At 46.1% G+C, this 286,963-nt stretch overlaps 5 protein-coding genes, 1 non-coding gene and 1 pseudogene across 9 annotated transcripts in view; 4 read left to right on the top strand and 3 right to left on the bottom strand.

Moving 5' to 3' along the window:
• Positions 1-14,425, top strand: part of Mylk3 (myosin light chain kinase 3) — a 41,355-nt gene extending 26,930 nt beyond the window's left edge. The window contains exons 9-13 of the mRNA XM_004664787.3: positions 4,268-4,338; positions 7,290-7,418; positions 10,042-10,194; positions 11,252-11,384; positions 14,308-14,425. Of these exons, the coding sequence (XP_004664844.3) occupies positions 4,268-4,338; positions 7,290-7,418; positions 10,042-10,194; positions 11,252-11,384; positions 14,308-14,367 (546 nt within the window). The 3' untranslated portion in view covers positions 14,368-14,425. The remainder of the gene's footprint in view (positions 1-4,267; positions 4,339-7,289; positions 7,419-10,041; positions 10,195-11,251; positions 11,385-14,307) is intronic.
• Positions 14,426-28,228: 13,803 nt separating this feature from the next.
• On the bottom strand, positions 28,229-39,960 carry Orc6 (origin recognition complex subunit 6). Of its 2 annotated transcripts, none has more exons than XM_045154113.1 (7): positions 39,616-39,960; positions 38,104-38,233; positions 34,688-34,851; positions 33,358-33,447; positions 31,207-31,319; positions 30,713-30,781; positions 28,229-28,733 (listed from the first exon to the last, which is right to left on the bottom strand). In XM_045154113.1, the coding sequence occupies exons 1-7, from the start codon at positions 39,678-39,680 to the stop codon at positions 28,609-28,611; spliced, it is 756 nt and encodes a 251-aa protein (XP_045010048.1). In that variant the 5' UTR covers positions 39,681-39,960; the 3' UTR covers positions 28,229-28,608. The 2 variants fall into 2 exon arrangements, with proteins under 2 accessions (XP_045010048.1, XP_004664843.2); XM_004664786.2 differs by having other exon boundaries at positions 28,229-28,736; positions 39,616-39,958.
• A 112-nt stretch (positions 39,961-40,072) lies between these two features.
• Vps35 (VPS35 retromer complex component) lies at positions 40,073-85,602 on the top strand. Its single transcript, XM_004664830.3, has 17 exons — positions 40,073-40,189; positions 47,920-48,018; positions 49,605-49,701; positions 51,288-51,411; positions 54,674-54,856; positions 57,546-57,759; positions 61,021-61,104; positions 61,590-61,699; positions 67,306-67,402; positions 67,509-67,657; positions 70,854-71,061; positions 71,435-71,590; positions 75,812-75,934; positions 82,777-82,956; positions 83,367-83,606; positions 84,000-84,143; positions 84,653-85,602. Exons 1-17 carry the CDS (start codon positions 40,187-40,189, stop codon positions 84,830-84,832), a joined length of 2,391 nt encoding a protein of 796 aa, XP_004664887.1. The 5' UTR covers positions 40,073-40,186; the 3' UTR covers positions 84,833-85,602.
• A 30,040-nt stretch (positions 85,603-115,642) lies between these two features.
• On the top strand, positions 115,643-150,824 carry Wfdc1 (WAP four-disulfide core domain 1). Its single transcript, XM_004664829.2, has 7 exons — positions 115,643-116,096; positions 140,722-140,911; positions 144,105-144,188; positions 144,907-145,047; positions 148,002-148,043; positions 148,634-148,708; positions 150,536-150,824. The coding sequence occupies exons 1-6, from the start codon at positions 115,956-115,958 to the stop codon at positions 148,690-148,692; spliced, it is 657 nt and encodes a 218-aa protein (XP_004664886.1). The 5' UTR covers positions 115,643-115,955; the 3' UTR covers positions 148,693-148,708; positions 150,536-150,824.
• Positions 150,825-166,753: 15,929 nt separating this feature from the next.
• LOC101597330 lies at positions 166,754-180,599 on the bottom strand (annotated as a pseudogene).
• Atp2c2 (ATPase secretory pathway Ca2+ transporting 2) lies at positions 180,568-262,959 on the top strand. 3 transcript variants are annotated; one of them, XM_004664785.2, is made up of 27 exons: positions 180,568-180,693; positions 208,390-208,500; positions 214,675-214,791; positions 217,142-217,231; positions 218,963-218,998; positions 219,092-219,153; positions 221,156-221,264; positions 225,143-225,298; positions 225,378-225,446; positions 226,538-226,613; positions 232,152-232,218; positions 243,035-243,159; positions 243,307-243,404; positions 245,399-245,500; positions 246,906-246,995; positions 247,483-247,584; positions 250,899-251,055; positions 252,861-253,031; positions 253,475-253,572; positions 253,664-253,714; positions 255,790-255,956; positions 257,434-257,502; positions 257,590-257,706; positions 259,733-259,880; positions 260,926-261,024; positions 261,327-261,468; positions 262,620-262,959. In XM_004664785.2, the coding sequence occupies exons 1-27, from the start codon at positions 180,598-180,600 to the stop codon at positions 262,736-262,738; spliced, it is 2,844 nt and encodes a 947-aa protein (XP_004664842.2). In that variant the 5' UTR covers positions 180,568-180,597; the 3' UTR covers positions 262,739-262,959. The 3 variants fall into 3 exon arrangements, with proteins under 3 accessions (XP_004664842.2, XP_045013593.1, XP_045013601.1); XM_045157658.1 differs by lacking the exon at positions 246,906-246,995; XM_045157666.1 differs by lacking the exons at positions 180,568-180,693; positions 208,390-208,500; positions 214,675-214,791; ... (1 more) ...; positions 218,963-218,998; positions 219,092-219,153 and adding an exon at positions 220,415-220,470.
• On the bottom strand, positions 244,215-244,345 carry LOC123457881. Its single transcript, XR_006635239.1, has one exon. It is a non-coding gene; the product is annotated as a small nucleolar RNA SNORA33 (small nucleolar RNA).
• Positions 262,960-286,963: the final 24,004 nt, after the last annotated feature.

Genomic DNA, 286,963 nt, shown 5'->3' with positions numbered 1-286,963 from the left:
TTTTGTTTTTCGAGGTAGGGTCTCAATCTGGTACAGGCTGACCTGGAATTAACTATGTAGTCTCTGGCCTTGAACTCATGCGATCCTCCTATCTCTGCCTCTCTGAGTGCTGGGATTAAAGGTGTGCACAACCATGCCAGGCAAGATTTAATTTTTTTTTATAATTTTTATTTATTTACTTATTTGAGAGTGACAGACACAGAGAGAAAGACAGATAGAGGGAGAGAGAGAATGGGCGCGCCAGGGCTTCCAGCCTCTGCAAACGAACTCCAGACGCGTGCGCCCCCTTGTGCATCTAGCTAACGTGGGACCTGGGGAACCGAGCCTCGAACCGGGGTCCTTAGGCTTCACAGGCAAGCGCTTAACCGCTAAGCCATCTCTCCAGCCCAAGATTTAATTTTTAAAAAACTTTTTATTGACAGCTTCTCTAAGTACAGACAATAAACCATGATAATTCCCTCCCTTCAGTCCCATTCTGCTCCTCTCAATTCAAACAACTCACTGGAAGGTAGTATCCCAACCCTGGCATTGAAATTTTTCTACTAACAATCTATGGCTTCTGGGTGAACCATTATCCAAAGAAGTAAGTTTCTATATGGCTTATTCAGGATATCTTAAATTTTGATTAACCCTCTCCCAACCCTTCCTTTACTGAATCTCTTCCCCTGATCTCACCTGGGCCAATACACCCCCAGCAATCTGTTCTTCTACTTACATATATACAAAAATGCCCTCCCCTTGAGTCCTGCCCTCCCTCCCTTATACCCCTTTCTAGCTTACTGGCCTCTGCTACTGACTTTTACTCTGACTCACATACAAATCTAAACATTCCAGGTTAAGATTCACATATGAGAGAAAACATGCTGAATTTAACTTTCTGGGCCTGGGTTATTACCTCATTTGGTATTATCTTTTCCATATTCATCCATTTCCCTACAAATTTCATAACTTTATTTTTTCTTTACTGCTGAGTAGAACTCCATTGTATAAATGTACCGTATCTTCATTATCCACTTGTCAGTTGAAGGACATCTAGGCTGGTTCCATTTCTTAGCTATTGTGAATAGAGCTGCAATAAACATGGATGTGCAAATATCTCTAAGGTAGTGAGATGAGCTCTTGGAATATATGCCTAGGAGTGCTATCATTGGGTCATATGGTAGATCTATTTTTAGCTGTCTCAGGAACCTCCACACTGATTTCCACAATGGCTGTATCAGAATTACATTCCCACCAACAGTGTAGAATTCCTCTTTTTTCTGTATCCTCGCCAGCATTTATTGTCATTGTTTTCTTGATGACAACCGTTCTGACAGGAGTGAGATGGAATCTCAAAGTAGCTTTAATTTGTATTTCTCTCATGGCTAAGGATGTAGGACATGTATTTAGATGTTTATAAGCCATCTGTATTTCTTCTTTTGATAAATATTTAGTTCTATAGCCCATTTTTGATTGAATTATTTGACTTCTTATTATTTAGTTTTTTAAAAAAATATTTTAGTTGTTTGACAGAAAGAGACCGGGACAGAGAAAGAGAGGGACAGAATGGGTACACCAGAGCCTCCGGCCACTGCAAACAAATTCCAGATGCATGTGCCCCTTGTGCATCTGGTTTATGTGCGTGCTCCTGGGGGAATTGAACTGGGATCCTTTGGTTTTGCAGGCAAGTGCCTTAACTGCTAAGCCATCTGTTCAGCCCCACTATTTGTTTTGTTGAGGGTTTTGTATATCCTAGATACTAGTCCTTTGTCAGGTGTATAGCTGGCAAAGATTTTCTCCCATTCTGTAGGTTGCCTCTTTGCCCTATTCACAGTGTCCTTTGCTGTATTAAAGCTTTTTAATGGCATGAGGTCCCAATGGTTGATTTCTAATTTCTAGTTCCCTTGTTTTTATTTTTGTTTTGGTCTTTTTGTGATTTTTTTGTGCTGAGGACTGAACCCAGGGCCTTATGCTTGATAAGCAAGCACTCATCCACTGAGCTTAATCTCCAACCCCTACATTTCTAATTTCTGCTGAGGACTGAGAAACTCTGACAACTGTGTTAGCCTCCTACTTGGTAAGCAGCAGCTGGCACTGAGAAGTGAGTGTCCTTTATAGAGGGGAAAAGTCTTCTACTTCCCCAGAGCTTTCATTGATGCACTTCATTTGGTTCCATTATATATCTAACCTCACCGGTCTGCCCTGAGCCACTCCCCTTCCTTAGAGGCTGGGGAAACCGAAGCTTATGAACATGTGGTCGTGGGAGCTGCAGGCCTCCTATATTGGTTTCCTCACTGGTTGTGACCAAGTGCCTGACAAGAAGCAACTTGAATAAAGAAGGGCTTGTTTCAGCTTACAGCTCCAGGGGTACAGTCCGTCATCCCAGGGAAGGCGTGGCGCCAGGAGCAGGCTGAGTGCGCCTCACCCATAACTGGGAAGCAGAGAGAACACAGATAATTGGGCTGGGCTATAAGTCTCACCCTGAGTGACCCACTTCCTCTAGCAAGGTTCCACATCTTAAGGGCCCCCAAACCTTCCCCAACAGTGCCCCCAGCTGGGGGACTAAGTGTGCAAACGTATGAGCCTATGGGGGTCATTTCACATTCAAGCTACAGCATTCCACTCCTGACTCCCATAGGCTCATGGCCAGTTCATGATGCAAAATGTATTCAGTCCAATTTTTCAAAAATCCCCATATTCTTTACTTAATTTATTTATTTGAGAGAAAGAGGGAGAGAGAGAGAAAAAAAAAATGGGCATGCCAGGGCCTCCAGCGATTGCAAATGAACTCCAGATGCATGCACCCCCCGCACCTTGTGCATCTGACTTATGTGGGTCCTGGGGAATTGAACCAGGATTCTTTGGTTTTGGAGGCAAATTCCTTAACCACTAAGCCATCTCTCCAGCCCCCAAATCCCCATATTCTTTAACAGTGTCAATACTGTTCGAAATTTTGAAGTCTCTTCTGATATTAAAGACAGTCTCTTAACTGTGAACACCTTTATAAAACCTTAACACAGGTTACATACTTCCAACACATAATAGCACACAGTAAATATTCCCATTCTAAAAGGGAGAAATGTGGGCACAGCACAGAAGTATTGGACTAAAGCAAAACTGAACTCCACTAGGGAAAATGCCAGATCCTGAAGAATATCTGGGACTCTTGATGGAATGAATTGTCTGGACCCCAAAAATCTTGGATAAATCTGCTCTTCCAGTTCTGCTGCCTGGAGGATGCATAGTCTCTCTTTTGGGTTGGGTCCACTCCTAGCCTGTATCTTTACTTGGCAAGCATCCCATGGTCCTGGTATTTTCAATACCCTGGGGTTTCCACTGAAAATTAGACTTATTCTTTACCACTTCACACAACGGCCTCTCAGGGGCTTCTCATAGGGAATCCAACCCTGCTGTACATTGCCAACCCTCAGCAGATCTTTGAAACTGTGGAGAAGACACCATGACCCCCATGATCTTGCATCTTTCATGCCTCTGAAACCAGTAGCATGTGGAAGATGCTGCCAGTTCCTAACACCAGCTCAGAATGAAGCCTGGTCCCCTTGGACCGAAGCTGTAGTGGCATCTGTGTGCCTTGGTTGCCGAATCTGTGAAAACACTTCCCTAGGCAGTTGATTTGAGCAGGGAACCCCTTATATAGCATTCTCCCTGCAGGCTTTCTCTTTTCACAAGAATTTTCATTTTCACTTGGATCCGTCAGTGTGTGGAATCTTACCTTCAGGCACCTTTCCTGTTGTCTCCATGAAGAGAGTGAGGTTTCTTTTTAATCCATTTATCTAACAATTGCAAATAGTTTTTCTCTGCAGTTTTCTTTTCCAGAGCTTTAAGCTTATGAATCTCTCCTTTCTAAAATTCATTTTCCATGTCTTTATTCTCTTTTGCTATAGAATAAGAGTGTTCAATGATTCATAATAATTCACTGAATAAAAGCTTCTCAAATAGAGCCACCAGCTAAGGACCCAGTATTCAAACACATGTGCCTATGGGGACACACTCTAGCTCGTTTCACATTCAAACCACAACACTAGCCTTGGTACACACCTTTAATCCCAGCACTTGGAAGGCAGAGGCAGGAAGGTAATTGTGAGGCTGAGGTCAGCCTGGGACTACAGTGAATTCCAGGTCAGCCTGGGTTAGAATGAGATCCTACCTCGAAAAAACAAACAACAACAACAACAAAAACTTCAAGCCACTGACTACCTTGGTTACTAATCAAGATAAACAGATCACTCTCTCTCTCTCTCTCTCTCTCCCTCTCTCTCTCTTGCAGCCAGAAAACATACTATGTGTCAACCAGACAGGACACCAAATTAAGATCATTGACTTTGGGCTGGCTAGAAGGTAAGGGAATTTATCTGGCTACTCTGACAAAATCCCTTGAAACTATGTAGCTCTTGTGAATATAGTGATCTGCCTAAGAGCCATCCAACTTCTGAGTTTGGTGATGGATACAAAAGAGTTGTCATATGCAGAAGCTGGTGGCTTTGGCTTGTTACAACTGTAGCACTAGTCTGTGGCACATACTCCATTTCTCCTGAAAATCTGTGGCATTAACTGTAGTTCAAACTACCTGTCTGAGCAGAGAGGATGATGGTTAAAGACTACTGAACAGAGTGCTCTCAATTCTTCAGTCCTCCTGGGACCAGACTGTGCCCTAGAATACATCCATCACCATCTTTACACTCTTAAGATATCACTAGATAACATATGAAAACCTGTATGTGACAGGGTAAGATGATGCCACTCAGAATTAGTTAAATCTTGGTACAGTGGTGACACACATTCTTACTAACATAGGACAGCTGTGCATTTTCAATGAGATGTCATATAGGCAGTGCAAACCCATCTAGTAAAGGTTGTTAGGTCTTCAAGTTTTAGTAAATTAAAATGAATATTGTATATATATATTTAAATAAATCAAGTATTTTTTGTTTATTTTTATTTATTTATTTGAAACCAACAGACAGACACAGAGAGAAAGAGAGGGGGAGAGAGAGAGAGAGAGAGAGAGAGAGAGAGAGAGAGAGAATATGGGTGCATCAGGGCCTCCAGTCACTGCAAACAAACTCCAAATGCATGCACAACCTTGTGCATATGGCTTATGTGGGTCCTGGGGAGCCAAACCTTGAACTGGGGTCCTTAGGCTTCACAGGCAAGTGCTTAACAGCTAAGCCATTTTTCCAGTCCTAATTTTTTTTAATTTTTTTGTTATTTATTTATTTATTTGAGAGTGACAGGCATAGAAAGAGGCAGATAGAGAGAGAGAGAATGGGCACGCCAGGACCTCTAGCCACTGCAAAGGACCTCCAGACACGTGCGCCCCTTGTGCTTCTGGCTAATGTGGGTCCTGGGGAATTGAGCCTCAAACCGGGGTCCTTAGGCTTGACAGGCAAGCGCTTAACTGCTAAGCCATCTCTCTAGCCCTCCAGCCCTAAATTTTTTTTGTTTTTCTTTTTTTTTTAATTTTTATTAGCATTTTCCATGATTATAAAAAAATATCCCATGCTAATTCCCCCCCCCCCGACTCACTTTCTCCTTTCAGCCCTAATTTTTAAAGTATCTTCTTTTTTTTTTTCTTTTGAGGTAGGGTCTCACTCTAGCTCACACTGACCTGGAATTCACTATGTAGTCTCAAGATGGCCTCGAACTCACGGCAATCCTCCTACCTCTGCCTCCCGAGTGCTGGGATTAAAGGCATGCGCCACCATGCCCGGCATGATGCCCATTTCTTATAAAGAACTTGACGTTGTTACTTCTGAGCTGTAGGCATCATCTACCATCCACAATCAGCAGAAGCAGAGCCTCACGCACAGGCACGTAGAGCTGCTCACCGAGCGCAGCCTCTGTTTCTTCTAGGAAAGACCCTGAACCACAGGGGCCAGAGGTCACTGCCCGGTCCTTGAAGTCTTACCCAGCTGCATGGTGAAAGGTGCACTTTCCACTGCCCCACATTGCTGCTGGCACAGCAGCAGAAGGAAGCTCACTGTCCCATTGTCCCTTCAGGGATCTCAGCCTTGCAATGACACTATTTCACCAACAATACAAAACCCTTCCTATCGGCACACTTAATCTATAATGTAGTAAACCTGCCTCATGCTTTTTCCAAATAATGTCCTTTAAAACTGGGCTAATCTTGGCTGGAGAGATGGCTTAGTGGTTAAGGCAGTTGCCTGTGAAGCCTAAGCACCTAGGTTCAATTCCCCAGGACCCATGGAAAGCCAGATACACAAGGTGGCACATGCGTCTGGAGTTAGTTTGCAGTGACTGGAGGTCCTGATGCGCCCATTCTCTCTGTCTCTAACTGCCCTTCTCTCTCCCTCTCTCTCTCTTTCTCTCCCCTGTCCCTCTGTGCTTACAAATAAATAAAGTTTTAAAACTGGGATTATCCCTCAGAGTGTAGCTCAGTGGGAGAGCACTTGTGTAAGCAGCGTGAGGCCCTGGGATCAATTTCCAATACTGAAAAAAAATATGGAGAGAACTGTAATTATTTTACATCCATGCATGTCTTATAGAGGACAGCAATATTTTCTAGTCTATCTCCCCAGCCCACCAGATAAGCTTTCTCGGACTTTTCCCTATAGTCTGTTGTTGTGTGAAATTTAATGTCACAGATGTACTGTGGCTCTTTAGAAAGCCACAAGCTGTTGTAACATTTAAGTAATTTTGGCTACCCAAGAACCGCTTTTCCACTCCTGAGGCACAACTTTTTAAAATTTTTATTTATTTGTTAGAGCCAGAGAGAGAGAGAGAGAGAGAAAGAAAGAGAGAAAGAGAGAATGGGCGCACCAGGGCCTCCAACCACTGCAAACGAACTCCAGATACATGCGCCCCCTTGTTCATCTGGCTAACGTGGGTCCTGGGGAATCAAACCTGGGTCCTTTGGCTTTGCAGGCAAGCACCTTAAGCACTAAGCCATCCCTCTAGCCCTTGGGGCACACTTTTTTAATTAATTAATTTATTTATTTAAGAGAATGAGCTCAACAGGGTCTCCTGCCACTGCAGAGGAACTCCACATACATATGACACTTTGTGCATCCGGCTTTATATGGGGAAGCAAACCTGGGCACCTTTAACCACTGAGCCATCTCTCTAGCCCCAATACTTTCTTTTCTAAAATAGCATTTTATTTGAATGAGTGTGTGTGGGTGGGTGTGTGTGTCTGGTAAATTGCTGCTGTGAGGCCCAGGCAACATGTGTGACAGGAAGGGTAGGAACAAGTTTCCTCCCAGCAGGCATCCACCCTGCACCCCCGTCGTCTCTCTCCATGGTCCGCTGCATTCCTTCCTCCCCAGGTATAAGCCTCGGGAGAAGCTGAAGGTGAACTTTGGTACTCCGGAGTTCCTGGCCCCGGAAGTTGTCAACTATGAGTTTGTCTCATTCCCCACCGACATGTGGAGTGTGGGAGTCATCACCTACATGCTGTGAGTGCTCAGGGGCAGGGCTCAGGCGTGAGGGGGGCTTGGGCCATCTGGCTTACTTGGCTAACATGAGAAGCAGGAAAACTTTGAACACAATTTGGGAAGAGTTTCCAGGAACACTGATAGAGGAGCAGGGTAGGGCGCTGGGGAGGAAGGCGCTTAGGTAAGGATGTGTTACAAATCCATCCTGACTTCAGGTTATAACTTAGAATAATATTGAAAAGAATTGATATGCAAAGGTCATCCCTCAGCACAAAGGCCTGAGTACGTGGCTCCTTGGTGATGAGGCCCTCTTAGACTTCAGAGGTTATATCGAAGCCATGGGCTCAGTCACTGAGGTTTTGTTAAATATTTTATTTATTTATTTATGAGAGAGAGGGGGGCAGTAGAGAAAAGAATGGGCATGTTGGGACCTCTAGGCACTGCAAGCAAACCCCAGAGGCATGCATCCCTTTGTGTACCTGGTTTTACATGTGTACTGGAAAATTGCACCCAGGTCCTTAGGCTTTGCAGGCAAGCACCCTAAGGTGTTTGCCTGCAAAGCCAAATGACCCAGGTTCGATTTCCCAGGACCCACGTAAGCCAGATGTACAAGGTGGTGCATGTGCCTGGAGTTGGCTTGTAGTGGCTGGAGGCCCTGGTGTGCCCATTCATTCTCTCTCTTTCTCTCACAAATTAAAAAGATAATAATCAAAAATAATACAAGGTGCTAATGACAGAAGTAAGGTCACCTGTGGGAAGCTGGAGTTTATTTCCACCTGGGAACCCTGGAATCCATTGTGGGACACCCCCTCAGAGTTGTCTATACCCCAACTCTTACTAGTTCTTATCTGTAGTTTTTTTTTTTTTTCATTTTTATTTTTATTTATTTGAGAGCAACAGACAGAGAAAAAGGCAGATAGAGAGAGAGAGAATGGGCGTGCCAGGGCCTCCAGCCACTGCAAACGAACTCCAGACACATGCGCCCCCTTGTGCATCCGGCTAACGTGGGACCTGGGGAATCAAGCCTCGAACCGGGATCCTTAGGCTTCACAGGCAAGCGCCTAACCGCTAAGCCATCTCTCCAGCCCTGTTTTTTTTTTTTTTTTTTTTTTTTTTGTTTTGGAGGTAGGGTCTTACTCTAGCCCAGGCTGACGGAATTCACTAGTCTCAGGGTGGCCTGGAACTCATGGTGATCCTCCTACCTCTGCCTCCCGAGTGCTGGGATTAAAGGCGTCCTCTACCACGCCTCTTATCTGTAGTTTGATCCCAGGTGTGGGGACTAGGGTTGGTTTCCTGATGCTTATGGGTGGGGAAAAAACAAGCTTTAACTGAAGTCATCCAGTGAAGAAATGCAGGTACCTGGGTCCAGGTAGGGCAGGTATGTATCCAAGTGTCATGTAGCCTTGTCACTTAAAGGTATGGGCCACCACATCTGGCTACTTTTATTTATTTATTTTTTTGATTCAGGATTTCACTGTAGCCCAGGCTGACCTGGAACTCATTCTGTAGCCCAGGCTGAACTCAAGCTCATGGTTATCCTCCTACCTCAGCCTCCCAAGTGCTGGGATTATGCCACCATGCCCAGTTTATAGCTGTTTTTATTTTTTTTTAATATTTTTATTTATTTGAGAGAGAGAGAGAAAGAGTGAGAGTATGGATGAACTATGGTCTCCTGCTGCTACAAATGAACTTCAAGACACATGTACCACTTTCACTTTATTTTTAAAATATATTCTTATTTATTTATTTGAGAGAGAGAAAGATGGAGGGAGAGAATAAGAGAGAGAGAGAGAATGGGTGCCCCAGGGCCTCCAGCCACTGCAAACTCCAGATGCTTGCGCCCCCTTGTGCATCTGGCTTACATGGGTCCTGAAGAATTGAACCAGGATCCTTTGGTTTTGCAGGCAAATGCCTTTAACTGCTGGGCCATCTCCCCAGCCCCTTATAGCTGTTTTTAAATTAGTAAATATAAACTTGATGACTGCATACTCTACAATGGACTCCAGTTTATTCTTCGGAGATCGGGAAAGATGTGTATGGCAGGGGAGTTGTTCTGAACATTCTTCCCACCTCCATTTTTTTTTTTCAAGGGAGGGTCTCACTCTAGCCCAGACTGACCCAGAACACACTCTGTGATTCCAGGCTGGCTACAAACTCATGGAGATCCTTCTACCTCTGCCTCTTGAGTTCTGGGACTAAAGATGTGTGCCACCATGCCCAGCTCCACCTCCATTTCTTATAAGAAAGAGAGAGGGAGAATTGGCAGGCCAGGCCCTCTAGCCACTGAAGTCAAACTCCAGGTGCATGCATCACCTTGGGCACATGTGTGCCCTTGTATGCATGCGTCACCTTTTGTGTCTAGTTTACATGGGTTCTGGGGAGATGAACCTGGATCCTTCAGCATCTCAGGCAATCACCTTAACCACTAAGCCATCTCTTCACCTCCATTTTTTGAAAACCCTCCCAGTCCTTTCCCTTACTGAATGCACTGAACAATAGGCTGCGGAGGAGTAATGGGGCTGCTGTTCTTTTGAACCCTCTTGGTTCTCGTCAGGTCTTCCTGAGCCTTGTACATCTTTTCTATTCCATCAGAGTTGGCAAATGTGGCTTCCACACACTAATGTTCTTTTACTCTCCTCCACAGACTCAGTGGTTTGTCCCCATTTCTAGGGGAAACTGATGCAGAGACCATGAATTTTATTGTGAACTGTGTCTGGGATTTTGACGCTGACACCTTTGAGGGGCTGTCAGAGGAAGCCAAGGACTTTGTTTCCCGGTTGCTGGTCAAAGAGAAGAGGTACCCTTTGCTGTTGGTCACTCAGTAGCCATTGGGATGGTCCCTGATATGAGTGCTGGGCTGAACTGTGGAATCCTTTCTTCCTTCTAGGTTTCTTAGTCTGCTGCTTGTTTGGAACAATAAAAGGAGTAGAGAAAGGCATAAAGGAAATTAACTTTAAAACAGCTAGGAACATGAACTCTAGACAGAATTTTATATTTTATTTTTATTTATTCATTTGAGAGAAAGAAAGAGGGGGAGAGAGAGAGAAGGAGAATGGGTGCAGTAGGGCCTCTAACTGCTGCAAATGAGTTCCAGACACATGTACCACCTTGTGCATCTGGCTTACATGGGTCCTAGAGAATCAAACCTTGGTCCTTTGGCTTTGCAGGCAAGTGCCTTAACTGCTAAGCCATCTCTCCAGCCCTAGACAGAATTTTAGGAAGGGGCACACTGCAAATGAGCTAATGTTGAAATAAAGTTCAGGTTCGATGCAGGTCTGGGTGTCTTGTCTCTTGGTCACGAAGACCTTTGTTGGTAAGCTTCAGCAGTTATGCCAAAGCCATGGGATGAGCTACTGAAGTTTTTGATATGCAGACATAAAATAATAACTGAAAATAACTAAAGGTGGTAAGGACCTGGGAGAGAGTCTGGACCAACCCTTTCATCTTGACTGTGAAAAGTTTCTGAGAGAGGAAAAAAAGTACAATCTAGATGAACCAGCTGACAGTTTACTCACTCTTCGTGTTCTTTTACTTCTTAAGAGCACCCCCAGAAACAGCTAGTTTTCCTACGGCTCTGCCTCAGTTTCCCAGGCCTCCCGGGGGAGAGGGCGGTGAATCAGCGGGACTCATTCTCTCTGTAGAGGTCAGGGAACATGTTACTGACAACATACGGGCACTCTTAAGGAGGGGAGTTGTAGACAAGAAGGAGCTCTCTTTTGGGGATGTTGCATGAATCTGCCTGAATGATTGACCTGTCCCGCTGACTCAGATTTACTACCCAGTGGAACAGAGTTCGGGACAACTAGGAAAGGCAAGCCCAAATCAAAGTCTCCAATGGCTGTTTGACTTCACAGCTGCAGGATGAGCGCCACGCAGTGCCTGAAACATGAGTGGTTGAATGACCTGCCTGCTAAGGCCTCGAAATCCAAAGTCTCCCTCAGATCTCAGCTACTGCTGCAGAAATACATGGCCCAGAGAAAATGGAAGGTATTTTGTTTTTTCTTCCTGCAAAAGCAGTCTTTGTCTCCTGACCTTTGAAAGAATTGTAGCTAAGGTTTCACTTAGGTATTGATTCTAAATATAACTCCCTCATGTCCAAGCTGTTCGCCCGATTAGAAGATACCACAGACTAGAAATAACTGGCATAAAAGTGATATTTAGCCCATGGTTACGGGGACACATGAAAGCCAGGAGGAAGCTGAGCATGTGTTCTTAGTAGGGAGCTCCTACCTGGCTGTGAGTATTGAGGCCTTGTGCTTTGGCATCTCAGAAATGGGGCCAGATACGGGGCATGGTGGGGCACGCCTTTAATCCCAGGCAGAGGTAGGAGGATTGCTGAGAGTTTGAGGCCACCCTGAGAGTACATAGTGAAAAAATTCCAGGTCAGCCTGAGCTGCAGTGAAACCCTACCTCCAAACAAAACAAAAAAAGAAAGGGAGCAGGAGGAACCCCTAACCATCTTCAAAGGCTTTATAATTTAGTTTACTACAGCACTATTTGGGATTATTTGAACATAGAACCTATATTAATGGCAATTGTTTTCCAGGCAAGCGGCTTTCCAGAAGTTTGGTGTTGGTCTGACTAGATAGCTCAGCAGTTAAAGGCACTGACTTGTCAAGCCTGCTGGCCCAGGTGTGATTCCCCAGGACCTACATAAAGCCTGATGCACAAAGTGGCACATGCATCTGGAGTTCATTTGCAGTGGCAAGAGGCCCTGGTGCACCCCTATTCTTCCCCCCACCCTCTCTCTGCTCACAGATAAATTTTAAAAATGAAAAACTTGTTTGGGCCAGGTATGGTGGTGCACGCCTTTAATTCCAGCACTTGGGAGGCAGAGGTAGGAGGATCGCCATGAGTTCGAGGCCACATAGTGAATTCCAGGTCAGCCTGGACTAGAGTGAGACCCTACCTCAAAAAAAAAAAAAAAAAAGTTTGGTTGACTTAGATCCTTACAAAAAAAAAAAAAAATCACAAGCAGGGCTTGGTGCTTGGCTCAGTGGTGAAGTGTGTATGAGGCTGTGGGTTCAGCCCTCAGCACTGTAGTAGTCAAGGTTCGGTAGAACTGATAGAATGAACATATACTGCAGAGGGGTTTATTAGACTGGCTTACAGAGTACAGGCGGGGCAGTCCCACAATGGTTGGCTGCAGGCTGGAGCATCTGAGAAATGAGCAGCTGCTCAGCCCGTGAAGCTGAATGCCTCAACAGTTCCAGTCTGGTGCTGGAGGCCTGGAAGGCTGCTCCTAGGGAGCTGCTGGTCGGTGGTCCCTATTGGAAGGGTGAGGAAGCTGTTTTCTGACATCAGCACAGAACAGCAGCCTCAGAGTAAAAGCACACACCAAGTAGCAAGGACAGGCTGGCAGAAAGGCATACCGCCCCATGCTGCGTGGAGGATGGCCACGTTGGGATCGCCTCTACAGATGTTTGCCCTCAGCCTCAGCTGCGTGCCTTGCTATGCATAGCCAGGTCTATGCAGCCGCTCCTCCCACACTCCATTTTGCCCCATACTCGGGTACCGGTTTTCAGCATTAATTACCTTTTCACTGTTGTGACCAAATCCTTGCCCAGAAGCAAGTTAAAGAAGACAATGGTTTATTCTGGCTTACAATTTTGAGGGGATAGATTCCATCATGATGGGGAAGGTATGGCACCTGAAGGCTGACTGGTCACACTGCCGCAGCACACAGGAAGTAGAGACAAGCAGGAAATGGGGCCAGGCTATCTAAAGCCTCAAAGTCCACCCCAGCAAGACACTTTCTCTTCCTCTCTCCCTCTCTCTCTCTTTCTCTCTTTTTGGTTTTTCGAGGTAGGGTCTCACTCTAGCCCAGGCTGACCTGGAGTGCACTATGTAGTCTCAGGGTGGCCTCAAAATCATGGTGATCCTCCTACCTCTGCCTCCCAAGTGCTGGGATTAAAGGCGTGCGCCACCACACCCAGCTGAGCCATTTTCTCCAGCAAGATTCCATCTCCAAAAGGTTCCATAACCTTCTCAAATAGTGTTGCCAGCTGGGGACCAAGTGTTCAAACACATGTGTCTATGAGGCACACTTTTCATTCAAACCACAAGCCCTAAACAAACACAACTCCTCCTCTGTAATTCCCCTCAACTCAAACAGAAAAGAAAACCAAAACCTTTTCCTCAGGAGCCAACACACAAACATGAACGTGCACATGCACTCATGAAGCAGGAATGTCACATGATCTAATAGAGTGCGGTGTGTCCTATGCCATTTGCTTTCATTTTTGTTTGTTTGCTTGTTTTTGGTTTTTCAAGGTAGGGTCTCACTCTAGCCCAGGCTGACCTGGAATTCACTATGGAGTCTCAGGGTGGCCTCGAACTCACGGCGATCCTCCTACCTCTGCCTTCCGAGTACTGGGATTAAAGGCGTGCGCCACCACACCCGGCTGCTTTCATTTTTTAAAAAAGCTGTTCATAGCCCACAAATTTGATTTGATGGCCTATCCGTGGTTTGTGAATCACAACTTGAAAACATGTTTTCATGTAAAAAGGGCACAATAACTAGTTTGCTCACCTCCAGCTTTTTCCACACATGTCCCTCCAGGTCATGTGACTAGTCGTTCTGCTATCATTATTCTGGAAACTTGTTTTTAAAAATATTTTATTTATTTGCAAGGAGGGGGGGGGGGCCCAGGGCCTCTAGCCACTGGAAATGAACTGCAGATATAGATACCCTTTTGTGCATCTGGTTTTACGTGGGTCCTGGGGAATCAAACTCAGGTCATTAGGTTTTGAAGGCAGGCACCTTAGCTGCTGAGCCATCTTTCCAGCCCTAGATTACCAGTTTTAAACAACCCCAAGTGGCTAGACTTGCTTCAGTCTCTTTATCATTTCTCGTTAAGGTATCTGATCTAACGATATGCCTTTTCTTTTGCTTTCTCTTTGCTTCAAGAAACATTTCTACGTGGTGACTGCGGCCAACAGGTTAAGGAAATTTCCAGCTTGCCCCTAACGTTCAATTCTGCTGTTCCAAATGGCCCAGAAATTATTGAGACAATATGAAGAGATGATTCAAGATTTTATATAATCTGGCCTTTTATTATTATTGATTCTTATTTTATAAAGAAAGAAGAAAGAAAAAGGAAGAAAGGAGAAATGAAAAAAGAAGAAAAAGACAAGAAGGTTATGCTATTGCTTTCCATGTGGATGAAAGTGATTTTTAAAGAGCTCTAGAAACTTTTTTTTCTGCCTTGTAAGATCTCAGTTTGAAATGCTGTATTTCCTTTTCCAGTACTCACTATGGGTAATAGGTGTAGACATGGTTAAGGTGAGATGGAAACGTTCTGCTTGGCATATATCAAATATACATTTCAAATTTGCCATGATTAAACAATTCAGTAGAGCTGGGCATGGTGGCGCACACCTTTAATCCCAGCACTCAGAAGGCAGAGGTAGAATTGCTGTAAGTTCGAGGCTACACTAAGACTACATGCTGAATTACAGGTCAGCCTGGGCTAGAGTGAGACCCTACCTTGAAAAAAAAAAAAAGAATTCAGTAGACTATTTTGCAAGGGCATGCCATCGAGTATTGTTTCCCCTAGTACAAAGAACTCCAAAAATTTTTTTTTGAAAGTATAGCAAAGTTCTATTGAAAAGTGAAAGTGAAAACACAAAGCTCCCAGTGACAGCAGAGAGGGGACCCGAAAAGTGGGCTGATGGCCAGCACTGTAGAATGGAGTTTTATGAACTGAGAAGTTGGATTGGTCTATGTCTATATATAAAAGAATTCCTAGAATTTTGACTGGCTTAGGTGTGAGCAAATATTATACTACCCTTCTTTACTGTCAAGCTAGACAGGGAGCCTCAACCTTTTTAACTTTAGCACAAACCTGTCATCCTAGCATTCAAGATGTTGAGGCAGGAGGATTGTGAGTTTGGGGTTATCCAAGCTACATAGCAAGACCCTGTCCTATAAACTAAAAGTTATCTCTCTCTCTCTTTCTTCCCCCTCTTTCTCTCCCTCTCCCTCCCTCCTATCCTAGGCAGACCTCCAACTCACTATGTAACCAAAGATGACTTTGAACATGTTCTCCTCCTCCCAAGGGCTGAGACTACAAGGGCACACCACTATGCCTGGTTCATACTGTGCTAAGGATTGAACCCAGGGCTTCATGCATGCTAGGCCACCGTGCTACTGACTGAACTATATCCCCAGACTTGATTATGAATCTTTGGTCTTATTTAGTCTGGAAGCTGCAATGCACTATACTGAAGAAAAAAGAAAAAAGTAAGAGTAATGTCACCCAGCTTTCTGAGTAGCACACAGATGACACGTTACAGAGCAATAAAGGAAAACTGCTCTCCTGCTGCCTTTGTCATTGTTTAAATAGACATTGCTAGATGTCGTTATACTGAATCACTGCTACAAACATTAGAGGGCTTATTGCCATTCAGTCACTGAAATAATGCTGTTCTCCATGTGGTGAGCAACTAACACAGCAAATTTCTACTCATTTATATTTAAATATTTTCCAATTTATAAAGTGATTAAGCAGAATACTTTATTACTCAAAAGCAAACAGTCCTTTAAATATTCTTACTCAGGCTGAGGAAATGGCTTCATGAAGCCTAAGGACCCCAGTTCGATTCCCCAGGACCCATGCAAGCCAGATGCACAAGGGGGCACATGCATCTGGAGTTTGTTTGCAGTGGCTGGAGGCCTTGGCACGCCCATTCTCTCTCCCTCTTTCTCTCTCGCAAACAAATAAATAAATAATATATATTTTAAAAAATATTCTTACCCAAAACTAAATAAGCTGGGTATGGCGGGACATGCCTTTAATTCCAGCACTGGGGAGGTAAAGGTAGGAGGATCGCCATGAATTCAAGACCACCCTAAGACTACATAGTGGATTCCAGGTCAGCTTGGGATAGAGCAGACTCTACCTCAAAAACCAAAAAGAAAAATAAAGAAATACATTTCCTTACTCCTACCTGATGCTTGTCTTATTCCCAATGCCTCCTTCATCTAGTAGTTTCAATTGTTATAGTCATTTTTAGTATTTTTTTCTTTTTCTTTACTGATTTATTTATTTTCAAGCAGAGAGAGAGATTGAGAGAGAGAGAAAGGGTATTCTAGGTATTGCAGCTGCTGCAAAATGAACTCCATATGTATGCGCCACTGGGTTCTGGGGAATCAAACCTGGGTCACTAGGTTTTGCACTGAGCTGTATCTCCAGCCCCTAGTTTTTAATTAGAAATCCACCAATTTCACAGCCTTTCAGAATATTTTTTTCCCTCGGAATATTTTTGGGTTTTTTCGAGGTAGGGTCTCACTCTAGCTCAGGCTGACCTGGATTTCACGGTGATCCTCCTACCTCCGCCTCCGGAGTGCTGGGATTAAAGGCGTGCACCACCACGACCACCCCGCAGAATCAAGCAGGGGAGCAAAAGATGGGAAGGTCATCCCGCTGTTTCAGTTCTCAACTTGTGACTTCCCCTTGGAACGCTAGCCGCTGTCAGGAAGCTAAAATTTCCAGAAATATCATGCAGAGGCCTGATCCAAGGTTGGCAGCTGTGCATGAACATCAGAACAAATGGCTGCTGGAGGTCATGTTAGTGGGAAAGTAACAGTGTTTGGTAAAATGGCGTATTTAAAAGCGTCAGTTATATTTTTGAAACTTTCTTTTTCCAGGCAGGGTCTCACTCTAGCCCAGGCTGACCTGGAGCCCACTGTTTAATTCCAGGCTGCACTGCACAGTGATCCTCCCACTTCTGCCTCCTTAGTGCTGGGATTAAAGGCGTGCACTACAATGCCCGTCTTGAACAAGGTTTCAGGGCAGCCTACGGAGAGAACTGGGGAGGAACTTTTGTAACTCTATCTAACATAATGTTCTTACCTTCTTTAGGACTTAAGACCCTGGGGGTGCTATCTTTCCCCCCAAAAAATATGTAGACCATCACACTGATCTACAACAGCCTTGTCTAAGAAATGCATCATGAGCTGTACACATAGTTTAAAATTATCCTAACAGCTCCTCTAACTACAGCTGTTGAAGTTAAATTTAATACTCTAACCCAATGCATCAGAAATATTTTGCTATGTAATCAATATAAAACAGATATTTTATTCATATGAAGTATCAAAAAATCTATACATATAGCACATGTCAATTCATAGGATCTGTTTTTATTTTTATTTTTATTAACAACTTCCATGATTATAAACAATGTCCAATGGTAATGCCCTCCCTCCCCCCACTTTCCCCATTGAAACTATAGGATCTGTTTTTATTGGATATAATCTGTATTTAGATTTCATAAAACTGACATAGTCAAAGTGTTTGAAACATATTGAAAACTTTTCCCCCAATAAATAAAGTATATGTTTCCACATCTAATTAAATCAAATTAGAAATTTAGTCCTGTCACTGAATTAGCTACATTTTAAATGTTTAATAGGCATGTTTTGGGTGGCTTCTAGTTTGGACTGGGCTAACAGAGATCTCATGTCTGTTAAGCTTGCATTACCCATCTCCCCATGCTATGTCTTTTTATCTAGAGAAACAATTTCTCTCAAAGTCCCTTTGAATGTATGTTTAAGCGAGGCATACACAAATGAGAGGTAATGTGTACTTTAGCCCCCGTTGTCAAAGAGAGAGGCCTTAATGGAATTTGCATTTTTGTATACTTTTACTTCTCTACTTTGCTAATATACACAAAATATTTTAGATTGTAACACTGTTGGTATCATCCACTTCTACTGGGATTTTCTACTTAACGAGCAGACATGAAAACCTGTCTGGCGAAGGAACTCTTAAAGTAGTTGGGGCCCACTTTCTTCCTTTCTAGCTTGGAGAAGAGTGTTAAGGGGGCAGAAAAATAGCATCTTCCCATTTTTGATTTGATAAGTATCTGTGATGATTCATATTTTCAACACAATAGGATCTAGAATCACCTAAATAATTAACCTCTGGGCATGTCTAGATGTTTCTAGATTGGGTTAAGTGAGAGGTGGCAGCATTTCACGGACTAGGGTCCCAGATTGAATAAAGAGGAAAAAGCAGGCTAGAGGGATGGCTCAGAAGTTACGGTACTTCCCTATAATGCCTAACAACCTGGGTTTGATTCTCCAGGACCCATGGAAAGCCAGGTGCAAAGTGGTGCACCCATTCTCTCTCTCCCAATCCCACTCCACCCCCTTACTTGCAAATAAATAAATAAACATTTTTTTTTTGGCTTTTCAAGGTAGGGTCTCATTCTAGCCCAGGCTGACCTGGAATTCACTATGTAGTCTTAGGGTGGCCTCGAACTCACAGTGATCCTCTTACCTCTGCCTCCCAAGTGCTGGGACTAAAGGCATGCACCACCATGCCTGGCTAAATAAAATATTTTTTAAAAGGGAAAAGCAAGTGAAGTACCAGAATTTGTCTCTCTGCAATCTGCCTGTAAATGCAATGAGCACCCCTGCCTCCCCTGCAATGGCAAACTATGCCCCCTCAAACTGTGAGCCAATATAGCCCTGTGTGATACTTAAACATGAGTCTGGAGCAGCAACTACGTCATTTTCTGTTTTCACAAGTCCCTTTCTTTTCTCTCTCATCACTAGGGCACCGTAAGTAACAACAAAAGATATGATGACAATAAAGAAAATAACATTTTTAACTGCTTAATATAAATCATTTGGCTCAGTCATGTCTTTTTTTTAACTTTTATTTTATTTGTATTTATTGTTTATAAATATAAATTTATTTGAGTGAGAGAGAGAGAGAATGGGCATGCCAGGGCCTTTGGTTGCTGCAAATGAACTCTAGATACATGTGCCACCTTGTGCATCTGGTTTACACGGGTCCTGGGGAATTGAACCTGGGTTCTTTTGGCTTTGCAGGCAAGCACCTTAACTGTTAAGCCATCTCTCCAGCCATTAGTAATGTCTTTTAATGACCGCAATGAAGCAATTTCTTCAGTGTCATTACATTTATCATCAATATTGCTAAAAATGGCAAGTTGAGGGCAGGAGGATGAATCAGCAGTTAAAGACTCTTTCTTGCAAAGCCTAACTGCTCAGGTTTGATTCCCCAGTAACCACATAAAGCCAGAGGCACAAGGTGCTACATGCATCTGGAGTTTGTTTGCAGTGGCAAGAGACCCTGCATGCACATTCGTTCTCCTTGCAAATCAATAAATAAAATATTTTAAAATAAATCAATAAATGTCAGGCTAAGCTATATTTGTAGTATCCATGCAGTCATCCATTACCAAACTAAAATTTTAAATTAGCAACCCTATATACTATAAACTTATTTTGAGAAATTTTCCATTTTCTTCATTTTGCCTGGCTAGACTGGTGAGACAAACTGATTTTAGAAGTACCTCTTTTGGGGGCTGGAGAGAGGGCTCAGTGATTAAAGGTGTTTGCTTGCAAAGCCTGACAGCCCGGGTCCTATTCCCTAGTACCCATGTGAAGCCAGGTGCACAAAGTGGCACATGCATCTGGAGTTAGTTTGTAGTGGCAAAAGGCCCTGGCACGCCCATTCTATCTCTACCTTGCTCTGCTTGCAAATAACTAAAAATATTTTAATTTTTTAAAAATTTATTTGAGAGAGAGAAAGAGGCAGATAGAGAGACTGAATGGGTATGCCAGGGCCACTGCAAACGAACTCCAGACACATATGCCACCTTGTCCATCTGGCTTACATAGGTACTGGGGAATCAAACCTGGATCCTCAGGCAAGCGACTTAACCGCTAAGCCATCTCTCCAGCCCAATAAATTTTTTTTTTTTTTTAAAAAGAAATTCCCGAGCTGGGCGTGGTGGCGCATACCTTTAATCCCAGCACTCGGGAGGCAGAGGTAGGAGGATCTCCGAGAGTTCGAGGCCACCCTGAGACTACATAGTGAATTCCAGGTCAGCCTGAGCCAGAGTGAGACCCTACCTCGAAAAACCAAAAAAAAAAAAAAAAAAAAAAGAAATTCCCGGGCTGGAGAGATGGCTTAGCGGTTAAGCACTTGCCTGTGAAGCCTGAGGACCTTGGGTTCGAGGCTCGATTCCCCAGGACCACGTTAGCCAGATGCACAAGGGGGGGCATGCATCTGGAGTTCGTTTGCAGTGGCTGGAGGCCCTGGCGTGCCCATTCTCTCTCTCTATCTGCCTCTTTCTCTCTCTGTCTGTCGTTCTCAAATTAATAAATAAAAATAAACAAAAACAACAAAAAAGAAATTCCCTTTTGGGGGGAATAGTGCATTTGTCATGCTCTGTGTACATTGCTTAATGTACTCACCATCAGTAAATGGTTTTGACTTTTTGCTATTAAATATGCTATTACATAACTGCTTTTACACTAGAATCTGAGTTTTAGCTTTTTTTTTTTTTATTTTAGTTTTTCGAGGTAAGGTCTCACTCTAGCTCAAGCTAACCTGGAATTCACTATGTAGTTTCAGAGTGGCCTCAGACTCACAGGGATCCTACCTTTGCCTCGCAAGTGTTGTGATTAAAGGCGTGCACCACCGCACCTGGCTCTTTTTTTTTTTCTTTTTTCCAATTTTTCTTTCTTTTTTCTTTTTTCTGAAGTAGGATTTTTCTGTAGCCCAAGCTGACCTGGAATTCACTCTGTAGTCTCAGGGTGACCTAGGACTCACAATGACCCTCCTAACTGCCTCCAAAGGTCTGGGATTAAAGGCGTGTGCCACCACAGCCGGCTATTTTTGCTTTTAAAAAAAGTTTTTGCTGATAAGATGGATTTCTTTCCGTTCTGCTATTTTATCCTTACAACACAATCTTTGATAGTACCAAATGTGGCAACATGCCTTTGAATACAATGCCTTTTCAAATTATAGTCTTTGGAAATCTGCACAAATTTCTTACAAATTAAGTTAAATGTCTTAATACTTGCCTCTTCTAGAAAGTAGATACTGTCCACATGTCATTGAATAATCTTCCTTTGTCCATTTTTTGGGAGGTAGGGACTCTTTTCTTTTGAGATGTTGTAGAAGCTATACTGGATTTAAAAAGCAATAGATGGGCTGGAGAGATGGCTTAGCAGTTAAGCGCTTGCCTGTGAAGTCTAAGGACCCTGGTTTGAGGCTCGGTTCCCCAGGACCCACGTTAGCTAGATGCACAAGGGGCTGCATGCATCTGGAGTTTGTTTGCAGTTGCTGGAGGCCCTGGCGCACCCATTCTCTCTCTCTGCCTCTACTTCTCTCTGTCTGTCGTTCTCAAATAAAAATAAACAACAAAAAAATAAAAAATTTGAAAAAGCAGGACTCTCTTTTATTATGAAAATTCATTGACAGGCAAATAGAAAACAAGATCTGGCCTCTCCACATCTCAGCTGTAGATGCAGTAAGTATGAAGTGAAGGGCTTATTGTAAAATGTGCTGGGAGATGCCTAAGGCACACCAGGTTGCAGAATTACCCTGAATATTCAGAGTCATCCTACGTGTCCTCTAAACAACATTAAACACTCATTGTTTGCAATGGTAGGCTAACACAGTATTGATCATCACTGCATTTTGTTTGCCAAGGACCACAAACATACAATGTCTGATGATGCCATTCGACCATGCTTAGACGGTTGGACACACACTGGGAGCCAAAACCCACCGTAAAACTGAAGCCACATGTGTGAACAAATAGAGCATGCGTATGCTTACTTTATGTGACGCCGTGACACTTTGTCATCTACAAAGCAAATGCTCGAGAGCTGCACAACGGAGTTACCAAAAACAGATCCCATAATGTCTTAAGTGCTTGTGACTTTGTGTTGAGCTGTGTGCATAGCTATCTTTGGGCTGCGTGCTGTATCTCTTATCTAGGATGATAGTAATGAGGTTGTCAACATTCCTTCATGTTAGAAGTGAGACCCTCCCCTGAGACTCCAGTCATCACTCCCTCCTCCCCCAGGACTTGTGTGTTCTTGGGGGACGTTAGACTTACACAGAAGGTAGATGGTGATTTGGGACTTTTCAGTTGTGTACTTTTTTCTGTGAGTTGTTCATGCAAGGAGTGGGACTTCCCAGCTGTATAGCTTTTGTAAGTAACTCCAGTAAACTTACTAGCTCACTAAGCTAAACTTGGATAGAATCCTTTCTTTGGGCCATTGGTGCTCTATCTCAGGTAAACAGATGTTTTAACATTTTGCCAGCAAGTCACATGTCTCATGCCAGTTTCCAGAACCCTCAAAAATACCACTGGAGACCAAGCCCCCAAACAATGAGCTTGAGGGAGGGCACTTCATACCCAAATCATAAGATGACACATCTTTTTTTTGTTTGTTTGTTTTTTCCATGTAGGATCTCACTCTAGTTCAGGCTGACCTGAAATTCACTATGTAGTCTCAGGGTGATTTTGAACTCATGGCAATCCTCCTACCTCTGCCTCCAGAGTGCTGGTATTAAAGGCGTGCGCCACCACGCCCAGCTGGTTGTTGTTTTCGAGGTAGTGTCTCACTATATCCCAGGCTGACCTGGAGCTCACTTTGTAGTCTAGGCTGGCAATTCTCTTACCTCAGCCTCCTGAGTGTGGAGATTATAGGTATGAGCCACCATACCTGGCTTTAAATTTGATTTTTTAAAATTTTTTTGTTTGTTTATTTTTATTTATTTATTTGAGAGTGACAGACAGAAAGGAGGCAGAGACAGAGACAGAGAGAGAGAATGGGCCTCTGCAAACGAACTCCAGACGCATGTGCCCCTTTATGCATCTGGCTAACTTGGATCCTGGGGAATTGAGCCTTGAACCAGGGTCCTTAGGCTTCATGGGCAAGCGCTTAATCGCTAAGCCATCTCTCCAGCCCTTAAATTTGATTTGTATGTATGTATGTATGTATGTATGTATGTAAATATATACATATATATAATCACAATTATTTTTATTTTTATTTGGTTTTTCGAGGTAGGGTCTCACTCTGGTCCAGGCTGACCTGGAATTAACTCTGTCATCTCAGGGTGGCCTTGAACTCATGGCAATCCTCCTACCTTTGCCTCCCGAGTGCTGGGATTCAAGGCGTGCCCCACCACGCCCGGCTTATAATCACAATTTTTAAAAAAGTGAATTGTTTAATTTTACATGGCAAATACATTAGGCTCAAAGCTAGAAATTTAATTCTTGGCACTAAATAAAACTATACCTTTGGAAAACCAGGCACAGTGGCACACACATATGTAATCCTAGTATTCAGAAGTCAGGAGGATCAGAAGTTCAAGGTCTTCTTTGGCTACATAGTTTGAGGACAGCCTGGGCTACATGAGATGCTATCTCAAACAAATAAACACTATATCTTTTTAAGATGGGAAAGATTGATTTATTCATTTTGGATCCAGTTTTTTACTAAACAGTAACAAAAGTTAGTCACTATTAAGTGAATGCCCAAATACCATGCACTGTACAAATATTAACTTTAACCTCTGTAGTTGCAGTCAGGTCCGTATTGCTGGTAGAAATCACCCAACCAAGAGCAGCTTGTGGGAAAAAGGTTTATTCTGGCTTATAGGTTTGAGGGGGAAGCTCCATAATGACAGGGAAAACGATGGCATGAGCAGAGGGTGGCCATCACCCCCTGGCCAACATCAGGTGGACCATAGCAACAGGAGAGTTTGCCAAACACTGGCAAGGGGAAACTGGCTATAATACCCATAAGCCCACCCCCAACAATACACTGCCTCCAGGAGGTGTTAATTCCCAAATCTCCATCAGCTGGGATCCTTGCATTCAGAACACCTAAGTTTATGGGGGACACCTGAATCAAACCACCACACCCACTGGCAGATATTTCTCTTTTATAAATGAGGAAATGGAGACTTATTTACATCTTAAGCTTTCCTAAGGGGGAGAGGTCACCGAGCCAGAGTTTAAATCGAGCATGTGTGGCTCCATATTGCATGTTCATTTTCCCCAGTTACGATGTTCTGCAGTTACCTTTTCATCACTGGACAAACACCCAAGCAGAAGCAGTTTATTGAAGGGAAGGGTTTATTTTGGTTTAGTCTCAAGGGAATGCTTCATGATGGCAGGGGAAGGCATGGCATGAGCTGGACATCATCCACTTGAAACAGGTGGTGGCAACAACAGAAATAAGCCAATCTCTAGCAAGGGGAAGCTGGCTATAAAACCCCAAAGCCCACCCCCAGGAACACACGTCCTCCAGCAAGTCTCTATCACCCAAACTGCCACCAGCTAGGAATCAAGCATCCAGAACACATGCATTTATGAGGGACACTTAATTCAAATCACCTCCAATGCCTAGTGTTAGGATCATTTGACTATCATCTATCTATCTATCTATCTATCTATCTATCTATCTATCTATCATCTATCTATCTATCTATCCATCCATCCATCCATCTATCTATCTGTTTATTTGAAGCAAGCCCAACAGACTGCCTTTTTTTATGTGAGAGTGAGATAGAATTGGTGCACCAGGGCCTCCAGCCACTGCAATTGAACTCCAGACATGTGCGCCCCTTATGTGCTTGTACAAACTTGTGCACTTGTGTCACTGTGCATCTGGCTTAGGTAGAACCTGGAGAGTCGAGCATGAGTCCTTAGGCTTCTCAGGCAAGTGCCTTCACCTCTAAGACATCTCTCCAGCCCTGATTACCTTTTTTTTTTTTTTTTTTTTTAAATTTCCAAAGGCTCTTTTAAAAGGGAATAGGGAGATAGCTCAGATGGCAAAGTGCTTGCCTTGAAAGCATGAGGATCGGAGTTGGAGCTCCAGAACCCTCATTGAAAAAGAAACAAAAAGAAACAGGAAAAGCTGGGCATATGACATTCTTGTAATCCCAGGGCTGGGGAGATGGAGACTGGGATTCCTGGGGCTCGCTGTCCAGCCTACTTGGCAAGTTCCAAGCTGCTTGAACAAAGTGGACAGCACCTGAGAAAGGACCACTGGAGGCTGTCCTCTGGCTCCATGAGTGCACATACACACATGCATGAACACACACACACACACACACACACACACACACACACGAGAAAAAAATTAGTTGTAGTCATTCCATGTCTATGTTGTAGGCATTACATGTAGCAAATAAAAGGCAACCACTGTTTTAAAGCTTTCTTTAACCACTGAGTCATCTATCTTCCCAGCCCACATTTTTTTTCCTTTACTTTAAATACAGTTTTTCTTTTTTTTTTAATATGTTTGAGAGAATGGGTTCACCAGGCCCTCTAACCCCTGCAAATGAACTTCAGATGCATGTGCCACCTTGTGCACCTGGATTACATGAGTACTAGGAAATTGAACTTGGGTCCTCAGTCTTCATAGGCAAGCACTTTAATCACTAAGCCATCTCTCTAGCCTTAAAGTTTTTAAAGAATATTTTATTTATTAGAGAGAGAGCAAGAGAGAAAATATGGGCACACACGGGCCTCTAGCCACTGCTATGGACTGTAGATGCATGTGCAACCTTGTGTACCTGGCTTACGTGGGTCCTGGAGAATTTAACTTGGGTCCTTAGGCCTCCTTCATAGGCTAATGCTTTAACTGCTAAGCCATCTCTGTAGCCCTTAAAATGTTTTAAACAAAGTATTTTTACTTATTTAAGAGAGAATGAGTGTGGGCCAGATACAAAAAGTAGCACATGCATCTAGAATCCATTTGTAGCATCAAGAGGCTCTGGAGCACCTATACCTACACACAAAATTTTTGTTTTTTCAAGGTGGGGTTTTTACCCTAGTCGAGACTTAGGTGGAACTCTTTTTTTTTTTTTTTAAATTTTATTTATTTATTTGAGAGCGACAGACACAGAGAGAAAGACAGATAGAGGGAGAGAGAGAATGGGCGCGCCAGGGCTTTCAGCCTCTGCAAACGAACTCCAGACGCATGCGCCCCCTTGTGCATCTGGCTAACGTGGGAACTGGGGAACCGAGCCTCGAACCGGGGTCCTTAGGCTTCACAGGCAAGCGCTTAACCGCTAAGCCATCTCTCCAGCCCTGGAAGTCTTTTTTTTTTTATTTTTATTTATTTGAAAGTGACAAAGAGGCAGAGAGAGAGAGAGAGAGAGAAAATGGCATGTCAGGGCCTCCAGCCACTGCAAACGAACTCCAGACACATGTGCCCCCTTGTGCATCTGGCTAATGTGGGTCCTGGGGAATCGAGCCTTGAACCGGGGCCCTTAGGCTTCACAGGCAAGTGCTTAACTGCTAAGCTATCTCTCCAGCCCTTAGGTGGAACTCTTTGTAGCCCTAGATTAGCCTCAAACTTATATGGATCCTCCTAAGTGTTGAGACTAAAGGCATGTGCTACCACACACAGCTATAAGATTATTTTTTAGGCTGAGTGTGGTGGCACATGCCCTTAATCCACAGCACCCTGGGAGGCTGAGGTTGGAGGATTGCTAAATTTGAGGCCAATCTGTAGCTACAGAATGAGTTCCAGGTAAGCTTGGGCTTGAGTCGGAGCCTTCCTGGAAAACCACTACCCCCACCAACTTTTTTAAAAATTTGAATGTAGAGGCTGGAGAGATAATTCAGTGGTTAAGTATGATGACACGGGTTTGATTCCCTAGTGCCCACATAAAGTCAGATCCACTAAGTGGTACATGTGTCTGGAGTTCATCTGCAGTGGCAGGATGCTCTGGCACATCCATTCTTTCAAAGAAATAAAATTTTGCAAAATTATGGACTCACCAATGGGTTAGGTACATTGATGAGGTCAGTCCCCATCAGCCAATCAATTCTCAAAAGCCCTGCATTAGGGATGAAGCCACATGAGCTTTTGGCAGTCATTTGGTTGACTGGTATTCTTTTTAATTAACTTTATTTGACAATGTAAAAGGGGCGGCGGGGGGGGGGGGGTTAGAGAATATGAGCATGCCAGGGCCTCTAGCCACTGCAAACAAACTCCAGATGCATATTCTACCTTGTGCATCTGGCTCACATGGGTACTGGGGAATTGAACCTAGGTCCTTAGGCTTCACAAGCAAATGCCTTAACTGCTAAGCCATCTCTCCAGTGCCAGACTCTTAATTTTAACAGAATGCCCTAAGTAGCTTAGTATCTGTAAAGACCTTCTTCCATGTTAAAATAAGTGCTATTTACCAAGGTTACTCTTTTTTTTAAAGGCAAGGTCTTACTCTAGCCAAGGCTGACCTCAAACTCAAGGCTACTTCTGCCTCCCAAGTGCTGGAATTAAAGGTGTGCACCACCATGCCCAGCTAAGTTTACATTTCTCAGTGCGTGGGTATCAAAGAAAATAAAACTATGATACACTGTTTATATTATGGTGCTTAATATGTTGTCAGGCCTCTGCATACCAGCATTCCAGAACTTATTCAGTATTCTACATAGCAGATATTTTACTAAATGCTTTCATGCATTGAGTCTGATACTCCAACAAGGCATTTTGTGAAGTACCATTTTATTACTACTCTGTAGGTAGAGAAAAAGTTAACAAATTTGCTCTGGGCAGTAGTGAGAGTGTATTGGAACTTGCTTTTTCCCCTGCTTGAGACAGATTTTGGCCTCACAAGGATTCCTCAAAACTTTTAAGTGGGGGCTGGAGAGGTGGCTTAGTGGTTAAGGCACTAGCCCGTGAAGCCTAAGGACTCAGGTCCGATTCCCTAGTACCTATGTAAGCCAGATGCACTGGGTGGCACATACGTCTGAAGTTTGTTTATAGTGGCTAGAGGCCCTGGTATGCCCATTCTAATAAAATTTTTTAAAAATAATTTTATTATTTGTTTGTTTGTTTGTTTGAGGAAAGGTCTCACTCTAGTCCAGGCTGACCTGGAATTTACTATGTAGTCTCAGGTGGCCTTGAACTCACAGTGATCCTCCTACCTCTGCCTTCTGAGTGCTGGGATTAAAGGCATGAACCACTACGCGCGGCTTTAAAAAATTAAAAACAAAAAACCTAATGACAACTGCAACTTGAATGCATGTAAAAATAATATTTATTAACTTAGGATGTATAATATAATCAAACCAAAACCAAAAAACTTAAGCAAAATCTGTAAGATTCCTTTCGGATTGTAATTTATATCTAGATATGGCAGTGGACTGTCTTTAGCTTAAAGCAGAACAACAAAAAGGTTCCAATTCCATCTGGTAAGAGCACAGAGCTGTGAGCTGAGGCTATGGGAGGCTCTGTGGAAGTGCTAGCCCACGCCTCAGAATTCCGCCCAAGTGCTGGCTTCTTTGCTATTGAGACAATGCTCAGTATCCTTGCCATAGATGTCTAAACAAAATCCAAAAGTCCTGAGACTTCCAGAAGTATGCTATCAGCTCACAGCATATGCTGGTAATAAAATGAAAGTTATTTTACTGCAGTCTTTTGAGCAATGGCAGCATTTTCCAAAATTTTCCTTTTCCATTCTTCATAGTCCTGTGTCAGGTCTTCATCACTCTGTGGTTTATGTTGGATCTCAACTCCATTCAAAACTTCTAAGAGAAAGTTATCAAGTTAGTTCAAAAATCACTGTTTACACATGAAATAAGGAAGTCTGTTTAATGTATCTTCAATTAGTTAAGGTAATAAACAAGACGGTATATAGTGAACTGTAAAAATAGCAGCTTCACTTTTCTTTTATAAATAAAGCACATGTGTCTGGAGTTCGTTTGCAGCAACTGGAGACCCTAGTACATCCATTCTCTCTCTCTCCCCCCAAAATAAATAAATTTAAAATTTTTTTTAAAAAGGTCCTCTTATTAAGTCTAGTGCTCACTAATTTAACTGTATGAGTAGCCAGTGAATCCCAGCAATTCTCTACCTCTGCCTCCCTCATGCTGGAGTAACAGATGTGTACCACCATGCCTAACAATTTTACATGGGTGCTGGGGATCCAAACTGAGGCCTCCTGCTTGCATGGAAAATTCTAAACCCCATTAAGCCATCTTCCCAGCCCTGGAGCTTTAGGTTGGCAAATTTGAACTTAACTTGGAAACATATCTTTAGCTTAAAAAAGTTTTAGCTAATTGCAAACAGCCAGCTGATTAGTGGCAATGCAGCATGTGAAGTCAGGTAGTTTAGCTTTAGACATTTTTAAAAACCATGTATTTATGTATTTGCGAGGAAAGAGAGGGACAGAGAGTATATGAATGGGTGTCAGGGCCTCTTGCCCATGCAAACGAACTCCAGACTCATGCATCACTTTGGGCATCTGGATTTATGTGGGCATTGAGAGATTGAACTCAGGCCGTCTGCAAGCAAACATCTTTAACCACAGAGCCATCTCTCTAGTGCCGTACTCTTTTTTTTTTTTTTTTTAATAAATATATTTTTTTAATTTATTTGACAGAGAGAGGGAGGGAGGGAGGGAGAGGGAGAGGGAGAGAGAATGGGTATGCCAGGGCCTCCAGCCACTGCAAATGAACTCCAGGCGTGTGTGCATCTGGCTATTGTGGGTCCTGGGGAATTGAATCTGGCTCCTTTGGCTTTGCAGGCAAATGCCTTAACTGCTAAGTCATTCCTCCATCCCTCTACTGCCATACTCTTAATGACACTTCTTTCACTTCCACTAGTTATTGTTTCAAAGACTGACCTTGTTTGGATGCAGGGTCTTACTTTAGGCCAGGCTGGCCTTGCACTCACAGTGATTTTTAGCTTCCCAAATGCTGGGATTACAGACATGAGCCACCATACCCAGCTCTCATTTTGCAAAAAATATTTATTTACTTAAGAGAGAGAGAGAGAGGGGCTGGAGAGATGGCTTAGCGGTTAAGCGCTTGCCTGTGAAGCCTGAGGACCCTGGTTCGAGGCTCGATTCCCCAGGTCCCACATTAGCCAGATGCACAAGGGGGCGCACGCGTCTGGAGTTTGTTTGCAGTGGCTAGATGCCCTGGCGCACCCATTCTCAATCTCTCTCTATCTGTCTCTTTCTCTCTCTGTCACTCTCATATAAATAAATAAAAATGAACAAAAAAAAAATTAAAAAAAAAAAGTATTAAAAAAAAAAAAAGAGAGAGAGAGAGAGAGAGAGAATGGGCATGCCAGGACCTCCTGTTGCTGCAAATTAACTCTAGATGCATGCATCACTGTGCATCTGGCTTTATGTGAGTACTGGGGAATTGAACCCAGGCTGTCAGGCTTTGCAAGTAAACACCTTTAACTGCTGAGCCATCTCTCCAGCACCCCCCCACCTTTTTTTTTTGAGATAGGGTCTCATAAATATAGCTCAAAATGGCTTGGAACTCACTATATAGAACAAGCTGACCTTGAACTTGCAGTGGTCCTCCTAAATGCTAGGATTATAGGTATGTGTTATCATGTCTGGCTTGAAAAACTGGTCCTATCAAAAGTGGTTAGGATTTTGTCTAGTGCTGGCTCCTTAGATGTGAGCTGCTGGTGCTGCGCTGGGTCCCTCACTGCACCGATCATGGCACGCCATTTCAACTGCAGGAGAGTGTTAGTGAGATGGTACCTTCAGCAGGTGCTTCGACCAGTAACTTCTTTTTCTTCAGTGGTGGACTATCTAAATCTCCAGGCTCTCCTTTCAGGAAAGAAAAAAATGACAGCTGTGTTTGTATTGTCAATTTTAGTATCCTGGCATACCGATCCTTAGCTGAATCCCAAAAATTAATTCTGAAGAACCAAAGACTGACAAGGAGAAGGCTGTTAACCTTGCCCTTCTCTTGTCAGACTTGATAATCACTTTATCCTAGCTTATGTACATGGAGGCTGCCATTTAACAGTGGACCACTTTAATAGAGAATCTATTTTCCAGGTATGTATTTGTGGAATCATAGGTTTTGGATTTGGTTTTTATTAAGTTACTTGAAAAGCAAAAAATACCAATTTTCTCACTAAAAAATGTATCTGCCCCACATTAAACACAGAATGCATAAAGCAACATATTCACTATACCAGCAAAGCTACATTTGCAAACGAGACATTCTTGAACAACAGAATACTCACTGTTAATCTGCTGTCCAATCTTCTCTAACTGTTTACACAGCCGATCAAATATAGCTTTTTTTACACCGGAGGTGGTCATCATTTTGTTTTTATCCACTTTTAGCTTTAGAATTCTACAAAAGAATACCATAAGTTGCTTTAATTTTTTTTTTTTTTCAAGGGCAGCAGTTTTCCTCTCTGGCCAACTAGACTACAATCATATTCACTTTCTGCCCAAGGTTTAGTTTTTCCTTTACTTCAAGTGTGCCTTAGCTACAGCCATGCAAATTTACCCCTTCATTGGCTCTTTGAGGTAGGGTCTCACTCTAGCTCAGGCTGATCTGGAATTCACTATGTAGTCTCAGGGTGACTTTGAACTCACAGTGATCCTCCTACCTCTGCCTCCCAAGTGCTGGGATTAAAGGCATGTACCACCACCCCCAGAGCAAATTTACCTTTTTAAGCTCTTGAGTTGCTTATTAGCTTGACAGTGCTAAAGCCTATCTACTGCATAACACACAGGGCACACAGAAGACATGCGGTAGCATCATGCCTCTCACATGTTACCAATCTGCAGAGTGAGAACCACGGTATCTTTTAGCTTTCTGTTCACTTTAATGCAGAATGCTTATGTTTATACAGAAGCGTACAAAGGCGGCTTCTTTGCTCTGCTCTCAAACCCCAGGTCCTGCTTCCCATCACTCTATAGTAACCAATAATAAAAACAGAAAACAAATTTCTTATTCAGGAAAGTGCCTCTAACCACTTAGCTATCTCCTCAGTCCCTTCTTCAGGATAACAGACCTGTTCAAAGTTTTCTGCGTCATATGGTTTCAAAAGTGAGTTTATTTGATAATTTTCATTGTTTTATGCAATATCAGCCACACCCCATCTCTATACACACAAATACTTCTGTTGATTTAGAGGGACTTTAAAAGTGCCAGAGCCTTCAGCCTCTGCAAACGAACTCCAGATGCATGCACCATCTGGGCACTGGGTAGTTGAACCTGAGTCCTTTGGCTTTGCAGGCAAGCACCTTAACCACCGAGCCATCTCTCTAGCTTGGCCTTTTTTGTTGTTGTTTTTTTGAGGTAGGGTTTTACTCTAGCTCAGGCTGTCCTGGAATCAACTATGTAGTCTCAGAGTGGCCTTGAACTCACGGTGATTCTCCTACCTCTGCCTCCCGAGTGCTGGGATTAAAGGCGTGCGCCACTGCGGCCCCCACCCTTTTTTTAAATGAATGACAGTCATTCTAGGTACATTGATAACAGAGCCTGATACACTAAAATTAGTGGCTAAGTAGATAATAAAAAGTTTATTCTTTAAATGGCTGAGTACAGTTTGTCTTTTTTTATTTTTTTGAGGTACGTTCTTGCTCTAGTCCAGGCTGACCTGGAATTCACTATAGTCTCAGGCTGGCCTCGAACTCACAGTGATCCTACTACCTCAGCCTTCCAAGTGCTAGGATTAAAGGCATGTGCCACTATATCCAGCCTAAGTACATTTTTTTTTCTCCTAGAAAGTTCCCAGCAAGGTGAAATATGAAATCAAAGGTAGCAGTATTTTAGGATAACAATTCAGTATACATAAAGTAAGATATGAGATCAGATATGAAAATCTGTCATAGAAATGTTTTATAAATCATTTGAGGAACAGCTGCAGGCAGTACATTTAAAAAAATATGGAAAACCACACATGACCACTTCTGACAGATTTTATCTGTCAGAGAAAAAGAATAAAAAAAGCAGATTCTGAAATTAGAACACTCAGCTTACATAAATGACTGCTACTTGGCAAGTGAACTTCTGGCAACACTAGTTCCAAGTGGTCGGCTCTATATGGCTTATTTGAGAATCTGATCACTTGGCCACAATTCCTAGTGTTATTTATAGAGGGAAATATGCTCTGAATTGAAAATCAATTAAATTAGAAATGTTCTCTGGGAATGAAAAACTCACTTATACTTGGGAACATCTCTGAATTTTAAAAGAAACAATTACTAATTAGATGTGGTAGTACATGCATGCTTGTAATGTCTGCACTCACAAGGCTAAGGCAAGAGGATTTCTAGAAGTTGAAAGCTGGCCTAGACTACACACCAGCCTGGATTACAGAGCAAGAACCTATCTTTGGAAACTTAAAATACAAGAGAACACGAACAGGAACACTTACTTGCATGCTGAAAGTAGTGCGGAGGTGGTGAAAAGTGGCCTAGATAAGTCAAGATCAGCTTGCTGTGCGTGTGGAAGACTGGATTCATAGCTAGGAGACAACAATGTTTATAAAATGATTTGTCAGAAAATATTTCAAAGGGACTGAAAATACAAAGAAAACAATTTTTAAAAAATGTGGTGTAGGGCTGGAGAGATGGCTTAGTAGTTAAGCACTTGCCTGTGAAGCCTAACGATCCTGGTTCGAGGCTCGATTCCCCAGGACCCACATTAGCCAGGTACATAAGGGGACATACACATCTGGAGTTTGTTTGCAGCGCTGGAGGCCTTGGTGTGCCCATTCTCTCTCTCTCTGCCTCTTTCTCTCTCTGTCACTCTCAAATAAGTAAATAAAAATAAACAAAAAAATAAAATAAAATGCAGTGTAGCTCAGGCTATCTAAACTCTCGATCTTTGGGCTAGAGAGATGGCATGATTATTCTCTCTCCTCCCTCCCCTCTCTCTGTACTTTCAAATAAATAATTTTTTAAAAAGTTAAAAAATACAGCTGGGCGTGGTGGCGCATGCCTTTAATCCCAGCACTTGGGAGGCAGAGGTAGGAGGATTGCCGTGAGTTCAAGGCCACCCTGAGACTCCATACTGAATTCCAGGTCAGCCTGGGCTAGAGTGAGACCCTACCTCAAAAAATCAAAAAACCAAAAAAAAAAAGTTAAAAAAATACATGATAAGCACTGTCTCTTTTAGCAACTCAGGTAATTTTATTAATTTTTATATTTTATTTTTATTTATTTGAGAGAGAGATAGATACAGAAATAGGTAGGAAGAGAGAGAGGATGGGTGTGCCAGGGCCTCCAGCCACTGCAAACAAACTCCAGATGTGTACACCCCTTGTGCATCTGGCTTATGTGAGTCCTGGGGAGTCAAACATGGGTCCTTTAGCTTTGCAGACAAGTGCTTTAACTGCTAAGCCATCTCTTCAGCCCATCTTTTTGTTAATTTTTATTTACTTTCAAGCAGAAATAGAAGAGAGACAGACAGAAAGAATGAGGGGCCTCCAGTCAACACAAACTGACTCCAGATGCATGCATCATTTTGTGCATCTGGTTTTACGTGAGCACTGCAGACTAGAACTTGGGTCATTAGGCTTTGCAGACAAGCACTTTTAACTGCTGAGCCATCTCTTTAGCCCTCAGGTATATGTTTTTGAGACTAAAAATTATTTAGACCAGAGTATTGAAAACACAAAACACAAGAACACCTGGCTTGATCACTGGTTAATTCTGTTTAACCTATTAGCATAAACTTTCAATTAAGGTTCTTTATACTCATACCTTTGCAATATCTTTGAAGCCAGTTTCACTGCTTCTGTACAGCCGAACTGGACAGCTAGGTCTCTTATTCCAATATTTGAATTCAGGCCCAATAAACACTCAAAAGATTTAAGGCAGCTCTGATACATCTTCTTGTTCAAACCAGAAAGTTTAATTAAATAAGCCTTTGAAAGAAAAGTTTTATATTAGTACTCTTAAATAATACTTACTAAGTATAATACGTGGTATCCTTCCTCAATTGTCCTCCACCTTGCTTTTGTTTTGTTTTTTCGAGGTAGGGTCTCACTCTAGTTCAGGCTGACCTGGAATTCACTATGTAGTCTCAGTGTAGCCTCAAACTGTGATCTTCCTACCTCTGCCTCCCAAGCGCTGGGATTAAAGCCACCACACCTGGCTCCACCTTGTTTTTGAGATGAACATGGATCTGAGTGATTTGGCCAAACTAAGGTGGCCAGCAGATCCTCTGTCTCTATCTACTTAGCACTAGGATTATAAGTGCATGCCATGATGCCCAGATTTTACATAGGTATTGGGGCTATGGACTCAGGTCCTCATCCTTGCATGGTAAGCAATTTATCAATTTAGCCATCTCCCCAGCACAGTGGCACTAACTTTCCAAAATTAATTCTGTACTAATTTACTCAAAAATGTCAGCCTGGAGAGATGGGTCGGTGGCTAAGGCGGCACTTACCTGCAAAGTCTAACAACCCAGGTTCAATTCCCCCATACCCACACAAAGCTGATGCACAAAGTGGAACATGAGTCTAGAGTTCATTTGCAGCAGCTGGAAACCGTGGAGAGCCAATTCTTTCTCTCTCTGTATTTGCAAATAAAGAGCTTATACCATAGAATAACACAATTATGCATACACAGATAATTTTGTTTTTTACTTGAGAGAGATAGAGAGAATGGACACACTGGGGCCTTTCAGCCACTGTGAACAAACTCCAGATGCGTGTGCCCCCTTGTGTGCATGTGCGACATTGCACACCTGTGTCACTATGCATCTGGCTACATGGACCTGGAGATTTGAGCAAGCATGCTGCAGGCAAGTGCTTTAACTGCTAAGCCATCTCTCCAACCCTGTTTTTTGAGGTATGGTCTTGCTGTAGCTCAGGCTAACCTGGAATTCACACCAGGCTTTTTTCCACCCTTTGGACACAGTGTTATTGTGCAGTCATTTAAAAATTATCTGTGTGGCTGGAGAGATGGCTTAGCGGTTAAGCACTTGCCTGTGAAGCCTAAGGACCCCGTTCAAGACTTGATTCCCCAGGACCCACATTAGCCAGCTGCACAAGGGGGCGCATGCGTCTGGAGTTTGTTTGCAGTGGCTGAAGGCCCTGGCATGCCCATTCTCTTTCTCTCTCTGTCTATTGCTCTTAAATAAATGAAAATAAACCAATAGTCTCCCAGAAAGAGATTTACAGGCCTTTCTTAAAAAAAAAATTATCGGGCTGGAGAGATGGCTTAGCAGTTAAGCGCTTGCCTGTGAAGCCTAAGGACCCCGGTTCGAGGCTCGGTTCCCCAGGTCCCATGTTAGCCAGATGCACAAGGGGGCGCATGCGTCTGGAGTTCGTTTGCAGAGGCTGGAAGCCCTGGTGCGCCCATTCCCTCTCTCTCCCTCTATCTGTCTTTCTTTCTGTGTCTGTCGCTCTCAAATAAATAAATCAAAAATTTAAAAAAAATTATCTGTGTGGGCTGGAGAGTTGGCTTAGTAGTTAAGACTCCTCCCAGTGGAGCGTATGGATCCAGGTTCAATTCTCCAGATCCCATGTAAGCCACATGCACATGGTGGCACATGCATTTGGAATTTGTTTGCAGTGGCTAGAGGCCCTGGTATGCCCATTCTCTCTCCCTCGCTCCGCCTCTCTCTAATAAGTAAATAAAAATTATTTGTGCAGATGGGCATGGTGGCATACACCTTTAATCCCATCATTTGGGAGGCAAAGGTAGGAGGATCACTGTGAGTTCAAGGTCAGCCTGGGATTACAGAGGGAGTTCCAGGTCAGCCTTGGCTAGAGAAAGACCCTGCCTCAAAGAAAATAAAGTAGTGGGAGACATACATATAGTTTCCTATATTTTCAACATAGTTGTCAATGTACAAATTATTGGGAAAAAGAACAAGGGAAGTGGTGGGATAAGAGGAAAATGTGTGTAGGAAAAGGAAGAAGGAAATTATGAGAGAAAAGAAGGATGTGGGAAGCCTAGTCTGTGTGGGAGAGTCAAGGGGAGCTCTATAACGGATTTAACAGAAAGATGGGGTCACACAAAACAAATAGGAACTTGCCAGAATAGCATTTCGTGGGAAAACAAAAGTGCTGCATTTACAAAACTACAAGACAGTAAAGTGTTACAGTACATTAAATGAATACGATAAATTGAGGTCAGGGCAAAAGAGGCTGGAGTTTCACTGCAATGGTCATCTAACAGCATTAATAAGTATATCCATTACGATATAGTGGATTTATGATGATCCATTATGTTAAGTGTGATACCTACAGCATATTATGTAATATAATCCAGTGAAATGGACATTTAATTACCATTTTATGGAGTGTAGCAGACAGATTCAGGTTTGCTGAGATAAACTTCCAGATCAGGCACAGTTATGGAGGAAGGGATTTATTGAAGCTTACAGATCCAGGGGAAGTTCCATAATGGCAGAAGAAGCTGGCCTGCCTTCACAGGCCCAAACAGAGAGAACGAAGCACAAGCCTAAAGGTCAAAAGCCACAGCACGCTTCAGGAACTCCAGCTAGGCACACTTGGTGTCTCTTTAGATTGAAATCAGAAACCCACCACCACACCTTAAGATCTACCCAGTGACATTGCCTCCAGCCAGGTAGCCAGCAGATGCAAACTACAAACAACTGAATATATTGGGGGGGGCACCTATTCTATTCAAACCACCACATAGATGAATGAGAAAACTGGTAGCTAATGGAGGTAGTTAAAAAGTATTGACACTTGGTCTCAACATGTGACTTTCCTGACTTCAAAGTTGTTAATCTCAATCATGTGACACTGGGGGTACAGGGGGAACAGACATAGGTTTTAGAAGCATAGTCAAGGAAACTAAAGAGTAAAGAACATAGTGTCAAAAGTATTTTTAGCTAAGTGTTGTGGCGCATGCCTTTAATCGTAGCATTCAGGAGGGTGAGGTAGGTTCAAGGCCAGCCTGGGGCTACAGAGTGAATTCCGTTTCAGCCTGGGCTCGTGTGAGGCATGCTGCCTCAAGGCAAAAAAAAAATTAAACCAACAAAATGCTAAAGTTCATCTAGAACATAACGTGGTGCTAAGTCTGGAAAATTCTAAAACAAGAGTTTAACCCGGGTCTAAGCCAAACAAGCTTAAAATGTAATGGTTATGCCTTAGTGTTGAAGCAGATTACGCAGGCATTCAGTGGGAACCACTTACCCTGTCCAAGGGGCACTTCATACAGGAAGCGGCAAGGTCCAGACAGATGACCGCATTGCTAGTTTCTGTGGTGTGTGCGGACAGACCAGTGCACTTCACTTGGGACAGGCGCAGGTATTCTTCTGCTTTCCTGCTTAACAAGGGTACCGCGTTCACCAAAAAGGCTTCAGTTTGTCCAACACATAAAGAATAAATACACGCTGGAGAGGCCTCAGTGGCTAAAGGTGTTTGCTTGCTTGCTTATAAAGCCTAACGGCCGGGTTCAATTCTCCAGTGCCCAGTAAAGCCAGACATATATAGGTGGCCTTCATACTGGGCTTAACTAATGTGCAGTTTTATTTGGTGCTGAAAGTGAAGCTCACATCCTTTCAAACAAAATAAATTTAATTCCTCCCAAACGACCCCTCTTTCCTCCAACTATTACCACAACAAGCATGAACCACCGGAGGAAGGAAGGAAGGTTAGATCAGATTTTCTTTCTTCCCCTCCTTTAAGTGGTTCCGAATTTTCAGTGCACTTGACAACCAACTTTGGGGACTTGTGTAAACAGATTCTGGGGCCCGGAGTGTTGGTGCACATCTTTAATCCCAGCACTCGGGGAGGCAGAGATAGGAGGATCACCGTGAGTTCAAGGCCACCCTGAGACTTCACAGTGAATTCCAGGTCAGCCTGCGCTACAGTGAGACCCTCCCTGGGAAAAAAAAAAAAAAACCCTAAAAACTAAAAAGATTCTGGGGTTCATCTCAGGCCTAGAGTGGGGCCCAAGAATTTTTACTTCTAACACGTACCAAGATGATTGCCGCTGCTGCACGTTCAGGACCAACTTTGAAAACCATTGTTCTAAATGACCACTGAACTCTATCTTCAGATCTTTTTCTTTTCTCCAAATCTTTTAAGAAGTGCTCTTTTCCTTCCTTTCCCTCACCTGCCTCACTGCTGAGGCGCTCACTCGGCCTACTTCTGCTCTATATGCTTGGCTGCAATGACTTTATTCCCAATGCCAGGTCACCTAAAGATCCTTCTAATCTTTGGCACCGGATAGTATCTCGGCCAGTCTTGATACATCTTCCCATGCGTGGCACCTTCTATTAATTAGGTATCAGAGCAGCTGGGGCCACTCCTGATTGCTATGAAAATCACGCCCTGTCCCAGTCCACCCGGCACGTCACCCCGCATAAACGTTACCCCTTGCTCGCCATTTACACTGATCTCTCAAGGGTCGCTCACTGGGTCTGTCTCACCGCGGTAAACAAGCTCTCGAATTCCCCAGCAGTTACCGGAAGTTCTCCCTGACTTGCTCCTCTTCCGACTACAACGCTAGACCGTCCCCTCCAGTCAACTCGGATACAAGCGCACGGCCGGGAAGGTTTCGTGAAGCCCGAGTCTCGCTCGGCCCGCCGCCCCACCCATCCTTCCCGCACCGCCGGTCCCACGGACGTCGCCCGAGGAGAGCCGGGGACACGAGGCTGGGGGAGGGAGAACCTCTCGTGGGACGTGGGCGGCCGCACTTACCTCAACACACCCGGTTCGCTTAGGCCCAGGCGTGGGGCCAGGGACCCGATCAGCCCGGACCCCATGGCAGGACCAAACTGGCGCCAAAAGCCTCAGTGGGAGGGACTCCACGCCGAGCCAGGCCCCGCCCCCTCGGCACGTCCGGATTGGTTCTCCCCGGAAGTTGAGACCGTCCCACAAACCAATCCTGGTCTTCCTTCTGCGCATGTGCCCGGGTGAGCGCACCAAAGCGGGTGTAGCGAGCGTACCACGCGGCTTCTGCTCCTTCTAGGATTTCCTCCTTAAAGAACCCGTTAAACACCGACCTTCCTTCCCGCTGTCCGCAGCGGAGCAGTAGTCCGCCCCACCCACCCTCGCACAGTACGCATAGAAATAGCCCGCACCCAGCGTTAAGTGACAGCGGCCAATGAACTCGCGAGACTTGGGTTCCCTAAAACGGACCAATCCCTGAGCTGATTGCTGGTTAGGGGGCGGGGCCAGAGAGGGCGGGGCTTGGAAGGCCGCCGCGTCACCTGACCGCGGGAGGCGCCGCGGAGTAGGTGCTGCTTGCTGCAGGCTCTGGGGAGTCGCCATGGTGAGTGCTGCTGGAGGGGAGGGCCCCCGGACGACCCTTCTCGCAGTCCCGGCTTTTTATTCCTATGCGCTGGAGCCCTGCGGGCAGAGTGCGGTCCCCGCAGGCCCGTCGAGGCTAACACTAGCCCTGCGTGGCCCGCGGGGTCCGGGGAGGCAGGCTGAGGAAGGCCGCAAGCTGGCTGATCTGGGTCGGGGTGGGCGGTGGCTGCTGGCTTCAGCCGTTGCTCGGAGGAGAGGCGGTGTCTCGGCCGTGGAGGTTCTGGGTGTGCGGTCCCGCGGCGGCCTCTTCGCGGAAATGACCACCTTGCCTCCACAAGGGCCATGGAAATCTCAGGTCTGAGCTGCGGAGCGCCGGAGCCTCGGAGCTGGGTCTGGGACCCGCCCAGATGGTGCATTTCCACCTTTGTGCTCTGCTGTGCTCCTCCGGCCCCGCGTCTTTATTCCTACAAGAAATGCCTTCCAGTGGTTCCCTGGCCGCAGCACCCCATGCGTGTGCAGTGTGTTGTCAGAGAATTCTGGAGACCTGCTTACGTGTTGTTTCCTCAGAGACTCCTTTCTTCCACTGAGAGTGACAGTTAAGAGGGGAGACAGCCTGTTTCACATTTGTTCACTAGGGACTCTGGCTCACTCACCCCCTCACTGATAAAATCCCACTTTTTACTTTCTGGAAGTAGTCATTCTCCCTAGGGCCTCTCTGATTAGCAGAGACCTTACCAATACGAACTTCCTCAAATTGTGAATCCCGTCTAGTTCCCTCAAGGCAAGTTATCACTTGCATCGTATTAGCGTTTGATGTAGTCTACTGAATAATGGTTTTGGATGTTGGTATGCTTATGTCAGTTTTAATTATCTCATTATTCATTCTTTGTAGGCGAAGTTCTGTAAGCCTGGACACTTTTTACTTTAAATGTGTTGATGGGGAAGAAAACAAGATTAAATATTTTGAGGGGGGTTAAGTGTTTGGGATGTTCTTGCTAATACCTGGTAAGCCTGGCACTCATGACAGTCCAGCTTCCGCCTTCTGAATGCTGGGACCATGCCCACGTGCCTGGTCAAGTCTTTGACATATACTATTTTCATACATTATATTGCCTTACATGCTTACAAGATGATTTTTTTATAGTTGGGGATTAATATATGATAAGTAAAATTTAGCTTTAGGACTTGTCTGTCAGCACTTGCTGATTAACTTTTATAATGTTTTGTGCTGGGTGGTCCACATTGGAGCAGTGAGCTAGGCACAGTCCCTTGTACATTTTATTAGTATCATTCCTGTTATGGCCAGTCTTTATCACTTGCGCAGTTATTAAGTCTTTGAGTCACACTTGTGCATCTGAAAACAAGTGAGCGTCTCATTAACCCTTCACTCCTAAAAATCTAGAATCCAGTTCAATTAATCAAACATCTTGTGAGCTTTCAATGTCATGCACTATGGTAAACACTGGATACAGATTAGAGGAGGAGACGTGCTTGTGAACTTACTGTAATCCAGTGTAAGGGATGCTTTATAAACTCCATCAACTCAGCACTTTGGAGTCATGATGGGAAAAAGTTTTGCCTGTGAAAGACTACTGGAGGTAAAGGGAACAGATTCTGTGGAGTATGGGCATAAATTGTCCACTCGAAGAAGAAAGAACATTGCCAGTAGATGAAGCTGTAGGTGAGAAATGTTTACTTTGTGCTCCATGGTAGGAGTTATAGTGTGTTGGGAAATTAGTGTATGTATATAGTAGAATAATTTGTTGTTGTTTTTTGCTTTTTGGAGTCTTGGGGTGATCGAACCAGGGCTTTGAGCCTGCTAAGCAAACACTACAACAGGGTTTTAAAATTCTCACTTCTTGTCATCCTTAATGCTCTCTGCAGTGTTAGCATGTGCCATAGCATCAGTTTGAAAGTAGTATTTTCTTTAGCATGATAGGATTAAGAATCTTTGTGAATTTACATTATAAACAAAGTTAACACAAATGATAAATTATGCACACATTCAATATAGAATAAAAATGTTTTTTTAAAAAAAAGAATCTTTGTGAGATTGCTTTTCATTTTGAGATTTGCATTGTACTGTCAGGTCACATCTGCAGCATAGGAATGGAGAAATTGACCAACAAGTATGTTCCTACAATGGGTGGAGGAAATTGCTTGCATGTCAAGGGAATATAATTTTGAATTTTGTGTAATTCCTCATAACAGCAATTCAAGTACTCTTTCATTTATTTATTTATTCTAGATAAGGTCTTGCTCCAGCCCAGGCTGACCTGGAATTCACTGTGTAGTCTCAGGGTGGCCTCAAACTCATGGCAGTCCTCCTACCTCTGCCTCCCAAGTGCTGGGATTAAAGGCGTGGACCACTAAGCCGGACTCAAATACTCTTTATTTATTTATTTTTTTATTTTCAAGGTAGAGTCTTGCTCTAGCATAGGATAACCTAGAATTTGCTCTGTAGTCTCAGGCTGGGCTCAGAGTCACAGCAATCCTCCTACCTCTGCTTCCCAAGTACTAGAATTAAAGGTGTGTGCCACCACACCCTTTTTTTTTTTTTTTTAACTGAGAGAGGGAGAGAATTGGTGCGTCAGGGCCTCCAGGCACTGTATATGCACCCCCTTGTGTGCATGTGTGACCTTGCATGCTTGCATCACTTTGCATCTGATTTACATGGGACCTGGAGAGTTGGACATAAGTCCTTAGGCTTCGCAGGCAAGTGCCTTAACTGCTAAGCCATCTCTCCAATCCAAGTACCCTTTTCTTTTAATTAATTTATTTGCCTATGCATGGGAGAGTATGGGCACACTAGACCACTTTCTGCTGCAGGTGAACTCCCGATGCATGTGCCATTTTCTGTGTCTGGGTTTGCTTGTGTAGTGGGAAACTGAACCCTGGGCCAACAAGCTTTACAAGCAAGTGCCTCCAACTGCTGAGCCATCTCTCCAGCCCACAAGTACTCTTACTATTTCCATTTTGTAGTTTAAATAGAGAGTATCTTTTATAAGCCACCAGTTCATGATTGATTACCTTTGCGTTTCTTTATTCCTTATAACACTGGAAGGGAGGTTTGTGGACCTTGAGCTAAGGTAGGGCTAATCACAAATGTTAATTTGGTCTTGGTTCCACAGTGTTTTTATTTTTCTCTGATCCATGCTTTGTGAAGTACAGAGGCATTTGCAAATGTAAACCACTTTCATGTGTTAGAGGACACTGATTATATGGTTGTGTTTAATGATAGGATGTTCATGATGTAACTCTTCCTGCTTCATGTGACATTTCCCAGGAAGGGCATCAAGAATTGCTGAGAGACTGGGTATATAGCTCAGTGGTAGAATGCTTACTTAGCAAGTCCAAGGCTCTAAGTTCAAATTCCAGTACCCAAAAAAAAAGGAGGGAAGGAAATAAGGCCCTTATATTTGCACAACTATATTGAGTAATATAAAAATACATTTCATTATTATAACTTTATTTGTATTCTACTTTGTAGTAAGTTGTCTTCTGTATTTTTTTTTACATTTTTGTATTTATGTTTCTATTAAGTTTAAGTTTAGTTAATACAAAATTCAATGATTTTCCTAAAATTTTCTTTTTGTTTCTAGTCATTCTATATTAGTTTTTTGAAATTATTTGTAATCACTTTATACCCCAAGTTTTATTTGCTATGAAGATGATTCATAGGCAGGAGCCAAAAGGTGGGGAAAGAATTCACATGTCCATAGATGGATGAATCAATAAACAAAATGCAGATACATACAGTGAAATATTATTCAGCCTTTTAAAAGGAGGGAAATTCTGACACAACCTCTAACAAGGATGAACCTTGACAGCACACTAAGTGAAAAAAAGCAAGACACAAAAGGAAAAGTAGCATTGTTTAATTCCACATATGAGGTATCTAGACTAGTAAAACAAAGATTTGTTTAACTGAAGGGCATGAGGGTAACTCAGGATTGTCCTTTACTTAATGGGTATAGTTTTCATTTGGAAAGATGAAAATGTTTTGGACATGGAAAGGTGGTGATGACTATACAGGAATGTGAATGTGGTAAAGCTTACAGTTACAAAAATGTCTAGTTGACAACTTAAACTTAATGAAATCTACTAATTTATTGTTAAATCTATCACATCCAGATGCAGAGAGCCCAAAAAAGATTAAGATAGGTTGGTTTCACTGAAATACTCACAGGACTGGCCAACATATAGTAAATTTCCTTGCCAAAATCTTTTTGTTGTTGTTTGGTTATTCAAGGTAGGATCTCACTGACCTGGAATTCACTATGTAGTCTCTGGTTAGCCTTGAATTTATGGCAATCCTACCTTTACCTCCCAAGTGCTGAGATTAAAGGCATGTGCCACCACACCTGGCTTTTTTTATTTGTTTAATTTATTTGTTTTTAAGCAGAGAGAAAGATAGAGGAGACAGAGAATGGGTGTGCCAGGGCCTCTAGCCATTGCAAATGAACCCCTGATGCAAGCACCCCTTTGTGCATCTGGCTTATGTGGGTACTGGGGAATTGAACCTGGGTCCTTTGGCTTTGCAGGGAAGCACCTTAACTGCTAAGCCATCTCTCCAGCCTTTTTTTTTTTTTTTTTGAGAAGGTTTTAGTCTGTAGTACAAGCTGGTCTCACACTCCTGGCACACCTTCTTCCTCAAACCTGACTGCTGGGATTAAGTCAGAATCCTTAAATGCCTGTGTCCTCCTTACCTGTGAAACCAGCATTTTATGCTAATAGTTTGTGATATAGTTAATATTCTCATTAAATGAAGACTATGACACCTAACTTTTTCTTTGAAATTTATTTATGATTCTTGAGGAGGGGTCATTTCAGGTAAACTCAGTTTATTAATGATTGTTAGAGACAAAATAAAGGGAGATGTATGATATTAATCATTGTTTTTCTTCCCAAAATTAAACCAAGAGAGTTTTCAACTTTATAAATTGTAATTCAGAAGTGAGTTTTATGTTGTTCCTGTTTCTGTTCATTTTAAAATGTATTGTTTTAGGTATGAGACAAACCAGGTTTTACTTCCATGTTTTTGTATGTCTGTGTCTTCTGCCTTTTCTAACTCATTATGTGAAGAGGTACCTTTTCTTTAGTCAGTTTTTTTTAGAGAAGAGAGAGAAAATTGGCATGCCAGGACCTTAGCCACTGCAGTCGACCTCCAGACGCTTGCACCACTTAGTGAGCTTGTGCCACCTTTCCTCACCTTTGTGCATCTGGCTTATGTGGGAACTGGAGAGCTGAATGTGGCTCCTTAGGCTTTGCAGGCAAGTGCCTTAATCGCAAAGCTATCTCTTCAGCCCTTTAGTCAGTTTTAAACAAATATTTATTTATTTCAGGGGAGAGATAGGAAGAAAGAAAAAACAAAAGGAGAAAAAGGCAAAGAGAGAATGGGTATGCCAGGGCCTCCTGCCACTGCAAATGAACTGCAGACACTTTGTCATTTTGTACATCTGGCTTTGTGTGGCTACTAAGAAATTAAAACTGGACCATCAGGCTTTGCAAGAAAGAGTCTTTTAACAGTTGAGCCATCTCTCTGGTCCTTTAGTCAGTTTTCTTTTTCTTTTTTTCTTTTTGTTCTAGCCCAGGCTGACCTGGAATTCTCTGTGTAGTCTCAGGTTGACCTTGAACTCACAGCAATCCTACTTCAGCCTCCTTAGTGCTGGGATTAAAAGTGTGTGCCACTACACCCAGACCTTTAGACAGTCTATTTATTTTTTTATTTATCTGTGAGCAGTGAGAGAGAATGAGTATGGATGTGCCAGAGCCTCTTGCCCCTGTAAAGGAACTCCAGATGCATGCACCACTTTGTGTATGTGGTTTTGCATGGGTACTGGGGAATTGAACCTGGGCCATCAGGCTTTGCAAGCAAGAGCCTTTAACTGCTGCACCATCTCTCTAGTCCCTTCAGTCAGTTTTTAAAAATTAAAATGAATTGACATAAAATTAGCAGTTCAAAGTAATCTACAACATTATCTCTAATTTGTCTCAGAACATTTGCGTTATGGTTAAAAGGAAACCCTGTGCTCATTAAGCAGTGACTTGTCCACCTTCCCTCCTTCAGTCTACTCTCTGTTTCTGTAGATGACTTGCTATTTGAGATATTTCATATAAGTGGAATCATGCATTATGCAACTTTTTGTCTAACTTCTGTCATATGGTAAAATATTTTCTAGGTTTATTTATTTAGCAGGTATTAATATTTCACACTTTAAAAAATATTCTATTTGTTTATTGAAGAGAGAGAGAATAGGTATACCACGGCCTTTAGTCACTGAAAATGAATTTCAGATGCCTTTGCCACCAAGTGTATCTGGTTTATGTGGGTACTGGGAAATTGAACCTGGGTTCTTAGGCTTTGCAGGCAAGCGCTTTAACCATTAGGCCACCTCTTCAGCCTGGTTCAGACCTTTTTGTTGTTGTTTTTTTTTTTTTTGGTGTTTTTGTTGTTGTTGTTGTTGTTTGTTTTTTCAACGTAGGGTCTCACTCTAGTCCAGGCAGACCTGGAATTCACTCTGTAGTCTCAGGTGGCCTCCAACTCATGGTGGTCCTCCTACCTCTACCTCCTGAGTGCTGGGATTAAAAGCATGCACCACCATGCTCAGCCTGGTTCCGACCTTTTAATGGCTGAATAATAATTCTATTGTATGCATGTACTACTGTTTTTCCATTCATCCGTTGATTAGTTATTTTATGTTCATCTGTTCATTTTTTGTTTTTTTTTTAATTTGAGAGAATGGGAATGCCAGGGCCTTTGCCTGCTGCAAACAAACCCTAGATGGTGCTCCTCCTTGGTGCATGTGCAACAATGTGCGCTTGTGTCACTGCGTGTCTGACTTTTGTGGGACCTGAAGATTCAAACATGAGTTCTTAGGCTTTGCAGGCAAGCTCCTTAACAGCTAAGCCATCTCTCCAGTCCTGTTCATTAGTTTTTAAATTAAATACATAGTTTAAAAGGTCTAAAGGTAGTTTGTTTATTTGCAAGCAGAGGGAGGGAGAGAAGAGAGACAGATGGAGAGAATGGGTGCACCAGAGCCCCTAACCACTGCAAATGAACTCCAGATTAATGGGCCTCTCTGTATCTGGCTTTACATGGGTACTGGGGACTCAAACCCTGATAGTTAGGTTTTGTACTCAAGCACCTTAACTGCTGAGCTCTCTCTCCAGCCCTAAAGTCAGTTTATACATGCAGTGAACATTTATGAAGTACGCATTGTGTATCTAGAATCTTGACATAAAAATGCCCATCAATTATATAATTTCACTGTAATGTATGCTGTGGTAGTCATGCATAGTTTATACAACATGAAAAAGTTTATACAATGAGTGGGTTTATTTTGCAAGCAGATTTTTGCTGGTGGCACAGAAGAGTACATGTATATTTTTGTCCATTACAGCTGTACATCTGTGTATTTGAAATGATAATAAGCCAGATATGAAACATAGTTGAAAGGGAAAGTTTATTTTTCCAGATTTGGATTAAACTACACTTGTCATAAGAATTAGCTTGGCTATGTAGCTGTGTTCTGGTTAGATTCACAGTATATTAGCAGAACACAGCCATAAACTACTACCATTCGTATCTTGGAGGTTGTCATTCACTTGTCAAAAATTCATATTAGTTTGTGATACAGAGCCAGAACAAGTCATATGTGAAAGTTTTGAAAAAGGAAATTGGCTAGAACTAGACATAAAAAAATTGCTAAGAGAAAGTACTTACTAAGTATTTTAAAATGCTTATTTCAGCCTACAACACAGCAGTCACCTCAGGATGAGCAGGAAAAGCTCTTGGATGAAGCCATACAGGCCGTGAAGGTCCAGTCGTTCCAGATGAAGAGATGCCTGGTAAGAGTGAAAATGTGAGACACAATTACAGACTCTAGGTTCCCAAGCATCTCCAGTTCTAAATCTTGTTTTCAGTCTATACCAGCATCTGTCTCTAGCACTGTGTAGAGCATTTTCAGTCTTCCTTTCTCATAATTATATGTATAGCTAGGGACTGTCTGTATTCTGGACTGGAATGTAAACTTATGGGAACAAGAAATCTTGACTTTTAGTCACAAATTGCCACCCATATTACTGACCTTCTTTGGTTCAACAGCTCAAATCAGAGGACTACTTAACGTAAACCGTTGTTGAATGGATTTTGTTTTGTTTTTCAAGGTAGGGTTTCACTGTAGCCCAGGCTCACCTGAAATTCACTGTACATTCTCAGGGTGGCCTTAAACTCATGTGCTGAGATTAAAGGTGTATGCCACCACGCTCAGCTGGATTCTTTCAAATTGAATTGTTTTTACCTGGATATCTTTAGAACTTGAATTTCTATCCTGAATAAATACATCTATTATGGAAACTAACTTTAAAACTATCAGTGTTGTGGTGCACACATGTAATCCCAACACTCGGAAGGTGATGCAGGAGAATTTTTTTTCTTTTTGTTTTTTTCAAGGTAAGGTCTCACTCTAACCCAGGTTGACTTGGCACTTATTGTCTAGTCCTGGTCTGGCCTCGAACTCATTAAGATCTTCCTAGCTCTGCCTTCTGTGTGCTGGGGTTAAAGGCATGTACCACCATTCCTGGCTGAGGCAGAATTAAAAGTTTGAGACCAACCCTGGGTCACACAGTGAGACCCTGTCTCCAAAAACAAGTACAAGTATTCTTTTACCTGCTTACATGTTCTTGTCTTCTAAAGATAGGAAGTAATCTGTTAGGACACCCTGCGGATTAAAATGTAAGGAACTGAACCAAATAGGCAGGTACTTAAAGCCGTAAGTTGCTGTGGTAGTGGTGATAGTTAAAATTTAGTATCATGTCTTACTGTTTTGGTTTCCTTTCCAACAAATTTGGAAAGAAAAATGTCTTGGGATGGAAAAATGGGCTTGCTCTTGCTTCTCTTTCTGTGTATTAGTAGGGTTTTCTAACAGTATCTCAGCAGTATACCTATGAGTTAAGTGAGACATACGGGTCTTCGAGAGGATTTGAAGAACACAAGCGGATAGTCATTACAGATGCTCTGAGGAGTCTGAAGACCAGTGACAAAGTCACTGTTACATTGCTTCAAAAAGGTCTCTTGGTTGCAAGTCAAATGTGGACTGATGGAGATAGTTTCCTGTCTTTTAGAGGTAGAAAAGATTGAAGTTATACCTATACACATATGGTTATGTACTGGGATTCTTTTTATTTTTGAAAGGTTTTCAAAAAGAATTTGTAATGGGATTCTTATCAAGCTTTGCAGCCCTGGTGAGGAATCCTGTCTATTTTTATTGTCAGAGAAAAAGCAAGGAAAAAATACGTGAAGCTGATTTTTATGTGACTAAAATAATGCAGGTGCTGTATACTTTAAAAACCATGCAACAGCTTTTATTAAGATAGTCAAGATAAATGTTGATTAAAAATTGCACATTCTCATCAGTTCTCTTGTATTTCTATAGGACAAAAACAAGCTGATGGATGCTCTGAAACATGCTTCCAATATGCTTGGTGAACTCCGGACTTCTATGTTATCACCAAAGAGCTACTATGAACTTTGTATCTTTTGATTGTTCAAGAAAAAACATTTGGGCCATTCTCACTTCTTGATAAGCCTGTTTTGTTTGTTGTTATCTCACCTTTGGTTTTTGTTTGTATGTTTTTGATGGGTTCTTACTTTGTTGTCCAGGCTGGTTTGTAGTTTATTATGTAGTTCTGGCTGGCTTCAAATTAGCAATCCTCCTGTCTCCATCTTCTGAGTATTGGGATTACAGGTGTGAGCCACCATGCCTACCTTTTGTTTGCTCTTAACATTTTCTAGTTATTATTCAGACAGAATTGTACTCCCCCAGGAGATGTGTTAAATAAGACAAAGAAAACTTGCTTCCAGAATCCCCCTTTTCTAAGCTTAAAGCCTCTTCCCTACGCCCCCACAACCTTTCTTTGTGGGTTTTTTTCCCCCCACTCCAGAGAAGCACTCTGCCACTGAGTTAAATTCCCAGCCTTATTGCTTTAAATAGTGGTTGTTACTATATCTCAATTTTTAGACCCTGTTTGAAGAATATTGAAGCTGTTATGCAGTTGATTGCTTTTTTGTTTGCTTTTGATGTCTTATGATGTATTGTGCCTGGCCTGGAGCTTGTTAAGTAGACTAGTCTGGTCTCCAATTCACAGTGATCCTTTGTTTTGTTTTGTTGTGTGTTTTGTTTGAGGTTGAGTGTTACTCTAGCTCAGGCTAACCTGGAATTCACTATGTAGTCTCAGGGTGGCCTCAAACTCACAGTGATCCTCCTGTCTCTGTCTCTTTGAGTGCTGAGTGCTGGGATTAAAGGTGTGCACCACCATGCCAGGCCACAGAGATCCTTTTGCCTCTGCTTTCCAAGTGCTGAGATTACAGGTGTGTAGCTGCATGCCTGACTGGGTTTTAGACAGTGAGATGGTCTTGCCTGCCTGCCCACCCGCCTCCCCTCCCCTCCCAAGGTAGGGTCTCACTGTAGCTCAGGCTGACCTGGAATTCACTATGTAGTCTCAGGGTGGCCTCAAACTCATGGCGATCCTCCTACCTCTACCTCCCGAGTTCTGGGATTAAAGGTGTATGCCACCAGACCCAGCTGACTCAGATATTTTTGATTAAGTTTCCTACTTAGTCTTCAATAAGTAGAGCTCCTGAGTGCTGTGATTAAAAGCATGTGCCACCATGCCCAGCCCCAATGGCTTTCTTATGATCCTTTAGCCTAAGCTTACCAAGTAGCTGGGATTACAGCTGTGCACCCCCATGCCAGTCAGCATAATAGATTTTTTTTTTTCCCCTGTGGTAGGGTCTTGTTCTAGTCCAGGCTGGCCTGGAATTCACTCTGTAGTCCCCAGCTGGCCCCAAACTCATAGCCATACTCCTATCTCTGTCTACTGAGTACTGGTATTAAAAGCGTGCACCACCATGCCCAGCAATTCAGTCAGTCAGTCAGTCAGACTGTCTCTATCTCTTTCTCTCCCTTTTGTACTGGTAATAGAAAGTAAGCACAAAGTCTTGGGCATACTAAGCAAATGCTGATACCACTGAGCTGCATCCCTAGTACTGCCCAGTAGTTTTAGAATTTTGTTTAGGTTAACTTACCTTTATTCTTAGTCCTTAATCATATTAAAAGATATGGCTATTTCTGATGAACTGCACTACTTGGAGGTCTACCTGACAGATGAATTTGCTAAAGGAAGAAAAGTAGCAGATCTCTATGAACTTGTACAGTATGCTGGAAACATCATCCCAAGGCTGTAAGTAGAATCTAAGCATTGTTTTAATGTTTTTATTTTGATTGATATTTTATTTATTTGCAAGCAGAGAAAATGAGTGCCTCTTGCCACTGTAAACAAACTCCAGACACATGTATCACTTTGTACATCTGGCTTTAGGTGGGTACTGGGGAAATGAACCTAGGCCATCAGGTTTTATAAGCAAGTTCCTTTAACTACTGAGCTATCTTTCTAGCTTCATATAGCCAGGGCTGGGTGGCACACATTTTTAACTCAATTTACAGAGTTAGTTCCAGGTTATCCTGGGCTAGAATAACAAACCTACCTCAAAAAAATTTTTATTTACAGGTAGAGAGGGTGACTCTTGCCACTGCAAGCAAACTCCAGATGCACCCACCACTTTGTGCATCTGGCTTTACATGGGCACTGGGGAGTCAGACCTGAGTCAGCAGACTTTGTAAGCAATTGCCTTTAACTGAGCCATTCCTCCAACCTTGTAAGAGTGTTTGTATGTATTTCCTAGGCTTTGCACACTGACAGTATGTAGCCAGTGAAATTTATGTATTCATTGCTAATTGAAAACTTGTACCTGGGCTGGGGAGATTACTTAGTGGTTAAAGGGACTTGCTTACAAAGCCTGACAGCCTAGATTTGATTCTCTAGTTCCCATGTAAAGCCAGATGCATAAAGCAGTTGCATGCATTTGGAGTTTGTTTACAGTGGCAAGAGGCCCTGGTGCACCAATTCATCCTCCCTCCCCCTATCTTTCTCCTTGCAAATAAATAAAAAACATTTTTAAAAGAAAAATAAAACTTAACATCTGCAGGTTTTTTTTTTTTTTTTTTTTTTTTTGAGACAGCATCTTCCTATCTCAGGTTGGACTTGAACTTGTGATCTTCCTATCTGAGTTCCCCAAATGCTAGGATTACAAACAGACCTGTAGCACGATGGCCAGCTAAAACTGGCTTTGCTAAACTCCCAGTCATGGTAGAATGCCTGTAATCCCTGTACCTTGGAGGCAGACACATTGCTGAAAGTGCCAGGGCTGCACAGTAAGATCCTGTCTGCTCAGAAAACCAAAAAGCAGAAAAGGAAAAGAAAACCAACTTAAAAGTATTTAGAAGTGCCCAGAGAGGTGGCACATGCCTTTAATCCCAGTGCTCAGGAAGCAGAAGTAGGGGGATCTCTGAGTTTGAGGCCAGCCGGGGCTAGAGTGAAACCCCTACCTTAACAAGCCCCCACCAAAAGAAAAGCAAATGAATTACTTGACAAACTGAGGTTCACATTTTGGTAGATAATTTCTTAGTAAATATACTTTTTTTTAAGGACTTAAAAAATTTTTTTTAAAGATTTTTATTTATTAGAGAGAGGGAGAGAGGGAATGGGCATGCCAGGGCCCCTAGCCACTGCAGATGAACTCCAGGTGCATGTGCCACCATTGTGCATCTGGCTTACGTGGGACCTGGAGAATAGAACTTGGGTCCTTAGGCTTCACAGACAAGTGCCTTAACTACTAAGCCATCTCTCCGGTACTCAAGTAAATGTACTTTTTATTTCAATTTAGTATTTTTATTTGTGTGTGTATATGCACATGTGCATGTACAAATTGATGAGTGCACTTGGATCTCTTACTGCCAGATGCTTGTACCTCTTTTCACATCTAACCTTTACGTGGGTGCTGGAGAATTGAACCTGGGGCAGCAGGCTTTATAAGCAAGTAACCACTTTAACCACTGAGTCATCTTTCTAGCTCCAAATTTACATTTTTTACAGATAGAAAAAAAATAGAGCTGGTCGTGGTGGCACATGCCTTTAATACCAGCACCAGGGAGGCGGAGGTATGAGGATCTCCTGAGTTTGAGACCACCCTGAGACTAAATAGTGAATTCCAGATCAGCCTGGACTAGAATGAGACCCTACCTCAAAAAAAAAACACAAAACAAAAAAAAAAGACATTTGTTTTAAGTTGCATTCTAGAAAATATCAGTTATTATTTTCCTAACTTCTTTATCTTTGCATATTTTTAAAAATTTTATTGACAACTTCCATAACTATAAACAATATCCCATGGTAATTCCCTCCATACATATGTATGTATGTGGTGTGTGTGTGTGTTTGTGTGTGTGTGTGTGCATGGACGTGTATATGCATGCATGTAGAGGCCAGAGGTAAATGTGTATATCTTCCTTCATCATTCTCTACCTTATTTATTAAATTATTTTTATTTTTGAGAAAGAGGCAGAGAGTGAGAATGGGTGCTCCAGGACCTTTAGTCTGCTGGGAATGAACTGTAGACTCATGCACTTCCTTTGGTGCATGTGGAAGATTGTGCACTTGTGTCACTGTGTTTGGCTACGTGGGACCTGGAGATTTGAACATGAGTTCTTAGGCTTTGCAGGCAAGCACCCTAACTGTTAAGCCATCTCTCCAGTCCTCCATCTTCTTTATTGAGATAGGGTTTCTGTCAGCTAGACTGGCTAGCCATTGAGCCCTGGGAATCCTCTATCTTTATTTCCCCAATGCTGACATTGGAAGTATACATCACTATGCCTGGCATTTACATGGGTGCTGGGGATCCAAACTTGGGCCCTCATGATCATGTGGCAAGTGCTTTTATCCTTGAGCTATCTCTCCAGCCCCTGACTTTGTTTTGCCCTGCTGGGGTTGTGATTCATCCTCCTATTGAGTGTATCCATACTACATATGCTACCTACCTGTTAATCACCTGGGTTATCAGATCAGCTGTTGCGTTATCATGGTGCTGAGGCAGCCTAATGCTATCCCAGCTTTACTCGCCTTCTTAATTTATCTCATTACATAGGCATTTGTATATCACATCGCTTGAAGAATAGTGAATAGTAAGATATGAAAGCAAAAGAGAGACCACATTCACATGTTATATGATTATAGCTATTTTACTAGTTATAGTTGTTAATCTCTTTGCTTAAGTTTAAACTTTATTGTAAGTCTATATGTACAAGAGAAAACAGTGGTCCATCCTTATCTGCAGTTTTAGTTATCAGCTACGTATCTTGAATTATATCCTCTATGGGTAGAAGGGGGATTGGCTGAAATCAGTCAGTGATACAGTATTTATTTTTGTTTTGTTTTTAGATTTTTAGTGGTTATATTTAAAGTCAAATGATTGTTTTTTCATAAATATGCTGGAGCCAACAACATGGTTTTTGTCTTGTTCATTTGAAATGAATGTAGTATGTTTGCACATAAATCAAATTCTTGAATATTACGTTTCTAATCAAATGTCTTTTCATACTTTTCTTAGTTATCTGTTGATTACAGTTGGAGTTGTATATGTCAAATCATTTCCTCAGTCCAGGAAAGATATTTTGAAAGATTTGGTAGAAATGTGCCGAGGTGTACAGCATCCATTGAGAGGTTTATTTCTTCGAAATTATCTTCTTCAGTGTACCAGAAACATTTTACCTGATGAAGGAGAGCCAACAGAGTAAGTAATCGCATACATACATTTCCATTGTGACAGAGAACTATCTCGGTATGTGCAGTATGAGCCCGTGTATACACATGTGAAAATTATGTCTTTGAATTTGTCTGCTCTTTTGACCAACTGTTTTGTTTTGTTTTGAGATAGGATCTTTATATGTATTTCTGGCAACTTGATACTGTAGCCCAGGTTGGCCTCAAACTCATGACTCAGTCTTTTGGTGTTAGCTTCCCAAGTGCTGGGATTTCAGGCATGTGCCACCATGACTGGCCACTTACTATAAGTATGACTTTTAAAATGACATTTGAAAATTTATTTGTGGGCTGGGGAGATGGCTCAGCGTTTAGAGGTGCTTGCTTGTAAAGCCTACCAGTCTAAGTTCAGTTCCCCAATACCCATGTAAAGCTAGATGCATGAGGTAATGCATGTGTCTGGAGTTCATTTGCAGCAGCAAGGGGTCCTGGAGCACCCATGCACTCTTCCTTTCTCTCTGCTCACAAATATATCAATAAAAATGCTATTTTTTAAAAAAGAAAGGAAATTGTATTTGTGATGAAATAATGATGTATGTTTAACTTTAAGTCTTTATTTATTTATTTTTTTTTTTTGAGAGAGCGGGACAGAGAGAGAATGGGTGTGCCAGAGCCTCCAGCCACTGCAAACAAACTCCAGATACATGCACCACCTTGTGCAGCTGGCTTACGTGGGTACTTGGGGAATCAAACTGAGGTCCTTTGGCTTTGTTGGCAAGCATCTTAAGTGCTAAGCCATCTCTCTAGGCCCAACTTTAAGTCTTTTAAAAAAATATTTTATTTATTTGAGAGAGAGAAAGAGAGAGGGGCAGATAGAGGAAAGGAGAGAAAGGGTGTGCCAAGGCCTTCAGCCACTGTACTCCAGATGCATGTATCATCTTGTGTAGCTGGCTTACATGGGCCCTAGGGAATAGAACCTGGGTCTTTTGGCTTTTAACAGCTAAGTCATCTTTCCAGCCCTGTGTTTAACTTTTTATGAGCTAACCAGTTTTTGTAATTTTTTGGGTGCATATTAGTTTTTATGGACTACTGGTTACCCAAGAAGATAAGTGATTTTAATGATCTGTGAGTACTAGTTAGGAATTAACTCATAAAAATAAAACAATAAAATTTATTTATAGAGGTCAAAATTTCTTGTGTGACCACTATTACAACATCTAAATCCATGATAGTTTTGTTTTTGTTTTTTGCACAGCAATGGCAAATGGTTAGCTAGGTGTAGTAAACTCTTCACATGTCAGGTTCTTAGACTGAAGAACCAAGAATTTCCTTTTATTTAAAGTTTAGCCATTTATATTTTTGCTAAAGTATACATATCACTAGTTTTTAGTTTTTGCATTGATTCTTCCCCCCCACCCAAGCAGAGAGAGAGAATGATGTTAATGGGTATGCCAGAGCTTCTTGCCACTGCAAACAAACTCCAGATGCATGTGCCACTTTGTGCATCTGGCTTCCTGTGGGTACTGGGGAATTGAACCCCAGACTGCCAGACATTGCAAGCAAGTGCCGTTAGAAGCAGAGTCATATCTCCGGCCCCCTTTTTCACAACAGAATCTAAATTATATGATCCATGTTGGCCTCAAATTTGTGATCCTCCTGCCTCTGCTCCCTGAGTGCTGGTATTGCAGGCATATGCCAGGATTATTTTCATTTTAAAAGAAAAAAATTGCCATTCATGTGACAACAAAGTTTAGCAGTACAGAAAAGATAAAGATTAAACTATATATAGAGAAGATAGTGAGGTTATTTGCCTTGTTACAACTTGACTCTCAATTTTAAACTTTAGGCAGTTAGTAAAATTGTTCCAAAAACTTAAGTTCCCCATCCTAGGAAATGTAGAAAAATAAAATAATGGTATCTTTCCTTACAAAGTTCACATTTCATTTGCAAACAAAATAGTCATCAATAAAAATGACATACTTGGGGCTAGAAAGATGGCTTAGCAGTTAAATGCTTGCCTGTGAAGCTTAAGGACCCCTGTTCGAGGCTTGATTCCCCAGGACCCATGTTAGCCAGATGCACAAGGTGCCATATGTATCTGGAGTTTGTCTACAGTGGCTGGAGGCCCTGGTGCGCCCATTCTCTCTCTGCCTTGTTCTCTGTCTGTTGCTCTCAAATAAATAAATAAAAATTAAAAAAAAATTTAAAATGACAATGGCATACTTAGTAGTACATCATATGTGTCAAATTTTTAATTTTTTTTTTTTTTTTTTTTTTTTTGAGGTAGGGTCTCACTCTAGCCCAGGCTGACCTGGAATTCACTATGGAGTCTCAGGGAGGCCTCAAACTCACGGCGATCCTCCTACCTCTGCCTCCCAAGTGCTGGGATGAAAGGCATGCGCCACCACGCCCGGCACTAGATTTTTTTTTTTTTTTTTTTGGATGTAGGAAGTTGCCATAAGAGCATATTAAACAAGTCCAGAGTAGGGAGTTGTGGAAAGTGATTTGTCCTCTTAACTTTGTATTGTGTCCCCTCTTCACATTTTTTTTCTAGAGTCTGTTCCTCTTGAAATTTGACACTAAGCTAATGAAATAAAATTGACTTTTTTTTGAAGCATGGGTATTATTACAAAAATGAGAAGGAATTGAACAAAAGAGAGGTAAATTGGACCTATAATTTAAGTCTTATGTAAACATTTTCCCAATTTTTTTCTTTGCAGTGAAGAAACAACGGGTGATATCAGTGACTCCATGGATTTTGTACTGCTCAACTTTGCAGAGATGAACAAGCTGTGGGTGCGAATGCAGCATCAAGGACACAGCCGAGACAGAGAAAAAAGAGAACGAGAAAGACAAGAACTGAGAATTTTAGTGGGAACAAATTTGGTGCGCCTTAGTCAATTAGAAGGTGTAAATGTGGAACGTTACAAGCAGGTTAGTATCTTTTTTCTTTGACACCCTTTCTTATGTTCAGAGATGTAAAGTGAAGTCTGATTTTTTTTAAAGTTTTTTTTTTAAATTTTTTTGTGTATTTATTTATTTGAGAGTGACAGATAAAGACAGCACGCCAGGGCTTCCAGCCACTGCAAACGAACTCCAGACACGTGCGCCCCTTTGTGCATCTGGCTAATGTGGGTCCTGGGGAATCGAGCCTCAAACCATGTTCCTTAGGCTTCACAGGCAAGCGCTTAACTGCTAAGTCATGTCTCCAGCCCGAAATCTGATTTTTCTAAAAAATATTTTTATTTAGTATTACCTAGAGGGGCTGGGGATGTATCTCAGGTGATAGACAGAGTGCCTGCCTAGCACACATGAGGCTGTGGGTTTGATTGCTAGCATTCCACAGACTGGGTATGGTGGCACACGTCTATACTCCCAATACTTGGGAAGTAGAAGCAGGAGGATCAGGAGTTCAGAGATATCCTTGGCATCATACAGAGTTTAAAGCCAGCTTGGATTACATGAGACCCTATCTTAAAAAAAATTTATATATATATATACATACACACACACACATACATACATACATACATATATAATCATAAACTACATAGAGAAGGATTTTTTTTAGTGGTTCTCATCCAAAAAGACCAAGTTAAACAGAGAGAGATACTAAGTTTATGGTTTGGAAAAATAAGTATTTTCAAAATAGCTTTCCTTAAATCTGTAGATTCAGTGTAATCTTAGTCAAAACCTGCCTAGATTGTTCTGTTTGTTTTTCATAGAAGCTAGCAAACTGATTCTAACATGTAAGAAAAAGCAAAAAACATAGAATACCCACAGCAGTTTTGGAAGAGGACAAAATTGTGGGCTGGAGAGATGACTCAGCACTTAAGGCGCTAGCTTGCAAAGCCTCGCAGCCTGGGTTCAATTCCCCAGTATCCATGTAAAGCCAGATGCACAGTGATGAATGTGTCTGGAGTTTGTTTGCAGTGGCATGAGGCCCTGTCTGAACCCCGCCTCAAATATTTTTTAAAAAGGGGACAAAAGTAGATATCCATGCAACTTAAATCCAAGATCAGTACAGAAATGGAATAGTATATAGAAAAAAACTAAGAAAGAAAAAAAGAAATAGAATAGTATGGTGCAGACATGTTATCAGGATGGATAGATAATAAGAAAATGGTGAGAGGAACAGACATAAATCAGTGAATACTAAAAGACTAGCAAACTTTTCTGTAAAGAACAAGACCATAAATACTATTTAGCTTTGTAAGCCATCAGTTAGAACTAATTAACTCATCAGGTGTGGAATAGAAGCAGCCAAAACAATAGGAAAATGAGCAGACAGAGCTGTGTTCCTGTGAAACTTTATTTGCAGAAATGGGCAGGGAAAGCTAGGGAAGTAGCTCAGCACTAAAGTTCTTCTCTAGCATGTCAAGGCTTTGGGTTTGATCCCTAGCACTGTAAAAAAAACAAAAACAAAATATGGGCAGTTAGTTCCTTAATTAGACAATTCAGAATGTGTGTGTGTGTGTGTGTGTGTGTGTGTCCGCGTGCCTGCACGCACACATATATATACATATATGTATGTATGTGTATGACTTTTTTAAAAAAGAATGAGACAGAATCTCATGTAGTTGGGGGTGACCTTGACTACTTCTAGAATGCCGGATGTACCACCAAAGCCCAACTTAGGCTATACTGGTGATTAAACCCAGAGCCTTGTACATGCTAGGCAAGTACTGTACTAACTGACCTGCATTTCTAGTTCCCTAAGACTTTTTTTTTAGGCAAGCCCAACAGATTGGCCCTTTTTTTATTTTTTATGTTATAGAGCAAGAGCAAGAGCAAGAGTGAAAGAGAGAATTGGCACGTTGGAACTTCCAGCCGTTGCAGTTGAACTCTGGATGCTTGCACCACCTTGTGTGCCTGGCTTATGTGGGACCTGGAGAGTCAAACATGGGTCCTTAGGTTTCATAGGCAAGAGCCTTAACCACTAAGCCATCTCTCCAGCCCCTCCCCCAAATATTTCTTATGAAGGTGCATAAGCAACCTTTGTAATAAATGGTTCTGAAATAATTGAATGGCTATATGCAAATAAGCAAGCTAAGTTGTGATTCATTATTTATACCATGTAGACTCTGAAAGTGGATCAGACTCTGAAATATAAAAACTCCAGCTGGGCATGGTGGCACACGCCTTTAATCTCAGCACTCGGGAGGCAGAGGTAGGAGGATCGCCATGAGTTCGAGGCCACCTTGAGACTACATAGTGAATTCCAGGTCAGCCTAAGCTAGAGTGAGACCCTACCTCGAAAAACAAAAAAAAAAGAAACAAAACAAACAAACAAACAAACCTACTAGCAAAAAATACAAATCTTTATGCTCTTGGATTAAATAAAAACTTAACAAAGACATAAAACATTAATTTAAAAAGAAGGGGAGCTAAGAGATGTCTCAGTGGTTAAAGGCACTTGCTTGCAAAGCCTGAAGACCTTAAGATTCTAGTTCAATTTCCTCATTCTCAGGTAAAGCCAGATGCACAAAGTGGCACATGCATCTGCAGTTCAAGTGCAGTGGTGGGAAGCCCTGATGTGCCCATACCCATTCTTTTTCTGTCTGCCTCTTCTCTCTTTTTAAAAATATATATATATTTATTTATTTATTTGACAGAGAAAGAGGGAGAGAGAGAATGGGTGAGCCAGGGCCTCCAACCACTGCATACAAACTCTAGACGCATGTGCCCCCTTGTGCATCTGGCTAATATGGGTCCTGGGGAATCGAACCTGGGTCCTTTGGCTTTGCAGGTAATGCTTTAACCACTAAGCCATCCCTCCAGCCCCTCTTCCCTTTCTTTATCTCAAATGAATAAATAAAAAATCTTTGTTTTATATGTTAAGTAGCACCTAGAATTTTTATACTTAAACCTCTGTTAATTTTTAAATATTTATTTATGAAAGAGAGAGAGGGAGAGAGAATGGGCTTATATGATTTTGAAGGTTGACTAGGCTTCTAAAGCAGTGATTTGGGATGGTGAAAATAGCTTAACTGCTGGGAGTGGTGGCACATACCTTTAATCCCAGCACTTGGGAGGCAGAGGTAGGAGGATCACTGTGAGTTTGAGGCCAGCCTTGGACTGCAGAGTGAGTGCCAGGTAAGCCTGGGCTAGAGTGAGACCCTATCTAGGGGACAAAAAAAAAAAAAAGGAAAAGGAGAAAACTTAACTATTAGGTGTTCTTCTTTGCTCTTTTAGATTGTTCTGACAGGCATATTGGAGCAAGTTGTGAATTGTAGGGATGCTTTGGCTCAAGAGTATCTCATGGAGTGTATTATTCAGGTAGGAAAATTTTCCTTTCTTAAATGGACTCACTTCTTATTTTCATTGTTTTGAAATCAGTCTTGGGCTTGATGTGGTGGCTCATGCCTGCAATTCCAACCATCTGGGAGGCTGAAGCCCAGGGTGTTAAGGCTAGCCTGAACAGTATTGTGAGACTACTTAGAAAAAGAAGGGGGAAAAAAGGGGGGGGGATAAGATTCCTGGATAAGGAATTTTCCCTTCTCTAGAAAGTTTCTTTCTCTAAACTTGGTCTCTATAATAACCTGATTTGTCCAAAATGTAGGTTGTTTTAGTTTTAGTTTAATTGTAGTTGTATATTAGTTACTAGAATGTTTTTGTACAGATTTATGTTTTTGGCTTTTGTCTATAGTTGTCTAAGAGAAAATTACTTTTTTTTCTACAGATAAGGTCTTTAAATATTATGCATGAGCAGAAAATTATGTAAAAATTTTCCTCATATCATACAGCTATTGTCTGGTTTTTAGGTTTTTCCTGATGAATTCCATCTCCAGACTTTGAATCCTTTTCTTAGAGCTTGTGCTGAGTTACACCAAAATGTAAATGTGAAAAACATAATTATTGCTTTAATTGACAGGTAAGACCATCCACAACACTGGAGGGTAACTGCTGGCATGGGAATAATAAATTTAAAACATGCTTCAAATTACTTATTTCTGTTGTCTTCATACTATTAATAATTTAGTTCTGTAAAGTTCTTAGTAGGTATTTGCCTAACTTATGTATGAAAGAAGGTTAACTTCTAATTTGAAGGAGACATGGAGATAATTTTTTTTTTTTTTTGAGACAGGGTCTTATGTTGCCCAGGATGGCCTCAAACTCATTACAGAGCTAAGAATGACTATTAACTATTGTTAACTCCTGCTCATCCTGCCATTCCTATCCAGAGTGCTCACAGGCTTCCATACCTTCCTTGAGATGAATTTTTTGGGGTGAGTGGGTGGGTGTGGAGAGAGAGGGAGAGAGAGAATGCACTGTGTGTATACATATGCCTTATTAATGCTCTTCCATGTTATTTCCATGAGATGAAGTCTTTCACTGAGCCTGGAGCTGCCATTTTCAGTCTGACTGACTGACCAGTGAGCCTCAGTGATTCTCCCATTTCTGTTCCCACCCCACCCTCATCACCTAGTAAGACTGGGATTACAGGCATGTATTTTTTTACAGGGGTGGTGGGGATCAAACTTTGGCCTCCTCAGGCTCTGTGCCATCTCCTCAACTACAAGATGGATAGTTCTGTTGTTGTTTTCTTCTTTTTAAGGGAGGATCTCACTGTAGCACAGGCTGGCCTTGAATTCACAGTGATCCTCCACGTGCGCCACCATGCCCTGTTTTGTTTTTTTTTTTTTTTTTTTAAATAAAGGTTCTCATGTACCAGATTGGCTGTAGCCAAGGATGACCTTGAACTGATGTTCTTTCTGCCTTCACCTCTCATTGTTGGTATTCCAGAAGTATACCACCATGCTTGGCTTGATTTTATTTTATTTTATTTTCAACTTTTTAAAAAAATTTATTTATTTGAGAGCAACAGACACAGAGAGAAAGACAGAGAGAGAGAGAGAGAGAATGGGCGCGCCAGGGCCTCCAGCCTCTGCAAACTGAACTCCAGACGTGTGCGCCCCCTTGTGCATCTGGCTAATGTGGGACCTGGGGAACCAAGCCCTGTACTGGGGTCCTTAGGCTTCACAGGCAAGCGCTTAACCGCTAAGCCATCTCTCCAGCCCGATTTTATTTTTTAATATTTTGTTTGTTTATTTGCAAGCAGAAAGAGAAAGAATGGGCATGCCAGAGCCTCCAGCCACTGTAAATGAACTCCAGATGCATGCACTACCTTGTTCACTGACTTATGTGGGTACTAGGGAATGGAACCTGAGTCTTTAGGCTTTGCAGGCAGGCACCTTAACTACTAAGCCATCTCTCTAGCTCTTGATTTTGTTTTCTTAAGTAACAATAAGGTGATTCAGAATGTTCAAATAATAATTCTGCTAACACATTTATATAAAGCAGAATTGTAAAACTTTTCATTACTTACATGTGTATGCATGTGCTTGCACATTTCACGTTCATGTTCATGTGTCTTGAGTACAGGCATGCGTGCCTCAGCACACATGTAGGGGTCAGAAGACAACTTTGGGTTCTTGCTTGTCTGTGCACTTTATGATGTAGGTTTCTTGCTCTGGGTTCTTGCTCTGCTGTTCCTTGCTGTGTTCTCCATGAGCTGTTGGGAAATGTCCTTTGTCTACCTCCCATTGACTGTGGATGTCAGTGTCCTGAAATTACAGAAGCCCACCATGGCTTCTGGCTTTTTACATGGGATTTGGGGGTTGAACTCAAGTACTCTGGCTAGAGCTGTGGGTGCTTGATCTACTGAGCAGATTTTTGTTGTTGTTGTTTTGTTTTTTGAGGTAGGGTCTTGTTGTAGCCTGGGCTAACTTAATTCACTATATAGTATTAGGGTGGCCTTCAACTCACAATGATCCTCCTACCTCTGCCTCCCGAGTGCTGGGATTAAAGGTGTGTGCCACCACGCCCGGCTTGGCTGCAGAATTTTTAAGAATCACATGTATTTAGTAAATATGCTTCATGTGTACTTTATTTGTTGGTCTTGATGGATTAAAAATATAAAACTTGGCTTTTTAAAAAAAATTTTTTTTCGTTTTTCTTTATTTATTTGAGAGCGACAGACAGAGAGAGGCAGATAGAGAGGGAGAGAAAGAATGGGCATGCCAGGGCCTGCAAATGAACCCCAGATGCGTGCGCCCCCTTGTGCATCTGGCTAACGTGGGTCCTGGGGAATCGAGCCTCGAACCAGGGTCCTGAGGCTTCACGGGCAAGCGCTTAACCGCTAAGCCATCTCTCCAGCCCTAAAACTTGGCTTTTTTTTTTTTTTTAATTTATTTGATAGTGACAGAGAGAGATAGGGAGAGAAGAGAGAGAATGGGCGCGCCAGAGCCTCCAGCCACTGCAAACGAACACCAGACACTTGCGCCCTCTTGTGCATCTGGCTAACGTGGGACCTGGGGAATCGAGCCTCGAACCGGGATCCTTAGGCTTCACAGGCAAGCGCTTAACTGCTAAGCCATCTCTCCAGCCCTAAAACTTGGCTTTTGATAATGGTTTTGATGAGTAACTCCTTGGCAATGGTGCCATACAGTAATACATAATGTGCCTCTTAGTTGTGAGTTAATATATTGTTATTATGAAGCCAGAAAAAACAACATAGATTTATTTTGGCAGATATGTTTTATTATGTTTTACAACTGTCTAATTAAGTTACTAGTTCTAAAGTCTGAGAATCTACAGGGTAAGAGTCTTCAAATTATAAGTGCTATCCTTAAAGCACAAACATTAGCTTTTCCAGCTCACTCTTAAAACTGGATTTTTCCACCTCACGCTTAAAGAAAAGCTAGTAAACCGGATTTTTCTTGTGCAGAATGTAATGTCAATTAGCAGTCCCAACCATCAGTAGCTTTTCTCTGCATTATGTGGCTGTGTTCCAAACCTGACAGACATGGAACAGACATGATTTTGAATAGCTTGAGATGTAGGAGATAAGCCAGTCATGATAGCTTACACCTATAATCCCAGCTCTCATTAAACTGAGGTAGGAGCATTGATGAGAGATTGGGGGCAGCCTAGACTACATAGTTTGCTCCAGGTCAGCTTAGGTCAGAGTAAGAACCTGCCTCAATGCCCCCCCCAAAAGATGAAGGAAATAAAAGTTAAGTTTATTACTTACTATTGGAATTTGTCAAGTTTTGTGGTAGTAAAAATATAGTATCTTAAAAGTCTTAATTTTACCTTTTTTTAAAAAAAATTACTTATTTTTAAGTGTGTGTATGTGTGTGTGTGTGTGTGTGTGTGTATGTACACACATGCATATATATATATATGTTTCTTGGTTTTTTTTTTTTTTTTGAGGTAGGCTCTTACTGTAGCCCAGGCTGACCTAGAATTTCAGTACGTAGTCTCTGGGTGGCCTCAAACTCAAGGCAGTCCTTCTACCTCTGCCTTCCAAGTGTGAGATTAAGGGCAGGTACCACCATGCCTGGCTAGAGAGAGAGAGAGAAGAGAGACAGGGAACATGGGCTTGCCAGGGCTTCAGCTGCTGCAGACAAATTCTATATGCATCACTTTGTGCATCTGGCTTTATGTGGGTACTAGGGAATAGAATCTGGGTCGTTAGGTTTGCAGGCAAGCATGTTAACCATTGAACCATCTCTCCAGCCCTTATTTTTATCTTTTGAAGATGGTTTATTTAAGCTGGGTGTGGTGACATACCTATACTAGCACTTGGTAAGTAGAGTTGGGAGGCTTGTTAGTTCAAGATCAGTCTGGACTATACAGTGAGACTAAAATAAATAAATAAGTAGATAAATACAATTTCAAGGGCTGGAGAGATGGCTTAGCGGTTGAGCGCTTGCCTGTGAAGCCTAAGGACCCTGGTTCGAGGCTCGAGTCCCCAGGACCCAAGTTAGCCAGATGCACAAGGGGGCGCATGCGTCTGGAGTTCGTTTGCAGTGGCTGGAGGCCCTGGTACACCCATTTTTTCTTTCTCTCTCTTTCTCTCTCAAATAAATAAATAAAAATAAAAAAAATAGGATTAAAAAAAAAAAGATTGCCACTCAGAGGCTGGTGAGATAGCTCATCAGTTTAAAGTACCTGCTAGTCCAGGTTCAGTTCCCTAGTCCCCATATAAAGCCAGATGTACAAAGTGATAGATGTATCTGGAATTCATCTGCAGCAGCAAGAGGCAGTGATGTGCCCATTCTCTCTCACTCTCTCTCTCTCCTCATAAATAAATATAAACATACTTTTTTTTTTTTTTAAAGAAGAATGCCATCTGGGAATGGTGGTACACGCCTTCAGTCCCAGCATTCGAGAGGCAGAGGTAGGGGGATCACCATCAGTTCAAGGCCATCCTGAGACTATATACTGAATTCCAGGTCAGCCTGGGCTAGAGTGAGAACCTACCTTGGAAAAAAACAAAACAAAACAAAAACAAACAAAAAGACTGCTAATCAAATAAGGCATCATTGGCATGGGCAAAACTGCTTATTTAAAAATGAATTGAGAAAATGATGGTACATTTGAACTCTTTCTTAAATATTTATTTATTAAAGTGGGAGAGAATGGGTGTAACAAGACCTCCTGCTTCTGTAAATGAACTCCAGACATATGTGCCACTTTGTACATCTGGCTTTACTTGGGTACTGTGGAATCAAGCTCAGGCCATCAGGCTTTATAAGTAAGCACCTTAACCCCTGAACCACCCTCTGATGGTTTGCTTTTTTCGAAGTAGGATCTTACTGTAGCCCAGGTTGACCTTGAACTCACAGAGAGCCTCCTACCTCTACCTCCTGAGTGCTGGGATTAAAGATGTGCACTAACACCTAGCTTTTCTTCCCCCTTCCCTCTCCTTTTGATACAGGGTCTCACCCTAGCCCAGGCTAACCTAGAACCAAACTCTTCTCTTAAGATACACACTCAGAAAATATAGAAAAGTTGGATGGGAGGGTCGCTGTGTGTTTGAGGTTTTCCTGGGACTACAGAGTGAGTTCTAGGTTAGCCTGGAGTGAGACCCTATCTTGAAAAAATGAAAACAAAAGAGGTGGATGAATAGATGGCATAAACCTGAGAACCTGATTTCACGTCCCCAGTACCCATGTAAAAATGCCAGGCGTGGTTGTATGCACCTGCAATCCCAGCACAGGAGAGGTAGAGATGGAAATCCTGGGGTTCACTGACTAGCTTATCTGCTAGAATCAATGAGTTCTAGGTCCTCAAAGATTAAAGTGGAGAGTGTTTACATTCGCACACACAAGTGCACGCACACAGACACACCATATATTCAGGTTAAGAAAAATAAAACACAAATTTTTCAAAAGGTCTGGTGAGTTGGCTTAGCAATTAAGGCAGTTGTTAGCAAGCCAAAGGACTCAAGTTCAGTTCCCCAGTACCCACATAAAGCCAGATGCACACGGTAATGCATGCATCTGGAGTTTGTTTGCAGTGCCTAGACTGTCTGGTGTGCCCATTCCATCTGCCTCCCTCACCTTCTCTCTCTGTCAAATAAATAAATAGATTAAATAAAAATAAAATAGAAGAAAGCAATAAAGAATAGAATGATCCCACTGTTTAGATCCCTGTACCTTTTACAACAAATGATGTTTTCTTTCGTAGATTAGCTTTATTTGCACATCGTGAAGATGGACCTGGTATCCCAGCAGAGATTAAACTTTTTGACATATTTTCACAACAGGTGGCTACTGTGATACAGGTTTGCATAACATTTCCTCTAGTTCTCAAAACTTTGAAACATACTTACTGCAAGAGCCTTTTGTAATTGTTTGAAATAAATTGTATGATTTTCTTAAACATTCCAGTCTAGACAAGACATGCCATCAGAGGATGTTGTCTCCTTACAAGTCTCCCTCATTAATCTTGCCATGAAATGTTACCCTGATCGTGTGGACTATGTTGATAAAGTTCTAGAAACAACAGTGGAGATATTCAATAAGCTTAACCTTGAACAGTAAGTCTAAGTTACATTAAAAAAAAAATCTTAGCACTTTTTTTGTTCTTGGTTTTTCTCACTTGCTCTTTGAAATGTTAGCAGTTTGTCTTGTTTGAAGCGTAAGTTAAGATTGTCATGATTGGTGCTGATCAGGGCCAAGAGTTTTACTTGTTTGTATACTATAGTGAAGTCATGACCCACTTCAAAGTGCAGTGTCTCCAGTTCAGAGCCCTTTCCATGTGTCAGCAAGCTAGTTTTTAAACTGATAGGGAAACTTTTACATAAAGCAGTATTTTCCTCAGAAGGGGTTTCATGCAACAAAGTGAATTGTGAAAAACATGAGTACATGTATACTTGAGGTGTAACATTGATTTAAGTGGGTTTTTTGTTTGTTTTTGGTTTTTTTTTTTTAGCTTTAGTTTTTATAGTATTAGGGAAAGAACTACACTGCTTCCTTCAAGAAGCTTCCGCAGCCATGCTCTTCTAGACCTGTGGCCACTGTGGGCAGTGTTATTGCTGTAATCTTTTCCCCACCAGAGCTCCCTCCCTGGTCACGCTCTTGAATTGAGTCAAGTTGAGCACTCTTTTCCTTCTCCCACCCACCTGAAGTTCAGCTACATCAGGAAATTTATTTTCCTTTACCTTTTTTATTTTTTGGTGTCTGCATGTTTGTATGGTTTGTGTGTGTAAGAGAGTATGTGTGGGCATGTGTACCAGTGTACACATGTGGAGGGACAACTTCAGGTGTGAGTTTATGCCTTTCACCTTCTTTGAGGCAAGGTCTTTCATTCACTGATGATTTTACTAGGCTATAACTGGCTTGTAAGTTTCTGGAAGATTCTCATGTCTTTACCTCCCTTCTTACCACTGAAATTACAGACACTTACCACAGTGTGCAGCTTTACATGGTTTCTGGGGATCCAAGCTCAGTAGTACAATAGCTGGGTCAAATGGTAGTTATATTTTTAGTTTTTTGAGAAACCTCCACACTGATTTCTGTTGTGGATACATCAGTTTACACTGCCACAGTGAATGCAGAGATTTCTTTTCCCACATCCTCTCCAAAATTTGTTGTCCTTAGTGTTCTTTCTTGTTAAAAGTATTTGTTAGGTGGGTGTAGTGCTGTATCCATTTAATCCCAGCACTTGGGAGGTATAGGTAAGAGGATTGTTGTGGGTTTGAGGCTAGCGTGGTACTACTAGGTCAGCCTGGGCTAGAGTGGAACCCTGCCTCAGGAAAAAAAAAAAAAAAAAGGGAGCTGGAAAGATGGCTAAGCAGTTAAGGCACTTGGCTGTGAAGCCTAATGATTGGGATTCAGTTCTCTAGTACCCCATAAAGCCTGCTGCACAAAGTGGCACATTCATTAGGAGTTTGTAGTGGCTGGAGACCCTCGCACACCCATTCTGTCTGTCTGTCTGTCTGTCTCTGTCTCACTGTACTTGCAAATAATAAAATATATATTTTTTATTTTTTTGTTTATTTTTATTTATTTATTTGAGAGCAACAAATAGAATGAGGCAGACAGAGAGAGAGTGGACACACCAGGGCCTCCAGCCACTGCAAACGAATTCCAGACGTGTGCGCCCCCTTGTGCATCTGGCTAACGTGGGTCCTGGGGAATTGAGCCTCGAACTGGGGTCTTTAGGCTTCATAGGCAAGTGCTTAACCGCTAAGCCATCTCTCTAGCCCTAAAATATATTTAAGTATTTATTGTTCGTATGTATGGCCACACATGCCATGATACACCTGTGGAGGTATGTGAGTGTTCCACCTTGTTTAATACAGGGTCTCTTGCAAACTAACCACCCAGTTGCCAACTGTCAGATTAACTGGCTTGGGAGCTTGGGATTCTGCCTCAACTTCTCGTCATAGGCACCTTGAGATCAAGATGCATGCACCACTTTACATCCGGCTTTATGAGGGCGCTAGAAAATTGAATGTGGACCTGTAGGCTGTACAAACAAGTGCCTTTAAACTCTTATTAGTTATTTTCACTTTGCTATGACCAAAGTCCATGACAAAAGCAGTCATAAGTCTCTACCTGTACAACCTGTTAGTGAATTGGAAACTATTCCCAACAAAGCAGTGGTAGGTGAATAATAAGTATGTTTATCCTCTTTTTCATTTTTAATTTTCTTCATGTATATGAGTGTGTGCTGTGGATACATGTGCACTTGTATGTTTGTATATCTGGAGGCCAGAGGTTGATGCCTGATGTCTTTCATTGTTTCTGCTTTCCAAACTCTTAGATTATAAGCAGACCACTATGGCAACCTAGCATTCACATGGGTGCTGGGGATCTGAACTCAGTTCTTTACATGTGAATAGTAAATGCTTTATCCACTGAGCTGTCTTTCCAGATCCCCCACCTTTTGTTTAGAGAGTGGGAAATCTTACTAATGAAGTCCATACTGGCCTAGAATATGTGATCCTCTTCTCTTAGCCTCCTAAGTGCTGGATTACAGGTGTGGGCCACCAAACCTGGCTATCTTTATCCTCCTATTTTTTTTTTTTTTTTTGAGAATCATTTATTTATTTGAAAGAGAAAGAGGCAGATACAGGATGAGTGCACCAGGGCCAACAGCCGCTGCAAATGAATGCCAGATGTATGCGCCATCTTGAGCATCTCTGGCTTACATAGGTCCTGGGGAATCGAACACAGGTCCTTTGGCTTTGCAGACTAAACCATCCCATCTCTCCAGCACCCATCTTTATCCTTTTTTTTTTTTTTTTTTAGTTTTTCAAGGTAGGGTCTTGCTGTAGCCCAGGCTGACCTGGAATTCACTATGTAATCTCAGGTGGCCTCAAACTCACAGCGATCCTCCTACCTCCGCCTCTCGAGTGCTGGGATTAAAGGCATGTGCCACCAGGCCCAGCCTATTCTATTCTATTCTTTTTTTTTTTTTTTTTTTTTTTTTTTTTTTTTTTGAGGTAGGGTCTTACTCTAGCTCAGGCTGACCTGAAATTCACTACATAGTCTCAGGGTGGCCTTGAACTCACAGCAATCCTCCTACCTGCCTCCTGAGTGCTGGGATTAAAGGCATGCACCACCATGCCTGGCTTCTTTATCCTCTTGAAAGAAAGTCATTGGAACATTTGGGGAAAGAAGAAAAATGAATATCGATCATTTTCTCAATGTACTTGACCAATTTCTTTCAATATGTAAATGAAAAATATTTAATTTCTATGAAATGTGCTGTTTTTCTCTTTGTAGTATTGCTACCAGTAGTGCAGTTTCAAAGGAGCTCACCAGACTTTTGAAGATACCTGTTGATACATACAACAATATTTTAACAGTCTTGAAATTAAAACATTTTCACCCGCTCTTTGAATATTTTGACTATGAGTCCAGAAAGAGCATGAGTTGTTATGTGCTTAGTAATGTTCTGGATTATAACACAGAAATTGTCTCTCAAGACCAGGTAAGCAAATATCAACATGCTGTTTGGGAGAAATAGTGCAGCTGGGATTTTAGAGCTTGAGCCTTAAGTGCATGGTAAATAGGGAAGATATTTAGTTATAAGTAGTTTATTTGTTTTGCAAATTCAAAGATTACAGGTGTATACAGAGTTATTAAGCACGACTGATTCTACCAGAAAGAGAATAACCATTGCTGATTAACATTTGGTGCATCTCCAGAATTTTGTCTATGTATGTATTGATTGACATTGTGTGTCAACTTTCTTACAAATAATTAATAGAATTCCATAACTTCTACAACAAGAAGCTTTTGACAGTATCTTTATATGCTAATGGTCCCACCTCAGTGTCTTTCCTGTGTCTCTCATGTTGCAGGTAGATTCCATAATGAATTTGGTGTCCACATTGATTCAGGATCAGCCAGACCAACCTGTAGAAGACCCTGATCCAGAAGACTTTGCTGATGAGCAAAGCCTTGTAGGCCGTTTCATTCATCTTTTGCGGTCTGATGACCCTGATCAGCAGTACTTGGTATGAGTTACTGTGACCTTTCATCACTCCTAATGAGTACACAGGTGCTCAAGTGGCAGAGCTGAGGAGATGGCACAGCCAGTAAGAGCACTTGCTATGCAAGCATGAGGGCCTAAGACCATCTTGAGTTTGAATTGCTAGCACCCACATAGAAAGTTAGACATGGCTCCATATGACTGTAATCCCAGTCCCTGTGGGGAGCAGAGATTGGAGAATCACTGAGGCTTGTGAAAATGCCAGCTCCAGGTTCAGAAAAAGAGACTGCATCTCAAGGAAATTTGTGACTGAGAGGGCCAAGGGATGGAACCCAATGTTCTCTGGCCTCCATATGTATGTGCATACAAAAGAAGGAATGCTAGGGCTGGAGAGATGGCTTAGTGGTTAAGGTGTTTGCCTGTAAAGCCAAAGGATCCCAGTTCAACTCTCCAGGACCCATGTAAGCCAGATGCACAAGGGCACATGTGTCTGGAGTTCGTTTGCAGTGGCTGGAGTCCCTGGTGTGCCCATTCTCTCTCTCCCTCTCTTAAATAAATAAATAAAAATAAAAGTTTTAAAAATAAGAAGGAATGCTGAAAGAGTATAATAGAAATTTTGTTTTAATTAAAATGGTTTTGAAAAAAAAATGCAACTAAAAGTTCAAGGCATCCATGCACTTTTATCTTTTTTTGGAGGCATGGTTTCACTCTAGCACAGGCTGACCTGGAACTCAGTCTGTAGCTCAGGTTGGCTTTGAACTCATGTCGATCCTACTACCTCAGCTTCCTGAGTGCTGGGACTAAAGGCATGTACCGCCATGTCTGGCATATTTTATATTTGTGTTTATTTAATAATTGATTGATAGACAAAGGGTCTCACTGTGTACCCAAGCTGCCCTCATATGATCTTCCTGCCTCAGTGTTCTGAATGCTGGGAGCTGGGATTTTTGTCTGGTTTTTTTTTTTTTTTTTTTTGGTGGGGGGTGGATTGTGTGTGCATGTGCATGCAGGCTAGAGGTTGACATTGGAGGATCTTCCTCAATTACTCTTCACCTTATTTTGAGGTGGGGACTCTCACTGAATCTGGAGCTCAGATTGGGCTACAGGTATTTTAGTTTCTTTTGAAAAAAAAAAAAAGTCTTGGATTGTGGAGATTGATCAGTGGTAAAGACCCACATTCAATTCCTCAGGTCCCACGTAAGCCAGATGCACAAGTTAGTACATGTATCTGGAGTTTGCAGTGGCTGGAGGCCCTGGAACACCCATTCTCTCTCAAATAAGAACAAAAAAAATTTTTTTTAGTTGAGAAAAAGTCTTAAGAATTTCTTTTTTAAATATTTATGTGTGTGTGTGCACACGCATGTGTGTATATGAGTCATCAGGGTTTACATGAGTGGCTAGGGAATTGAATCTGGGCTGGAAGGCTTTTCAAGCAAGAGGCTTTAACTGCTGAGTTATTTCCCTAACCCCTCAATTTCTTTTTGAAACATGTATCGCTTTCAAAAATGTTCACTTATCATAACAAACTTTGATGTTAAAGAAACAAACCTGGAAAAGCTCAACCAAAACTATGTACAAATTGCCATAAATAAATCTCTTTGTATGCTAATTGAAAAAAATTTAGCCATGTATGGTGGCATATCCCTTTAATCCTAGCACTCAGGAGGATGAAGTAGTAAGATTGTCATGAGTTCAAGTCCAGCCTGGAGCTACAGATCAAATTCTAAGACAGCCTAGGCTAGAGTGAGACCCTACCTTGATAAAACAAACAAAAAATAAACACAATCATAGTTATCTATCAAGTACTGTTTATAATAGTGAAATAAAATTAACATCCTTGGGCTGGAGAGATGCTTAGCGATTAAGGTGCTTGCCTACAAAGCCAAAGGACCCAGGTTCAATTCCTCAGGGTCCACATAAGCCAGATGCACAAGGTGGTGCATGCATCTAGAGTTCATTTGCAGTGGCTAGATGCCCTGGTGCACCATTCTTCCCTCTCTTTCCTTTCCCCAGGACCCACATAAGCCATTTGCACAAGGGGGTGTGTGCATGCATCTGGAGTTCGTTTGCAGTGGCTGCAAGCCCTGGCATGCCCATTCTCTTTCTCCTTGCCTAAATCTCTCTCTCTCTCTCTCTCAAATAAATAAAATATTTTTAGAAAATGAAAAGAGAAGCTTCTCTAACCAAAAGTAAGAGTAGCATTAATATATAAATATGAACATTAAGCTTACAGGGCAGTTTGGTGAGCATAACATGTGCATTTAGCCAGACGAGCAGACTTTATACCCCTAAGGCTCATAACCTCCCCTGCCATAGGCTTAAAAATATATATATTATTTATTTATTTAACAGAGGAAGAGGCAGAGAGAGAGAGTGAGCACATTAGGGCCTCCAGCCACTGCATACGAACTCCAGACGCATGTGCATCTGACTCATGTGGGTCCTGGGGAATTGCACCGGGGCCCTTAGGCTTTGCAGGCAAATGCCTTACCTGCTAAGCCACTTCCCCAGCCCCTGCCATAGGCTTTTGATTAAGTTTTCAATACCAAGCATGTATTCCCTCCCATAGAGCAGGCCTCCAGTCCAATTAGAGAGCAGTTGGTTTCTCCCAGAACAGACATGTCACTGTTATACTCGTTCAGTCAATTTGGCCTATCTGGCAAAACTTGAGGCTTCTGGTGTCCACTGTTTTCACTGCTAATGACTTGTGACTCCCATAGGACGGCATGCAGTGCAGCTTTTTCAGCTCTCAGTTGGCTAGTCTACAGGCAAGAGGTTTTCAGCTCAGCCCCAGCTTGATTTCTCAGTGACAGAGGTGTTTCTTTTGCTGAGGATATTTTTTGATATCTGGGGCCTTCTGCTATTCCATATGAGTTTTGAGATTATTTTTCCTGTCTCTGAAAAATGATTCTGGGATATTTTTTTTTAACATTATTTATGAGAGGGAGAGAGAGATGGGCATGCCAGGACCTCTAGCCACTGCAAATGAACTCCAGATGTATGTACCATCTTGTGCACCTGGCTTATGTATGTAGTGGGGAATCAAACTTGAGTCCTTAGGCTTTGCTGGCAAGTGCCTTAACTGCTAAGTCATCTCTCCAGCCCGATGCTGGGATTTTTATTGATACTGCATTGAATGTGTATGTTGCTTTTGGTAGAATTGCCATTTTCACAATACTCTACCTATCCAGGAGCATAGAAGGTCATTCCATCTTCTCATGCCCTCCTCAATTTCTTCATTTACTATGTTTCTATGTATGAGAGAGAAAGAATTAATTTTATTTTTTATTGCATATCACATGTGGTAGTCAGGTACTTTGTCTTCCACAAGCTCCAAAGGAGATTGCATGTTCTGTCATGTCCAAAAAATGGTTATGAATTAGGAAGTATCTTCTAATAGTATACTACTGTGGAATATATGGTTTTGGTTTTCACTCGTGGTTGTGTGTAATGTGGTATGTGTATTTAGTGTATGCATGTGTATATGCTCTTGTGTCCATACACTCACCTGCAGCAGGGTTCACTGGCCTGGGGAAGCAAGATTGGCACACTGATCGAACCACTCTATGTACTCTTCCACTTGGTCTTGTTTTGAGCCTGAGTCTCCTTTTACTAGTTCTGGAGCTTGTGGGGCTCTGAAGGTTTTCGGGACTGGACTAGAGTTGTAGGCATGCATGTCCATGCTCAGCCGTTTTTACATGGGATCTGGAGATGGGAAGTAGGGCCGTCTCAGGCCTCCAAGTCCTCATGCTTGCTGGTAAAGGATGCGTACTTAACTGCTGAACCATCTTCAAGCCTTTTGTTTTGTTTTGTTTTGTTATTGAGGTAGGATGTCACTCTAGCTCTAGCTGACCTAGAATTCATTCTGTGGTCCAGAGTGACCTCAAACTCACGACGATCCTCTGCTTCAGCCTGTCAAGTGCTGGGATTAAAGGTGTGTGCCAGGTGTTACAGGTGTGAGCCATCATCCCTTGCTTGAAATATATATTTAATTTTTTTTTTTTTTCGGGTTGGAAAAATGGCTTAGCAGTTAAGGTGCTTGTCTGCGAAGGATAAGGACCTAGGTTTGATTCCCTAGTGCCCACATAAGCCAGGTGCACAAAATGGTGCATGCATCTGGAGTTCATTTGCAATGGCTAGAGACCCTGGCTACCTGTTCTCATTCAATCTCTCTCTCTCTCTTTTTCTTTCTGTAATAAATAAATTAGAAGTAAAATATAAGAAAAAAATTCTTTTTCTTTGTCAGATTTTGAACACAGCACGAAAACATTTTGGAGCTGGTGGAAACCAACGGATTCGATTCACACTGCCACCTTTGGTATTTGCAGCTTATCAGCTGGCTTTTAGATACAAAGAGAATTCTAAAGTGGTGAGTTTTACTTTTAAGTATGTCATTACATTTTTCCTTTTTCTTCTCTCTGAATGTTAATTTTGTACTGTAGAAAATTTAAAACATGCACAAAAATAGGTAATAGAATAAAGTCCCATTTGCACTAATCCCAATTCTTTACCTATCCTTCCTCACAGGATGTTGATAAGTCACACACTAGCTGAGGTATGACAAAAACACCTAGAAATAAAATCAGTTTTTATTTTACTTTATTTATTTAAATTATGTGGCTTTTTTGTTTTGTTTTGTTTTTCAAGGTAGGGTCTTACTGTAGCCCAGGCTGACCTGGAATTCACTTTGTAGTCTCAGGGTGGTCTCGAACTCATGGAAGTCTTCCAATGTCAGCCTCCCAAGTGCTGGAATTAAAGGAGTGCACTATCACACCTGGATTGAATCCATTTAAATTAAAGCTAGAACTTTTCCTAAAGTTCTGACCAAGTTAACTTGCCTAATGAAATGGCCCAGCATTGTATAATCATTTCACTCTAAAAACATAAAATTGAACAGTATCATGAATTGTGTGCAACTTTCATGTGAGTTTATTTATTCCTAAAACAGTCATAGTTTAAGTCATCGGTGGTATAATTTAAGGAAGATTCTTCAGTTTCATCAATTGGATTTATTTTAAGAAATAAAGTTGAAGCTGGGTGTGGTGGCACATGCCTTTAAACCCAGTACCTGGGAGGAGAGGTAGTTTCACCATGAGTTTGAAGCCACCCTGAGACTATATAGTGAATTCCAGGCCAGCCTGGACTAGAGTGAGACCCTACCTTGAAAAACCAAAAAAAAAAGAAAGAAAGAAAAATCAAGTAAACTTAGTTTTATAATACTTAAGAAAAAAGGTTTTACAGTACTCCTGTCAGCATGAATACAAGCATTTGTTCAGTATTTGTTAAGCTAGTTTTTAAGACTAGGTATTTGTGATTGTAACAATAAAAGTAGCCATATTAAAAACCTATAATAATGAAAGTGTTATGGAATTACTATACATACAGGTATACACTGGAACAGAACAGTAAGTCCAGAAAGAAACTGTTGCAGCTACCTTCACATTGTTGGGACACCCAACCAGAAGCTGCTGAGAGAAATTTCATGCTTAGAGATATCAGGGGAAGCTTCATCATGGCATAAGAAGCTGGCTCATTTCCTTATACATCAGCATAGGGAGAAATCAACACCCGCAGGCATGAGCAACCAAGCACAAACTGGCTCTTAACATACCTAGTAGGGTGGGACTCAAGATCCACCCCCCAGTGAATGCTGGCGCACTCCTTTCATCCTAGCACTTGGGAGGCAGAGGTAGGAGGATCGCCGTGAGTTTGAGGCCACCCTGAGACTATGTAGTGAATTCCAGGTTAGCCTAAGCTAGAGCAAGACCCTACTTTGAAAAAAAAATGTCTGAATCTATGGGAGACTTAGATTTACATTTAAACCACCACAAAAACCCAAGTGCATATGGTTAGATTATTTTAATCCTTATTACAATGCTGGGAATACACAGTTGAAAGGGCAGTCTCTTCAATAAATGATGATAGGAAAACTGGATATCCTTACTCAAAAGAATAGAGTTCAAGTTTGACTTTTATCTCATATCTTGTACAAAATTAAACTCAAAATGGACTGAAGACTTATAAAACATGAATAATAATAATAATAGATAATAATAATAGCTCCAACCAGAAAATATCCTTGACATTTGTTGCAGTTAGCTTTGCAGCTGTCAGAAAGCAACCAACCAAAAGCAGCTAATGGGTGGAGAGGGTTTATTTTGGCTTATAGACTTGAGGGGAAGCCCCATGATGACAGAGGGAAACATGGCATGAGCAGAGGCTGGGCATTACCTTCTGGCCAATAGTAGGTGGGAAACAACAGCCAGAAAGTGGTTCAAACACTCCAAGGGGAAGCTGGCTATAATATTCATAAGCTCACCCTCAACACACCTCCTTCGGTAAGAATCCAATTCTCAAATTGCCGTCAGCTAGTATTCAGAACACACGAGTCTATAGGGGACACCTCATTCAAACGAACACATTCCAGCCCTGACCCCATAAACTCACAACCATCCATGATGGAAAATGTAATGCATTCAGTTCAACTTTAAAAGTCCCTATAGAGTTTTTCAATCCTGATGCTGTTTAAACATTTCCATAATTTAAGGTCTCTTAAATGAACCATAATACCTAAACAAAAAATGCATAATGACACAGAATAAACATTCACACTACAGAAGATGGCATTGGGCATAACAAGGAAAAACTGAACCAATATATTATGTAAACAAACAGGGCAAATATCAAATTCTGTAACTCCCAAGTCTACCATCTGTAACCAGTGGTGAGTCTGTGGAGTTCAATTCCACTCCTCCAACTGGACTGCACAAAATCCCAGAGAAAAACTCCATCTGAGCTGGAAGTTCTTCCTGGCAGCCATCCCACAGTCCTGGCATCTCACTGGATCTCCACTGCAACCCACTGTTCATCCTCATGGCTCAATCAGGTCTCCATGCAGGGATTTACAACAACCCTGCCTCATATTGCCTGTGGCCATTTCAACAAATAAAACCACATGGCAAATCCAATGACCCACTCTTTTCTGCATTTGTTACACTCCATAGTACCAGCTGGGCTATCAACTTGTTAATCCGGGGGCAAATAAAGTCAACTTTGAAGATCAGGACACTTTCAGCATTCAGGTCTTTTACTTTCAAAAGAGTACACATTCTTTCTGCTTCTGCAATACAGGATAGCTGGCCCAATCTCAGTGGTTGTAATCTCTCAAATAATTGTAACTAAACCAAGCTATTACCTTTAGCCCAAAGCTTTCATTTCTTCCTGTGCCATATCCATGTGCTTACACCAGTCCATTTCTACGCACCACAGACTGTATAGGTTCTCAGGCTTAAGCATGCAGAACACAGCAAGCCTCTCATACAAACTGGGTGTATCCTAGTTCCTACCAAATTATTTCTTCCCTTCAAAAGCCAAGCCATAGTTCTTTCTTCCTGCATTAAAGTCTTTTCAACTCGGACAAGAATGGTCCATCAAACTCTGCCTTCAGCGCTACAAAGTGTTTCTTAGACCAAGGTTTGAAGTCCTCCCACATTCCTCCCACAAATCAGTTCCAAAAGGCCAGAGGCTATATAGGCAGGTTTATAGCAGTAGTGACTCCACTCGTGGTACCAATTTACTCTTGCAGTTTGCTTTGCATTGCTGGAAGAAAACACCTAACCAAAAGCAGCTGAAGGGAGGAGAAGGTTTGTTTTGGCTTATAGATTCAAGGGGAAGCTCCATGGTAGCAGGGGAAAACATGGCATGAGCAGAGGGTAGACTCACCTCCTGGCAACATCAGGTGGGCAGGAGAGTGTAACAAATACTGGCAAGTGGAAACTGGCTATACCATCCACAAGCCTGCCCCCAACAATATACTCTTCCACTAGGGATCCAGTGCTCAAATTTTATCAGTGGGGACAAGCATTAGGAACACATAAATTTATGGGGGACCCCTAATTCAAACCACTACAACATTGGTCTTGGCAGTGATTTTTCTAGGTACGATACCAAAAGCAAAAAGTGGAGACATGGGGGTCTAGGGAGATGGCTCAAAGGTTAAGGCACTTGCCTGTAAAGCCTAACAGCCAATGTTCACTTCCCCAGTCCCCTTGTAAGCCAAATACACAAAGTGGTGCATGTATTCAAAGTTTGTTTTCAGTGGCTGGAAGCCCTTGCACTCCCACATTCTCTCTCTCTAAGTATAAATACATAAAATATTCTTGAAAAGGGAGCACAGACACACTGCTAGTGGGAGTATAAATTAGCATGGGGATAGCTCAGTGGTAGAGTGCATGCTTAGCTTATACAAGGCCCCTGGGTTGATTCCCAGCACCCCCACTGCATTTAGAACTTCCATACAATTTCACAATCCTTAAGTCCCACTACTAGACAGGATATGAAGAGATCACCTGCACTCCCATGTTCATTGCAGCATTATTCACGGGGGCCATATATGACTGCATCTGTACATGCATAGTGAAAATAGAATGTGTGTATACATGTGAGTGTGCACAGTTACACTGGAATATTAGCCCTATGAAAGAGGCTGCCATTTGTGACAATGTAAATGAACCTTGAAGACCTTGTGCTCGGTGAGGTGAGCTGGCTGCCGCAAGATGACTACTACCTGACCTCACATGTCTGATGTTGGCATGTCTAGAGTAGACCAGGGGTTGCTGAGTTAAACAGACAATTATCAGATGCAAAAATTTTGGAGATCAAAAAAAGAAAAATTCAGGATTCCCCCTATCTGATGACAACTAGTGTGTACTATACTAAAGATTATGTGCTTGCATTACTGCACTTAATCCTTATAACAAGTCTGTCATCACTTAAAACTAAAAAGAATTTAGTGCTTTAACAAGAAATGAGGCAGATGTGGTGGCACAAGCTTTAATCCCAGCATTTGGGAGGAATGTTGTGAGTTTGAGGCCAGCCCGGGCTAGAGTGAGATCATACCTAGAACAAAGGAAGAAGAAAATAAATGTGGATGGTTTAATATAAAATGTCTAGCCTCACTAGTAATTACAGCAATGAACCTTTTTAGAAGAAAATTCAATCTTATAATAAAAATGAGAATCACCACATTTCTGTTTCTAGTAATCTGATAAGTAACTATAGTGCTTTAAAAAATGAAGTGATTCTGGGCTGAAGAGCTAGCCCAGTGGTTTAGGCATTTGCTTGCAAAGCCTAACAGCCTGGGTTCAATTCCTACGCTCACATAAAGCCAGAAGCACAAAGTAGAGCATATGTCTGGAGTTCTTTAGCAGTGGCAAAAGGCCCTGGTGTGCCCAATCTCTCATAACCTCTCCTTCTCTTTCTAGTTCCCTGCCTTGGCTTGCAAATAAATAATTAAAATGTTCTTTTAAAAAAATGCAGTGGGGCTGGAGAGATGGCTTAGCGGTTAAGCGCTTGCCTGTGAAGCCTAAAGACTCAGGTTCGAGGCTCGGTTCCCCAGGTCCCACGTTAGCCAGATGCACAAGGGGGCGCACGCGTCTGGAGTTCGTTTGCAGAGGCTGGAAGCCCTGGCGCACCCATTCTCTCTCTCTCCCTCTCTCTGTCTTTCTCTCTGTGTCTGTCGCTCTCAAATAAATAAATAAAAAAAAAATTTAAAAAATAAAAATAAAAAAATGCAGTGATTCTACTTCTAAGAATGTTTATTAATTTCAGTGCTGAGAATTGAATATAAGCCTTGTGCATTCACAATAAGCATTCTACCTCTGAGCTACATTTCCCAGCCAAAAGTCTCTTCACAAGTTTTTTTTTTCATCTTCCAATGCTGGGATTTGAATTTAGGGCCTTGTGCATGCTGGGAAATTGCTCTGTTAAGCCTAGTTTTAAGAATTTACACTAAGTAAATAATTGGGCTCTTGACATAGCATTGTATATATAGACCATTCATTGTGGATTTATAAATTGTTTCTAAAGGAGAATACTTGCAAGTAAATAACTAAAAATTTTTTTAAGATAAAAATTAAAGATAGCTGGGCATGGTGGTGCACACCTTTAATCCCAGCACTCGGGAGGCAGAGGTAGGAGGATCACCATGAGTTCAAGGCCACCCTGAGACTACATAGTGAATTGCAGGTTAGCCTGGGCTAGAGTGAGACCCTACCTTGAAAAACAAACAACAAAAAAACCAAAACCAAAATAAAAATAAAGATCAGTTTAATAAATTTGACTACACATGCAGTTGATAGAATATCTCCTTGTTAGAATAATATTAGATTACTTTTAGTATTTTAGTGAAAGCTATTAGGAAAAAATATGGAAAGAAAAGTTATATTATTTGCAGTAGCTGGATGTGGCGGCTTACACCTTTAGTCTTAGGACTTGGGAGGCAGAGGTAGGAGGATTGCTGTGTTTTGAGGCCAGTCTGGGACTACATAGTGAATTCTAGGTCAGCCTATATAAAGCAAAACCCTCAAAAAAAAAAAAAAATTTAATTTTCAAAATTCCTTTGTGTATTTTCCTAATCTCCAACTTGAGGATGTGTTTCCTCCTTCCCTCCCTCTCTTTCTTTCCAGGTCAAGTCCTACACTAGCCTAGGCTAAATGAGAACTCTCTCTGTAGTTCCAGGCTGTCGTCTCACTCCTGCTATCTCAGCTGGGACTGAAGGCATGTGCCACAATACCCAGTTTGTTCTGCTTGTTTGCATATTCTCATTCTTGTATTTTCTTTCTTTTTAATTGTTATTGTTTTGTTGTTTTTTTTTTTTTTTTGAAGCAGGATCTGACTATGATCCTGTCTGACCTGGAACTCACTCTATAGCCCAGGCTGGCCTCAAACACTCAGGAATCCTCTTAACCCAGCCTCCCAAGTGCTGGGGTTAAAGGTGTGTGCTGCCATGTCTAGTTTGTGTTGCTTTTCAAATTAGAAACCATAATGTGAATAGTAAAGGCAGCAGCCTCAGATGGATGTTTTAAAGAAGATCTGGGTATAGAAAGCCTAAGGACCCAGGTTTGGTTCCCCAGGACCCACATAAGCCAGATGCACATGGTGGTGCATACGTCTGGAGTTTGTTTTCAGTGATTAGAGGTCCTGGCATGCCCATATTTTCTTCCTGTCTCTCAAATAAATTAATATAGTACATATAATTTTAAAATCTGGTTGGTTTACTTGTGTAGTCCATATGTGAGACTGCCGAAAAATGACAGGAAAACTATGAGCTCAACTTCACTGCTTTTACTTGCAGGTTCCATTATAAGTTTCAGTAAAATAAGCCAATCTTGAACTTGAAGTAATATAAGATAATTTTTTTGTTTGTTTTAGGATGACAAGTGGGAAAAGAAATGCCAGAAGATTTTTTCATTTGCTCACCAGACGATCAGTGCTTTAATCAAAGCTGAGCTGGCTGAATTACCACTGAGACTCTTTCTTCAAGGAGCTCTGGCTGCTGGAGAAATTGGGTTTGAAAATCATGAAACAGTAGCATATGAATTTATGTCCCAGGTAAAGATCTGTTCTTGCATTTGTCTGGTTTTACAGAGTTCAGTCACTTGCTTGTTTTCTGGTGGTGATGCATGTGGCCTTACTCTTACCATGTAATACAACTTTCTCCAGACATTGGAACCTCTTGTGTGATTCAGTTGCTAGGACCTAAGAAAACACAAGATTTCCAATGGGTCTTGGTGAAAGTATTTCTTGGAAAAAAACTTTATATTGTCAGTTAAGTTTGAGAAGCTCGGTTGGAACAGAGCTGGAATAGGCCTCTTTATTGTAAGCTGCCACAGTCCTTCCCATCTTTGCTGTTTGTGCACAGTGTGTTCTGATGTGAGGAGACTACAGGATGGCTCATAGAGTGGAAACTGCCCCAGTGGATGGTTGGTCCCTAACTGTCCTTTCTGCACTGCATCCACCAGGCATTTTCTCTCTATGAAGATGAAATCAGTGATTCCAAAGCCCAGCTGGCTGCCATCACCTTGATCATTGGTACCTTTGAGAGGATGAAGTGCTTTAGTGAAGAGAATCATGAGCCCCTGAGGACTCAGTGTGCACTTGCTGCATCAAAACTGCTGAAAAAACCTGACCAAGGTCGAGCTGTGAGCACCTGCGCGCATCTCTTCTGGTCTGGCAGAAACACAGACAAAAATGGGGAGGAGGTAAGGTCACTTCCATCGTGTTACAGGAGAGAGGGTTGTTAACAGGATTGGTTATGTGAGCCTTGTGATCTGGAATTGAAACATTTGGGCACTTGGAAACTTGACAAAGACAGTTGCTTTGATTTGCTAAAAAATGAGTGGAGCCAAGCAGGGTAGTGCATGTCTTTAATCCCAGCACTCGGGAGGCAGAGGTAGGAGGATCGCCATGAGGTCGAGGCCAAACTGAGACTCCATAGTGAAGTTCTGGTCAGCCTGGGCTAGAGTGAGACCCTACCTTGAAAAACAAACTAACAAAAAAAAAAGTGGATGGTAACGTTGAGCACCTCACCCTGTGGGAAGGCTCACTTTTGTGGTCATTAATCTTCTCTATATTTTTCTGCCCTTTAACTTTAGCTTCATGGAGGCAAAAGGGTCATGGAGTGCCTAAAGAAAGCTCTAAAAATAGCAAATCAGTGCATGGACCCCTCTCTACAAGTACAGCTTTTTATAGAGATTCTGAACAGATATATCTATTTTTATGAGAAAGAAAATGATGCGGTAAGTCAACTAGTAGCATTGTTGGTGAACTACCATCTTCCTTTTGTGCTCGGGGTGAGCGACTTCATTCATTCATGAAAGCTGACCACAGAACTCACCCACTGGCTTCTTTGCTTCTCCTTTGCAGAGATGTGTCTTAATGTGCATGTGACAAATGCTAGATACATATTGCCAACTAGTAGGCTGGTTTATCATGTAAGAAATCAAAATTTTTCCTAAATATGTGGTCCTTTAGGATTACAGTGTCGGGCACGATTTGTAAGTTAGATAAAGTTTGGGGTTGTTGTTGATAGTACTATTATATTTCTTTTGCTTTTTGTTACTCTATTTTGAACTTTTTATTTTTTCTTAATAGTTTTTGCTTAAACGAGGAATCATGTTCTCATTTCATTTTTTCATAGTTACCGAGGTATTTGATGAGAGTAATGCTCATTCTTCAGAATAGCATTATTTATCTTTGTGATACATGCTTGACCGTGCAACTGTACTTTTTTTTTTTTTTTTTGTAGGTAACAATCCAGGTTTTGAACCAGCTAATCCAAAAGATTCGAGAAGATCTCCCAAATCTTGAGTCCAGTGAAGAAACAGAGCAGATTAACAAACATTTTCATAACACACTAGAGCATTTGCGCTTAAGGCGGGAATCACCAGAGTCTGAGGGGCCAATCTATGAAGGTCTCGTCCTTTAAAAGAAGGCAATTCACCATACTTCTGTCCACATCCATCCGAAAGGTTTATTAATAGGTCTCCCTTCCATAGATTGTGCCTTTCAGAAATGCTGAGGTGGGCCTCCTGTTCCTTACCTGTGATGTATTTTACCCAGCACCTCCAGACACCTTCAGGACCTTAAGAAAGTTATTCACTGCATAATTGTTTAAGTCTGTCTGTCTGATCACCCCAAGTAGCATGACTGATCTGTTTAAGTTTCCTGTGATCTGTGAAAAACAAACAAAAAAACACTTATCTTGGCTACTAATGAAGCTCTTTTTTCTTGTTTTGTTTTGTTCTGTTTTCATTGTTAATTGTGTATTTCTTCCTTACTTCGGAGTACTTACCCAAAAGTATTTGTTTCTTTGTTCTATATTCCCATTTGAGATTAATTTAGAGGAAAGGAATACTGTATGTAAAAATTCAGCTTGGGCTTTTCCCTGAATGCAAGTTAAGCCTATGTGTAATATTTTCCTTAAAACTAGAATATATTAATGCATGTTTGAGAATTTTAAAACACCATGGTCAAAAGCAGAAGCTATATTTTGCATTTTTAGACTTTGCCATCCATTGAGAACCTTAGTTGTCCTCTGGACACATTTATCAACATAATTTGATTCTAAATAGTATCAAATAGAAATTTTGTGACCTGTTTAATTTATGTATAACCTCCATTATTATGAATTTAATAGGAATTGCATCACAATTATGACTTTTTTCATCAGTGAAATAATAAAAGTTCTATTAACAATTTTGCACCTTTTTTCTTTTTCCTACTGTCTTCATAAAAGGAACTAGAAAGGCTGTGGAGTGTTATATTATCTCATGTTTGTAGAGCTCACTTATTTAACTCTTGTTATAATCATTTAGGGAAGCAGGCACCATCTACTGTTTCAGACATTTATATCTATTTGCTGTCCTTAGTCTCACCTGCTTTTCCTAAGGCATGATGAATTCTCATGAACTCCGTAAAGGTTCACCACCTATGTTAGTTATCTACTGTGTAACAGTTATCCCCAAACTGAAAACAGTCAACATTCACCTCACCATTGCCTGAATTTAGCATCTGGGAGCAGCTTAGCTGGGGTTCTGGGTCCATGTGTCTCATCACATCTTTGGATAGGGCTGCTCACATCTGAAGGTTTCATTAGGACTGACTTCTGAGTGCACTCACATAACTTAGCTCAGAGGGCAGGAACTCAGTTTCTAACCTCTGACCTTTTCCATGGTGCACCTTACAGGCCCTCCTAACATGGCAGCTGACTTGCCCAGAATAAGCCCAGAAAGAGCAAAGATGAAACCACAAAGCTTTTTGATGACCTAATCTTGGAAGTGACATATGCACTTTTTGCCTTATTCCATGTAAGTCAGTTAGTCTAGCCCACACTCAAGGGGAATTAAGGTGTACCTTTTATTTTTTAGTTTTTGTTTCATGTGTGTGTGTAGTGTGTTGATATACACGTGGAGGCCAGAGGTTGATGTCTGGTCTCTTCCTCAATCACACTCTGCCTTATTTATTGAAATGCTCTCTCATTTGAACCTTAAGAGCTAAGCAATTTTTGTTAGTCTAGCTAGCCAGCTTGCCCTGAGCATCTCCTATCTGCACCTCCACATGCTAGGAGAGCAGGTGAGCCAGTGGCCATTTCCATGCATGTGTGCTCGGAATCTGAACTTGGGTCCTCATGCTTGTGTGGCAAGCACTTGACTGGCTGAGCCATCTCCCCAGTCTGCCCTCAGTATTTTTGCCAGCGTCTAGACTTGGCCAGCCTGAACCTGCCGATGGCCTATGTGTGTTTCAGCATGCCTTGCTCAAATCAAACCTGGTGATACAGAGACTGTCACTGCTTTTCTTTTTTTTCCATCTATAGTTTTGACAAATTCGTAATTTAGGTGACCATTGCTACTATGTAGTTTTGGGGTTTTTTTTGTTTTTTTTTCTGGGCCCTCTGTTCTATTCAATTAATTTACTTGCCGACCTCTGTGCAGTATCTTGCTGTTTTTTTATTTATGGCTCTAGTATAGTTTGAGATCAGGTATTATGATTCATTCAGCATTACATTTCTGCTTAGGACTGTTTTCAAATTCAGGGTCTTTTTGTGCTTCCATATGAATCTTAGGTTTGTATTCCCTAGCTCTGAATAAAGTCGTGAAAACTTTGATGAGGATTATATTAAATGTGTTGATTGTTTTTGATAATATGGTAATATACCTTTTTACACTGCTACCAATCCCTGAGTGTGGGAGCTCTTCTTATCTTGTAGTATCTTCAATTTTTGTCAGAAGTTTTTTATTTTTTTTTAATTTATTTATTTGAGAGCGACAGACACAGAGAGAAAGACAGATAGAGGGAGAGAGAGAGAATGGGCGCGCCAGGGCTTCCAGCCTCTGCAAACGAACTCCAGACACGTGCGCCCCCTTGTGCATCTGGCTAACGTGGGACCTGGGGAACCGAGCCTCGAACCGGGGTCCTTAGGCTTCACAGGCAAGCGCTTAACCACTAAGCCATCTCTCCAGCCCTGTCAGAAGTTTTTAAAAAATTATTTATTATTTATTTGCAGGGAGAGCTAAAGACAGAGAGAGTGAAATGGGTGTGCCAGGGCCTCCTGCCACCTTAAACAAACTAAATGCATGTGCCATTTTGTGCATCTGGCTGTACATGGGTACTAGGGAATTGAACCCAGGCTGTCAGGTTTTACAAGCAAGCACCTTTAACACTGAGCCATCTCTCCAGCCCATTTATATGGTTTTTGTTCCTTTACATTACCTTATTGCTCAGGCTAAGACTTCAAGAAGAGTATTGAATAAGTAGAGAAAGTTGCCAGGCATGGTGGCACACGCCTTTAATCCCAGCACTCAGGTGGCAGACGTAGGAGGATCTCTGAGAGTTCAAGGCCTCCCTGAGACTCCATAGTGAATTCCAGGACAGCCTGAGCTACAGTGAGACCCTACCCTGAAAAACAAAACAAAAAAAAAGAGTACCCTTATGTTCTAGATTTAGAGGCAATACTTTCAGTTTCCCTGCTTAGTGTAATGCTAGCCATAGGTTTGTTGTACATAGCCTTTATTAAGTTAAGGTGTACTCCTTTGATTCAGGGTTTTGATTATGAAGGATGTTGACTTTGCAAAGGCTTTTTCTACATCTACTGAGATGATCATGTAATTTCTGTCATATTTATGTATATTACATTAGTTCACATTAATATGTTGAACCAACCTTGCATCCTCGCAATGAAACTGACTTGGTTATGTGTAATTTTTTGTTTGTTTCTTTGTTTTTTGTTTTTTAAATAAGGTTTCATTCTAGCCCAGATTGACATGGAAGTCACTATGTAGACTTAGGGTGGCTGAGTGCTGGGATTAAAGACTCAGTTTGTGTGTAATTTTATTGTGCTCTTGAATTTGATTTGGAAGTACTTTATTGAGTATTTCTCCAATAGTATTAGTTTTCTTTTTATCTTTATCTGGTTTGGGGTAATACTGGCTTTGTGTAGTGTTCTCTTTCTGTTTTCAAGGAGTAGCATGAGGCATATTGGTGTTGGCCTTTCTTTAATGATCTGGTGGAATCCCACAGTGGATCGGTCCAACCTGGGGCTGCCTTGTTGGGAGACTGCATTGTTGCTTCAGTCTCATTGCTAGCTATGCATCTGTTCTTAGCCTTTTGACTCAATTTTGGTAGGTAATGTGTGTTTAGGAATTTATTCATTTCTTCTAGATTTTCTAGGTTTTCAAAGTATTCTCGAGTGATTTTATTGGGCCTGTTGAAATATCTACCCATTCATCACTAATTTGAGTGTTATAGACTTTTTTAAAATTAGTTTAGCATACAACTCTTCACGGTGGGACACAGCTTGCGTGTAGATGAAGAGCGCCATGGAATGATTGTGAGTTGGCACAACACGTGGGTCATGACCTGCTTGCAATACCCTTGTGGCTTCCATTCCTCCCGTGGCTGTACTGTCTTGAGTGTCTGTCCATGAGCAGTTGTTCCCTGGGTTTTGCTTACCCTGGTGGTTGCCGCTCTCATCTCCTGTCCCTTCTACACGCTGTGGAGGGCAGGCATCAGATGAGTGTGTGCTAGCTGTTGTGGCTGGGTGCTGCTACTGGTGCACAGAGAGAACTGGGAGCGAGTTGCTCCATGTTGAGGGCATTGTCCGTCATATACCACTTGTCCAGGCTCCCATGTCCTCCTTGCTGGGCTGTGACTAGTTACCCACCTGTTGCATTGACCCTTTATTCTTGGCTCTTACCCTGCGACCTGCTCACCATGAACTTGGGATGGTGTGCTTGGGAATGGTGGTGCACATCCTGGACTCCCTCCCCTCGCCCCAGAGCTGAGGGGTGCCTGTGGGGAATAACTTTCACTTCCTTATTCCCCTCCTGGCAGTTCTGTAGCAAATAGTCGCCTCTAAAACAGGTGTCTCTGGGGCAAGACTATGATCTACTCGAAGAAAGAGGCCAGACACACAAAGCATTCTCCTGTCCCTCAGGCATTGCCTCTGTATTGTTGACACCAAACATAGCCCTCACCTCAGTGGGAATGAGAGAGTTTATTCAGGAGTCAAATAGGGAGAACAGACTTAGGTTACCCTAAATTCCATGTTCCAGTGTATTAACAATTCCATAAAGCTTTTATAGTTAAAAATTCATAAACCAGGCTGGAGAGATGGCTTAGCGGTTAAGGTATTTACCTGCAAAGCCAAAGGATCCCAGTTCGACTCTCCAGAACCCACATAAGCCAGATGCACAAGGGGGCACATGCATCTGGAGTTCATTTGCAGTGGCTGGAGGCCCTGGCGCACCCATTCTCTCTCTCTCTCAAATAAATAAATAAATACAGTTTTTAAAAAGTCATAAACCAAGGCACTTTTCCAATGCTTAGACAACATCATCCAGTTAGGTGGGCTACAGTAAGGCAGGGCTCTCTCTGCTGTAGGCTTCAGATGCCGTCTGGTGATGACGGGTTGGTAGAAGCTGGTGGTGCATTCCAAAAGGGTTTCACCTGATTGCCTGCGAGGTCAAGCTAGCCCAAGAGAATTTGCCTCAGAACTGAAATCCAGTTCTCCACCCCCACAGAAGTGGGTACGGCACTCCCTGTCCTTTAGGCCTCTTACTCCTACTATCTGCCTGAGGGCTGGAAAGCCATGCTTGGCTCTGTTGGGCAGGTAAGGCAGGGTTGGGGAGAGAGCGGGGAGGTTTTATAAGTGGTAGTGCTAAGGGAAGAGGTGATGGGAAAAGGTTTGAGATTCGGAGGCTGGGCCTAAGGGAGCAAGCACTGGTGCAGCAAGGAAAATACTTTGCATATTTGTTTCATTACACAATTTCCCTTTGGAGCCTGGGCTCAGTTCTCCAGTACCCACATAAATGTTGCATGTGCTTAGAGTTCATTAGCAGTGGCAAGAGATCCTAAAACACCCATACACTTTCTTTGTTTGCAAATATTTTTTTTTTTTTTTTTTTTTTGGTTTTTTGAGGTAGGGTCTCACTCTGGTCCAGGCTGACCTGGAATTAACTCTGTAGTCTCAGGGTGGCCTTGAACTCACAGCGATCCTCCTACCTCTGCCTCCTGAGTGCTGGGATTAAAGGCGTGCGCCACCACGCCCGGCTTGCAAATAAATTTTTAAAAAGTAATGCTTTTTTGGAGCAGGGCATGGTGGTACACTCCTTTAATCCCAGCACTGGAGAAGCCAAGATAGGAGGATTGTGAGTTGAAGGCCAGCCTGGGCTAGAGTGAGACCCTGCTTCAATGCAAAACAAAATTTATTTTTGTATTGTTTTGTCAGTTTTATATATGTATATGATGTCTTTTTTCATATCCACCCTCCAATTCCCTTCTCTATCCCTCCCACTGAACCTCTCTCGAATCCCTGGCCAGAACCTCTTAAGCCAGCAGAGTGCATTTCCATTTTGTTTTTTGCTTCTGTTTGTCTTTGCTGGGCCTTGAACCCAGGGCCTGGAGCATACCAAGCCAGCCTCCCTAGTGCTGAGCATCACACATTTGAGCTGGAAGCTTTGGGTTTACTCTTTCTCTCTGAAGTTTAGATTCTTGTAGTTTACTATAGCCACAGCTCATGGGGGCGGGGGGGGGGGGGATTACTGTTGAGATCAGGCTGTTCCCTGCTCTGAGATTCCCTTGTACCAACGTGTTAGACATGTAAACACCATCATCTATTCAGCGCTGCACCATAAGGGATGCCCTTAGTTGGCCTTGAACTTGTGGTGGTCCTCTAGCCTCAGCCTCTCTTGTGTTGGAATACATGCCTGTGTCACCACGTCCAGCTTTGCTTGCTCCTTTTAAATTTTTATTTAAAAAAAATACTTTATTTATTTATTTGAGAGAGAGAGTGTGTGAGCAAACTAGGGCCTCTAGCCACTGCATACAAACTCAAGATCATGTGCCACCTTCTGCATATGGCTTTACATGGGTCCTGGGGAATCGAACCTTGCTCCTTCAACTTTGCAGGCAAGTGCCTTAACCACTAAGTCATCTCTCCAGCCCTATTTTAATTTTTGTTTTGCCTTGTTTTTCAAGGTAGGGTCTCACTCTAGCCTAGGCTGTCCTGGAATTCACCATGTAGTCTCAAGGTGGCCTTGAGCTCACAGTAATCCCCCCTCTGCCTCTTTAGCGCTGGGATTAAAGGTGTGCACCACCACACCCTGCCATATTTTATTTATTTTTAAAAATATTTTATTTGAGAGAAAAGGGCAGATATGGAGAGAGGGGGAGAGAGAGAAAAAATGGGCACACCAGGGCCTTGACCACTGCAAAGAAACTCCAGACACATGTGCCACTTTGTGCATCTGGCTTTATGTGGGTACTGTGGAATCGAACCTGGGTCCTTTGGCTTAGCCAGCAAGTGCCTTAATAGCTAAGCCATCTCTAGTCCTGCATTTTGTTTTTTTTAAGTAGGATCTCACTCTAGCCGAGGCTGACTTAGAACTCACTCTAGCCCAAGCTGTACTTGAACTCACAGTGATTCTACCTAAGCTTGGATTAAAGATGTGTGCCACCACTCCCAGCCACTGCTGTTTTTATTTTATTTTGTTTATTTATTTATTTATTTATTATTTGTCTCATGGACAGAAATCTCTCATTAGATACTTCCTTCAATCCTTTTAAAAGGTCTTTGAATATCCTGGGCGTGGGGTTTCATGCTATTTGGATTCAATGATTTAGTAGTTGCAGACATTTAACACTAGGTGGCACCCGCTTACCTTCACATTGGAAGGATGGAGTCTGTGGGATGTTCCTAGAGCGCCTTCCACATTTCTCTCCTGCTAGCAATCAGAAGTAGATGACTTGAGTCGAATGATTTTTCAGAAGTCACACACACGTGAGGTCCACACACTGTGCTCTCCAAACACTTCAGATTCTGATGATGATCTGATTCTGTCACAACTGGGGAAGGGAGAGGGAGCAAACCTGAATGAAAAATGTCCGCCTGCTGCATGGACACATTTTTAAAAATCTGAATGTCTAAAATTTATAAAGAACTACAAAAATCAGCTGGGTGTGGCAGCGCACATCTTTAATCCCAGCAGTTGGGAGGCAGAGGTGGGAAGATTACTGAGACTACATAATGAATTACAGGTCAGTATGGCCTAGAGTGAGGCCCTGCCTCAAAAAAAAAAAAAAAATTAAACACCAAAAAAGTCATCCAGTCAATAAATGGGATGATGAATTGAATAGACAGTTCAAAGAAGAAATATAGACCTAAAATCCTTGAAATCTGTTCAGCATCCTTAGCCATCAGGGAAATACGAATTAAACTATGTGATTCTATTTCACTCTGGTAAGAATGGCTCTCCTGAAGAAAACAAATAAATGCTGCCAAGGATGTGTGGAGGGAGGAACCCTAAGACACTACTGAGAGAATGTACAACCACTATGGAGCTCATTCCTGAGGTTTCTGGAAAAAACAAAAAGCCAGAACTAGGGTCTGGGAAGATAGCTCAGCGGTTAAAGGCAATTGCCTGCCAGCCCAGATTCATTACCCCAGCTACCCATATAAATCCAGACAGTCATTCGATTTCAGCAGCAAGAGATCCTGGTGCGCCCATAAATAAGCACACAGCTGCAAATAAGTAAATCAAACTAGCACTAACATCTGAGCCAGCTGCCACTCTTGGGCGTATACATGAAGGACTTTTTTTTTGTTGTTTTTTCGAGGTAGGGTCTCACTAGCTCAGGCTGACCTGGAATTTACTATGTAATCTCAGGGTGGCCTCGAACTCAGTGATCCTCCTACCTCCGCCTCCCGAGTACTGGGATTAAAGGCATGCGCCACCACGCCCGGCACGCATTCATACCACAGATATGCTGGCATATTCATGTTTACTGCCTGTGGTAGTTTGAATGTAGTGTCCCTATCACCTCACGTGTTTGTGATTAAGCCTCATGCTTGATCTCCAGTTTCCTACCCAGTACTGAGACTGGCTTGACCATCCACCCTCCCTTTCTTTCTCACATTCAAATTAATAAATAAAAGGAAGAAGCTGTCAGGCATGGTGGCACACACCTTTAATCCTAGTCCTCGGGTGGCAGAGGTAGGAGGACTGCTGTGAATTCAAGGCCACCCTGAGACTTCATAGTGAATTCTAGGTCAGCCTGGACTAGAGTGAGACCTTACCTCGAAAAACCAGAAAAATAAGACAGAAGCACCAGAGGGTACTGTGAGTTTGAGGTCAGCCAGCTCTACTTACCCCCAAGGTTATGACCTACTGCTGCAAAGAACAGCATCCCCCAGAACCATAGTCCCTACATTCCTCTCTAGGGCCTTTACACTCTAGTCCGCAGATGTTTCTGCTCTAAGCTACTCTTTTCCCAGTTGCAACATGTATTTTGGTTAGCTTGTTTTTCATTTGCTGGAGACCAAACCCAGGGCCTGGACCATGCTAGACAAGTATCCTACCACTAAGCTACAGCCCCAGACCTTTTCATGTGGTGTTTATCTAGTGTGGTATCATCTTTTTCTTGGTTCTTCCAATCTTGAGAGTGGAACTTCCAGTGATGGGTGCCCAGAGAACTCAAAATACAACCAAAACCTACAGGCATGAGAACATAGATGTTCATGCTACATCTGGTAGGTGAAAAAGCAGAAGAGAAATGAATGGCAAGAACTTTTGTCAGGGTGCTTTCTCTTTTGTGGTTGTGCTTATGCAGGTTTCTTTTTTTTTTTTTAATTTTTATTTATTTATTTGAGAGCGATAGACACAGAGAGAAAGACAGAGAGAGGGAGAGAGAGAAAGAATGGGCGCACCAGGGCTTCCAGCCTCTGCAAACGAACTCCAGACGCATGCGCCCCCTTGTGCATCTGGCTAACGTGGGACCTGGGGAACCGAGCCTTAAACCGGGGTCCTTAGCTTCACAGGCAAGCGCTTAACCGCTAAGCCATCTCTCCAGCCCTGCAGGTTTCTTTTTTATACCTAGCTCAAGCATGTCATGAGGATCAAGTGTGCAGCTCAGAGCTCAGCCTGCCTGGGTAACTGTCCAGGTTTTAATTGCTAGCATTGCAACCTAGGCAAGTTCCTTAGTGTCTCTGGAGCTGTTTAATCGTTTGTAAAATGGAGCTCATAATAGGGCCAATCATGTCTACTTCACAAGGCTGTTGTAAAGTTGAAGTAAGATCATGTATATAGGACTGGGGATTTAACTTGGATGGTAGAGTGCTTGCCTAATGTGGTATTTTGAATGTATCCCCCCTCCATAGCCTCAGGTGTTTTATTAAAGCTCATGATGTGTCTCCAACTGCCTGGCTAGAGGAGAGGTCACTGGGGGTGGATCCTGAAGTCTAGTCCTATGGTGTGTTTGGAGGAGGATCTGAATTCCAGCCCAAAAATATGCAGAGAGGTGTGAGCTTTGACAGAGTCCCTGCTGCTTGCTGCTTTTAGGTGTTTGCTGGATGCTGGTGGTTTTTCTCTCTGCTTGGATTTATGAATGGAAGCCAGCTTCTCCCACCATTAATGACACTTCCCTTATTTCTATAAGCCTGAAATAAATCCTTTTCTCCCATAAAGCTGTGTCTGTTTGAGCGTTGGAACTGTCTACTACACCTAGCATGCATGGGGCCCTAAGTTTGATCTCCAGTACCACATAAACTGGGTATGGTAGAGGCAGGAGAATCAGATGTTCAAGGTCATCCTTGGTTTCATAGTGAGTTCAAAAGCAGCCTGGGCTACATGAGACTATGTTTCAAAATATAGTAACAACAAAGCACAAAACAGAACAAAGATGAACCAAGCAAGGGCCTAAGACAATCTATGGCTTCTGTGTTCTCCTAAATTCATAGGGTGGCAGGGCTTAGCACAGTGACTCCTCTGCTGATGTTCCCAGAGCCCAGTCATGCCATGGGAAGCCTAACAGTGAGTTGTGCTGGGGCTGAATGCCCAGGGTGGCCTCAAACTAGCTGAGGCCAAGATATAAAGGACTCTGAATACCCAGGAATCTGTCCCACTCCTGTGAACCACACATTTCTTTTTTTAATAATATATTTTGTTTATTTATTTACTAGAGAGAGAGAGAGAGAGACAGGTAGAGAGACAGAAAATGGGCACACCAGGGCCGTCAGCCACTATAAACAAATTCCAGATGCATGCGCCACCATGGGCATCTGGCGTATGTGGGTTCTGGGGAGTCGAACTTAGGTCCTTAGGCTTTACAGACAAGCACCTTAATCGATTAGCCATTTCTTCAGCCCAAGCCACAAATTTCTAGTAGTAGCCTAGACCTTCCCTAGGCTCTGATGCTTCACTGGTCGAGCAGAGCAAGGGAGGAGCCCGCCTTGCAGAGCCACAGTTAAAGAAAACCGTGTGGACACGAGGGCAGGACTGAGTGTCCTTTGCTCGTTGGCTGGAAGCTTAGTAAGGAGCACTGAAAAATGCTCCTGTAACCCTTGCCTTATGTGTCCACTTCTCCCATGCCACGAGCCACTGGTGGTCAGCGAGAATATCTTCTTATATATACTTATTCATCACCACTCATCCACTCACTTCTACCTCCTGCCATTCATCCATCCCTTTTGTTCACTTCCTCTCTTTCATTCATGTGCTTTGACTAAGTCATTCTGTTCATTTAATGTATTCCATCCACCCTAGATTCAAGTACTTAATCCATCCCATCTTTCTATTGAATGAAAGCAGGTTTTCAGTTCCTTGTGCTGCTGTGTGCCAGGCACAAGGCGTGGTACCAACTGACAGGAGATTGCACCCACTGACCTTTAGGGCAGAGAGTGGCATCTAGCTTATCCCTCAGGGGTGTGTGTGTGTGTGCACTTGTGTGTGGTGCATGTGTGTGTGCGCACATGCGTGCATGGTTTGCTTTCCCAGGCTGAGAAGAGAGATGCCAGGCCACCCTTGCTCTTGTTCCCCACTGCTTCCGGGAAGCCATATGCTGAAAAGGTCATAGGCTAGGGGTGGATGGTCAGTGTCCAGTCGTCTGTTTCTAGGTCTGAAAGCTGATACATTGAGCTTTCCCCAAAGCAAAGAACTTTGCAGAATCATGGAGATCCTGCTATTCTTTTTGGTAGATCAAATAGTTCTCCTGTAATCCCATTCCAGTGCCAGATGTAATTTCCCATCATATATTTGTACTCGGTATTGTTTATAGAAACACAGGAAAGCGTGAGAGCAGTAAAGGGTTTGTGATATCAGCATCGGCCCCAGAAAATGTCAGGGATGATACATGTATATGTGTTCCACATTTTATAAACGCATATGCATGGCAATACAGAATTTGGGGCAGAAATTGGGCCATGCTCCATGTTCTGTTGTGTACTTCATTTTTGTCACTAAGGGGTATGTTATGAAACTATTTCCAAGACAGTGAATAGAATCAGGCTCATTTCAGCAGCAGCATGGAATCCTAGTGTATATGTGTATGTGTCATATAACCAGCTCCACAGGTGTACACAGCCGTCCCCACCCCATGTTGTCAGGTTATAAACACACTGAAGACATCTTCAGCAAGATAAAGTTAGGCTGGCTCTCGTCAAATACCTAAAATTTTCATTTTGGAGGACTGGAGAGATGGCTCAGTGGTTAAAGGCATTTGCTTGCAAAACCTGACAGCCTGAGTTCCCCAATATCCTCGTAAAGCCAGATGTACAAAGTGCATGCATCTAGAGTTTGTTTACAGTGACAAGAGGTCCTGGCACAGGTTCATATTCTCTCTCTCTCTTCTCTCTCTCTTGTTACAAATAAATAATTTATACAAACACTTTAAAATTTTCATTTTAATAAGGCAAGGAATTAATGAAGGCAGCCATTTAGCTTAGACCATGCCTCTGTTAGTCTTTCCTGTAGCATTGGGCTGCTTCCACAAGGGGTATCGTGAGCCAGCACCACACTGTTGGTGATTCTTTATGAGTACACTGGGGAACTGAACGCCAACGGGATAGCAGGCTTTGCAAGCAAGTACCATTTACTGCTGAGCCCTCTCCTCAGCCCTAGTGATTTATTTATTTGTATGCTTTGGAGGGGGGTTGATGTAAAGAAGTCTTTGCTGGTGCCACTAACACAAGACCTGCATAATGGGGGGGGGGAAGATGACACCAAACTAGAAGAGATAGTTGGAAAGAAGGGATTCAGTGGAAGGGAGATTTGGGAGTGGGAAAAGAGAGGGCAGTGGAAGGGGATTATGATCATGGTATACATATGTATGTTGCCAATAAAAACTTTTTATTTACTTATTTAGTTATTTATTAGAGAGAGAGAAGGAAAGAGAGAGATAGTGAGAATGGGCACACCAGGGCTTCCAGCCACTATAAGCAAACTCCAGACACAGGCGCCACCATGTGCATCTGGCTTATGTTTGACCTGGAGAATTGAACCTGGGCCCTTAGCTTTGTAAAACTTCCCTCTCTCTCTCTCTGTCTCTCTCTCTCTCTCTCTCTCTCTTTCTCTCTCTCTCTGTCTCTCACTCAAAAATAAATAAATTAAAAAAAATTAAAGGACTGGAGAGATGGCTTAGTAGTTAAGGAACTTGCCTGCAAAGCCTAAGAATGCATGTTCGAAACCCCAGGTCCCGTGTAGCAGATGCGCAGTGGCACAAGCCCACAATGTTGCACATAAGCAACAAGAGGAGGACGTGCATCTGGACTTCGTTCATAGTGGCTGAAAGCCCTTGCCATGCCCACTCTCTCCCTCTCTCTCTCTATCTCTTTCTGCCCCTTTCTCTCTCGCTGTCTCTCACTCAAAAAAAAAAAAAAATTAACTTAAAAAAATTTTAAAAGCTGGGCATGGTGCTGCACAAATCCCAGCACTCAGGAGGCAGAGGTAGGAGGATCACCATGAGTTTAAGGCCACCCTGAGACTACATAGTGAATTCCTGGGCTAGAGTAAGACCCTACTTCACAAAAAATTAAATAAATAAAATAAATTTTAGAGCTGGGTGTAGTGGTGCAAATCTTTAATCCCAGCCCTGGAGAGGCAGAGGTAGGAGGATTGCTGTTTCAGGCCAACCTGAGGCCACAGAGTGAGTTCCAGGTCAGCTTGGGCTACGGTGAGACCCTGCCTCAACCAAAAAAAAAAAAAATTCTTCTTACAACGTGTTCCTCCAGACACAAAATGGCCTGGATGTCTGTGACCTCGCAGTGTCTGACATTACCTATACAAGACCCTTATGATAGGAGGAAAAGATAATGACATCAAAATAAAAGACAGACTGATTGAGAGGGGGAGGGGATATGATAGAGAGTGAAGTTTCAAAGGGGAAAGTGGGGGGAAGGGGAGAATTACCATGGGTTATTGTCTACAATTATGGAAGTTGTCAATAAAACATAAATTATAAAAAGAATATAAGAACCCCCAAAGCTGATTGATTAGAATGTCCGTGACTGTGGAGAGTTGGAATGTTGCAGATACATCCAGAGCCAAATTATCCTGGGCTGCCTTTAATCTTAATAATCACTCACTGCCCACCTCTGTGTCTGACCTCATATCCCTGTGACTAGGTAGGCCCTTTGTAATGGACCAACAAACATTAGCTTTTACCAACTCAGAGACTAAGAATGTCACCAAATAACGTCTGAGGCCTACAACACATATTTTCCTGCTTTTCTGTAATCAGCCTAATTTTTTTTCTAATCAACCTGACATTTCTACCAATGTATTTGAGAAAGTGCCTTGACTTGTGACTTTTTTTTGTCCTGCTTCTATAAAAACTCCGTGAAGAACTGAGGAAATGGATTAGCAGTTAAGGCATTTACCTGGGAAGCCTAAGGACTCCTGTGCAATTCCCCAGGACCCACTTAAGCCAGATGCATAAGGGGGCACATGTGTCTGGAGTTTGTTTGCAGTGGCTGGAGGCCCTAGTGTGCCTATTCTCTCTCTCTGCCTCTTCCTCTCTCTCAATTAAATAAATAAAATATTTTTTTAGAATCTCTGTGAAACTATTTTCATGTTGGAACATAGTATTTGTAATATTTTTTAATATTTTTTGTTCATTTTTTATTTATTTATTTGAGAGTGACAGACACAGAGAGAAAGACAGATAGAGGGAGAGAGAGAGAGAATGGGCGCGCCAGGGCCTCCAGCCACTGCAAACGAACTCCAGACGCGTGCGCCCCCTTGTGCATCTGGCTAACGTGGGACCTGGGGAACCGAGCCTCGAACCAGGGTCCTTAGGCTTCACAGGCAAGCGCTTAACCGCTAAGCCATCTCTCCAGCCCAGTATTTGTAATATTTGAGTGGGATGGATGGTGTGGTGGTTTGATTCAGGTGTCCTCCATAAACTTAAGTATTCTGAATGCTAGGTGCCCAGCTGATGGAGATTTGGGAATTAACACCTCCTGGAGGGAGTGTATTGTTGGGGGCGGACTTATGGATGTTACAGCCAGTTTCCCCATGCCAGTGTTTGGCACACTCTCCTGTTGCTAGGATCTACCTTATTTTGGCCAGGAGGTGATGTCCACCCTCTGCTCATGTCATCATTTTCTCCTGCCATCATGGAGCTTCCCCTCAAGCCTGCAAGCCAAAATAAACCTCTTTTTCCCACAAGCTGTTCTTGGTTGTGTGATTTCTACCAGCAATGTGGATCTGACTACAACAGGTGGGATCCTAGCTTTTGGTGGCTACTGACCCTGGGCTCCAGAATTCTCCCCTCCCATTTATCCCTGACACGTGACACAGGTGGCAGCTGTTTGTTGCCACCAATATCAGAGTTGCCACACTAGCCCTCACTGGGTAGAAAGCAGAAGCCATTCTGGGTAGGCTTGAACCACCAGGCTTTTGGTTAACAGACACATGCACTAACCAATTGTACAACAGAGACCTTGCTGGGTTTTCAGTCCTTCTGTCACCTATGGAGCCAATTCCCTGCCTTAATCCCTCTGTGCTACGTGCTCAAGGTCACTTCCATTTTCCTGATGATGAATGCAAACCTGTGCTTTTGTCACAGGAAAAATGGAAAGAAAAAAAAAAAGCAGTGGGGCTGATTTTGGATGTGTGGGTAAGGCTGAGGTGGGACAGCAGGCTATCCTTGTCCTACCCACCCCTCACAGGTGCTTATAGGCCTGTGAGTCCCCGTACACAGGGGTCCTAAACAAGTCTGTGCTTAAGCCACATCACCCTTGGATTCCCTGTGGAACAATCTGGTCCTACTGAGTGATGGAACATTTGCCGCAAATGGTGCGTAACAGGCATCAAGAACTCTTTCTTCCTTTTCCTCCTCCTCCTCCTCCTACCTCTGTCCTCTCTCACACAGTCCAGGCTAACATAAAACTCATTTTGTAGCTGAAGCTGGTCTTGAACTCTTGATTCTTCTGCCCCAGATTCCCAAGTGCTGGGATAATAGTCATGTGCAAGCACACCTGTCTCTTTTCCTTCTTCTTTGTTTTTTTTTTTAAATTTTTTTCTCTCAGTTTTTTTTTTTTTAAATTTATTTATTTGAGAGTGACAGACACAGAGAGAAAGACAGGTAGAGGGAGAGAGAGAGAATGGGCGCGCCAGGGCTTCCAGCCTCTGCAAACGAACTCCAGATGCGTGCGCCCCCTTGTGCATCTGGCTAAAGTGGGACCTGGGGAACCGAGCCTCGAACCAGGGTCCTTAGGCTTCACAGGCAAGCGCTTAACCACTACGCCATCTCTCCAGCCCTCTCTCAGTTTTTATTAACATCTTCCATGATTATAAAAAATATCCCATGGTAATACCCTCCTTCCCCCAACTTTCCCCTTTGAAATTCCATTCTCTGTCATATTCCCTTCCCATCTCAATCAGTCTTTTATTTTGATGTCATGATCTTTTCCTCCTATTATGAGGGTCTTGTGTAGGTAGTGTCAGGCACTGTGAGGTCATGGATATCCAGGCCACTTTGTGTCTGGAGGAGCATGTTGTAAGGAGTCCTATCCTTCCTTTGGCTCTTACATTCTTTCCACCACCTCTTCTGCATTAGACCCTGAGCCTTGGAAGGTGTGATCGAGATGTTACTCGGTACTCTAGTCACGTTTTCCCAGCACCATGATACCTTCTGAGTCATCCCAAGGACAATGCCATCTGAAAAGAGAAGATTCTCTACCAAAAGGGAGAGTAGCATTAATATAACGGTATGAATATTAAGAGAAATGCTTACTGGGCAGTTTGATAAGCATAATATATACATTTATCCAGACATTAGCAGACGTTACACCCCTAGGGCTCATGACTACCCCTGTTTTAAATTTTCAATATTAGGGATCTATTCCCTCCCATGGAGCGGGCCTCCAGTCCAATTAGAGGGCAGTTGTTTTCCACCATGATAGACATGCCACTATTGCACCCGTTGGCTCATTTGACCTGGCTGGCCAAATCTTCTTTGTTTTTTCTAGGTAGGGTTTCACTCTATCCCAGGCTGACCTGGAACTCATTATGTAGACTCAGAGCGGCCTTGAACTCACAACGATCCTCCTACCTGTGCTTCCTGACTGCTGTGATTAAAGGAGTGCACCACCACACCCTCTTTTTAAAACTCCTGCTCTGAGGTCCCTGTCAGGAAGGGCAGCAAAAAGCTCAGCATGTCCGGCCATCCCAGTTGGTCACTCTGAGCCAAGGGCTCTGACCCTGAGCCAGGAGTTCTCAGTGGGGATGATCCTGACCAGGGGACTTTTGACATTGTCTAGAAACCTTTTGACTGTGTCACTGGGAGTAGTAGGCAGGGAGCATGTGCCTGTCACTCAGGGGATGAAGTCAAGGCATGCTGCTCCAGTACGGAAGGGGAGAGGCACACCAGAGAGGGCCATCGGCTCCCTTGGAAATGTGCTCTGGGTTCCCAGGAGGAATGGCTGACGGGCAAGCAAAGGACCATCCATCCCACAGGGCAGGGGCTTCCCAAGTGCCAGCATCAGTCCTGGAGGTCGTGGAGATTTGGTGCCAGATGAGAATGACTCTCTGGTCACTGACTCTATGAGGAGGTCGTGGTTCTGGTGTGTAAGAGTTATCATCGATCCCAGCAGGGAATGTTCAGGTGCCTGGCAGAGGCTCAGTGGGTGAGAAAGAAAACAGAAAGGGACAAAACTGACACAGATATGTCCCTTGGATGCTGGCCATCCACTTAAGAGTTAGGCATCATCAGGAAGAAATGTCACTTCTACCTTTGGGGTCTCATGGGTCCTCTTGAGGGGAACTTCAGTAGGCCATGAAGGAGAACTGAGCTGTCATGGTGACCCCGGACAATTCCAGGAGGAGGGGAGTGGCTGTTTGCTGAAAGCTGACATAGGAGGAGGCCTTAATGAACTTACCTGGCAAAGAAAACAGGAGAGATTGTTCATGGAAGACAACAGCACATGCCAAGCAAAAGCCTTGTGGCTTGGACCTGGCTGTGGTGTGGTCTCAAATCCTCCTGCAGGGGGCGCAAAAGAGCAGCCAGGCTCAGGAACAAGGAGGCCTGTGGCCTTAATAGCTGTTTCACAGTCTCATGAATGCCATGAGGAGAGGAGGGGCGCAGGGAGTGGTTAAGGTCTGATTTGCTTTTGCATGGGTCCGGGTCCTAACTTCGATCCCACAGTGAAGGCTGGGGCAGAGCTGCAGCCAGGCTAGTCTGACTTTAGGACCTCAGTGCATTGACCTCTGGGGCTTTGCCCTGCCCGAAAGGAGGCCCTTTCTCTGGAGCAATCCTCAAGGCAGGGGAAATGCAGGCAACCACCCGGTGAGGAGCCTGGCCAAGCCCAGGGCCAGTTCCCACAGTCTGGACCCACTGGCCCTGGGTGGATCACTCTAGCGGAGGAAGCTGGGAGCTCCCTGGCTGGGAAGACAGTGGATGCCAAATGGAGGTCAGTGGCCGGGCAGCCCGGGTCTGGCTCTTGAAGAACTGGGCTGCCCAGGGCAACATCTGTTTCCATTCCCTACTGGGAGCTGGGCGGACCGGGTGGGGCAGCGACTTCTGAGAACTTTGTGTCCCTGGAGAGGTCTTCCCCTGTCCTGCCCCCCAACCCCAGTCTTTAGGAAACCACTATGGTTAGGCACTGCCCCAGGACCCAGCTGCCACAGGGCTGATGTTGCTCATACAGTCCTCCAGTTCCTGGCTCAGAGAGCTCAGAGGTTTGCCCGAGGTCACACAGCAATATAACAATATACTTAAACAATAAAGAGGCCAAGCTTCCAACAGGCACAGGATCCAGGAGACCCGAAGAACCAGGGAACACGCTTCATTTCACCTAAAGTCTGAAGGGAAAAATTAAGACTGCAACCCAGCTTGGGTTAAATCTGCCCTTTTTATCAGCGTTCTGGGAAATGATCATTTAACAGAGGAAAGGCCCACAAAGGAACCATACCCAGGTGGGTAAAACAATAGCCTATGTAGGTGGTGGCCACTTGAGTATGACCCAACCAAGGGCAAAGCTTCCAGTCTGGCTCCTCTCAGCACGCCACACTCACCCCGGTGCTCAGGCTCTGTATTCCCAGCCCCCCCATACCTGGCCTGTCGCCCAGTCTCAGCCCAGGAGCAGCTCCACAGCTAAACCCGCCAGGCCTTGGGCTTCAGCCTCACCAGTCCTCCCTGTGCCTTGACGTCTGTGACCACGTGGTGCAGCAGTTTAGAAAGCATGTTCTGAAAGTGAATCCTGACTCTCCTTTGCTGTGCCCCGTTGGACCCTCCCTCCTTGTCTGCAAGATGGAGATGGCAGGACTGCCATCTTTTTCTTTTTTTTTTTTTTTTCTAGCCCAGGCTGACCAGGAATTCACTATGGAGTCTCAGGGTGGTCTTGAACTCCTGGCAATCCTACCTCTGCCTCCTTAGTGCTGGGATTAAAGGCATGTGCCACCACACTTGGCTCCTTTTTAAAAAAGTTTTATTTCTATTTATTAGTTTTCAGGCACAGAGAGAGAGAAGAGACAAAGAGAATGGGTTTGCTAGGGCCTCCAGAAGCTGCAAACTCCAGATGCACATACCACTTTGTTCACAGGACTCTACATTGGTCCCGGGGAATAAAACACAGGTCCTTAAGCTTTGCAGGTAAGTGTCCTAACCTCGGAGCAATCTCTGTAGCCCTTGTTTTTTGTTTCGTTTTGTTTCTTTGACGTAGGGTCTTGCTATAGTCCAGGCTGACCTGTAATCCACTATGTAGTTTCAGGGTGGCCTTGAACCCATGGCGATCTTCCTACCTCTGCCTTTCAAGTGCTAGAATTAAAGGCATGTGCCACCACTCTCAGCTTGTTTTTATTTTTATTTATTTTTTTTTTTGAGGTAGAGTCTCCCTCTAGCCAAAGCTGACCTTGAATTCACTATGTAGTCTCAGAGTGGCCTTGAACTCATGGCAATCCTCCTACGCCTGCCTCCTGAGTGCTGGGATTAAAGGCGTGTGCCACCACGCCTGGCTTGTTTTTATTTTTATTTTTTATGTTATTTTTTAAAATATTTTTTGTTCATTTTTTATTTATTTATTTGAGAGTGACAGACACAGGGAGAAAGACAGATAGAGGGAGAGAGAGAGAATGGGCGCGCCAGGGCCTCCAGCCACTGCAAACAAACTTCAGACGCGTGCGCCCCCTTGTGCATCTGGCTAACGTGGGACCTGGGGAACTGAGCCTCGAACCGGGGTCCTTAGGCTTCATAGGCAAGCGCTTAACCGCTAAGCCATCTCTCCAGCCCTGTTTTTATTTTTTAATATTATTTATTTATTTAGAGAGAGAGAGAGAGAGAGTGAGTATGGGAGCATCAGGGTCTTTTGACACTGCAAATGAATTCCAGGCGTTTGCACCCCCAGTATAAAGTAGGGGTGTAGACGGTTCTCATCTAATAGAGTGACAAATTGAGTAATCATTTCCAAAGTCCTCAAAAGCATGCCTGGTGGGACTGGAGCAATGGCTTAGTGATTAAAAGTGTTCTCTTGTAAAGCCTGCCAGCCTCAGGCTCTGGGGAGATGGCTCAGGGTTTGATTCCCTAGATCCCATTTAAAGCCAGATACACAAAGTGGCTCATGTATCTAGAATTTATTTGCAGTGGCAAGAGGCCCTGGTGTGCCCATGTACACATACACTCAGATAAATAAAAGTACTTAACTAAGCATGTGTGGCCTAGAGAAGCACCAGCGTGTTCCTCAGAACCACCAACAGATATCTGATTGTTCCAGTTGGTAGTGAGATTGAGCTGGAAGAAGCAGGAAGATCTTGCTGGAAGGGTCACTGGAGGCCATCTTGGGTGTCCAGGACAGACAGAATGGCACCTCCTTGTTCCTTCTTTAGCCTTCTGTCTCTGACTACCTGAAAACAAAACTACCTTACTCCTGTGTCTCCTTCAGTACTAAGCCTCAGAGCGACGAAGCTGGGCCTGGCCTCACTCTTCCTGTATCTTCAGGCCTGACACGGTAGACACTCGTGGGTTTGAATGGATGATGAATGACCTCTGCTCTTCTTTATGTCGGGATGTTTCTCGCTGCAGGAGGTCATTTGTACATTAGTATGAAGTGTGAATCAAGGTCTTTTTGCCTTATCTGATCAGTATGTTCTGCTTCCCAGGGGAACAAACGAGGGTCTGGAGTCCTGGGAGGAAGTAGATGTCCATAAAGATGTAGGAAGGGCTGGGGAGATGGCTTAGGGGTTAAGACACTTGCCTGCAAAGTCTAGCGACCCGGGTTCAGTTCCCCAGTATCAATGCAAAACCAGATTCACAAAATGGCACATGCATCTGAAGTTCATTTGCAGTGACTGAGGCCCTGGCACACCTAGTCTGTCTTTCTCTCTCCTTAAAAATAAGTTTAAAAAAGTTTTAAAAGATGCAAAAAAGATTAAAAAAGAGAGATCCCCAAGATTCTGAAGCCCATCTTTGTGTCCTTATCCAAATTATCACAGAACTGAAAACATAGATATAGAGAAGGGTAAATTGTGAATTATGAAATTTATTTTGGGGAGAGTTAGGATTCCAAGGGAATGCAAAGAAGAAAAGCCGAAGCCAATAGAAATTCTCCCCCTTCCCAAGCTGTCTGAGAGGAGATGGGGAGGATCCCTCTGACATAAGGAAAGAGAGAAGGAGCTGGGACGGGTAAGGGGCTCCCACACATGTGTTTCAAGCCCATGTATATGAACAGATGAGATCCAATTCAAATAAGGCTCATCTTTAGACTCAGGCATGTAAGGGAGGGAGGGACCTGATTGGCTGGTGGTCTGAAGAGGCTAACTCCTCAGGAGGGGCCAGGAAAAGCTGAGGAAGAAGCAGGAAGTTGTTGCTGAGGTGGTGTTTGGAGGTTGTTGCTTACAGCCATCTTAGATGAGACAGAATCAGATGCAAGTTCTAGTCTTACCCAAGCAGGCAAGCTGGCATCCATCTATCTGTGGGCCAGTCTGTAGCTTACTACCTACCAGGAAAAAAGGCTCAATTGCTCCTAATCTGTATCAGAAGGACTGTGAAGTCTCCGTGGTCAAGTGGAGGACTTTTGCCCTTGGAAAAGAGATAGGATTTTGTCCTGATAGAGAATACAGTTAGGGTGACTGGACCCCTGAAAGTAAGAAATGGAGGAAGGTCTACACTTGCTAGAAATTAAAAATGATCTGACTTCTTATCTCTTGCCTAGTTCCTTAGACCTGTTTTTCCACAAACAACCAGGACCCCTCCTGGGAGGGAGGTCTTTCATAGGATTTAAACACTGCGGTTGGTCAAGTTCAGCCCCCAGAACTTGGTACCAGGGCTAGCCTCTTCCTGAGGCAGCTCCTATTCCTAACCAACCAGCTGTCCCTCTGGTTCACCTGAGCCAGAAGGCAGCCCACCACTGTGAGGTTATAAATACCATTGCAAGGGGAGGGCAGGCTCTCTGACCCCTTGGGAACTTGCAGCTGTGGGTGAGTTTTTCCTTCAGCTGGGCCTGGGCTGGCTTGGCCCAGCCTGGAGGCCCCCTAGCCCTTACTCTCCACATGGGTTCTTTATCCCTTCCAGCTCCCCATATGGCAGGAGCTCCTTGAACTTTCTTTTCTCTCCACAGTCTTGGCAGTCCCCTGCCACCATATGGGATCTCTAGCCATGTGGATGCCTTTCCTTGGCTCTGTACTTCCCTCAATAAATATAGTAATTTAATAATTATCCTTCTCAGTCTTTTAAAAAATTCAATTCTTTTATTAAAATTAGAAGTAAGGACTGGAGAGATGGCTTAGTGGTTAAGCGCTTGCCTGTGAAGCCTAAGGACCCTGGTTTGAGGCTTGATACCCCAGGACCCACGTTAGCCAGATGCACAAAGGGGCGCACCTGTCTGTAGTTTGTTTGCAGTGGCTGGAGGCCCTGGCGTGCCCATTCTCTCTCTCTATCTGCCTCTTTCTCTGTCTGTCACTTTCAAATAAATAAATAAAAATAAACAAAAAAATTTAAAAAAATAAATAAAACTGTGCACTACTACACCTGGCTTTCATCTTTATAAAAAAATTAGAAGCGAAACTAGGATGTGGAACTCAGGGAGTTTCCTGGACCCCAACCACCCCTTGTTATTGAGGCAGTCTAGGGTGACTGGACCCTGAAAATCTTTGAACCCACTCTTGCACTCTCCACTTTGCTAGAGATCTCCTTATCTCTCACTGCCAAAAGGAGTTCCTTAGATGAAACTCAACCTGAGTCTCTCCCTAGGAAGGAGCTCACCTTTCCTAAAATTAGGATTCCTGAGGATTATACCTCAACCTGACATTGTGGCTAGTTAGCTCAGCCCCGATCAGAACCTATAAAAGGTAAAAGGCTTTACCATGCTCCTGTCTTTTCATGGGCAGGAGCGCTTCTGTATACGCTCTTCTTTCCTTCTCTTAAGTGCTTTAAGTTCTATGTGATCCAATAAAATCTCTCTAAGCTTCACACTCTGCTCTGTGCATTTCGATTCATAAGGCAAGAATCGAGAGACAGGGCTAGAGAGATGGCTTAGTGATTAAGGCGCTTGCCTACAAAGCCAAAGGACCTCGGTTCAATTCCCCAGAACCCACGTAAGCCAGATGGCACAAGGTGGCACATGCGTCTGGAGTTCATTTGTAGTGGCTGGAGGACCTGGCACAACCATTTTCCTTCTCTCTGCCTCACTCTCGCTTTCACTCTCTCTGCCTCTCTCTCTCAAATTAATTAATTAAAGAATCCATGGGCTAGAGAGATGGCTTAATGGTTAAACGCTTGCCTGTGAAGCCTAAGGACCCCGGTTTGAGACCTGATTTCCCAGGACCCACGTTAGCCAGATGCACAAGGGGGCATACGTGTCTGGAGTTCGTTTGCAGTGGCTGGAGGCCCTGGTGTGTCCATTCTCTCTCTCTCTGGCTCGCAAGTAAATTAAAAAATAAAATAAATAAAACAAAAGAATCCAGAAACATCCCCAAATTATCACTGTGTTGACATATATTGGTACATTGGAAAAAGAACCCCAATTTCTATAGCATTGATAGCTGGCAAGGAACCCCAAAATTCCTGTATCAATACTATGACTGTGGACCTGTTCCCTAGCTTGTGCATGGGAGTCCTTGTGCTCCTTATACTTTATTTTATTCATTTTGGGTTTTTGAGTAGGGTCTCACTCTAGCCCACGCTGACCTGGAATTCACTATGTCATCTCAGGGTGGCCTCGAACTCACAGCAATCCTCCTACCTCTGCCAGGATTAAAGGCGTGCGCCACCACACCCAGCTGTGATCCTAATATTTTAAAGACAATATTTCCTCTGAATAAGGGAGAGAAACCCTGGTGGAAGGAATTCCCAGGCAGCCCCTGGCTTTCCTGGAGGAGGCCTGGCCCAGAGACCTGCAGGAAGTTGCACTCAAGGTTCACAACTTCCCTAGAGGACATCCCCCTGAATTGGAGTCAAGTTCATGTTAGCAGAGCTCACGTAACCTGGAAGGGCCCGTACTGCGTGGAACACAAAGTTCTGAGGTGTGGCACAGAGCTGGCCCTGACCTCATGGTGAGACCCATTGAGCCGCGGGAAGCATCCAGCCTTCAACCAGCCTTGTCCCTGATCAAAGGAAGTGGCTGACTTCCTGGCAGATTCGTTCTGTTTATTTCTCCTCTTGGGGCATTTTTTAAAAAATTCCACGCAAGCACATCGTGTGGCTCTCTGTCTCCCCCCCTTTTCTTAAATAATTTTTTTGGTTTATTTTTTATTTATTTATTTGAGAGTGACAGACAGAGAAAGAGGCAGAGAGAGAGAATGGGCGTTGCCAGGGCTTCCAGCCACTGCAAATGAACTCCAGACGCGTGCGCCCCCTTGTGCAGCTGGCTAATGTGGGTCCTGGGGAATCGAGCCTCGAACCGGGGTCCTTAGGCTTCACAGGCAAGCGCTTAACTGCTAAGCCATCTCTCCAGCCCTCTGTCCCCTTTTGTGTCCTGAAGATTTTGCAAGGTCATTCTGTAAGTTACTATTGGAAGGAATCAACTGTGGGTTACACACAGCTCAGCTGCTCTGAACTGTACCAAGTTACTGGCACCTCAACCCAAGAGCATGTATTGAACATCTAGTGTATGCCTGGCTCCACAGTGTATATGGAGGAGGGCATGTTAAAGTTTACTTGCACCTTGGGGTGTTGTACAGTAGACCTAGCTTTTGGGATCATCCATCACTACATCTATAAAATAGGTGAAAAGAAGTTTAAATTGACCACAAGTGATAGCCCTCACTCACCAGTGTGGATTAGGCTGGGCCAGGGCCCTGGGAGCTGCCAAAGGAGATGCAGACACAACTTTGGCAAGCTTTGACCTTCCTCTAGGTGGCCATGACAGATGGCCTTACACAGAGCAGCTTGTTCCTTACACTCTGTGTTGATATTGAGTAGAAAATTTGAACCCTTGCTCTCCTGTACTTTTCAAATTCTTGGCAGAGAGGCAGGAATCACACTTATTTATTTAAGAGAGATAGAAAGAGAGACAGAGGGACCAAGAGAGAATTGGCGTGCCAGGGCCTCAGCCACTGCAATTGAACGCCAGATGTATGCACCACCATGTGCATCTGGCTTACATGGAACCTGGAGAATCAAACCAGGGTCCTTAGGCCTCACAGACATGCGCCTTAACCACTAAGCCATCTCTCCAGCCCTTTATTTTTATTTTTAGAGAGAGAGAGAGACAGACAGAGGGAGGGAGAGAGAGAATTGGCACACCAGGGCCTCAGCCACTGAAATCAAACTCTAGATGCTTGTGCCACCTAGTGGGCATGTGCAACCTTGCACTTGCCTCACCTTTGTGCATTTGGCTATGTGGGATCTGGAGAGTGGAACATGGGTCCTTAAGCTTCACAGGCAAACGTCTTAACCACTAAGCCATTTCTCCAGCTTTTTACATGTTTTATTGACAACTTCCATACATATAGACAATAAACCATGATCATAATCTTTTCCCACCTCTTCCCTTCCCCCCTTCCCAAATCCTCTCCACTGAATCCCTTCTTCTTTCCAACTGGTCTCTCTTCTATTTTGATGTTATCATTTTTTCTCTCCTATTATTGCAGGTCTTGTGTAGGCAGCATCAGCCACTGTGAGGTCATGAATATCAAGGCTACTTTGTGTCTGGAAGACAGTATTGTAAATGCTCCTTACCTTCCTTTAGCTCTTACATTCTGTCCACCACCTCTTCTCCAATGTCCCCTGAGCCTTGGAGGTGTGGTAGAGATGTCTCACTTAGTGCTGAACACTCTGCTGTCACTTCTTCTCAGCACTTTAGTGAGTTTTGAGTCTCCCCAGTGGTCAGCACTATCCAAAAAGAAACTTCTATAACCTAAAGTGAGAGTAGCATTAATATGTGGGCATAAACATAAGTATTTAGAGGGGAGTTTGGGGGCCATAATATACCCATTTGGCCAGACAACAGTAGTAGTTTCCCTCTAGGGCTTATGACTTCTGCAGCCATTGGTTTTTCAATAGGATTTCAGTACAAGGCATAAATTCTCTCCTATGGGGCTGGAGAGTTGGCTTAGCAGTTAAGACACTTTGATGCAAAGCCAAAGGACCCAGATTCAATTTCCCAGGACACACATAAGCCATATATACAATGTGTCTGGAGTCTGCAGCAGCTGGAGGCCCTGGCACACTCATTCTCTCCCTCTCTCTCTTCCTCTTTCTCTCAAATAAATAAATAAATAAAAATAATCAGAGAGCTGGAAGGATTGCTTAGCAGTTAAGGCACTTACCTACAAAGCCAAAGGACCTAGGTTTGATTCCCCAGGACCCACACACATAAGCCAAATGTACAAGATGACACATGCATCTGGAGTTTGTTTGCAGAGGCTGGAGGTCCTGGGCACCCATTCTCTTTCCCTATATATATCTATTTGCCTCTCTCTCTCTCTGTCTCTATAACAAATAAAAAATATCTTGCTGGGTATGGTGGCACACGCCTTTGATCCCAGCACTCAGGAGGCAGAGGTAGGATCACCATGAGTTCAAGGCTGCCCTGAGAGGATATGGTAAATTCCAGGTCAGCCTGGACTAGAGTGAGACCCTACCTCAAAAAGCCAAAAAAAAAAAAAAAAAGACCCTGCCTCAAAAAATTAAATTTCAAATTAAAAAATTCCCTTTTATAGAATGGACCTCAAATCCAATCAGATTTCCCCCATAACAGACATACCACCATTGCACCAGTTGACACATTTGACCTGGATGAGCTTACAGGGTCTGCTTCTGGTTAAGACTATTGATGGCATTTCTCCTCCAACAGGCTGCATAGCTCTTTCCAGCATCCTGACAGCTAATCAACAAGGAGGAAAGAGGCTTCAAGCTCAACTCCAGCTTGATTTGTCAGTGACCTTGCAGTACAAGCATGTGGAATCTTCAGAAATAGGGTCTTACCATCTAGTTCTTGGTTAAATAGCCTTGGTTAAATAGCCTGTAGTGTTTTGGGGACATCAGGGGCCTCCTTGGCCAACAACTGGCTAGAAGGTATGCCACCCCAGCACTGAAATTTTCTTGTAACAATCTATAGCATCTGGGCACAACATTATCCACCTCCATAGGGTATTTCTGTGGAAATTCTCTCTTTTTCAATATGTATGTTACTGGCTAGTGAAGAAGTAGGTTTCCATATCGCTTATTCATAACATCTTAATTATTTTTTGAGGGAGGGTCTCACTCTGGTCCAGGCTGACCTGGAAATCACTAGGTAGTCTCAGAGTGGCCTTGAACTCACAGCGATCCTCCTACTTCTGCCTCCCCCCCCAAAAAAAATCCTTCAGGCCTTTTTAAAAATTTATCTTGGGAAACAGAGAGGGGGGTGGGGGGAGAGGGAGAGAGAACAGCATGCCAGAGCCTTCAGCTGCTGCAAATGAACTTCAGTTGCATGCACTTCCTTATGCATCTGGTTTATGTGGGTCCTAGGAATCAAACCTGGGTCCTTTGGCTTTACAGGCAAGTACTTTAACAGCTAAGGCTTCTCTTTAGCCCCATCTTAAATTTTGATTAACTCTCTTCCTACCTCCTCCTCTGCTCCATCCCCTCCCCTAAGGACTTTTTTCCCCCACAGCACAGCATCTTTCTCTAGCCCAAACTGACCTGGAACTTATTATGTAGTCTCAGGCCAATCTTGAATTCTCAGTGATCCACCTACCTCTGCCTCTTGAGTGCTGGGATTGAAGGCATACATTATCACGCCTGGCCTGAAGGATTTTGTTTTGTTTTTTGAGGTATGGTCTCACTCTAGCACTGGCTGACCTGGAATACACTCTGTATTCTCAGGCTGGCCTCAAACTCACAGCAATCCTCCTATCTCTGCCTCCAAAGTGCTGGGATTAAAGATGTGTGCCACCACACCTGGCTCTAAGGATTTTCTTTTTTTGAAGCAGCATTTCACTTTAGCCCAGGCTAAAATCTTCCTACCTCAGCCTCTGGAGTGCTGAGATTAAAGGCATGTGGCACCATGCATGACAGGAATCACAATCAATATCAGAAGAACTGCACAATGCTTTCTTCTAATTGGGAACTGAAGACCTGATATGGAGGAGGGAATGAGAGAGGTGCTACTAGAGATGTCAAGATCTGGGCTGGGTCTGGGGGTGCCAATGACCACAGTGTGGAGGGCTGAACATCAAAAGTTGACATATTAGAGTGTGCTTTGTAGAAACACAGTCTGGCCACACAGGTACATTTCCTCCTAGTCCTGTCCACCATAAAAAGAAATGGGGGGGGGCGACTGGAGAGATGGCTCAGTGCACAGGGGGGCACATGCATCTGGAGTTCGTTTGCAGTGGCTGGAGGCCATTATCTCTATCTGCCTCTTTCTCCTCTCTCTCTCTCTCTCTCTCTCTTGAATAAATAAATAAATAAATAAATAAATAAATAAATAAATAAATAAATATTAAAATAAATGGTGAGGGGGCTGGAGAGACGGCTTAGCAGTTAATGTGCCTGTCTGCAAAGCCTGAGGACCCAGGTTTGGTTCGTTTCCCCAGAACCCACGTAAGCCAGATGCACATGGCAGCGCATGCATCTGGAGTCGTTTGCAATGGCTAGAGGCCCTCACATGCCCATTCTCTCTCTCTCTCTCTCTCTCTCTCTCTCTAATAAATAAACAAAAAATAAAATATTTAACAACAACAAAAAAAGAAGTGGGTGCAATGAATGTGGTCATGGGTTATGTCAGACAGTGGCTGTTCCCTGTGCAGGTCACACAGTCAGATTCCTCAGGAAATACCCTTTCCCCATGAGCGCAGCACGTGCTCACCATAGGAGCATCCCCATGTTCCGCGCTCAGTGGTCTCCAGCGGCTGTCTGTGTGCAGCTGGTCATCTAGAGTGGAGCACGAACCCGGGCACCAGACCGCAGCCCTGAGCGCAGCGCAGGTTGTGCCCCACGGCAGCTATGAGAAGAAGCCGCAGTCGCAGATGGCCTTGCGGGAACTGTGTTTGATTCACTGAGAGACACTCCAAGGAAGTGGCTTGCGCCAACTGTGATGGGAACCCGTGGGAAGGAAAAGCATTCCGGGCTGGGGCTGAGGGAGCTTCAAGAGCGAGCCAGGGCCCGGGAGGCTGAGAGAGGTCAGCCTGGTGTCACCAACGCAGGGAGGGGCGCTGGCACTCCTGCAGAAGGGAGGCCACCCATGGAGAGAGTCGGGAAGTGAGCCAAGAGTGTAACTTCCAGGAACGGAGCCTGGACCGTGTGCGTGGGGCAGGGAAAGGAGGAGCCGTGTGGACTCAGTCACTTCAGCGGGACTGGGATCCCAGGTTCCCCCAGGCAGGGATTTCCAAGGGTCTGGCTGGGCTCTGCTCCGAGGACAGGTCATGGCATGCAGGGGCCAGGCCGGGCCAGCTCATGAGGGCATCCTAGCAGCAAGCAGGTTCTGGGCCCTCATCCTCTCTCCCTGCCTCAGCACCTTGTGGATGGAGGGATTGGAAGGGAGTCGTTTCTTGCTCCACAGCCTGGCTCACAGATGAAGAAATTAAGGCACAGAGCTGGCAGTGCCTGTCCCAGATAGTTGGGTCCACGCGAGTCCTGCTCCCCAGTTCCTGACAACCCTTCTGCCTTGTAAGCACCTTGGAAGGAGAGAAGAAAGGAAGGAGGTGGAGACCCGTTTCCAGGAGCTAATCAGAAAGAAGCCTTCACAGGGCTCCACACTTTTGGGACAGAGAAACAGAGGATTATTCTAGAACCTGGGCTATGGTAGCCACCGCGGCCTGGGCTCGGACATTTGTTGAGCGTCTGAGCTTATGGCAAATCTCTTGGCCTCTTTGGGCATGAGCATAGTTCCTGTCTCCGTGAGACTAAATAAATTAAAGCTCAAAGGGTTCCAAACTGTGCCTCACAGACTTCACCTGTTCTTGGCCGGGATGTTCTGAGCCTGCCCCAGGGAGGGGGTGAGACCAGAGGAGTAGGGAGGAAGGAGACCATTTCATGGGCACCTGCTGTCCCCTCATCCCTCAGCCTCATAAGGGTATGTCAAGGGGGGTGGCAGAGGCTAGAGGCTGCAGTACTGAGGAATGGTGAGCCTGGGACGGCTCCACCCCTGCGTGCTCCAGGCGATGACCTCTGTTTTGCGCTGTTGTTTCACTTTCTCCCTCTGTGTGCACAATCTGAGAAATGGGCTCACAGACCGCGCCTGCCTCCAGTGTGCGTGAACGGGCAAGGAGACCTGTTTGTGACGGGTGGCTGGGCTCGGGGCGTGCATCCTGCCTAAACCACGGCCCACCCGCAGCTCCAGCATCCCCAGCGTGGAGGCGGTGGAGTTGCGTTCCACTTGCACGCCCTCACGGGACTTGCACCCAGACACGCCAGGTGTGTGCTGGGTCAAGCGCGGGTGCCACCTCCCGTATCCCCGAAGCTGCAGGGCCCTGCAGGCTCCTGTCCCATCTCGCAGCAGCTCGGGGAAGACTGTCCCGCCAGAAGCCGAGCCCCCACCTTCCCGCCGGCGGCGGCCGGCTTTCGAGGAAGCGCTGTCATTATGGTGAGGAGGGCAGAGCCGAGTGGCAGGCAGGGCCCTTCCCAGCCACGTCGCCAGCCGCCGGGCGACCCCTCCTCCCGCTGCCCAGCCATCCGAGCTGTAGGGCTGCACCCGGGCCACCGGAGCCTCTAGGGCCAGAGGTTACAGAGTTGGCTAAAAATAACCAGGGGGCAACCACCCTGGAGGGAGCCAGGTGCCGGGTGAGCAGGACCCAGGATCCCAGGTCCTGCGCACTCCTGTCCCTCTTGCAGGCCCCACCCAGCGCCAGGGTCCCTCCTCCCCTCTGGCCGGCTCCTGCACTCCTCTCCCAGGCCTGCAGGGTCGCGGGGCCCCGGAGGAAATGCCTTCCACCGGCCGCGAGATGGACAGCTGCGGGAGGAAGGTCCTCTGGGCTCTGGGCTTCCTGCTGCTTCTCGGAGCCGGCGCTGCCAAGAACATCTGGGAGCGGGCGCTGCCCGCGCGGCTGGCGGAGAAGACGCGCGTGAGTGCCGGCGGGCAGGGCGCGGGGGGGAGGGAAGGGAGCCTGGGCACCCGAGGTTTCTGGATGCTGGGATTTCTTTCCCTGCCCCTCTCCTTAAACGTGGCAGCGCGGGAGTCTCCTTTATCTGAGCCAACCCGGAGTGTGTAGGAAAGATGGGAATCCTCACCTGTGAGCCAGGAGGGAGAATCTTGCTTTTGCTTTCCTACGAAGCATCTTTTCTCCTAATAAAGCAGCGCCTAAGGAAAGGATCCAAGGACACAGAACTGAACATTTTTGTCCCCTAGCAACGGGGATGAAACGTAGCTCTGCGTTCACATGGTGGCTTATGCATGCAGTTCACGTTTAATGGAAACTGTTTTGGAAAGATCTGTGTGGGAACCTGTAGGTACAAGGCGAAGGCAACATGTCTCTCATCCTTAAGAGCGTGGCAAGAGGCTTAGCGGTTAAGGTGCTTGCCGGCAAAGTCAGAGGACCCAGGTTCAATTCTCCAGTACCCACGTAAGCTAGATACACAAAGTGTCGCATGCATCTAGAGTTTGTTTGCAGTGGCTAGAAGCCCTGGTGCGCCCATTCTCTCCTATCTGCCTCTCTCTCTTTCATAAATAAATACATATTTTTAAATTATTAAATATTTTTAAAAAGAGTGTGGCAGGCACTTTAGAGACAAACAGCAGCAATTTATGCCCAAGAAGAAAGGGCCTGACGTAGCCAATGGTGAGAGGCAGGCTCCCTGGAGCCAGGGGCTGGGGTTGAGTTCCTATTCTGTTCCTCCCCAGCTGTGTATCTTAGGAAAGTTGTTTGAGATCTCTGGGCATCAAAAGTTTTCATCTGCAAAAGACAAAGTGCTATACTCCCCTCAATAAGCATATATTTTTCTTCCTTCCTTCCTTCCTTCCTTCCTTCCTTCCTTCCTTCCTTCCTTCCTTCCTTCCTTCCCTCCTCTCTCTCCCCCCCCCCTTTCTTTCTTTCTTTTTCTTCTTCTGGTTTTTCCGGGTAGGGTTTCACTAACCCAGGCTGACCTGGAACTCAGTATGTAGTCTCAGGGTGGCCTCGAACTCATGGAAATCCTCCTACCTCTGTTTCCTCAGTGCTGGGATTAAAGGCATGCACCACCACACCCGGCTTCTCAATAAGCATATTTGGATGGCCACCGTTTGCCAGGCACTGTCCTGGACTGGGGGGCACAAGGACACTTTTGATTCCCCATCCTAGGGTATATGTGTAACAGTGGGGTAGGAAGAGAATGATTGAGAGGGAGGAGAGGAAGGAAACCATGGGGTGCACTTAACCTTCCAGCACCCAGGACAGAGATAAGCAAGATGGGCCTGGGGTTGTATGGAGAAGGGTCCCTGCGAGCCTCGATGGTGAGGACAATGGACTGGAGGGTGTGGAGGCTCCAGAGGAGGGCGTCAACATGCCACCCATGTGGCGATCCTCAGCACAGATTGTTTGGTGGGGCTTTGAACCCGGAGCCTTCTGGCTGTCTTGCAGGTTCCTGGGTCAGAACCAGATTCTGTTTTTGCCTCATGCCCGGCCATCGAGTCACCCTCCGTACTTTCTTGGGCATGAACTGTGAACAAGTGCAATGGGAACTTGCGAGTAAGCACGCACAGCTCTGCCCAGCAGAGCTTGGGAGGGGCTGGCAGAGTTGCAGAAATTCAACCAGGGGAGGAGAATTTAGAGGGTCATGTTTACTGACACCAGCCATGGAGCGGGGAAGGAAACTACTGAGGTTAATCTGGACTCAGCATTCAAACTCTGCAGGGTGTGCAAGTGCTCATGGGAAGCTGCAGGAGCGGGGAGTGGAGTGGAATGTAGTGAGTTGGTTTGGGGTGTGTAGAGGCCTGCAGAGATCATGTGAAACAGTCACCAAGGCTTCCTGAAGGAGGTGGTGATCCTGATGGGGGCTTGGAGAAGGATTCAGAATTGAAAGGATGAGGGACATTTCTGGAAGGCTCAGTGTGAACTGAGGTTCAGAGGCCAAAACATCCAGAAGGCCAGGCCAGCAGGGAGGCTTATGTCTGCAAGAAATGGGTGGGGGTGTGTGTGAGGGGGACCCTTCCCAGAGCCCAGCTTTTGTATCTAGTGCCACCATTGGACACAGTACCTGAACTCTGCATTATTGACAGTCATCAGTCTCCCCAGCTCCCCAACCCCCAGCCCAGGGAAAGGCCAGGATATGACTCACAGGCAAGAGACTAGGCAGGATGTCATCACAGAGGCATCTCCCTCTCAGAAGCTGTGCAGCCCTGGGCCACTCACTGTCCCTCTCTGGGCCTCAGGTTATCCACTGGGAAATGGAGAAAGAACAGATAATTCCTATACTCCTGTGGCCTTGCTCCCCACACCTTATTTGGCACTGGAACTTTGAGGGACTTGGGGCTGGTCAGGGCTGGGGAGCCTAGTTGCTCAGTATGTTGCTGGAGTTGACTATGGGGAAACCAGTTTGATTTAACACAGTCACGCTTGATCATAGCCAAAAGGCCAAGGAGCGATAACACAGTCACTATTAAAAGTTAAATCAGGACTGGAGAGATGGCTTAGCGGTGAAGGCATTGGCCTGTGAGGCCTAAGGACCCAGGTTTAATTCCCCAGTACCCATGTAAGCCAAGAGGCACAAGATGGCACATGCATATGGAGTTTGCAGTGGCTGGAGGACCTGGTATACCCATTCTCTCTCTCTCTCTCTCTTTTTATCTGCCTCTGCCCCCCAAAACCAGTAAATTTTAAAAAATGTTTAAAGTTAAATCATGTGCACTTACAACGAATGGATCATTACAGTCTGCTCTGGAATGTGATCCAAGACTCCTGTGTTGAAGGTCCTGTCCCAAATTCAGCAGCACTCAGCGGCGGGGCCTTTGGGAGGTGATGGACAGGGTGAGAGCCCTGGGATTTTTATTTTTTATTTATTTTTAATTTTTTTGTTCATTTTTATTTATTTACTTGAGAGTGACAGAGAGAGAAAGAGGCAGATAGAGAAAGAGAGAGAGAGAGAATGGGTGTGCCGCAGCTTCCAGCCACTGCAAACAAACTCCAGACGCGTGCGCCCCCCTGTGCATCTGGCTAACGTGGGTCCTGGAGAATCGAGCCTCCGGGGTCCTTAGGCTTCACAGGCAAGCGCTTAACCGCTAAGCCATCTCTCCAGCCTGAGCCCTGGGATTTAATGGACTATTGTTAGGAGGCGGGGCCTGGTGGAGGAGGGAGATCACTGGGGCTGTGCCCTTGAGGGGGATAATTTGTCCTGGGCCCCTTCTTCCCTGCTCTGTCTCTGCTTTCTGACCATCTTGAGGTGAGCAGCTTGTCTCTGGTATACCCTTTCTTGTCTCACTGTAGCCCAGGCTGACCTGGAACTCACTCTGTAGCCCAAACTGGCCTCAAACTCATGGCGATCCTCCTACCTCAGCCTCTCACATGCCGGGATTAAAGGTTTGTGCCACCGTATCCAGGCTGGCATGCCCTTTCCATGGGTCAGGAACCAGCAGGCTCGGAAATCCCAAGCTTAAATAAATCTTTCCTCCTTTAGGCTGATTTGCCAAGGCATTTTTGTTACAGTGATGAAAGCTGACTAGCAAGCAGTTGGGAGGGAACACCTCATTAGCAGAAGGGCCTTGTGCCCTGGAGTGTTTCGCTGCACTTTTATCATCCTCAAAGCTCCTGGGGTTTGTGTCTGTGAACATGAGTGGGATAATGAGGCAATATTGCTTGTTTGTCCTCAATCCTTCAGTGGCCTTGTGCTGGTGGCCTGAAGTCAGCCACGCTGGGAGTGTGATGGTCCAGCCTGTGCCAGAGAGCCAGGTGTTGTTAAACCTTGACAGGTATATGTCGCCTGCACACCTCTCAGACCGCCAGCTCTGCTGAGCTCATCCTTCTGCCAAGTGCTTGTGTTTGGGGACCTTGCTCAGAGCAAGGCTGGTTCACTTCCTGCACTCTATTGATGTCTCGCTGCCCAGAGTCCCGGTCGATATCACTGGGCATGTGTCATCTCGGCTTTGCTTTTGGACAGCCGGGGTATTTCCTTCCATACTTTTGTACTATCTTGACTTTTCTTTCATTGCTTTTAGTTCTATTAGACTTATAAGTGAATTTATTTAGTTTTCTGCCAACTGCTTTCCTAGATGACAAAAGAAGCACCGGGGTCACTTTGCGTCACGTTTTGCGCAGTGTCTGTCTTTGCCTGGAACCAAGCCACTGAGCCACGTGAGGACGGGAACAGTCTCTTCTGGCCCAGCTTGGCACGTTTTGTATCCAGCCAAACCGGCGGGTGGGGGGGGGGGGTGTCATTGGCTTGGGAAGTATGAATGCACTACTATTCAGTGAGTGAACAAGTGACATCCAGCTCTCTTGGGAGTGTGATTGAAAGCATGGAAAGTTCTAGTGGAGGCTCATGTGTGTGATTGACAGCAACATTGACTGAGTTCCTCTCTGAGAAGGTCCCATGAGCCTCGTACTGGGCTCTGCTCCCAGAGCCTGGTGCTGAGGTCTTAGTGCGCCAGGAAATGGCATTTATCAGTGTACACTGGACTCCATCCCTGTGGTCCGGGGAGACACTTATTTTTAGATCCTTGACGTCTGAATTCCAGAGGAAGAGCAAACCATGCTCAGAAGAAAATTGGCTCTCTTACTTCACCAAGTAAGTCAGTCCTGGGAGACATTTTTATTAGTCTAGCTGTGAAGTCTCTAGAACATTCCAAAGAAGGGCAAAGCTCTTGCCTGTGGGTTGAAGGGATGGAGCGTGCCAGGGTAGGGGTGAGGGACAGCTCTGCAGATCGAGTGCTTTCTCCTCCATGGAAATGGCTGTACACACCCCTTCCTGATGAATGCTATGATATTTACTTGGAAAAGAATTCAGGCGACCCACAAAGTTATAAATAATTGAAGAGAGCTTAAAGCACTCCTCCAAGACATCACTACCTCTGCTGATGTGCTGTGCAGTGTCAAGACTTTTTCTTGGAGCACTTGAAGTCCATGACACACATTGTTTGCTTAGCGGATTAATTTTTTTTAATTAAAAATATTTTATTTTTATTTATTTGGGAGAGAGGGGGAGGGAGAGAATGGGTGTGTTAAGGCCCCTAGCCACTGCAAACGAACTCCAGATGCATGTGCCACCTGTACATTTGGCTTACATGGGTTCTGGTGAGTTGAACCTGGGTTCTTAGGTTTTTCAGGCAAGCACCTTAACAACTTAGCCATCTCTCCAGCACTAGACTTTTTAAAATCAAGATGAAATTCACTTAATAGTAGACGAATTTATTTATTAGAGAAAGAGAGAGAGAGAGAGAGAATGAGCACTCCAGGGCCTCTAGCCACTGCAAATGAACTCCAGACATATGAGACACCCTGTGCATCTGGCTACATGGGTCCTGGGGAATCAAACCTGGGTTGTTAAACTCTGCAGGCAAGCATCTTAACCACTAAACCATCTCTTCAGACCCCTGATTTTTTTTTTTTTTTTGAGACAGTTTCTCCTATCTAGCAGGCTGACCTCAAACTCTCTATATAACCAAGGTTGACCTTGAATTTCTGATCCTTTTGCCTCTACCTCCAGAGTGCTAGGATTACAGATGTATAACACCGTATCTGATTGATGTGGTCCTGGGGATGGAAGCCAGGGCTTCATGCATGCTAGGTGAGCATCCTGAGTCACACTGCTAGACCAAGAGAAACCATTGTGAAGTCTGGTGTCACAGAGTACCCCTGCAGTGTTATCCAGGGGCTGCCTTTATCTGTTCCTGAAATACTTCTGTCCCTTGATAAGGAAACTCTTTATCCACTCAGTACTCACCTGTTCTCCCCTCCCTCAACCCCTGCCAGATCCTGTCAGCTCTGTCCCTGTGGGTTCCCCGTTCTGGTCACTATTGATTCTCACAGCACATGCGACAGGTATGCAAATGGGGTCTCTGCCCTTGTCCCTTCTCCAAGGCCCATGTAAAATTGTAATGCTGTCCTGTTATCTATTTATTCAGCTTTAAAAAAATTGGGGCTGGAGGGATGGCTTAGTGGTTAAGCGCTTGCCTGTGAAGCCTAAGGACCCCGGTTCGAGGCTTGGTTCCCCAGGTCCCACGTTAGCCAGATGCACAAGGGGGCGCACGCGTCTGGAGTTCGTTTGCAGAGGCTGGAAGCCCTGGCGCGCCCATTCTCTCCCTCTCCCTCTATCTGTCTTTCTCTCTGTGTCTGTCGCTCTCAAATAAATAAATAAAAAAAATTAAAAAAAAATCCTTAAAAAAATTGGGGCTGGAGGGATGGCTTAGCAGTTAAGGTGCTTGTCTGAAAAGCTAATGGACCCAGGTTCGATTCCCCAGGACCCATGGAAGCCAGATGCGCAAGGTGGCACATGCGTCTGGAGTTTGTTTGCAGTGGCTGGAGACCCTGACTCACCCTTCTCTCTCTCTATCTGCCCCTTTCTCTGTCAAATATAAATAATAGTAAAATATTTTAAAAAATTGTCTAGAGCCGGGTGTGGTGGTGCATGCCTTTAATCCCAGCACTCAGGAGGCAGAGGTAGGAGGATCGCCAATGAGTTCAAGGCCACTCTGAGACTACAGAGTGGATTCCAGGTCAGCCTGAACTAGAGTGAGGCCCTACATCAAAAAAAAAAAAAAAAAGTTGGCTAGAAAGCTGGGCCTTTACTTTAATGGATGCTGAACTTGAACTTGCTGAATAGGCTCCTGCTAAAGGAGGCCAGGACTGGGATTTTCTTGACCTGTTCCCAATAGCAGCTGAAGGGCTTTGCAAACCTGTAGAGGCTACCAGAACTCTCTTTCCATGGAAGAAAAACTAGCCACCAGGTACAAAAGCTTATAGGAAGAGTTTCTACCCAAGTCAGGTGTAGAGCTGAGAGGCTCTGTTCTGAGAGGTACCCAGAGTTTTTATTAGACAGATGTTTGGAGGTATCTTTGCAATGAAGTCCTTAGGGGTGGCAACGAAGTAGGGACATCCACTGATGCTCTGGGACTTTCATGATAGACTGTCAGTCTGTGCTAAGTTTTCGTATTTCTCTAAGAGATTTGAATGGCCATTATTTTATTTTCAGCCCCTCCCACTAGGAAGCTACATCAGCTTGGGTAAATGCCTTTACAAGCCCCATGCCTCAGTTTCCCCAGCATAAAGTAAAATATGCTGAGGGTCCTTTAAGGGAATAAAAGCTTGACAAACGCTGCCTCTATGACCATATTCATAAACCAGACAGCCCAGGTTATGAGCCCAGAGTTTCCTTGGGTGGTAACTATGTGCCTCAGTTTCCTCATGATGAGTCAGGAACAGCAACAGAACCTACTTGAGAGACGAGGCGCCACTGGGCAATTGTCAGAGTGGTGTGCGGATGAAAGCCTGTGTCATGTGCAGGGTTGTCTGTTCCCATGTCTCCACCCACTTCTAGGAATTCTGCCGTCGATTACCTTGGCATCATCCAGAAATGATGAGGACACCAAACTCCCCATTCCGTTGTTGAATGTGGGTTGCTCATGGGTACATCTTCAGTGTCTGCATGGACTAGACATAGCTCTGAGGTTCAGGAACTAGCTAGTCAGTTTCCTTTAATCCTGCCTGAGGGTCAGATCAATCGCATATGGCCGGGGGGGGGGGGGAGGAGGGGGTGGATGCTAAACCAATCATTGCTCTGTGATTGATGGATGGGCAGCAGGGATGCAGGGAGAGATAAAAGAAGGCTGGGAGAGATGAAGATGGTTGCCAGCAATGTTTCTGTGTCTCACTGAGGGCTGGGAGGCTCGGAGCCCACAGAGCTAGACACAGTAGAAACAAAGACCATACTAACTATGGTGAAGTATTGCAAGCGCTGAGCTGGGCGCCTCACAGCTGGTCTCTCGGCAACATCTGCAGTGACTACTGCTTTCATGTTTATTTTGCATGGAAGGAAAACTAAGGCTATAATATGTTGGTGATTTCCCTTAAAAGAATTTTTTTTGTTGTTCATTTTTATTTATTTAGTTGAGAGCAACAGACAGAGAAAGAGGCAGATAGAGAGAGAGAGAATAGACATGCCAGGGCCTCCAGCCACTGGAAATGAACGCCAGACACGTGCGCCCCCTTGTGCATCTGGCAAATGTGGGTCCTGGGAAATTGAGCCTCGAACCAGGGTCCTTAGGCTTCATAGGCAAGCACTTAACCACTAAGCCATCTCTCCAGCCCTTCCCTGTGCTTTAAACCCAGACAGGTCGGTCTCATGCCTAAACTGAATCCTCCATCCCAGCTCTGTCCTCCTTGACCTGTGACCAGCATTAGTCCCATCTGTCATGAGCCCCCTTGAGGGCTTGGACCCAGCCCCTGGGCTCTTGCATAAAGGATGAGGAACCCTTAACTTTGCCTTAGCTGGGCAAAGAGTTGGGGAAGAACCTCAGGTGGAAGGGACAGTTCGGAAGTGCGTGGTAGTCTGAATGCGGAATGTTCCCCATCACGTCATGTGTTTGTGATTAAGCCTCCTACCCAATCCCCAGCCAGTGACAATAGGGAGGTGGAGCCTTGATGGAGGCGGTGTGTCAAGCCCAGTACTGAGGCTGCTTCCACCCAGATATGTGAAAGCTTCCTGCTCGGGCCCTGTTTTTCTCCATGGTGAAGAAACCTCCTCTTGAAGCTGTAAGCCTGAAATAAAACTTTTTAACCTCATAAGTTGTTTCTGGCTGGGTGTTTTGTAAGTCATATATGTTGGCGGCACCATGGGGGATGTGGGAATCCTCACCTTACAGCGTCGGCAAAGATTGAGTCCTCCATGCCTCAGGATTCTCATCTTTAGAGTATGGTATCCTAAGACACCCCCTCTCCCCACATCTATGTCCAGCTCATGATCAGAAGAGTGTGACGGGGCCTGTGACACAGGTACCCGCCAAGGACATGCCCACATCAATGATGTTCCACTGGCCCGTTGGTCACCCGCATGGAGCCGTGGGACTACTTCTCAGTTAGCGTGTGTTGACCACTTTGCGGGAAGTCTGCCAGCCAACAGCGTTGCCAGTGCCATCATCACAGCTTGCATTAAACCATGAGTCGTTACTGAGACTTGCCATGGGCCTGGCACTGTTTTAGAAGTCGGGAAGGCAGATGGGGATAGAAGCAAATCCCCATGCCTGGGAGAGCCCAGGGACACGCTAGGAGAAAACCAGCGCACGAGTGAGCATGTGCGTGCTGACATCCCAAGGAGGAAGAGAGGCGGGAAGCCATGTGTGTAGGGGAGAGGATTTCTTTGTGAGCAGAGGACACGAGCTCCCTCCAGGGCAGGTGTGGCAGGTGTAGGCAGAGGGCAGCCAATAGAAAGGACCAGAAGTGGGACTTTGCCTGCCACATTTCAGAGACCTCAGAAAGGCCAAAACAGTCAGGGAGAGCAAGTCAGGGCATGGCATGGGAGAGAGGTCAGAGAAAGGGAGATGTTCAGGTAGCCTGTCCTGGCCCTTTGGGCTGTCAAACCTTTTAATCCTGAGGTTCTGGGTGAGCCTGTATTTCTTGGAGTGAAAATCAGTCTCAGCTCCCCAGGAAATACCCTTTGTTGAGAACACGTACGAGCATCCCCTTGCTCCACAAGGAATGTTCTTTAAAATATATTATTACCCTTTCGTCTGGCGCCCTCAATGAATCCATTCTTTTTCACCAGCGACAATCTTTCAGCAGTGCAGTAAATAACTTGGGAGGTTTGCGTCCAAGGTGCTTGTTGTCTTAATTCTATCCAGATGCTTGCATCACCCCCCACCCCCACCCCAGGAGAACAGTGGCCCACATAAAATTGATCTCTCTGCAGCCCCCGCTGGGGCACCACTGACCAAATCCAGGGATGGGAGGTGAAGGAGATGGAAGAGCAGCCTTGATCCTGATCCCCAGACATCAAGAGTCCTCTACGTGAGGCCTGAGGTGGAAGCAGGCTGGTGGGAAACTGACCTATCCTCTTGGAATCGGCCTCCGAAGGGGGCCAGCGCAGCTGTCATGGTGAATCAGGATTAGAACGGGTGAGGCCCAACATGGGTCCAATTTAGTGAATTCTGTAGATGATGAATGGAGAGGAAATGGCATGGGATTATATGTCCCCTGCTTGCAGCTTGGGAACAACTGGGGGACAGTTTGGTAATGTGGGAGACAGAGAAGCATGGGGTGCTGAAGACTGAAGGGAGTCATAAGCCCCACTCTGCAGCTCCCCCACATCTTTAGGGAGCCTCCAGTCTTCTTATGCATTCCCTTCTTATCTACCAGGCATGGCTTGACATTCATTTCTACTTCTCACAAATGTCATAACCAGAATGCCCAAGCAAGAAGAGATGGGTTCTTTGGGTGAAGCAGGGGTGCAGACCAGAAGCCCCTCCACCAGGCTGTCCTTGGACCCTGGCTTGTTTATCCCCACACTCCCTGGGAGGTTACAGAAAGCCTTGACCTCTGTGATACCAACTCTTGGGCCCCTTGCAGGACCTGGTCTCTGTGACCAGACAGCCCTTGCTGGGCATTGGTGGCAGCGCAAGGACTTAGTGATGGCTACATGGAAAGGGTGAGTGAGCCGGGCGTGGTGGCGCACGCCTTTAATCCCAGCACTCGGGAGGCAGAGGTAGGAGGATCGCCGTGAGTTCAAGGCCACCCTGAGATTACAGAGTTAATTCCAGGTCAGCCTGGACCAGAGTGAGACCCTACCTCAAAAAAAAAAAAAAAAAAAAAAAGAAAAAAAAAGAAAAGAAAGGGTGAGTGAGTGAGGAGACTGGATTAGAAAGGTCCACATCACCAGATAGTCAGGGAAGCCCACCTTTAGGAGGATGCCTAAACTGAGGATTGAAGTGTTGTCCAGCCAGTTAGAACAGTCTTCCATCAGCATGTACGAGTGGCAACTGGTGGCAGCATGCTAGCTTCCTTCCAGGGGCAGGAGCCATCCTGGACACTGTGGGTATCTTCATGTATCCAGTCCTCACAAAGCCCAAGGAAAATGATGCTATGATTGTCCCTGCATGGAGATGGGTCACCCAGCAGATGAGTGACAGAACTGGATGTAAACCCCCAGGGCCGGGATTTGAACTCACTGTGAGTGGAAGTGGTTACAGCTCAGCTGTGCTGAAAGACAGTTCCACAGAAGGTGAACGGGATGAAGCAGAGCACTGTAAAATACTGAAAGCACTTTTAGTGTTAGTGACGGGCCTTGGAGCATCCTTTCAGTGCTAAGCTTTCAGAGGCTGGGGTCAGTTGATTCCCTAACTCACAGCTAGCTGCTAGACCCTTCCTTAGTTCCTGGCTGCCTTGAGTTGAGGACTAAGCCAAACAGGCAAGCATAGTGCCCTGCTGCTCTGAGCGCTCCATGGGTGCCCTGGGGAAGCCACTCAGCAGCCACACAGCTGCTCCCTGCTGAAGCACGGCTCTGGCTCTGAGGCATGACTGTTTCACAGAGCTTACACTGGACCTTTTTGCCATCGCAAGCTTCAGTGAGTTTGATCAGCCATTTTCACTGAGGCCAGAAAGGGCAGCATGTCCCCTGGTGGCCCAGCAAGACCTGTGATTGGAGCAAACACAATCCTTCATTTGCATGAAGGTCTGTTGTGATTGGCACAAACATAGTCCTTCATTTGTATGACTGTGCTGTGATTGGTGCAAATATCCTTGCTACTCTCCTTTCTGGCTATAAACAAGGTTGTTTGGTTCACTATTCAAGTCAGATAGAAGACATCCTTAGATGCTACCTTTGGCATTACAACATTAAGCCTCACAGGGCTTTTCTTTTAAAAAAAATATTTATCTGCAAGGAGAGAGGAGACAGAGAGAGCGAGAGCGAGAGCGAGAGCGAGAGAGAGAGAGAGAGAGAGAGAGAGAGGAAGAGAATAGGTGCACCAGGACCTCCTGTTGTTGCAAACAAACTCCAGATGCATGTGCCACTTTGTGCATCTGGCTTTATATGGGTGCTGCGGAATCAAACTTGGGTTGTCAGACTTTGCAAGTCAGCTCCTTTAACCATCGAGCCAGATCTTCAGTCCACAAAAGGCTTTTTTTCCAGTGGTCTTTTTCTTGCCTACCTTTGACCTTTATCATTAGTAGAGTGGGCTGCCAACATAAAGAAGAAACTGCAGAAGAGACAATAGAGTTAAAAGTGACGAAGGCAACCTCAGTCACCTCTGCCAAGAGCAGCGATAGCAGGAGAGCAGCTGGAGTTGTGACCGGATCAGAAGCAGCGGGGAGCAGAGGTGGTAGAGACGACAAGGGGTGGCAGTCGTAAGGTGACAGAGGGCAAAAGCAGTGCTGCAGAGACAGAAAGCTCTGAAGAGGCAGAGACAAGCAGCTAAAGGTGAGCGTCTTAGACACTTTAGGCCCAAGAGCTACAACACCAACAGTTGTCAGGGCCAAGGGTCCTGAGAGTCTAGGCCAGAGAACTGTAACACTCACTGTGGTGCCACGGGCCCCAGTATCTGAGACACACTTGGGAACCTCAACACCAGGAGACCCTGCTTGCTGCGGACACTTACAGCTACTGAAAGCCCAGAGCAATAAGCCTTCAACCTGAGCGCCTAGAACCCTAAGTCTCTGATTGACAGCTTGAAGCAATACTTGGAGAGGAAGCCTAGCTCCCAGACTCTGGGCACTTGAGGGCCTGGGATTGCCAGCTCTGAAGCGGCAGGGAGGCTTCTTGCCCACGCATGATGCCTCATTCCTAGCTGAGTAGAGCAGGAGCTCCTGAGCCAGCTGTCTGGTCACATTGGTCAGCTGGTCTGCACTGTGTCCTGGACATGGTATATTCAGAGGAGGTTGACTGACTTCTTGCTGAGCACCAAAAGATCGAAGGAGCCATCCCAGGCAGGCAATGGGACTGTTCCCAGCAAGTTAGTAGCCTGGAGCTGTAATGTTCTGGGAAGGTTTGGGTCAGGGTGGCTGGTGCAACATAGCAACAAGGGTGTTCAGATGAGGCCAGAGCTGGTAAGGAGAAAACAGGTGGGATTATTTTTCTTTGTTATTTTTATTTTATTATTATTATTATTATTTTTTTTTTTTTTGCAGTGGTTCTGAGGTAGGGTCTCACTGTAGCTCAGGCTGACCTGGAATCAGTATGTGATCTCAGGCTGGCCTCAAACTCATGGTGATCCTCCTGCTTCTGCCTCTGGGGTGTGGGATTAAAGGCGTGCGCCACAGCTCCTGGCTGCAGATGAGACTTTTGTTCTAGGGAGACTGAGAAGCTGTAGAGAACTCGTGGCACACGGTGACCTGAACTGTTGGCGAGTTTTGCAGAGGGACTTCTGCTGTGGACTACAGTTTGCAGAATGCAAAAGGCGCAGGGCGTGGCGGGTTGCTGCAGCTCAGTGAGGACTTGGGCCCACAGTGCCAGTCCATCACAAACGTGGCTCGAGTGTGCCTGGCAGAGGACTGAGTACCAAGTTTCCTGGGGCATCCATACGGGTGAACACGCACAGCGGGGTCAAAGGGGCAGGAGTGTGCTCTCTGCTGGTTCTGGAAACGGGGCTCAGTGTTCCTGGGCTAGGGCGTGGTGGTGCATGCTCCGTCGCAGGCTCGAGGGGAGGACCCTTCTGCCTCCTCCAGCCTCTGGTGTTGTCTGTGATCTGAAACTGCTGCCTTGTAGCTGCCTCGCTCTGGCCTCTGCCTCTGTCTGCACGTGCCCTTCTCCTGTGTGCGTGCAGATGTGTGTGCGTGAGATCTCCTAGCTGCCTCTCAAGAGACACTTTATAACTATGTTTAGGGCCCTCCTGGATCAGCTGGGACCCCATGTGGATTTTCTTAGTCATCATACAGGGCCCCCTTTTCTTTTTTACTATTTTATTTGAGAGAAAGACAGAGACAGAGAGAAAGAGGCAGACAAAGAAAGCGAGGGCTGGAGAGATGGCTTCGTGGTTAAGGCACTTGCCTGTGAAGCCTAAGGACCCATGTTCAACTCTCCAGATCCCAAGTAAGCCAGACACACAAGGTGACATATGTACAAGGTGGCACATGCACACAAGGTGGCACACATGTCTGGAGTTTGATTACAGTGGTTGGAGGCTGTTGCAGTCTGGCTCACAATGCTGGTAGAAATCACCCAACCAAAAGCAGCTTCTGGGAAAAAGAGACTTATTTTGGCTTATAGGCTCGAGGGGAAGCTCCACGATGGCAGGGAAAAACGATGGCATGAGCAGAGTGTGGGCATCACCCCCTGGCTAACATAAGGTGGACCTAGCAACAGGAGAGTGTGCCCAACACTGGCATGGGGAAACTGACTATAAAGCCCATAAGCCCGCCCCCAACAACACACTCCCTCCAGGAGGCCTTAATTCCCAAATATCTATCAGCTGGAAACCTAGCATTCAGAACACCTAAGTTTATGGGGACACCTGAATCAAACCACCACAGAGGCCCTGCCATGCCAATTCTCTCTCTCTCTCTCTCTCTCTTTCTCTCTCTCTCACATAAAAAAGGCCAGTCTATTGGGTTTGCCTCAAAAAAAGAAAAAGAAAGAAAAGAGAAAAGAGAGAGAATGTATGAGTATGGGCAAGCATGGACCTCCTACAAATGAACTACAAATGAACACTTGCAGCACTTGGTGCATCTGGCTTTATGTGGGTACTGGGGACTTAACCTTGGTCATTGAACTTACATTTTTTAATTTTTTAATTTTTTTTGTTATTTATTTATTTGAGAATGACAGAGAGAGAGAGAGAGAGAGAATGGGTGCACCAGGGCCTCCAGCCACTGCAAACAAACTCCAGATGCGTGCACCCCCTCGTGCATCTGGCTAACGTGGCTCCTGGGGAACCGAGCCTTGAACCGGGGTCCCTAGGCTTCACAGGCAAGCGCTTAACCGCTAAGCCATCTCTCCAGCCCGTCATTGAGCTTTTAGGCTTGGCAAGCAAGCAAGCGTCTTTCACTGCTGAGCCACATCCCCAGCCCCAACCCCTTTTTCCTACGGGGCCACATTCTCAGATCCAGGGAGCAAGGTCCTATCAAGCTACCATGTGAGGAGGTGAAGGCAGAAGATTTGATGCAACCGTGACCACACAAGGGGACCTGTTCACCATTAAAGGGAAAAGCAGCTTCCTCTGCTGTCTAGGGCCACCAGGGCTGGAAGAGCTGGGTGGAGGGTCACTGGGGGAAGGGGAAGGGCAGGGCTAAGAAAGAACACTCCAGAAGTGAAGGGAGAGCAGGTTCTGGAGCTGGGTTCACCTGCATTCCCCGGGGAGAGGCGTTCTGCAGAGGACACACCCAGTGGAGGCTGAGGGTACCGCCCTCACAGAAGCCCAGCAGCTCAGGTGGCTGGGTCGCCACATCAGGGGAGCTGAGGCTTGACCCCGTTCCTTCTCGTGTCATGGTGGCCCGCTCACCAGCACCACCCAGGAGAGTGGCTTTGGTCCCCACTCGGAGTCATGGGGGTTTGAAGGGACAGCCACATCCAGAGGGGCAAGTAGGGAAAAGATTCAGGAGGAGGGATGGCGTGATGTTTTTTAGTAACCCTTTTTTTGTCAAGGTAGGGTCTCACTCTAGCCCAGGCTGACCTGAAATTCACTATGTAGTCTTTGTTGGCCTCGAACTCACGGTGATCCTCCTACCTCTGCCTCCCGAGGGCTGGGATTAAAGGCATGCGCCACCACACCCGGCTTAGTAACCATTTTATTAGCATAATCCACGTACAATTTGCCCGTTAAAGCCTACATTTCTGTGGCTTGGTGCATTCAGAGTTGTGCATTCATCAACACAATCCGTTATACATTTTCACACCCCAAAAGAAACCTGCACCCATTAGCAGTCATTTACAGGCCCTTTCTCCTCCTTCTGCTATCCATCAATCTGGTTTTTTGTCTGTATGGTTTTGTCCATTGGCCTCCTATCACTTACAAGCAAACTCCAGATGCATGTGCCACTGTGTGCTGTTGCCTTGATGTGGGTAATGAGGAATTGAACGTGGGCCGTAAGGCTTTGTTTGTAAGCAAGAGCCTTATCTCCAGCCCCTCTTCTGGACTAGACATTTCTTTCTCTCTATCTCTCTGTTTTTAAATTTTTTTAAAAAAATTAATCTATTTTATTTATTTATTTGAGATAGAAGGAGGGAGGGAGAGAGAGATAGAGAGAAAGTAAAAATGGGCACTCCAGGGCCTCCGGCTACAGCAAGCAAACTTCACACGCATGTGCCACCATGTGCAGCTGGTTTATGTGGGACCTAGAGAATCGAACCGTGGTCCTTAGGCTTCACAGGCATGTGCCTTAACTGCAAGCCATCTCTCCAGCCTTTTCTTTTCTTTCTTTCTCTCTCTCTCTCTCTCTTTTTTTTTTTTTTTTTTTTTTTTTGTTTGAGGTAGGGTCTCGCTCTAGCCCAGGCTGACCTGGAATTCACTATGTAGTCTTAGGGTGGCCTTGAACTCACGGTGACCCTTGGATGTATTTTCTTTTATACCTAGGAGTTGGGCTCTGTGGTCAGTGTTGTGAAGGACTGCCACCCGATTCTCCACAGCTGCAGCTACACTGATACCCTCACCACACTACATGTGTTCCCATTTCTCTACATCTTTGCCAACACCTTCAGTTGATTTCATTGTAGCCATTCTGGTGTGTGGGCATATCTCACTGAGGTTTAAAACAATGATATCAATGCCCGTGTGTGTGTGGGTATACACATAGCGGCCAGAAGACAACCTTAATTATTATCCTCAGGAATGTTGTCCACATCTTTTTGAGACAAGGTTTCTCCCTGGCCCGGAGTACATCAATGAGAATAGACAAATTAACCAGAATTCCCTAGGGAACCTCCTTTTCTGTCTCCCCAGCACTGGGTTTACAGGCATGGGCCACTATGCCCAGCCTTTAGATAGGTACTGGGGATTAAAACTCAGGTCCTCATGTTTGCAAGGCAAGTACTGTCTGACTGAGCTCTCTCTCCCTAGCCCTCAGTGTGTATTTTTTAAAAATACTTTTATTTATTTATTTGCAAGGAGAGAGAGAGAGAATATGCATGCCAGGGCCTCTATTCATGGAAAATGAACTCAAGACACATTTGCCACCTTCTGCATCTGGCTTTATGTGGGTACTAGGGAATTGAACTCTGGTCATTAGGCTTTATAGACAAACACCTTAACCATTGAGACATCTCTCCAGCCCCTTCACTGTGGTTTTGATCTGTGTTTCCCTGATGGATAATAATGTTGAGCAGTTTGTTTGTTTATCCATTAGGGATCATGTACGTATATATTTTGGGAGAGAGTTCTATTGGGATTGTATCAGTCCCTCTGGGACACAATACCCAACCAGAAGCAGCGTATGGGAGGAAAGGGTTTGTTTTAGCTTGCTGCTTTGAAGGGGAGGCCACTGTATTAATCAGGGTTTTCTAGAGGAACAGAACTGCTAGAATGAATTGCTATAAAAGGGAATTTATAGCAGTTGCAGGCCCAAGAATCACAGAACCTGGTAGCTGCTCAGTCCACGTGGCCAGATGCCTCAGCAGTCCCGACCCGGCACTGAAGGCCTGGAGGCTTCCTGAGGTGCCGCTGGGTTTTGATCCACGCAGGTCTTCGGTTGACGCTGGTCTTCAATCCACGCTGGAAGGCAGCAAGCAGCTCCGGCAGCCAAGTGGGAGAAAGAAGGGTCTCTTTCCACCCAGAGCTTCCTTATATCAAGTCCCCCTCTGAGCGGGGCCACCCGGTCTGGGGGAAAGGCTTACTCTGGGGGAAGGACTTCCTCCTTCAGTTGATCCTTCCTGGAAGTAACTCCAGAGACCCACCTGAAAGGGATTTCTGTGGATTACTAAACAGATCAAGTTGACAGCACCTTAGCCATCACAGCCACCGTGGCAGGGAGAGCATGGAAAGAGCAGATAGTGGTGTCGCATCTTCATGCCAACATGGAGGAAGTAGAGAGCTTAAAGGGCTGGACTCCAATACCTGCAAGGCCTGGCCCCTGTGACCCAATTCCACAGCAAGGCTCTTCCTCCTCAAAGGTGCCACAAACTTTCCACAGAGCACCAGCTGGGGATCAAGCTGGGACACATGAATCTAAGGGAGACATGTCACGTTCAAACCACCACAGGAATCATCTACATATCTTTTAACTGTGTTGTCTTCTTTTTTAAAAATATTTCATTTATTTACTTATTTGAGAGAGACAGACAGAGAGAGAGAGAGAGAGAGAGAGGAAGAGGCAGATCGATAGAATGGACTTGCCAGGGTCTTCAGCCATAGCAAATGAATTCCACACACATGTGCCACCTTGTGCATCTGGGTACAAGGGTACTGGGAAATCGAACCTGGGTCCTTAGGCTTCACAGGCAAGTGCCTTAACTACGAAGCCATCTCTCCAGCCCTGTGTTGTCTTCTTATTTTTGAACTGCAGGAATTCTTCCTGTTATCTAGAAGCGAGCCTGTGAGCAGATAATCACTGACCATATTCTCTCACTCCGAGCTGTCATCTTTTGGCTTTTTAAAAACTTTAAAAAAAATTATTTATTTTTATTTATTTGAGAGCGATAGACAGAGACAGAAAGAGGGAAAGAGAGAGAATGGGCACGCCAGGGCCTCCAGCCACTGCAAACGAACTCCAGACACGTGTGCCCCCTTGTGCATCTGGCTAATATGGGTCCTGAGGAATTGAGCCTCGAACTGGGGTCCTTAGGCTTCATAGGCAAGCACTTAACTGCTAAGCCATCTCTCTAGCCCCCCTTTTTTTTCCAAATTAAATTTGTTTTAATTTTTAAAAACTATTTTATTTATTTATTTGCAAGTAGAAAGAGAGAAGAGAGAGGAGAGACAGGGAGAGAGAGAAGGGGCATACCAGGGCCTCCTGCCATGCAAATACACTCCAGATGCATGTGCCACTTTGAGCATCTGGCTTTACATGGGTCCTGGGGAATTAACCAAGGTCATTAGGCTTTGCAGGCAAGCAGCGTAACTGCTGAGCCATCTCTCCATCCTTTTCTAAAACTTTTTATTGACAACCTTCATACATATAGACAATATACCATGATCGTAATCACCTCCCACTACCCTCCATTTTCCCCCTCCTGAATCCCCCTCCACTGAATCCCTTCTTTCCAACTAGTTTCTATTTTGATGTCATCATTCTTCCCCTCCTATTCTGCAGGTCATCTTTTGACTTTCTCACTCTCTTTCTGTCTGTCTCTCTCTCTTTTTTTGAGGTAGGATTTCACTCTAGCCCAGGCTGACCTGGAACTCACTATGTAGTCCCAGGCTGGCCTTGAACTCACAGTGCTGGGATTAAGGGCATGCACCACCACACCTTGTATCTCTTGACTTTCTTGACTGTGTACTTTGATGTTTTTAGTTTCCCGAAGCCCAATTAACCTATATTATCTTTTTGTTTCTTGTGTTTCCATGCCATGTCTAAGAACCATTGCCTAATCTAAGGTCACAGAGGTTTACCTTTGTGTTTCTGGGCTTTAACTTTGGTTTGTTTTGAGTTGTTCTCTGTAAATGGGGAGAAGTGGAGGCCCTTCTCCATTCTTCTGCACCAAGATGTCCAGTTTTCCTCCTGGCACCTTTATTGAAAAAATTTTGTCAGTAAATTATCCTGGCACTCCAGGTTTATTGAGCAGCCAGAGCTGAATTCCAACATGGCTTTGCTTCCCTAACACTCCCTGTCCCTCCCCCAGACTCCAGGTAGGGTCTTGCTCTATCCCAGGCTGACCTGGAATTCATGTGTAGTCTCAGGCTGGCCTTGAACTCACAGTTATCCTCCTACCTCTGCCTCCCAAGTGCTGGAATTAAAGGCCTGTGCCATAATGCCTGATTCTCACTTTTTTTTTTTTTTGACAGAGTAAGAGGCAGAGAGTAGAGAGACAGACAGAGAGAGAGAGAGAGAGAGAGAGAGAGGGTGCGCCAAGGCCTCCAGCCACTGCAAACGAATTCCAGACGCATGCGTCCCCTTGTGCATAACGTGGGACCTGGGGAATCAAACCTGGGTCCTTTGGCTTTACAGACAAACGCCTTAACTGCTAAGCCATCCCTCCAGCCCCCCCTTTTAAAAATCTATTTATTTGCATGTGTGTGTATGGGCACACCAAGGTCTCTTGCTCCTACAGATGAATACCTGCTCAACTACGTGGGGGGCTGGGGAATTGAACTCAGGCTGACAGGCTTTGCAACCAAGTGCCTTTACCTACTGAACCACCTCTCCAGCCCCTATTTATTTATTCATTTTAGATATTTATTTAGTTATTAGAGATAAAGAGAGATAGAGGGAGAATGGGCATGCCAGGGCCTCTAGCCACTGCAAATGAGCTCCAGATGCAGGTGCCACCATGTGCACCTGGCTTATGTGGGACATGGAGAATAGAACCTGGGTCCTTAGGCTATGCAGGTATGCACCTTAACCACTAAGCCATCTCTCCAGCCCTCACTTCCTTTTTTTATTTAAAAAAAAACAACAATTTATTTATCAGAGCAAGAGAGACAGACACAAAGAAAGAGGCAGACAGAGAGAAAGTAAGTATAGGCATGCCAAGGCCACCTGTCAGGGCAAACAAACTCCAGATACATGCACCACTTGGTGCATCTGGCTTTACATGGGTACTGGAGAATTGGACCCTGGTCATTAGGCTTTGCAAGCAAGGCCTTTAGTTACTGAGTCATAGCTCCAGCCCATGGCTTTGCTTCTTACCAGCATGTAGACAAGGACTGACTTTCTCTCTGAGCCTCAGTGGCTTCATCTGCCAAATTCCACCAATGGAGCCCACTGGAGGGTTTTCAGTTTCTCTTTGTGTGTGTGTGTGTATGTATGAGCATTGGATTATCATTGCTCATTCCAGGAAAAAAAAAATGGGAATGCCCAAAAGTAAAAAGAAAAAAATTTCATAATTTTACCAAATGCAGATCATTATTTTTTGGTCATGTCCTTCCTGCTTTCATCTTTCCATGCATGCACATATATGTGCATAAAATTATGAATACATACATCAAACACAAACATATCTATGTACACACAGACACAAGACCACACTGCATAATCCACTTCTTTCTTGATTTTGTTTCTGAAGTCCTGGGGATGGAACCCATGGTATCACACATAATGTGAAGCAAGAGTTCTCCTAATGAGGTACATTCCCAACACTGTTTCTCTCTCTTTTTAATTTTTTTTGTTGTTGTTTTTATTTATTTATTTGAGAGTAACAGAGAGATAGAGGAAGAGGCAAATAGAGAGAGAGAATGGGTGCGCCATGGCCTCCAGCCACTGAAAATGAACTCCAGATACATGCTCCCCCTTGTGCATCTGGCTAACGTGGTTCCTGGAGAATTGAGCCTCGAACCAGGGTCCTTAGGCTTCACAGGCACACTCTTAACCATTAAGCCATCTCTCCAGCCCCATTTCTCTGTTCTTTGTACGATTATACTGTATCAGTTCTTTTCTCATTGCTGAGTCAAAGTCCCTGGCAAGAAGCAACTGAAAGGAGGAAGGGTTTATTTTCTCACAGTTTGAGGAGCTGCAGTCCACCATGTTGAAGATGGCATGGAAACAAGAACCAGAGGCCTTTGGGCACATTGCATCCACAGTTAGGAAGCAGAGAAGACAGGAGGCCAGCAATACACACACACACATATAAAACCTTAAGTTCTAGCCAGGCATGGTAGCACATGCCTTTAATCCCTGCACTCAGCAGGCAGAGGTAGGAGAATCACTGTGAGTTCGAAGCCACCCTGAGCCTACAGACTGAATTTCAGGTCAGCCTGAGCTAGAGTGAGACCCTTCCTCAAAAAACAAAAAAAAAAAAAACAAAAAAAAAAAACCCACTTAAGTTCTTCGCCCTTCTTCCTGCACCCCATGACCCACTTCCTCCATCAAGGCTGTACCTCCTTAAGCTTCCTTAACCTTCTAATGTAGAGCCACCAGCTGGGGACCAAGTGTTCAAACACATGAGCCTATGGGAGCATGTCACATTCAGACCATAACATATGCCTTCTGGTTTTTTTGGGTTTTTTTGCCTGTTAAAATTTTTGTGCATATGTGTGGTGTGTGTGCATGCAGATTTACATGTGTGGTTGCATGTGCATTAAGGGAGTATGCATGCTTGTGTGTGCACACACATGTGAAGGACAAATGGTGATGTCGGCTGTCTCCCTCAGCTGTTCTGCACCTTAGTTATTGAGACGGGGTTTCTGTGTTTAGCCAGGGCTTGCTGACTCAGCTAGTCTAGCTAGCCAGCTTTTCCTGGGAATCCCCTGTCTCCACCTCCTGAGGAGTGAGATAACAGGGGGCTGCCACACCTGCCCTGTGTTTCTAGGGGTCCTGGGGATCTGAACTCCAGTCACTGTGCTTATACAGCAAGTGCTTTACCTTTGTCCGAGCCCCTAAACTTTTTAGATAAATACTTCAAGTTTTGTGGGGTTTTGGTTTTGGTTTTTCAAAGTAGGGTCTTGCTCTACCCCAGGCTGACCTGGAATTCACTCAGAGTGAATTCTCAGAGTGGCTTCAAATTCACAGTGATCCTCCTACCTCTACCTCCCCAGTGCTGGGATGAAAGGCATGCACCACCATGAGTGGGTTTTTTGTTAAAATATTTTATTTATTTATTTATTTGACCAAGAAAGAGGGATAGAGAGAGAAAGAGAGAAAATGAGCAGGCCAGGGCCTCCAGCCACTGCAAACGAATTCCAGATGTGTGTACCCCCTTGTGCATCTGGCTAACGTGGGTTCTGAGGAACTGAACCTGGGTCCTTTGGCTTTGCAGGCAAACACCTTAACCGCTAAGCCGTCCATGAGTGTTTTTGTTTTGTTTTGTTTTGGTTTGATTTGGTTTTTTGTTTTTTTGAGGTAGGGTCTCACTCTAATCCAGGCTGACCTGGAATTCACTATGGAGTCTCAGGGTGGCCTTGAACTCATGGTGATCCTCCTACCTCTGCCTCCTGAGTGCTGGGACTAAAGGTGTGTGCCACTATGCTGGCCCACGAGTGGTTGTTAAAAGGGTATTTTAAAAGGATTTAATTGCCTTCTTTACATTGAAAAACTAAGTTGTGTACATGGTAAAAATATGGAATAAGTTCTAGGAGTGTTCAATGACTCTTGACTTCAGAACCCAACTCCTCTCTCTAGAAGTGATCTTGTGTAGGAACTTCTGCATGTCCTCTGAAATTTGCTTGATGCCTGCACCTGTATGCCTGCCACACACGTGTACAGTTGTTTTTAAAAACATAGACAGGAGGGCTGGAGAGATGGCTTAGCGGTTAAGCGCTTGCCTGTGAAGCCTAAGGACCCCGGTTCGAGGCTCGATTCCCCAGGTCCCACGTTAGCCAGATGCACAAGGGGGCGCACGCGTCTGGAGTTCGTTTGCAGAGGCTGGAAGCCCTGGCACGCCCATTCTCTCTCTCCCTCTATCTGTCTTTCTCTCTGTGTCTGTCGCTCTCAAATAAATAAATTAATTAATTAAAAAAAAAAACATAGATAGGAGCCGGGCGTGGTGGCGCACGCCTTGAATCTCAGCACTCGGGAGGCAAAGGTAGGAGGATCACAGTAAGTTCAAGGCCACCTGAGACTACAGGATGAATTCCAGGTCAGCCTGGAATAGAGAGAGACCCCCCACCTTAGGGAAAACAAACAAAAAATAGACAAGTGGGTAGCATGCAGCTATCCAGTCCCCTCCTTTCCTTCCTGAACCTCCACATCCTGGTACTTTTTCATAGGTGACACGCCAAGTCTTATTTCTTTGTTAACACATGAGGGGCAGGTTTGTTCATAGACTTTTTGCCTCCTTTAGGTAATTTCCCTCAGGCATTTGTCGAGAGTCATATCCCATAGACACATGTCTTGAATGCTTTGTACCCAGCCAGTCAGAGCCACCAGCAGCCTCTGCGGCTTCTTTCTCATGCCAGGAGTGCACTCTGCCTGGTTTTGAATTAGTGAAAATCCAAACGGAGCCACATGCAGGCACCCTGATTTTCTTTCCCCTGTGGTGTTAATTAAGTGTGTGAGATTTACCCAAGTTGTTTATGGACTTACTCATTCTGTGTATAATCTGTAAATTCCCAATGCTCTAGGTAAATGTATGGACTATAAGAAATCTATCAGGCAGGCATGGGTGGTGCATGCCTGTAATCTCAGCACTGGGGAAACTGAGGTAGGAGGATCACTGTGAGTTTGAGACCAGTCTGGGCTAGAGTGAATTTCAGGTCAGGCTGGGCTAGAGTGAGACTCCGTCTCAACAACAACAAAAAAGAAATCCAGAGGCCAGACATGGTGGAGCACGCTTATAATCCCAGCACTCGGGAGGCAGAGGTAGGAGGATCTCTGTGAGTTCAAGGCCAACCTGAGACTACATAGTGAATGCCAGGTCAGTCTGGGCTAGAGTGAGACCCTACCTCAGAAAAAGAAAAAGAAAATCTATGTTTATACAGAACTATCTGTGTGTCTGCATATAGTATTAACATGCACACATGTATGTACAAATACACACATATAAGCTCTATCTCATGGGGGAGATGCTTAACAAGGTATTTAGAAAACATTCCAAAACCTCCCTCCCTGTCTGCCTTCTTTCCTACCCTCCCTCCTTCCCTTCCTTTCTTCTCTTCCTCTCTCTTTGCTGCTGAAGCTATCGTTTTAGGCAGTCACAAAGGATTAGCCCGTCAACCTCCACACGGACCCTTCCGGCTGGGAGGTGCTGGTATGTCTGCGTGCCCAGGGCGCAGGGCGCAGGGCTAGGACCTGGCACTGGCCAGGCTGACGCCCCCGCTGGCGCTCTGTCCCGCAGGCGGAGGAAGGCGCCCCCGGAGGACCCCGGCAGCCTCGCGCCGACCGCTGCCCGCCGCCCCCACGGACGCTGCCCCCGGGTGCCTGCCAGGTGACCCGCTGCCAGGCCGACTCCGAGTGCCCGCGGCACCGACGCTGCTGCTACAATGGCTGCGCCTACGCCTGCCTGGAAGCCGTGCCACCGCCGCCAGGTAAGCCAGGCTGGGCTTGGGGTCAGTGTGGCCATGGAAGGGGGACCATATGCCGGCGACCGGGGCACGGAAGGAACGCATTTGCTCTGGGCCACGGGCTCTCTCCGCGGTGCGCTCTCCCGAAGCCTTCAGCACCTACTGGGGTGTGATCACCCCGTCTAAGTCCTTGGAGCCCACAGCACCGCCGGAGACACCCACCCCAGAAACACGACCACCTGCACGAGGGCAGGATAAGTGAGATTAACAACAACAACAATCGTAACTAATAATAATGGGGCTGGAGAGATGACTCAGCCATTAAAGGTGCCGCCGGCAAAGCCTGATGGCTGGGGTGCCCTTCCCCAGTATCCAAGACCAAGAGAAGTTGGAGGAGGCAAGAATCGCCCGCTTTATTTTCTTTAGGGTGAGTTCTCACCAGTGATAAGGGGCTTGAAGTCATTGTCACAAGCAGTGACTGTGGGAGTGTTGCCCCGGGCAGGGAGGGACCAGCGGGTGTCCTTTCTAGGCACCCTGCTGGCTCCCACCCAGCCTTCACAGGAAAGTCGGAATCGCGCTCCCTCCCGGTGGAAGAGCATAAACCATCCCACCACGCCCCAAGCACAGGAGGCGCCCTTCCTCTGGGGTGCCAACACTCACTGGAACACAGTCTTACCTGCTGCCTAGGCCAGGGGATTTTTATTTATTTATTTTTGAATTTTTAAGCTTTTATTTATTTATTTATTTATTTATTTATTTATTTATTTATTTATTTATTTATTTTTGAGTTTTGAGGTAGGGTCTCACTGTAGCTCAGGCTGACCTGGAATTCACTGTGTAGTCTCAGGGTGGTCTCGAACTCACAGTGATTGTCCTACCTCTGCCTCCCAAGTGTGGGATTAAAGGCGTGCGCCACTAGGCCCTACTAATCTTTCTTTTTTTTTCTTTTTCTTTTTTTTTTTTTTTTTTTTTGGTTTTTCGAAGTAGGGTCTCACTCTAGCACAGGCTGACCTGGAATTCACTATGGAGTCTCAGGGTGGCCTTGAACTCACAGCAATCCTCCTACCTCTGCCTCCCGAGTACTGGGATTAAAGGCGTGCGCCACCACGCCTGGCTCCGACTAATCTTTCTTTAAAAAAAAAACTTTTTATTTACAGCTTCCATAAGTATAGAAAATAAACCAAGATACTTCCTACCCATCCATCACCTCCACTCTCCCCCTCTCAAGTCCCCCCTCCATTGAATCCTTGCTTCTTTCCAATTATTCTCTCTTCTATTTTGATGACATCATTCTTCCCTCCTATTATGCAGGTCTGTGTAGGGAGTGTCAGCCACTGTGAGGTCACGAATATCGAGGCCATTTTGTGTCTGGAAAACTGTATTATCAGTATTCCTTCTCTTCCTTTGGCTCTTACATTCTTTCCATCACCTCTTCCACAATGGACCCTGAGCCATGGAGGGTGTGACAGAGATGTCTCACTCAGTGCTGAACACGCCACTGTCTCTTCTTCTCAGCACTATGGTGACTTTTCAGTCACCCCAGTGGTCATCACCATCTGAAAAGGGAAGCTTCTCTAACCAAAAATGAGAAAAGCATTAATATATGGGCATAAACATTCAAAAGTGCTTAGCGGGCATTTTGGTTGGCATAATCTATGCATTTAGCCAGACAACAGCAGGTGTTATACCCCTAGGGCTCATGACCTTCCTAATCATAGGCTTTTGAGTAGGTTTTCAGTGCCAGGCATTTATTCCCTCCTGTGGAGTGGACCTACAGTCCAATATAAACATACATACATACATATATATGTATATGGAGAGAGAGAGAGAGAGAGAGAGAGAGAGTTAGTTTTGGGGCTGGAGGGATGGCTTAGAAGTTAAGGCATTTGCCTGCAAAGCCAAAGGATACAGGTTCAATTCCCCCAGACCCATGTTAGCCAGAGGCACAGTGGGCGCACATGTCTGAAGTCTGCAGTGGCTGGAAGCCCTGGCACGGCCATTCTCTCTCTGTGTGTCCCTCTCTTTCTCTGTCAAATAAATAAATAAATAAACAAAATATTTTTAAAAACCACATATATAGTTTTTTAAATATTTTAAAATATATTTTATTTATTTGAGAAAGAATCAGACAGATAGAGAAAGAATGGGCGCACCTGGGCCTCTAGCTACAGGAAATGTACTCCAGATGCACGTGCCGCCTTGTGCATTTGGCTTACGCGGGTCCTGGGGACTCAGACCTGGGTCCTTAGGTTTCATAGGCAAGTGCCTTAACTGCTTAGCCTTCTCTCTAGCCTAGTGGGGTTTTGTTTTTGTTTTTGTTTTTGTTATGTAACCCAGGCTGGTGTTGAACTTAAGATCCTCCTGCCTCTAGCTCTTGAGTGCTGGGATTACAGACATGCCACCATACCTGCACCCTTTCTCCCAAGTTCTTCTGAGCAACACACAAAATTGTACAACTGTGCATGCCAGCCTGGAAGCCTTCCCACATATCATCTCATTTCATGCTCACGTTTCCACCTGGGGAGCCTTACTTACAGCTGAAGACTCAGGCTCAGGCTCAGAGAAACTGAGCCATTCGCTCATGATCACCCAGCAGCAGATTGAGTCCAGGTATCTGACTAGAGAGAAACGTCCACTGCCTTAAGCCCTGTGCACAGGGTTGGGAACCCTTGGCCCATATACAGGTGCCCCCATGGAATATTCTTCTTGGACACCCACAAGGCTCACTTCCTTAGTCCCTTTCCTCAGAACCAACTTCTCTCAGAGGCTGTCCCCTGGATAGAAGTCCCTCCTCCTGCAGGTCCTCCCCTCCTTTGTCTCCCTGTAGCCTAATGTACATGGCTGCATTTCTCTCCCCGTTGGAGGTCAGCCCCTCAAAGGGCCGAGGGTGGGGCTGTTTCAATTCCTGCTGCTCCCCACTTGGTGTGGCTTTGCAGACCCTCACAGAACACTCAGTCATTGCAGCAGGAAGAGCATTAGTTAGCAGCAGTGGTATCTGGCACTGGGTTCTCAGCCTTGCCACCTAGAGTGGGAGACTTGGGTCGGAGTGGTGAGTGTAAGCCTGGGTGCTTCAGGGTCGCCAGCCATATCCCTGGTGACTACCCACCAGGGTAAGGTGTGCTGGGGCCACTGTTACTTTTCCTGTAGTTGGGACCCACAAGGCCGGGCACATTTCAGCTGCTTCCTAGGGCCTCTGTCTCACCCTGTCCTCTGTCAGTTCTAGATTGGCTTGTGCAGCCGAAACCCCGGTGGCTTGGTGGCAATGGCTGGCTGTTGGATGGGCCCGAGGAGGTATTGCAAGGTACCCGCCAGACTCCCGAACTGCTTTCAGAACTTGGCAGCCCCAGGCAGCCCATGGGTCCTTAGACAGCATCCTCACCTTCCTGACCCTCCCTGGGCTCCCCAGAGCTGCCAACTGGGGACGCAGCTCATTTCCCACAGCAGGCCCTCCTTCCTGGCTAGAGAACGGGAAGGAAGTGGAGGGGCCTGGGCTAGTTTCCAGTCCCCTGGCGTCCTCCCTGAGGAGCTCACTGGTTCCTGGTGAGGGGGCTTCCTTTGGGAGACTGGCAGTGGGAGAGTGGTTTCTGAAGGGAAGGACACGCAGGCTTGAGCCACACTTTGTGAGGTGTGGGGGCGTACACTGTGTGTGTGCACTTGGGTTTGTCACTGCACCCCGTGCACGTGCCGGTTCTTGTGGTTGTGGTTGATGTTTGCATGTCTATGTGCAGTCACACGCATGTGGTGTGTTGGTACAAGGTTCATGGAATATGAACGTGGAGTGTGGGTTGATATGCCAAGATGTGTGTGTGTGTGTGTGTGTGCACACACAGCTGTAGCTGCGAGTGAGTGTGTGTTTCGATGAGCATGCAGAAATGTAAAGATGTGTTTGGGAGCCTGTGCCTCTGTGTGTGTGTGTGCACGTGTGTGTGCTAAACGTAGGTGGGAGGCAGCCTCTGAGCAAGGGGCACTGTCCACACCCCAGAGTCGGCCCCTGATGCCCAGCTCGTGTCTCCCCACAGCAGAGGTGTGCAGCACCACTGAGGACGGGGCAGAGCCGCTGCTGTGTCCCTCGGGCTACGAATGCCACATCTTGAACCCAGGTGACCCCGCTGAGGGTGTCCCCAACCGTGGGCAGTGTGTCAAGCAGCGCAGGCAGACAGGTGAGTGTGGCCGCCCCAGTCGCACTGTTTGGGGAACATCCCATCACTCCAAGCCTGGCCAGGGCTCCTCCCTCCCCCACTGCCCAGCTCCTTTGGTGTCCTGCCCAGACCAGCTCTGCGGTTTCTAAATGGGAGGTCGTGGGGTCAGTTTGCTTATCTCTCCCCAGCCTTGGCTTCCGCCTCTGTACAATGGGGCTCCTTCGTGCTGTTATGGGATCTGCTGAGACCACCCAGGCAGAGCTCTTGGAGCATAGCCAGGCAGCTGGGTAACATTGAATATTGTATGTCCATCTCTGGATCTGTCATAAACCACAGAGGTTTTTAAATTTTTATTTATTTATTTATTTATGGGAGTGGGGAAAGGCAGACAGAAAGAGAAAGAGAATGGGTATGCCAGGGCCTCTAGCCACTGCAGATGAACTCCAGACATGTGTGCCATCTTGTGTATCCGTCTTACATGGGTACTGGGGAATCAAACCTGGGTCCTTAGTCTTCACATGCAAGTGCCTTAACAGCTATGCCATCTCTTCAGCCCAGATATTTTATTTATTTATTTATTTATGAGAGAGAAAGAGGCAGATAGAGAGAAAGACTGGGCACACCAGGGCCTCTAGCCACTGTAAATGAACTCCAGATGAATGTGCCACCTTGTGCATCTGGCTTTACGTGGATACTGGAGAATCAAACCTGGATCCTTTGGCTGAGGCACTATGCCCCTGTGGGCATAGATGGGCACAGGCAGAAAGACTCCCACCTGTGGTTTTCCTTTTCTTTTCTTCTTTAGGCAGGCCCAATAGACTGGCCTTTTTTTTTTTTTTTTTTTTTAATGTGAGGGAGCAAGAGCAAGTGTGTCTGTGTGTGTGTGAGAGAGAGAGAGAGAGAGAGAGAATGAATAGGCACACCAGGTCCTCCAGCCACTGCAGTGGAACTCCAGATGGCTGTGCCACCTTGTGCATATGTGCGACCTTGCGTGCTTGGGTCACCTTGTATATCTGGCTTACATGGGATCTGAAGAGTCAAACATGGGTCTTTAGGATTCACAGGCATGTGCCTTAGCAGCTAAGCCATCTGCCCAGCCCCTGCTTTTGTTTTTGAGACAGGGTCTTTCTACATAGCCCAGGCTGGCCTTGAACTTGTATTCCTCCTTCCTCAGCCTCTCAAGTGCTGAGATTATACACACGTGTCACCAGGTCTGGATCCCACATTTGTTTTATTTTTGTTTATTTTCAAGGGAAGAGAAAATGAATGAATGAATGAATGAGAATGGATACACCAGGTCCTCTTGCCATTGCATGTGCCACCTTGTTCATCTGGCTTTATGTGGGTACTGGGGAATTATACCCAGGCCGTTCGTTAGTTTTCACAATCAAATGCCCTTAATCACTGAACCATTTCTCCAGCCTCCACCTGTGTTTTGACAGGAAAAAAATATTTTTGTTTGCCTTACAAGCATCATTTTTTTATTTATTTGGAAATAAATGGAAACATTTTTATTTATTTATTTGCGAATAAATAAAGTATTTTTATTTATTTATTTGCAAGAAGAGAGATAGAGAGAATGGGTACACCAGGGCCTCCAACCTCTGCAAATGAACTCCAGATGCATGTCCCCCCCCCCCTTTTTTGGTTTTCCGAGACAGGGTCTCACTCTGGCCGAGGCTGACCTGGAATTCACTCTGCAGTCTCAGGGTGGCCTCAAACTCATGGCAATCCTCCTACCTCTGCCTCCCAAGTGCTGGGATTAAAGGCATGCACCACCACGCCTGGCACATGTGCCACTTTTTGCATCTGGTTTTACATGGGTACTGGGGAATCAGACTTGGGTCATTCATTAGGCTGTGCAGGCATGTGCCTTAATAGTTAAGCCATCTCTCCAGCCCCCAGCAAACTCTTCACAAGATGATAATTCCCTATACTGAAACCCACTTAATCCACCATATATCCTGGCTTAGTGCACACGTCACAGGGCTGTGGCATTCCCTCCTGATCACAGACTGGATGAATGCTGTAGGTCACTGCCATTGCCCAGCATTAAGAAGCAGAATCAAGTTAGCAGGGTGGTACAGGCCTGTACTGCAAGTACTTGGAAGGCTGAGGAAGGGGGTTCATGAGCTTGACTCTAGCCTGGGCTATAAAGTAATTTCAGGCCAGGCTAGGCTATGTTGTGAGACTGTCTCAAAAAAAAAAAAAAACGCTAGGGGCTGGACAGATATTTCAGCAGTTAAAGGCACTTGTTTCATAGTGTTCTGACCCAGGTTTAACACCTCAGCATGCATATAAAGCCAGATGCAAAAGCAGAACAGCAAACATTGGCTCTCATGTCTGGTATGAAAGCATTCATACGTTTTCATTTAAAATAGCCCCGGTGGGCTGGAGAGTTGGCTCAGTGATTAAGGTGCTTGCCTGCAAAGCCTAAGGACCCATGTTCAACTCTCCAGATCCCACATAAGCCAGATGCACAAAGGTGAGGCGGGCGCAAGGTCTCACATGCCCACTAGGTGGCGCAAGCGTCTGGAGTTCAAATTCAGTGGCTGAGGCCCTGGCGCACCAGTTGTCTCAATGGGTTTAGTCCATAGAAGGAGTCAAAGTTTAATTAGACTGTTGGGAGGCAGCGCAGCTATGGAACTGGTTGGAAGAAGTGGGTCCTGGGGGTGCTCCTTTGAAGGGCCCATCTTGGACCAGGTTCCTTCTTGGGACTTTTCTCTCATGAGATAAGAAGCCCCAGCCCACTCCACACTCTCACCCCTGTGACACTCTCCCTCCCCCAAAATCGACAGCCAGGCAAACCTCAGATGAACCTTGGACCGAACCTCTGAAGTGATGAGCCCAAATCAGTCCTTCCCGTCCCCCCCCCCCATCCAAGTTGATTTCACAGATATTTGTCACTGTGACTAGAAACCAACTAACACAGCCTCGGAAAAATCCTGAAAGTTTTCTCCTCACTTGTTTTCCAGAAGGGCGATTCCTGCGACACAAGTCTTACAAAGAATATCCAGGTAAGAGAAAACGGGCTTTTCTTCTTTACAGAGAATGTAGAAGAGGAAAGTGACATTTCATAAGTGAAGAAGACCAAAATATAGGGCTGAGATAGAAGGGACAAAATGAGAATTAGTTTTGAGAAATGAATAAAGCAGAAACCCTCTTGTTATGATGTTGGACAGGACAGGTGTGAGCCTCATGCTGGGTGTCAGAACCTGGGCTGGGTATGTCGCCCTCCATTCAGGAAACTGGAAAAGATGGCTGGTACTTTTATCCATCTATCTAATCATACACCAATCTGATAATCCATTTGTTTATCCAATCACCTATCCCTCCACTCACCCACCCACCCACCTGCCCATCTATTTCCCCCTCCCTCTTTTCATCCATCTGTCCAGCATATCTTATTTATTTATTTGAGAAAGGAAGGGAAAGGGTGTATTGAGACACTAGGGTCTCTTGCAGTGAACTCCAGATGTGTGTGCCATTTTGTGCACCTGACTTTACGTGGGTACTGGGGAATCAAACCTGGGTCATCGATCTTAGGAAGCAAGCGCCTTTTACCACTGAGCCATCTCTCCAGCCCAGGACTGTGTTCTTGTTGCAGACGGTGACTCAAAGAATGTGGCAGAACCCGGGAAGGGACAGCAGAGGCCCTTTCAGTAAAGCAAGGACAGGGCTGGTAAGTGGAGGGAAGAGAGTTCTTGTCGCCAGGTGCCCAGCTGGCTACCATCTCCATGTTGGGCACACGAGGGCACAAGCAGAGTGATCTAGTTGCAATGATGACCAGGGAACTGTTTCTGTGCCCCTGGGGACTTAAACCTGAGTCCAGGCTGGCCGGTGACTGTCCCTTCTGTCTGTTGCTTTCATGCCAACAAACTTAGACCAACAATGTGTCCGACGCCCCGGGACTCTTGTCTGTCTCCTGTGTTCTGTCAGCAGCGCTGTGGAGGCCACGTGGATGGCAGTGGTGTGGTGCTCTGTTCTCAGGAGCAGTTCAGGACACCCACTGCACCACAGTGCTCAGCGGGTGCGCAGTGTACATGCGCGCATGCTCTGGGGCATCAAAGGGAACAAATCCCACAAGCCCCTGGTTTGCAGCCTGGCAGGACTCTAACTCAGCCATCCAGCAGATCAAGAAGGTGGCAACAGATAGATGCATATGTTTGGAGGGAATGGTGAGAGTGATGTGCAGGACAGTGCCTTGATGGGGCTGGGGGCGGGTCAGGGAGGCCCTGGGAGGAGGGACATTAAGACAAAAGCTGAGGAACCAGAAGGTGCCATTCGGGGGTTGGGGGAAGCAGTTGGAGGATGACATCAGATAGAGGGAACTGAAGAATGGGTTCCAAAGGAGGGGAGCCTTGGCTGGGAGGACCACAGAGAAGCCACCAAGGGGGACAGAGGACATCAAAGAGGCTGGCTGTAGAGGGGGTTGCCAGGTGAAATACACAACAGGACCATGCAGAGGCTGAAGGGTAGCAGCTCCCAGAGGGTCCCCAGAATCTATCCAGGTCCCTAAATACTGACAGCTCAAGGAGCAAATGAAAGCCATGAAGGGAGGCGACTCCCCCAGTGGTCCTTAAAAGGATAAAAGATCCCAGACTACAGGATACACAAGACTTAGTCCTCAAGGTCTGAGTCTATCAGGGGGGCAATTGGTGCCAGCCTGCCTATTGTCTGCTGGTGATGGAGCCATCCCTAGCATGCGTTCGATGCAGTTGAGTCTTACAGCTTTCAGCAGGAGATTCTGAGACCAAGGATCAACACAAGACTTGAACCACAGCTGAGGACAGGAGAACATAAAGACTTCAGGGCCAGTCTGGCCTGGCAATAAATTCCTCTCTTTCACCTGGTGGAATTAAGTAAATAACTCTCCAAGCCTCAGTTTCCCCTTTCATAAAATGGGCATGATGGTGTTGGATGTCAGAAGCTAAATTAGAGGCTGCCACAAAACCTTCACAAGAGGTTGAGGATTTCATCTTTGCATAAATGTGTCTTTGTTTTTAGTATTGTTTTGTTTGTTTGTTGTTGTTGTTGTTGTTGAGGTAGGGTCTCACTCTAGCCCAGGCTGTTCTGGAATTCACTATGTAGATTCAGAGTGACCTGGAACTCACATCAGTCCTCCTACCTCTGCCTCCCAAGTGCTAAGATTAAAGGTGTGAACCACCACACCCAGCTTTTTTATTATTCTTATTTTTATTTATTTACTTATTTGAGAGAGAGAGAGGGAGGGAGGGAGGAAGGGGAACAGATAGAGAGAGGGTGCACCAGGGCCTCCAGCCACTGCAAACGAACTCTAGATGCATGTGCCACCTTGTGCATCTGGCTTGTGTGGGTACTGGGGAATCGAACCTGGGTCCTTAGGCTTCGCAGGTAAGTGCCTTAACTGCCAAGCCATCTTTCCAGCCCCAGTAATGTGTCTTTCTGGTGCTCCTGGTGGAGCCAGAGTAGGACAGACATCCTGCCCAAAACCAATGCATTCACATCTCTTCTTTTGCTTCCTTTTCAGCCTGTGCAAGCGAATCCCTCCACTTTCTGCTGAGAAAGTCAGGCAAACCGTGTGAGCCCAGAGGTCACACCCAACTGCACAGAACATCACCCAGAGCTCCTGAGAGGTGGGACAGCTTGGCCCTCCCCAGCCTGCTGACTTGGTGTGAGTCCCTTACCAGCTCTGGGTCCCTCTTCAAGCACCCTGGATGCACATGCAGCTTCTAGGTGACTTTTGCAGATTTTAACTTTGGAATGCATGTATTCATCCCAAAGGTTCTCGAAATAAATTCTCCCACCATATCATGGAAGTGGACTTGTCCACTCATGTTTGAGTCACAGTTTTAACTACTAGTGGCCTTAAATGGGACATACTGAAGGGTACACCGCAGCAGTTGGCAAGAGGGGGTTTAGAAAGACAGGATTTGACTCTCAGTCCCTGAGGGTTTGCTGTCCTCTATCACTGTTTAATCACGGGTGGGTGGTGGGATGGGTGTTATTTGGGGTGAAATGTCAGCTCAGCTGTGTTTGTGAAGGCCAGGGACCTCTGGGCCGCATCCTTCCCTATTGGAGGTTGGAATTCTCAAGAGGCTCTGAGAGGAGGATGCTACCAAAAGTGAGATTTTAGGATGATTCCTGGAGAAAATTCAGAGAAATTGAATCGGAGAAGACAGTCAGAAGAGGATGAGGAAATAAGGGCGCCCATGGACAGCGTTGAGACAGTCTACGAGAGGTGGTTCCTGCAGGCAGCCTGATACTGCCCCGCAGCTCTGGAGCGCCTGGTCTGCACAGGTGTGTAGGGAGTGGGGTCCACTGCAGTGCACCCTTGACTTGATAATTTGCTGTCAACATCTCAAAACTTACAAATTGTTGAGCAAGAGGCCAACTGTTAGCCTTGCAAACAAGGGGGAGGCCCTGAGTCACAACATGGAGTGAACCACACTGGGGTTGGTCACAGGGGTTGGAGTATTTGTAAAGTCTTCAACACCTATCCGTACAGGCGTCCTTGTGCAGGGCTGGTGGTCAACTGTAGGAGAGCCCACATTCCTGCTGGAGAGGGAATGGCATGAGGAACCCACAGGGACCGAGCAGTCATACAATCCAAGTCTCAACAACCTTTGTACAAAAATGTACACACGGGGGCTGGAGAGATGGCTTAGCGGTTAAGCGCTTGCCTGTGAAGCCTAAGGACCCCGGTTCGAGGCTCGGTTCCCCAGGTCCCACGTTAGCCAGATGCACAAGAGGGTGCACGCGTCTGGAGTTCGTTTGCAGAGGCTGGAGGCCCTGGCGCGCCCATTCTCTCTCTCTCCCTCTATCTGTCTTTCTCTCTGTGTCTGTCGCTCTCAAATAAATAAATAAAAAATGACCAAAAAAAAAAATGTACACACGGGGCTGGAGAGATGGCTTAGCAGTTAAGGTGCTTGCCTGCAAAGCCTAAGGACCCATGTTCGACTCCTCAGATCCCACGTAAGCCAGATGCACAAGGTCGCACACATGCACAAGGTGACACACATGTCTGGAGTTTGATTGCAGTAGCTGGAGGCCCTGGAGTGCCAGTTCTCCCTCTGTCTGTCTCTCTCTCTCTTGTTCTCTTGCATAAAAAAGGCCAGTCTGTTGGGCTTGCCTCAAACAATGAACATACACATGCATACACACACACACACAGACACACATGCACACACAGGCACACCAATCACCTGTTTTTTTTTCATCCATTCTAGTCAACACTTTTCATCCCAAAATGGGCTTACCCGAGGGCCCTGGATCTTAACAGCACTTCTTGAAAATGGCTCAGTGGTTAAAGGTACTTCTTGGCCCTAGTTCAATTCTCCAGCACCCACGTAAGAGTGGATACAATGTGGAATAATTTCAGCAGGTCTATGGCAGTAGGAGGCAGAACCAGGAGAATCTGGAAGCTCATAAACCAGCTAGACTGGCTCACATGATGTGACCTAAACACAAGGGACATCCTATCTCAAATGGGAGAGGACAAACACCTCAAGATTGTTCTCAGATGTCCACACATGTACTGTGGTGCCCTGGCCAGTGGGGAGTCGAACAAGGAAACAAGGGGAAAATTAACCTGAATGAAAGAAGGCAAACAGACACAAGAAGGAGACCATGCTAGATGTTTGTCACGGCCTCAAGAGTTTATTCTTACATGTAGATTTATATAGGGTTGTAGGAGGAAGGGGACGTGGTCAGGGCAAGCAGTTGCAGGGGGATGAGGACGTGGTCAGGGCAAGGACTTGTCAGGAAACCTAGAGGGGATGTAATTAGGTGTTCATTTAATCTTGCCTCACTGGCTTAACATCCTGACTGCACCAGGTTTCACATCCTGACCATAAACTGGCCTTTTGCAAAAGATAAGATTCTGTAAGCAGTCTGCTGACCGGTTCCAGAAATACCTAACAGAAAGCTGGATGGACCAGCTTTCTGAGTAATGAGTCAGTTTATGAGCAGGCCCAGGCAAAATGGAGAGGCTTTTGCTCTATGGCTCCCAACACTATAGTATAGGCATGCCCCCCCACCACATCATACAGATCCACACATAATACACACACTACACAATAATAATAAAACAAGACTTCCCCTGTGCCTCCATTCCACACCCACCCAGGCACACACATATCTTTCCTTCCCAGGATACTGTGCTCAACAAGAGAGGTGAGTTTCCCACCCAGGCTCAAGGGGAGAGTAAGGGCCACAGTCACTTCCAGCCAGTTCTGAGCCTCAGGACACTTAGTTAGCTCAAGAATGATCCTTTTTTGTCTATTTGTTTTTTCAAGGTAGGATCTCACTCTAGCCCAGGCTGACCTGATAATCCCACTGCAGTCCAAAAGTGGCCTCGAACTCAGAACTCATGGTGATCTACCTACCTCTGCCTCCTGAGTGCTGGATCAAAGGTGCTCACTGCCACATCCAACAACTTCCTGGTTTTGTGTGTGTGTGTGTGTGTGTGTGTGTGTGTGTGTGTGTGTGTGTATGTGTGTGTGTGAACAATAACAGAAAACAAAAAAGGTGCTCCCCCCAAATTAATAAAAACTCCAGAACAAGTGGGCACTTGTCACACCTCCAGGGCAGAGCCTGACTTTCACAGGGATGGAAAGAAAGGCTCATCACGGGACACACAGATGAGCTTTCTTCTGTTAATTCCAACCCCGCATCCCCTCCACGGCTTCTATGGGGTAAGCCGGGGACACAATCAGGGTCACTGTTAAATCACACCTACACACCTCACACCTACATGATCTGAACTTGCTGGGGACCTGGACCTGGTTGGCACATGCCCATGGAGTTCTCCTGGCAGCCAGGCTTTTCTGGGCAGGGGACATGAAGTAGAAGCAAGTTGTCACACAACCGGCGGAGGCTAGCGCGCGTCCACACTCTATGTCCTCTCAGATGAGGAGACAGGTCATCCTGGTCTTGGAGGACTCACTCAAGACACGGAGGCAGCAAACACTCAAGCCAGGGTCCTTGCAGGTCAGTCCCTTCCCACCTGGCTTTGTCAGGGGACTTCACCCCATGGCTCAGGATAGCTATAAATGTGGAGCACACAACACTGTGAACTTACTTAAAACGTCATGAGATCTTTTGCAATTTTTTTTTTCAAGGTAGGGTCTCACTCTAGCCCAGGCTCAACTGGAATTCACTATGGAGTCTCAGGGTGGCCTCGAACTCAAAACGATCCTCCTACCTCTGACTCCCGGATGCTGGAATTAAAGGCGTGCACCACCACTCCAGGCCTTTTGCAATTTTTTTGGTCACGTGATTGTGCATTCTCCAGCATGAACTTGGTAGCTGACAATGCAGAGTTGTAATGTCTGAAGGTTGAACATGTCTGCGGGAAGTCTAGAGGCCATGGACAGACAGCTGGCTCGGGCCCTTAATGCTGACTTCCTTGGTCTGTGAGTTCCAGGAGGGACCAGATGGTGTGACTGTTTATCATCCTGCAGAGGGCACTAGTGTGTAGGGACTGAGCTGAACTCCCTCCACTTCCTGGGTTGCCCTCTAGATGCTGGGGAAGAGACTCCGAGTTCCAATTCTAGGCACTTACATGACCTGTGCCTCGGTTTACCCTTCTGTGAGATGGGTGTCACAAGAGTGGCTGAGAGGAGGTTGTGCATATTGTAAGTGCTTGGGTAAATGAGGGTGGTTATAATCCTCGTTACCCTGGATCAGTGCATCCACTGATTCTTGTGACCAGCATTGGAAATCCAGTCTCACAGCTGTTAAGCAAGTTCCCTGAGATCACACAGGCAGGCAGTGGCAGAGCTGGGCCCCGAGCCTAGAGCTGCAAACACCCAAGTCTAGCTGAGCTGCTTCTACTTTGGGGTGAGTCCTGCCCACCTGCCAGGTGGCCCTCAGCAAGTTACCCAGTGCGCCTGAGCCTTGGGTCTGTCAGCAATGGTTGAGTGGGACAGAATTTTCACTCTCAGTCACTTTACACCAAATCTATGTGTTCCTCTCACAGCAGCCTGGGGAATTGCTTCTTAGAGACCTCCATCCAGGTGAATTCCCAGGGTGTGTGGCCTCTCGTGCTAAAATGAATTTTACAGTGAGCTGATTAGAAAGCAGAGTTGGTAACTTTTTTTAAAAAATTATTTATTTATTTGAGAGTGACAGATAAAGGGGGGGTAGAATGGGCGCGCCAGGGCTTCCAGCCTCTGCAAAGGAACTCCAGACGCGTGCGCCCCCTTGTGCATCTGGCTAACGTGGGACCTGGGGAACCGAGCCTCGAACCGGGGTCCTTAGGCTTCACAGGCAAGCGCTTAACCGCTAAGCCATCTCTCCAGCCCCAGAGTTGGTAACTTTTATTAAAGATAGAAAGAGAGCTGAAGCCTAAGGACCCCGGTTCGAGGCTCGGTTCCCCAGGTCCCACGTTAGCCAGATGCACAAGGGGGCGCACGCGTCTGGAGTTCCTTTGCAGAGGCTGGAAGCCCTGGCGCGCCCATTCTCTCTCTCCCCTCTATCTGTCTTTCTCTCTGTGTCTGTCGCTCTCAAATAAATAAATTAAAAAATTTAAAAAAAAAGAAAGAAAGAGAGCTGGGGAGGTATCTCAGTGGTTAAAAGCACTTGTTTGACAAGCCTGCTTACCTCAGTTCAGTTTCCCAGCACCCAAGAAAGCCGGGTGCACCGTGGTGAGTGTGTCTGGAGTGTGCTTGCAGTGGCAGGAGGCTACAGAGTGCCCTGTCTCTCTCACATAATGAGCTAATTTCTTTAAAAAATAAAGCTAAATAAGGGAGTATGAAAGCATACTTGGGAGCAGGTGTGGGCTTCTTGAAAGAAGCGTAGGCTAGAATAGAGAAGGCAAACCTGGAGCATGGGTCTGGGCGCCTCAGGGGAGGTTCTCAAGTAACTTACTTTGTAATGGGTGTGTATGTAGGGACTTGGTGACTCTCAAGTGACTTCCCTGAAGGTTTCCGGGAGAACACCTTGATGTTCCGTAAGGAGTGTCATTTGTAAAGTGGACTTACGAGGGGCATTTGTCCAGATCTAGGAATGAGAAGAGAGTGCTTAAGATTTATGATGGCGCCAAAGGAAGGGCAGGACTCCTTACAACGTGCTCCTCCAGACAGAGTGGCCTGGACATCCATGACCTCGCGGTGCCTGACGCCACCTACACAAGACCATCATAACAGGAGGAAAAGATCATGACATCAAAATAAAAGAGGGCTTAGCGATTAAGGTGTTTGCCTGTCAAGCCTAAGGACCCAGGTTTGATTCCCCAGGACCCACTGTTACAGTCAGGTTCGCATTGCTGGTAGAAATCGCCTCACCAAGAGCAGCAGCTTGTGGAAAAAAGAGGCTAATTTTGGCTTACAGACTCGAGGGAAAGCTCCATGATGGCAGGGAAAATGATGGCATGAGCAGAGGGTGGACATCACCCCCTGGCCAACGTAAGGTGGTCCATAGCAACAGGAGAGTGTGCCAAACACTGGCATGGGGAAACTGGCTATAAAGCCCATAAGCCCGCCCCCAACAATACGCTCCCTCCAGGAGGTGTTAATTCCCAAATCTCCATCAGCTGGGGAGCTAGCACCTGAATCAAACCACCACGCTCACGTAAGCCAGATGCACAAGGGGCGCATGTGTCTGGAGTTCATTTGCAGTGGCCAGGGGCCCTGGTGTGCCCATTCTCTCTTTCTCTCTGCCTCTTCCTTTCTCTCTCAAATAAATAAATAAATAATACAATTTTTCTTAAAAAAAAAGTAAAAGAAAGACTGATTTAGTGGGGAGGGGATATGATGGAGAGTAGAGTTCCAAAGGGGAAAGTGGGAGGAGGGAGAGAATTACCATGGGTTATTGTCCATAATTATGGAAGTAGTCAATAAAAAAAAATTAAAAAAAAAAGATTTGGGATAGGATCTGAGTAGGTTGTTTGGCCTCCACCAGGGTTTTCTCCCCCAATCCCTTTTTTTTTCTTTTTTAACATAGGTTATGGTCTTATATCCCCTTTCCCTTGCCAGGGTTTCTCTATCTCACACTTTCTTTTTGGTTGTGTTGTGCCGTGTGTGCATGTGTATGTGTAATATGTGTGCCATGTGTGCACGTGTGTATGTAGATGAGTGTATGTGTGTATAGAGATCAGAATAGGATGTCAGGTGACTTACTCTTACAACTCTGCTTTTCTTTTGAGACAGGGTCTCCCATTCAACCTAGAGCTCTCCAGTTTTTAGTTAGTCATCTGCCTGACCAGAGAGGCCCAATGATCCTGTCTTTGCCCTCTTCAGTACTGGGATTATAGGTATGTGTGTGTGTGTGTAGCCATAAACAGCTTTTTTTTTCTCCCTTTTTTTGGTTTTTCAAGGTAGGGTCTCACTGTAGCTCAGGCTGATGTGGAATTCACTATGGAGTCTCAGGGTAGCCTCCAACTCACGGTAATCCTCCTACCTCTGCATCCGGAGTGCTGGGATTAAAGGTGTGCACTACCACGCCCGGAATGAACAGCTTTTTACATAGGTGCTAGGGACTCAGGTCCTTATGCTTCACAGCAAGTGCTCTTACCAGCCACCCATCTCCCCATCCCCAAACTCGGCACTTTTGATGTCTGAAGCTGCATCGCTCTTGTGGGAGGGCGCTCTGTGTGTGCTGCAGGATGTTGCGCGACACCCTGGCCTTACCAGGAGCCAGAGCATAACTCTCCCAAGTTGAGACCATGAAAAATAATCCCAGGGCTGGACAGATTACTCAGCAGTTAAGGTGCTTGCCTGCAAAGCCTAAGACACCGGGTTCGATTCCCCAGCACCCACGTAAAGTCAGATGCACAAAGTGGCACATGTATCTGGAGTTCGTTTGCAGCAGCTGGAGGCCCTAGCATGTCCATTCTGTTTGTCTTTCTCTCTATTTCTCTGTCTGCTTGAAAATAATTTTTTTTAAATAACTGTAGACATGGCCAAGGGACATAGGTGTGGTAATTGCCCCATTGGAATGTCTGGTTTAAGTCTGAAGGTGGGGGAAGGGGCTCTAACTGGCACCAGTCTGTCCCTACCTGGAGTGGTATTGCCAGGGTTCACATGCTTGGCACCTATTCACCCCTCAATCTGGGGAAACACCCCCAGGGCCCAACCATGTGGCCTTCCCAAGACTGCGAGGTTTGTGCTCCCCATTCTCACCTTAAGGATGTCTTAGAACACTGCCCACTAGGCAGCAGGAGCAATGGATGCACACTGTCTATATGAGCCTGCTGGGTTGTGAGGGCTGGGTGTTAGTGCTTGGTGGAAACGTCCAGAAATAGCAGAACTGTCTCCTGGGAAATTCCACATTGTTAGTGCTCTTAGTGGCTCAGAGGGCCAAGCCTGTGAGAAAACTCAGGTATTGGAACTCAGAGTATGAAGACATTCTAGAACATACCTTATGCCATTTTTCACTTAGGTTTTGTTTGTTTCTTTTGTTTTGTTTTTGTTTTTGTTTTTCAAGGTAGGCTCTTGCTGTAGCCCAGGTTGACCTGGAATTCACTATGTATTCTCAGGGTGGTCTCGAACTCACTGCAATCTTACCTCTGCCTCCCAAGTGCTGGGATTAAAGGCATCATACCGGCCAGGTTTTGTTTCTTGACGTATACACAGAACAGTACATGGTGAAAATCTATACCTATGTGATTCTAAAAGCAGTCCTTAAAATATTTTAAATATTTTATTTATTTATTTGAGAGAGAGAATGGGCATGTCAGGGCCTCTAACCACTGCAAACAAACTCCAGATGCATATACCACTTTGTGCATCTGACTTTACATGGGTATTGGGGAATCAAACTTAGGTCCTTAGGCTTTTCAGGCAAGTGCCTTAATCACTAAGCCATCTCTCTAGCTGTAAAAATATAATTTATTTATTTATTTGCAAGGAGAAAGAAAGTATGGGCATACCAGGGTTTCCTGCCACTGCAAATAAACTCCAGACACTTGTGCCACTTTGTGCATCTGGCTTTATGTGGGTACTGGAGAATTGAGCCCATGCTGGCTAGCTTTGCAAACAAGAGCCTTTACCCAGTGAGGCGTATCTCCAGCCCCTAAAAGCAGTCTTTGATAAGATTTTTGCTGTCGCATGTGTATGTGGTGTGTGTGTGTGTGTGTGTGTGTTCTGTATGTCTGTTTCTATGTGTGTGGGCACACGTGTGTGCAGGGACACATGTGCATGCATGTGCATGTGGAGGCTGGTGGCAGATGCCAGGTGTTGCAATTACTTTCTCATTACTAAGACAGAAGAGCCCACCAGAAGTAACTCATGGGAGGAAAGGGTTTATTTCAATTTATAGTTTCAAGGGAAAGTTTCTATCATGGCAGTGAAAGTGGTAGGAGCAGACAGTGTCACATCGTCACATCAACGGGCAGTCGAAAGAACTAAAGCACCAAGTGGAGCTGAGCTACGACACCCCAAGGCCTGCTCTGAGCAACACGCTTCCCCCAGCAGCGCTCCACCTCCCAAAGGCTTCACCAGCTGGGGATGAAGTACGGGGATTAACCACACGTGAATGAGGCTACAGGGAACAGCTGACATTCAAACCACCCCATCAACCGCTCTCCACCCTTGTTTTCTGAGACGGGATCTCTCACTGAACCTGGAGCTCACTCATGTGGCTAGACTAGCTAGCCAGGAAGCCCTGGGGAGCATCCTGTCTCCACCTTTCCAGAGCTGAGAAGGTAGGCGCATGCCACCACACCTGGCTTTTACATGGGTGATGGGGACCCAAACCTGGGTCCTCGGGCTCCCAAGGCAAGCGTTTTACCGTGAACCGTCTCCCTGGCCCGTCTTTGATACGTTTGAAAGACAAAGGTGAGAGCATTCAGTCCACTGAGCTGCCTTTACCAACATCAAATTTTGTGTGATTTATGGCTTACGCTGCCTGTCGCTGTGCCAGGCTCTAGGCAGAGGGGACACCTGGAAAGGGCCCCTGCCCCATGGCATCAGGTGCAAAAGAGGAGCAGCCTGCACTCTGCTGCTGCTGATTTTTGGGGCCTGACCTCAGCCCCAGTGGCACCCTTAGCTCACACCCCTGACACACTCTGGAGGGAAGACCCACAGAGGCAGGTGATATTTCCTGTCCTGCCTGGGGTGGGGGGGCTGCAGTTCTGACTTTCTGTCCCCTTTGGAGCAGTCACCGCCCTTCATAGGCCCTGCATGGTTTGGAAACCAAGGGCTATATCCATGGTGACCCTCTGTCCCACCTGAAACCTGGACAGAAATCCACTGTCTAGGGACAAGAGGACCCTAGACAGGAGCTGCATTCCCATGGTGGCCTTGCTGGGTACCCCTAGGCAAAGGGCTCAGCTATCACCATGAGGTATAACTGCAGCGACACCTCCTCCTGGGAGGTGTTGTTAACCCCGCTCACAGAGGAAGCAGATGGAGGCCTCACCACCTGCACCCGGTCAGGGCCCAGGATTTCAGGAATGGTCAGCTCTCCCTTCTCTGAATCCCCCAGATCTTGCCCCACAAGTTCTCCAGGACCGAGGAAACACTTGAGGTAGGGCTGTCTGCCCACCAGCCTGGGTGTCTTCTATAGCTTCAGGCAGCAGGGGAGGCCAGGGCTGAGGGACCTCGTGACCCCTGGCACCACAGTAAGAAGTGGCACAGGGAAACTGGGGAGGAGGGGCCCAGCCAGGGGCTACCCCCTCGGGCACATGGCCTTTCCTGGGCCAAGGCCCTTGACAGCTATTTCCCTGTAAGAGCCAACTTCATTAAATAATCCCTTTGTGCCTTGGTCCTGCTGACCTTGGCCCATTCCACCCTGGGCTTTTCCATCACAGTTGCCAGCATTAACTCCCCACCCCAGCTCTTTTTTTTTTTTCTAGAACATTCTCACAAGATTAGTAAGTTGACCTAAGCAGAAATGAAGGTAGCTCCTCTCCAGGTGACCACAGGCAGGACAGATTGCATCTTACAGACCACCCCACCTCCCCTCAGGGCAGGTATGTGACATGAGGTTAGGCAGACACCAGGAGCTGCTGTGACCAAGTCCAGCAGAGTCACTCGTGACGCTGTCTTTTCAGCTTGCCTTCTGGAGCAGGTATACACAGGAACTTCAGCAAGAGGAGTGCTGTGGTAAGCAAGGGATGAAGCCATACATGGACCCTGGGTGGGTGAGGAACTGGGGAGGGACTCCCAGAGGCATCTGAGCTAAATTTCCTAGTACCATCTTCCTGGGGCCACCATCATGAATGACCACAACCCAAGTGGCTTAAAATAGCAGAAATAGAGTAAGGGACTGGGAGACCTCAGCTTCTCTGACCTCTCGAGATGTTCAAATGATGAAAACACCACTTTCCTCCACGACGGTGGGGTTAGGTGTAACCCTGGGGGTGAAGGGATTTTGCCCGTGGTCCAGTGAGCAGAAAGGCACTGAGCAAACGCGAGTCGGAATCCGCTGGCAGAGTGAGCAGAGGGCACAGGGACTGAGGCTGTGGGAGGGCACCTCTGGCCATTTAGCAGAGGGTGACAGGGAGGAGCAGGGAGAGGAAGGACAGAAGAGGGGTCGAGGAAAGGGAAGAAGAGTAGAAAGGGGGAAAGTAGGATGAGAGAAGGAGGAAGAAAAGGGGAAAGGAGAGAGGAGAGAGAAGAGGCAGAAGCATAAGAATAAAAGGAGAGAAGAGAGAGAACGAGTCACAGAGAAAGAGAGCGAGCCCCTGACCATTTCTAGGACTTGCTTCTCATCCCCAGGGCATTTAGCTGACTTCTCTGTGTTGAGGTTCAAGGCAATAACTCAGTGGTCCCCTGTACCCAGCTACCTTTAGCCCAGATCAGTGGGGTTATCACATTAAAGTCAAAATCAAAGCAACACAAATTCATGGGCTGCGGCAGGCTGACAGGCCAGTAGGCTGTGGGTCTTATGGAGCCTGCCACAACCCACATGGGTTTGGATGTCAGGCAACCAACTCCTGCCCCAGATGGGAGGCCACAGAGAGGAAGACCATGAGGCCCCAGTCACAGCCAGGGGCAGAGACGGAACTCCTTGGCGGTCATGCTGCCCGTCTCGCAGAGTAACAGCAGGCCCGCGTGTCCTCCCTTACATCCACACCCACCCCTGCTGATCACAGCGATCCCGGCTTCTACAGGGCAATAGCCGTGTTCAACAGTACATGGGGAGGGGCAGCAGCCTGTCTACTAGGCTGTAGGCCAGGCTGGGAGAATGACAGAGTCTGCACAGGAAACTGGGTTGATTGTTATCTCACCAGTCACTGGCTGAGCTGTGTACCACCTGCAGTATCCTCAAAGACCACTGGGGAGGTTGCCACCATGCCCATCAGTGGCAGAGGGATCTGCCGCTGAGGCATCGCAGGAAGCTGCTTGCTCCAGGGCCTGCAGTCAGTGGCCAGGAAGCCAGAACTTTTCCCTCCGTGAAATCAGTAAGGTCTATTATTCACCGTTTCAAATACAAATAAACATATAGAAAGCGTCTGGCATGGTGGCACACACCTGTAATCCCAGCATTTGGGAGGCTGAAGTAGGAGGATCACTGAATTCAAGGTGAACTTGGGCTAGAATGAGACCCTTCCTCAAAAGCAACAACAAGGGCTGGAGAGATGGCTTAGCGGTTAAGGTGCTTGCCTACAAAGCCAGAGGATCCAGGTTTGACTCTCCAGGACCCACATAAGCCAGATGCACAAGGGGGTGCATGCATCTGGAGTTCGTTTGCAGTGGCTAGAGGCCCTGGCATGCCCATTCTCTCTTTCTACCTGCCTATTTCTGTATCTCTCTCTCTCTCAATAAATAAAAATTAAAATTAAAATCAACAGCAACAGCAACATGAAAATGATATGGAGAATCTCGGTGCTTGTCCGCAGCTGCGTTCTTCACTCAGTTCTGCAGGGGAGAGGGACCACACGGTTTCAGAGAGCTCGTCCCAGATGTCGCTGTCACCTGTGACTACCCCCACGGGTATCTCTAACAGATAAGAACTATTGATCATGTGTTGATAGTATTTCAATTAATTTTTGTTGTACTGTATGTGCATGCGTGTGTGTGTGTAGGGGTGAGAGGTTGACATCAAATGTCTTCCTCAGTCACTCTCTGTTTTAGTTTTCAAGACAGAGTCTCATGCTGGACCTGGGGCACATGAATTCAGCTAGACTAAGTAGTCAGCAAGCCTCAGCCTCCCCAGTGCTATGATTACAAGAGCATGCATGTGCACCCACACACATACAAACATGCACACACACACACACGCACACACACACGCACACCACACACAAATAATGAAGGAGTAAATTAATAAATGTATGGCGTGACATCATGGCAGAAGGACTCTGGGGGTGAGGAAGGGAACCAGTGGGGGTTTGGGAAGGATGAAGGCAGGTGTTGGGAAGGGTGAGTATGGGTAAAATACCACTATACATATGTATGAGAATGTCATAACGAGACCAATGAGTCACACACTAATCTCCCACTAGGCTTTCTGCCTTGGCTGTCTCCAAAGGAAGGATGACGTCAGGGCCCCTGGCTCATCACCCAGCACCTCAAGTGCCCATTGCTCCTTCCTGCCCTTGTCACTTGAACCCCTGCCCTCCCTCTCAGCTCTGTGGTCCCTATGAACCTCCTCCAAGTTCTCCTTTGCTTAATATACCCAGGTCAGCTTTAAGCCAGAGAAGCTAGTGGGAACTGACTGCTCTGAAGACATGATGTGTCCCAAAATCAAGTGCAGAGGGCAGAAGATAGCTCCCAAGGGGGGCAGCTTTGAAGTTTTCACATCTCACAATGCTGGCCAGGTCCTCGAGCATAGAAAGAATTTTGTTTACTAGGCTGGAGAGATGGCTTAACAGCTAATGCACTTGCCTGCAAAGCCTAAACACTCATGTTCAAATCTCCAGGTCTCGCATAGCCAGATGCAGTGACACAAGCAGCAATGTTGCACATGCACCACAAGGGGGCGCACAAGTCTGGAGTTTGTTCGCAGCATGCTGAAGGTCCTGGCACACCCATTCTCTCTTTCTCTCTCTCTCTCTCCCGCTTTCTCTCTCACTCAAAACTTTAAAAAAAAATTTTTTTAATAATTTTATTTTTTTTTCAAATGTACAAAAATTTATTTTCTTGGCAATTAGAAATACATAACAGGCTGGAGAGATGGCTTAGTGGTTAAGTGCTTGCCTGTGAAGCCTAAGGACCCCGGTTCGAGGCTCAATTCCCCAGGACCCACATTAGCCAGATGCACAAGGGGACACACACATCTGGAGTTTGTTAGCAGTGGCTGGAAGCCCTGGCACGCCCATTCTTTCTCTCTCTCTCTCTCTCTCTCTGTCACACTCAAATAAATAAAAATGAACAAAAAAATTTTAAAAAAAGAAATAATTTAAATTGAACACCCATCAAGTTAGTGTTTTATCCTTACTATGCAACAGTTACAAGAAACTGGTCCATTTCATCAAAACCTAATTCAACTTTTCTGATCAGAATTAGACATAAACATAATTTGTTACCTTTTAAAAAATGCTTAGAAAAACAATACAATACAGTTCACACAAAGTCCTTTAAAAGAAACTCCTACACAGATTGTAGACATTAGAGCAAAAGGAAGACCCTCTTGGTAGAGGATTCAACACTAAACAGTTGTGTAAAAAGAAGAAACAAATATAATCTTCAATACCAGAACTTTTGCCAACTTGCATGTAGTTCACTTGTCACATTTTCTTTCTTTTTCTCTTTTTGTTTCTTTTTTTCTTTTTTTCTTTCTTTTTTTTTTTAATTTGAGAGCAACAGACAGAGAGAGAAAAAGGGAGGGAGAGATAGAGAGAGAATGGGCGCACCAGGGCCTCCAGCCACTGCAAACAAACTCCAGATGCATGCGCCCCCTTGTGCATCTGGCTAAGGTGGGTTCTAGGGAATCGAGCCTCAAACAAGGGTTCTTAGGTTTCGCAAGCAAGTGCTTAACCACTAAGCCATCTCTCCAGCCCTACTTTTTTTTTTCAATGAGAGAGGGAGAGAAAGAATTGGTGTGTCAGGGCCTCCAGCCACTGCAATTGAACCCAGATGAGTGCACCCCTCTATATGCATGTGTGATTATGCATGCTTGCTTGCGTCAGTTTGTGCATGTGGCTTATGTGGGACCTGGAAAGTTGGACATGAGTCCTTAGACTTTGCAGGCAAACACCTTAACCACTAAGCCATCTCTCCAGCCCCACTTGCACATTTTAAAGAGGTTTAAATTTGAACATGTATGCCATGGCACAGCACAGCTGATTTAAATTTAAGGGTTAAAGTGATAGTAGTTAAAAATCATATGGGAACTTGAGACAATGCTTTAAAGTGTGACTATAAACACTCACTTAAACATAAATACTAGACTTTTCTTTAGCAGATTCATTTTGTACTTTGCTCAAATCTTAAAACACTAATGCTGCTATTCAAATTTGTGGTACCCATCACCAAAAGAACCTATCAGCAACATCTCATAGTACCAAGTCTATTTTTTTAAATGGACTGCTTAAATGCTGGGTTTTTACCTTTCATGCTATCTAAAAATTAAGAGGTTTCCCCTTAGATTGGATAGTGTAATTTCAATTATATTCTACCTTTAAAAAAATCAATGCAGGGGTTGGTGAGATGGCTTGGTGCTTAAGGTATCTACCTGCAAAGCCAAAGGACCCAGGTTTGATACCCCAGGACCCACATAAGCCAGATGCAAGGTGGCACATGTGTCTGGAGTTCATTTGCAGTGGCTGGAGGTCCTGGCGCACCCATTCTCTCTTTCTCTCCCTCCCCCTTGCCTCTCTTTCAAATAAATATATATAAATAAATATATATAAATAAAATATATTTGGTTTTTCAAAGTAGGGTCTCACTTTAGCTCAGGCTGACCTGGAATTCATTCTACATTCTCAGGGTGGCCTCGAACTCAGGGCAATCCTCCTACCTCTGCCTCCCAAGTGCTGGGATTAAAGGCGTGTGCCACCATGCCCAGCTTAAATAAAATATTTTTAAAAATCAATGCAGCCTTACAAAACATTAACTGATTTCCTAGTTGCCTTATTATTTTACATTGAACAACTCAAAAAATGACTGAAATGAAAAATTCTTTTTCTACTTTCCAGTTCTGTTAATATAAGTAAGGATAGTGCAGTATACTTTCAAATGCCATGGCTGTGATCTAGCATTTAATCACATTTAAATGCTATTTATAATCCATGTTTTGCTTTAGAAAAGCCTGGCTAATTTCTACCCAAAGGAGGCATGTGCTAAGATTGCATGTTGACTGATCAACACAGAAAACAACTTTGAGATAAATGCAAGACACTTTTAAAAATTGGGATTGAATTATTTGGTCCCATAAAGATTACTAATTTTAGATTTTACTGTGATATAACCCCCTAAGTTTTGTCAATAACAATCAGTAAATTTCTCTAACAATTTCGAGTTTAGGGAAGAAGAGAAAGGAAGTGACTTGTTAACAGTAGTCTTGTTCTTTCTTGCCATGCTCTTAACCACATCAACAGTGTCTTAACTCTGCTGTCTTTGGACCCTAAAAGAAGTTGGAAAATGCATTACTGGTACTCTATAATTTAAAACTTGAAGTGGGGGGTGGTGGTTTTGTGCAACCATGTCTGGAATTCCAATTTACCATTAAAAACATGCAGAGTGAAGATTATCTTCTCCAGATTCCAGTCTGTGAGGAACTCAGCAAACGTTCAGTATGTTTTGGCAGATTTGTGATCAGACCAGGCTACTTGGATTATAAATTTCCTCTTATCATGGAAAATGCTAATAAAAATTTAAAAAAAAAATTTCCTCTTGGTTGGCACTGTGGCTCTGTCTCAGTGAAGCAACAGTTTCAAGAGGGACTGAATATATTCAGATGCTGGTCTTTCCTCAAGGTCCTTCTTCCAGCAGATTCATTAATTCATGGAGATCCTGAATTAGTAGTATCACTAATTACACATTATTAATATGTCCGGATTCTGGACAGCCCTGAGCGCACACCATCCTGTATCCTCCTTCCACGTGGCCCAGCACTCCACGTTTGCCATCCCTGTGTATGGCACTCTCCCCTTTCTTACCAGTTCTGCCTGCAGAGTTTCAAATGACCAGACGTCCCACTGTTGGAAATTGACCATACAGTGCAGCCTCAGGAGCTGTCCTTTTTTTTTGATTGGAAATTTTGCACCTCGTCTTGCTATGTATGATTGTCTTCCATTAATCTTGCTAAGCCAAAAGCTGCTATTTTGCAAACAAAGTTTTTTTCCTATAAGAATACTAGCAGCCCAAAGATGCTGATGAATAGCGCTCATTCTTTCAGCGTATGCATACCACCAGCAATCTAAGCAGCCGCACGGACCAGCTTGGGGAAGCTTCAAGTATTTCCTATCTCCTTCCGTAAGAGAATCCAGCAAGCTTCCCTTGGACATAAAATGTAAATTGGCTTTTCAGAAACAACACTATACAGTGGGGCAAGCTTATCATGCCTTAACTTTTTCATTATCTGAGCTTCTTTTTTTTTTTCAAGGTAGGGTCTCACTCTAGCCCAGCCTGACCTGTAATTCACTATGTGGCCTTGAACTCACAGCGATCCACCTACCTCTGCCTCCCAAGTGCTGGGCTTAAAGGCGTGCGCCACCACGCCTGGCTAATCTGAGCTTCTTGAAGAAAAGCTTCCGGTATCGTTGAGCGTTTGTAGTTTGCAGTTCCATTGCATGTTCCCATCCATACTTCACCAAAACACCCTGGACCTAGTTTAACGTCTAGCCGCAATGATTCTCGAGGGATTTCCCAAACATCTTTTGCTAGACCTTGAGTCTGGGGTTTCACAGTTGGACACACAGTTGTTAGTTTGTGGCACAAACCATCAGTATGTTATGTATAGTGCGTCACCAATTTCTGCAGAGTATCAAGTTGTGATACAATCTCCACCATTGTCCAGTTTCCTGATTTTGTAGTGTTTCACACTGACCCCTCCCACCTTATCACAGTCACGAATAGAGAGGGAATAAGCACCTTCAGTAGTTTTGCTTTCTTTTACTAAGACTATATCTTGCTGGTTCCCAGGATTCCAAAGTAGTCTTTCAGCATCTTTTCTCCCCATTTTGCCAAAAGACCACTCTTGGGCCTGAATGGGATCTGCAGGCACTACATAGTTGCTGGGGATGGAACCATTCTTTCCTGTGGTGATCCACCTTGCTTCCCACCGGTCTCCTTCCGTATTGCTAAATATTTGAAATTTTTCACCCTTCTTGAATGAAAGGTCTTCTGTGGTTCTAGCTTCATAATCCTATGAGGCCGCACATACATCTGTTAAACCAGTAAGATATGAACTTGTCACGACAGGGAATGTGGAAGATGGTCCTCCAATAAGAGTCACCCCAGAGGACCCTCCAAATGGCATTCGGACGACAAAGGCTGCAGTGAGCTCTGCTCCGTCATGGCATTTACACTGGGTCTGGAGGGTTTGCACTAGTGTTATTGATGGATGGACTTCCGTTTTCTGTTTATTTTTAATTATTTATTTGAGAGTGATAGACAGAGAGAGAAAGATGCAGATAGATAGAGAGGCCTCCAGCCACTGTAAACGAACTCCAGATGCATGCATCTGGCTTACATAGGTCCTGGGGATTCGAGTCTCGAACCAGGGTCCTTAGGCTTCACAGGCGAGCGCTATCTCTCCAGCCCCATAGACTTCTGTTTTATTTATTTTTAATGCAGCCCTTATCAAATCTGGTGTTTGCTGTCACCCTGAGGTCAAGATGTCCTGATATTTGGTATCTGCTTCATACCTGGTGCTAACTGCAAAAATTCTGCTTTTGTAATCATGCTAGCTCGCTGCTTACTCTTGCTAAAGACAATTGTGTGTGAAGGGGGTGCCTGGGGGTTTTTCAGATCATTGTAAAGGAATGTGGTTTTTGCCTTTAAAAGCACTGTGAAGGTAGGGCGGTGCTGCTCTCCTCTTTGCTACGAGGGGACAGATGCCAGCCAGCTTAATAAAGACTTTCCTTTTTAATTTTTATTTATTTATTAGAGACAGAGAGAGGGCAAAGGGAGAGAATAGGCAGGCCAGCGCCTCTAGCCACTGCAAATGAACTCCAGATGCATGTGTCACCATATGCATCTGGCTTACCTGGCATCTGACCTGGAGAATCGAACCTGGATCCTTAGGCTTCGCAGGCATGCACCTTAACTGCTAAGCCATTTCTCCAGCCCTCCTTCTTAATTTTTATTCGGGTGGTCTTCTGTTCATGTTCAGTCTGGGACTTGCTACAGTCTCCCTCTGACCTCTACACATCTACTGCGGCACACACCTGAACACATAAACATGCAAGACACATCACACCAAATAAATTAAACAAACCGAGGAAATATTTCAAACATCAACAAAATACAGACACTTCTCCAGCCACTTGAAGAAGATGGACCCTTCGGAGATGCCAGGCACCCCAAGCCATCATTTAGATTCAAGGTCAGGTATAGGCATTGCAATGGGAGTTTGCACCTTACCTCATTTAATCTTAGATCGGCTCTGTCCTTACTGCCCTGTGTAATGGCTGTACCTTCCCCCTCCCCTCCATCTATTCTATAAGAAACAAGGCTCGGGCTGGACAATTTCCCGAAGACTCCCAGAAACCAGTGGCAGGTAGAGTTTGACTTGGCCCAGAGTGGATGTTGTGCCCAAAAGGTCCTCACCAAGCCTTCATCCACTGAAACTTTGACCATCCAGCATTTTCTCCACTGCCTGGTCTGGTTGCAAAGCCCGTGGAAGTACTTGAAGTTTTTGGGTTCCCATGAGCAGCTCTCAACTGAGGGGGCTCACGAAGGGCATCAATCATCCTTTCCTCCAGACAGGAGAGCTGCATTTTGGGGATCAAGCAAGGGCGCTCACACTCAGCCTTCTGCAGGTGCCCATCCACAGCAGCATGTGATTAACACCCTAGAGCGCTCCCTTACCCAAGCATACATGCCGGCTCCACCTGTGGCTCCCCCAGACCAGGATCACTAATGGGTCCTTTGTGACCACCCATGAGCTCCTCTGAAAACGCTGAAGCTGAGGTCAGGTGCATGGCCCAAGTTCCCAGTGATCCCTAGGACTCCAGCTGCAGCTGGGCTTGTCTCTGCCAAAGGCTGCCTCATGTGATGTATGATGTGAGTCCTTTTCTGGGGATGGCCTGGGAGCTGCCTCCAAAGGTGTTTCCACCAAAGCCAGCCAAGAGCAAGCTTCGTCTGGTTGCTTGTCCTTGTTTTGGTCCAATCAGGAGCCTTAGTTGTTACCCAACTGTTCTTCTCCTAGGCCAGGTGTCTGCACCTCCCTGTCCTGCAAGATTCCACCTCACTCATTAGATCCAGCAGCCATCATCTCTTTGAAAGTCTTCCCTGAGCCTCCTGGATGGACCAACACACCTCTTTGTGTTCCTACAGAGCCCGGAACAGTGACATTGTAACCCAGGCCAGCAGCTTTCTTTCTCCTCAGGACTGAGCGCTCGCGTGAGGTAGAGCCCCCATCTAAGTCATCTGTCCCCAGCGTCTCACAGAGCAGCGTCAACTGTGGTGTGGAGTCAGAGAGTGATCAAGAAGATGGTAATCTACCTACCAGATAGACTGAGTGGGCTGGGGAAGATGGTTCACGGGGTGACAGTGCTTGCCATGCAAGCATGGGGACCTGAGTTTGAATCCCCAGAACCCATTTAAAATGCTGGGTGTGGTAGCACGCGCCTAGAATCCCAGTGCTGGGGAGCTGGAGACAGGTGGCTCCCTGGGGGCTGCTGTCTCATTAGTCTAACTCAGTTGGTTCAGTGAGAGCCCTGTCTCAAAGAATAAGGTGGAAAGAGATGGAGGAAGAAGACATTTAATGTTGACCTCTGACCTCCACATGCATGCACCCACCTGTATACTGTGTCCACATACATATAAACAAAAATACAGGGCTGGAGAGATGGCTTATTGTTTAAGGAGTTTGCCTGCAAAGCCAAAGGACCCTGGTTTTATTCCTCAGTACTCATATAAAGCCAGATGTGCAAGGTGACGCATGCATCTGGAGTTTGTTTGCAGTGGCTGGAGGTCCTGGCACACCCATTCTCCACCCCCTCCCCGGAGCTCTCTCTACCTTTTTCTCGCTCTTAAATAAATAAATAATATTTTTAAAAATACATATAAGCATGCATACCACATAACCATCATATATATGTATATATATATATGTATATATATATATATATATATATATAGAGAGAGAGAGAGAGAGAGAGAGAGAGAGAGAGAGAGAGAATGAGACACTGAATCTGAGGAGGGACCCACGAATCAAGAATCAAGAATCAATGTGGCCTTTGTCACTCCACACTCACTCCTATGCTTGCAAGAGGAGATGTCCAACTAGATTTAGGGAGAGATAAGAAGGATTGGTGGGTGGATGGATGGATGGATGGATGGGTGGATGGATGTCAGAAGGACGGATGGACTGGTGGATGCAACCCTGCCTCCATGTGGTAATTAGGAAGGAAGGAGATGCTGGAGCCAGGAAACCTGACTTCCCCTCTTCTCTTGCCTGTGTGGCTGTGAGCAAGTGACTCAACTACTCTGTGCTTCAGATCCCATCTCAGGTTGGTCCCCAGAAGAGATTCAGAGGAAAAGACTCACATGTGAGTGACATTAAGGAAACACTTCCAGCAGATATGGGGGAAGTAGAGTGGGGCCTACCGCAGGGGAGCTGGGCCTCCCAGGGACCATCTCACCAGCAGTGGCAGCCAGCACTCCTGCCTTGCCCTTGCCGGGTGCTTGTCTTGGGACACCCTGGGGCCGTGCGCCTCCACAGGCCCTTCTGTGCCTGTGCTTGTCCCCAGTCTGGGTCCAAAACAGCAGGGACTGGGTGTCTGAGGGGAAGCCACCAACACTGAGGGAGGGAGGTGGTGGGGAGCACAAAGCTGGAAGGAGGGTGCAAGGTCCTTCCAAGGAGCCCCTCTCAACCTGCTACCATTCCCTCTGCTGTGGAATGAGGGTGCTGAGCACAAGTAAGGTATTTGCTGTGAGGATTATGTGAGGACCAAAATCTGAGCACAGAGCCTGGAGCCCACCACAGGGCTGTCACTGGGGTCATTACCTGTCCACAAGCTCCTCTTGCTGCTGGCTTTCCTATCTGTCCACTGAAGGCACTGGCTTCCCTGCGGCACTCATGGTCTCAGTAGGTGCTGAAGTACACAGAGTGGAAGGCTAGGTGAGTGTGGACTCCATCCACACAGCATCCAGGGGCCTGTTACCTGTGCTGGGGCGGGACTTTTCAGTGATGCGGCTGTAAGAGTCACCCATATTCCTGGAAGTAACCCCAATAAGCTCTTTGGCTCACGAAGCTAGCTTAGGTAGAACCATTTTAAAATTTTTATTTTATATAAGGTCATACTTTTTTGTGTGTGTGAGGTAGGGTCTCACTCTAGCCCAGACTGACTTGGGACTTACTCTGTAGTCTCAGGCTGTCCTTGAACTCATGGAGATCCTCTTACCTCTGCTTCCCAAGTGCTGGGATTAAAGGCATAAGCCACCACACCTGGATTTCAGCTTCAGGTTATACTCTTTTTTCCCCTCACCCCTGCTTCCATTTCCCTGGGGGCTGTCCTCAGTGGGGTTATGGTATTCACTGTGGGGTCATGGAAACCTCTGTCAGTCTCTGTGGGATAGCAGGGGGATTGTGCCTTAGGGTATTCCTACCTGCTCTGTGGGTCTTACAATCTTTCTGCCCCATCTTCCACAATGGTCCCTGAGCCACGGCAGGCCCATTGGCAGTCTGATTTAGTGTTGAGTTCTCTGTAGCCTCTGGATTTCTGCTTTGATGGATTTTGATTGATCACCATGTCTGTCATCATTGCCCTGGAGCTGGTTGTCAGGCTAGCAGTAAGAGCAGCAGTCATGTTGCCACTTCCTCTGCCATTTCTCCTGGGCCCTGGAAGATATGGTAGATATGACACAACTCGGGGTGGGAAGTTGGCTATTTTTTCTTGTCATAATGACAGATCTTGGATCTCTCCATTTTCCCTGCCATCTTCATCTTTTTTTTTTTTTCTTTTTGAGAAGGGTAAATTATGTGGAATCTTACTTCTTTCTTCATCCCTGGTTTCTAAACCAATGCCACAGGTTTATTAGAATGCTACCAGACTACTGTCATTCGTCTGGGGAGTAGGTGTGAGAAAAAGACCTTAGAGATCTTTAACCATACCTCTACCTTCTAGAAGGTTCTATATCTTACCTTCTCCCAAGCTCTTGCCTTTCTCCCTCTGAAAGTCCTTAGGTAAATAGATGTATTCATGTGTCAAGTGTCAACAATTATGGTGGCTACTAAGAATGATATGGGGAAGGATTCCCAGGCCGCCCCAGCCCAGGGGAAAATGACCCATTGATAGTGACCCAGTGACCGAATAGAGATATCCATGACTGTGTGGGAAGAGGAGGGAGCCAGGCATCTCAGCTATGTGTTTACCCCTTGGGCTTCAGCAAGTCCCAGGGGCACATTCATCTGGGCCCTGGTCACAGATTGGAGCTTGTCCCTTGTGGTGGAATGAAGGCCCTGGAAAGCCAATGATGCCACAGGGCAGTGGGAGATGTGGTAATAGGAGTATGACCAGAGAGAGACAGACTCTGAGAGTCTGGCCATAGCTGGGGTGCAAATATATGAGTTGGAGTCTCACTGTGCATGGAATCCATCCTGCCCATCTTTGCTAATTCACAGGTCTCTGTCCTCATGTCACCTTGCCTTCCACTGAACACCCCCCACTGAACTCCCCAACCTGCCCTAGGCCATCCTGTTTCCTTTCTGTCTTGGCCCTGCTCTTATCCTAGGCATACGGGGCTCATGCAATGAACAACTTCCACCCACCTGGCTCCAAACACGGGGTCTTGATTCTCTCAGTTCATTCTCCCCCGCCAGACTCCGGGAGGGGGGGATCATCCTTTCTGCTTCTGGAGGGTGGCCACTAGGTCTTTCTTATCTGGCTGTCACGCCAACTTCTGCCCCTTCTTCACCTGTCACCTCCTCTTCTATTTGTTCTGACTCCAACCACTTAGGAAGGAGGAGCAGGAGTTCAAGTCTCCAGTTAGTCAAGAATGACTTTATCTCCAGGTCCTTGGCTTAAGTACATGTATGGAGATCCTCTTTCCAAATAAGGTCCAGTTCAGCTTCCAGGGGTCAGAACAGGATGCATCCTCACAGGGCTTTTATACAGCCCACCACCTTACTGCCTGACATCGCGCATGTGTGGGTTGACGGCAGCTGTCTTGCCAGCTTGAAGATGAGATAGGAGAAGACAGATGCAGAGTACGCTGGGTTCACAGCTCCTTCCCCATCATTGTCCATGGTGCCTTAAAAAAATATTTGTTGAGCTGGGCATGGTGGCGCATGCCTTTAATCCCAGCACTCAGGAGGCAGAGGTAGGAGGATCGCCATGAGTCAAGGCCACCCTGAGACTACAGAGTTAATTCCAGGTCAGCCTGGACCAGAGTGAGACCCTACCTCAAAAAAAAAAAAAAAAAAGAAACCCAAAAAATTTGTTGAGGACTAAAGAGCTAGCTCAATCTATAAAGTGCTTGCCTCCTGAGCATTAGGACCTGAGTTTGAGCCCCATAACTCACATAAAAATCTGGATGTGGGCCAGAGAGATGGCTTAGTGGCTAAGGTACTTTCCTGCAAAGCCAAAGAACCAGGTTCAATTTCCCAGGACCCGTGTAAGCCAGATGTACAAAGTGGTGCATGCATCTGGAGTTCATATGCAGTGGCTGGAGGCCTAGGCATGTCCATTCTCCCTCTCTCTCTCAAATACATAAATATAAAATAATTTAAAAATTTTTTAGTCCGGATGTGGTGACACACATGTTTGTAATCCTAGGACTCATGAGGTAGAGACAGGAGAATCCTGGTACTCACTAATCAGGCAATCTAGTCTAATGGGTGAGCTCCCGCTCAACAAGAGACCCTTGAGCTGGGTGTGGTATCACATACCTTTAATCCCAGCAATTGGGAGGTAGAGGTAGGAGGATCACTGTGAGTTTGAGGCCATCCTGAGTCTACATAGTGAATTCCAGGTCAGCTTGGGCTACAGCAAGACTCAAGACTCTACCTTGAAAAAAAAATAAATAAATAAAACAAAACCCGAAAAACAAGAGATCCTATCTCAAAAAAAAAAAAAGGTGGACAGTTTCTAACAACTGAGGAATGACACCCAGGGCTGCTCTCTAACCTCTGCATGCATGGGTGGACACACACACACACAATTTGTTGAATAAGCCAGGCATGGTGGCACACACCTTTAGTCCCAGCACTGGAAAGGTTGAGGTAGGAGAATTACCATGAGTTAGAAGCCAGCCTGGGACTACAGTGTGAATTCCAGGTCATCCTGGGCAAGAGTGAGACTCTGCCTTGAAAAAAATACATATTTGTTGAATAATTGAAATGGTTTAATTTTCCAATGTCCTAATTTGTTCATCTCTGCAATAATAATATTTTTTTTTTTTGAGGTAGACTCTTGCTGTAGCCCAGGCTGACCTGGAACTCACTGTTTAGTCTCAGGCTGGCTTTGAACTCCCAGTGATCCTCCTACATCTGCCTTCTAAGCACTGGGATTAAGGGCATGCACCACCATGCCCAGCGATTTTGTTGTTTTGAATTAGGGTCTCACACTATATTCTGGGCTGGATTGGAACCAGGCTGGCTTCAAAACTTGCAGGGAGGGTCACTGAGAAATCAAGCTGGAGCTGAGCTGAAAACCTCCTTCCTATAAACCAGCTGACATAAAGCTAGAAAAACCATGCTGCATGCAGCCTTATGGGAGAGAGAAATCATCAGTGGTGATAGACAACAGTGGACACTGCAAGCCTTAAGTTTGGCCAGCCAGGCCTCATGACCCAACAGGTGCAACAGCGGCTTATCTGTTATGGGGGAAACTCACTGCTCGGTAATTGGACTGGAGGCCCGCTCCATGGGAGGGAACACCTGGTACTGAAAACCTAGTCAAAAGCCTATGGCAGGGGAGGTCACAAGCCCTAGGGGTATAATGCCTGCTGGTGTCTGGATAAATGCATATATTATGCTCACCAAACTGCCCTGTAAGCACTTTTAATACTGTTCATACCCATATATTAATGCTACTTTCACTTTTGGTTAGGAAAGCTTCTCTTTTCAAATGGTGGTGACTACTGGGATGACTTGAAAGTCACCACAGCTGGGCATAGTGGCTCACGACTTCAGTCCCAACACTCAGGAAGCAGAGGTAGGAGGATTGCCATGAGTTTGAGGCCAGCCTGAGACTACAGAATGTGTTCCAGGTAGCCCGGGCTAGAGAGAGACTCTACCTCCAGAACCCCCCCCCCAAAAAAAAAAGAACTCACCATAGTGCTGAGAAGTGACAGAGGAGGGCTCCACACTGAAGCATCTGTCACACCTTCCAAGGCTTAGAGTCCATTGTGGAAGAGGTGGCAGAAAGAACACAGAGGAAGGGAAGGACTCCTTACAACGTGTTCCTCCAGACACAAAATGCCTGGATATCCAGGACCTCACCGTGCCTGACACTACCTACACAAGACCTTCATAATAAGAGGAAAAGATGACCTCAAAATAGACGAGACTAATGGAGAATGGTAGGTGATATGATGGAGAGTGGATTTGTGAGGGGAAAGTGGGGGAGGGGAGGGAGTTATCATGGTTTATTGTCTATAATTATGGAAGTTGTCAATAGAAACAGTTTAAGAAAAGAACAAAACATGCCATGATCCTCCTGCTTCTGCCTCCCCAGTGTTGGGATGACAGATGATTTCCATATGGCCCGCTCAGTGATTAATGCTATTATGAGTGTTCACAGCCTTCAACAAACAAGATGTGTGTTTGTGTGCATAGTCATAACTTTCATGTCTACAATTTAAAAATATGTCCAAAGCACACCTCGGTCTCAGGCAGCCTTCAACTGGCCAACCTGTCAGGGAAGTTTTATTACCAAATAAAAGTCAAGCGTCTTGACATTGGGTCGCGACTGCTCAGCTGCTCAGCGGGGAGCATTGTTCGGAGATAAGTCAGAGTTGATAAAGGGCAGCACTTTCGGAGGGAGAGTGAAGGGCGTTGGCCAGTCTGACGTCATGTGTTTCTCAAGGTGTCCCAAGCAGATATTTCAAGAAAGGCCACATGCCTCTGGTCGGGTCCCGCCTTTGACTCTCATCTCTGACCATGTGTCAGACTTTCTCAGCTCCTTGTTTCGTTTGTTCCTTGAGGGTGGGCTCTAGAATCTTCAAAGCTAAAGGTAGAAAAAAATAATCAAAACCTAGAAAAGAAAACAAAAATCTTAGCCGGATTGCGGTGGTGGCACACACCTTTAATCCCTGGATTTGGGAGGCAGAGATAGGAGGATCATTTTGAGTTGGAGGCTATCTTGAGATGACATAGTGAGTTTCAGGTCAGCCTAGACTAGAGTGAGACCGTACATCAAAAAAAGAAAAAAAGAAAGAAAGGGAAACAAAATCTTGAAGCAAGTGGCAATAGCCACGGGATGTGAAGGGACAAGGCTAAGAAAGGACACTGAAAACCAACAGAAACTGGGTACGACTGTGTGGGTGGCAATGAGGAATGGCTATGTTTATTGTAAACTAAAGTTAAAGATGAAAGCAAGCAGAAAAGCGCTGGCCTCAAACACCAGTGACATAAAGCTAGAGAGAAGGGAGAGGAGCCAGCTGAGTCCATTTACAGCATAAGCCACAAAGAAATGATTCAGAAACAGACAAGAAAAGAAACCACAAGGGAACCATCAAAACTCTTCCCTCTCTTCCTGGGCCAGCTCAAGCAGTCACAAGTAAGACAAACCACAAACTCTGTAAGCAGAAAGTTAGAACAAAGAGTTAGCTTTCAAAGAATAGACTTCAGGCGCCTGGGATGTAGCTCTGTTGGCAGTATGAAGGCCTGGGTTCCATCCCAGCACTGCATAAGCCGGGTACGGGGGCACCCAGAAGATGGAAGTACAAGGACCAGGAGTTCAAGGTCATCCTCTGCTACATAGCAAGTTTAAGGCCTGCTTGGGCTACGTGAGACCCTGTCTCAAAAAAAAAGAACTGACCGCCTTTTCAGTGTCATGGCAATACTTATAAAATGGCTCATGGATCAATAAACTAAGAAAGATCAAGCAGATGTGTGTAAGCTACATTTGACCATCACACTGCAAAGGTGAGACTTAAACAAGTGTCAGCCAAGGGTGCCCGTGCAGTAGCTTCCACTATGGAGTTCATTACAGCTGCTTTCTCTGTGGTCCACTCCTTTTTTTTTTTTTTTTTTTTTTTTTTTTTTGGCATTCTACAACATTCTCTATCCACATCCCCTCCCAAACACCCTGCACATTCTCAATTCTGCCAGCAAACTCTAGCATTGGGTAGGAGGTAGGTCGTGGTAATGGGACCCAGAAGCAGGGCTATCCACAGGAGTGTTGGCCAGTCCGTCGTTATTGCTCCCAAAGGCTATACTGCCCAGACCAAGGACCTCTAAGTAAAGCCTTGGGAAATCTGTGAGGTTCCATACCACCATGGCATTCTCCTTAGAATTTCAAAATGCTAGTTGCAAAAGACCTGGGACGTCACCAAGCCACATTCCAAATGTTCTGCATTAACAGTCTCTGCTGAGCACTTTCCACACTGGGCAGCATTAGACAGCGTCATAGGACTTCCATTTCACATGCACTCGCTCACAGCCCTACGGACCATGAGGTTGGACTCTGAATGCTTCCATGTTGCTCTCACAGAACATTTTCTGCTCTTCTCCTAGGAACTCTGGGCCCAGGAGAGAGTCCCAGTGACCCCCTAGCTTCAGGTCAAATATATATATCCCTTCCCTGAAGTTCCCACTTCCATATAGCTGCCAGCCCTGTAGGCCAACAGCACGCAGGGAAGAAACTTCTCCCTGTGGCAGATCTTGGGACCCTCGCTTACCTCCCCTAACCTTGGTAGGGACTTTCCACAACGCCCCTCAGATAACTAACATTGAAGGTTCTCTTTCCTGCTGGGTCCTGGACTCATACATGTAGGTGGTGTCATCCCCATTTTATAGATGAATAAACTGAGGTAGAAAGAAGTAAAGAATGTGTCGCAAGGTCACACATCCTTTCAGGTCTGGAGGGTGTTCTGTGCTTCCATCATGCCTGCTCCATCTTAGGACTGGGGAGCAGGACAGCATGCTGGTGGTTGCTTTGGTGTGTTAAGAGGGGAACATCCAGGGGCTAGAGAGATGCCTCAGCAGTTAGCCTGCAAAGCCTCATGACCTGGGTTTGATTCCCCAGTACCCATGTAAGCTAGATGCATAAAGTGGCATATGCATCTGGATTTGTCTGCAGTGGCAGGGGACCCTGGCACACCTATGTTCTCTCTCTCTTGCTCTTGCTCTCACTGTATCTCTCTGTTTGCAAATAAAATAATACAATTTTACAAAAGGAGAGAGTATGATCCAGACAGGAAGCCCACTAGGACATCTGGTCAGGTTGAACCTGGCTAGGGTGGCCACTCCTTGGGGAGCTGTTAAGGGTTGAGTTAATATTTGCTCAAGGGGGCAGCTTAGTTATGTGAACAAATTCACACACAGGCCGCCACCATCACCTGTGGTTCAAGGGGTGTGATCCACTCTCTGCCCTGCGGAGTCACACCCCCTAGTCCCATAGTTAACCAAAGCCTTCTTGCTTCTCCAACACACACACTGGGTTTCCGGAACCTGTCTACAGAGTACATTGACTCTTGGGAGCCTTGTGATCCCCAGTGTCCCACGATGCTGCTGATGCTGCTGATAACACATGCTCCCTGTCCAGCTCCAGTAAGCTCCCTTTGCCCTTAGGCTACACTGCCCCTCCCCCCCCAAAAAACCTTTAGTTTCATGAGAAAAGGAGGCACTATCTTGGTGGCCATTTGGCAGGGCAGCAATCCAAGACTCAGGCCATCTAAGATATTGCCCTGGCCCCACCATTAGCAAGCAGAGGAGTCCTTTCTGCAGGTGACTGTCAAAGTCAGAGATTATCCAAGACCTCGCTTAGGTCAAAGTTGGCCGTGGTCTCCCAAATTTTCCTGGGAGTCATTCCCAGGCCCTGGTAAGTACGGTCTCAGCTATCTGGCCCACTTCAATTACACATGAGGCAAAACAGCTCAGAGAAGCCAGGTAACTGGTCCAGCGTGGCCACAGCAGCGGGTAGGGGGACTGGCTCAGCACATGTGTTCTCCATTGCCCATTTGTCAGTGTTATCCGCACGTGCCTTGTGGATTGCTTAAGCCTCAGTAGAGAGGGATCTGGGAATGGGATTTTTAAATAGGCCTTTCTTTGCTCCTCACCTTCCACGCTCCAAGTGATTATTAACTGGCAACATTTGGCAATAAGCCAATGTCCTGGGGCCACGCAGCGACTCCCTCGGCCGCCGCCGAAGTTGACGCTGGGGGCGTTCGGGTCCCCCACGGAGGGGAGGGGGGAGGGCGTGGGGAGGGGAGGAGCGGGGCGGGCCAGGTGTGCAGCCCAGCCCCTGGGGGCGTGGCCTCCTCTCGGAGGACAGGTAGGTGGCGCGCAGGTAACCCCGCCGCCCCGCAGGCGGAACGCACACATCCCGCCGCGTCCTCACCAGGGACGCAGGGCGCGGGGCGCGGGGCGCGGGGCGCGGGGCGCGGGCAGAGGCCGGAGCGTGGAGGAGGCTCGGCGTTCACCATGGTGGGGAGACGATCCAGGTTCCTGCAGAAACTAGCCTTCCTGGGCCAGGGCCACCCGTACGAGGCCCTGGCGAAGGACGAGGTGGAAACTTTGGTGAGCCTGGGCGACCTTGCGCGAGGGGCCCTCCTCTTTCCTCGCGGAACCCCATCAGCCTGGGCGCTGAGGTCCCGCAGTCCTTCCCCGGGCTCTAGAAAGAAGCCCTCTTTATAGCGACACGGAGCTCATCTCCCTCCCTTGGCGCCGAATTCACTCACCAGCTAACTCGGTCACGACAGCCCATTTTGCCGATGAGAAACTGAGGCCCAGTGAGCTTTAAGGGGACGCTCAGCAAGCAAGCGACCTAGCAAAGGGCTTAACCTAGGTTTCCTTGACTCCAGAGAATTTAAGTTCATGCCTCTACACACCCAGGCTGCTGTATGAGTTTTTTTTCAGAGCCGCTGGGGTTGAGGAACGTGCCCAAGTTTAGCTTAATGGTAAAAACCCAAGTGGTGTAGTGGGACTTCCAGCTTGGCGTCCTATAGCAATGTTTTCTTTTGTTTTTTTCTTCACTGATAAATGCATTGAAGTTAATGGACTTACATGCTGTGGAATTGATATCTATTTCTGTGTTCTATTTTTATTTTAATTAAAAAAAATAGCATGCAGAGAATTAGGTCTCCTGATGGAGTTTTCAAACAAAATTTGTTTTTGTCGGTTCTCTTCTTCTATCTCCCCATCTCCACCTTCCCAGTCTCTTTTCTGCTTTCATGGCGCATGTTTCCTATTCCCCTCCCCCTTTCTTCAATACCTGTTTCCCCCTCGGAGTTGTATGTTGACTTTGACCCTCCAAGGCACCTTCTAGGATAAACATCTTAGGGTCTCAGGAGGTTCTCAAGGAATAGACAGGGCGGAAACATAAAGCTCTTCCTATGACTCTGGTCCAGGGCAGCTGGGGTGCTACCAGGGTTATGGTGACCCAACAAAGTTTCCCCTGGCATTGTAGGCAAACACAGCACACCCAGAGCCCAGTGTCATTCCAACTAAAACTTCTGCAGCAGTCCCCAGGTTTGCTCGTGGGGGAAATGGCACAGTTAAGTGTCCTTTTAAGAAAAATGTATTTTCATTTGAGAGGATATATGCATACTAGGGCCTCGTGTTGCTGCAAATGAACTCCAGACACACGTGCCACTTTGTGCTTCTGGCTTTGTGTGGTTACTGAGGAATCGAACCTGGACTGGCAGGCTTTGCAAGCAGTGCCTTTAACCACTGAGCCACCTCTCCAGCCCTTCAGAGTGGCCTTTTCAAAGCCAAGGGAAACCTGCAGGATAAATTATTTTGTAATAATAAAAAAAAACTCTGCTGTTTCAATCATTGCTAGTTCAAATTTTTTTTCTCCCAAAGACTAGTCAAAACATTTTGATTGTATGGTTCTTAACAATTTGTGTGCTTACAAAGGGTATTGTACGAATCAGTGTGGGTGTGAGAATCTGGTGTTAGAGCTGTGGACTGCAGTCCCTGCTGAAAGCCATCGGTACTTCCTGCAGCATCATGGGATACCATTTAAGTAATTTACTAATCCTTCTCTCCTCTCCATGCTTTTCCTTTTTTCTTTCTTTCTTTCTTCCTTTTTGTTTCCATCTTTTAAGTCTTGCATCCGGCAGGATATTTTCTAAGTACTCCTAATGTGTCACTGGTCTCCTTCAGGGTACCCAGGTGTGCAGGTATGGGGACAGGAGACCCAGAATAAAATGCTACGGAGAGTTCCACCTGTGTGCCAGGTGAACTTTATTGAGCCGACCTGTTCAGAAGGCCCTCAAAGTCCAGACAGGTCTTCTACCTGTCTGTAGGGTGTGTTCCCTACCTGGTTGTGAACCCTAGTGTCCACTACAGTGTGTCAAGGGGCCCGGGGAGCCTGGGGCAAGGGGTGACTCAGGTGAACTTACAGGGTGATGCTGGCTGCCTACCGCAAAGCTGGGGGACAGAGTAATGCTGTCTCCAGAGGTGGACTTGCAAACAGGGCACTGCACTAAAGGTACACGGGCGGCGGGGGGGGGGGGGGGGGGGGGCGGGAGCGCAGTGATGGAGTGTTGTTTGCCAGCATGCTAGAGGTCCTGGTTTCTGTCCTCTCGGCACCATACAAAAGAAAACAAAACCCTGTTCATGGGCGCTTGATGGGGGAGGAGGGTCAGGGGAGACACTGCTCCCTGCCGGGCCACCTCACTGGCCAGATGGCTTTGCTGTCATACGTGCGTCTTCTGCTTGGAGCTCCGTCTCTTAAGTAAGTTTGGAAAAGAATCCGTGTTTGCTCAGGCGATTATTTCTGCAGTCGGCAACGTGGCTTTATGAGCACTTAGTTTACCCAGCTGTGATAGGAATTTTTTTTTCCTGAGAGCTAGCGGGGTCTCCTCGTAGGCCTCCTGCCTCCAGATGAGCTTTATGGCAATTGTGGAATGGATGAGGATGCTGGGGTTCCAGGTGGAACCAGTTTGGTTCTCGCTGAGTATGCACTGGACCAGTCTTGACGAGCACTGAGGATACAGGTGCATACAAAACACCGTGATGGTGGAGGCTGACCATCAACAAAGAGATGCTTAGTTAACATCAGCAGTTGTGGTGGTTTGATTCAGGTGTCCCCCATTAACTTAGGTGTGCCGAATCCTAGGTTCCCAGCTGATGGAGATGTGGGAATTAAAGCCTCCTGGCGGCAGTGTATTGTTGGGGGTGGGCTTGTGGGTGTTAAGCCAGCTTCCTCTTGCCAGTGTTTGGCACACTCTCCTGTTGCTGTTGGCCACCTGATGTTGGCCAGGAGGTGATATCCACCCTCTGCTCATGCCATCACTCTCCCCTGCTATCATGGAGCTTCCCCTCAAGTCTGTAAGCCAAAATAAACCTTTCCTCCCCACAAGCTTCTCTTGGTCAGGTGTTTTCTGCCTGCAGTGCAAACCTGACTTCAACAGGTGTGCTGGAGAAGAATGCCAGAGACAGTGGGCGAGAAGCAGGTGGATGTGACAGAGACCCAGAGGGCCCCAAGCTATAGGAGCTGGAAGCTGAATTGAAGCTCAGTCCTCAGACCTGTGAGGACTCTTCCTTCCTGCATTTCCTAGGTGATTGAAAAAAAGGTACTTGAAGCCAGGCATGGTGGTACACGCCTTTAATCCCAGCACTCCAGAGGCAGAGGTAGAAGGATTACCATGAGTTCAAGGCCACCCTGAGACCACATAGTGAATTCCAGGTCAGCCTTGGCTAGAGTGAAAGCCTAACTAAAAAAAAAAAGAGAGAGAGAGAGAGAGAGAGAGAGAAAGAAAGGTGCTTGAGAGACCCTTAGTTTTCATATTGGAAAAAAAACTTCCAGGCTAGAGAGAGAGAGCTTGGCAGTTAAGGCACTTGCCTGAAAATTCAAAGGACCCAGATTAAATTCCCCAGGACCCATGTAAGCCACATGCACAAGGTGGCACATGCATCTGGAGTTCATTTATAGGGGCTGGTATGCCCATTCTCATTTTCTCTCTCTCAAATAAAAATAAAATATTTAAAAACAGATTTTCATCAACCAGCATAATAGAAGAGCTCTGGACAAGGAATTAATGCTTCCAGGATGACTCCTTGCCAACTGTGGGGAAGCTGTGTCTTCATTCCTTGGTCATGCATCTCTTCCCAAGTGTGAAGTTCTTACTTGTTCTGCCTTCTTGGCTGGTGACCCTGTTATCCTCCTGGGCTCCCTAGAGCCAGGCCTACAGATGGAGACAGGTGGTGGGCACCTCGTCATTCAACCCAGATCTCAGTGACTGTTTTGTGCGTGTGCAGTGCTGAGAAAGACATGCACTCAATGCCCTTGGGTGTTCAGCGAACTGCAGAGCGCACTTGACCTTGACCACTGAGAGAGACTGGGGTGTGGGAGAGACGCGCAGCCTGAGATTAACAGGAGTGGAAAGACAAGTGAGCTGGGCCAGCATGGACAGAGAGTTCCAGCAGGAAAGAGCAGGGGCTGCCTGGAGAGGAACAAGGCTACCCGGGTGGCCTGGAGCCTTGTCAGAAAGAATCGGGGCTTTATCCTTAGAGCAGATAGGACCCTGAACGGTTTTAAGTGGGGACTTGATGGTTCACTCGCTCATGCGTGCGGCGGGCGTTAGAAGAAGCTTGGCAAAGAAAATAGTCAAAATTCTGATTTGCGTGCAATAGAGTTCACCTCAGTTACAGGAAGAGAATTCAGGATGAAATTCTGGGGCTTCCATCACTTGAGATGTCCCTAAACTCCCAAAGTCCCTAGTGCTCCTCAAAATCCAGCATTATGTGAACATCTTAAAGAATAGATTGCAACCTGCCACCCTTGTACTGTCTCCAACTATTTGTATGAAATATACAAATATAAGCATTCAGCTTGCAAGGAAGAGTTGTTGCATACTTACAACTCAACTATAAATCCAATTTATGGTAAAATTGCAAAGTTCAAGAGCAAAAATCTTTATTGATTTACTTAGAGGCAGAGGCATGAACACGGGTGTTCCAGGGCCTCTTGACCCTGCAAACAAACGCTGGAACTTGCACAGCTTTGTGCGTCTGTCTTTACGTGGCTACTGGCAAATTGACCCAGGCCAGCAAGTTGTACAAGCACCCGTAACTACTGTGCCATTTCTCCAGCACTAATTATTTTTTAAATTTATTTGCAAGCAGAAATAGAAGAGAGACACACAGAGAATAGGCGTGCTAGAGCCTCCAGCCCTCACCCAGCAAACAAACTCCAGATGCATATGCCACTTTGTACATCTGACTTTGTATGTGGGTACTGGGGAATCCAACCTGCGTCATTAAGCTTTGCAGGAAAGTGCCTTAACTGCTAAGCCATCTGTCCAGACCTAAACTTGCAAAAAATACAGATTTTTTTTTTTTAAGTGGAAAGAGAGAGTGAGAATGGGTGTGCCAGGGCTCCTGCCACTGCAAAAAAAAAAAAAAAAAAAAAAACCCTCCAGATGTGTGTACTACTTTGTGCATCTGTCTTTACATGGGTACTAGGGAATTGAACCTGGGCCATCAGGCTTTACAATTTAGCACCTTTTACCACCAAGCCATTTCTCCATCCCTATAACAAGCTTCTTTTGACAGGATTGGTGGTGATCCACTATGGCTTGCTGGGTTTTCTATCTGCAGCTAGATAACAAACTTCCCCCAAAAGTTGCCATTATGACACTTCATGATCCAGTCTCTGTGGGTCTGATGGCAGTGTGGCTGAGTGTTCCTGGCTGTCATAATGGGGCAATCAACCTGTTAGCCCTCCCTCTGACCTCATCTGGAAGATAAAATTTCAAGCCCACTCTGTTGGCTACGGTAGGCTTGGTCCCTTGCCAAATGTTCCCTCCACAACAAATTGTGTGCAGTGAACAATGAGGGGCTGGGCAGCATAAAGATAGGAATCCGTGTTTTCAGAACTAATCCCTCAAATGAGAGCTCATAATGCCTACCTTGTTCTTTGAAGCAAGTGTAAGTTTGGTCAGCATCGATAGGAGGGGATCACACAACTAGATCCTGGAGGGAGCCAGGATCAATAGAAAGATTTCCAGCCAGGTGTGATGGTGGATGCATTTAATCCCAGCACCTAGGAGGTGGAGGTAGGAGGATCAGGAGTCCAAGGTCATCCTTGGTTACGTAGTTCAAAGACAAATGGGAAGGAAGGCTGGATGGCTAGAAGGATTTCCTTAACAGAGATAATTCACCTCTAAAAGCTTGGGGCCCACCAGGCCAAGTCTTGGGAGTCCCCTGGCTTTGCCTCCATTTCCATTGATTCCATTCTTTATTGGGCTCTCTGGGTTTTGAGTTTGAGCATTCCCATGCCAAGAATGTATGTGTGTGTGTGTAGAGGAACTGGAATGGTCGGGAGGTGTGTGTGTGTATGTAGAGAGGAACTGGAATGGTCGGGAGTTTGCTAGCGTAGGACCTCCGACACCTGCGGGCAAGAAGCAGCTAACTGAGGAACTGGCTCGGTCACTTGCAGATAAGCAGCTTCTGGCTTTGTGGAGAGAGTATTTCTCCATTTTGTGTCTATTTGTGGTTAGTACTTCACTCAGCCTGGCAAATTGCTACAAACAAAGACTGGATTCATGCAAGGCACCTAGCTTGTCACCTGACTGCCCCTTTAATTCCACAACTGTGCCCTGCGATGACTCGATCTCTCTGCTGATGGGGTGTGTGGTAGACTTGTCATGAGTGCCATTGAGCACACTGGTGTCATGTAACCATACTGAGTTATCAGCTGCCACGTTTTTAAAATTAGAGAGTCTGTACTAATAGTGCCAATTGTTGAAACAGATTCAATTTAGTAAGTTCTTGGGCCCAAAGGTTTTAAGAATCAGCCTTCATGGAAACCCATCCAATCTCAACTCCATGAGCTTTGCTATGAAGAGTAAGGAATCCCAGACTGAGTTCTGAGGGGGCAGGGTGCTAGAGGAACTTCTGGGGTGGGGATTGATGGGTGTTTGGGTTCGGGATTAGTGTCGGTGGGAATATAGGGGCTCCTGTGCCCTCCTGGTGTGCATGGGTTATCTGATGGATTTCAGTGCTAGACCAGGTACAGGCAGGAGCTACTGCTGTGGGGGTCTCAAAACTTGCCCTCTATATCCTCCCATGGACAAAGTAGCAAGGCTCCCCCTGCTCCCCAATAACCGATCAATATGAGAGCAGGCAGAAAGTGTATTCAGGGACCTCGAAAATAGTTCAGGGTGAGCCTGGAAGAGTCAAGGCCGTGTCGGGGCTGGGGTGGGGAAGACAGGCTTGGATAGTGGCTTGAGAGTTAGTATGGGTGTAAACAGCATTGTCAGGGTTGGGGAAATGGTCCAGTGGGTAAAGTAGTTGCCACACCAGCATGAGAACCCAAGTTCAGTTTCCCAGCACCCACGTAAAATGCTGGATGGGGCAGCCCAAGCCTGTAATCCCACTGGGATGCTGGAGATAAGGAAGCCTTGGGCTCGTGGCTAGCTAGTCTGGCTGAATTGGTAAGCTCTGAGTTCAGTGAGTGACCTTTTCTCAAATAAATAGATAAACAAACAAACAAAAAACTGGGCCTGGTAGTACATGCTTTTAATCCCAGCACTCTGGAGGCAGAGGTAGGAGGATCACTGAGAGTTCGAGGCAACCCTAAGATTACATAGTGAATTCCAGGTCAGCCTGAGCTAGAGTGAGAACTTATCTCAGCCAGGGAGGGGGGCAGGGGCCGGGCATAGAGAGAGATTGAGGAAATGACCTGATGTTGACTTCTGACCTCCACATGCCACATGTACACCTGCAGATGTTCACCCACACATATACAAATGTGCTGTTGCAGGAAACATCTGGGGGAAAGGGAACACACATCTCCACCTCCAATAGGACTTAGATGGCAGACCAAAGTACAAGTGCACCAATACCAGTTTGGTGAACCAGTGAGTTTATTGGGGAGTCACAGGAATGTGGGGCCCCCAAATCGGCCACCTTGATGGAGATTCCTATGTCAAAATTACTCCTTGGTTGCTCCTCCCTCAGCCTCGGGATGAGGGCTTACTTACAGAGCATCAGGACTCCACAGCAGCCACACCACCGAGAAGTCTCATCCACCCTGAATGGCAACTTTCCTTCTAGAAGCTCCATGTCTCTGTCCAGGAATATGAGACCACAGAGCAGCCTTTCAGTGAGGCTCACTATATCGGGGTGACTCCCATGGATGCTCCTCCTTCAGCCTTGGAGTGAAGGCTTTACTTAATGAGCATCAGACCCCAAAGCAGCACTTCAGTAAGGCTCATTATACGGGGATTAACCCCATGGATGCTGTTCCCCTCAGTCTCAGTGTGGGGGCTCACTTATAGAGCACGGGGATTCCAAAGAAACCACTATGCGAGACTCATTGTTCCTAGATCTTTTACTCTATCTACTCTGTCTCCCACACTAAGGTCACGAGATCTCATGCATTATTGTATACAGCTGTTGTAGGAGGCGTCTAAATCTCAGGTGGGAGTCTGACGACTCTCCCCACAGCTCCTCTGGTGAGTTGACCCAAATGCTTTTGGTAAAGCTGGCAATAGTTGTTTACACCTTTCAATGCAGAGGAAATTTGCCATCCAACACATGAATACACACACATTTACTACATACACAAGCAACGCCAGTCAAAAGCGAGCCCTCCCCAAACAGTATCATCAGACCCAAGCCAGGCCTTGAACTCAATGTGGAGGGAAGAACATGATCCCAGCCCACCACATGGGCTATCATGGTGGGGGGCAGGCTTGTGAGACATAAGCTACCATTCTTGGGGATGTCTGCACCCCAGTAGTTCCTGGCACAGAGGTTGGCTTGGGTCACCTCCTGAGGTAGTTCTTCAGGAAATGTGGGAATAAGGGACCAAGGGCAGAGCAGGAAAAGGGTGGGGTTCAAGGTGATGAAATTGGTGGGAGAGCTGAGCTGGCTGCCCATATTGTAGGGCTCCATGCAAAAGGAAAGTGTGGGCTCTCTGTGTAAAAAGTTTTTCTGTCTTTCATAGGCTACTATGGTGATTTCAAATAGCCTTTTAGGGCTGGAGAGATGGCTCAGCAGTTAAGGCACTTGCCTGCAAAGCCTAATGACCCGGGTTTGATTCCCTAGTACCCGTGTAAAGCCAGATGCACAGCAGTGCATGTATCTAGAATTCATTTGCAGAAGCTGGAGGCCCTGGCATGCCCATATTCAGTCTCATTCTCTCTCTCTCTCTCTCTCTCTGCTTGCAAATAAATAAAATATTTTAAAATTGCCTTTTAATGCTATGCCCCATGGTTAACCACAAAGTACGTGCACCCCACACCTCCACACCTGAGGGAAGGTGGTGACAGCTGCTAGAGTGGTAGGTGGGACCATGTATGAACTGAACTGCTCGACCCTCGCCCGAAGCATGTGTCATTGCTTCATTGGACTCACTTTATATAGCACAAATTCAAAGATAAAATCAACCTGCATTTCAAGATGGTGAGGAGGAGCATTAAGCCCCAACCACTACATGCCCTCTGAGCAACTGTGTTCTTATACCTGTGCTGGTCTCTCACTCAGGAAGCCTCAAAGTGAGCCCTACCTTAGGTTCTCATTGAAGAGGAGAAGTAAAATTGGCTTTGAGGCGCAGTGGTGTGTCTGAACTGGCCTGGGTTTCACCCGGCCATGTCTGCCAGCAGCAGGCTGGCTCTTTTGACCTATGAAACATTGAAGGTGAAAGTGGTGAGAATAACACAATGAAGTGGGTACCTGTGGCCACAAAGTCTTCCTGTCAGCGTTACCCATGGGTGAGATCCCTAGCAGTTAGCCAAACTGCTTTCCTGGGGTTGCTGTGGAGACCAGAAACCTGGGATGGACATGACCATAGAGCTGGGTCCTCCTGAGGCCTTGCTCCTCCACTTGCAAACAACACCCTCTCCCTGTAGCTCCCATGATCAGTTTTCTGCATATGTTTATATTTGATCTTTTATTTTTTTTCGTTTAAGTATTTTATTTACTTATTTGAGAGAAAGAGGCAGATCAAGAGAGATAGAATGAGTGCACTGGGACCTCTAGCCACTGCAGATGAACTCCAGATGCATGTGCCATCTTGTGCATCTGGCTTACTTGGGTACTGGGGGATCAAAGCTGTGTCCTTAGGCTTTGCAGGCAAGTGCCTTAACTGCGAAGTCACCTCCATATCCCTATTTTTACTTATTTAAGAGAATGGGTGCACCAGGGCCTCTAGACGTTGCAAACAAACTCCAGACACATGCGCTACCATATGCTTCTGTCTTACATGGGTGCTGGGGAATTGAACTTGGGTCCTTAGGCTTTGCAGGCAAGCACTTTAACTGCTACGCCCTCTCTCTAGCCCCTGACATTTTTAAAACTATTTATTTATCTATTTGAGACAGAAAGAGGAAGAGGAAGATAGAGAGAATGGGTGTGCCAGGGCTTCTAGCCACTGCAAATGAATTCCAGACACATGCACTACCTTGTGCATCTGGCTTATGTAGGTACTGGGAAATCAGACCTGGGTCCTTAGGTTTCACAGGCAAGCACCTTAACTGCTAAGCCCTCTTTCTAGCCCCTGGCCTTTTTTTTTTTTTTTAACATGTGTGTGGTATGTATATGTGTATACATGCTTGTATGTATTTGGAAGTACACATGCATGTATGTGTGTGCATGTGTAGGCCAGAGGTCAACATTAGGGATCTTTTGTTGCTCTCCACATTCTTTGAGTCAGGGTCTTTCACTGAACAAAGCTCACTGATTTGACTAAACTAGTTAGCCAGGAAGCCTCAGGGATTCTCTCTCTCTCTCTCTCTCACCCTTGTGCCAGAATTACAGGCACATGCCATACCCAGCATTATATGTGGGTGCCGGGAATATTAACTTGGGTCCTTATACTTGCAAAGCAAGTGCTTTACCCACTGAGCAATCTCTCCAGCCTTCATGTCCTAATCTTATATGGACTCGGTGGGCTCAAATTGGTTCTAATTACCTCCTCTTTACCCAATCATCTCTTTAAACACACTGCCTGTACTTGTCACGTTCTAAGGCTGGGTGGCGAGGCTAGTAAGACGGCAGCGAACATGCAGCCCACGTTCTTTGTAGAAAAGCTCTTCATGACTAGTTTTTCTTCAGAGAGTTGCAGGCCACCATGAGACAATATGTAGCTTTCTATGGGGGTTGCAGACCCAGTTGAAGTCCAGGCATAAAGTGAAGGAGCTGGGAGCTCCAGAGGGACCCTCTTTCCAGAGCCCTTCATTGATGTGTTGAAGAGAAAAGAGCCTAGCAGAGCATGCACAAGTTCAGACAGGGAAGATGTACCCAAGATTTGTGATTCTGGAACCTTCCAGAACTAAGGTAGGCATTATTCATAATCACTTTTTCAAGTGGCCATGTGAACAACGCCTGGTTCTTTCATGGGTCACCCGCATGTGCATCCTGTGTATTTTTCAGGGTCTCCCCATCTTTGTTCTAGCTAGACAGAATGTGAGAGTCAGATTCCCTTTCAGACTTCTAGGCTCCTCACCAGCACCAACCCCCCCTCCCCCACTGCCAGCTTCTTATGAAAGCCCTGTTGCAGTTACCCTCATCTTGCTGGGACAGACGCCCAACAAATGCCTGAAGCAGCTTATGGGAATAACAGGCTTATTTCAGGCTTATAGAATCCAGGGGATGCTTCATCGTGGCAGAGGAAGCTGGATTACTTCATACATCTGCAGCAAAGAGAATAGCCAACACATAGACATGACCAGCCAGAGCTCACGCTGGCTCTAAACACACAGTTTAGGGCTAGACTCAAAATCCACCGTCAGTGACACATCTCCAGGACTGCGCCTGCTGAAGACCAACAAGGAAGCTTAATCTTAAATCAAAACTACCGAAGGAGCCAGGCGTGGTGGCATGTGCCTTTAATCCCAGCACTCAGGGAGGCAGAGGTAGGAGGACAGCCAAGAATTCGAGGCCACCCTGAGAGGACACAGTGAATTCCAGGTCAGCCTGAGCTAGAGTGAGTCCCTACCTTGAAAAAAAAAACAAAAAACAACAACAACAAAAACTACCTAAGAAGCCAGGTGTGGTGGCACACACTTCTCATTCCAGCACTCGGGAGGCAGAGGTAAGAGGATCACTATGAGTTTGAGGCCACCCTGAGACTACATAGTGAATTCCAGGTCAGCCTAGGCTAGAGTGTGACCCTATCTCAAAAAATTGGAGGAGAAAAAAAAAAAACCTAAGGGGCTGGAAAGATAGGTTAGCAGTTAAGGTGCTTGCCTGTGAAGCCAGGTTCAACTCCCATGTAAACACATGGGGCCACATGTGTCTGGAGTTCATTTGCAGGGGCTGCAGACCCTGGTACGCCTTTCTCTCTCGCTCTCCCTCCGTTCATCTCTCTCTCTCTCTCTCTCAAAAGTAAATATTAATTTACGTAAAATGTGTATGCGTGCCTAAGGCTATGGGGAACACATTTATATTGAAACCACACACCCAGCAGATCCTACATGTTTGTGTGCCAGTAGGCCTTCCCTTGGCACACATGAAGAGTGACTGAGGGAATATGCTGAAAACTCATCTCTGGGAGCTTGTCAGAAATGCAGGGTCTCCACCTTTGGCCAGAGAAGTTTCTCTTTCCAGATAGTGGTAACCATCGGGGAGCCTCAAAACTCGTCAATTGTGCCAAAAATATGGGCTGTTGAGTGCTCAGTGTTAAATGAGCATCTCAATTGTTCCCTCGTGGCTCAGGAAACACTGTGGAAGAAGGCGCAGAGATTCATGTACGAGCCAGGGAATGGGGAGGAGTGCTTTGAAATGCTGTGTCCCTGACATGAAGTGGCCTTATGGTGGCTGCTGTTACCTGCACTAGACCTGTATGGCAGTGAGTCCATCAACATTCTGTCATGGGTGGTGGAGGAGTGAAAAAAAAAAGATCTGGAGGCTGGAGAGATGGCTCAACAGTAAGTCTCTTGCTTGCAAAGCCTGAAGACCTAGATTTGATTCCCAAATAACCACATAAAGCCAAATGCACAAAGTGGTACATGCATCTAGAGTTCATTTAGTTTTTTGTTGTTGCTGTTTTTTGGTTTCTTTGAGGTAGGGTCTCTCTCTAGCCCAGACTGACCTGGAATTTACTATGTAGTCTCAGGATGGCCTTGAACTTACAGAGATTCTCCTACCTCTGCCTCCCAAGTGCTGGGATTAAAGGTGTGCGCCACCATGCCCAGCTTGGAGTTCATTTGTAGTGGCAAAAGGCTCTAGCATGCCCATTCTCTCTCTCCTTGTAAATATATTTATGAGTTTTTAAAAAAAGATATTTTCATTTACTTATTTGAGAGAGAGAGAAAATGGCACACCAGGGCCTCCAGCCACTTCGAACGAACTCCAAATGCATGTGACATCTTGTGCATCTGACTTGTGTGGGTCCTGGACAATCAAACCTGGGTCCTTTTGCTTTGCAGGCAAGCCCCTTAACCACTAAGCCATCCCTATATTTGTTTTTTTTTTTAATTTTTATTAACATTTTCCATGATTATAAAAATATATCCCATGGTAATTCCCTCCCTCCCCACCCCCACACTTTCCCATTTGAAATTCTATATTTGGTTTTTCAAGGTAGGGTCTCACTCTATTCCAGGCTGACCTGGAATTCACTATGTAGTCTCAGGGTGGCCTCGAACTCACGGTGATCCTCCTACCTCTGCCTCCCAAGTGCTGGGATTAAAGGCATATGCCACCATGCCCAACCCTAAAAATATGTTTTAAGGGCTGGAGAGATGGCTTAGCAGTTGAGGCACATGCCTGCAAAGTCAAAGGACTCGATTCTCCAGGTCCTACATGGTGGCACATGCATGTATCTGGCTTACATGGGTCCTGGGGAATAGAACCTGGGTCCTTTGGCTTTGTAGGCAAGTGCCTTAACCGCTAAGCCATCTCTCCAGCCTCGGATCTGTTTTTCTCTGAGCACTGTTGGCCTGTCAGTGTGCAACAGTCTATGGTTTACAGGGGTGTTCTAGCCCCTTTTCCAGAGGCCACTGGGGGCAGGTGCAGTTATAAGCACATCCAGCCCAGGCTGCCAGTTCTGCACCTGTCCCTGGGAGGCCTCAATTCCTGCAGCTCCCCATGCCTCTATCTGCCTTCTGTACAATGGAGGAGAAACTACAAGCATCAGAGGTCCATTGCAGGAGGGGATGATTCAATACACATGAAATGCTAAGAACAACACCTGGGTGTGGTAGTCATTCTTTAATTACAAGTAATTATTATTCAACTGCACCAGTATCTTTTCTGCACCTTCATGGAGTCACCTTGTATCTCCACTGTCCACAGCTTGTCTCACCTCCCCAAAGCCCAGAGCACTCATAGACTGAGTATATTTGCCTTTGATGGCTGTGTAGGCAGCCATGTTTAGCCTGTCTCTTCTTTATTAAAAAAAAGTTTATTTGTTTGTAAGAAAAGAGACTGATGGAGAGAATGGGCACACCAGGGCTTCCAGCAGCTGCAAACTCTAGATGCATACACCATCTTGTGCATCTGGCTTTATGTGGGTACTGGGGAATCGAGCCCAGGTCGTTAGGCTTTGCAGGCAAGCACGTTAACCACTGAGCCATCTCTCCAGCCCCAGCCTGTCCTTTCTTGGTGGACACTTAGCTGGTTTTCTTTTGAAAGCGTGTGCCGCGGTGCTATGACAGGCATCTTCAGATACATCGTTTTATAGAATCTCTGCAGGAATCTCTGAGTCTGGCCCATCTGGCTCCTAAACTTGTTCTCTGTACTGCTAGCTAATTTTCTTTTGGAGCTATTATAAGCACTATTGTTTCACAAGCATCTTAAGTAAATGGCATCTCCTTGACTCTCACATGAGTAATCCAGTAATCCTGTCTCCTCCTGAAGAGGCAAATCAGCAGTCCAACACCACTGCGGTCAGGGATCTGGGGCCACATGTCACCTAGGTCAGAGATCAGAGTCCCAACACTGGCCATAGTCAGGGATTCGAGCCCAATTCCACGACCATGGTCAGGGGTCAGAGGCGGCCCACGAAGATGCCTTTAGTGTAGCAGTGAGGGTCAAGCAGGTTTCTACTCGGGGCAGGAGGAATGCTGGCCTGTTCCACTGACTATGCAGGGAGGCCCACAAAAACAGCCTCAGGAGAAGGGCAGGAGGGGCCCGCAGCTGGGACCAGAGCTGTGCATTCCCTCCCACAGGCTGCTGGAGTTCAGTCTGGCCTCACTCAGGAGCACAGGTGAGGCACTTCCTAGAGTGACCTTCCTTGTCATCCTAGGCTTGACTCATGCCCTGCTGCTGTAGCCACAGCAGGTCTTTTGGGAATTCACCATGCACGCAGCCAAACCCAATGTAAATTGGTGATGAGTCCGAGCTCTGTCTGTGCATCAGAGAGGTGAGCTGGCAGGTAGAGGCATTTGGCCTAATCCTCATTCAAAAGCAGCCAGCTGTGACCTTGGGTGAAGCCTCTCATTCTTGAGCTTCCATTTGCCCATCGAGGAAAGTGGGCATAGTACGTGCCCACTCAGCTTATTGGTGGGACCAGGGAATCTACATGCAGAGTCAACAGCTGTGTTGGGCCAGATGGGTCCATGCAGTGCAGTGTGGGCTGGGAGCTATGAAGAAGCTCACGAGAAGAACGTGGAACAGGGCTGGAGAGATGGCTCAGTGCTTAAAGATGCTTGCTTACAAAGCTTGACAGCCTGGGTTCAATTCCCCAGTACCTACATAAAGTGAGATGCACAAAATGGTTCATGTGTCTGGAGTTTGTTTGTGGTGGCAAGAAGCCCTATTTCTCTCTCCCTGTCAAGTAAATAAAAATTTTTTTTAATTTTTATTTTGTTTTGCTTTTTTGAGGTAGGGTCTTACTCTAGCTCAGGCTGACCTGGAATTCACTATGTAGTCTCAAGGTGGCCTTGAACTCACAGTGATCCTCCTACCTCTGCTTCCCAAGTGCTGGAATTAAAGGTGTGTGCTACCACACCCAGCCAAAGATATTTTTTTTAATGTGAGGGCTGGAGAGATGGCCTACAGTCAAGGCGCTTGCCTGTAAAGCCTAAGGACTCATATTCAACTCTCCAGGTCCCACATGAGTCAGACACACAGTGATATAAGCACACAAGGTCACACTTTCTCAAAAGATGGTGCACACATCTGGATTTTGATTACAGTGGCTGGGGGCCCTGGCATGCCAGTGTTCTCTCTCCCTCTCTGTCTCATTCTCTCACATAAAAAAAGCCTAGTCTGTTGGGCTTGCCTCAAAAAGAAAAATAAAAAGAACATCCAACAGACACTGATTATCCTTCATCCAGATCTCAGATCTCTCGTTGCTGTCAGTGCTTGGCCACACCCTCCCCTCGCCACCCCCACTTGGACACAAATTGCAGATATGGTGCCCATCGGCCCTAAGTACTTCACAATGTATTTCCTTAACGTTCACTGTAGTCACGGCAAAACACTTATCATCCATCCAGCGCTACTCCCAAGGCCACAAGCTTCATGGTGCCTTGTCAGTGGTATTGACGACAACTTGGATCCCCAGCCCTCATGCATCATGTCTTCCCCGTCCTCTGTGATATGTGAGGGTTCTTCATGTCCTTGACATTCTCGAAGATTCCAAGCTTGTAGCCTTGTGGCCCGTCCCCTCATTTAGGCTGTTCTGAGGCTCTGCAGGGTTAGACATGGGCTCCACTCTCCGTGGTGCTGGGTTCTCCTCTGCACCACGTCCAGAGGGCACCACGTCCAGAGGCCTGTAATGTTATTGTCCCATTGCTGGTGGTGACAGCTCTCATACCCCCTGGCATCTGTCTGGTTTTGCTTCTTTAAAGCCAGCACCGTCCCCTTCATGGTGACTGAGCGTGTCATGGGGAGATGCGAGAGAATGTGTTCTAGTATGTTTCTTGTTCCTGTGTCACTCTTTTTGGTTTCTGCCTGTGTGGGTGACGCTCCTCTGAAGTGGCTGCTGTCATAGTGTTGTTAGGTGATTTCCTAAGTCCTCTGGTCACTACTGTTGGACTTTTCATGGGTTGAGTCATTAACTCACAGCAGTGTAACAGCTCCTGCTTGATCACGCGGCTTAACATCTTCTTGTCATCACGATTTCAACTTGCGCTGGCTATCCTAGATTCAACCATGGCCCTTCACCAGGGCCTGCGGGTCCTTTAGGCCTTCCCCAGCAGCCAGTGAGCTTGTGGAGACGCTGGGTTACTTCCTGTTTTCCTGCCCCCACCCTTGAAGTGGCCCTGTCTCCAGGATCCTGGGTTCGCATTTTGTTGGGACACTTGTATTGAGAAATCAACAAGCTATTACTAGGTTTCTCTCCGCCAGCGGGGTGAGGGTTGTTTGTGTATACCCACGTGCCCATACACGTTGTGGGTCTGTGTTTAATTTTCTTACCTGTAAATATATAAAACCATGGATCCCAATTCCATAAATACCTTACAGTCTGTGCCAACTTCTTGTACCCTTGTAACTCCTGTCTCTAATGGCAACAATACCAGCCATCATGCCATTGGGATGTTTCCTCATTGCACAACTTCCCTGTGTTTGAGCAGTCTCCGCCCTCTGCCAATTACACGTTGGTTCCAAATTACATTGGCCGCTGCCCAACGTGGCTCTCTCTCCTTGTCCCCGACTGCGCTGTCCCACCTAAACAAGATGCATGCTCTATGGATCTCTCTGGTCCTACTGAGACGTCGTTACCTCCTGAGGCCACACTACCAGCACACAGGTACACACGCACACAATATAACTTCAGGGACCAGGAGTGCTGGTGAAGCCCTCTTGACCCCAGGCTGAAGCTTCCGGTAATCCTAGCTGTACCCTGTAGCTATGCTCATTTTACCTAGTAGGACATTGTGGTCCAGGAGAGTCACAGGATTTTCTGAGGGTGACCTGAGGGAGGTAGGGGATCAGAATTTGGGCTCAGGGGTGACAAATGTCCTGGCTGTCTACCCCTGTCCTGTTTATTGCATTTGGGATTCCCCCCACCCCAACCCAATACTAGAACATACTAGGGCAGGCCAGGCCATCTGGAGTTCACTTGTAGCATCCTTCCCCCTTCTTCCTCATATGGTCGTAAGCAGTGGGAGATCACTTGCCCACCTGGGGGTACACAAGACCTGAGGCTCCTTGCTGGATGCTGTCTGCCCCACCTGGCATGTCCCTTGGGCCTGGCCCTTACGCACACTGTCTCCTCCTGGAGGCTTTGCCTCATGGGCCCTTTCCTCTAGTGAACTGGGTCCTCTGGCATCTCAGGGTCTGTTTCCTGGGAGGCCTCCATCCCTGCCCCAGGCCTGCCAGGACTGTTGCCCCCCCTTTTTTGGTTTTTTTTTTTTGTATTTTATTTTTTATTTATTTTTATTTATTTATTTGATAGAGATTGAGAGAGAGAGAGAGAGAGAGAGAATGAATGCATACACCAGGGCCTCCAGCCACTGCAAACAAACTCAAGACACGTGCGGCCTCTGTGCATCTGGCTAACGTGGGTCCTGGGGAATCGAACCTGGGTCCTTTGGCTTTGCAGGCAAACGCCTTAACAGCTAAGCCATCTCTCCAGCCCTTGGTTTTGTTTTTTGAGGTAGGGTCTCACTATAGTCCAGGCTAACCTGGAATTCAGTATGTAGTCTCAGGCTGGCCTCAAACTCATGGCAGTCCTCCTACCTCTGCCTCTCAAGTGCTGGGATTAAAGGCGTGTGCCACGATGCCCAGCCTGACTTCCCTTTTAATCAGCAATTTATACTTGTAATTCAAAACTCAAGAAGGCATGAAACACTATCCTGCTGTCCCTGTGTTTAGCTGTCCAGTTTTCAAGCCCAAAGGCAAGTCCGCAGTGTCACATCTACTCTGCCAGAGGTGTATCTGCGTAGGTAAACAGAACCATATTCTTTATCTCCGTGTTATACACAAGCTAACTGGTTCACAATCTCTTGCACGTCATCTTTTCTTTCTCCGTCTCTTGTTAATGGCACCACTAACACTTGGAGAAACTCTATGGAAATGTCCACTGTAAATGAACAGCTGTCCAGGGACCTAGCAGATTCATGTATGGACATAATTGTCCAAGCTGGACACAATCTATGTGCCTACCCCTGCAATTCAGTTGATAAATCATGGTGCAGCAATGCAATGGAATCCCCGAAGTTCTGTGTAGTAACCCAAGAGGACAAATGACAGTTGTGGCTGGAGGGATATGGCTGTATCTTTCAAAGACAATATTGAGCAAGAGAGGGCAAAAGAAGAAGCTGTGTGTGTGCATGTGATGTCTCTCATCTGGTCTTCCAAAACAAGCACAGCAAATCCATATGGATAGAAGTCTGAGTGTGGACCACTTTTTAATAAGGCAGCTAATGGGAGAGAGCACAGTGCAGGGGATTCTGGGACCTGGAACTTGTCAACTGTTTCTGGTCAGTATTTATTCAGCTATCCATGGATGTCAAATTTTTGTCTATTTATTTGAGAGAGAGAAAAAGGTAGAGAGAGAGAAAGAGAATATGAATAAATGAGAATGAGAATGGACACAGCAGGGACAAGGACGAGCCACTGTAAATGAACTCCAGACACATGTGCCACCTTGTGCATCTGGCTTACATGGGTACTGGGGATTTGTACCTGGGCCCTTAGGATTTGTAGGCAAGAGCTTTAACTGCTAAGCCATCTCTCCGGACCTTTAGTCAGTTGTTTTTTTTTTTTTTTTTTGTTTGTTTGTTTTTTTAAATATTTATTGAGAGGGAGAGATAGGAAGCAAAGAAAAGGAGAAAGAAAGAGGCAGACAAAAAGTGAAGGTGTGCCAGGGCCTCCTGCCACTGCAGATGAACTCCAGACACATGCACCACCTTGAGCATCTGGCTTACATGGCTACTGGGGAATCGAACCTGCATCCTTAGGCTTTGCAGGCAAGTGCTTTAACGAATGCTAAGCCATCTCTCCAGTCCTGAAAAAATTTTTTGTTTTGTTTTGTTTCCAAGACAGGGTCTCACTATACCCAAGGCTGACCTAGAACTCATTCTGTAGTTCAAGCCTCAAACTCACAGCAATCCTCCCATCTCTGCCCCCCAAGGGCTGGGATGAAAGGTGTGTGCCACCATGGCTGGCCATGGATATAGTTTTTGATCCAGATGTACACTTGAATGTGGTTTTATACAGGTGACCTCACTCCTGTGGGGTCATCTGAGGGGCAGCACAGTGCTGCGTGTCAGGCTGGCACCACAATTACTTTGCCATTCCCTCGTCAGTGAGCCCGTGTCTTTACTCTAACACTGAACTGTTATAGACGGTATTGTTGGGGCTGAGGAGACGGCTCAGAGGGTAAGAGTGCTTGCTGCCGTGCAAGCATGAGGGCCTGGAAAGAACCCAAGTTCCATCCTTAGCACCCACATAAAAAGCTAGGTGTGGCCATGCACACCTGTAACCCCAGTCCTGTGGGGGCGGGGTGGCAGGGACTGGAGAATTGTTGGAGCTCACCGGCTAGGCCGTCTGGCCAAAAACAGCAGCTCCAGGTTCAGGAAGAGACTCCATCCCAAGGAAGCAAAGAACAGCAATAGAAGAGATCGGCGCTCTTCCCCGGCCTCCCCACACGTGTGTATGACGCATGCCTATGTCTGTATGCATACTTCATACTTAATAGTGTGTGCATGTGCATGCACTAGACACACACACACCACACCACATGTAACATACACACACGCAAAACAAAGCCCTCACAGTATTGTGATGGCGACATTGAACAGACCCTTCTGAAATAAGGACATTTGAAAAACGAATACCAGAGCCTTTCCAATTTGGATGATATTTGCCTTCTAGTGGGGACTCTCCTTCTTTGTCTCCTCCGGCCTGAGATAAGAGGAGCGCTCTCTCCTGAGCCCACGGAGTACAGACATCCTTCACGTTAACACAGGACTATGCATGCATAGTCGTGTGTATATGGGCGTGAGTGCATGTGTGTGGAGGCCAGAGGACCTTAAGTGTCATTCCTAAGGAACGCCGACCACCTTATTTTTGAGACGGGGTCTTTCAGTGGCCTAGAATTTGCCATCTACTCTAGACTGGCTAGCCAGCAAATGCCAGCAATCCGCCTGTCTTCATCTCCCCCATGATTACTGGTGTGCACCAATGTGCCTGACATTTTGGACTCCAGAAGCATGTGCCACTCTGTGCATCTGGCTCTATGTGGGCACTGGGGAATCGAAGCCAGGCTGTCAGGCTGCAAGCAAGTGCCTGTAGAAGAAGCGTAGCCAGGGTGGCCTTGGTGTGGCCCTGAGATTACAGCACATGAGCGATTGCTACTTCCCCTGTGAGCCAACCTAAACCCTGCCTAAACACCCGGACACTGCTGACGCAGGAAACGAGCCAATGAAAAACAGGAAACGCCATGCCAAACAACGAAAGGACCAATGGGAAGCGGAGAAGGGGTATATAAAGATGTCTGTCCTCAATAAATGAGTCTGCTTTTCAGCGTCTCACCCGACTCCCAGAGTCTGTGTAGTCGTTGACTCTCTGCCTTCTTACCCCCACCCCCAAGGGCAGTTCGGGCCGGGCAGGGATCCAGCAACCAGTGGTCTTTAACCACTGAGCCATCTCTCAAGCCCACACCTGATATTTTTACATGGGTTCTGGGGATCAAACTCAGGTCCTTAAGGTTGTGAGGTCATCTTCCCATGGGCTCTTAGTTTATATCATTTGTCGGGTTTTTTTTAAATTAAAAAATGATATAGCCTTTTTCCTCCCTTGCAGGCAAGAGACCTGCATTTGTTTGGGAAATTCTTCCTCTTCAGCGTTAAAAGCTATCGTTGATTCTGTAGCACTCTTATTGGATTCTGCATGCAATGTTCCTACTGTGACTGACAGACCAATCTAATTTCTGTATTGGGACTCCGTCAGTCTGTCTCTTTATGGCATCTGCATTTCATCTTGTTCTCAGAAAGTTCTCCAAGAGAAAACACTCCATGGTTTTCTCTTGTCCTTTGATGGTTTCTTTTCTTTGTTGTGTGGCACTTTTAATTGTTTAAGGAATGTAATGTGCTTGTGTAATTTCTTGTTCCAGAGCAGGAACTGCCTGCCACCCTTTTCCCAGACAGCAGCGTTGGTTCTCTGCTCACAGGAGGGCACTGGGGAATGAATGAATGGGCCAACAAGGCATTGTTAGAGGAAAGAGGACTGAACCAATTTGGGCCAGCTGCACTGGCCACCGCGCAGGCATTTGCTCAGCCAAAGGACAGCGCAGCCATAGGAGAGACCCTGCACTGTGAATTCCAGTCCTTGCTCAAGTTCCTGTGCCTGCATTTTCTGTCTTCTCTCACCTGGCTCTGCATACCTGCTGTCACGGCCACCACACCTGCCCCTTACCCCTTACCCCTCCCTCTTGCCTCAAGGCACTCCCAGTTGTTGGCATTGGTTCTTTTTCCAGAAGCCAGCACCATGCCCTGTCTTCCCTTCCTCCTCTTCCTTCCGTAGCATGGTGAAACACCGTCTGTCTGCACACACTGTGCGGGCACTCTCATGTAAGTTGCCTAAGAGCAGCCCTTGCCCTGTGAGGCCCGTGGGGCAGTGTGTGGGTGAGCAGTGTGCTCGGCATGGGCTTGCTGGAGTCTGGGAAGCCAGCCAGCAGAGGACATTGGCAGTGGGGCACCAGGGTCCTGCAAAAGCACCATAAGCTTCCATTGCTCTAGCAACACCCATGTCCTGCTTGGTATTTGTGAAGGACGGAAGTCCTACATGGTGAAAATGTTTCTAGACTGGCTCCTTCTGGAGGCTACAGGAGAGAATTCATTTTCCTGGTTTTTCGGGCTCCCAGAGGATTCCTGTGGTGCTTGGTGTGTGACCTCTTCCCCATTTTCAAAGCCAGGAATGACTTCATTTCAACCTCTACTCACATTGCGTCATCTTCTCCTCTGGCCCTCCATTGTTTCCAGTGAGGGACTGAAGGTGCTCAGTGGTAAAGCATCTCCTAGAATCTCTAGTAAGAGGCTGAGGGTGTGTGGCTCAGTGGTAGAGCACCTGCCTAGCTTACACTAAGCCCTAGACTTCATCCTCAGCACCACAAAAATAAGACAAAAATAGGATTTTGTAATTATGTTGACCCTACTAGCCCTGGATCATCTCCCATCTTGACATCTCATTTTTATCACAGGACAAAGTCTCATTGGCCACATCCATAGCATCTTCTCAGGTCTGGAATTCACATGGGAATATCTTTGAAGCTGGGGAAAAAGGCTTGTTTCTCAGGTTCAGCCTTTGGCCCATTGTCCTCTCTAGCTCTACCTGGAAGATCCCCAAAGACTTGTCTATCTGGCCATGTTCTCAACACAGAGTCCACCAAGAATTTTCACACATCAGTAACTAAACTGGGGCTGTGGAATCTGCCAATGCAATATTTTCCTCACCTGTAAAATGAGGTTTAGAAATTGCATTCTTGGAGGTGCTGGGAAGTTTGTCAGTGGTTAAAGGCACTGCTTACCAAATCTGCTGGCTCAGGCTCAATTCCCAAGCCAGCCACAAAAAACTGATGGAAAAATAGAGGCACAAACATCTGGTGCCCCCATACATGTGTATATAAACACACGCATGCAAATAAATACTTTTATTAAGTTTTTTTAATTTTTATTAACATTTTCCATGATTACAAAATATATCCCATGGTAATTCCCTCCCTCCTCACCCCCACACTTTCCCATTTGAAATTCCATTCTACATCATATTACCTCCCCATTACAATCATTGTAATTACATATATACACTATCAACCTATTAAGTATCCTCCTCCCTTCCTTTCTCTTCCCTTTATGTCTCCTTTTCAACTTACTGGCCTCTGCTACTAAGTATTTTCATTCTCACGCAGAAGCCCAGTCATCTGTAGCTAGGATCCACATATGAGGGAGAACATGTGGCGCTTGGCTTTCTGGGTTATTAAGCTCTTTAAAGGGAAAGCTGAGCATGGTGGCATATGCCTTTAATCCCAGCACTTGGAAGACAGAGGTAGTAGGATCGCAGTGAGTTTGAGGCCAGCTTGGAGCTACATAGTGAGTTCCAGGTTAGCCTGGGTTAGACTGAGCCCTGGCTTCAGAAACCAAAAGAACTGCGCTAAAGAGATGGCTTAGCACTTAAGGCAGTTGGCTGCAAAGCCTAAGGTTGGATTCTCCAATACCCATGTAAGCCAGATATACAAGGTGGCACGTGCACCTGGAGTTGGTTTGCAGTGCCCAGAGGTCCTACTGTGCCCATTCTCTCTTTCCCCTCCTTCTTCCCCCCCCCTCTTCCTCCTTCCCTCTCTCAAATAATTGTTAAAAACAAAAAAATTGAAAAAATGCATCTACCTCCTAAGGCTGCTCTGATGAGTAAGAGATTGTCTATATGAGATGTGCCACCATCAAAATGTCAGCTGTCAGCACTAGTGGTGAGCAAGCTCAGGCTGTGGTGATGTTTCACGGCAGTTATCATTTATTACCTGTTCACTGGGCTATCTTCTTACTTGTGTGCCTGACTTCTAGAGGCACTTGGGGGCACCCTCTCCTACTCATGTTTCCTCAGGAACCAGAAGGTACCCCACCCACGTTGGATCCCCACACTGAGCCTGGAGTTCCCAGCACTTTCCACTTGGTGCTTGGCCACCTGGCCACCATCTTTTCTCTCCTCCAAGATGGAGGCTCCCCTGGGCAGGATGCGCTTGCATCAGTTTGCACGCATCTCCCAGGCTAGGTACCCTCAGCTCCTCTCTGAGTGCCCATGGGATCCCCAGAGGCTGGTAAGCATCCTGTGGCTGGCTGCACTCATCAAAGGGTCTGGAGACAGGCTGCGGCAGGTAGCCTTTCAAATAGCGGTAACTTTGGAATGCCTCTCAGTTCCCTAAAGAGCTTTTTCAAACGCAGCCTCCATGCTCCCTGGAGCCTCTGATGTATCTGGTCCAAGGCATGACCTGATAATCTGCATATCTGACACATTCTAGGCCCGGGGCCCACACTTGGAAAGCTACTGGATGCAGGTCAAACTGCCTGGTCCCCATGCATGTGCCCTGGGAATACCACATGTGGGTATCTCTGAAAGAGGAAATGGCTGATTCCCCCTTGAGTCTTCTTCCTGAAGCACGCCTCTCCCCCCAAACTGCCTCACACTGGTCTCATGTCCTGCACTGGCCCCGCTCTGTCCTCATGATCTGCTCATCATCACAGCTACCTCTGTTGTGATATTCCTGACGTACCAGGGCTTTGTGGCTTCCTTGGCCCCAGCTTTTCTATCTGCCTTGTCTTTTCCCCACCTGCCCCGGGCTGATCACTGCCACCAACCCAGGGCACCCTGCATTCCCAAACTGGAGCCTCCCAGCCTCTTTGCCCCTGCACTTCCCCGGTCTCCACAACTCCAGGGAAGCCGTTCTGGCACCTTCTTCCAGGCATTTTCTCCAGGTTCCTGGATGTCTTTCTGGAACCCCTGTGATCTCAACCAAGCCCCCCATCTCCATTGCAGTGTCTAGTGATCCAATCAGAGTATCCCCACCCAGTCCCCAGCATCTCTCAGGTTACTCACCCCTAACGTCACCATGGGATTGCCAATCCATATGGACTTCACACGAACAATGACCACTTTTCTTCTGCTTGGCATATGCAGTGTGTGTGTATGCGTGTGGGTATGTGGAGGAAGGTGTGCACTATATGCATGTGTGAGTGTGGAGGTCAGAGGCCAATATCATGTGTCTTCCTTAATCACCCTCCACGTTATTCTTTGAGACAGGGTCTCACAGAGTCTAGAACTCACCCATTTGGCTAGAGTGACTAACGAGTGAGCCCCAGGGGTTCCCTGGCTCTTATCTCCTCAGCACTGGGGTTGCAGGTGTGCACCATGACACCTGTCAATTTTGTGTAGTTTCTAGACATTCAAGCTCACGTCCTCATGCTCACATGACAAGTGCTTTATCCACTGAGCACAATCTTTCTGGCCCTGTTCTGTTTTTGTTTTGTTTTTTTTTTCTTTCTTTTTTTTTTTTTGGTTTTTCGAGGTAAGGTCTCACTGTGGCCCAGGCTGATCTGGAATTCACTATGGAGTCTCAGGGTGGCCTCGAACTCACGGCAATCCTCCCACCTCTGCCTCCCGACTGCTGGGATTAAAGACGTGTGCCACCAAGCCCGGCCCTGTTCTGTTTGAAGACGGGGGGCTTGCTAACCAGCCCAGCTGACCCTGAACTCTCATTAATTGTTCTGCCCCTGCTGGGTGCTAGGACTACAGATGTGACCACCATACCCTCCTGCACTCATTTTAGTAGACACATGTCCCAGATAGCCCTTGATATTCATGCATACTGAAGAGTTATTGACTGCTCATCTAGAGCTCAAAGGTGCCCGGGGCCTTCTGTATTCAGCCTGTTATACCTGGCACCCCTACTCGGCTCAGAAGGAATACAAGTGGACACTAGCCCCAGAACAGGAGAGGGGTTCCTGAGGGTCTAAGTCAGTGAGTGAAACTAACAAAATCCTTGCTCTGGACCGAGACAGGAAGGCCGGGACTGTGGGAGGGCCAGTCCCCGCATGCACTGAGCCTGTTCAGCCGGCCTGTCCCAGCAGGGCCCAGGGTTCCACACCAGCCTCGGCCTGTTTGCTTGGGGAAGCTACTCTGAAGGGGTCCCTGGTCTTGTACTGTTGTCTTAGGCAGGCACCCCCGCCCCCCATGGGAGCAGGAGTCTGTCTGTTGCAGCAAATAGTGCCTTGAGGTCACAAAGGAGGCACAAAGGCACAGACGGTCACACAGTGTGTAATTCCGCTCTTTAAAATTCACCGCGTAGCTGTATACTCAGAAAATACAGCGGAGACGGCTTCATTGAAACGGGGTGTGGGGACATCTGTCTGCTGCCCCTAGGTTAAGAGAGCAGTTGGGATTTGCAAGTGTTTCTGGGTTTGGTGTGCACAGGTATGCATGTGTTAGTGCTGTTTCAGGGTCGCACGGGAAGTAAGGGTGGTGTGCTCATGGTCAGAAAGGGTAGGCATGACAGGGTCATGGCAGGGTCAGGTGCTAGAGCCCAGGGTTCCCTCCCCCGCGGTGGGAGCAAGAGCAGAGCCTTGTGCTCCGTGCAGTAGAACTGGAGCCCAAGCGTTGTGGGATACACGTTGCTGTGAAAGGGAATTTGCCAAGAACGCATGATGCAAGCCGGGTGAGGGAGCTGCATCGTCACTGGCACGCTCTGGCTGTTGGCACAGTGAGAAGAATCCCAGGAAGTGGGTGTGCTTAGTGGCTCCTAGAGACAAATGAGGAACTGGGCAATGGAGGTTGGGGAAGAAGTGCTGACAAGAAAGGGAAGAGGAACTTGGAACCTCTATCCTACTAAAGGAAGACATCAGCAGCTCTCTCCCTTCCTCCTTCCCAGTTCCCAGTCACCCTCGAGAGAAGGAAAAGATAACTATCTCATCCTGGTATCAGAATGCTGGGAAGAACATTACACAACTACTTCCCATGCCCTGAATTCTGAGGTTCCCTCAGTGTCTCTGTGTCTGCATAGCCTCCAGGGATTTCCTGTGGCCCAGGGCTGTCAGCACAGACACTCCTAGAACTTGTCTGTGCCCACCACCCTTTGCTTGGGTTATTTAAAACAGCTCATAGACCTGGGGTGTGGTACCACGTATTGTCAATGGGAGGCGCTCTTGACAATATGACATATACTTGACTGAGATTCCCAGAAGTTGGAGGCTCTAAATATGTAAAATTTCATCCTGCTCTTTCAGTCTTACAGTTCCAATCCTGCTAAAGAAGTTTGTTTCATACAGATGTGCCAGTTATAGCCTACATGGCTGTTCATGGTAGGATGGGGAAATAAGTTGGGATTTACCTGTGCAGTGAAACTATACGCACCATTGAAATGAGCGAGCCATGGCTACATGTGATTCCATGCGTCACTCTCACTGACAACAGTGAGTCAAAGAAGGTACCCGCAAAGGAGCGTGCATTGCATAACACCATTTCTTTTTTTTTTTTTTTTTTTTTTGGTTTTTCGAGGTAGGGTCTCACTCTGGTCCAGGCTGACCTGGAATTAACTCTGTAGTCTCAGGGTGGCCTTGAACTCACGGCGATCCTCCTACCTCTGCCTCCCAAGTGCTGGGATTAAAGGCATGCGCCACCACGCCCGGCTCTAACACCATTTCTATAGAGCTCATGTCCAGATCTACCTTTGGGTGGTTGGGCAGTGTGAGGGGAGCTTTTTGGGGACAATACCATCTGTCTCATTACATGGAGGCGGGTCATATGGGTTGCTGTGTGAAAGATCCAAGATGTGCATTTGGGATATGCACACTTTCCATAGGTGTGTTGTACTTTGAAAAGATACCATAACACAAAAGGTACACACACTCACCAGCCACACTGCTCTCTCCACAGCTTGATGAACAGTGTGACCAGAAAGCCATCGAGAAAGAGAAGTCGGTTGTAGCCCTGCCACCCAAGGATGCATGTAAATGCAGCAAGGAGGATTTGGCCGGAGCCTTCTACGTAAGAATGCCGCTTGTCTCTGTGCGGTCAGTTCTTGTTGCTGTGCCAAAACACCTGACAAAAGCAACTTAAGGGAGGAAGGGTTCGTTTTGGCTCGTGGTTTAAGAAGGGTTACAGGGCTGGAGAGGTGGCTTTAGTGGATAAGGCACTTGCCTGTGAAGCCTAAGGAGCCAGATTCGATCCCTCTGTACCCACCTAAGCCAAATGTATAAGGGGGTGCATGCGTCTGGAGTTCATTTGCATGGGTTAGAGGCCCTGACACACCCATTCTCTCTCTCTCTCTATCTCTATTTCTGCCTCTTTCTCTGCATCTTCCCCTCTCTCTGTCTCAAATTAAATTTTTTAAAAAGAAGAGTTACAGTTCGCCATAGCAGGGAAGGCATGGTTGAGGCAGAAGGCAGAGATGAATGCTCGCGTTCAGCTCGCTTTCTCCTTTGTTCAGTCTGAAACCCCAGCCTATGGCATGATGAATCCTCTCTAGACACACTCAGAGGTATATCTCCGAGGTGATTCTAAATCCAGTTACAATACATGATAATGCAAAGTACTTATCACAGCATCTGATGTCAGTGGTGAGATGAGTTTATATTAACAAAAAGCACCTCAAAAAGTCCCCAAACCTGGACAAGAGAGATGACTTAATGGTTAAGGCAATTGCCTGTGAAGCTAAAGGACCCTGGTTCGATTCCCCAGGACCCACGTAAGCCGGATATACAAGGAGCACATTCAACTGGAATTCATTTGCAGTGGCTACAGGCCCTGGTGTGCCCCATTCTCTCTCTGTCTGTCTCTCTTCTCTTTATCTCTCTCACTCTCTGCTTAGAAATAAATAAATAAAAATAAAAAGTTATTTTTAAAAAGTTTTTTTAAAAGTCCCCAAACCTGCTCTAAATGCTTGGGTCACAGTACCTTTTTATTATCATTGCTGGGAAGTTTTGTTAGTGGGGAATGATATGGATTTCCAGGTAGGATCTAACAATGTTGAAATCACTGGAGCTGACCTTCCTTGGGTTCCCTACTAGAAGCCAAGCATCCTCCCACAGGCGCCCATCCACTATTCCTTTGGCAGCAGAGACCCAAGACAAAGAAGCAAATGCCTTCATGGTTAGGTTGTTGCATGGCCCAGGATCAACCAGGCTTTTGCCCTCTGAATTCAAGCTTAGCCAGACCCAATTCCCATCTCCATCTTCTGTAATCCAGAGTTGCCCATTATAGAAATCAACTTCTCACAAGTTCCTCCAGCGAGGTAGAATTCATGAGCAATGCAGGAGAAAAGTTGACTGGCTTCATATCCTTAGCCTGCCCACTTTCTTTTCTTCGTTTTTAATTTTTATTCATTTGAAAGCAGAGAGACAGAAAGAGAACAGGCGTGCCAAGGCCTCCAGCTGCTGCAAATGAACTCCAGATGCATGCATCACTTTGTGCATCTGGCTTTATGTAGTTCCTGGAGAATCAAGCTTGGGTAGGTTAGGATTTTCAGGCAAATGCCATATCCATTCAGCAGTCTCTCCAGCCCTCTTTTTTTCTTTTACTTTCTCTTTCTTTTTTTCTTTCTTCCCTTCGTATGATGGAGTGTGTATAGTATATGCCCAAGTGTGTGCAGATGTGTGCACCTCATGCACATGTATGTGAAGAACAGAGCAGAAGGCCAAGCATCCTACTTTATTGCTCCTCTGCCTTATTTTCCTGAGACAGAGTCTCTCACTGGACCCAAGGCTACTGTTTTCAGGCAGATTGGCTGACCACTGAGGCCCAATAACCCTCCTGTCTCTCCTCCCCACAGGACTGGGTTTACTGACATGTGTAGCCATGTCCAGGTTTTTTGGATTTTTTTATATTTTATTATCATTTTTATTCTCATTTATCAGACTTCACTTAGTCAATTATTACTACTACATCACTGTTTGTTTTGCTTGATTATTTTTATTAATTAGTTTTGTACTCAGAAAATACAGTCAATTTGGTACCATTATTAGGCTCATCCATTACCTACCCCCTCCCTTTGGCCCCTCCTTGTTGAGGTATATGGGTCATGCATTCTGGAGTTAGCCCACAGTTATGGGTAGAATAAATGTCTGCATATCATGACTCAACATGTGTCTCTGACATTCTTTCTGCCCCCTCTTCCACAATATTTCCCTGAGCCACATTGGATTCATTTTTGGTCTGCTTCAGTGATGAGGTGTTGGGGGCCTCTGAGGCTCTGGCTCTCTGATTTGGTAGGAGCTTATTTTTCTCTGTGTTGATCTCCTTCACCCTTGTTCTGGTACCTGGTTCACCAAGAAAACAGCACCCTTGCTTGTTTCACCAATTGTTTAGTTTTAGCCGGGGCCCTTTTGAGGTATGGTGGATTGGCTCTCTCCTTAGGATCTACATCTATCTGAAAAAGAGAAGCACATTCTCCAACAGAGAGTAAGTTAGCACCAGACAAATGAGATAACCCTTACTTTTTTATAGAGAGTTTAATAGGTGTAGGCCCTCTTGTAGCCCACGATTGGTGGTTGCTTGATAGTGGAGAGTGGGCTTATGTTTGGACATGGTTCTGACTTGTTTCCCAGCTCCAGCTATGGGTCCTGTACCACTGAAGGGATCAGTTAGCCGAATCAAGAGCAGTTGATTTCCCACCATGGCTGTGTGCCACTATTGCACTTGTGTGAGCATCACGACAGGTTATTTGCTGCTAAGTAGGTAAAACCATGAGTTGCTTGGACAGATACTGGTCATTTTCCCCCAGCCGCCCATGTAGCACCCTCTGGCACTAGACACGCTGTATGTCCAGGTTTTAAGTGTGTGCTAAGGATGGAGCTCAGGCTGTCTCAGACCCTCTCAGATTCTCGTTCTAACTCAGCAACTTCTCCTACTCACTGAGCCATCTCCCCAGCAACCTCCCCAGCTCATTTTGACTTAGAAAATCAAGGAAACTTTATAGCACATATGTGTACATGTACATGTGTGTGCAGTATGTACACATACTCATAACCCACCATGTTTTGGAAAAGTAAATAAAAATCAGGTAACAGAAGGTCACAGGCTAATGCCAAGATCTTGAAAGCAATCCAGAGCTTCAAAACCTCATGAGTAAGTGCAGGAGGAGAGAGAGACTACATCTTGTCCCCTGCCTAGACATTGCCCCAACCTAGAAAATTAACTTGATTTTCTTCTCCTATTCAAAAGAATCTAGAAATCACATTGGCTTTCCCCTCTTACCTCTAGTGCCCAAGTGCAGTTTTCTTCTTAGCCTTTTGTTTGTTTGTTTGTTTATTTTTCAATGCAGGGTCTCACTGTAGCCCATGTTGATCTGGAACTTACTCTGTAGTTCCACGTTGGCCTCAAACTGACAGCAATTCTCCTACCTTAGTCTCCTGAGTGCTTGGACTAAAGGCATACACCACCATACATGGACTTTTCTGCTTGACCTTTTAAAAATGAAAACTTCGCCATGAACAATAGCAGAGCTTCCTCACATTGTGATCCACACTTAAATGAATGATACTTAATGAGTTGTTTTACCAAAAGAGCCTAGAATAGTGTCTGCCACAGGAATGCATGCCACAGTCATTTCAGCAGCTATTGCTTCTCAGGGAAGGTTCTTTTTCTATTTGTAAAAACATAGTTATGGGCTAGAGAGATGGCTCAGTGGTTAAGGTGTTTGCCTGCCAAGCCTAACAACCTGGGTTTGATTCCCCAGGACCCACATAAAGCCAGATGCACAAAGAGGCACATGTATCTGGAATTTGTTTGTAGTGGCTAGAGACTCTGGTGTGCCCTTTCTTTCTCCCCTCTCAGCTTCTCCCTGCATACAAATATATAAGTTAATAAAATACTAAAAAACATAATTATAATAGTAAAATACACACCATATAATTAATTTTGTTTTGTTAGTAATCCAGCTGGCCTTGAATTTCACGAGCCTCCTACCTCAGCCTCCTGAATGCTGTCATCACAGGTGTGTACCATCATGCCCAACTTTCTTAAGTATTTTTTTTCTTTTTTGCATGTGTCTGTGGTATATGAATATTGTATGTATGTGGCATGTATACATGTGTCCAGATGTGTACGCCCCATGGGTGCACGTGCAGAGGAGAATACCAAGTGCTTGCCACAATTGCTCATCCACATAGTTTCTTCAGACAGTGTCTGTCCCTCAACCTGGAGCTCCTGTTGGCTTATTGTTTGTTTTTATGTTAGCAAGTTCCAGTGACCCCCCCCCCATGTCTGCTCCTTGCAGGACTTGGGGTTATAGACGTGTATGGCTATGCCTAGCTTTTTATGGAGCTGGGGAATTGAACTCAGGAGGTCTCAGGCCCTCACCCTCAAACTCCAAGCACTCTTACTTACTGAGCCATCTCCCCAGGCCCTGGTTTTATTTTTCTGAGATAGGGTCATGTGTAGCCCAGGCTGGCTTTGAACTTCCTGAGGCTGGCTTTGACTCCTATTCCTTCTGCTTTCTGAGTGCCAGGATCACAGGCATGCTCCACCACACTGGGCTTTCTTGGCAGTTTAAACGTGATTAGTAGCAGTTATAATATTCACATGGTACAGTCACCATCACTAAGCTCCAGAATTCTGTCTTGAAAACTGAAGCTCTGCCCCCATTAAAATCCAGCTCCTGTTCCTCCTCCAGCCCTGGAAGTACCGTTTACTTCCTGCATGAACTTGGCCACTCAAGAGACCTCATATAAGTAGACTCCTACTGGCTTTTCTCTTAGGACTGGTTTATTTCAGTTAAATTTTGTCTTCAAGGCTCACCTGTATCGTAGTATATGACAGAATACCCTTTCTTTTGAAAGCCAAGAAACACTCTGTGATGCCAACAATGGGTAGCTTATCCGTTCACTCCCCGTGGACACAGGCTGCTTCCTCCTCCTTGCTGTGGAGCATAATGCTGCAATGAGCATGGGGTGCCAATTCCTTTGTGCCCACTCTGAACTGCCTTGGGTATACTGACCGACAGAGAGTGAAAATGCTGGAGCAGGTTTACTCTGTTTACCTTTTTTTTTTTTAAATTTTATTTATTTATTTATTTGAGAGCGACAGACACAGAGAGAAAGACAGATAGAGAGAGAGAGAGGGAATGGGCGCGCCAGGGCTTCCAACCTCTGCAAACGAACTCCAGACACGTGCACCCCCTTGTGCATCTGGCTAACGTGGGACCTGGGGAACTGAGCCTCGAACCGGGGTCCTTAGGCTTCACAGGCAAGCGCTTAACCGCTAAGCCATCTCTCCAGCCCTTTTCTTTTCTTTTTTTTTTTTTTTAACTTTTCACCTGTTTTCCATAGCAGTGAGGCCATTTTTTGTTTTTTTGTTTTTCGAGGTAATGTCTTGCTCTGGCCCAGGATGACCTGGAATTCACTATGTAGTCTCAAGGTGGCCTTGAACTAACAGTGCTCCTCTTACATCTGCCTCCTAAGTGTCAGGGTTAAAGGCATGTGCCACCACACCTGGCAGAAAGAGAGAGAGAGAATAGGTGCTCCAGGGCCTCTAGTCACTGCAAATAGACTCCAGATGCATGCCACTCCATGCACCTGGCTTTTGATTGGGAAACTGGGAAATTGAACTCGGATCATGAGGCTTTGCAGGCAAGCATCTTAACCACGAAGCCATCTCTCCAGCCCAAGACTAAAAAAAAAAATAATTTTTAATTTGATAGAAAGAGAGAGACAGGAAGACAGAGAGTATGGAGACACCAGGGCCTCTTGCCACTGTAAACAAATTCCAGATGCATGTGCAACTTTGTGCATCTGGCTTTTATATGGGCACTGGGGAATAAACCTGTATTAGCAGGCTTTGAAAGCAAGTGCTTTTAGCTACTAAACCATCTCTTCAGTCCAAAACTGTTTTAAAGAAGAAAGTATATTTATACAATTCTATCTCCAGCCCCACTTGCTGACCTTATAAGCCAAGGTCATTGTCCCAGCTGTAGTTATAGGGTAGCCCTGTGGTCTGACCTAAAAAGAGGGAGCCTTTGTGTTTCTCTTCTCTCCACCACGACATGATGAGGTCTTTGAGCAAGTGTCCCCTGCTCAGGGGACAAGCCCATCTTGCCAGCCCTGCCCTTCCCCCCTTCCTCCCCTTCCCCAAGCAGCTGGTTCTAGGCTGGGACCTATGACTTGGTCCCTCTGACCTTGTTGGGGCTGCTGGCGAGCTTGCCCTGTACCTCCCATCTCCCTCCAGGTGGACTTGGATAGGGGTCTGTCAGAGTTTGCAGTGGCCCAGCGCAGACTGGTCCATGGCTGGAATGAGTTTGTCGCCGACAACACAGAACCTGTATGGAAGAAATACCTGGACCAGGTAGGACCGTGGTGCCATGCTTTGCATCCTCCAGTGTGCACTAGTCAGGAAGGGCAGGGCAGGTCTTCATTCTTTAAATATTGATCCAGGGTGTCCTTGGACAAGTCCCATCTGGGACATGGGTGGGGTGGGTGCATATCAAGATAAACAGTCTTGCTCTTTTCCTTGGGACTGCTCTGAACCACTAGGAGAAACCCTATGGGTGACTAATGACACAGGCAACCATGGCCATAATTAATAAGGTTGTCTCTTTCAGAATGCTTGCCACGTGTCAGGCACGATGCTAGATGAATAAGTAAATAAGTAACATTCACTGGCTTAATCCTCCTCGACTCCATCTGCAGAGGAGACCAGAGACATTTCTTCAGGGTATACGGCATTGCCACATATGACAAAAGAAAATAAAGGACGCTTTGTTAAATTTGAACTTCAGATTCACAAAAAAGGCAACTTTTCAGTGTTCCAAGTATCACAACAGACATACTGTAAAAATTCAGATCCACTGGGCGTGGTGGTGCACACCTTTAATCCCAGCACTCAGGAAGCAGAGGTAGGAGGATCACTGTGAATTCCAGACCATCCTGAGACTACTTAGTGAATTCCAGGTCAGCCTGGGCTAGAGCGAGATCTTAACTCAAAAAAAAAAAAAAAAATTCAGATCCATGAGGCCGGGAGGTGGATCGGCTGGTAAAAGGACCTAAATTCAGATCCCCAGAATCCATATAGGCACCAGCCTTGGTGGTGCACACTTATAATCCCAGTTCTGGGGACGCAGAGACAGGAGGACCCCCGGCTTAATTAGCAAAGTCTAGGCCAGTGAGAGACCCTGCCTCAAAAAGAGGTGCCTGAGGAATGACATCCAAGGGTGTCTGTCCTCTGGCCTCCACATGCACAAACACAAAAGAACATATACACACACACACACACCACACACACACTCATATCACATAAAACTTTCAGTTCCTTGTTGCCCTGAAATTCAAACTTACCTGCTCATCCTGGAAGCAGGTGCCTAGGGCCACACAGAAGCAAGCTGTGGTGCTGTGCAGTGCATCGGGCAGCCTGTTCCAGGGTCCCTGCCCTCCTTAGCCACTGACATTGGTGCTGGTCTGGAGCTGTCTGTATAGTGTGCAAGTCACATGCTAAGATGCCATTAGGAGAGGGGAAGAAAAGTCAGCAATAGCCATGGCCATGAGTTCCAGTGTGGACGTCAGCATTCCACTCCACCCTGTGCCAGTGGGAGAGGCCCAGTCCCCATGCAGAGTTTTCTTTCACCCGAGGCATCCGAATTGTCTAAATGTTTCCTCTCTCTATCTTTCCTACCATCTCAATCCTGGCCCAGACCTCCCTTCCCCCTGTCCACAGGATACCCCAAACCTTACCTGCCTTTCCTACAAGAGCCTTGTTTAAAGCTTTTTTTTTTTTCCTTTAAAAATTTTATTTATTTACTTATTTATCTTTTTGAGAGAATGGGCATTCTGGGGCCCCCTACCACTGTGCATGCCACTTTGTGCATCTGGCTTTATGTGGGTACTGGGGAATTGGACTTGAGCCACTGGGCTTTGCAAGCAAGTGCCTTTAGCCCCTGAACCATCTCTCCGACCCTTAAGCTTTTTTTTTTTTTTTTTTTGTTTTTCGAGGTAGGGTCTCACTCTAGCCCAGGCTGACCTAGAATTCACTATGGAGTCTCAGGATGTCCTCAAACTCACAGCGATCCTCCTACCTCTGCCTCCCAAGTACTGGGATGAAAGGCGTGCACCACCACGCCCAGCTAAGCTTTCTTGATTGGTTCGTTCAAGGACTAATCATAGACCTTGCAGCATCCCCAGTCTCCATTCTCCTTGTGGTCCCCACCTACTTATCACTTGGTTCCCGGGGCCTTCAAGTGTCATTCATCGACTCATTTGGCACCCACCCCATCTTCACTTTCCTGAGGGGTCCTCCTCCCACCTCTGTCCCCCTCAAAGTCACTCGCAGCCTCTTTCTACACACTAAATGTTTCTGCGGTAGCCAGCCAGGGCCTTCCCAGAGTGAGGCTTCTCCGATTCCTTGTAGGCCCAGGACCTGCTTATCCACCTCCCTCCCTTGGGTCTGGGCTGCCGCAGAGGAGAGCTACTAATGGCTGGGTATGTAGGGCCAGCAGGCACAGAGCTCTGGTGTGCACCCTCTTATTCCTTCTTCGTGACCTCTGAACTACGGAGTGCATCCCACCTCCTCCAGGCACCAGCAGGCTTGCTGCTCTGTCTCAGAAGCCACCACTGGGAATTCTGCCCTTGGGTTTCACATGGCCCAAGACCTCTGTCCCTGGAACCGCAAGGCAAACGGTGACATACGATCTCTCATCTTTCAGTTTAAGAACCCTCTGATCTTGCTGCTGCTGGGCTCGGCGTTGGTGAGCGTCCTCACCAAGGAGTACGAGGACGCCGTCAGCATCGCCCTGGTGAGTGCCCGACAGCGCCCGTCAAGTGGACGAGCCGCCCAGGGCTGATGAGTCTTGCTGCCGGTTACTGTACAAGGAAGAAGAGAGATTAGTGGGTGCAAAGCAAAGCAAGCAAGCGCAGATCTTTCCTCAGCCCCGGGATCAAGCACTGACTTGGCGTAGGCTGCTTCCGTCCTTGCTAGAAACACGTAGCAGAGAATTCCTTCCCCAGGTGAAAGGGCTGCTCCTGGGCTGCATGTCTGTGTTACAAAGCGTAGTCTCCCTGGATTAGTTACTTTTCTCATTGCTGTGACCAAAGGCCTAACACGATTCATGGGAGGGTTTATTTTGGCTCATGGCTTGAGAGGAAGTGGGGTTTGGTATAATATTCTATTATTTACTATTGAGAGTGGAGGAGGGCTTATTTGTTTGCTGAATTTCTGAATAAAACACTTATGTGGCAGAAAGAGAAAAAGGAAAAAATAAAAGGCAGTGTGTTTTGTTTGTTTGTGGTCTTAGGGATCGAACCTAGAGCCTCACACAGGCTAACCCAGTGTTCTGCCACCGAGCCACGCCCCAGCCCCTCACTGGTGACCTCTAGGCAAGTGCTCTACTGCTGAGCCACACTGCCAGGACTTCACTGGTGGGTTCTAGCAAGCACTCTCCCCCTAAGCTACACACCCTAGCCTTCTTTTTACATTTTTAAAAATATTTTATTTATTTATTTGAATTTTTTTTCTTCATAGTAGGGTCTCACTCTACCTCCAGCTGACCTGGAATTCACCATGTAGTCTCAGGGTGACCTTGAACTCAAAGCAATCCACCTATCTCTGCCTCCCAAGGGCTGCGATTAAAGGCGTGCAGACACCAAGCCTGGCTTTATTTATTTATTTATTTGAGAGAAAGAATATATAGAGAGAAAATGGGTGCACCAAGGTCTCTAGCCACTGCAAACGAACCCCAGATGCATGTACCACCTTGTGCACCTGGCTTACATGGGTACTAGAGAATCAAACCTGGGTCCGTGGGCTTTGCAGGCAAGCACCTTAACTGCTAAGCCATCTCTCCAGTCCACCTTCTTTTGTCTTTTTAAAAAAATATTTATTTATTTGAGAGAGAGGAAAAGGGAGACAGACGGAGGCGGGGGGGGGGGAGAGAGAGAGAGAATAAATAGATGCACTAGGACCTCCAGCCACTGCAAACGAACTCCAGATGCATGGGCCCCCTTGCACATCTGGCTTACATGGGTCCTGGAGAATTGAACCAGGATCCTTTGGCTTTGCAGGCAAATGCCTTAACCACTAAGCCATCTCTCCAGCACCCCTCTTTTTACTTTTTTTTAAAATATTTTTTATTTGTTTAAGAGAGATAAAGAAGGAGGGAGAATATAGATGCACCACTGCAAACAAACTCCAGATACATGTGTTACTCTGTGTATCTGGCTTTATATGGGAACTGGGGGATTGAACACAGGCTATCAAGCTTGAGAAGCAAGCACCTTTAACCACTGACCAATCTCTGAGCTTCCCCCCTCCCTTTTATTTTTACTTTATTTTGAGACAGGGTCTCACTAAATCACCCAGGCTGGTATTGATCTTGCAATCTTCCTGCCTCAGCCTACTAGGCAGCTGGGATGACAGGCCTGCATCAGCCTGTATCTGGAATGCAATGTGTTTTGAGGGCCTGGGCTCTGATACCCCTGGCCTTGCTCCCTGGCACTCACACCTGCCCCCACCACCCCCTGTTTTTCAGGCTGTGCTCATTGTGGTCACTGTCGCCTTCATCCAGGTGGGTATACCCTGAGGTGGGGTAACCGGAGCATGATGGGAACTTCTTGGGGTTCCCACCTTTCAACAGTACATCTGCTATGCTTCCTTCCAGGAGTACAGGTCGGAGAAGTCTCTGGAAGAGCTGACCAAGCTGGTGCCTCCAGAATGCAACTGGTGGGTTGTCTGAGCTTCTCTGGGACTGACTTTGTTTCATTGAGGGACCGGATGGGCTAGAGTTTGGCCAAAGCTTGGTTAAGTGTTGTATCTGCTTTATGGTGTCACTCAGGAGGGCACGTCTCACTGGCGGGGGGTAGGGGGGTGAGGCAACCTGGTCTCTGCCCTGGCAATGGCTGGTTGTGCGCCTTGGACATACTGCTCCATCTCTCTGGGTCTCAGCATCTGGATCAGGGTGTGTAGCCTGGGTGCGGTGGGTGGAGGAAGAGCCACAGTGTGAAGTGTAGATCTCTGTTGTTTTCCCTGGTCGGGGCTGGGGTGAGCGGCCCAGGCTCACTGCATGCTAAGAGGAGAAGGCTAAGCCTGTGGTGCTAACAGCCCCCGTGGCAGAGCGCAGGCGTGGGACGGCTGCGCAGGGGGGGTGGTCTCCAGGCACTGGCTTAGTAGCCCCCTAGAGGATGACATTCTCTTATCTGCCCTGCCATTGCCCTTTTGCCATTTATTGCCACATTGCTCCTTCCGGTGATGTTTAACCAGGAAAAAGACAAAACCACCAATGCGTACCTCGTGACATCTCAACTTAGTGTAGCATTTGTTAGAAACTTTCAAAAGTATCCTATGACCTGCCCCATGCTGTGTTGGTCCAATAGGACTTTAAGAACAGCTGGGTGAGTGAAGAACTAGAGACTTTGTGTTGTGTCATTTTAAATGACTTTAATGTCAGCTGATGGCTCAGGGAGCACTTCAAAGCCAACCACTTCCCAAACCCCAAAGTCACACCAAGATCAACAAAAAGACACAGAGGTATAACGTGGCTGGGGAGGGATGGGAACAACTCCGACTAGCCCACCCCCGGACCATGTTGAAGGAGGAGCTGGAGTCTATGTGGCAGCCTGATTAATGGGAGCGTCATTGGAAGAGCCAGTGGGGGGCAGGCAATGGGTGCTCTTGGCAAACTTAACTGGACATACCACAAGGGAATTACATTGAGTCATAGCAAGGGATGTGAGGAAGGGCCAGTGGGGTTGGTTAATTCATCTCCAGCTTATTGGCTTGCTTTCTGCCTGGCTTCTTGTGGTCCCAAGATGGCTGCCACAGCTCCAGGCAAACATGCAGGATGTTGGTGTGCATGCATGTGTATGTAGGTACGCTTGTGTGTGTATGTGTGTGTGTGTGTGTGTGTGTTCAGAGTGAAACTACCTTTCTCACGAACTCCAGCCAGCATCTCCTCACATCTCACAGGTCAGGGTGCCGTGACTTACCCATATCTAAGGCTGCTGTGGACAGGGATGGGACCACCGTGGTGGTCTCAGCCAGGTGTGATGAACTGACTCCCCGAACTATCATATGGCTGCGGAGAGAAGTAGAGACCTGAGTCCAGTTGAGCTCCTCAACCAGGAGGAAGGGGATGCCTGCCCCATCAGTCAAAGTCTGCAAAGAGTCTGAGACGAGGAAGGTGGTTGTATTGGAGACCGGGTGGAAAGAGGAGGAGGGACAGGAGGCAGGTGAGGCAGGGACCTTAGTGGGGCTTGACATGAAGGCCTTGGAAACTGAACTGGAGGCTGGTGTGGTGTCATACTGGGACGCTGTGCCCAGAAGGACATCCACTGTCCTGGGAAGGAGAGCGGGACTGCCCAGATGTTGAAGTTCCCCCACATGGGACTCTTATCTCCCCCACCTCTGAGCCCAGCTCTGTGCCCACAGTGGTGTGCTCTGTAAGTGCAGAAATGCACTCACTGGGGCTCTATTTAGCTGGCCTCCACCTGCAGAAGCTTCCAGAGGCAGGTAGCCTCATAACTCAGATGTGGCCCAGGGTCGTCCAGAAGCCGCACACCTTTCCAAAAGTCCTTTAAGATATGAGAGTTTTAAAAAATAGTAAAACCTTAGGAGCGCAAGGGTTTGCCCGTGCTCCAAAGAGAACGCTGCTGTTCTCATTGCTTCAGTCTATTAACGTGAAGGAAGTGGGTGACACCGTGTCCCTTCTCTCCCCTCCCCGCCGCAGCATGAGGGGCGGCAAGCTCCGGCACCTGCTCGCCCGAGACCTGGTTCCCGGAGACATCGTGTGCCTCTCCGCAGGAGACCGAATCCCTGCAGACATCCGACTCACGGAGGTGAGGCACCCCGCCACCTTACCATGGGACTGAGGGTGACCCGCCATGGCATACACATTCAGCTGTGGCTGACTGAGCGGGCAAGCTGGGTGTGAGCACAAAACCATACATGGGGCTGGAGAAATGGCTCAGTCTAAAAAAGTGATTGCCTCATCAGTACGAAGACCTGAGTTTGATCCCCAGAACCCATGTGTACATGTGTGGGGGATGCAGAGTCAGACGTGCATTCAGGCTGCTTCATTGCAAGGAGGGAAGTGAAGACAGAGAAGGCCTGAAAGGCAGCAGAGGGCTTGGAAGTAGCTTCTTGTGGGGAGCCCCTTCCCGACCTTGTAGATCTCAGGGTCACCCCTTGCCAGCACTGTGCCTATGCTGAAATAATGCTGCATTCTCCAGAAAAGGTTGGAGCAGCCTCAAGGGCCTAGCTTTGGGGTGGTCTGTGTTGAATCCTTATGAGAATGGATAAGTAACCATTTATGGCTCTTACTAATGGTGAGGTGCAGGTACCAACTATATTCTCAGCGACGGTGGAACCCACTGGTGGCTTTGAGAGATGGAGTGGGAAGAAGAGGGATAAGGTCTATACGTAGGACCTGCATTCATGCTATCCTAGGCTGCTTTGTCATACAGAGGCAAGGCCATTTCACATGTGGACACCCAACATCTTCAGGTGTGCATCAGAGCTTCCCCCGCCTCCTCACATTCAGTGTGTGCTCTCTGACATTGCACCTGGGGAGTGGATCCAAGGTAGGGTCCATTGTGAAGTGACCAGGCCCCAGCCACCAGGGAGGTGGGGAGAGCCAATCTATCAGTGTCCTTCTCTGGTATGAGGGATGGTCTGCCACAATGCCTGGGAGATTCTCCAAGAAGGAGATGGGTTCAGATGCTGGGCCACCAGTAAGGACCCCTTTCTGCTCCAAGTGCTCTTGGGAGGCAGAGACGCGGCAGAATTGGGCTCAATGCCCTGGGGCGGCAAGGGAGCCTGGGTTTGAACCCTAGGTCTGTAATTCCAAGCTGTGTAACTCTGAGCACTTTACTTAGCCTCTGTGCCTCAGTTTCCTCACCTATAAAGCAGAGGGGTGATAGTGACCCTGGCATAGTTGTAAGGCCCAAATACCTTCATAGCTACAGTGTCTGGGACAGTGGCTGACCCAGAAGAGGATGGGTATGTGTGGGAAGCCGAGGAAGCTTGTCCCGACCCTGTGTGTCCCAGTGGAGAGTCTCTCTGAGCCTCCGTTTTTTCCTATCTAAGAGGAGCTACTCCACAGAGCTACTATGAGGACCAAGCTGCATCCCATAGAGGGGCTGGGCACAGGACACCCGCGGGGTTCCCACTCACTCCACCCCAGGCATCACCACAGGCATTTGCAGTAGTGCGTGTGTGGTGCATATATATATGTGTGTTTGTATTACACAGCTGTGTGTGAACATGTTTATATGTGTGCATGTGTGTGGAAGTCAGAGACCTCAAGTGTCTCTTAGGAACACTGTCCATCTTTTGTTTTTGCTTTTTTCAAGGTAGGGTTTCACCGTAGCCCAGGCTGACCTGGACTTTGCTATGCAGTCTCAGAGTGGCCTCAAATTCAGTGATCCTTCGGCTCTACCTTTTCCTTCCTTTCTCTTGCTTGCTTGCTTGCCTGCCTGCCTGCCTGCCTGCCTCCTTCCTTCCTTCCTTCCTTCCTTTCTTTCTTTCTTTTTTGAGACAGGGTCTCTCGCTGGCCTGGAGCTCACAGTGAACCTCAGGGATTCAGAGTTTCTTGTGACTCTGCTTCCCCAGTTCTAAGATTACAGGCACCTGAATTTTTCACATGGGTTCTAGGCATCTGCATACAGGTTCTCATGCTTGGAAGGCAAGCACTACCAACTGAGCCATCTCCCCAGCCCCTGGAAGTTTCATAATCCCAAGAACACCCTGGCTGCAGCTCTTAGCTCCCACCCTGCCATTTAAATCCCACCCTGGGTGTCGCTAGCACAAGGCCGACGCCGGCTGCTCTCTACACATCTCTCAGTTGGCATTTTTGCAGCTCTCTGGGACAGTCGATAGCTTTGTTTATCCATAGCAGAAAACCTTTATCAGCAATTAAGGAGTGCCTGGCCTTTTGAGATCTGGAAGCCCCAGGGGCACAAAGCCCTTGGAATAAGAACCCCACAATAGCCCTTAGCACAGAACAGGGGGTCACCAAATGTTATTTCCTCTTCCCCTGAGTTTAAACAAAGGCAAAGTTCTCAATAACCAGCTGACTTGGCTCTGTCTTTTTTTTTTTTTTTTTTTCCCTGCCATGTGTAAATTGGAAAGAGAATTGAATTGGCACTGTCAGGACTCCAAGTAATGCTTTATCTGGATGTCACAGTGCTACTGGGACAAGCCCTGTGTGAGCAAGGCAGGAGCACCCGTGTGGCCTGGGAAGGAAGGGGGAGTCCCTGGGCCCTGTCCTTGAGCCAGGTCACTTGGTAGAAGCTGCTGGGGCTATGGGAGCTGTGTCCCCAACTCTATCTTGAACCTACACTTGTCCTGCATCCCTGATTCTTGAACTCATCTCCCAAGATTGTGTCCTTGACAGCTGGGTATAGCAAGCTGCTCCAGTCAGTCAATACTGACTGAGGGTCCGAGGGAGAGTATTTGCCTGTCTACAGCCACACACTTCACAGCGGCATTCTAGGCCATGTGGACAGTGATGGCCCCACCAGGCCCCATCCCTAGGTGACATTACCACCACCTTAACCTGTGTCCACCACACCTTCTATGATGTTGGCACAAGAAATCTCCTAAAGACAAATTTGACAGAGCATGTCCCCATCATTATGTGACACAGGACTCTGTGTACGTTCATATCTAACCAGTCTGCTAATCGTTAGGTAAAAGTCTCTCACTTCACACCTCCCAGTGACCTTTAGGAGCTGGCCTTCCCTCACTTTCCAGCCAGGACACAGGGGCCTCCAGGGGTGCACAGCCTCCTGAGATAAACTGCTGTCAAAAGAGGGCTTCTTCCCGGATCACGTGGGTCTCAAGCACCTGCCTCGTCTCCTGGCTGTCCCTCTGAGACCCCTCCACATAAAAGGTCCCAGTGACCCCTGTATTCAGTTGCTATTGACACAGAGGCTTGAAAGGGTGCGCGGTGTGAATGCCTGGTCTGAGGTCAGAGTCGAGATGGGTTTCAGTGGGTGGTCTCGTCATTGGCAGGCACTGCTGCTTCCCTGCTTTCATCAGTGTCTAGGGGTGCCCGTGTGCCCCGGCCTGTGACCCTACTTCCTCTGTCCCCTGCCCCCTGATACAGCCCTGCTTGACCTTTAGCCCCTCTCTGATTTCCCCTGAGGACCCTGTGGTTCCATTAGCCCCACCATGAGTGAGCTAGGGTCACTCGATCTCAGGGTCCTTGACTCAGTCCCATCTGCCAAGTCCCTTTGGCTAAACCAATGAACACATCTACACATTCTGAAGATTGGCATGTGGGCATCTTGTGGGAGTTTGGACCACACTCAAGATCCTGCTCTGACCCTCCCTCTCTCGCCTTGGTTACTGTGTTACACAGCTTTCCTGGCAACTGTGTCACACAGCTCTCATGGTAACGTCCCCAGTGGACAGTACTTGGGGTGGGGATGAGGGCACAAGTGTTTGGAGAGGCGGAGGTGTATTCTAAAAGAATTTCTGAGTTCATGTCTTCTAGTCATAGTAAATTTGCAAATAGCATTAACGAAAGTAGGGCTGCATGTTCTCTGAGGGTGGAGACAAGTTCAAGGCTTTTCTCATTCTGTGGCTCTGATCCTAGCTTCCTAAGGCCGGGACCTTCCTTGGTTGCTGTCAGTCAGGATTTTGGCTGTCAGCCCATGCCACTCAACCCCTCTGGAGGGTGAGAGAGGATGCCAGGGTCTCCCTTCCCCAGGTCACCGACCTCCTGGTGGATGAGTCCAGTTTCACCGGAGAAGCCGAGCCGTGCAGCAAGACGGACAGCCCGCTGACGGGCAGCGGGGACCTCAGCCTCAGCGCCCTGAGCAACATTGTCTTCATGGGGACCCTGGTGCAGTGTGGGAAGGGCCAGGTGAGCCTGGGTCCCTGGGTCCTGCAGCGCAGCTCCCCGTCACAGCCTTGGGGATGACAGCCTTCTCTCCTGAATGCAGGGCATCGTGATCGGAACCGGCGAGCAGTCTCAGTTCGGAGAAGTGTTCAAGATGATGCAGGCAGAGGAGGTAAGGGCAGTAGGCTGTGGGTTCTTATGGCTGGGATCCAGACTTATTCTGAGCTGGGGTGACAGCGCTGCTCTTGCCCAGAAAGGAGGAGAGCTAGGTAATGCATGTATGCTCATTTTTTAAATATATTTTAGTGCACGTGTGTATACACGCGTCTAGAGGATGGCCTCCATTGTAATTCCTTAAGAACGCATTCTACCTTCTCGCTGGCTTAGAGCTTATGAATCAGGGTAGACTGGCTGGCCAGTAAACCTCGGGGCTGCTCCTTTCTCTTCCTCCCGGTGCTGGTGTGACAGGTGTGTGCTATCATGCCTGGCATTTTGTGTGGGTGGTAGGCAGGTCCTCATGCTTATAAGACAAGCGCTTTGCCAACTAAGCCATCTCCCTAGCCCTTTGGTTGTTATTTTTAAATGTAGGATGTTGAGCTGGTGAGATGGCTCAGCACTTGAGACGCTTGCCTGCAAAGCCTAAGGACCCAGGTTCAATTCCCCAGTACCCAATATAAAGCCAGATGCACAAGGTGGCGCATGAGTCTGGTGTTCATTTGTAGTGGCTAGAGACCCTGACGTACCCATTCTCTATTTGCTTCTTTCTCTCCTCAGTCTATCTTAAATAAATAAATAAATAAATACATAAATAAATAAAATACTTTTAAAATTTTAAGTGTAGGGGCTAAAGGGATGGCTTAGCAGTTAAGGCATTTGCCTGCAAAGCCAAAGGACCCAGGTTCTATTCTCCAGGACCCACACTAGCCAGATGCACAAGGGGGCATACACACCTGGAGTTTGTTTGCAGTGGCTGGAAGCCCTGGCATACCCATATTCTCATTCTCTCTCTCTCTATCTATCTCTCTCTCTCTCTCTCTCTCTCTCTCTCTCTCTCCCCCCCCCTCCCTCTCTCCCTCTCCCTCTTTCTCTGCCAAATAAGTAAAAATATTTTAAAAAATTTAAATGTAGGATGTTCTCAATGAACTCACAGACCCAGGAGGAAGAGGTTGTGAATCTGTGTACATGTATGTCCCGGGTGGTTGTCAGTCAGCCCACGAGAATACTGTCAGGATCCTAATAAACTCCTTGTTTTCCTTCTTCCAGACACCTAAAACTCCTTTACAAAAAAGCATGGATAAGCTCGGAAAGCAACTGACCCTCTTCTCATTTGGCATCATTGGTGAGCGAAGCTGCTTCCAGCCGGGTTGTGACAGTCAAGGGGTCCATCCTAGGGCAGCGGTCACAGCGTGGCCATCTCCATGCACACCTGTGTGAGCACTGGGGTTGGGCTCAGAGCTACCATCAGCAGCAAGAGGTTTTGTGCTGGCAGTGGATGGATGGGTGCTGTAACGAGCAGCCTAGCAATGACTTCACAGCGGGAGCCTGGCATTCCCGCTCAGAGCGCAGGTTATGCGCCCGGTCCAGTGACTTCCCTGGGTAGCTCCATTCCCGGTGCCCACTCTGACCTGGGACCTGCTGTATTGTTCCTCTGCTTCTTTCCAAATCTCTGGAATTCTACCCAACTACTAGGTGGGGAAAGACACAAGGAGTGGGCATTTTAAGGCATGCACCATGAAGTGGAGTCATCACTTTTACCTGTTTATCGGCCAGAATAGAGTCCCATGGCCTCTCTGACTGCAGAGAGGTTAGGCAGCCTGATGAGCATCACACAGCTGATTTGGGTGTGGGTGGTGAGGAGGAGAAGGAGGAGCTTTTCTGCTCTCCTGGGCGATAGTTGTGACAGTCAGAAGAGATGTGTGAAGGGGGCACTGGAAGGTATGTCCTCTGTCCTTGCATTCTGAATCCCTCAACACAGCCAGACCTGTGCCTGATGAACTTTGGATCTATCCAGGAGCCATGAAATGGAACCCAGGGCTCTGGGTCGAAGTGCTGCTGACAGTCTCTCTTGCCCACAACCCCTTCCCACCTCCCCACCTCCCCCCAGTGGGCAATATCATTTTCTCCTAAACCTCAGCTTTGGGGTGACTGCTAGATGTTGCTAAGCCACCAGGCTTCTTGCTCTGAAACAGCTCTTCTCTCTTCCGCACCCCTGCCGCATGCTGCCCTAAAGCGGGAACCTTCCCATCCCACACAGCTGGCAGAGCTCTGTGCCAAGAGGCCATGTTCAGGCTTGATGGCAGTGGGAACTGAGGTGGATGCAGGCGGGGAGGGGGCTCTCCATGGCTGTTCATGTGTTGGCCTTAGCTGCATGTTGTCAGATGTGTCTGGGTGGCGGGGCTGCACAGCCTCTTACACATTCTAGATGGTGGCGGGAATCATGGCTCCCAGACCAGCATTGTTACACTGGCTATTTTGTATATCCAGTGGTCAGAGAACGTTTTTTGTTTTTTGGGTTTTTTTTTTTTTTTGTTTTTTGAGGTAGGGTCTCACTCTAGTCCAGGCTGACCTGGAATTCACTATGGAGTCTCAGGGTGGCCTCAAACTCACGGCAATCCTCCTACCTCTGCCTCCCGAGTGCTGGGATTAAAGGCGTGTGGGACCACAGTCAGCTAGACAGAAAATTTTTGAGAACATTTTAAATGATTTGTCATTTAGTTAAAAAAGAAGAAGAAGCTGGACATGGTGGCGCATGCCTTTAATCCCAGCACTCAGGAGGCAGAAGTAGGAGGATCACTGTGTATTCGAGGCCACCCTGAGAATACAGGGTGAATTCCAGCTCAGCCTAGGCTAACAAAAAACATAAAACAGGGTTATACTCTATAGACCAGACTGGCCTTGGTCTTAGTATGTAGCACAAACTGACCTTGAACTCATGGCAATCATTCTGCCTCAGTCTCCTTGAGTGCTTAAGTTCCAGGCACACAGACCACCATGTCCAGCCTTCAAATGATTTTGTGTGTGTATTTGGCTGAGCATGCACATATGATGTTCATGCATGTAGAGACCAGAGAATAACTTCATGTGGCCTTCCTCAGGTACTGTCCACCTCCTTTGAGACAGGGTCTCTCATTGGCCTGGAGCTCATCAAGTAGATTAGACTAATTGGCCAGTGAGTCCATGGAATGAGAATCAAACTCAGGTCTTCATGCTTGTGAGGCAAGAATCTTATCCACTAAACTATCTCCTGAGCCCTTAAGTGATTATTTAAGAATAGCATTTTGAGGGCTGGAGAGATGGCTTAGCGGTTAAGCGCTCGCCTATGAAGCCTATGGACCCCGGTTCGAGGCTCGGTTCCCCAGGTCCCACGTTAGCCAGATGCACAAGGGGGCGCACACGTCTGGAGTTCGTTTGCAGAGGCTGGAGGCCCTGGCGCGCCCATTCTCTCTCTCTCCCTCTGTCTTTCTCTCTGTGTCTGTTGCTCTCAAATAAGTAAATAAAAAATGAACAAAAAAAAAATTAAAAAAAAAAAAGAATAGCATTTTGAGGGGTGAAATTGTGGAATCCAAATGTCGGTGTTCCTTGATAACATTTTACTGGAACACAGGCCCACCTGTTCTTATGCTGTATGTCCAACTCCCTCAGGGCTCCAGTGACAAGGCTGAGCTGCAGTGAGGACCCTGTGATCCACCACACCAGCCCCACTGAGGGGGGCGATCTGAGCTTGAACATGACTGGCTTTCCTACCTCTGTGATCCCAGGATACATCAAGTAACTGTGCAATGAGGTAGATTGTAAAGAGAGATGGTAGGAGCAGGCTTTTCCACAAGGTGAAATTTGTTTTTAAAAAAAAAAAAAAAGGTCCACATAAACCAGGCATGGTGGTGCACGCCTTTAATCCAAGCACTGGGGAGGCAGAGGTAGGAGGATTGCCATGAGTTCGAGGCCACCCTGAGACTACATAGTGAGTTCCAGGTCAGCCTGGGCTAGAGTGAAACCCTACCTCGAAAAACCAAAAAAAAAAATTTTTTTAAAAAAGGTCCAGGGTAGTTTTGCAGTTACTGCCTTCTGCGAGCCCTAATCCCTGCCATGAGCTAAGGCTTAGTTCTAAGGTAGGTCCATGGCAAGACCCACACTAAGGAATTCTCTTCAGAACATTCTAGACTTCTCCAGAAGAGTAGGGGCATCAGCTGAGTTCCAGGGACTCCTAGAGGCCCCGAGAGGTTTGGACTCTAACTTTGGGTTTTTGTCCAATTTATCAAAGAACTAAAAAGGTGGACTCAGCCAGGCGTGGTGGCGCACGCCTTTAATCCCAGCACTCGGGAGGCAGAGGTAGGAAGACTGCCGTGAGTTCGAGGCCACCCTGAGACTACATAGTGAATTCCAGGTCAGCCTGAGCTGGAGTGAGACCTTACCTCGGAAAAAAAAAAAAACAACAATAAAAAGGTGGACTCAGAGAAGGGTAAATTATGAATTATGAGATTGATTTTAGAGTTAGGATTAAGAAGGAGAGCCCAAGCCTAAAGAAAGTCCAGGCTGGGACGGTGGGGGAGATGGAGAAAATCTTCACATAGGTTATGAGTCTCTCGGGAAGGGGTCCACACATGTGGGAAGCAAAGGGAAAAGTGGACACGTGGCTGGGAAGAGGGAGGGAGACTGAGACGACCCCTCCTCACACAGAGGCTAAGAGAACAGAAGGAGGGCGCTTACAGTAAAGAGGCTGACACACGTGTTTCAGGCCCATTTATATGAGACACACATCTGCATAGATTGTGCTTCATCAGACCCGGGAATGTAAGGAAGCGATCTGATTGGCTGGTGGGCCCAAGAAGTTAACTCAGGAACAGCCAGTCCACAAGTGTTAAGCCTGCAAAAAAAAGTTGAGAAACAAGATGATGATGTTGGAGTTGGTGCCTATCGCTGTGTTGGATGAAACTGGATTAGATGTGGGTTCTAGTCTTGCCAGAGCAGGTAGACTGGCATCCATGTCTCCATGAGTAGTCCCTAGCTAACTACCTACCAGGACAAAAGGCTACCTTGCTCCTCGTCCACATCGATGGTGGTGGCCAATTTCCTTGGTATAAATCCCCTTGTCTTGGCGAACTTTAAGCTGCCAATATCAAGTCACTAACAGTGACTATGGGGAGAGATGTACACGGTTGATTCTCACAAGGCCTTGTGAGCCAAGGCAGGCATTTGTCACAGGCGGCATAAGGGTGGGCTAAGTTCCTAGTGGGGAGGTCTGTGTTTTCTGCCTTAATCCCCTCCCCAATGTCTTTTAATCTGCTTTATCTAGATTTCTTTGGTTTCTAGCTAAGATTTAAGAGAGCTGAGTTCTATGGCTAATTAGATCATGTAAGCCCCCTTTCTCTCTCCCCTTCTGTCTTTTTCTCTTACACACACCTCAAACACAGAACAGCCCCAGATTCCTGTGCCCTACAGAGCAAAGCTAACATATTTTAGCAAGTCCACTAGGAGCTTGTCAACAGGCTATCTACCCCTCCCCCCGTCTCTGTTTCTGATGTCGAATGCAATGATAGTTAAGATGTGCTGGTGGCCCAGAGCTGAGATCTTATTGCTTGTCACATCTTCACTCCTGAGACACTCCCGGGGGGAGGCATGGTCATGATCCTATGTCACAGGTGGGGAAGCCATGGCTGCACCTGGTGGCTTGCAGCACCTTTCTCTATTGCCTGACGACTATCCTGTGAATTCCCATGGGTCTCAGTAAGGCTCGTGCCACCTCTGTCCCATCTCAAGGACATAGTGCAACACCTGGGGTTTAGTAAACACTTAATAAATGATTAGAAAAGGAGGAAATAGAGTATTTAATTAGGAGCACAAGAAGATAAAATAATTTACGAAGCAGGGGCCCAGGGGCTGGTTGTGTGGTTCCACAGTGCCTACCTACCATTTGTGAGTCCTGTCCCTAATACTGAGAGAGAGAGAGAGAGAAAGAGAGAGACCACCCACCCTTTCCAGGAATAGTACAGACTGTGTGTAAGTGCAGACAGCCCAACATGTGTTTTTTTTTTAATTTTATTTATTTGAGAAAAAGGAAGAAGAAAGAATGAGTATGCCAGGGCCTCTTGCCATTGTACACGAACTCGATACACATGTACCACTTTGTGTATCTGCCTTTATGTGACTACTGGGGAATTGAACCTAGGCCATCAGGCTTTACAAAAAAGCACTTTAACCATCTATTCAGCCCCCAACAAGGTTTCTTTAATCTAACTGGGCTGGACCCTTTCCTGAAAAAGTGAGACCAGGAGCTGGAGAGATGGCTTAGTGGTTAAGGTGCTTGCCTGCAAAGCCTAAGGACCCAGGTTCAACTCCCCAGAACTTACATAAGCCAAATGCACAAAGTGAGGCATGTGCACAAGGTGGCCTACCCTCTGGAGTTTGTTTGCAGTGGCTAGAGGCCCTGGTGCACCAATTCTTTCGCAGTTTCTCTCTCTCTCTCTCTCTCTCTCTCATAAATGAAAAGAAAAATGTGAGACCAGAATAAAAGTGTCTTTCTTAAACAACAAACAAGTGAGAGGTTGCAGGTTCTTTTGGTCTATTTGTTGAGACAGAGTCTCTATAGTCCAGGCTCACCTTGGACTCACAGTAATCCTCTTGCCTCGGCCTTCTGAGTGTTAGGATTGCAGGTATAACCTACGTTCCTTCCTTCCTTTCATTCCATTCCTTTCCTCCCTTTCTTCTTCCACTGGGAGTTGAAGCCAGGCCTTGACACAATGCTTTGCCCCTGAGCCGGATCTCTAGCCTGATGGTGACGGGTTCCTGAGCTATCCAAGGGTCTGCGAGGAAGTGACTCGAAGCACGGCGAATCATGTGGACACGCGAGGGCACGTAACGGCTGTTCTGTCTCTTCCAGGTCTCCTCATGCTCCTGGGCTGGATGCAGGGCAAGCCGCTCCTCAGTATGTTCACCATCGGGGTCAGGTATGGGCACCTTAGCTTCCATGGACTCTTCCCTGTTGCGGAGCAGGTGGGAGACTGAAATATGGGAAGGAAAATGGGTGGGGTGCACACTCTGACTCCTGCTAAGTCCCCAATGGCACATTATTAGGAGCACAAACACTGCATGGGATCCCGTGCTTGTTCTTTTTTCCTTGTGGGTTTGGACTATCTGACTAAGGACCTGGGCCACAGGGCATCCTGCCTAGACACGATTCTGCCTACAACAGGGGCAGGAAGGGAACTTATGTGTTAGTTTTTTGGTTATGACAGAACACTAAGGAAAGCTAATTGGGAGAGGAATGGTTTACTCGGGCTCACGGTTTCAGAGGATTCTGCCCACTGTCAGCTGGCTCTGTTGTTCTCCCAGCCTGTGTGAGGCAGAACAGCATGGCGCATGGGCATGGTGCCAGAGCAGAGCTGCTTAGCTCACAGCAGGCCTCCGGCCTGTGGAATAGCACTGCCCACGTGCAGAGTGGGTCTTTTCCCTTAGTCAGTCATCTTGGGAAATATCCTCACAGACACAAGCAGACATGTGCCTTGTTAATATCCTGTCCATTTCGCAATCCCGATCACACATCTAGGATTAGGACCTAGCCTTATCTTTTGGGGGAACCCACTTCAGCCATAGCATAGGCAGTGGGTTCTGGAAAAGGTAAGACCAGAGGGCAGGTGTACCAGAGGAGGCGTGGTCAGAGCTGTGTAAACCAGGCTGGAAGAAGGGTGTTGGTCACATAGACAGAAGTTGTCATTGCACTGCAGGCAGCAGCGGGAATCAGATCTAACATCTCTAGGAAACCAAAGGGGTGGAGGCATAGGGCTCCTGGTTCTGAGAAAAGGAACAGGAATGGACCACGTGATCCCAAATGATCCTTATAAATCTCCTCAAGGGTCAGTCTGGGCTCCATTTTACAAATGGAAGAACCGAGGCTCGGGCTCCCCACACCTGCTTCTGGTTACTGGATCTGGGAGTGCGGGTAGACCTTCAGCGCTGTGGCCTGGGTACTTATGCTGACCGTGGGCGGGACGGGAGTCCTTCTCTTCCCGCCTTTCCGTTCCCACCCTTGGCAGCCAATAGCAATCGGCCCATTAGTTTACCCGCAAATATTGACTGAGCATCAACTGACTACACCACAGGCCTGTGCCCTCCGGGAGTCATCAGGCCCGGGGAGAAAGTCAGTGAAACCAGCTTAAGTGTGTGTTGATACAAACAGTGACAACTTAGCATTGATGCAACAGAGGAAATGACTGCTGAGAGAAAGTGAAGGAGGAGGAGAGTGCCGCAGAAACGTGGCCATGGATGGGTGTTTTTGTTTTTGTTTTGTTTTGTTTTTTTACGCGAAGTTGAAGGCCAAGCATGGGAAAGGAGCTAGTTAAGGGACTAGTAGAATGGGAGGCAGGTGGAAAGGCCGTGGGGTGGGATAGGCCATGGCATCTGAGTATTGCGGGGGGCGGGGGGAGACTACCAACACCAGGCACTGCATTTCTAAGCTCCAGGGTTGCTGAGGCACCTGGGCTGGGATTGGAATTGGCCCCCCGCCACCACCACCACCAGCCAGAGCAGTGGGGGAGTCACAACACCCCAAACAGTGTGCCTAGGTGGTACAGTTTTCAGATTCAGGCATAGCAACAAGAAGGAGAACTTAGCCTTGTGAGGGTCTTAGAGGCAACAGCCTTCTAAGCATGGTGGGAAGACGCATTCCTGCCTCGGGGTGTAGCCCAGTGGTCTAGTGTTGACCTAGCATGCACACAGCCCTGGGCCCCATCCCCGCCTTATAAACCATGAAAAATTCCTGGAGCCAAAAAAGTCTTATTAATATTTCCAGGATAAAGAACAAAAGACGTTTCCCTGTCCACCTGTCCCTCCCCCAGGGCTGTTGGTCCTTCTCCTCCCCTTGTTTGCTCTGCTTGATCCATGGTGAATGTCAGCTTGCCCCTTTCACTTGATATTGAGGTATTGAGGGTGCTTTTGTCTTGTGGTGGATTAGTCACTTGAATTCACTGAATTAGAAGGTAGAAACAACAGAATATCCCGTGAGGAGATTTTCCAAAATAAATGAAACAAGAGACTTGTTCTTTTACAAACTTTATCATAAATCTTTGTGCGTGGAGTGACATTCGAGATGACTCAGGGAGCTCAGACTCAGGGAGCTCAATTTTCCTGGTCTCATCTAGTCTTTATTAGCTTGTGGATTAATTTTTTATCATTCTGAACATACTCAGGTGTGTGCACAATGCCCTTCCCCTGCCATTTGGGGGCGTCCCTATCATAACCTTGTGCAAATGTTTGCTAAGCTGGTTTGTCCAGCCTGGGCCATAAAACCAAAGACGCTACCCTCCTGTCATCATGGAAACCAGGCTTGGGCTCCTTGGCCAAATTCAGTAATCTTAGTTTATATAACTTGCCTCTGAATGGCCCATTGTGTCCGGGTGAAAGGTTGCTATTCATAAGCTATCATTGTTTTATTTTTTTGTTTTGTTTTGTTTTGTTTCTAAGATAGGGTCTCACTGTAGCCCAGGCTGATCCAGAACCATTCTATAGGTCCAGGCTGATCCTCCTACCTCGGCCTCCTATATACTAGGATTAAAGATGTGCATCACCACACCCCACTATCATTATATGTTGTTTTGTTTTGCTTTTTGAAAAGTCTGGCTTTGTAGCCCACACTGATCTCACACTCACAGAAATTCTCCTGCCTTGGCCTCCTGAGCATTGAGATTACAGCTGCTCCCACCGTGCCTGGTGTTAGTTATCCATTGACACCAAAATGTACTTTCTTTTCTTCATTTTAGCTCCTCTGTAGTCACACTGCTGCTTCATTAAAAAAAAAAAAAGAGACAGCCGGGCGTGGTGGCGTATACCTTTAATCCCAGCACTCGGGAGGCAGAGGTAGGAAGATTGCCATGAGTTCAAGGCCACCCTAAGATGACATAGTTAATTCCAGGTCAGCCTGGACCAGAGTGAGACCCTACCTCGAAAAAACCAAAAAAAAAAAAAAAGAGAGAGAGAGAGAGAGGAAACCAACTCTGTAGCCCTAGTTAACTAGAACTAACAATATAGCCCAGGCTAAGTTTGAATTTGCAACAATCCTCCTGCCTCAGTCTCTCAAATGTTGGTATTCCAAGCTGAGTTACCATGTCTGGCCAGACTGCTGCTTTTTTAAAAAAAATATTTTTATTCATGTGCAAGCAAAGAGAAAGAGAGGAAAAGAGAGAGATGGGGAGAGAAAGAGAAGATGTGGGCGCACCAGGGCCTCTTGCCACCACAAAGGAACTCAGATGCATGTGCCACTTTGTGCATCTGGCTTTACATTGGCACTGACTGCAGAGTTAGACCCAGGCCTTCAGGCTTTGCAAGCAAGTGCCTTAACCACTGAACCACCTCTCTAGCCCCAGACTACTTCTTATGCCAGTGTGATCCGAAACCACCATGCCATTTGTATGCACTGAATAATGGCAGCCTCTCACACTCGACACAGGGAGGTAGCAATTATGATGTGGGCTGAGTGAGGCCCTCGCCAGGCTTGCTGACTCTTCACCAGCCCAGGACGAGCCCTCACTCTGCACCAAGCCAAATTGGCCCCGCGCTCCTGGAGCCTCATGCATTTTATACCCGTCCTTCAGCTAACGTTGACTCGCCACCAGTACTAGAGGTTCTTCCACAGAAGGTAGAAGAGGTCACCCCTGGGCCAGGTGTGATCACAAGTGACCTTGCTTATTTGAACACTAGCTTATTTTAAAAATCTGAACTTGTTACCAATACCTAAAAAGTAGGTCCGTGTAGGGTTAGGGATGCGGTTCAATTGGTAGGGTACCTGCCACATGTTCTATCTCCAGCACCATAGAAACTGTGGTGGTGCACGCCTTTAAACCCAATGGGAGGCAGCAGTAGGAGAATCACTGTGAGTTTGAAGCCAGCCTGAAACTACAGAGGGAATTCCAGATCAGCCTGCGCTACAGTGAGACCCCTACCTCAAAAACAAAGCAATCAAACAAAAGCAGCTGGGTTTCTACTCTCTTGGGAAGCGCAGAAAGTCTGGCAGCACTTTTATTCTGGTTGGCTTTATGTGCCATTTGCTTTGGGCAGAGCCCAGCCTAGGGGGATCACTATACTTAGCATGGCTCAGCTTGGCTCATTCATTTATCTCCTATGTGGCCTGGTCCTGGGACATGGAATGGGCCAGCCCTGTCCTGGTGAGCTGTGTCTCGTAAGGATCCTGTAGAGTCCCGTCAGCGGTTGAGGGCGGGTCCAGTATATGAAGAGATCTCTGCTGCTTCCTCGCTGTCTCTGTCAATTGTTCTCAGAAAACCGACATTCCCTTTCCCATCATTTCCAAGTCCCCAAAGCATCTCTCCTACACATCACCATGAGTTGCTGTCTATAATCAAACTATGTGAAAGTTTGGAACAAGATGCTATAATCTGTCTTGGTAGACTGGTCTGGAATCAGACTTATTTCTTTTATTGGTATTTATTTGTGTGTTTGTGTGTGAGAGAGACAGAGACAGAGACAAAGAGGCAGACAGAAAGAGTGAGTATGGGCATGCAAGGGCCTCCTGCCAGTGCAAACATACTCCAGACACATGTGCCACTTTGTGCATTTGGCTTTCATAGACACGGGGGAATTTAACCAGGGCTGTGACACTTTGAAAGCAAGTGTCTTTAACACTGAGCCCTCTCTGTAGCCCCAGAATTATTTTCTAAGTGAGCAAGCTATCTATTTTATATTTCTAAGGGTTGATTTTTAAGTTTATTTTTATTGTCAATTTCCATAATTGTAGACAATAACCCATGGTAATTCCCTCTCCCATTTCCCCCTTTGAAACTCCATTCTCCATCATAATCCCCTCCCCCTCTCAATCGTCTCTCTTTTATTTTGGTATAATGATCTTTTCCTCCTATTACGATGGTCTTGTGTAGGTAGTGTCAGGCACTGCAAGGTCATGGATATCCTGGATATTTTGTGTCTGGAGAAGAACATTATAAGGAGTCCTATCCTTCCTTTGGCTCTTATATTCTTTCTGCCACCTCTTCTGCAATGGAACCTGAGCCTTGGAAGGTGTAATAGAGATATTGCAGTGCTGAGCACTCCTCTGTCACTTCTTCTCAGCACCATGGTGCCTTCTGAGTTATCCCAAGGTCATCACCATCTGAAAAGAGAAGCTTCTCTAACCAAAAGTGAGAGTAGCATAAATATATGGGTATGCACATTAAGAGAAGTGCTTACTGGGCAGTTTGGTGAGCATAGTGTATACATTTAGCCAGACACCAGCAGACATTGTTACACTCCTAGGGCTCATGACTACCTCTGTTGTAGGTTTTCAGTATCAGGGATGTATTCTCTTGCATGGAGCAGGCCTCCAGTCCAATTAGAGCACGATTGGTTTCTCCTATAACAGACACACCACTATTGCATAAGGGTTCTTTTTTTTAATATGACCTTGGCATTGGAAATGGAAAAGGAGTGTTAAGCCATCTCTCCAGCCCAAGGAGATTTTTTTTAGCAGTTAAGTTCTCACCTGTGAAGCCTAAGGACCCCAATTCGAGGCTCAATTCCCCAGGACCCGCTTTAGCCAGATGCACAAGGGGGTGCACATGTCTGGAGTTCGTTTGCAGTGGCTGGAAGCCCTGGCGTGCCCATTCTCTCCCTCCCTCTCTCTGTCTCTGTTGCTCTCAAATAAATAAAAATTTAAAAAAATCTACTATTTTTCCCTTTATGAGTGTGTAGTGCATGTTGTATGGAGATAGACTCTTGGGCCATGTTGCCATGTTAATCACAGCGAGGGATGCTTGACAGCATGCTAATTGAAGCCACATGCTCATTGAGCAAATATGTCTCCCTAGGGAGTCTGAAAACTATAGTGAAAGCTGGGGGCCTGATTAGTTGTTGACTGTAATGAAAGTGATTACAAAGTAGAAGTGCTGTCTGGCCTGAGCACCCAAAGGAAGCAATGCAGCAGCCTCCCCAGAGGCTTGACTAGGTTTCTGACCTCAGATGTGACCTCTCCCTGCCCTATTTTACACACGACTGCCCATTTTCTCATCAGTCCAGAAAGCAAAAAGAAAATGAGAAGAACACAAAGTAACACCCTACCAGTTATGGCATTGGGCTACAATTTTGTGGTGAGGATCGTGTTGTGCAGCTCAGCATGTCCTTCTGCTGTTGCCTCTGTCCTCCTCGGGGTGACTCAGTTTTGAATGCTACCCTTGGGATCCCTGCTGATAATATGTGAATGATAGGATGGAGATGACCATTCTTATAAGGGGATCTTAGTTGAAAAGAAAAAGAAAGAAGAATTTAGTGTGAGGCATGGTAGCTCATGCCTTTAATTCCAGTGTTCAGAGGTAGAGGTAGGAGGATTGCTGTGAGTTTGAGGCCAGCCTAGGACTGCAGAGTGGCTTTGAGGTCAGTTTGGGCTAGATTGAGACTGCCTCAAAAAAAAAAAAATGGTCTGGATATCCATGAGCTCACAGTGCCTGACACTACCTACACAAGACCAGTATAATAGGAGGAAAAGATGATAACATCAAAATAAAAGAGACGGCTGGAGAGGGGGAGGAGGATATGATGGAGAGTGGAGCTGTGAAAAGGAAAGTGAGGGGGGAGGGAGTTATCATAGTTTATTGTCTATAATTATGGAAGTTGTCAATAATAAAAAATAAAAACAAATACCAAATTAAAAAAATTAAATTTAAAGGATGCTGTATGCTTTTTATAGTCTGGCTATCAGTTTACTATCTTGCTGTCAAGTATGTTTCTTCATCTATATTTATTCATCTCATCTATAAATGTTAATGCTAAAAAAAAAAGGAAATTTTATTGAGTCACACACCTCCTTCTCAGCAAGGCTGTGGGACATTTGTTGGGTGGGTGTGCCAGGCCTCTCCCTGGACTCCAGTTCTCCCCAGGTCCCCAGCCAAGGTTTCTCTTTTGCTCTTGAGATATAATCCACTCTAAAGTCCACAATTCAGTATTGTCGTATTTTTAGTATAGTCACATACATCAGCAACCATCACCAAGCCAATTGTAGAACATTCTCGTATCACCTCAGAAAGAAATCTGTACTCTGTAGCTGTCATTTCCCACCCCCCACTACCACCCCCACCCTGGCCAGAGCCCCCAGCAACCAAACCTGTTTTGGGCTCAGTGTTCACCTGTTGTGAAGCTGAGTGTGGTGGCTCATGCCTGTAATCCCAGCACTCAGGAGGCAGAAGCAGGAGAATTTCTGCAAGTTCAAAGCCAGGCTGATAAACAGTGAGTTCCAGACCAGCTAGGGTTACACAGCAACTACATAGCAAGATATCCTTGCAAAATAAAAATAAATTTTAAAAAAAGCAACGGAAGAGAAGATTTGCCTGTTCTGGGCATTTCCTAGCAATGGCACCATACAGCATGTGGCATTTGACATTTGGGTCTGGTTTCTCTCACTTGGCATCTTATTTTCAGGTGCAGTAATACTGTAGTGTGTGTCAGAACTACATTCTTTTAAATATTTTTGTTTTGTTTTTCGAGGTAGGGTCTCACTCTAGCCCAGGCTGACCTGGAATTCACTATGTAGTCTCAGGGTGGCCTTGAACTCACTGCGATCCTTCTACCTCTGCCTCCCAAGTGCTGGGACTAAAGGCATGTGCCACCACACCCAGCAAAACTTATTATGGCTGAACACTAGACCATTATACACATAACCCATGTTCGAGTCATCCATTTTTCCCTTGGTAGCCACTTGGGTTAACAGTTTATTTTATTTTTACTTTTTTTTCTCAATTTTTATTAACATTTTCCATGATTATAAAAAATATCCCATGTTAATACTCTCCCTCTCCCCCCACTTTCCCCTTTGAAATTCCATTCTCCATCATATCTCCTCCCCATCTCAATCAGTCTCTTTTATTTTGATGTTATGATCTTTTCCTCCTCTTATGATGGTCTTGTGTAGGTAGTGTCAGGCACTGTGAGGTCATGGATATCCAGGCCATTTTGTGTCTGGAGGAGCATGTTGTAAGGAGTCATACCCTTCATTTGGCTCTTACATTCTTTCTGCCACCTTTTCCGCATTATATCCTGAGCCTTGGAAGGTGTGATCGAGATGTTACTCAGTACTCCATTCACTTCTTTCCAGCACTATGATACTTTCTGAGTCATCTCAAGGTCACTGCCATCTGAAAAGAGAAGAGTCTCTACCCAAAGTGAGAGTAGCATTAATATAAGGGTATCAATATTAAGAGAGGTGCTTACTGGGCAGTTTGATAAGCATAGTATATACACTTATCCAGACATCAGCAGATGTTATATCCCTAGGGCTCATGACTACCCCTGTTTTAAGTTTTCAGTGTCAGGGATGTATTCCCCCCCCCCCCATGGAGCGGGCCTCCAGTCCAATTGGAGGGCAGTTGGTTTCCACCATGAAAGACGTGCCACTATTGTACCCGTTGGCTCATTTGGCCTGGCTGGCCAATTACAAGGCTTGCAGTATCCAGTGCTGAGTATCTTCACTGGTGGTATCTCTTTCTCCCATTGAACTACATGTAGAATGGCTTCTTCCAGCTTTGTCAGCTGGTCTACATGGAGGAGGTTATCAGCTCAGTTCCAGCAGGATTTTTCAGTGGCCTTTCAGCCCAAGTATGTAGAGTCTTCAGCAATAGGGTCTTACCATCAATTCCTGATGGGAAACCAAGGGCCTCGACAATGGCCTATAATGTTTTGGGGGCATCAGGGACCTCCCTGGCCAACAACTCACTGGAGGTATGCCATCCCTGGCACTGAAAATTTTCTAACAATAATCTATGGCTCCTGAGTGTTCCATTGTCCAAAACCAGAGGATTCCATATGATTTATTTGCATCCTCTTAGATTTTGATTAGCCCTCCCTCCACCTTTCCTTTACTTAATCTCTTCCCCTGACCTCACTTTGGGCCTTTGCACCCGCATTAATCGATTCTTCTACATGCATATATACACAAACACACACAATACCAACATATTAAGTACCCTCTTCCCGTCCTTTCTCTTCCCTTTATATCTCCTTTTTAACTTAAACAGTTTATTTTTGCATTGAAAAATGTTTTGGGGCTGGGGAGGCAGCTCAGCAGTAAAAGGTGCTTGCCAGGCAAGCCTGTCAGCCTGGCTCAATTCTCCAGTGCACAGCTAGAGCCAGATGCACAAAATGGCACATGTGTCTGGACATTATTTTCAGAGGCAGGAGGCCCTGGTGTGTCCCTACTCATTCTCATCCCTATTCTCTCTCTCTGCTCGCACGCTCTCCTCACAAATAAATTTTTTTTAAATTTTAATATTTTTGGCTGGAGAGATAGCTGAGTGATTAAGCACTTGCCTATGAAGCCTAAGGATCCCGGTTCGAGGCTCGGTTCCCCAGGTCCCACGTTAGCCAGATGCACAAGGGGGCGCACGCGTCTGGAGTTCATTTGCAGTGCCTGGAAGCCCTGGAGCGCCCATTCTCTCTGTGTCTCTTTCTGTCTGTCGCTCTCAAATAAAAATAAAAAATTTAATTTTTTTCAAGGAAAATTGTAAGCAAATATAAAAGTACAGAGAATAGTCTAGTGAACGCCCAGGTAGCCCCTGATGGTTTCAGCAGCCATCATTGCAGCTGGTCTTGCTTTACCTGCGTCCCACCCGCAACACTGGCAAGCAGACCCCAGGCTTCATACCTCCTCAAGGGAGTGAGAAATGCAAGGTCAGTCATGCCTGCTATCCTGGAGCCTGGGCAGAAACCAGGACACAGAGAGTCCCTTGGACCCCTGGTCACCTGGGGACACACCCTCAGGGAGGAAAATCCCAAGTCACAGGCTCAAGCTGGGTCACATGCTCCTCTACTTCAGACAGCTATGGACATGAGGAGTCACATGGTACTGAGACTTGAAGGGTAAAGAAGCCAGCAGACACTCCAGACACCTGCTCAGTGGCAGAGGTGTGTCGTGTCGGCTCCCTCCACTTTGACTTCCTTTGGCTTCTCAAAGGAAGCACCTAAATCATTTACTAACAGAAAGAGTTTCAGGAGACCTCTCCAAACCAAAAACTGTCCTTCCACTTGTTCCCTGATTTGGGAAATCCTTTTCACCTGCAAGCACTTTCTGTCTCTTTAAAAAAGAAAGAAAGGGCTGGAGAGATGGCTTAGCGGTTAAGCGCTTGCCTGTGAAGCCTAAGGACCCCGGTTCGAGGCTCGGTTCCCCAGGTCCCACGTTAGCCAGATGCACAAGGGGGCGCACGCGTCTGGAGTTCGTTTGCAAAGGCTGGAAGCCCTGGCGCGCCCATTCTCTCTCTCCCCCTCTATCTGCCTTTCTCTCTGTGTCTATCTCAAATAAATAAATAAAAAATTTAAAAAAAAAAAAAAGAAAGAAAGAAAAAAGATTTAGCTGGTGTGGTGGCGCATGCCTTTTATCCCAGCACTCAGGAGGCAGAGGTAGGAGGATCGCTGTGAGTTGCAGGCCAGCCAGGAACTGCAGAGGGAGTTCTAGGTCAGCCTGGGCTAGAGTGAGACCCCCCACCTCGGAACCCCCACCCCCAAAATTACAAATGATTTAAATGCAAAATAGCTTAAAGAGGTGACAAGTATACCATTGCACACTAGGGTGTGATTGCCCAGTAGGAGAGGTCCCTTCCCAAGAGCAGGGTTTATAGGGGAAGTTCTCTGGTGAGGCAAGAGTACCATGGGATTGGAAAGTGTATAGAACCTGGACACAGGGACCTAATGACAAGCTTCACTAGCTAAAAACACTGCCAGTCTCCGCTGAGATTCATGTGACCCTTAAATGTGTGTTAAGTGTGGCTTACTTTTCCCATTCAGCTTGGCGGTGGCAGCCATTCCAGAGGGGCTACCCATTGTAGTCATGGTAACACTGGTTCTGGGGGTACTGCGGATGGCCAAGAAGCGGGTCATTGTGAAGAAGTTGCCCATTGTAGAGACTCTAGGTGAGGGGTCCCTCCTCCCTGATTGGACTGGGTGGAGGTTCAGGGAGGATGTGAACAATGTTCCACCCCCTTACCCCCCACCCCCCACTCCCCTACCCCCCTGCTGGTGCCAAATGCTATCTCTAAACCTATGTTCTGTGGTACCAGGTTGCTGCAACGTCATCTGTTCTGACAAGACAGGGACTCTGACAGCCAACGAGATGACAGTGACCCAGCTCGTCACATCTGATGGGATACACGCCGAAGTGAGTCTTATATAATCTCTCAAGGTGTGAAACCAAGGTGTGCCCTGCCAGTGCCTCTCTTACCCGAAAAAGGTACATGGAGTCTTCTAGAACAACGAGGAAGAAATACGTTGTAGGTGGTATACATTCTTCAGTTGCAGGCCGCTGCAATACAGTAAACAAGCTAAGACATTTATTTCACTTGCTTGTTAATAATCATGTTGCACATTTTATTACTTATTTTTTGCAGTGCTGGTGATAGAATCCAGAGCCTCCTACATGCTAGACAAGCGCCCTTACCACTGAATCACACCCCTGACACCTGTATTACCTCCTCCTTTGGTAGTTCTGGGGATTGAATTTGGGGCCTGGAACACGCTAGGCAAATACTCTACCACTAAGCTATATCCGTAGTCTTCTGTTTAGTTTTGAGATAGGGTCTCACTCTTTAGCCCAGGCTGGCCTTGAACTTGTGATCATCCTGTCTCAGCATCCTGAGTAGCTAGGATTACAAGCCTGTGCCACTATGCCCTGCTTCTGTCACTTTAAAAAACAACAAAAAACATTTTATGTAATCTATTAACTTTTTCAAGTTTGATTAAGCTTAGAACAAATTATAGTAAAATTTTAATTAACTCTAGCTGGGCGTGGTGGCACACGCCTTTAATCCCAGCATTCGGGAGGCAGAGGTAGGAGGATGGCCATGAGTTCAAGGCCACCCTGAGACTACATAGAAAATTCCAGGTCAGCCTGAACTAGAGTGAGACCTTGCCTCAAAAAACAAAAGCAACAACAACAAAATTTAAGTCTTAGGAAAACACTTCAGCACTATATTGTAGCCATTTTGCGGTACCATAATGACCTCAGTTGTCCTTAAGGCTCATAAAATGGCATCACGATTGCCAGCTGTTGTTAAATTTCTGTAGAAACACATTCAGAGAAGCAGATTAATTGGCTGGCTTATTTTTCTGGCTTTTTGAGATGGGGTCTCACTCTGTAGCCGAACCAGGACTCCCACTCCCTCTCTCTTGGTTCTTTTATTTTATTTTTTGTGGGGGTAGGGAAGGAATTACCATGGGTTATTGTCTATAATTATGGAAGTTGTCAATAAAAAATAAAATATTTGCCAGGCATGGTGGTGCACGCCTTTAATCCCAGCACTTGGGAGGCAGAGGTAGGAGGATCGTGGTGAGTTTGAGGCCACCCTGAGACTCCATAGTGAATTCCAGGTCAACCTGGGCTAGAGTGAGACCCTACCTCAAAAAACCAAAAATAATAATAATAATAAAATAAAATATTTTATTTCTATTTACTTATCTATGAGAAAGAGAGAGAGGTAGGGTCTCAGTATGTAGCCCGGGCTGACCTCTATTCTCAGCAATCCTCTTGTGCCAACATCCTGAGCGCTGCAATTCAGGCCCCAGCCAGCACACCTGGCTCATTGCAACGTTGAAAGGCTAGGACACATGTCCCCACCCTTCCATATCACCATTTTCGTCACTGTCTCATTCCTGTACACGTGGTGTGGCAGACTTGTCCACTCCCTGGACTGGCAGTTTTTGTGTCTGGATTTTTTTTTTTTTTTCATAAAGCTTACCAGCAAAGGGTCTGCAAATTATAGCCCATGGCCTGCTTTCGTCAATAAAAGTTTGCTTGGCACACTGCCACGTCTACCTATGGACACACTGTTGCTGGCTAAGTCTCAGCCCCGGGGGCAGCTGTTTATTGGCTGCAGATGCTAAATATTTCCTCTTTGGCTGAGAACAGAACCTCTCTGATGCCCCCTTTTGCATGCCTGCGTGGCCCAGAGCCACTTCAGCTAGCACACCCTGCGGTCTGTCAAAGCATGTCACCCGCAGGTCAGGAAGGTGTTCTGGGTGGCAGACAGTCCTTCAGGAAGTGACCTCATGTATAGCCCATGACCTTGGGGTGGGCTTCAGGAAAAGAGACTACGTGCCATCCAGGAGAGCAGGGTCAGCTCTTGGTAACACTCCCTCTTTCTGCCTCTCCTGCAGGTCAGCGGGGTAGGGTACAATGGCCAAGGGACTGTGTGTCTGCTCCCTTCTAAGGAAGTGATCAAGGAGTTTGCCAATGTCTCGGTGGGGAAGCTGGTGGAGGTGAGCGGCTAAGCACTTGAACTGAAATAGCAAGTAAGTGGGCCATGTGTTCCCGGGCTGCAGCTGTCGCAGCTGGAGGAATGCACTGCCTGCCGCGAGGAGGCTGTAAGGATGAGCTGGGGACACAAAGCAGGGAATAAGGCCTCCTCCTGCACACAAGTTCCTTTGCCCTCCCTACATGACGGGTGTCTTCCCCGCCACACTGCACTCCCCCACCTTGACTCACAGGGCCCCGTACCCCAGCTTTACAGACTCAGCAGCAAGCTCGGGTTGCCAGAACTGCAGGAAGCTAGCAGTTGCCCGTGCTCTTTTCCAGTGTGTGGATGTTGGTTTTGAACTGAGGCCTGAGCTGTTTTCTGTAGAATTCTCCCATCAAAGCCCACAGTTTAGTGCGGCTTGTGCACCCCTGCTAGCTGCAGCCATTGCCAACCTCCTGGCCCCCCAGAACTCAGCATCACCCCAAATGTAAACCCGTTAACAGTCCCTTCCTCCCCGTCGCGCCGCCCTCAGACCCCAGTCTACCTCCCGTGTTCCTGGAGGATAGCTTTGGCAACTGGAATCCCTCCTGGTACTTGTTGCTCGGCCTGGTGGTGCAGGTCTGTCATCCAGGCTACTCGGGAGGCTGAAGCAAGAAGACCTCAAGTTCAAGTCCTGCCTGAGCAACTTAGCAAGATTGTCTCAAAATAAAAAAATAAAAGACTACTTGGGCAAAGCTCACTGGTAGAACACTTGCCTGAGTTCAATCCCCAGGACCATTAAAAGAGAGAGAGAGGGAGGGAGAGGCTGGAGAAATGGCTAAGTGGCTAAAGGCTCTTTCTTGCAAAACTCATGGCCTGGGTTTGATTCCCTAGTACCCACGTAAAGCCAGATGTACAAAGTGATGCATGTATCTGGAGTTTATTTGCAATGACAAGAGGCCCTGGTACATCCATACTCTTTCTTGGTCTGCTTCTGTCTCTCAGATAGATAGATAGATAGATAGATAGATAGATAGATAGATAGATAGATAGATAGATAGATGGTAGGTAGGTAGGTAGGTAGATAGATTGATTGATAGATAGACAGACAGACAGACAGTTGGGTGTGATGGTGTACACCTTTAATCCTAACACTGAAAAGACAGAGGAGAATCACCTTGAGTTTGAGGCCAGCCTGGAACTACAGAGTGAGTTCCAATCTGCCTAGGCTGGAGTGAGACACTGCCGGAGAGAGAGAGAGAGAGAGCGAGCGAGCACACATGAGTGAGCACGAATGAACAGTAGACAGACAGATGGACCTGTGTTTCTAAGACACAGTTGATTTGAAACAGTATTTTGTCCTTCAGCCATGCCTACAGTGTCTGACTCTTGGCCCCAGGGTGCCAGCTCCCAATGCTGACTGCAGCTGTCTCCCCACCCACTTTCAGGCAGGTTGTGTGGCTAACAACGCTGTTGTCAGGAAGAACACAATGATGGGACAGCCCACGGAGGGGGCACTGATTGCCCTGGCCATGAAGGTAGGAATCCTGTGGTCTGCATGGAAAGTCTCACCTCCCAGCCAGAGTAGTGAGTGGACCAGGGCTCCTGGCTATGCTGATGAGGAAGCCGGCTGCTGACGGTGAGGGAAGTTCTGCAGGGGTCTTAGCCCTCACTTGGGTTTCTCACACTTGAATGATGAATGAGGGGCTGGAGAGATGGCTTAGTGATTAAGCGCTTGCCTGTGAAGCTTAAGGACCCCAGTTCGAGGCTCGATTCCCTAGTACCCACGTAAGCCAGATGCACAAGGTGGCACATGCATCTGGAGTTCATTTGCAGTGGCTGGAGGCCCTGGCGTGCCAGTCTCTCTGTCTCTTTCTCTTTCTCTCTCTCTCTGCCTCTTTCTCTCTCTGTCGCTCTCAAATTAAAAAAAAAAAACAAAACATGAATGATGATGTGTAGGACAGAGCCTTGTATACAGCCTGATTGCAGGTGATTCACTGAAAATGGCCCATCTTATCGCCTTAGATGGGTTTAAAGGACATCAAAGATTCCTACGTACGAAAAGAAGAGATGCCCTTCAGCTCTGAGCAGAAGTGGATGGCAGTGAGATGTAGTCCAAAGAATGAGGTGAGTGTGGGTTGGAGATAGGCCTGGAATTCACAGTCCTCTTGCCTCAGCGTCCTGAGTGCCGGGATGACAGGAGGAGTCCTCCACATGTGTTCCTGTCCCCCTGTACCAAAATAAGGCAAGGTGCAAGAATCCAGGGGAAGAGAGGGATGTGCCCAGAAACTTCTGGGAGCTTCTGAGCAGGAAAATGTAGCCATGCGATCACAGCAGGGACGGTCATGAGGCCTTGCATTCTAGCCGTACTGCAAGTGTGCTGCCTGGCTCAGTGGCATCACACCCCCTGGGACCTGAAAACCAACACAGGATTCAGGCTTCACCCTGACCTCCTACACCAGCAATTCCAGGAGTGGGCCCAGGAGCCTGTGTCTGCTGGGGCTTCGGGGATGAGCTCAGCGTGAGAGAGGTGGTCTCTGATGTGACTCTGCATAGTGGCTGCTGGGCAGCTGTGTGTTCCTGCTGATAACACTGTCCCTAGGAGCCACCTTGTAAGTCATTCCTGGACTAAGCTCGTCACATGTCACATCAGCTCATAAGATGTCACAGAGGAGTAAAAGCCCTCGTGACCCATGGGCTCCCGTCACAAATGGTGTAGACAACTAGCCCTCACGTACACATGCAAGACACACATGTGACCCTGTCCATCACAGGTGACCGAAGAAACTTGCACCAAACTCTGCATGGCTGTCTTGGGCAGGAATTGCAGCTGTTTAGTGGGTTTTTTTCTTTTACTTCCTATTTTAAGATTTTCTATGGGTTTTCAGATATATATATATATATATATATATATATATTTTTTTTTTTTTTTTTTGGTTTTTTGAGGTAGGGTCTCACTCTGGTCCAGGCTGACCTGGAATTCACTATGGAGTCTCAGGGTGGCCTCGAACTCACAGTGATCCTTCTACCTCTGCGTCCCGAGTGCTGGGATTAAAGGGGTGCATCATGACACCTAGCCAGATTTAAATTTTTGTTTAGAAACTAGAGATTTAGCTCAGTTGGTAGAGTGCTTAGATAGCATTTATGAGGCCCACGGTTCCATCTCCAGCACCAGGTAAACCAGGCATGGTAACAACGCACCTGTAATTGTAGCACTTGGGAGATAGAGTCAGGAGGATCAGAAATTCAAGGTTACCCTGGGCTACACGGCAAGTTCAAGGCCAGCATTTCTTTGTTTTGTTTTGTTTTGTTTTTGTTTTTTGAGGTAGATCTTACTCTAACTCAGGCTGACCTGAAATTCACTCTGTAGTCTCAGGCTGGCCTCAAACTTACAGCAATCCTCCTACCTCTGCCTCCTGAATGCTGGGATTAAAGGCGTGCGCCACCACACCCAGCAAGGCCAGCATTTTTAATATACATGATGTCCTGCTTAAAAATTATGTTCAAGACCCTGGGTTTCATCCCAAGCACCAGAAGAAAATACATGTAATATATGTATATAAGCTTTCCACTTTCCCCCATTATCCCTGTTTTTCACCTGCCCTTTCTGGAATCTATCTGGGCTGACCATGAGGGCGCCTCTTTTCCTATTCAGGCCCTGGTGGTTCACCAAGCACTTGCCCTATAGAGCTGGGCATGTCAATTTTGAGTGCTTAAAAAGGCTTATGGATTTTTAATGCCTTCAAACCCGCCTACATATACATACTACAATGTTAATATATTCTGATGGGAAAATATGAATTCCAATAAAAACTATAATTCTGCATGCATCATATGACCCACCTACCCAAAGAAAATTCCTTAACAGTCTGAGATAGAATGTACTGGATTTGAACTGCAATAGCAACACTTCAGGTGGCTGTTTTCAAAATTTTATGCATCTTGTTTTTCCATAAAATTTTCTTTAAGGGTTAGAGAGATGATTTAGCAGTTAAGGTGTTTGCCTGCAAAGCCAAAGGACCCCGGTTCGATTCCCCAGGACCCATGTAAGCCAGATGCTCAAAGAGGTGCATGTGTCTGGAGTTCGTTTGCAGTGGCTAGAGGGTCTGGTGCACCCATTCTCTCGCTATCTCTCTGTCTCTTAAAAAAAAAAAAGCTGGGCATGGTGGCGCATGCCTTTAATCCCAGCACTCAGGAGGCAGAGGTAGGAGGATCACCATGAGTTCAAGGCCACCCTGAAACTACATAGTGAATTCTAGGTCAGCCTGGGCTAGTGTGAGACCCTACCTCCAAAAAAAAAAAAAAGAAAAAAAATTTCCTTAAACTGGGCTTGGTGGCACATACCTTTAATTCTATCATGCATGAGGCAGAGGTAGGATCACTGTGAGTTTAAGGCCACCCTAAGACTACATAGTGAATTCCAGGTCAGCCTAGACTAGAGTGAGGCCCTACCTCAAAAAAATAAAATTAACTTAAAATTAAAATTTTTCCCTTAGTTATATATCTTAGATATTTTTTGCTATGTTTTTGGGGAGATGGGGGTGAGAGCATTGGGCATCCCTGGCAAGTGCTCCACTCTTGCACTATGAAACAGGCCTTACTAAGTTGACCAGGCTGGCCTTGAACTGTGTAGACCACACAGGTCTTGAACTTGTGATCCTCCTGCCTTACCTTCAAGAGTAACCGGGAGCCGGGCATGATGGCGCACGCCTTTAATCCCAGCACTTGGGAGGCAGAGGTAGGAGGATTGCTGAGTTTGAGGCCACCCTGAGACTCCACAGTGAATTACAGGTCAGCCTGACCAGAGTGAGACACTACCTCAGGGGTGGGGAAAAAGAAAAAGAGTAGCTTGGATGACAGGCCTGCCCCACCAGGCCCGCCTCTAGTTAGCACAGTCACTCTCAGTATTTCCTGTAGCCCCATTATGAGCTAGGCAGGAACTACTGCTGAGGAGTGGGTGGGAACCTCACTGGCCCAGCACTGACCCATGGAGCCTAATAAAGACTCAGGGAATGAATGTGACCAGCTATTCATCTGGGATCACTCTTACAAGCCAGGTCCATAGAGAGAGAAAAAAGACATAGAGCCCGCCCTCGGGAGGCAGTAGTCTAACCAAAATAGCTATTTAGTCATTAGTCACATGCCTAAAGGTAGACACACTGGCTGGGATAACTCTAATTAGTGACACATGTAGGATGCTGTGAGTGATATTAACAAGGGGACTTAATGTAGAAGGGGTGACACGGGTCAAAGGTCAACCCCACTCTCTTCTGCAGAGCATTACATTGTATGGATTTCCTCATCGATCTGATGTGCTGTGTCTTGGTGAGGAGCAGTGGTCTTCTCTAGGTCACTCCACTGTGAACACCTTGAGGGGGATGTCTGTCCCTCTGTTCTCAGGCACACGGTGACAGCAGATTTCCCCTTTTGTCTTTTCCAAGGACCGGGAAGACATTTACTTCATGAAGGGGGCCTTTGAGTATGTGATTCATTACTGTACCATGTACAATAATGGGGGCATCCCCCTGCCTCTGACGCCCCAACAGAAGTCCTACTGCCTGCACGAAGAGAAGAGGATGGGGTCACTTGGTCTGCGGGGTCAGTGTTGGGGCCCAGGCTAGGGCTTTAAGTTTCCCGATGGCATTGCCGGAGTGCATGAGAGCAGGGTCCTCGGTGCCCGGAGGGGCTGGCAAGCAGGCGGCATGCTGACGGCCAGGAGAGCATGAAATTTAATGGTCAGGTAGATAAGAGTCCCAACCCCCCCTTTCCCACGCACCCAAGGACACCTGCTACTCAAAGTGTGCCGTATAGGCGAGGAAGGGTGACCCTTGCTTTCATCATAAACTCTAATTTTCTGGACAAATCTGTTTCACTTCCTGCCTCCTATCAGAAAAACCCAGAGCTCTCTGAAATCAAGAAAGACATTTGGTTTCTCAGTTTTCTGTACCATTGTCTTTCTTGGTGGGCTATATTATTAAAGTACACATTTCCCTTTGTGTTATTTGCAGTCTTTTGGGGGGATAACATTTAAAAACACTATGGGATACTCATATTCCATGGGGACAGGCAAGAGGCAGGAGAGGCATTGAACTCACCCTGTGGATTCTAATTATCTCAGTCTCCCTCTTCAGGTTGAAGTGGAAAATGCAGTCATCTTGCTGCACAGGAACCTAGCAAAGCTGCTGCAGCTATTTGCTCCCTCTTCCTGAGTAGGGTTCCCCAAAGCAGAGGGACTCTATACCCCTCAGTGAGCCTACACACTGGCATCAGGTCTGTGATCTGCTCTGGTCTGCCTCCCTGCAAAGTGCTAAAGACACGCAGGGACCCAGGCTGGGCCTCAAAGGAGAGGGACAATCAGTCATGAACGTGTCCAGACTCCATCGCCCCATTAGGCCCCACATGGGACTTTCCTTGTTTATAAGTGTCTGCCTAACCTGTGGACAAGTGAGGCCTGTGTTCTCCCCAGGTCTGGCAGGAGCAAGAACCACAGGGATGCTCTACATCACAGTGCATGAGTCCAACACTACATACCGGGCATGAAGCAGGCCCAAGGGACCCAGACACCTTCCAGAGCGGCTTTGGCCTTTGAGACACTCCCCACCGCACACACGTCTGGGAAACGATGAGCAGGTCCATGCAGTAGTTCAGGGGGCCATGGCATGGGGCAGAACACACGCAGACATTTCTGGGATCCAGGAGATGCTTGGCACGACTTTGCAGCCTCCAGGGACAGAATCACGTCAACATTACTAGCACAAGGCATGGGCATGATTAGCACATAATAGGCTAGCACATAGAATGAGCATCAGCACAGGACACAGGCATTATTAACACATGGGACCAGCAATATTAAACGGTAAATGACCATGTTTAAGGGAAATATTACTAAGCGCTTCGTGGACCTAGCCCCCTTCCACTGTCAGTAAGTTAACAAGCTCAGGCTCATACCAGCCCCTTTTGGATCACTCAGCCCCCTAGAAGCTGGGCAAAGACAAGTCCGTAGGTGGAGTTCTTGCAACCGTGGTATGCTGCTCCTGTAGCTTTCTTAATCTTTGGTAGCTGCTAGCCCAGGTCTGCAGGAAGTGACAGATGAGAAAGCACAAAGCAAGTGGAAGGCCAGACCTGTCCCACACCCAGGCCGTCGGCCATCTCCCAGGCACGCTTGTGGCCACATGCTGGGTGAGGCCGAATCCTAGACCGGATGTGGACGAGTGTCGCTTTGTGCCCTGTGAGCTGACCATGTGCTATTCTGCAGATGGGCTCTTGCACTTCTTCGCAGCCCAGGGGCTCAGTGCCTCGGCCCATCTGCGGCAGGATCATAGCCATAGTGGGGTTGGCTGGTGACTAAAGCTGGTCCCCTTAGCCTCTCTGCTGACCCATTCTTGGGTCTGGGTCTCTTCCAGTGCTGGCCCTGGCATCCGGGCCTGAGCTGGGAAGGCTGACATTCCTGGGTCTCGTGGGCATCATCGACCCGCCAAGAGCTGGAGTGAAGGAAGCAGTTGAGGTTCTCTCTGCGTCAGGAGTGGCTGTGAAGATGGTAACAGGAGATGCTCTGGAGACGGCTTTGGCCATAGGTAACAGGGCGAGTGGCAGGGGAGGGCAGGACCCATCCCTCATCGGTCAGCAGCCAGGCTGAAAGCCTGGTCTGGGGCCTCACACCTAACCCAAAAGCCTCTCAGGTCAGCACTGCCCAGCTATGCCTTCTGACAGATCTTTGTCGAAGAGGTAGAAACTTTTCCTGCACACTGAGGGCATTTCACCCATGACCTCACTTCATGGCTGCCTGGTGCTGTGCGAAGTCATAGGCTTGAGACTCAGGTGTGTGACCTGGCTCAGCTTCCTGGTCGTCATGGTGGAGAGGGCAGGGCTCATGTCGAGGTCTACTCTGAGAGCCAGTAGCACACGGTTCCATTTTCATCGTTCTCTGTGACCAAGATGTCAGGGGAGTGGCATGATGGGTGAGGCAGGACCACAGTTCAGTCCTCAGAGCCATCCCTCCGCCCTGATTCTCACGCAGGCAGAAACGTGGGCTTGTGCAGCGGGAAGCTAAGAGCCATGTCTGGGGAAGAGGTGGAGGGCATGGAGCACGGAGCGCTGGCAGCGCGCATTGGGCAGGTGGGTTCTCCTGGGGTGAGAGTGCTGGGGAAGGGTCTGTCGCCCACAGGTCCACGGACAATACTGACTGCCCTTTGCTCTCCTGTACCAGATATCTGTGTTCTTCAGGACCAGCCCAAAGCACAAGGTCAAAATCATAAAGGTAGGCAGAACAGTAAAGGTATGGCTTGGGGCAAGTCCCACAACCCTGGGCACGTGGCTCCAGCAGCTCAGCGGTTCTTTGAGGGATGGTCCAGGGTGGGCAGGCTGTTCTGCTACCCTCTGCCGTGGCCTTCTAGTCTGGTCTCAAGGCAGCCGGGTGTGTCCATCTCCCATTGGCCAGCACCTTGTCACAAACTCATGTTTAGCTGCAGGGGTGCTGGGAAATGTCATCTCTAATAGGACAGGCACTTCACAGATAAAATATGGGGTCCTGTAACATGAGGGAGGCTGGAGACCACATATTCTGGAAGCAGGAGTGGGGATCATGTAGAAGAAAGGGGAAAATTCAAATGGAAGCCGAGTGTGCCTTGGCATTCTTATTACCCCACTTTAGTTCCCTCGTCCATAGTAAGGTGATGTGATTCATAGCAACGGTCAGTCACCACAATTGGTGGGTTGATGAAACAGATTTTGGCCCACAGCAAGTGCTCAGTAAAGAGCTGGTGTGGTTTTCTGATACACTGAAAATCTGCAAACAGACTTCCCACACATATGCTGGCTTTCCTCGAACATACTGCTTCTGCTCTCTGCTAGTTCTGTTTTGTTTTGTTATTTCCTCAGTATTATTTTGGGGTCATTTGGGTTACTTGGTTTTCTTTTGTTGTTTGTTTTGAAGCAAGCCCAACAAACTGGCCTTTTTTTTTTTTTCTGAGGTAGGGTCTCACTCTCTAGCCCAGGCTGACCTGGAATTCACTATGTAGTCTCAGGGTGGCCTCGAACTCACAGCAATCCTCCTACCTTTGCCTCCCAAGTGCTGGGATTAAAGGCATGAGCCACCACGCCAGGCTGGCCTTTTTCTTTTTTTAATGGTGCACCAGGGCACATGTGCGACCTTGCAAATGCATCACCTTGTGTGTCTAGCTCATGTGGGATCTGGTGAGTCTAACATGGCTGTAGGCTTTGCAGTCAAGTGCCTTAACTGCTAAGCCATCTCTCTAGTCCAGGTTATTTGGTTTTAAGTGCTATAGAGTAAATCTCTATTGAGTGTGTATCCCCAGCCTTCAGGAGGATCATTGAGTTCCAAGACAGCCTGTGTCAGAAAAAAAAAGGAAGGGCTGGGGATAACACACAGTGGTTAAGGGTACTTGCTTGCAAAGCCTGCCAGTTCAATTTTTCAGCACCTACATAAAGCTGGATGGAAAGTGGTATATGCCTCTGTGATCCCAGCACTCCTGAGACAATGGGAGGTGGGGCCAGGAGAATCCAGAGCTTGGGGGCCAGACTCATTTGCAATAGCAAGAGACCCCATCTCAAGGAAAGTGGAGCCTGACAACCCCTCTGACGGCATGCACACCATGGCATATATACACCTATATGCACATGCAAATAAGTAACAATTTAAAATATAAGTGGCACAGCAAATCTCTACAGTTATGCCTCAAAGAAAAGATTAGTACTTATTGTGGTCCGCATGGTGGGAAGCATGCTTTGATTGTTGACATTTTTTTTCTTTCTCTTTTTTTTTTTTTTTTTTTTGGTGTGTGTGTGTGTGTGTGTGTGTGAAGTATACACAGAGTTTGTGTGTATCCATGCTTGTTTCTTGAGATAGTGTCTCTCACTGAACCCGGGGCTGCCAGTTTGGGTCAGATTGGCTGACCAGAGAGCCCCAGCAATGCTCTGGTCTCCACTCTCCTCAGCGATACAGTGACAAGCATGCACAGTGCCACCCAGCTTTGTGCACATGCGCTGGGGACAGAACTCAAAGGTCCTTATGCTGTGCGAGTACGTTGACTTACTGCTCTTCGGTGAAAACCTTTATGAGCCTATGTCGCCCATGCTGGCTACTGCCTTGTCTTTCATCCTGTATGGGGCCTCACAACAGCCTGTAAGGCAAGGATGGTGGCTCCCACTGTGAGGCTGAGAGGTTCTAGGTCAGATAGGGATAATTCAGACTCAAGCCAGCTGACTCCAGCAGACAGGTGTGGGATGTTGCCACAGCGTGCCAGGCAGAGAGCATCAGGAAAAGTCTAGAAGGGTCTTTGAGCTGCACACCTCCATTGCCCGTTCCTCCCAAAGGCACTGCAGGAGTCGGGGGCAGTCGTGGCCATGACAGGGGATGGCGTGAACGATGCAGTTGCTCTCAAGTCTGCAGACATTGGGATCGCAATGGGACAGACGGGGACGGATGTCAGCAAAGAGGCTGCCAGCATGATTCTGGTGGACGATGACTTCTCGACCATCATGTAAGCTGTGTGTTAGGTAGAGCCAGCTCCCCCGGGGTCTCCTGGAGTGGACAGAAGAGAAAATCCTTGGGAGAGCTGTATCTGCGATCTACTACTGTGGCAGATGTCCCCACACCAAGTACCAGGATCCTCTCAGAGTTGGGCTCACCAGGACCATGGAGTATAAAGAAATCCTGATCAGACTGTCAACAGGCCTGCCATGGCTCAGGGAACATTGTGGAAGGGGGTGGAAAGATTGTCAGAGCCGCAGAGTGGGTAGGAGTGCCCTGAGGCATGGTCTCCCCCTGCCCTAGTATCCCACAGAGACTGACTGAGGCCTTTATGACCCCACAGTGAATACCATAACCCCACAGAGGAGGGCCCACAGCGTGACAGAAGGAGTGAGGGGAAAACAAAACAATTTTTAAAGCCTGGAACAACCCTATGTAGCCAGCAACAAGTGGCACAAGTGGCAGAACTTCCATGTGGCCAGTAAAAGTCACATGTGGAAGCTGGGCGTGGTGGCACACGCCTTTAATTCCAGCACTAAGGAGGCAGAGGTAGGAGGATAACTGAGAGTTTGAGGCCACCCTGAGACTACATATTGAATTCCAGGTCAACCTGAGCCAGAGTAAGACCCTACCTCGGGGGGTGGGGGGGGGAAGTCACATGTGGAGTTGTCTCTACCCAAATACCAGGAGCCTCTCAAAACATAGTCCCCTGGCCAATTCCAGCACCAGGGAGGCTGAGGCAGGAAGATTGTGAGTTTGAGAGCAGCCTAGATTACATTGTGACACCTTATGTCAAAAAAAGGTGCATGTAGCCGGGCGTGGTGGTGCACGCCTTTAATCCCACCACTCGGGAGGCAGAGGTAGGAGGATTGCCATGAGTTCAAGGCCACCCTGAGATGACAGTTAATTCCAGGTCAGCCTGGACCAGAGTGAGACCCTACCTCGAAAAACCAAAAAAAAAAAAAAGGTGCATGTATGACAAGTCAATTAAAAAGTTTTTTTTTAGCCAGGCGTGGTGGCGCACGCCTTTAATCCCAGCACTTGGGAGGCAGAGGTGGAGGATTGCCATGAGTTCGAGGCCACCCTGAGACTCCATAGTGAATTCCAGGTCAGCCTGGACTACAGTGAGACCCTACCTCAAAAAAAAAAAAACTGAAGATGCCAGCAAATAATGTCTCCATCTCTCAGGCCTTTTCTTGTGCTGCCTTACATGTAGAGCTCTCAGGTATTATTGATTTTGACACATCAAACCTGGACTCCAGCCAGAGAGTCATTTACTGTCTAGCTAGAAGTATCAATCATAGAGTTCGCACCAATGGGCTGATGTGCCTGTCTCCAGCCCTGGCGGTTCATTGGCACTATAAGGGCAACATCGCCACCTACCGATAGCTCCAAGTATACATACTGCCACCTGTGGGCTAACCCAGCTTTGTCATGGCTGAGCCACGCCCCCGGGACCTCTGCTCACATATTCTCCTCCCTTGCAGGAGTGCAGTGGAGGAAGGCAAGGGGATATTTTATAACATCAAGAACTTCGTCCGTTTCCAGCTCAGCACGTAAGTAGAGGTGGGCGTCTCAGTGTCATCAAGTGCTACCTCTGGCATGTGCCGATGACAGACTGCCTACTGCTGTGTTCCTTGCAGGAGCATCTCAGCCCTGAGCCTCATCACGCTGTCCACTGTGTGTAACCTGCCCAGCCCCCTCAACGCCATGCAGATCCTGTGGGTGAACATCATCATGGATGGACCACCAGCACAGAGGTGAGGTGGCCAGCTACAGGGAGGCCTCCCGGGGTCCCTTTCTGTAAGGAGTGGCCAGGCTTCTGAAGAGTGTGCACTGTGGGGAAAGATGAGGTGCGACGCAGTGCAGATGTCACTTTCTCCCTCCTAGGCTCATGTATGATACACTCCCTGGGCCACCTGCATGATCTGCTCCCACTCAGGGGTCAGGTTTCGGCCTCTGAGAAAGTCCTCCCTGGCCACTGTAACAGTGGTGACATCCTACTCCGTCCTGTTGCCCTGCTTTGCTTTTCCCTGTTGGGGAAAAATGTCCGTTTTCTCTCGTTTGGTTGATTAGATCTGTCTTCCCCGTCACCAGTCAGCAGAGAGACAGGGATCCTAGGATGCAGGTGCTCGTGAGTTCGTTGACGCAAAGATGAGCACATGGGAAGGGAAGCTAGACTGGTTGAAGGGGACTAAAGTGACCTCAGAGTTGGGGGACATGTGTGATGGAACAGCAGCAGTTGTTGACACAAGGAGAAGGCACCATCCCAAATGCGTGCCAACAAAGAGGCCGCCAAAATAATTCTGGTGGGTGGTGACTTCTGAGCCATCACGTAAGCTGTGTGGGGTAGAGCATCCAGCTCCCCTAGACTCCCTGCCGTAGGCTTAAGAGAAGTTGCTGGGAGAGCTGTATCTGAGACTCATCACTGTGGTAGGAACCCCCTCCCTAAGTGCCAGGAGCCTTTCAGAGCAGAATTCCTCACCCTGAGTTTGACTTACTGTTACCACCCTTTGAGCATAACCACTGCACTGCCAACAGAAGGGGGGTGCCCAATCCTGCCCCCAGAGCCCAGCAACGTTGCTGCTTTTGCAAGTGCTTTCTAGGAGTAAGACTGAGGGTCAGGCAAGACCCTAGCCCAATCTGGCAGAGCCTGCTTCCCACCTCACACATGGCTAGAGCTAGCCTCCATCCTGCTAGTTGAGAATTGGTGGAAGGAGTCTCCGTTCATGACGGGCCCCAGGAGGCAGAACTATATCCTGCTTCTCGGAGCCACTGGGTTGAGGCTGGACCCCATGTCCTCATTTCCTTGGGGTCTGGCCTTGCTCGCTCTGGTTAGGGACATATAGATAGTAAAGTCAGGGGTGGGTGTGGCTGCCGGCTATTAGAGCATCGGGAGCAGCCAAGAGCCTGGGTGAGGCAGGAGCAGTGATGTATGCTGTGGCTCTGATGGCCCTGCTCATGCGGAACACTTAGAGGTGTGTGGCAAATGTCACTGCTGGCTTGAGGGCTCAGGGTAGGGACTGTTCTGAATGTCGGGTTTTTGTTATTTTGTTTTGTTTTCTTTTTTTTTGAGACAGAGGCTCACTCTGTAGCCCACACTCCTGATAATTCTCCTGCCTCAGTCTCCATGAGTGCTAGAATTATAGCCATGAGCCACCACACCTGGCTCCAAGCGTCTTTTTGTTTTACAGAGATTTTTATTTTTACTTATTTGAGAGTAACAGGCTGGCAGAGAGAGAGAATGGGTGCACCAGGGCCTCCAGCCACTGCAAATGAACTCCAGATGCATGTGCCCCCTTGTGCATCTGGCTTACCTGGGTCCGGGTGAATTGAGCCTCATTAGACTTCACAGACAAGCACTTAACGGCCCAGCTATCTCTCCAGCCCCATTTTTACAGTTTGTTTTTTAAGAAATATTTTATTAGCACACACACCTTTAATCCCTACACTCTGGAGGCAGTGGCAGGAGGATTGACATGAGACCAAGGCCAGCCTGAGACTACAGAGTGAATTCCAGGTCAGTCTGGGCTAGAGCGAGACCTTACCTCAAAAAACAAAAACAACAAAAACAAATTTTTTAGTTGCTTATTTGAGAGAGAGAAAAAAAAAATGGGTGTGCCAGGGCCACCTAAACAAACTCCAGACATATGTGCCACTTTGTACACCTGCTTTATGTGGGTACTGGGGAATTGAACCCAGGGCCAGACTTTGTAAGCAAGTGTCTTTCACTGCTAAAGCCATCTCTCCAGCCCTATAAAGTGTCACTTGGTTTTCATTATGCAGCCTAGGGGTGGAGCCAGTGGACGGCGACACCCTGAGGCAGGCTCCGCGGAGTGTCCAGGACACCATCCTGAGCAGAGCCCTTATCCTGAAGATCCTCGTGGCAGCTGCCACCATCATCGGTGGGACTCTCTTCATCTTCTGGAGAGAGGTGGGCGATGTGTGGCCCGTGCTCACTCGGGAATAGTCACAGATTGGGTGGCCCCTGCCCTCAGACTTTTGTTCCAAGGGAAAAATTGGTACTGTCTGAGGACACAAGGCATGATGGGGGGGGGGGGTAAGGAAGTCATCATTTGCAGAGGCCAGGGCTTAGGTGGGGATGCCAGGCAAGCCTGTGCTGTGGCCCTGGGTAAGGCCCCTGAGGCAGAACACAGGAGGCAGGCATATGTCTTGGGTGAGAAGAAACCCTCTGCTGGTTTTACTGTCACCAAGACACAACTGGTGGTTGACTACAGGACACCCTCGGGCCTCTTACCCTCTGAGGGTATCTTAGCAGGGGTCAACTTTCATTGCCTACTGTGTCAGGAAGCCTCTAGCGAGGTGGCACGGTGGCCAAGATGGGTGGGTGGACAGCGATGTGAACAGCCTGTTAGGCTTCAGATCACCTGGACGGGAGGGAGCTCTGTGGACACACATGCTCAGCAACTTCAGCCCAGGACCTCGTGAGCCCCCTTTGATTTCAAACACACACTCCAGAGGATTCAGATATGAGCTCAGTTCTGAAAGCCGCAAACCTGGCAGCTGAGCCGAGTGGGAAGGAGATGGAAATGAGACCGAGCTACTTCCCAGCCTGGGGAAGGTTTCAGCAGTAGGGAGAAGCCCCGAATTACCCAGAGCTTTGCACCATGAGCGCTTGGCAGTGAGGCCCCTTGTAATGCCAGTCAGAGCGGATGTTGCTCAGACCCCTGGAGAGCTGTGGACTCCCCTTGTCTGGCCTGCGTCACTTGGTGGAAGAGACTGCCTTTCCTTCCAGCTCTGGACTGGGAGTCAACCCTCCTGGTGAAGGCTAATGTCCCTTCCAGGGCCGGGTCCCCTGGACACAGCCCAGGGCTGGCTACTAGAGCTTATGCCTTTGAGCCTGGGCTGCCCAGCCTGCAGGCTATACCAAGCACCCCAACTGCCCACCCTCAGCTCTAAGGCAGGGAGTTCCCGTCGCCCTCCATCCCAAGCGCTCACTCATCTGTGGGCTGTTCCAGATTCCTGAGGACAGAGCCAGCACTCCACGCACGACAACCATGACCTTCACCTGCTTTGTGTTTTTCGATCTCTTCAATGCCCTGAGCTGTCGCTCTCAGGTGAGCCAGGCTGACCCTGTCCCCGTTGCCCCACCACCACGGAACTGTGACAGGGAGAGCTACAGTGAATGGGTCAAGTAGAAGCTAATTCTCTGCTCACTCCCTCCTGACACAGTCACCAGCACAGAGTCTAGGCAAAGTTGGGGCCAGCCTTTCATGCCCCTCATGATGGGGACATCTTCTCAGCTCCAGATAAAAAAAAAAAATCTTCAGTGCCTACTGATCTTTCCAGGCCAACTTGGGGTGGCATAGAGCAGGGAGACACTGCCTCAAAGCTCATATGCCTCTTCTCCTCCCCGCAGACCAAGCTAATATCTGAGATCGGCTTTCTCAGGAACCACATGTTCCTCTACTCAGTCCTCGGGTCCATTCTGGGGCAACTGGCTGTGATCTATGTCCCGCCCCTGCAGAAGGTCTTCCAGACGGAGAACCTAGGCGCCTTGGGTGAGTGGCCGGGTATGAGGAAGGGGTCACCACCTGGGTGGAGCTCGAAGCCAGAGCTTTCCAAATGCTTGAGCTCCACAGGGCCATCCTCAAAGGACAGGCTGCTCCATGTGCCCAGTCTCTGTCCTAGGGGTACAAATGTGACACGAGGCACGCAAATAAGGCAAGTCCAGAAAGAGGTGCCTCCATAGAGGTGGGGCCTGAGGCTGCGTTATGGAGTCAGCACCTCGACATCCTGGGCAAGAGGCTCAGTGACACAAAGCAGGCTTCATGGACCGAGGTGGTAGGGCTCAGTCCTAGAGGGAACCCCCAGAATTGACCAGGGCAGTGGATGGTGCTGGCGTGATTGAGACATCTGCTTACCAGGAGCCATCCTGAATGATTTTTATTTTATTTATTTCCGAGGTAGGGTCTCACTCTGGCCCAGGCTGACCTGGAATTCACTATGCAGTCTCAGGGTAGCCTCGAACTCACAGTGATCCTCCTACTTCTGCCTCCCAAGTGCTGGGATTAAAGGCATGCGCCACCATGCCCGGCTCTGAATGCTTTTTAAACTTTATTTGAGAGAGAGAATGGGCACACCAGAGTCTCCAACCACTGGAAACAAATGCCGGATGCATGTGTCACTTTGTGCATCTGGCTTACTGGGGTCCCTTGGATTTGCAGGCAAATACCTGAGCCACTAAGCCATCTCCTCAGCGCTTTCCTGAATTCTTGCTAAAAGGGACAAATTTAGTGACAAAAGTGACTCTCCAAAGGCCTGGCAGGCACACTGTCTGGTGTGTATCTTGAAACTTCCCTCCCTAAGGCCACGTTTCTCTGAAACTTCAGTGACAGCCCCTAACCCTGCATGGATGAGTCCTGTAGTGAGGGGACCCGAGAGCAGAAAGCAACCAGACCAACAAGTGCCCCTCCTTGTCTTTTGGCTCAGACTGACCACTGTCTCCCTTCCATCTAGGAGCAGAGGGCAGGGGAGATCAGTGGGTCAGACCCTACCATCCAGCACAGCTCATGAGAGAGAGAGGGTCAGCTTACCAGTTCCAAAGCAACTGTGTTTGGACATTGAGAGTGAAACAAATCCCCGAGGAACCTGGGCCCCACCGGGGTGTGGTGAGCAGTGTCTTCCCTGACCCTCTCTCTCTTCCTGGCAGACCTGCTGCTGCTAACTGGACTGGCTTCATCTGTCTTCATTTTGTCAGAGCTGCTCAAGCTGTGTGAGAAATATTGCTCCTGCGCCCGTAACTCCCAGAAACACCAGGAGGCCGTGTAAAGGACCCCATTACAGCCTGGAGTGCTCCCCGCCCTCAAGTGCCTGTGGCCCTTCCCTGAGCACTGCCCCCTTTGCAGAGGGGGACTGTAGAACCATCATCATCACTATCCGTCAGCACCCTGGTTCATGCTTCCCCTTGGGCTCCTCACAGGCCACGTCTGTCCTCCTGCCAGACTCTGGGGTGCACTCTGGAGTGCATCCCACAAATAGTGCCCTATTTATTAAACCACCATGGTTTTTATTAATCTGTGTTTGTGTATTTGTGCTCTAGCTTGAGCAATACAGCCCAACATGATTGTGCCCACTATTCCCCCCATGAGGCCTCAGGTTGGTTCTGTAAAGCTCTGTGTCAGGGGCCTTGTTGTTACTTTGGGTTCAATCCCCCAGCACTCAAAAAAAAAAAAAAAATGCCAGGCGTGGTGGCACACACCCTTAATCCCAGTACTCGGGAGGCAGAGGTAGGAGGATCACCGTGAGTTCTAAAAAAAAAAAAAATGATTGACAAAATCTGATTCTAAGAACCAAGATGGTCACATGTTGAAAATACGAAAAAAAAATACCACAGAGCAGTTCACTTACGTGCACTGGTACAAACGTAGTAAGCTGACAGCTCATATGTTAGAACAACAGGGAATAAGGACGAATCTGTATTTACAAACTTCACTCTAAGAAAGAGAACTATAGATGTGAAAGCAAACTCAGAAAGATCTTGTAAAACACAGCATCCAAAGCCAGGCATGGTGGCACACACCTTTAAGGAGGCTGAGGTGGTAGGTTTACTGTGTGTTGTAAGTCAGCATGGGCTGGAATGAAACCTTACTGGGCGGGGAGGGAAATGGTATCCTCTGTCATAAACCTCACGCAAACACAAATGTATAGTTCCTTTACATGGAAAAAATACACATAGGACACATCCCAGAAAATGTCAGCATGGTGTTCCATGAGGAAAGACCACCTGCCTCTCTACTGAGTCGGGAACAAAGAGGAGGAATGTGTCACACAGCTAGGAAGCTAGGTTTGTGGCTGCTCACCTGACATCCCACCTACTCAGAAGGCTAAGGCAGGAGGGTCAGGAGTTCTGCGTGGGCTGGCCCTAGCACTTTTGTCTTGCCATTGAGAATCACTGGAGAAAAGAATCCAGCAAGGGAACGGGGACACAACTGTGCAAGATTTCAAGCTTTGCCTACATTCAAACAACTGTTAGGAAAAATGTTCATTCCTAGTTCTAGAAACAGCAACAGAAAATTACCTACCAAAGCCAGCACTTCTATTCTTGGCTAGAACAGTCAAGATTAGCCAGATGTCCACATGAAGTAGATTAAGGCAGGCAGCACTATCTCAAAAATATTACTGAACTACCTTGAAAATGCTAACAGTGACTTCTTAGAAATGGTTACTTTGCCACCAGAGTTCAGAAAAAAAGCAAGCAAACATATTCAGGGATGTTCTAAAACATAGCATGAGGGAAACAGCTCTGATTTTAACTTCTACTGTGACATGAGAAATAGACTTAAATTCACACAGAAATGCATCTGATGAGAAAGAAACATTTCAACTCAGTGGAAAAGAGACCTATCAGTTAGTGGAAAAGGTATTAGGACTTCAAATATATTTTGTGGGCTGGAGATGATGGCTTAGCGGTTAAGCACTTGCCTGTGAAGTCTAAGGACCCCGGTTCAAGGCTCAATTCCCCAGTACCCACGTTAGCCAGATGCACAAGTGGGCACACGCGTCTGGAGTTCGTTTGCAGTGGCTCAAGGCCCTGGCATGCCCATTCTCTCTCTCTGCCTCTTTCTGTCACTCTCAAATAAAAATAAAAATATTTAAAATAAAATAAATTAAAATATATGTATATATTATATATATTATATATATGTTGCAATATATATAATATACATATATTGCAAATAAGCAGGCACCTTTAGTCTCTGAGCCTTCTCCATGACCTTCTAAATACATTTTGGATAAACCAAAAATGTAGAAATATAGAATATGTAAATTATGAAAACTTATTTTTTTAACCCTCAGATTTGAGGACTTGCTAAGCAAAATGTGCATCCCGAAATGCTTGAGAGAAAATGTTGGCAAGTATGGCATAAAATGTAAAGTTTATATACAGAAAAATGTAGAACAAACTGTACAAACATAATTATACACACTAAGTGTCATGTCACTTTGTTCAAAACAGCACTCCTGGGCTAGAGATATGGCTCAGTGGTTAAAAGGCATTTACTTGCAAAGCCAGACAGTCTGGGATCGATCCCCCAGTACTTGCATAAAGACAGATGCACAAACTGGCACATGCATCTGGAGTTCGCTTACAGTGGCAGGAGGCCCTGGTGTGCCATGCCCATGTTTACACACACACACACACACACACTCTAATATTAAAAAAAAAAAAAAAAAACTCATGTCACAGGTGGCTCGGAAGTTAATGTGCTTGCCTCTAAAGCTGGAGAACCTCGGTTCAATTCACCAGTACCCACGTAAAACCAGATGTCTGGAGTTTGTTTACAGTGGCTAGAGGCCCCGATGCACCCATCCCCCCCTTCCTCAAATAAATAAAAAAATTTTTAAACATATCAGAAAAAGATGGAAGGATATGATACAAATCACACATACAAGCTGGGCGTGGTGGTGCATGCCTTTAATCCCAGCACTTGGGGAGCAGAGGTAGGAGGATCACTGTGAGTTCAAGGCCACCCTGAGACTCCATAGTGAATTCCAGGTCAGTCTGGGCTAGAGTGAGACCCTGCCTCAAAAAAAAAAAAAAAAAATCCACACATACATACACATCAAAGAAAAACAAACAAAATCCCCAAACTAAGTTACCACAGTAACCAAATGCTTTGGGGTGATGTTTGAGATCAAGTTTCTAGTATTTTGATTTTATTTTTTCTTTATTTGAGAGAAAGAGAGAATGGGCAAACCAGGGCCTCCAGCCACTGGCTTACATGGAGACTGGGAAATCGAATCTGGGTCTTCAGGCTTCGTAGGCAGATGTCTTAACTGATGAGCCATCTCCCCAGCCCTTCTATTTTTCTATTTCCGTTATCCATAACATTGAAACATGGCTTCTGATGACGAAACTCCAGAAGACCAATCTGCCTACTTACTCGCAGAGCTTGCACTGTCTTTGGAAAGCTAACATTGCCTTAGTGGGGATTGCTAAGTGGAAGTCTCTCGATGAGCCTCCTGGGAGAAAGTGCACAGCTGCAAGACGCAAGCAGCTCAGCCTACGAAGGCTTTAATTAAATGACCACACCATTTCCATTAGATCTACAGGGGTAAAGGTTTACAGCCAAAGACAAAAAGCGGTTGAGGTCTGGGAGAGGAGCTCACAGAGCCTTTAAGTGGGAGGCGGCGTTGTTCTCGGTGGCCATGACTCGATACATGGAGTACCATCCTTCTGGGAGCAGCCCTGAGCAAGAGGCAACAGAGGCAGGCGTGCCTCACAGTTGGTGCCTTGAGGTTTGCTCTCCCACTTAGACTGGACGTCAGCCACCCCCTACCCCGTGGGATGGGCCCTGTGTGTACCCATCAAACATTCCCAGACTTTGGGTCTCTAGCTGTCCCCACATCTGAGTCAGCAATACAGTTGCACCTTGGTGTCTTGGTAGATACAGTCTTTCCATATGCTCACCAGATTATTTTTCTAAAGCCTGAGAAGCTAATGGGAACCCTAATCACAAACCACTCCTGAGGACCCATGTCACCAGGGACCATGATACACACACACATTATATGTGTATTGTATGTGTATGTATGTGTGTGTATGCATATATATGAGCATATGTATACATATGTATGTATACATTTTTTTCCTATGTATTTGCAAGCAGAGAGAAAGAATGGGTGCACCAGGGCTCTTGCCAGTGCAAACGAACTCCAGATGCTCCAGCTGTATGCATCACATTGTGCATCTGGCTTTATGTGGGTACTAGGGAATTGACTTGGGCCTGCAGGCTTTGAAAGCAAGTGCCTTTAACCCATGCTTCACCTCCTCAGCTTGACATGGCTTTTTATAAATCTAGACATTCCATGCCAGTAGAGGCTGGACCTAGGGATCTGAGTCAAGGGTGATCTTCCTGCAGTGGGCCTTGGGATGAAGGGGAAGCAAGTGGGTATGTTCAGGGTGTGCAAGGAGACGTGTCCAGTGCCATAAATCTGGAGCACATGGTGACTTCCTGCCAACATGCAGCTTATAAAGTAGGACCACCATCACCACTGCCACAGGCAGCCAGGTATTACCTGCATCCTGAGCCTCCCATGTTGGGATACGATCACCAGATCCAGGCCTGCTCTACTAACACACCTATCTGTGCTGGGCATCTGGTTTGCCAGCATGGACAGTCTCCAGGTGGAGAGACACGTGAAGTAAAGCGCCCCCCCCAAGAAAAAAGGGAGGAAGGCACTGGCCAGATACAGGGGCCCTGCTGTGTCTGTCTCTGAGGGGTCTTAACCATCACCTCCATCCTGTCAAACTAGAAGTCCTCCTGGACAGACATTTGTGAGCTGCTGATTGATGTGGTATGTGTGGGCTGGGCCTTACTGTGTTCTTTCCCAAGACTGGCATCCACCTCAAGCCCCAAGTAGCTGTGCTGCCCTCCCATCTCCTGCAGAGCAAGTCCAGACCGAGAAGAGTGTCAGCAGCCCCCAAGGCCTGGGGACATCAAGTACCTCAGACCTGATCTCTCCTGGGATGCAGGAAGGAGCTAGGCATGGCAGCTCATGTCTGCAACACCAATACTCAGAAGGCTGAGGCAGGAGAACTGCTATGAGTTTGAGGCCACCCTGAGCTACATAGCAAGATGCGGTCTCAAGTAAAAAGAACCCAAACATAGGCATGGTGGTGAAGGCCTAGAATATCAGTGCTCAGGAGAATGAGGCAGGAGGATCATGAACTCAAGGCAACCCAAGCTTAAGAGAGTTTTCCAAACCATCCTGGCTATTAGACTCTGTCATACATGCCTAACAATAACAATAATAATAATAATAATAATAACAACAACAGCCCACAGCAGAGGGGAATGCCAGGAGATAGTTCAATTTTCTTTTTCTGAAACATGAACCATCTGGTTGCTGCTATTTAAGAATCCCCTTTATGGGCTGAGGAGTTGGCTCAGTGGTTAAAGGTGCGTGCTTGCTTGCTAAGCCTGAGAGCCTGGGTTTGATCCCCCAGTACCCATATAAACCAGATACACAAAGTGGCAGCCTGCATCTGGAGTTCATATGCAGTGACAAGAGGCCCTGGTGTGCTCAGTCTCCCTCTCACTTTTTCTGATTGCAATTAAAAAAAAATTCCAGGACTTCCGGTTAAGATGGCGGCGTAGGTACCACGCCAAAACAGCCTGGGGGGGGAAGACCAAAAAAAACTCAGCAAAATACACACTTTTACTAAAAAGTGAGGTGTATAGGAAGTTGAGGCGGCAGCGGAGAAGTAGAAGAGTTCCAGAGCATCCAGAGCCTGCACAGGCGGGAACAGCGGCTCCGGGCCGCTCGGCTACCCGCCGCAACCGCGGAGCGGCAGAAAACCGCCGGACTCTCGGCTCGAGCCGCAGGACAAGCCAGGTGCGGGATTTTCCCCTCACACCGCGCTCTCCGCAACTCGGGAAACGTGAGGGGAGAGCGGCAGCGAGCAGCGGAGGGAGGAGCAGACCGCGAGGTAGAAGAACACGTGGAGAAACAATAGAACCAGAACAGCGCGGCTCCCTCCCCTCCCCTGCCGCCTGAACCCAGCTCCAGCGAACACAGCAGCGGCCCGGGACCCGGCCACGCCAACTTGGGCTGACGGCGGGACCCAAGCAGGAGCAGAATTTGGCAGCAACTTCAGCGGCTCCAGCACCGGTACCAGTGGCCCCAGCAGCAGCGGACCCAGGAGCGGCAGCGGTGGCAGATCCCGCAGCAGCGACTTCGGGGGAGCAGCACCGGTGGACACGGCAACGGCAGCTTCAGCAGCGGTGGGGGCTCCGGGGGTGGCGCCTACAACAGCTGCAGAGGCGGCGGCAGCGGCTCGGTTTGCCCCGTAGGAAAAGCAAGTGCCCAGCTCCAGAAATCAGAACAGCAGCCCGACGACCCAGGCAGCAACTTGACTGAGACCACAATCACCCAAGGTAACTGGGATTGCACCAGGGAAGGGTCTCACTTGGTCACAAGCTGACTTGGATACCTCAACAGACCAGAAATCTAAACCTCTTTGTTGATAGAGGATCTGGTCATTATAATAACTACTCTTGCATACATACTCGGGGCTGTTTTTGATGGAATGGGTACAGTGTTTAGCTAAATTTTAGAATCTACCAGTATATTATTCCACTCAGCCTGCTTGAATACTCCTATAGCAGGGAAACTCAACCCCTAAGAACATCTTTGTAGATACTCTGAAAGTCTTAAGAGCCACACCTAATACCTTAAGGTCCTACCCTGAAAATATATTACACCAAATCAATTGATACAGCTAAGAATACACAGCTAGCTAGAAAATCCAAGCATTCACTTAATCCAAGATGCAAAAATATATACATTATAACACAAGAAACACTAAAAAGCAAGACGATATAAATCCACCTAAAAGTATTAATGCATCAGAAATGTCCTCCAGTGAGAAAGAGTTAGAGGAAATGCCTGAGAAAGAGTTCAAAAGAATAATTATAAATATGTTCAAAGAGGTCAAAGAACACATGAAAACAATCAAAGAAGAAATCAAAGAGGAAATCAAAGAGGAAATCAAAGGAATCAAAGAAGAGGCAGGACACCAATTTAATGAAATAAAGAAGGCAATACAAGACATAAATAGAGAAATAGAAATAATAAAGAAAAACCAGTCAGAATTACTAGCAATGAAGAACACAGTTAATGAAATAAAAAACTCTGTAGAAAATCTCACCAGTAGGATGGATGAGGGAGAAGACAGAATATCTAAGCTAGAAGATCAGGTGGCAGACCTAATGCAGTCCAACAAAGAGAAAGACAAACTTATAGAAAAGTATGAGTGGGAATTTCAAGATATTCGGGACACTATGAAAAGATCCAATATAAGAATTCAGGGCATAGTAGAAGGAGAAGAATTCCACTCCAGAGGCATAGTAGGCATCTTCAACAAAATCATAGAGGAAAATTTTCCCCAAATTGGGAAAGAGGTGCCAATACAGATACAGGAAGCCTTTAGAACCCCAGCCAGACAAAACCCAGAAAGAAACTCTCCTCGCCACATTATACTCAAACTTCCAAACACACAAACCAAAGAAAAAATATTGAAAGCAGTTAGAGAGAAAAATCAAGTTACCTACAAAAGCAAGCCCATCAGGATTACAGCAGATTATTCAACACAAACTTTTAAAGCCAGAAGGGCCTGGAGTGATATATTCCAAGTTCTGAAAGATAACAACTGTCAACCAAGGTTACTTTATCCTGCAAAGTTATCCATCCAAATAGATGGAGAAATAAAGACATTCCATGACAAAAGCAGGTTAAAGGAATATCTGAAGACAAAACCAGCTCTACAGAAAATACTTGATAGAATCCTCCATGCTGAACAAAAGGAAAAGCACACATATAAGGAACCTAGAAAAAACCAGCCATACTCAAATACCAGTTAACAGAAGAGAGCACAGGTAGAACAAGTAACACACACACACACACACACAAATGGCAAACATAAATACACACCTTTCAATAATATCTCTTAATATCAACGGTCTCAATGCCCCAACGAAAAGACATAGATTTGCAGACTGGGTTAAAAAGCAGGATCCTACAATTTGTTGTCTTCAAGAAACTCACCTTTCTACAAAGGATAGACATTATCTTAGGGTGAAAGGTTGGAAGACGGTGTTTCAAGCAAATGGGCCTAGAAAACAAGCAGGGGTTGCTATCCTAATATCAGACAGGGTGGACTTTAGCCCGAAGTTAGTCAAAAAAGATAAGGAAGGTCACTTTATATTGATTAAGGGCACACTCCAACAGGAGGACATTACAATCCTAAACATATATGCACCTAACATGGGGGCTCCCAAATTCGTCAAACAAACACTATTAGAACTAAGGTCACAGATAACACCAAACACGGTGGTGGTGGGTGACTTTAACACCCCACTCTCATCAATTGACAGGTCATCCAGTGAAAGAATAAACAGAGAGGCATCTGGACTAAATGAGGTCATAGAAGATATGGACCTAACAGATATATACAGGACATTTCATCCAAAGGCTGCAGAATATACATTCTTTTCAGCAGCACATGGAACATTCTCTAAAATAGACCATATATTAGGACACAAAGCAAATCTTAACAAATTCAGGAAAATTGAAATAATTCCTTGCATTCTATCTGACCACAATGGAATTAAACTACAAATCAGTAGCAAGAAAAGCTACAGAGCATACACAAAATCATGGAAGCTAAACAATACACTACTAAATGATGAGTGGGTCAATGAAGAAATCAAAAAGGAAATCAAAAAATTTATAGAGTCAAATGATAATGAGAACACAACATACCAAAATCTCTGGGACACAATGAAGGCAGTTCTAAGAGGTAAATTTATAGCCTTAAGTGCCAATATTAAGAAATTAGAAAGGTCGCAAGTAAACGACCTAATGCTTCGCCTTAAAGCCTTGGAAAAAGAAGAACAAGGCAAACCAAAAAGTAGTAGATGGGAAGAAATAATAAAGATTAGGGCAGAAATTAATGAAATAGAAACAAAAAGAACAATCCAAAGAATTAATGAAACAAAGAGTTGGTTCTTTGAAAGGATAAACAAGATTGATAAACCCTTAGCAAATCTGACCAAAAGAAAGAGAGAAGAGACACAAATTAATAAAATCAGAGATGAACAAGGTAACATCACAACAGATTCCAGAGAAATTCAAAAAATTATAGGGACATACTATAAAAGCATATACTCCACAAAGTATGAAAATCTGAAAGAAATGGATGATTTCCTTGATCTATATAACCTACCTAAATTAAATCAAAATGAGATTAATCACTTAAATAGACCTATAACAAACATGGAGATCCGAGCAGTTATCAATAATCTCCCAACTAAAAAAAGCCCAGGCCCGGATGGATTCACTGCTGAATTTTACCAGACTTTTAAGGAAGAGCTAACACCATTGCTTCTTAAGCTTTTCCAGGAAATAGAAAAAGAAGGAATCCTACCAAACTCCTTCTATGAGGCCAGCATCACCCTGATACCAAAACCAGGCAAAGATAGAACAAAAAAAGAAAATTACAGACCAATCTCCCTCATGAACATAGATGCAAAAATTCTCAACAAAATATTGGCAAACAGAATACAAGAGTATATCAAAAAGATCATTCACCCTGACCAAGTAGGCTTTATCCCAGAGATGCAGGGATGGTTCAACATACGCAAATCTATAAATGTAATACATCACATAAATGGGTTGAAGGACAAAAACCACATGATCATCTCATTAGATGCAGAGAAAGCATTTGACAAAATCCAACATCCCTTCATGATAAAAGTCCTACAGAGACTGGGAATAGAAGGAACATATCTCAATATAATAAAGGCTATTTATGACAAGCCTACAGCCAACATATTACTAAATGGGGAAAAACTGGAAGCTTTTCCACTAAAATCAGGAACAAGACAAGGGTGTCCACTGTCTCCACTTCTATTTAATATAGTTTTGGAAGTCTTAGCCATAGCAATAAGGCAAGAGACACACATAAAAGGGATACAAATTGGAAAGGAAGAAATCAAGTTATCACTATTTGCAGATGACATGATTCTATACATAAAGGACCCTAAAGACTCTACTAGCAAGCTGTTAGAGCTAATCAAAACCTACAGCAATGTAGCAGGATACAAAATAAATACACAGAAATCAGTAGCCTTCATATATGCTAACAACAAACACACAGAGGATGAAATCAGAGAATCACTCCCATTCACAATTGCATCAAAAAAAATAAAATACCTTGGAATAAACCTAACTAAGGAAGTAAAGAATCTATACAATGAGAACTTTAAGACACTCAAGCGAGAAATTGCAGAAGACACTAGAAAGTGGAGAAACATCCCTTGTTCCTGGCTTGGAAGAATCAATATCGTGAAAATGGCAATCTTACCTAAAGCAATCTACACATTTAATGCAATCCCTATCAAAATTCCAAAGGCTTTCTTCATGGAAATAGAAAAAACAATCCAAAAATTCATTTGGAATCATAAAAAACCTCGAATATCTAAAATAATACTGAGCAACAAAAAAGAGGCTGGTGGTATCACCATACCTGATTTTAACCTATACTACAGAGCCATAGTAACAAAAACAGCATGGTACTGGCACAAAAACAGACATGTAGATCAGTGGAACAGAATAGAGGACCCAGATGTAAGCCCAAGTAGCTATAGCCACCTGATATTCGATAAAAATGCCAAAAATACTCATTGGAGAAGAGACAGCCTCTTCAGCAAATGGTGTTTTGAAAACTGGATAAATATCTGCAGAAGGATGAAAGTAGATTCTTCTCTCTCTCTCCATGTACAAGAATTAAGTCCAAATGGATTAAAGACCTTAACATCAGACCTGAAACTCTGAAACTGCTAGAGGAAAAAGTAGGGGAAACCCTTCAACATATTGGTCTTGGCAAAGACTTTCTGAATACAACCCCAATTGCTCAGGCAATAAAACCACAGATTAACCACTGGGACCTAATGAAATTACAAAGATTTTGCACCGCAAAGGACACAGTGAAAAAAGCAAAGAGGCAACCTACAGAATGGGAAAAAATCTTCGCCAGCTATATATCTGATAGAGGATTAATATCTAGGCTATACAAAGAACTCAAAAAGTTAACTAATAAGGAATCAAACAAGCCAATCAAAAAATGGGCTAAGGAGCTAAATAGAGAGTTCTCAAAGGAAGAAATACGAATGGCATATAAGCACCTAAAAAAATGTTCTACGTCACTAGTCATCAGGGAAATGCAGATTAAAACTACATTGAGATTCCATCTCACTCCTGTCAGATTGGCCACCATCATGAAAACAAATGATCATAAATGTTGGCGGGGATGTGGAAAAAAAGGAACCCTTCTGCACTGCTGGTGGGAATGCAATCTGGTCCAGCCATTGTGGAAAACAGTGTGGAGGTTCCTAAAGCAGCTAGAGATTGATCTACCATATGACCCAGCTATAGCACTCCTAGGCATATATCCAAAGGACTCATCTCATTTCCTTAGAAGTACATGCTCAACCATGTTTATTGCTGCTCAATTTATAATAGCTGGGAAATGGAACCAGCCTAGATGTCCCTCAACAGATGAGTGGATAATGAAGATGTGGTACATTTATACAATGGAGTTCTACTCAGCGGTAAAGAAAAATGAAGTTATGAAATTTGCAGAAAAATGGATGGACCTGGAAAGTATTATACTAAGTCAGGTAACCCAGGCCCAGAAAGCCAAGCGCCACATGTTCTCTCTCATATGGGGATCCTAGCTACAGATGACTGGGCTTCTGTGTGAGAATGAAAATACTTAGTAGCAGAGGCCAGTAAGTTGAAAAGGAGACATAAAGGGTGGAGAAAGGAAGGGAGGAGGATACTTAATAGGTTGATATTGTATATATGTAATTACAATGATTGTAATGGGGAGGTAATATGATTGAGAATGGAATTTCAAACGGGAAAGTGTGGGGGTGGGGAGGGAGGGAATTACCATGGGATATATTTTATAATCATGGAAAATGTTAATAAAAATTAAAAAAAAAAAAAAAAAAAAAAAAAAAAAAAAAAAAAAATAATCATGGAAAATCTTAATAAAAATTTAAAAAAAAAAAAAAAAACACCAAAATAAATAAATAAATTAAAAAAAAAAAAAAAATTCCAGGCTGGAGAGATGGCTTAGTGGTTAAGGCACATACCTGCAAAGCTTAAGGACCCAGGTTTGATTCTCCAGGTCCCACATAGCCAAATGTACATGGTGGCGCATGCATCTGAAGTTCATTTGCAGTGGCTAGAGGGCCTGGTGTGCCCATTCTCTCCCTCCCTTCCCCCCATTTTCCCCCTCCCTCCCCCCCTCCTTCCCTCCCTCTCTCTGTTGCCACATAAGCCAGATGCACAAGATGGCTAGTGGCCCTGGTATGCCCATTTCTCTCTCCCTCTCATAAATAAATAAATTTAATAAATAAATTTAATAAATAAACCACACACACACACCTGACACCTCAATTACTGTCTCCATTATAGCTCGCACTTTCTTCTCACAGCTTGACAGAAAGTTCCTTAAGAACTCCATGCCGGGTGTGGTGGAGCACCCCTTTAATCCCAGCACTTGGGAGGCAGAGGTAGGAGGATCGCCATGAGTTCGAGGCCACCCTGAGACTACATAGTGAATTCCAGGTCAGCCTGGACCAGGGTGAAACCCTACCTCAAAAAACTAGGGCTGGAGAGATGGCATAGCGGTTAAGTGCTTGCCTGTGAAGTCTATGGACCCCGGTTCGAGGCTTGGTTCCCCAGGTCCCACGTTAGCCAGATGCACAAGGGGGCGCACGCATCTGGAGTTCGTTTGCAGTGGCTGGAAGCCCTGGCGCGCCCATTCTCTCTCTTACTCTCTATCTGCCTCTTTCTCTCTCTGTCACTCTCAAATAAATAAATAAAAATCTTAAAAAGAATTATTTTTTTAAAAAAAAACTAAAAAAAGAAAAACTTAAAAAAAAAATAGAACTCCATGCAGGGAGCTGGCTGGAGAGATGGCTCAGCAATTAAGCACTTGCCTGTGAGGCCTAAGGACCCTGGTTTGAGGCTCAGTTCCCCAGGACCCACGTAAGCCAAATGCACAAGGGGGTGCACGCATCTGGAATTCATTTGCAGTGTCTGGAAGCCCTGGTGGGGCCATCTTTCTCTCTCTGCCTCTTTCTCTCTCTCAAATAATAAATAAAAATAAACAGCAACAACAACAACAAAAAAAGAGCTCCATGCAGGAAATCAAACACTGGCACACACATTATCTGGCCTCTGGGTTGAAGAGATTGCTCAGTGGTTAAGACACTTGCCCACACTGGTCTGGCCTCACAAGCTTTTTCTAGAACCTTGGTGAAAGCCCCCATGAACCTTTAACACTTATATGATACATACAGAAAAAGCGGAAGCGGCGCCACATGGATGCTGCCTCCTTGAGCTGTCACCGTTTCCCTTTGGCCCTTAGCTGAAGTTGCCTCCCACGGCTTTGTGTCTAAACCAAGGAAGACACATCCCCACATGGCAAGACCAGTGCATCCTAGGGGCTCTCTTATCTTCAGACACTCTCTCTTCAAAAGAAAACGTTTCAAATGCCTATTTGGTTTTATACTCCGGGCTTTTGATGGTTGGGTCATGTCCTCAAAGCACCTTTTACTAATGGTCCTGTGCAGTGTGACTAGTCTCTCTTCAGTAATGAGCTATCTCGAATATTCCTGCCATTTTGTTAGTGCCCACCTGGGTTCTTCCCTCTGGACCCTTAAATGCATTCACATCTTTTTGCTCTGAATTCTCAGACATGTTGCTAAAAGCAGCCCAAACAAACCTACCATAGCATACAAAGCCTGAGTGTTACAGTGTCTTGAAAGTTTCTCCAAGATACCAGTCAATTGCTTTTGGATGCAGTCTCACTCAAAATGACATGTGCAGGATGGAAACAGATCCTGAACTCATCCATAATAATAATAATAGCCAGGAAACTATTAAGAGACATTTCTGCCCTTTTCTTTGGCTATGAAACCATGAAACAATGGACTTGCAGAAATTGTAACTTCTCCAGGCTTATCACTCTGAGAATAGGAAAAGCCTGGAGCCTTCTGCAGACCAGAGGAGGATCTTACCTCAAGGATGATTTGACAGCCTTCCCGGAGTTAAATCAATGAGTTGGGTAACCAGATTTCAGTGGGAATTTTCAGCTATGCATACCTCTTGCCTTTAAATCAAAACTTCATGCCAGGATTCTGAAAACAAACTGAAGAAATTATTAGGATCCTGTTCTTCCTCCCAGTATGGCCACATAGAATAAATCTTTTTCTGCTTTTCACTATTTGTGTGTTTAGTTGGCTTACCGAGGATGGGTGGACAAGCCCGGCTGGCTGAGGTTTGTTGAACTAGGGCTCTAACCCCAGTAAGGCCAGTAGCAATCATTTTCCAGGATGTAACACAGATGGCTGTAGTCACTGCTCCCCTCATGCAGGCGGCCTGTACTGTCCACGTTTCTGTTGGCGTATGGTCTTCCATTTTTTTACCTGAATTGCATTCCAGGGGGAGGGGGAGGAGGGGGGAAAGTGGGGGAGAGAATATGGGTGTGCCAGGGCCTCTAGCCTTTCTCTTGCTCTCCAATAAATAAATAAAATATTTTAAAAGGAGGAGGAGGAAAAGGTCTAGAGATGTAGCTTCATAGTTAAGGTATTTGCCTGCGAAGCCAAAGGCCCCAGGTTCAATTCTCCAGGACTCACATAAACCAGATGCACAAGGTGGCACATGCATCTGGAGTTTGTTTGTAGTAGCTGAAGTCCCTGGCATACCCATTCTCTCTCTTTCACACTAATAAATAAATTTCTTTTAAAAAAAAAAAAAGAGAAAGTGTGTTCTAAAGAATGAGCCTATTAAGTTACTGATTCATCCAATCATGCATCTGGTCTGTAGCAAGAAAACACATGTCACATAATTGACTACCAACTGCAAATCTGAAATTCCTGACTCATACAAGCGTCTTGTTTCCTCTTGAATTTTCTTTTTCTCTTTTGATGCTGGGACCAAAGTCAGGAGGGCCCCTTGCATATTAAGCACACACTCTACAATTGACCTCTTCCTCTCTCCTGCTCTTTTCCAGATGAGTTTATAGAAGTGAGAATACACAAACCAACCACGCAGCGAGTTCCCTCCACATTGACAAGCAACACAGACCACACCTGTAGTTCCCTTCACGTCTTACTTAATACCCTTTGCTATGCAGTGAACAGAAGCAAATTCTCCATGGACCTCTATGTTTACATTCTTCACTAAATAAAGACTTCATTGTATTTGGGCACTGAAGAGTTTACATTGCAAATATTTAAGGAAGCATCCCTTCATTCACACTGCATGTTTCCATAATAGTTTTCATAGCTTATTTTTTTAAATCTATTTATTTGAGAGGGAGAGAAATAGGCAGGTACAGAGAGAGAGAGAATGGGCATGCCAGGGCCTCCAGCCATAGCAAACGAACTCCAGATACATGTGCCCCCTTGTACATCTGACTTACATGGGTCCTGGGGAATTGAACCTTGGTCCTTTGGCATTGCAGGCAAGTGCCTTAACCACTAAGCCATCTCTCCAGCCTTCATGGTTTATTTTAACAGGCTATATAGAGTTTTTACAGAAATAGACCTAAACGTGCTTTCTCTGGGCAAGGAGACATCTATGTTACAATGAGAATGAAAATATCCAGAAACTGCTATGTAAATATTTATATCTAAATTTAGTACTTATTTGCTTTTGTTAGGTAAAGTGGCTTAAAAGCTTAGGCTATTATGTGACAAACAGATTATATATCTATATTTAATTTTAAACCATTAATTACTTATAAGACATAAACTCTACTTAGGCACTGCAGTCACATACAGCTAGCCTTACCCTTGGATGGGAAGTAATAAAACCTTTGTTTTTTGCTTTAGTTTTATAATCTCTTTCTTTCTATAATAAAGGAGTCAGATAAAATTTGGATCACATGAACACAGAGGAAAATAGGAAAGCTGGAGCTGGAGAGATGGCTTAGCATTTAAGGCGCTTGCCTACAAAGCCTAAGGACCTAGGGTCAACTCCCCAGAACCCACATCAGTCAGATGCACATGCGTCTGGAGTCTGTGGTGACTAGAGGCCCAGGCATGTTTGTGCTCATTCTCATTCTCTCTCCGTCTCTCAAATAATAAATGAAAATAGGAAAACTATAAAGATGACAACCTTGAATCGAGCTCATATAAAGGGATGATGTTCTCTATGACTGAAAGTTTGTGGTTTTATAATAGTCACTTTTTTTTAAGATTTTTATTTATTTATTTGAGAGTGACAGAGAGAGAAAGAGGCAGAGAGAGAGAGAGAGAGAGAGGGAGAAAGAGAGAGAGAGAGAGAGAGAGAGGGAGAAAGAGAGAGAGAGAGAGGGAGGGAGAGAGAGAGAGAGAGAGAGGGAGAGAGAGAGAGAGACAGAGAATGGGCGCGCCAGGGCTTCCAGCCACTGCAAACGAACTCCAGATGCGTGCGCCCCCTTGTGCATCTGGCTAACATGGGTCCTGGGGAAATCGAGCCTCAAACCAGGCTCCTTAGGCTTCACAGGCAAGTGCATAACCGCTAAGCCATCTCTCCAGCCCTATAATAGTCATTCTTATAAACCCTATGGGTTTAATTTTTCATTGTGGCCTCTTGTTGGTTTCTGAGTCTCTATGTAGAGGGAAAATTTAGTAGCATAGTCAATCCTCACTACCTTTTTTTGGGGGGGGGGGAGGTTGAGGTGGGATTTCCACTCTAGCCCAGGCTGACTTGGAATTCACTCTGTAGCCTGACAAGGAGAGGAGAGAGGCTGGCAGGAGTGCATGTTCTGCAGGAAGAACATCTGCAGCTCCTCACCTGTCTCTTAACAATCTGGAGTGAGCAGGAGTCAACAAGTGAGATAAGCATCATCAGAGCATGGAATTCATCTCACACAGAGACAAGAGACTGGTCAAATAAGTGGCTGACCCAATTCAGAGAACTGCTAAACATATGTTCATATGTTTCCCTTGCCCTTAAGATACTTGAGCATACTTCCATTAAATGGCTTCCCTATATTTGTTTTCTGAAGGTCTGGGGAGATGACTCAGCAGTTCAAGGCACTTGCAAAGCCTGCTGGCTCAGGTTCAATTCTCCAGTACCTAGATAAAGCAAAATGCATACATGGTACATATGTCTGGAGTTTGTAGTGGCAGGAGGCCCTGGCATGCCCATAGATACCCATTCATATTCTCTCTCTCTCTCTCTCTTGCTTCTTCCCTCCATCTCTCCCTCCTTTCCTCTCTTCCCTTTCTTATAAGTAAGTAAAAATATTTTATTTACTTATTTTACTTATTTACTTATCTGAGAGAAAGAGAGAGTGAGAGGCAGAGAGAAAAAGAAAGTGTGCACCAAGGCCTCTGGCCACTGCAAACAAACTCCAGATGCATGCACCATCTTGTGTATCTGGCTTAAGTGGGTACTGGGGAACGGAACCTGGATCCTTAGGCTTTGCAGGCAAGCACCTTAGCTGCTAAGCCATCTCTCCAGCTCTTTTTTATTTTATTTTTTTGAGGTAGGGTCTCACTCTAGCCAGGCTGACCTGGAATTCACTATGCAGTCTCAGGGTAGCCTCTAACTCAGGGCAATCTTCCTACCCCTGCCTCCTGAGTGCTGGGATTAAAGGCATGCACCACCATGGCCAGCAAATTTCAGGTTTTGAACATGCAGTTTTCATTGATTTCAGGATTGGAGATGAGGTTATTTTAGATACAGGTGCATGAGATGATTTTAGAGACAGAAAATATTTTGAGTATAAAGTTATTTCTTTCCTGAAAATCAATCTTAGAATAACATTTTATGCCAATCAATGTAATTTTTTATGCTTTATTAACACACTTACCTACTCTCCTCCCTTTCCTTCCTCTGCCACATCATCCTGCCCCAATCAATGTAAGTTTGAAAATAATGGACATTTCCTTCCTTGAATTTATTAAATATTGCACTACATAAAATGAAGGCATGAAGGATGGATGAATACCTAAGCATTTTCTGAAAATTTAGTTTTAGTTTTCTTTTGATAACCATATTTCAATAGTGAGCACAAGTTATATTTAGTACCTAAATGTGGCTTACATATCTTCTTACATGAATAGATCAGGAAACTTCAAGTGGTATAAACTGAAGACAAAAAAACAGGTCATGCACTGGGCGTGGTGGCGCACGCCTTTAATCCCAGCACTTGAGGGGCAGAGGTAGGAGGATCACTGTGAGTTCAAGACCACTTTGATAAGCCGGGTGTGGTGGCGCACGCCTTTAATCCCAGCACTTGGCGGGGAGGCAGAGATAGGAGGATTGCCGTGAGTTGGAGGCCACCCTGAGACTACATAGTGAATTCCAGGTCAGCCTGGGCTAGAGTGAGACCCTACCTCGAAAAAACAAACAAAAAACAAAAAACAAAAAACAAAAAAACAACTACCCTGAGACTACATAGTCAATTCCAGGTCAGCCTAAGCTAGAGTGAGACCCTACCTCAGGAAAAAAAAAAAAAAACAGTCATGCCAAGCACCCACATATGTGTGGAAAAAGGAATATTTCATGAGCCATTATTGCAGCGTGTGTCCTATATCATCAGAAAGACAGCTGTCCTTGTTAAGTGACATTTTCATGTTGTTGAATTATCAGCTTTTTCTTCCTAAAATATCGGCAACTTCAAGAACATGACAAATACCTATCTAAAAATGTTCTAATGTGCTCCATTCAAAATATGTTTTTCCATCCTACATAAGCTTTGAAAATTGAAATGACCTTCAGGGTCATGGTTTATTCTTTTTCCACATCATTTCCTCTCTACCCATCATCATATTCACATTGGCACATATACCATTTAATTTCAGTTACCTCCACCGGAATTAAGCTGTCATATTGAAATCTTAACTTCAAGTATAATTATAGCTATACTCTTATTTTTGTACAATTTAGTGTCATGTTGCTGGGCTTGAAGGAGAATATACAGATATCAAAATTACCCAAGCCCCAAATTAATTTTTTCTGAATCTGAACAAGAAGATTCCATTCCCTATTATCTGTAGAGAAATGGAATTTTGACTTTGTCTTTTGCATTTGTCTTTAGAATCGCCAAGCAAAATCCTTCCACTGAAGATAGTGATACTTCTGCATTTTTTGCATTATGAACTTTTCCTTGGCTTTTTGGTTTTCGAGGTAGGATCTCACTCTAGCACAGGTTATCCTGGAATTCACTATGTAGTCTCAGGGTGGCCTTGAACTCACAGCGATGCACCCACCTCTACCTCCCAAGTGCTGGGATTAAAGGCATGCGCCACCACGCCTGGCGCATTATGAACTTTTTATAAAGTATCCACTAAATGTCTAATTGCCAAGCCTGTAGAGCCCACCTCTGAAATGAAAAACTTGCCTCCAGATGAAGCCCTAGGGACTAAGGATGGATAATCTTTCAAGCCAGGTAAGTTTTGGAACATGAGCTGCTGTTGAAAGCAGTACCTAAGATACCTCACACACAATCTTTTCATCCCAACATCAGCTTTCCCCAAATTTGATGGAAACATTTTATATAAATGTTGCACAAAAAATTATGCACATAGTATTTGTGACATTAGTGTTTTAAAATAACTGAACAAACCTAAGATAGTTAATTTTTAAATATCTTTCAGAAGCCAGTCATGGTGGCACACACCTTTAATCCCAGCACTCAGGAGGCAGAGGTAGGAGGATTGCCTGAGACTATATAGTGAATTCCAGGTCAGCCTGGGCCTAGACGAAGATTCTACCTTAAGAAAAAAGAAAAAAAAGTATATTGGCCTGGAAAGATGGCTTAGCAGTTAAAGTGCTTGTCTGCAAAGCCAAAGGACACTTTCTATTTCCCAGGACCTACATAAGCCAAATACACAAGGTGGCACATGCATCTGGAGTTTGCAGTGGCCAAAGGCTCTGGCATGCCCATTCTCTCTCTCTCTGATAAATATTTAAATAAATTTTATTATTATTATTATTAACAATATATTTCATACGGATACATCATGTGTTGATAGCCTCTTTTCTTTTGTCCCTGCCCCCATTCCATTTTTTTTTTAAAGTATCTTTAGGGATGGAGAGATGGCTTAGCAGTTAAAGCACTTGCCTGTGAAGCCTGAGGACTCAGGTTTGATTCCCCAGTACCCAAGCCAGATACACAAGGTGGTGCAGGCATCTGAAGTTGGTTTGCAGTGGCTAGAATGCCTGGTGCACCCACATTCTCTCTCACACACATAAATAAATAAGAATATTTTAATGTACACATACATATATTTTTTTTTCTAGCAGAAAATAACAATAAAAGAAAAACTTGTACTGGGTTACAGAGCCACGCAACACTCCTGAAGTTACCCACAAAGTAGAGATAAGTCTCTGGTCGCCCTTGAGCCACCTGCAGGGAGAGACCAGAGAACATAGAGACGAGTTCCCTGCCCACGCTGCAAGTTACCTGATAGTTTTGGGCTAAGAATAGAAATTAGAAGAAATTTAAACCACATAGCTGCATGCTCACACCATGTACGCTTCTGTAACCTTGCTTGCTTGTAGGAAGAAAGATAGAAAAAGCACAGACCCTGCACCCCTACCTGCACACACACCAAATACATCCTAGGCACATATAAAAAATGGATACCTCCCAGTCCAAGCACTAAACGGTGCTTTGTTAGAAAATTTTAAGGCAAGATATTCTGGAAATTATGGTATCAGGCTGACATCAAAGTTAAAGACCTACTGTAAAGTTGACTGGCCAGCCTTTGGCGTGGAGTGGCCACCAGAGGGCACCCTAGACCTGGCTGCCATCTGCCCAGTGAGAAAGGTTTGCACAGGTGATCCAGGCCATCCAGATCAATTTCTCTATATTGACTGCTGGCATGCACTGGCTCTGTGGCCCGGCTTCCATGTACACAGAAATTCAGCTGCAGTGCTGACTCTTCTGGTTTGGTGGTTCGCGGAGCCATCAGGCCCCTGAACAGGACACTGAGCCTCCCCCTTATCTCCCACCTTTGAACCCCTTGCCTCCGGCAACCAGTCCCGGATCAGAGGCACCACCGCCCTCTATTCATCCGGCCCTACAACGGGAAGAGAGCCAGGGTTTTACTCCACCTGCAGCAGCCCCTCCAGCTGAGAAGTGGGGAAACCAAACTCAGGCTGCCTGACAACCCAGGGGAACTGGTGCCCTTCTATCCACTGGGACAAGTCCCAGGCCAGCCCCTTCCCAGGGCAGACGGACCTTGCGGGATCTGCACAATAAAGTATGCCTGTCAGCCCTTCACCACCACTGACCTCATGAACTAGAGTCACCATACTCCACCATACTCAGAGCAGCCCCAAGCTATGATAGATCTTTTGGCTACTATCACGCATAGTCACCTGGGATGACGTCACCAGCTGTTACGCACCCTCTTTACATCCGATGAGAGACAACGCATTTACCAAGCTGCCCCGGCCTGGTTGATTACTCAGGCTCCCCCAGATGCTGTGAACCCAGAACGCTTTGCAGACACTGCCCTCCCAAATGAACGCCCAAACTGAGACCCCCCCCCCAATACCCAAGAGGGACGGAACCCCTCATACAAATGAGGCAGGCTATCCTAGAAGGAACACGAGGGGAGTCACCAATTTGACTAAAGTGAGCGAGGCAACTCAGAGACCAGATGAGTCCCCCAGTCAGTTCTACGAGACACTCTCTGACCCTTGCAGATGCTTCACGCCAGGTCTATGGTGGACACAGCCCTTGTCCAGCAGTCAGCTTCAGATGTGCGCTGAAAACTACAAAAGCCCGAAGACTTCGCTGGAATGAATATTGATCAACTCATTGATATTGCAGCCAGGGTGGTGGCTAACCAGGAAAAAGCTGCACACAAATAAAAATACTTCTAGTACCCTGCCTAATAGGGTTTTGACATAATTAAATGAGTCGATGGCAGTAGCCCTTAGAGAAGAGAAGACACTAGAAAACCGAGACTGCCACCAGCCAGTAGGAGAAACTATCTGTTGCAGTCAGGTTCACATTGCTGGTAGAAATCACGTGATCTTCAAGAGCAGCTTGTGGGATAGAGAGGTTTATTTTGGCTTACAGGCTTGAGGGGAAGTCCACAATGGCAGGGGAAAACAGTGGCATGAGCAGAGGGTGGACATCACCCCCTGGCCAACATAAGGGTGACAATAGCAACAGGAAAGTGTGCCAAACACTGACATGGAGAAACTGGCTATAACACCCATAAGCCCTCCAGGAGGTGTTAATTCCCAAATCTCCATCAGCTGGGAACCTAGCACTCAGAACACCTAAGTTTATGGGGGACACCTGAATCAAACCATCACACTATCCTCGGTTAAAAAGAGACCAATTTTGGCTGGAGAGATGGCTTAGCAGTTAAGCATTTGCCTGTGAAGCCTAAGGACCCCAGTGCGAGGCTCGATTCCCCACAACCCACATTAGCCAGATGCACAAGGGGGCACACACATCTGGAGTTCCTTTGCAGTGGCTGGAAGCCCTGGTGCGCCCATTCTCTCTCTATCTGTCTCTCTCCCTTTCTGTCACTCTCAAATAAATAAAAATGAACAAAAAGGCCAGGTGTGGTGGCGCACGCCTTTAATCCCAGCACTCGGGAGGCAGAGGTAGGATTGCCGTGAGTTCGAGGCCACTCTGAATTCACCATAGTGAATTCCAGGTCAGCCTGGGCTGGAGTAAGACCCTACCTGGAAAAAACAACAACAACAACAAAAAAAAAGAACAAAAAATATTTTAAAATAAAGAGAGACCAATGTGCATACTGTAAGGAGGGGCCCTTGGAAGTATGAATGCCATAACTGAGGAGGAGGCTAAAAAACCCCACAAGGTTGTAAGGGGGCAGACCTGCCACGGTTGTGGTTTCCAAGCAGGCCTACCCACTCAGTGTTGAGAACCCAGGATGGGCCACTGAATCTGACTGAGGGTGACAGGGCTCAATCACAACCAACCCCCAAGATCCCATGGTCAAAATAAACCTGGGGGAAGGCAAGCTATAGGTTTTATTTTAGATACTGGCACAGCCATAAGTACGGTGACATGTCCCACCAGCAGCCTCACTAAGGACTCTATCACAATTATTGGGGCTACAAGGATCACCAAAAAGTACTGGCTTGTGAATGGAGAGACTGCTCAATAGGGGGCTACGGAGTCCGCCACCAGTTCCTGCATGTGCTCGATATGCCTGAAGCTCCGGGCCCCCTCGTAGGAAGAGACTTGCTATCTAAGCTGGGCAGCACAGTCACGATGGACTTGGGCCCCACCGCCAACCTTGGTGCCCTGCCAGTGCTGACTTCGTAAGTGTGAACCGAGAAAGACTGGTTGACTTGCACTCTGAGGCCCTGGCGGGAAACGGATCCAAAATTCATGCCAACTTAACTGGCATTTGGAGCACTATCCCAAGGTTTGGAACATACGTAAAGAGATGGGCCTTGCTACAGGCCATCCACCCGTGATGGTGATCCGCAAGCTGGGGCCACCCCCATAAGACAAAGGCAAAACCCAACCCCCTGGAAGCATGGCTTGGAATATGCCCCTGTAGGAAAAAACCCCCACAGGGGGTCCCCACGCTCTGCCCGGATAAGGCGACACCCCAAATCACTCACTCACAAGAAGCGGTCTTGATGCAAACTGCAAGAGGATTTTATTCCAAGCGCGCTGGGGCCCACAGTCGTACACCGCACAGGGGTAGAGGACTGCAGAGCCCTGAATGCAGGAACAGGACAGTTTTTATAGGGTTTCTAACAAAGCCTGTGCCTTAGACCAATCATTTTCTAATATTAGGAGCCCCGCAGGGTGTTAGCCAGTCAGTTGGTGCCACCCCATAGTTTCTAAGCCAATTAGTTTATGACCTTGGTGGTCAGCATTTGCGCAGGTCCTTGGGTGGGAGTAGCAGAGTGTGGTATCAGTCTCCTGTGACCTTGGAGGTCAGCACTTGTGTAATTCCTTAGGTGGGGGTAGCAGAGTATGGTATCAGCCTCCTATGACCTTGGTGGTCTGAGACAGGCTGTTACAGCTTATGGTGCGAGCTACTAAGGCTAACAGTGTGGGCTATTAAGGCTTATAGTGTAAGGCTTATAGTGCAGGCTATTTACAGAAACCAAATAAGTGGTTTACTTCATTACTCATTTCCCATCCTTGAGGGCTATCTCATGCCCTTTTACCTAGTTTTATATTAGGAGTGGGCTCTGATATAATGAGAAGAGGGATTCTTTACGCTTCCAACAGAGAGTAAAGCCTGGAGTTTGAGGTATGCAGGGGCCCGCTTAAGCTCCCCTTGGAGCGTGATAGTATTTCTGAGCTTCTGAATTCTTGGGCCTTTCACCCCCATATCAGAAGGCTCAAGGAAGGAGGAATTCTGTGAGAAGTCCAATCTCGATGGACCACTCTGCTGCTCCTGATAAGGAAGCCAGGGACCAATGACTATTGTGATGCCACTACACTATTGT

This window comes from Jaculus jaculus, chromosome 1, assembly GCF_020740685.1.
Source record: "Jaculus jaculus isolate mJacJac1 chromosome 1, mJacJac1.mat.Y.cur, whole genome shotgun sequence".
NCBI lineage: Eukaryota > Metazoa > Chordata > Mammalia > Rodentia > Dipodidae > Jaculus > Jaculus jaculus.
This window is presented reverse-complemented; position numbering and strand designations above follow the sequence as displayed.

Excerpts from the sequence above, each read along its gene's own strand:
- Orc6 (XM_004664786.2), bottom strand. The coding sequence starts at position 39,680 with ATGGGGTCCGGGCTGATCGGGTCCCTGGCCCCACGCCTGGGCCTAAGC. Across the intron at positions 38,234-39,615 it reads AGCGAACCGGGTGTGTTGAG|GAAAGCAGAAGAATACCTGC; the intron begins GTAAGTGCGGCC and ends CTTGTTAAGCAG. Across the intron at positions 28,737-30,712 it reads GGTCGAAGCACCTGCTGAAG|AAGTTTTGAATGGAGTTGAG; the intron begins GTACCATCTCAC and ends ACTTTCTCTTAG.
- Atp2c2 (XM_004664785.2), top strand. The coding sequence starts at position 180,598 with ATGGTGGGGAGACGATCCAGGTTCCTGCAGAAACTAGCCTTCCTGGGC. Across the intron at positions 226,614-232,151 it reads CTTCTCATTTGGCATCATTG|GTCTCCTCATGCTCCTGGGC; the intron begins GTGAGCGAAGCT and ends TGTCTCTTCCAG. Across the intron at positions 253,573-253,663 it reads TGGCAGCGCGCATTGGGCAG|ATATCTGTGTTCTTCAGGAC; the intron begins GTGGGTTCTCCT and ends CTCCTGTACCAG.
- Vps35 (XM_004664830.3), top strand. Across the intron at positions 51,412-54,673 it reads GGAAACATCATCCCAAGGCT|TTATCTGTTGATTACAGTTG; the intron begins GTAAGTAGAATC and ends TACTTTTCTTAG. Across the intron at positions 67,658-70,853 it reads AATAAGCTTAACCTTGAACA|TATTGCTACCAGTAGTGCAG; the intron begins GTAAGTCTAAGT and ends TTCTCTTTGTAG.
- Wfdc1 (XM_004664829.2), top strand. The coding sequence starts at position 115,956 with ATGCCTTCCACCGGCCGCGAGATGGACAGCTGCGGGAGGAAGGTCCTC. Across the intron at positions 116,097-140,721 it reads GGCTGGCGGAGAAGACGCGC|GCGGAGGAAGGCGCCCCCGG; the intron begins GTGAGTGCCGGC and ends TCTGTCCCGCAG. Across the intron at positions 148,044-148,633 it reads GTCTTACAAAGAATATCCAG|ACGGTGACTCAAAGAATGTG; the intron begins GTAAGAGAAAAC and ends TTCTTGTTGCAG.